The 243793-nt window shown below is 40.4% G+C and overlaps 2 protein-coding genes, 2 non-coding genes and 2 pseudogenes across 7 annotated transcripts; 1 reads left to right on the top strand and 5 right to left on the bottom strand.

The window, feature by feature from the left end:
• Positions 1 to 8255: 8255 nt before the first annotated feature.
• Positions 8256 to 8369, bottom strand: LOC146640101 (small nucleolar RNA SNORD67). Its single transcript, XR_014906404.1, has one exon. It is a non-coding gene; the product is annotated as a small nucleolar RNA SNORD67 (small nucleolar RNA).
• A 1044-nt stretch (positions 8370 to 9413) lies between these two features.
• Positions 9414 to 9518, bottom strand: LOC146640100 (small nucleolar RNA SNORD67). Its single transcript, XR_014906403.1, has one exon. It is a non-coding gene; the product is annotated as a small nucleolar RNA SNORD67 (small nucleolar RNA).
• A 135-nt stretch (positions 9519 to 9653) lies between these two features.
• On the bottom strand, positions 9654 to 9751 carry LOC146640099 (U6 spliceosomal RNA; annotated as a pseudogene).
• A 1755-nt stretch (positions 9752 to 11506) lies between these two features.
• lrp4 (low density lipoprotein receptor-related protein 4) lies at positions 11507 to 129672 on the bottom strand. Of its 3 annotated transcripts, XM_085350017.1 has the most exons (39): positions 129327 to 129672; positions 73375 to 73521; positions 50021 to 50137; positions 44496 to 44609; positions 44271 to 44387; positions 43754 to 43882; positions 38966 to 39085; positions 38675 to 38800; positions 37845 to 37970; positions 37062 to 37196; positions 35941 to 36066; positions 35229 to 35459; positions 33209 to 33365; positions 32407 to 32624; positions 27944 to 28120; positions 26603 to 26728; positions 25745 to 25953; positions 25342 to 25423; positions 25117 to 25222; positions 24832 to 25033; positions 24442 to 24631; positions 22023 to 22154; positions 21602 to 21742; positions 21412 to 21498; positions 21156 to 21327; positions 20889 to 21051; positions 20499 to 20724; positions 20003 to 20306; positions 19645 to 19863; positions 19290 to 19424; positions 19081 to 19189; positions 18594 to 18786; positions 17998 to 18111; positions 17309 to 17420; positions 16936 to 16997; positions 16116 to 16203; positions 15848 to 15989; positions 15557 to 15618; positions 14671 to 14731 (listed from the first exon to the last, which is right to left on the bottom strand). In XM_085350017.1, the coding sequence occupies exons 1-38, from the start codon at positions 129385 to 129387 to the stop codon at positions 15577 to 15579; spliced, it is 5457 nt and encodes a 1818-aa protein (XP_085206143.1). In that variant the 5' UTR covers positions 129388 to 129672; the 3' UTR covers positions 14671 to 14731; positions 15557 to 15576. The 3 variants fall into 3 exon arrangements, with proteins under 3 accessions (XP_085206131.1, XP_085206138.1, XP_085206143.1); XM_085350005.1 differs by lacking the exon at positions 15557 to 15618 and having other exon boundaries at positions 11507 to 14731; XM_085350012.1 differs by lacking the exon at positions 15557 to 15618 and having other exon boundaries at positions 11507 to 14731; positions 18594 to 18738.
• LOC146640098 (uncharacterized) lies at positions 84958 to 88207 on the bottom strand (annotated as a pseudogene). The gene is made up of 8 exons (XR_014906337.1): positions 87714 to 88207; positions 87462 to 87580; positions 86974 to 87366; positions 86696 to 86894; positions 86357 to 86568; positions 86097 to 86244; positions 85914 to 86018; positions 84958 to 85583 (listed from the first exon to the last, which is right to left on the bottom strand). The product of XR_014906337.1 is annotated as an uncharacterized LOC146640098 (transcript).
• On the top strand, positions 90060 to 97025 carry LOC146640097 (uncharacterized). The gene is made up of 4 exons (XM_085350909.1): positions 90060 to 90139; positions 90733 to 90813; positions 91435 to 93148; positions 96895 to 97025. The coding sequence occupies exons 1-4, from the start codon at positions 90095 to 90097 to the stop codon at positions 97023 to 97025; spliced, it is 1971 nt and encodes a 656-aa protein (XP_085207035.1). The 5' UTR covers positions 90060 to 90094.
• Positions 129673 to 243793: the final 114121 nt, after the last annotated feature.

Raw genomic sequence — 243793 nt, 5'->3', positions numbered from 1 at the left:
TGAGCATCCACCATTTTTTATGACCCATATATAGAAAAAAAAAACCCCACTGATATGTGATTTACTACATCAGACCATTAATGTGAGACTGTGTAGAAGTGTTTTTGTTTTTGGCAATCATTGCAGTGACTTCTAAACAAACCTGGCAACCTCATTCTTCAGGTGAGGTTCTGCTGAGAGTTGTCAGATTAGAGGGGTGGCATCTCTGATCTGACATATTCAGGTCTCTCCCCAGAGGTTACATGGGTCCCACTCAAAGACACAGTCAGACTTATCCTGAAGCCACTGCAGCTTTGTCTTGGCTTTATGCTTTGGTTTAGTTTCACATATTGAAACTGTTGCTCCTGTTGCAAGCTGCTGGCATCATTTTGGAGGTGTTCTTTAAGGTCCTCTTTATAATTGATACTCAAGGTGAAACAGTGGAGAGAAGGTAGCATTACTGAAAATGAAGATGCACACACTCAGTTAAAATGAGACAAGAACAAATACATTGTTTAATTTCTTCTTCATGGAGAGGACATTGATAAATTTGAGGTTAGCATTAGATGAAGAACTGCAATAAGATGCACACTGACTTCTTTTATTTCACAATAGTAATTTATCCTTAAACCACTGGATTATTTTTTTTTATTTGAATGTTACCAGAATTATTCAAATTCAAATCAAGTAATATTTGCAGGTGACTCTATAGTGTAGTTTCCAAAGATGCAGACACAAATCCCATCATAACGGCATGTGAGGATAAAAATCTGCCAAACTGAATATGCAAAGCTACCCACTGTGGTGACCCTGATTGAAATCACTGTGAAAAGCTTTACCCTTAAATTTAACAGACAAATATGTGTTCTTATAATTATGCTATTAAGTATATGTACAAAAATATCAACGTTCAGTTTGAGTGTCTGCGGTTGAGGAACGCTACAAATGAACTTAATTAAATCAGAAAGCTTCAGATTTCGTTGAGCTTTGCAGTAACAGCAGCTTGTTTTTTGTCTTCTTCAGTCTGCCTTTTGTGCCGTACACTTCAATGAACTCTTGGCATGTGGTGGACTTTTTCAGGGAAACATTTCAATATGAGCATTTTAAATCACGCCCACGATGATGTGGCAGTTTTTCTTTTGTTTTTGACTGCAGTGTGAAAAATTGTGAATTTAATTTACTTTTGAACAACAACATAAAAACAAATCAATATTTCAAACTGGAGAGACTGAGGCAATCAGCCCATCTCAGTCTGCAACAAAGCTCCATGAAATGTTTTACATCTTAACATAAAGGAAGCAGGAAGCTTAGAAAACAACAATTGTGCTCTCAGTCAGAAAGCCATCTATATAAATACGTGCTAGTTCAAATACGTGAAAATGCAAATCGATCGTGGAGACAGTTTTCACGCTAAACTCTCTATAGGCTAGTTTGGAGTGGAAACAATGGTTACATCGCACGAGTTGTACATTCGATCAGGAGAAAAGCAGCAGAAACAAAAGTCCTGCTGGATTTCAGAACAAAATACTGTCGTCGAAGGCAAAAACACAGTTGACTGTAAATCGTTGGATGGACTAAATGAAATAATTCAGAACTAGAGTTCACTTCTTATCAGGCTACATTTCGAGGTTTTGCTCAATATGACACACAGTAAAAACAAAGTTAACAATCTAATTACCAAGCATACATTTGCAGCTGCAAAGGTGGCACTTCCAGCTGACATTGGACACAATGTGAGCAACAGTTTATACCACTCTCTATAATTTATGCAAGCTTTTGGTGAATTAATAGAGCATATGGTGATATTACGTCTACAATATAAAATTTCCTTTAAACTGTGACTGAATATAGATCTACCTAACAACATAGAATCGTTGTTTGTAACAAGTTAACAGAGGACTTAATTGGAGGCACTCGTGGAGCCACAAATTTCAGACTTTGTTCATTTATTTAAGGTTAATTCAGTGTGTGGAAGCTCCATCGGTACGTAGTTTGAATTGTTCATAACAGCCAAACGTTAAAAAGGTCTACTCTCCTCTGTTCATTTCTATTGTTTTGAAATTGCTTCATTAATTTTTATTTCTAAAACAGCATGTCCTGAGTGTTGTGCTGCTGATTCAATCAGCTTTTTTTCTTGCAAAAGAATAACTGATTAAACTGTTATATAGTTGCTCTGTTTGGACACTAAAACCACAAACAGAAGTATAATGACTAACATCTGAGGCTGAGCTACCACTTCCCTCCACATATCCTCATTTACTCCTTTTTCTTGACAGCCCAGCTCCTATAAACTCCTTCCTTTTTACAGCGGGAAAATGGCTATCTGTGCCACTGTGTGTCTCATCACAGGAGACAACATTTTTTCGACGTTATCCTGAACGCAGCAAACTCCCATCTATCCTCCCGGACACGTTTTGCCGAGTTTGACAATGACTTCAGAACGGCCTAGTGTGTGAGGAGAAATCATCTGTTATTCGGCCCACGACGGTCCATACATCAGCTGCCCTGGAGTGGAGCTCGCTTCCAGGAGGCCCTCCCTTTTTTGTGCCTATCCAGCTACCTATCTGGACGGCCAACTGACAACATCAAGGAGATTTAGAGCAGAGTCTCAGTGGGCCTGGTCTGAACAATCCCAGTAGATGGGAAACCGTAATTACAGCTAGAAGGCTCACTGAGAGTCTGGAGCCTTGCAGAGATTCAGTGTCATAAGGCCAATAGATTCCTGGGTACCTGGTTGCTTCAGCTGTCAGAGCAGAAAAAGAGCTACAGATTTGAGCAAATTTGACTTCAGAGGAGGTGATTTAGTGGTTTAGCTGTCTACTTAGTCCCATAATTCTACCCAGATGGGAACATTAAGACTTTACGTTGACATTATTACTTGTGTATGAGTTATTTAAGATTAATAACACTTCAGAAGAGCCAATTTAACTTCACAAAATGCTTAGCTACCTATATTATTCTTAAAGGATATTTTAAATTCTCTCATGGTGTTAATAATCTGTGTTTAAGATCACTGCAATAAACTCGTGTGGTGTAGACCAAGATGAGACAATAGGGAAACAATAGGCAAAAAGGAAAAAAAAGGAAAAAAAAAAAAAAGAAAAATTGTGAATATGCTAGCTTTATTGTAGTTTCTCCTGTGATTCAGGTAAATGTTTGCCTGTTGTACATAGTTCCTGTTCAGACATCAAAACCTGAGCTCTGTCTCATAAAGCAAGATTTTTCAGTTAGCATGTTAGCATTGGGGTTAAACGTCTCTTTTGGCTGGTAGTTAACAACCTGCTGTTGCTATGGTGCTGTCTACATGAGCCAAAAATGTTTAAATGAGAAAAATGAGAAAATCTGCAATGCAGCCATTACACAAAATGTTCTTCCTGCATTGGTACGATCTTTTAAGGCACTAAACAAACATTTTCGTGCATTCAACCACTTCAGACAAGAAATGTTAATTGGCTTTTCATTATCAAGGAGTATGAGTGCATCGTGACTCAGTGAGGGGGAAGGAAAAACTACCTCCTACTAATAAACATGTGTTGGTGTAGCATGTGACAACAATGTGTACATATTTATGTGCACACTGAAGCCTGGGATCTGAGATTATCAGTGCCAGAACAAAAGATTATGGCATCATTAGCAAAAAATGATTTCAACTTACAATATAATCCCTTCCTTTTATCTCACATCTACAAAGCATCCTGTAAAAATGTCCTCTGAGGACTGTGACAGAGTTAGTTCCCTCCGGACCTCCGCACTCACAGGATGGCCTCCTCAGGCTACACAAACCTGTTTATCTCTTAAGAGTTGTACCCCTCTCCCTCTGAAGTCTTGGACTTCTCCCTCTAACCAAAACTCTGGAAACATCTGTGAGAAGCTGGATGTTCCTCAACTCCCCTGTGGGTACAGTTAAAAGCAAAAGAAGCCCTGCCTCTGGTACCACAGACTAGTCATTCAGCCATCTATGATCGCTCCCCTCGCTGCTGTCAATCACCGCTCTGAGTCACAGGGAAAGGTGATGCAAGATAGCAGGAGGAAAAAATTATATTTTAAACCCCCGTGGGAATGTGTGAAAGCACTGATTCTTTTTTTTGATTTTTAAATATACATATGCAGTGAAACAGGCAATGTGAATCTCAACAATAAATCTGTCAGTAAGAACACAGATTGTCTGTTCCTCAGCTGCAGTGGTTTATATTTGCCAGCTCTGTTCTGAGAGCTCCCTGTTCATGCACAGAAACTCACTGGCAGTGAGAGTAGTAAAAATTCCGTACCTCATACAAAACAGACCTTGACAACATTCATGATATCAATCAAGTCATGCATAGCATGGAAAGGTGCTGGGGTGGACGTTGTTTGCAAAGCAACTGTCAGGCTAAAGCAACCTAAATATCTGTCCTTTGAGATTTCTCAGTGGGTGGCATAGAAGGGTTATAAACTGACCCATTAGTCTGATTTGCTTAAAATGATAAAAATCCAGTTTAATCTTATTCAGTTTATGTACTGCTGATTCCCCTGAATAGTCATCTAAAGGTACTTTATATATCGTTAGCTTCATAGCATAATTGCCTAAGTCATTTGACTAAGTCAATGACTTAGGCACTTATGCTATGAAGCTAACGATATTGTACTCTACAGACCCAAGCCATTCAATGAGCCTATATGAGGTGAAAGTGGGGAGAAAAATGGTCACTTTAACAGGAAGAAACTTCTTGCAGAGCCAGGGTCAGGGATAGCAGCCATTTACCACATCCACTTAGTAGATGAGGAAGAAGAGAGGGATGAAGAGTGAGCAGGAATGAAAAAGACGGGTGTGAAGGAGAAGAGCTCAGTACATCAAAGGAGATCTCTCAGCAGCCTGGGCCTCAAGGCATCATAACTAATGGCTCAGTCACACTACAGCAAATATAAGACAACTTCCTTGCAACTAGGAAGGAGGTGGCTGCAAGGAGATTCCAATGATTGGAATTAGTGACCAGTTACAAGGAATTCCATGCTTGCACATTTAAATACATGACAATTACACAGATCACCGTGTCGGAGGCAATCTGCTTCCAAACAATCACAGCCTGACTTGGGCTGACTCAGTCACTCTCCGATTGGTGAAGGTTTACAAATAATTGCCATCTAATTTATGGATACAGATTTTGCAATCAATCAATCTGCAATCTCTTTGCAATAGAGGAGTAGAATAGAATAGAGGATGCCAGCTGGTTGTATTCTGAAAACAAGTTGCAGAGTACCTGTGTAATATTGCAGTTAAATCACTGCCCTTCAGCAACCATGTCACAAAGAGGAATTTGAGTGGTGGTGTAAGTAGCCGATGTGAAATTCTGTGTATGCAGACAGCAACAGATTTATTAAATTCCATGTAACTGCCAGTTTAAACCCATTCAATCACAAATTGATACATTTTCTTTTTCAGTAATCCTGACCACTGTTTTTCTTAATGTGACTGTAGCATAGTGGAAGGTTGAGCCAATCATTTCAATAGCTTCAAAGTTACAATATTTATTTATTTATTTTTTAAAAAATGAATGGATGACATGTAGTGCGACATCCAAACACTTAAAATCATTCGTGTTCAAACTGAGCAAATACCAGGTCAGTATGTTCAAAATATATTTGATTACATATGTATCCCCCAAAACATTTGAATTCATCTGTTTTGCACTTTAAATTGTTAAACTTTTTACTTTAAAAGCTAGAAGTGTTTAAAGTGTAGCAATACAGTTGAGGTAATGGCAGTCTTACACATTTACATTAAAACAATGTTAAAACACGTTTGTGCGAGAGCGATTGTGAAGTTCATTTCCACAGAATCCTACATGGCGTGTGCACCACAGGATACGGATGAAAAACGATGCCGCAGGAGTTATCAGTGTGTGCAGTTTTGAGGCACTAATTAGTCCAGTAAAATGTGTTACCTCATTATAGGCAACAGACTGGAGGTGATCACTGATATTCAACTGCCACCTGGTGGTTAAAATTCTACTATACAGCAGAGATGGGAAACCATGGAGAACAGCAACTTGTCACATGTCTGAATTTAGTTTATTTAGGTCATGTTGTCATTTCATATTTCTGTATTGACTGAAAACCAAACAAAAACAACAGATAGGAATGTGATACTGAGAGAATGTACACATTTGTAATTTAATACCAGGAGCACATCTTTTTTTATATATTTATATTCATTTTTTCCCCCCTTTTTCTTAAAGTGAAGATTGAGCCAACCTGAATGTGGTCCCATCTTTACCCCCCCTCTTTCAATTCCGTGTAAATAAAGAAGCCAGTTCTCTATAATCTATTCATATCTGGTTGATATCACAGTAAGATGATCTGTACTGGTGCCAAATACCTACATTACATATGTCTGTTAGCAATTATGGTTTATTCAAAAGAAATCCATGTGTAAACCACTGATACTCTACAGATACACCAAACCTGCAGAGCCAGTGTAAATCAGTATCTAAAGGTGTAAAAATACACCAGTGATTTCATTATCAGTATAGTTACAGCTAACCGGGTGAACAGCAGGATATTGTTGAGTTTAACACCAACCATCTCAAGTTTGCTTCCTGCACAGATGTTGCAGAGAATCTTCAATGTTACAACTATACAGTTACTTTCTCCGTTTTCTGGGTACATAAATATCTGAATACAGATTAATTCAATTCAAAGTTATTTATCTGGCACCAAATCACAACAGTCACCTCAAGCCACTTTATATTGTAAGGTAGACCCTACAATAATACATACACATCATAGTGCCAGGCAAACAAGCTTCTAACCCTGCTCGATGACAAAACAATAGAACAAGCAGATATTTAAAATGAGCTGAAGCCTCTGATGATGCAAGGCATTCACTGAAACTGTAATCGTTCTTAGGAGTCCAGTTGCTGTCACTTCTGCAAAACACTTTCAGCAAAAGTGATTAATGAACCCTCTGCTGCTTTAATTCAGCTATTTGAGAGCTGGATGTTATGACCCCAAAATCAGAACTGCGAGAAATATGATACAAGTTTGTGCCATTTTATTACAGTATTTGCCTGGATGGTTGTTGCTGTGGTAAGAGTGAAGGAAAATGTTCAATTTAAGCCAATAACACAGATCTTCCAAGGCTGGTCATGATGCTCCCCACCACTTTGGATATTTCTTCTGATGCAAAATCTTGTCCGATTCCTCGCTAACAGAAAGAAAAACACTTTAGTAAGTAAAAACTGGCCTCTGTAGAGCAACGTATTGGCAAAGCCTAACAGATGAGACAATAGCAAGACAACAAGTAGAGAACTACTTAAGTTTTCCTGTTCATCAGTCATGAGATACATTTTTTAAAAAATGATGATGATAATAATAATAATAATAATAATAATAATAATAATAATAATAATATTTCACCTGTGCACGAGGCTGCAAGCTGATGTTTCAATCATCAAATAAGAAGGAAGAGGTTTGGATCCTTCGAGAATTCACTACTGGAAATTGTTTTCCAGCATTGGGTAACATCGGGTCAATGTAGGTCATTCTGCAGCAGCTCAGTGACTGGTGATGTGCACAACTAGTGAAGGTCCACAAAGAGCTGTACCAGTGACTGCAGTGTCTGCTGCTGTAGGGCTGACAGTGTTCTGATATTAAGCTGCCTGCAGAGACGAGGAAAGGAGAAAGGACAGAAAACTTTAATAGTAGAACCAATGATAAGATAACGCTTTATTGTCATTGCACAGTCAAACATAGTACAATGAGATTGGAAAACTGTCCTACGTCGGCACTACATATAACACAACACATGATGACATTATGGCAGGAATCAGGACAGCTTTCTTCCAATAGGTGCTCATATGAAGAGAAACTTAAAGGGGTGACGGTGCTCATATTCTCTGAAAAATGGCCAAAAACAACCCCATTCTGTAAATGTGTGACCACAACTGTACACACTTTTATTGCAGCAAGACTGAATCACCATTTGTCTTTTTGATTACATTTGTTAAATAACAACACATGCACGTTTTTAAAATATGATAATCCACTGTAAATTTCACATCTATAAAAGATGTATGATTTATGCCGTTTGTGCTCACCAGTTTTGGGGTCCTTCTTCCTCCACCTACTTTTGCTGGCAGAATATATTTGGGTCATCCCATGTAAGCATAAGCTGTCCAATTTTAAGACTGGGAAAATAAGGAAACAAACAAACAAACAAAACAAAAAAGGAGAAAGAAAATCAAGTGCGAAAACACCTTAAGGAGCCAGCCACTATTTTTTTTCCTGTCAGGTGGGGAAATGACTCAGATGGCCCCTGTGCACCTTGAGGTGTCACCACAGCTTGTCAGGACAGGCTGGCTGTGCCACTGCAATCACCAGCCTGACTAATAGTGCAACTCATCACTGTCACAACCCCACGTGAGAAAAAATAAAAAGTGAGTTTACCTGGTTCATTTCATGGTGAACAGCTGTATTAACTGGCATCACTAAAAAAGCTCAGCTGACCATAGGACACGTATGATGAAAGAAATTTGTAAAAGCAAATAAAGCCAAAAAAAAACAGGTAAACATAATCTATGACAAACCAATCAGAGTACAGGGCTAATACTTTTTTAAAATGTTATACCAGATGCCATGTTTCTCATAAAACATGACTGATTTAAAGAAACTACGCAGTTGACTAAAATGACAGCATGCCCTTTGGAAACAAGAGAAAATCATTCCAATAGCTCAGCAAACAGATGACATTCAGACACAGACCTTAAAGAATGAAGGAGCTCGTGTCATCAGGTCATGGAGCTCGAAGTTCTGCCTTGGAGAGGGGGAAGAGGACCTTCCATGACATCTACACCACAGCATCTGTTGCCTTGTCCAAAAAAATAAATAAATAAAAAAAATTTAAAAAAATTGAGTTAATATGACAGGTGACATTAATACGGACTTTATTAAACCATGATTTTGTTCTGAAAATGTGACTTTTTTAGAGTATGGCATCATCAGCATTATGTAAAATAGATATCAAGTTTACATAATGCTTTCTAGGGTGATCACACCTGCTAATAAACAATGACATTTGTAAATTAAAGAGTATATTTAATGTAGTACTGCATGAAGTCTCATCACCTAGCCCTACAGTCTTCTGTCAGGGTTTACAGTGCATGCCAAATGCTGCATGACTGTGGCTCCATACAAAACCCATAGATTTCATTATCCAGCACATGGGAAAATAAACACAGACAGTCAAATGTGGAATTATTAAAGCAGGACTGAGGTCTGACCTCAAAACGAGTCATTACATGAAGAGACAGAATTCACACAATGGCAATAAGTGCTCCAGGATGCCTGGGACAACCTGCAGAGAGCTGTAAGCTTTTTGCTATGTGGCCAGTTGTTTCTATGTGTGTGTGCGTTTTAACTTGAAAGAAGCATACAACACATGTGTATAGAGGAGCAGGGTTGGGTCAGATGGCCCCTGTGCACATTGCGTGTCCTCAGGTTGGATCAGACTGAAGCAGTCAACTCGACACCCCAGCTGATTAGTGCAACTCATCACTCCCACACCCAGCACCGCTTCCACTTTAACATGCAGTGTTTGTTTTGTGCAGCACACAATCGAACTGGGGACCCAGCAACCCAACCACTAGATAATCGGCACAGTCATCTTACTGGGATTTGTGTCCATATTCCACGTCGTCATCCACGCGGTATCATTCGCGTGTCATCCTTGCGCAGGGGCCATGCTAATCTTCTCTGTATCGTATCCAATTTAGCGTACGCGCTTGCCGAAGCCAGCCAAAACTGGTATCATTCGCCATAGCCGCTGACATGGGTCTTGTGTGTGTGACAGGAAGTAGTGCAGAACCTTGAGTTTAGCAGGCACAAAAAATGGTCAATCATTTAGATGATAGAGAATGGAAAAGGTTCAAAATGCAAGTTAACTTGGATTCAAGCCCGGGTGGTGGATTATGTTACAAACAGTAACGCTGGTTAACGTAAGGTTAAATAAATCTAATTATTTTAAGCAGAGTTAGCTTTACCACTAGCTGTTTAGCAACGTTAGCGTCTAGCATTCGGTTAAAACCTAAGTGACTGTCACAAGTGAAACATTTCAAATAAAAAAAAAAGTAATTTATCACTGTGCCTCCCATCAAACTACAAAAAATGTCACAAAAACACCCGAATAAAACTTACAAAATCAGATGAACTCTCTTTCTCGTCTAGCTTAGCCGAGTCTCTGCATATTTCAAACCCCGTGTTCACGCAGGGCGCGTCGCTGATTGGCCTAAAAGCCGGAAAAGGTGTGGGCATTTATTGGAGGAGCCACACTCCAGTGCAGCAGGTGGCGGTAATGCACCACTAAGCTGGTTTACCAACCGCTATTAAACTAAAAAGAAGAAGAAGCCCAGACAACGTCGATGAACAACAGTGCAAGAAAAACCTGAGCACTAAATGGCGCTAAAGTTTTGTGCGTGTGTCTTCTACATAAATGTTTACTGAATGGTTACACATATGAGTTTGCTGCATGCTCCTCTGCAAAACAAGTGCAAAAACGCCATTGATCCTCAGTGATACTGCACATTGGTTGTAATTTGTAACATTTATACATCCTGCATCTTTTATACTGAATACTAATGTAATGAAAGCTCAAGAATGGGTGAAGATCTATCCACCATACTGATTCCTGATAAAATTATAGGCTTGAAAGGATGATGGTGTTGTATAAGATGACTGCTATTTATTTATATTTTGTTACAAAAATGTCCAATAAATTATATAAATAACAGTTAGAACTGTTGCCTCACCGTGAGAAAGTCCTGGGTTTGAACATAGGGTTTCCATAGGGAAACCAGAGGTGAAACAATTCTAACAAGTTTGAAAGCCAGTATGTCCACCTTTGCTTCATCACAGCCTGAACTCTTAGGCAAGCTTACTTCTCATTTCTTTAGGATCGCCTGGCTTCTTCAAGGACTTTAAAACCTTTTCGTTATATGTTGGCTGTACCTTGTTCCACTCTCTGTCAACATGATCCTGCATGCTTTGAAAGCATTTGTGCTCAATTAGATTAGAAAAAACACTATTTACCAGTCCACTGTATGTATTATCAATTATGCTTTTACTGCATTGGCAGTGTGTTTGGAATCATTGTCATACTGAAATGTGAAGCTGCTGCCAATCAGACTCATGGCAGATCAAATTCTGACCCAACTTCTCCTCACAAATCTGTTTTGACAAGATCCCCCCAAACCACATGATTAAATCTCCCCTCCTATTGTAACAACAATATCTGAATTAGCACCTGAAGATTTTAGCATCCCTTTTCATTGCTACATGTCAGACGAGGAAACACGTTTGTCTAAAAGCAACGAGCGCACAGACGAGTGAGACGAAGGTTTCATTGAAATGCAAATGCAATTTTATATTAAAAGATAGCAAAGGGATAATTCACTATATCACACAACACAGCTTGTTAGTACTGCCATACATATACAGTCTTTTCATATTTACACATCAAGTGACAACGAAAACGAAAATCATAAATATCTCTTTTTGTTAACTTTACAACAGCTATACGTGACCAGTATTTCATAAGATAAAAGAGCACTATTAAATAACTGGCATCTTCCCTATCATTTACAAGGCTTGGGAACACAGTGGTTAAAATAATCCAGCAAAAACAAAACAAAAAACAAAAAAACCCAAAAACATTGTTCTTTTCCAGTGAGTAAAATTAATACAAGTCTAAAAACGGTCATGAAATCCCTTTGTACAAAAGACTATACAACTCAGCCCAGTATCAACAAAAATGTTTGCTTACATCCGCGTGATAAAATCTGTACAGTTTTAGCATTCCTGCAGCAGAGTTGGAGGGACTGTGAGTGTGGATTACTGGATCCTGGGTCGCTATGATGCTCTGTAGGCCTGCCTTCGACCAACCATCAGAGACTGTAGTCATGTAGCTGCCAAGCCCCTCTCTCATTGGCCTCAGTGCTTCGTCTAGCAGCAGATCAGCATGTTGCTGAGCTTGTAGCAGATACTTCAAAATACACAATTCTATAATGTGTCAAAGATATATTTGTCCATATAGCAATATAGTATTTTCATTTGCGCCACAATCGACAGGCAGAATGGGGCGCTAAAAATAAAGCAATGCGAGATAGCCATTAAATTCACTTCTCAGTAAGCTGTCTGATAAATGTTTCAACACACAGCGTGCATAAAGTTACCCCTTTTGTTGCACTGTGCTGTGGCAGACACTGTGAGCACACCTCACAGAATCCGATATGATGGAGTTAAACTCAAACGACCAAAAGCACAAATTTTCTCATTTACTTCCAAGTGTTTCTGGCCGAGCAGATACTTCTGGTTGTATGTGTCAAGATTTTGGTTGTATGTGCCAAGATTTTTTTAATTTTTTTTTAAAATATATCTTTGCCTCTGAAGCTTGGTTGCTAATAGAAAGTGAAAAGTGGAACTTTGAGGAAGTAAGAAAACTTAATTCAAACTAGAAACGTTATATAACACTGGCCACAAATCTATGGGCTAATTTTGAAATGCTAAAGATGGCAGCAGTGCTGCGTCTGCCCCCAAAGAGCCAGACTTAGCCAATCATCTCGTAAGCACTGACCCATGAACATGGTAAAGGTGCACTAACCCACAGGCGTATAAGGTGTGGGTAAGATACCTTGTTAAAAATCTTTTATTTTGCTGTATTCATAATCTGAACGAGCAGCAACAGCAGCAGACACGCTGATCGTGTCAGCAGTCAGAAGCAGATAACAGAACAAAGTTAACCAACGTTTTTCCAGTCAGATCTTCATCAAAAATCTGTTCACATGGCTTTTTATGGCCATATGAACATAGAAGTTAAGGACGAGGGTTTTTCCAGATACATTTACATAGAGTCTTCAAAATAAATGTTCAAAGATGGCTGCTGAGAGGCAAGACTTGCTTCACACTGTTATTTGTGGTGATCTAAAAATCGAAAACGTTTGTTACTCATGACTTGTTCATCTAATATTTCTGTTATTGTTACTTGCTATCAGTTATCAAGCAGAGTAAGAATGAATCTCATATTAGTGGAGAAGGTGAGTGGATATTACACACACTGGTTACAAAAATGTGTTTCGCAAGCACATCAGCAATGGGGGAAAAAAACAAAAATAAAAACACAAAAAAACTAATCACCTACTTAGAAAGTAAATTCTTTTCTTTTGGAAAGACCGACGAAATAAAGTGGTTTCAGAGAAACCCCCGGTGTTTTTGGACAGAAAAAAACTGAGACATACGTTTAATACCTGGATTCATACAACCTTACAAGTATCTGCATCGCTCACCAGCTTTATCTGTGGAGTATATAAGTGAGAAAATGCCATGTGCATGTGCATCTGAGGAGAAATAAATATACAGCTGAAGTGGGAAAAAGAATTCAACATTTGGCACTTAGGCTGTTACTTCATCGAGGTGACTTCCGCTCTGCCCGAGGATCAGCGATAACTGAAGTATAACTTTAAACAGAAAATGGAGGGCCTCCTGCAGCCAACTGAGAGAACCTGCTACAGTCATTTCTAGTTTAATCCCTTGGAGGCTGTAAAGAAGCAGATGCCAACACTGAGGTCTCCCACACCGGTGAGGTTGAGGGGGGGCAAGTCAGAGGAAACAAACATCCCAGAATGAGAATAAATCTCTGTTGAAGTGTGAAATGGAGAAAGAAGCATGGAGACTCTGAAGCCCCACCCTTTGGCACTGTCATAAATACAACTCTTGAAAAATAAAATTAATTAAAAAAGAAAAAAAAACAGGTGCTGCTGCACAAAAATAAAACTTCTAGCTTAGCGCACTCATCATTCTCTGAAAGTCAGCAAACCCACTCTACAAATTAAAAAAACAACAACAAAAAAACCCACAAACATGTTCATAAATATAGTTCATAAAGACATGAGTGGCATTAGAGGGAACTCTGTGGTTACGTCGTCCGGGGGGTATGTTGCTTTAGCTCCGTCCAGGATGAAAAACAAAGAAAAAGAAAGGTGAAGTGGTATACAGAGAAGCGTCGCACTGAGAGTCTGTATCCTTTAAAAAAAAAAAAAAAGGTTCCACGTTAACGCTTGTGTCTCTCTGTTCACTTCCTCCCCAGAGTCCTTTGTTTTTCTTATTCCAGCACGCTCCATTTTTGCCTCGAGGCAGCAGCACTGAGGATACTGCACTGCACGTGTGGACAAGTAGGACGGAGCCCCAATTTTAAAGACAGGACATGTGTGTTTTGTAGCTTAGTTGTGTCTAACCAGGTTGATATGTACCATTAGTTTACATATGCAGCTGTTACTGTGTTCTGTACCTATTCATCTTTGTGTGTTTGTACCAGCTCTAAATACAGGTGACTGCATGTGTATATTAGGTAATGATGGTCAAGATAAAGCACAGAGGGCCTCCTTCACACTTCGCTCTCGGTGGAGGGCTTGCGTACGGAGACCCAGCCGGTGTCGGGCAGGCTGTGCTGGGCGTGACGCTGCGGGGTGATGGCAGAAGGGGTCAGGGTGGTTATGGACGAGCATTCAGACGCCTCCTCCTGGAGGAGCTGCTCCGTCTCGCCGTCGTCTAGCGAAGCGCTGCTGGCCTGCAGGGACACGGTGTCTGTGCGCATGCAGGTGTGCAGCCCGCCTCGGGACGGCTTGATCTGTTTCAGGTCGTCCCAGTAAAGCTCATCATTGGACAGGAGGCACACGCCCTCCACGATGCGGATCTTCTCCTTGGTGTAGCCTCCGTCCACTCCCCCCTGGACAACAACAACACTATTAGTGATTGACTCTGCGTCGGCAGTTCAGAGAGATCATCCACCTTTGATGTGTCAAGTCATGCTTCTTTCTTTCATCTTTAATGCTAACGCTTTGCTCTTTTTCTTTTTAATTAAAATGTATTAACATCAGGCAGAAAGCTCTCAGCCTGTTAAAAGGTGGACAAACCTCAGGGATAAGTCAGAGAACACTCCAGAACAAAGTGTCACGTTCAAACCCACAAAACTCATGCTGCAGGAGCTCCGCTTGCTCCTGGATTTAGCTTTTTTTTTGTTTTGTTTTTTACACATTTCTACATACATTTTTAGAATAAGGTGCTACAAGTACGTAATTAGAAGAAACAAAAATCTGGACTGTTTTACAGAATAAAAACAAGTTGGTGCATACTTTTCCAAAGCAAAAAGATTGATGAATACTGGAAGCTGCTGCTAGTTTTAGATTTATTTTTTACTAAGAAATAACCTTTTTACTTGTAAATTACCAGCAGGCTCTATGGGAAATACAGTATGAGCCGAACAACTGCTGTCAGCTTGACACACTGTGTACTTAATGTTACTATTGATACATGTAGCACCTTTAACAAAATCCACCCACACATTTGGCTTTGTTGCCAGTTTCAGTGTCAATTTCACAACACAGTCACTCAGTGGGATAAAAATCATCATGCTGCTGATCACAGAGCTCTGAAACTACATCCAAAGAAGGAGGTTATTCATTAAGATTTTTCAGGTGACATGCTGTGAAAGGCAGAAGTAAAACAAAGAGACGGTTTAGAATTACACGACTCCTTCATGCTGTGTAACTACCTCTCCACAGGACAAGTGGGTCAAAAGATAAAGGGAGAGAGGGAGTTGTAGGGGTGAGAGAGCTGCGGTGAGGGAGAGAAAGGAGGGGAGGAGAAGATGAGTGCTGGTGTCTGTGACCTACTCGTGTCACATGTTACAATCATTCTATTCACAGAGACAAACAGTAAAGGGATTTGTCTCTGTGCTTAGACACAATACAGTCTGTGATCATCCTATGCAAATACCATGGATTCATGTTAAATCCATTATGTGTCCTTTTCAACTTCTCACAGATTGCGGACCGTTCGTTACCTCTTTCTTATATCGAAGCTGGTTGTATATTGGAGGCTTCTGAGATGCCTCGATCTTGACCTCTTGTGTGGACGTCCGGTACGAGGGGTTACTGTAGGTCAGATTGCTCACTCCTGGGTCAGCAAACTTTGACTTTTTGTGTCTGTTGATCAAAAATAAGACAATAAGAGCAATTACAATTTAATTTAATTTACAGGTTTACCTATCCTCTGCGTCAAATGTAGGTAATTAAACATTCTTTTTAAGCAATGTTGTGCAGGACACTGACCTGTAAATGATCAAAGCGGCAATGAGGATCAGAATCGCCAGAATGGTCAGAACCCCACCGATAACATAGCTGACATGAAGTCCCTCTCCTACAACAGACAGGACACATTACAGGGGTGGTTAACAGGCTTTGCTTAAACTGATTTGCTACAAAGTTTTACACAAACATTGCAGGTCAGTCATTAACCCAGCTAACCCCATAATACCCAGTGAGAAACGAGCTTGAGATGGTTATTGAATATTATTTTAAGTCTTTCAGACATAACTGTATGTCTGCGATGTTTGTCTTGAGAAGTAATTTCATTTAGTAAAAATAGCCAACGCTTATCACTGAATAGCTTTAAAGCAAAAGTAGCTCTTTATTGCCGTTTTTTGTGTTCTTATATCTTACATTTTTATTCACCTTCACAGTCATAACTGGTCTTTGGTTGATGCGAATGATATATTATTTAAGTCCCACATTCAAACATTACTGATGTCCAACTCTGAGTAGGGGGAGAAACTATTAGCCTAGCTTAAGAGCTGTTTTAACATTAGCTAGCTGGCTGTTAACCAACAGCTACAACCGTCTTTGTCTACAAACACATTACATTTACATTTCTGTTCTGAGTCCTTAAACAATAATCTGTGTCAAGATCCTGTTCAGAGGTGTACTTTATACTAGTCGCACAGCTATGCTAGCAGCCTTTGTGAGCTGCCAGTCTTTGAACCAAGCTCAAGCGTAAACTCAACCTGGATGTACTGTATCTCGCAGAAAGAGTGATGCCTAGCTTTTCTCTTTTCCCTGTAGGCAGACTTTGTGAATGTCTCGGTGTACTGACCGTGAGGAGCTGTCACCACAGTGTTCATACACCCCTCTATGTTTAGGTTCTTGTCAGTGCAGCTGTAACGATAAGGAGGAAAATAAATATTAATTTACCATAGACTGCAACACAGAGGACTTCATATGATTTGTAACAACTTTGCTATATTTACAACTGTGTATTAACATTAAATCTTTCAGATTCTGTGGATTCTAAAAATGTGTAAGGCAGAAACAAGTACACAAAACAAATCCATTGTATTCCAAAGTTAAAATGCCAACATGGTAGATCGACAAGTCTACAACTGTGTTCATTAGTGGGACAATTTCATTTAGATCAAACACAGTTTGGATCTAGAATGTGAACCATTTAATGAACACAACAGACTTACTTGACCAGTGAGGGTCCTCTCTGTGGGATGTCTGTGGGAGCTTTAGGGATCTTGTTAGGGACAGGAGTGCTGCTGGGCCCTCTGGCAGGAGAGGTGGGGATGTAACCTGAAACTGATCAAAGCACGAGGAACAAGGGCCTGAGTGGGCATTTCTTGGTTTGTCATTTTAGTGTTCTTCCATCCATCCATCCATTCGCTTCCGCTTATCCTTTTCAGGGTTGCGGGGGGTGCTGGAGCCTATCCCAGCTGTCATAGGGCAAAAGGCGGGGTACACCCTGGACAGGTCGCCAGTCTGTCGCAGGGCTAACACACAGGGACAGACAACCATTCACACTCACATTCACTCGCACATTCACACCTAGTGACAATTTGGATTAATCAATTAACCTATCCCCACAAGCTGCATGTCTTTGGACGGTGGGAGGAAGCCGGAGTACCCGGAGAGAACCCACGCAAACACGGGGAGAACATGCAAACTCCACACAGAAAGACCCCGGCCTGATGGTGGAATTGAACTCAGGACCTTCTTGCTGTGCGGCAACAGTGCTAACCACCGTGCCACCGTGCTGCCCATTTTAGTGTTCTTCTGCTATATAAAACCTATTTGTGACTTTTTACCGTTTTCAGTTAAAAAGTTCAGTTAAAACTTTTTAACTGGTACAGGCTGATAAATTACAGAGAACACTTACTTGTGGAGCACGGTCGCCCGTCTGGTTCATCAGGGCAGGCGCATACAAAACTGTTGGTCTTGGCAAAGCAAAGGTGAGTGCAACCGCCGTTATTGATCCCACAGAGGTTAGTACCTAAAGGGAAGGAGAGGGGACGTTCACATTTATGTTCAGCTCAAACTAACTGAACATAATTGAAAATAATGAGCGTTTCCTCCGTTACTTTGGTCCATTTATCAGGTTAGAACTGAGAGCTTTTAGTTATGATGGCATCAAGTAACAGCACAGTGATGAAATTAAAATGCAATCCAACCCAATTACCAGAATCTGTGTCAAGTAAAATAATTTATCTGTTTTATCTGATTATACTAAACGGGCTGAAAGAAATCCATCAGCCTTATCAACAAGAATCAGATTTCTTGCCATGCTGGAGAAAGGGTTATCTTACTCGCACAAGCAAACCACGTGAACGTCATATTGACAGACCAATTATCTAGCACTGACAATATTTCATAAATCCACAGTAGCTTTGGCTCCTTCAGCAAAAGGTAATAAACAGAGACACCTTTGGCCTCTTCCCCGTCAGATGGAGTTGTCAGGAGAAAAAGCCTCCTTACCTGTCTGTCTGTTAGGAGATACCACTATAATGTCCATGAGGCCTTCCACGTTGGCCAGCACGGTTTCCTTGTTACGGCCAGTGTGTTTGTCCACCCGCTGGATGGACTTAGTCTGCCAGTCTGTCCAGTAGATCCAGCGGTCTTGCTGCGAGAGTCGGGAGAAAGGAGTTAGAGGGGAGGACACCGGCTTCGACTGGGGAAACGAGGGAGAAGAAGAGAGGGGGAGGAAAAATACACGGACAAGGAGAAGGGGGCGAGAGGAAGAAAGGGAAGGGGGGAAGAAGAAAAATGAGGGTCAGAGTGAAAGCGAAGTAGAAGAAATGGTTACGTCGAATGGGTTCAGTATGAGCTGAAAGATGGAGAGAATCACACGGTGAGCTCATGAGTGAAAGAGCGGGTGATTGGAGAAGGCAGCCAGGGAAGAAAAGGGTCAGCCTAGCATATGACAGCTGAGGGTGAAGAGGAGAGGGGGGGGGGCTGGAGGTACCTGTGTGAGGGCGAATGGGTGGGACACCGGGCTGATGAGGACCTGACGCAGCTTCCCATTCAGGTCAGAACTCTCGATTCTGTCCAAGTGGGCATCTACCCAGAAGATCCTGCAGGATTCATTACCAGTTATTGCAGAATTCTTACACAATAATAAACTTTAAAGTCATTTACAGGACATACAGATATCTCAGTCATGCTTCAGCTAACCTTCGTGTGTCGTAGTCTAGTGTTAGGCCGTTGGGCCAACCCAGGTCTGTATTGATCAGAACCTTCCGGTCTGAGCCGTCCAGGTGAGATCGCTCAATCTTCGCGATGTGGCCCCAGTCAGTCCAGAACAGAAACCTGCAGAGGCGAGGTGAGCCTGATAAGCTCATGTCTTTCTATGGTACAAACAATTCTGCAACTATGTGATTCTTCAGTGTACAACAATAAAAACCTCGTGCTGACAGTCAGCCTGTTTGTCTGCCTATTTCAGTGCAGTCTATTTCTGACTTTAAGAGCTACGGAGACCAAACATAACCTTTTGTTTGTCAGTGAAGCCCAGTGCACTCCTCTCTCTTACCCTTTGCTTGGAAACACTGCAATAGCTCGGGGTTCATCCAAGCTGTTGTTGACTAGGACTTTGCGGCTAGTTCCATCCAGGCGGGCCACCTCAATGGTGTTGCGCCCGGTGTCGGTCCAGTACATGTTTCTGGCAACCCAGTCCACAGCGAGTCCATCTGTAGTCTTCAGGCCCTGGCTGATCACCGTCTCCATGCCACTGCCATCCAGGTTAGCGCGCCTGAAAAACAAGTTAATGTTGGACGTTGTATGATAAGGGGCTACTTCAACTTTATTGTGCACAACCAGTGGCACAGTGGCGAACTTTATTCAAAATGTGTGCTTTACAAAATTAATATCTCAAAAATTAGCATTTGCACCTTATAACATCCAGGGTGACATCGGTGTAGTAAAGTTTCCCATCAACGCTGTCATAGTCTAACGAGATGACGTTGTGCAGCTCGAGCACCGGGACGTGTATGTCAGTGTGGTCATTGGTGTCCAGAGAGATTCTGCGCACGCTCACGCGGTTGGAGAAGAGCAGGTATGTCTCCGGAGAATCGTCACATGACCTACCATCTCCCTTGAGCAGAATCCCAGTGGGACAGGCGCAGGAAGTGCCGTTGGGACGAGGAAGGCACAGGTGTGTGCAACCTCCGTTCCTTCTCCCGCACTTATTAAAGCCTTAAAAGGACACAGGGTGACGAATTAGTGCAAAGAGACAGGAGCGCACTTAAAACAGGAAGACGCACATGCACACTTTGTATGTTGACATTGTTCAATCACCATGTGAGTTGAGAAAAATTCAAAAAGTCAGAAGTCAAGGAATCATAAAGATCTTTAATGTGACCTCCACTTCCCGTCCTCCAGACTCACCGAGTGGCTTCTCCCTGTCTACAGCCTGGATGTCCATCAGGCCTGGCAGGTTGGCTCGCACTGTGATGGTGTTGGCCCCAGAGTTCTTGTCGGCTCGCTGGATGCTTCGGCTCTGCCAGTCGGTCCAGTAGATGTGGGACCCCAGCAGGGTTAAACCATACGGGTGTTGGACTGGAGTCACAAGGGTGCGGCGGTTCTGCCCATTGAGGTCAGACGCTTCAATGCGCTGCAGAGGACCAGTACCACATGTGGGATCACCACCATGACTTCATAACGTCTGACGCTTTCATGCTCAAAGCTTTTACATCTTAGAAAACAGCATTATTAGCTTTTAAATCTTTAACTGTGACTTGTATCCACTTTATTTTATTCTTGGAAGCATTTAATCACCTCAGTGTGTGCATCAGCCCACAGTAATTGAGAGCCAGCCATATCAATGGCCAGGCCATTAGGCCAGCCCAAGTTGTTACTGATGAGCACCACACGGTCTGAGCCATCCATCGCTGAGCGCTCCAGCTTAGCATGCTCTCCCCAGTCTGTCCAGTACATATATCTGGAGGACGGGAAGATAAAGAGAACACAGAAGATGAAGTAACATAGAACAACCAGAGATTTGCTTTAATTGACTATACAAGGCCGTCAAACTATCAGGCTCACCCCATCTCGTGGTAGAGGGCGATTGCTCGAGGGCTGTCAAGATTTTGCCAGACCAAAACCTTCCTCATGGAGCCGTCCAGGTTGGCTACCTCGATGCGGTTGGTTCCTGTATCCGTCCAGTAGATCTTCCTGCCAACAGCATCCACTGCTAAACCATCAGTCGTCATCAGCCCTACAGTGAGACAGTGAGAGATGAAGTCATGACACTCTGACGAGGCGGAGTCACAAGACTTTATACATGTAAGCCATCCTTCACCTGTAGATATGATGTCTTCGTGTGATATCCCATTGATGTTGGCTCTGCTGATTTTCTTCAGCGTACTGTCAGACCAGTAGACTTTTCCTGCATGAGGTGCCACACATGCAAACACATACACACAGCTGAGGACTTTATTCCTACATCGGTTATATTTATGAAACAAAAAAAATTAAGAAGACATACAAACCTTCTTTGGGGTCAACACCAATGGCAATAGTATTTTTCATGGTGCTATTGATGGCCAAAACCACATCAGCATAGTAGGGGATGTCCAGAGAAACCATCCTGATGTCAGTCCTACGTGCAAATATCAGGAAGCTGCTCATGCCTGCACACAAAAGGATCACATATCACAGCGTCTTCCTGTCGCAACACAAAAAGCGGCTGACATACTTTTATCTTCTCGGTCCTTTAAAAATTGATTTTCCTTATCGGATTTCCCTTTGAGATGGACATGTTGTTTAAAGCATTTGTTTCAGACAGAACACATTGTAAGATCTTAACACACGCTTGTACATGTTAAACTTTTAAACTGTGAAGTGTCGTTCTTTTTTTTGTTTTGTTTTTTACTAAATGTTACTGAGATGTAAACAGAGTTTGTTTTATACCAGGTGTGCAGGTCTTTCCATCCGTCTGCAGGTTGATGCCAGTGGGGCAGGCACAGCTGGAGGCTTTGGGAGCAGGCGCCAGGAGACAGAGGTGGCTGCAGCCTCCATTATTCACCGCACACGGGTTATGCACTACAGGTGGAGAGGCAAACAGACTCGGGTCACTTCCTGTCCTACTTTCTAAGTCAGCTTGAAAGCAATGAATGGGAGATGCATGAAAGAATTTGTGTGTGTGTGTGTGTGTGTGTGGGGGGGGGAGAGAGAGAGAGAGAGAAACCCACAACAACATTGGGGAAACAAACACAAAAACCCTTCTAGCCACCCAACAGAGCCAAATACATCACCGAGATCAGACAGGCTTCACAGGCTCTGTTCTCTCAGCCAATGATCTGGGTTCAGTTTACCTGTAATTCCCTAGTGTCAGTAGATATATTGTATGTGAGCTCAGAGAAAAGCCAGCACACATCAGAGAGAAGAGCTTCCTTTGTGTAAGATACATATTTTTATTTGTATTTTTGCTGTGTACACACCGCAGCCTTTATACCTTTGTGCCTTTATAATGAAAAGATGATTTACACTTGAAAAACGTGATGTGGCTTTTGACATCTGACTGGCTCGCCCTGCTTTGCACTTTGGCTGCTTTAGCTAACGCTAAAAGAACAAGGCTGGCTCACAAGTCGGCACCCTGCAGTCCCATTTGGCTTCCTACAAATTCCATCAATTAGCTAGAGCAGGGGCGTAGATTTGGCATGGACGGAAGGGACATGTCCCCACCAATATCCAGCGATTAGTAAATTGTCCCCACCAATAATTTGATCTGTTCGAGTAAAGAAAAACAAACCCGATAGAAAGAAAAAAACGATCTGTCACCGTCTCATTCACCCAGCGGTGCAGAAAGAGTTAAATTACGTACTCTACTGGAGTCCTATATCATGTGACAAATATGGCCAATGTGATTGGCTGTGCTTTTCAGGGAGCTCTGTTTAGTTTTAGCAGCGGCAAGCCTGCGCTGCGAGGACCTGCAAGGAGGAGAGGAGGATGGCTGCAAAAAGAACCTGGATATAAGAAAGTATTTTTCAAAGAAACCTGTAAGTCACTTAAATTCAAGTTCACTCATAAAATGTGTCCGTCATAATAACGTTACAGGCTATGCTAGGCTTTGAATAACGTAGAGGCAGCTCTGCCATGTTGTAGCTCGGACAGAGGTGACGAGGCGAGGTCACAGGTGACTTACTGATGATTTGGTGCTATAGATTAACTAGTATTTATCATCATAACAATTGTTAGGCTGCTGATGTTAATTGATTCATTAGTGTATATTTGACAAAGAATCTGAATTGACATGTCTCACTTTTTATATGGCACGAATCAATGTGTTATTTTATCAGGTAGCAATATGTCCTAGTGCAGTCAGAGGGGAAGAGCCAGGGCCAAAGGTGACGCACATCAAGCACATAGTAATAATTTTAGTCTGAGGATAAAACGCATGTACTTAGGATGAAAGATACTTCAGTGATCTCAGAAGATTAAAAAGATGGCTAAGGTCAACAATGACTCAAATGAGATTAAACAATGCTGCTGTATGCCATTTCCACCAGGAGAGACTAGACAGTATAGATGTAAAACAAATAGGCCAGCAGTTTATCTCAGTTAACGAGAGGAGAAGGCATGTGTTCGGCTCCTTCACATAGTGGACACTGAGTTGTTGTGTGGGTCACCAGTAGTCCATGTCTGTTGCTGTAACAGTAGTCCATGTTTAGAATAAAAAATCCCAGCTCACTGATTTGATCGGGGCAATAGTGTGGCTAAAATGTTGCATAATTTTGCTGAGAGATCTGTTACTTTGTGGTAATCTTAGACGAGTAGCTTTATGGACAAAAACCACCAGGTCATTCAGTGTTCCCTTAGTGCTAATGTGTTAGAGATGTTGGTGTACTATAACTGAAGTAATGTTGTCCTTAAAGTCATATTCTTTTATTGTCATGACTGTATTTGAAGCTATTTTTATTTTTGTATGATACCTGATTTATATGGAATGTGGAAGTAAACTAAAGCCTAAAATACTTTAGTCAGTCATTTGTTTAATAGTAATTTAACATTATATAATTCACATATAAAACTATGAATTGTAATTTTAAATGGCTTAAAAGCATGTAGAATAGCATATGTAGGCAAATATATTTCTCCCTTTTTTTTTATCAAGAAGCAAAGACAAAAAGGAAAAAAAAAAAAAAAAAAAGAAACGGCAGGGTTTGGTGGTTGAATCATCCGTCCCCAGCAATGCCAAAACCAAATCTACGCCCTTGAGCTAGAGGTTTAACAGTATTCAACACTGTGGTTGTAAATATCTGTTTAAAGCTGCAAGTCCAATTCTCCTTCACACACACAAAACTCTATGCTTTAGTGGACAGACACACACCTGTCTCACGGTGTCGATGGAACATATGGATGTCCATTAGATTCTCTAGGTTTTCAGCCAGTGTGTGGCGCCCCAACCCGGTGAGCTTGTCAGCGCTTTGAATGCTCTTGGATTGCCAGTCTGTCCAGTACAGCTTGTCCTCATGTACAGTTAAGCCAAAGGGGTGAGGCAGCTGAGTCCCAATCAAAACCTGTGTGCAAAAACAACAGCAGAGGTCTGATGAGCTCTTTTAGAACATGTCTGAACAGGCATAATCACACACACACACACACACACACACACACACACACACACACACACACACACACACACACACACACACACACACAAACAAGACTTGACACATTTTCGTACTTCAAATGTTTTCTCAGAAAAAACCTAACACCTTACCTGTCTGTCAGAACCATCAAAGTTGCCATATTCAATAGTTTTCATGCCAGCATCGGCCCAGTACAGGCGTTTGGTCTCATAGTCAATGGCGAGCCCATTGGGCCACGTCAGATTGGATGAAATGATGACAATTCGGTTGGAGGCGTCCATTCCCGCACGCTCGATCTTTGGGTTGGCCCCCCAGTCAGTCCAGTACATGAAGCTGAGGAGAAAGAAGGAACAAGTTAGAACTCCATGTGTTGTCCAGGTTCACAAGCTGTTTCTGTTTAAATGTCATCATCTTACCCTCCGATCGGATCAACTACAATGTCCCGCGGTCGGTCCAGGTTCTCCCATATCAGGACAGTCCGCATGCTCCCATTGGCATTAGAAACCTCGATACGATCAGTACCTGACACCCAAAAACACGAGCAGGTTAAATTGAGGAGCACTCCCTGCTGAGCTGGTCAATGAAGAAAATGGATATAAAATGATATTTTATGTCAGAATACATGAAATGAGACTTTTTACCAGCATCAGTCCAGTAGAGCTTGTTGGTCACCCAGTCAATTGCTAAACCTGCTGGACTTTCCAGACTGGTTTCCACCACCACCTGTTTTAAAAAGAAAAAGAAAAAGATCAGCTCAGATCCATGCTGACAGTTACTGTTTACTGCTTTGATGGCAATATTTTCATGTCTGTTTTATGTTATTCTGTAGTAAACCTGCAGCAGTGAGTTATGAATGTGCTGAAGGCTCCTACATTCTACAGAGGATGACCAGCTGCTGCTCTTTCACCTCAGTCCCAGTAGATGGCAGTAATGTATAAACCTAAATCTGCTGCCGTCCTCCTCTGCTCCTTTTTTAAGTATGGGCCAGATGAGAAATGACGAGACTGCAGTACTGAGTTCAGTCAACCTGCAGGTATCACTGACCTCCTGCTTGGTGCCGTTCCACAGTGCTCTGTTGATGGAGTCGGTGGTGACGTCTGTCCAGTAGATGTAGCCATCTTTGGAGTCCCAGTCCAGCGCCACGGCATTGCGCACGTCAGCCAGAGGAATGACATCATCGGACATGTCCTCTGTGTCGAAGCTGATTCGTCGGATGTCCGTCCTTCGGGCAAAAAGCAGGAACTTGTCAAGACCTGATTAAAGACCAAAGGTCTTCTGTCAGTCTTCTAGGTTCAACAGTGGGGTCAGCATTAAACACAGTAAAACAGCTCTACCACAAAGACATGTAACCACTGATTAATATCACAAATCACACCCTCTGCATTAACATAATTAAACAGAGTCATGAGAATACTTTTTATTCAATTTCAAGCAGCATGACTTTACAGTGGGGAAAAAAATGAAAACGCTGCATTTTAGCTCAAATTTTCTTCAGCTGCTCAACCATAACATGCACTTGAACTCACTTTAAATGTTCCCTAAATGAGATCTCACTTTACATGCAGTAGGTGTCTTATAATTGTCTGCACAGGCATTTTTCATCTGAAATTTTGATTCCTCTGACAGCCTACACCTTAATCGTGGGGCTGATCAGATTAACCATGTGTTACAGGATTATTTTCTCTTCATTAGTGTGAACACACGGTTCATTAGTCAAAACAGAAGACAGAGCTTTTTTTTTTTGTTTTTAATTTAAGATTCCAAATTATTGGCTATTAAAAATGACTTTAGTATGAATAGATGCCGCTAAAAACTACTATAATATTAATATAATATTAATTATAATAATATAATATTAGCAGTATTTCTGTACTTTCCACAACAAACAGTGGAGGAACTCACCAGTGGCACAGCTGTAACTGTCCACCTTCTTGAAGCCGGTGGGACAAGCACAGGTGTACGTCTTGTTGCTGGGGAGACACAGGTGGCTGCAGCCTCCATTGTTGGTGCCACAGCGGTTCCTGCCACCTAGAGAAGAGACAGGCAGACACAACTCAGTATATCACATGTAAAGTGGTTCAAAAAATAAAAACCCCTCAAATCCACTTTCTCCTCAAACCCAGGGCAACAAAACAAATAGTCACACTTCCAAAAATGTCTGCCTCCTCTTTCATTAAAAGGTCACAGCGTGTGGGCTCTGTTCACTTAGGTTCTGAGTCGGCTTTTCTTTTGTTCTGATCAGACATGAACTCACATGACTTGACTAAATCTTGTCTAAAAGTGCCTGACCTCCCCCTGCCAGCACGGAGGCAGCTCACAGTTCATGTTAGTGTCGGGGCTGCTGCAGTATTTTATCAGCACGTTAACAAAAACTTTCTCTTGGCTGGACGTCAAGTTCAACACGGTTTGTTAGCAAAGTCTTTGCTATCATGCTGATGAAAAACACACATCAACTGGCCGGTTCACGGCAGGGTCTTGACACTGGTGCAACAAATCATTCTATGGTGGGGTTCGCCACTGTGTGAGGCAAATTTTTCATTTCTGCCTGCAATGATATCCTCAGATAAGTCTCCCATTTCTGCCTTCAACTAGCTCATCTTCCTTCCTCTAATGCTGATATTGTGTTTGATGTTTTGTTGCTCACCATTTAGCACATCATCTACTGCTACAAGCTGCAAACTTGGATACTTTAAAAAGAGAGTCATTGCTCCCAGCCAGTCACTGGCAGATCTGAAATAATGGGAAGTAAACATATCCAAATATAATGAGATTAGACTAGACTCCTTCCTTTTGCTTTTAACTCAAGCTGAAGCTATGTACAAAAGAGCTAGCACAGCTTCCTGTTGCTGCTGTGTGTTACTGTCCGATCCATGAACCCAAAACTGCAGTAACAGTCTCAACTGAGAAAAACCTACACAGGTAAAATGCAACATAATCAATACAAGATCAATGCAATGTTTTCTGCTGTTTCACTGTGATGCTATTGGTTGTTCTGATTCAAGCTGCTGCTTTGTGACCTTGCAGAAAGTTGCAAACAGCTGTCAGCTGAAAAACTAATAATTCAGAGAGAAAAATGTGAAAAATAGTCTATTTAGTTTGTGTATCTGCAACCCATCCCTAGATAAGGCCTTTATTTAACCAGACAAAAACCTTATTGAGAACAAAAATATCATTTTCAAGTTTTGTACATATGTAACAAACATCAGTCTGAGTATCCAGCTGTTGACCCAGCCCGATACTGACCTGCAGGCTGCCTCTGTGGGTGCAGTGTGTGGATGTCCATGGGAAAGTGCAGCTTGTTGCGGATTATCTCTTGGTTCTTTCCTGTGAATTTGTTAGCGCTGTTGATGCTTTTGGTGTGCCAGTCAGTCCAGTAGAGGCTGTCCTCAAACACTGTGATGGCAAATGGGTGGGGAAGGCCTAAAGAGAGACAAGAACAGAGTTTAGCAAGGCGACAGTCCACAATGACATTTATGCAAACAAAAAAAAGGAGAGAAAAAAGAACCCCCCCAAACACAGAAGCTGAGTTTGTCACATTTATAATAAGCAAAGTAATGATTCAATGAAGTTTCAGTCCTAACACAAAGAATGGAAAGCGCACATGCTACATTTGGCCTGTTCCACTAACTCTCCAAACATCAGAGCTGTGGGCTTGGCTGATGTCATATCATCCCCATTTTAGAACTGCTTTCAATTACACTGCCTCAAACCACTCTGTAGTTGGTTAAGTTGTGGCAAGAGTGTCCAAAACCAGAGGCGCTTCGTAGGTTTTCCATACATAATGTGACTTTTCCATCCGGAAACTGAATGTAAGAGAACACGCTTAAACCGGATCAGACTGATGCAGACTAGTTTTGCTCATGTGTCCACAATAAAACTTTACTCACAGATTTTAAAGTGAAAATTGAACCAGGACAGGATATGTGTGAGATTTCTGAAGGAGAGATCGATGCCTGCTCGATGTCTAAATGCTCTTTAACATCTTTAACATTGTTTTTGTATTAACAGAAGTACTCTGGCAATAAGACAAAAAGCTTGCCTTTTTTTCTAACTAACCACTCAGATTCACTGCTTAAATGGAAGATTTTCCTTGAACATCTGCGGCTGAATATTTAAAAATCAAAGTTCAAGCATAGCTGTTTGACGAGGCTTCATCTCTTTGTTTGAGAAAAGCCTCTTCAAAGTTCGTCAAAGCAGAGAAAAGAACAAAGAGAAAATGCAAATGGGATAATCAGTCGTGTCATTTGTTGTTCCAGTCCTCCTTGATATTAATGTTTACACGTGAAAGCTAACTGCTTTTATTAAGGTTGGAAAAATTTGCTCCAAGGCTTTAATTCTGTGGCTATTTCTGTTCCTTACACGAATAGTTGATTTGTGGGGAACCTGTGCAGATATGTCTCCTGTGGGAACATCACACTAGGGTGACTCCTCCACACTTGTCCAAATCAATGTTCTTTTTCTTTCACCAGCCTTAATCTTCCTCCAGCACAGAAGCCGCAAAGCCCAGTCGGATGGGCACGCCGAACGGATGGAAAAAGTGCTTTCTGCTGCCACACAGAGCTGCAGTGGTGTGGCGAGTGTGCTGGCGCACAGCTTTTAAAAACAGCGTTGCTAGTTTAATGACAGTGTTGTACGGCACAGCAGAAATGTTAAGTGGTAAACGTCAAAAACTGGAGCGAGATCACAGCGATAATAAGCCACAAGGATCAGAGTATCTGGGTGCGTTTTGTGTGACTGTTCGATGAGGTTTATTCAAGAAAACTGAACAAAAGAAATGAAATAAAATAAAACAGCACCTCTACATTTGCCCTCGTCTCTTCTTTTCAAACAGGTCCAGGTGTGTGTGTGTGAAATGATAGTGGCTCAACGTGTGTTTTCTGATCTTATCTCAACATGAGGGAGACAATAGTACACCCAGTTCCCTCCTCTTAGTCACCAACATCTCAATGATTGTTTTGATATGATCAGCTCATTCCTTGTCATCTCTGCTCCTGCTCCTTTTTTGTTCTCCCCAGGACAGCTGCAGGAACAGCTGCAGGAGGACAGGGCATCAAACATCCCACCAAGCCTTCACAGCTATGTCCTCTTTAACACACGTGGCACCTCATATTCCTCTCACAGCTTGCCTGAATATGTCTCACTTCCTGTTATAGGTCACCAGCAACACAGCAAGGCCTCCGGCTGGACAGACCGCTGGTCCATAGTGTGATGGGAAGTTACAGGGTTAGGTTTTTCCAAACAAACAAAAAAAGCTATAGTGATATTAGGAATACCACTTTAATGCATTTTATCTGTAAAGCTGAACCATATTATAGCAGAATCTGGTTTGTCTTGCTGAAACAAGTAGGGCCATTGGTTAAAAAGACATCACTTGGACAGCAACATATATTGCCATGTGCACTAATGCATATCAACACAGATGGATTACACAACAGTAGGAAATACATTTCCTTACAGTAGATGTCTTACTGAAAGTGCTGCAACTAAATTTAATGATACAATTCTTCCACTGTTATCGTCTTCAATACCATGTGTCAACACTGTAGAGCAGCTACCTGAAGGCCGATTATCTTGTTGTGTTATATCACAACTGTGTATGACTGTGGATACTGTGCCTCCACTGAAAAGAAAGCTTCATATCAGAAGTGCTCGACTTCCCGAGCCTGGTTCTGCCCGAGTTTTCTTCTTGACCGTTCCTTCCCATTGTCCCTAAGTGCTTGCTCATAGGTAACTGTTGGGGTTTTCTCTGCATTACTGTTGGGTCTTTACCTTACAATTTAAAGCACCCTGAAGTTACTGTAGTTGTGATATAGCGCTATAGATATTAAATTTAATTCATACCTGTGAACTAAAGTGCTGTCCACAGGGGCCATTATTTCATAGTTTAATTTAAGTCTACCTACATATACCCTATTGGGTATATTAAATGTCCAGTCTTCTGCCATACAGCATTGTGCATTTGTCGAGTCCAGACAAAAAATATAAACACTCCCCCACCAGCACACAAGTATGCAATACCCTATCTCTTCCTGTTCCCTACCTCGTGGTGTACAGGTGTGCAGACAGGATAGTGGTGATTACCGTGACAACCGCCTATGCTCCAATTCCAGTTACAGAGGAGCTGGCAGAAATCCAGATAGTGTACACACACACACACACACACACACACACACACACACACACACACACACACACACAGAACTATAGGTTCAGAGAGATAAATGCTTGTTAACATTCCTTGACGTAGTGGCTCAGAATGTAACCATGCACACACTCAAAGACACACACAAATGTCCTATTTTGTCCTGTGTGTTGTCTGAGCAAACAGAGGCTGTGGAGGAAGGACAGGGCCAATTACAGCCTTTTATCCTGAGAGCACACATCATTAAGGAGAGCTCAAAGGGCTGATGGTGTGCACATACACACATATACACACACACTCATCAAACAGTCCCCCTGCCACTCTCTCTCTCTCTTTTCAAACTCTTAAACCCTCTTCATCATCACTGATTCCACACTTTTTAGTTCATCAGCAGAAAAAAAATCCCCAAATTGAAAGTGACTGTCAGCTGAGACCTGCACTCATCCTGATTCAACTTGTGTTGTGTAATCGCTGCAAATTGCCTAACCTTTATATTAAAAAAACCAGCAAATTTTGAATCTCATGTCCTATAAAACTGTGACTGTCCAAATGCTTGCGGACTTTAGAGTCCCACCCATAAATCTAATAAGCTGGTGTGTGTGTGTGCATGTGTGTGTGCGTGAGTGAGTGAGTGAGTGAGTGAGTGAGTGAGTGAGAGAGAGAGAGAGAGAGAGAGAGAGAGAGAACCCTGCCTGCTTACACTGCAAGAGCTCCACTTTTAGTGTGCATATGCACTTCTCAGTTGGAACCAAGAACATAAACAGAGCCACACATTTGGCTTTACGTCGTCATTTATAGATTGTGTGTGTGTGTGTGTGTGTGTCTACACTTCAGCGGTAACCACATGTGCTCTTTAATGGAAATATGTTTTTGATTAACGCCACATGGCATAATGGAGTAATGAGGCATCAGCGTGCTACATCCGACATCCATCCCTTTGTTTACCGCATGTGTGTTTCTTAGCGTGAGTGTGATAATTAATGAAAATTGAGAATGAGAGCCTGAATTCCAGCCAGACCTCTGCGCACCACATACAGCATCTCTTCTGTTTCTCCAGCCTCTCTCAGAGCTTTTAATAAAAAAGAAGAAAAAAGAATCCTTCAGCAGCTTGTGAGGTCATATGAATTATGAGCAGTATGTGAGTCATTCCAGTTTGAAGAACTCCTTTAAAGACTTGTGCATTATCGATCCTATTCACTCTGGTGGCAAAAATGAAAACTTTTTGAATCTGTTGAAGCTTGAATCTACTGTTGAGCTTCTGGTCCAAACATAATTTGTGTGTTTTTCACTTCACATGTACTTACACTTGGCAGTTATGTTGTCTTAACTGCTGAAATTAGTCACTCGAAAGTGCTTAAATGTAAAACGTTGCCATCCTTAAACCTGGTCACTTACAGAGGAAGAAGAACCAGCCACAGCAGGAATAAACAGGTAAGGAGCTGAAAGCAAGGCTGCTCAAGAGGCCCATCATTTTTGGGTAAAGCTTTTGACTTTGCAGCCCCACTCTTTAGGCAACTAAGCTAGCTCCAGCAAACGTGTGTAACAGTCAAGACTAGGAGTGTACCTTGGCTGATGACGGCCTTGCGGTTGCGTCCGTCCAGGTCAGCTCTCTCAATGACATGGTGCTTGGCATCCACCCAGTACATGCGGCGGCCAGCGTAGTCTATGGTGAGGCCGTTGGGCCAGAACAGGTGTGTGTCTGCTATGACACGGCGGTTTGAGCCGTCCATGTTGGAGTACTCGATGCGAGGTGTGTTACCCCAGTCGGTCCAGTAGATCTTACTGAAAAGAAAAATGGGGCAATCACGCTCAGTTTGTTTGTTCACAGCGGCAGACTAGATGGGTGTAAATTAGCTGATAGTCATGGTGTCCATTAAAGACAAGAGGCAAGCAGACGGCTGTCAGGATTCTAGACACAACAGATGCCTGATTTAACAAGAAAAGTCTCCTCTGTCCTCATCATTCATGTCCTCCCCATCAGCATTCATCTGTTCTGTCCGGGCTCAGAGGGAGGATACACTCTTTTTTAAAATATAATTTTCAATTATCCCATGCAAATGAGCAACCTAATAAGCTGAATGAGTTTTCTAGCTTTATATTTCTCTGGGGGTTCATCCAAAACTCTCTCTTGCCACTGCAGCTCATGAAAGCTAGGAAGAAAACACACTTAGCTGCTGCCCCTTTCATGAAAGACTTGTTCCACACAGATGCTTGCCTGTGGGTATGGCTGTGCCGCCAAACGTTAATCCCTGCTCTGCTGCTACACTACAACTGGGACACATCCAGAGGGGATATGTATATATGAGTGTGTGTACATCTGTGGTGAATTATAGACTGCATGTGCGTGCGTGTGTTTGGACTCGTACCCCTCTATGGGGTGCAGTGCAATGGCTCTGGGCTTCTCCATGTTCTGCCAGATCAGTACTTTGCGGTGTGTCCCATCCAGGTTTGCCACCTCAATACGGGACGTCCCAGAGTCTGTCCAGTATAACTTGTCATGGATCCAGTCTATGGCCAGTCCACCTTTAAAAGGAGAGAAGAACATTCTGAGTTTGGTTTAAGTATGAACCAATATTTTGTTACTAATGTTACAAGTAGACACAAGCAATGCATACTCTTTAGCTTTTTCAATTTGCTTTGTCTGATAATTATTTGTGTAGCTGTTAGTTCTTATTTTTGAAAGTGTTCTGCTGGTAGAACATCTATCATCTTGCTAATAGTTAATCTAATAAACCTTCATCACCTATTATAATGTCTCTTTTTATAAATCTCAAAAAAAAAAAAAAATCCAGTGAACAAAGTCAAAGTTGTGGATTTACTGGGATCAAGGTGCAGAACTATTTCTTGATGAGTGGGTTGAAGGACCTCTGTTGGACTGAAGCCAAATGGTGTGAAAAATAATAATAACAATAATAATAATGGATTGCATTTATATAGCGCTTTTTGAGACCCTCAAAGCGCTTTACAATTCCACTATTCATTCACTCTCACATTCACACACTGGTGGAGGCAGCTACAGTTGTAGCCACAGCTGCCCTGGGGCAGACAGACAGAAGCGAGGCTGCCATATCGCGCCATCGGCCCCTCTGGCCATCACCAGCAGGCGGTAGTTGAAGGGTCTTGCCCAAGGACATAACGACCGAGACTGTCCGAGCCGGGACTCGAACCGGCAAACTTCCAATTACAAGACAAACTGCCAACTCTTGAGCCAATTTGCATATCATACCAGTCACGGCAGATGGACGGCCGGAGGTTTCTTCCTGTTAAAAGGGATTTTTTCCTTCCCAATGTTACCAAAGTGCTTACTCATAGGGGGTCATATGATTGTTGTTTTTTTCTCTTTATGTATTACTACCTTACACCTTGAGCACCTTGAGGCAAGTGTTGCTGTGATTTGGCGCAGTATAAATAAAACTGAATTTAATTGAATTGCTGTGTAAATAAACTGAATTCATAACAATTAAAAACTAATATAGATGGGGACTTTTTAAGCCAATTAAACAAAACTATTAGGCAAATTACTCCTTTCCATGTTTTTTTTTTTTCTTTCTCTAAAACCGACTCATACAACCTGTTCAGACATCATCTGCCTCTCAGGTTCAAACGCTTTAGCTAGCAAGACATTGTGGTGTCACTAGTGCAGCTTTAAAACCAGCTAAATCAATGTCATGATGTAGCAAAAAAATCAAAACAAAATCAAGAAAGGATGTAGCAGCAGATTTGCCTTTGTAGCCTGACTGTAATCACAGCTAACCTCTGGTACAGCGAGAATCACGATACTACTGTATCAGTAGAAAGAATAAATCATGATTATGAAATAAAAACTGCATAACTGATACTACTAGGACAAGTTAAATACATAAGATACAGTGTGTTAGCTGGTGAGTTGTAAGCCTGTCAGGCTAGCCTTTTCTCTGTTTTAAGCGATTATGGTAGGCTAAGCTAAATCTAATATGACTCTAGCTACATGCACAACACGTGTGCTAGATGATGATCCTTTTAACTTTAAAGAAAGCAAATAATGTTTTTTTAGAAAATTTAGTGGTGAAAGAGATTAAATATGACAGAATAAGACAAAATGTAACGAACACAAATATGTATACAAAAAACACAGATTGAAATAGAAAAGGAGGGTCAGGGTTAGAAATAAAGGAACCAGAGAGAAACTATAAATTAAAAAGACAAGAACAAAGCACCAAAGACTTTCAAGTTTCACCAGTATTGATGTTATGTTGCTTAACTCATTTATGAATAAGGTGATGAATGAAGTAGAGTGGGGCAGAGTATAGTTGGACAGAAAGCAGCAGAGTCCAATAAATTGGAAACATGATAAATGAGTCTGTTGTCCTACATCTGAACCTGCATCCCATTAGCTGTTGTACCCACCTGGGCTCTCCAGACCGGTGGAGACGACCTCCTCCACATTGGAGCCGTTGAGGTTAGCTTTCATGATGCGGTCCAGAGTCACATCTGACCAGAAGACTAGTTCAAGACTATGATGGAAGTCCAGAGCGATGGCGTTTTCCAGGTTGTTGAGCAGCAAGGTGTACTCGGAGCGATGTGGCAAAACCTGACGGATATCGATGCGGTTGGCAAACAGCAGCACTGGCTCGGGACCTAAAGGGAGGAAGAAAGAGGGACGTGAATGGAGTTGACGTGTGTTAAAGTGAAAAGGAGAAGCAAAGGTTAGCAGGTTAAAATTGGCAAGTAACTACACACAAGAGAGATAAAGAAAATTCAGTTAGGACAAAAGGTCACTTTAAATGAGACAAAGCATTAATCTGACTGGATATAAAGGTCTGGGTTGCAGCAGCTGTGTGACAGACATGTCTGACCTGCATTTAACTCTGGACCGCAGCAGATTGATGTGCTGCTGCACCAGGTCTGCCCTCTACCTATGCAGCATATCTAAATTGAGTCCAGACCCTCCGAATGAGGTGACCTCAATGCAAGTCCAAGACCCGGCAACAGAGCAGCGGATATAGTTACTGCTGAAACACGTACAAACACTATGCAACTGTACTTTTATTAGAAGTCAAACCACGACAGCTCTCTGCGGTCACATGTCAGGGATGAAACACAGTCCAGTCATTCGTACCCAGAGCTTTGCAGCTGCGCTTGTCAGGTCGGAGCTCGTAGCCCTGAACACACCAGCACTGGAAGCCCCCCTCTGTGTTGGTACAGCCCTGACTGCAGTAGCCTTCTTCAGCACACTCATCCACATCTGGAACAGACCACAGAGACAGAAGAAGGGAGGGGAGGGACATATAGATGTTGGTGTCTTATCTCCCACAGTATTAACAATGTCACACATTGTGCAGAAAGGGAAAATTCATTGATGCTTTTGGAGCATATGTACATCATTTTAGTTTTCAAGCCTTTATCTAAATCAGTTTCACAACATGCATGCACACTAACTGTTGGAAGCTGGAAAAAATACATCGAGTAGATTTGAATGTATCTTCATGATTTGGAAGTTCTGGCAAATAAAATGTTTAGCTAGTGGCAGAAATCCAAGATTAGAAGAAGACCAAACAGTCATCAATAACTTTCCAGCCCAAAGAGAAAATTCTTGTGAAATTCCAGCGAAATTTCTTCATACTTTTGGAAAACAACCCTGCTAACAAATTGCAAAACTGACTGACTGGACTAATGAACTTCAATCCCTGGCCGTATTTAGGAAGTTAAAGGCAGGACAAGTAGAGCAAAGTTGTAGTTTTTATAGGTTTGCTTAATTCACTCAGTCAGGATCTGTATTCTACTTTCAGTTTTGGGTTGGTTGCTTATTTGTTGATTCGTTTTCCCCAGACACCTCTAATTCAGTTGATAGCTTGGAGTCTCTCTGTACAATTTAATCATCTATGCTTGGCAAAAGAAAAGGCTTAGCTTAACCAAATTATATGACTGGTTTAGTTCCTAATGTGTAAATTATATTACCAATTTCCAAAAGACCATCTTCAGGCTATAAAAGAAGTGCACGTTGAATGAGTGGAGTGAGGGAGTAGAGTTGTAGCAAACTGAGAACAATTCTTAAAGCACTGTCACATGTAGGAAGTCAGTGAAGCTATCAGATGTTTAACACAAAGTAGCAACTGGCCAATTGTCAAACTCTGCAGAGGTCATGAATATTAACACTTGCTACAACCTGCTCACTCACTTTCACTCTGCTGTCTCTCTCTCCAACACACACACACGTGCAAGCAAGCAAGCCAGTGTTACCCTGGCAGGTTTTGCCATCGTCCATCAGTCGGTATCCAGTGTGACAGGTGCACTGGACCAGTCCTCTCACCATCTGACACTTCTGGGAGCAGCCTCCGTTATTCTGGTTACAGTTGCCCTCGTTGGAGCGTGGCCCTGCGCACAACACAGAAACATTACAGGAACATAAACACAGCATCCTAGCTCAGTATAAATACAGCCGCACACTATAAAAAGTGTCTGACTCATCTACTGTTGGGCCTTAAAATATTTTAGACACACAAGCAGCTAGGCCCGTGGATGGCGATGGCAATCAGGCTGGCCCAGGTCAACATATACAGTATAAACTGCTGTTAAAATTTATGTGAGCATTTATTATACACCCTCAGCTGTTCCAATGGTTTCTGTTGACAGCGTCATCTCACCGAGTCAGCATTAGGACTACATTTTACCTTGATGAAATCGGTATTTGTATTTATAATGGCAGACCAATAAATGTAAAAAGTAAAGAGAAGACACAGAAACATCCTTCAAACATGTTACCAGTGTTCCATAATTTATTGTAACAATAAAATAAGATCATTTCTACAATTTAATATTATCTTAGTAAGGACTCATATATAACTTCACATAACAAATGTTAGGTAAATCTGTTTATCATTCTTGTGTCTAAAGAAAAAAAAACTATCGACTGATGCACTGGATACCAAATGTCGTCATTGCTATCTGCCTTTAAACTCTTTAAACTATTATGTAATCGTCATATTGGTGTCCAGATGCCGATGTCACCATTCTTACACTTACGGCAGTCATGGTGTGGGTGTTCATCAGTCCCGTCACCACAATCATTGACCTCATTGCAAACCTTCCGCAGGCCTATACAACGGCCATTCCCACACTGGAACTGATCAGGGGCACATGGAGGACTGTCTGTGAGGAGATACAACACAGATCTGATAAGTGAAACACTTTTCTACGCCATATTTATCCAAGTAGTTCTCCCTTAAATATCTAAATAGTATGTGCTATGGTTGTGACAGTCAGTTGCCTGCCATGTCTTTAATTCCCTGTTGTGGTTTAAGTCCCATGTATGTACGTATTTAATGTTGTGTGTGCGTGTGTACCCTATGTAACATGCAAGCATGAACAACAGGTGACTGTGCATGGACTATGATGCACATAAGCAGGTTTAAAAATGACACAATGGATTTGAATAGATCATTAAATATGAATAAAATGGTGTGATGAGCAATAAAAGAAACATTTCAGATATTCACAGGTTTCCTGCAAAGCTGAACTTCTTTATCGCCATGCTTCCTTTTATTGGTGGATAGTATCCAAAAACAGAATAAAAAGTTTCCATCTAGCTTTTTCCCCCTCGCTGCCTGTTCACTGTTATTTTAATCACAATACACAGGCCTGTCTCTGCGGTTCGTCTTTCCACAGCACAGTGAAGGAACAGACCAAAAAAGAAAAAAAAAAAATCTGAACTTTTTTCCTTTTTTTAAAATGCAACTGTGTTTCCCAACAGAGAAGTTTCTCAGCAGAGGGCTGTTCAGAGCTGTTGTCATGGTTACTGTTGAAGCTTGTACTATTTTTAGCGGCTGAAAACAAGATAACAACCAGAGCCTTACCAGTTTTCTCACAGCCCTCTTCATCGCTGCGATCCGAGCAGTCGTCCTCGCCATCGCATCTCCATGACAACCGGACACAGCGTCCAGTTCCACAGCGGAACTGGTCGGCCGTGCACATGGACGTGGCTGCAGGAGACGCACATAAACATACATATTACTCTTATAGTTTTAGATCAGTCATTAGGACTTCAGTCATTATGGGTGAATGCTTTTTTGAAATAATGACGGAAAAAGAAGAAATGATTAATTTTTAACTGATTTGTTCATTAATTCTGGACACCGGCTACTCACTGCAGTTCTTCTCATCTGAACGGTCGTCACAGTCGTGCTCGCCATCGCACCTCCATGCAGCATTGATGCACATCCCGCTGCTGCACATGAATTCCACTGATCTGCATGGCTGATGTGAAGCTAAATAAACACACATATATATAACTGATTTAGCCTGGAGTTATATATAAATCTAAAAAATATATAAAAATATACACAAACTGTGCAGGTTACAGGTCCACTTCCTTGCTATAGCAAGCATGAAAAGGAGGCTCGTTTTTAATGGTATGACAGTCTTTGAACATCCCTGTATTATAACCACTGGTAAGTCCAGCTGTTTAATTTCTTATTAAATAATCACCTTTTTGAGTCATGCCTTTTGTGTGAGACTTGCATGTTTTAATTTGATGAGGGCCAAGAAACATGTAAGATGCTGTCTCAACATGTGGGATAAAGTTCTAAAAATCCTGCATAGTGACGACACAAAGTGAGACTAGCGACAGCGGATAGGTCACCTTAGCTGTCAGCGGAGTTCTTTTTTTGCGTATTTGTACTTTACTTGCACGCCACAAATGCTCAGTAGCGCCTCAAGGTGGTGCTTTTCTTCATTCCTGCTGTATTCAGCTACAGTCATACAAAGACACTGATGGAAATTTGTTCTGCCACAAATGCAGTGCCACGCAGAACTGACATGGTACAAATGCTGTCAAGTACTGCATAACAAAGCACTAGTTCACTGTCAGAGCACCTTCTCTGGCTAAAGTAGCCCTCTTATTGTTTCTCCATACTTCCGAGAGGTCGTTCTGCAACCACAACTCTGCAAATATATCAGCAATCACAGGTTCATCGACAGATAATGACACATACTAACAAGCATTGTGGTGTGTTCAGGTTGACCAAATTTCGATCCCATTACCTTTTAGTCTATTCAGATCAGGTCTCTTTTGGTACCCTTTTGTTTATTTTGGAAAAGTAAGTCATCTACAAGTTTGCACCATGTCTGATCCCACTTATGCACCTTTGAAGAGTGAAAGTTTTGTCACAAGATCACAGAATAAACATTTTTACTCTATCTTCTCTGAGCGCATTCCACATACCTAAACATATATTACTTTTCCCACATATAGTAATTAGATCTGCTTACTTAAGCTGCTGCATGATCATCTCTAAGCGGAGATCATAAATGTCCCACCTTTAAATCACCCACCATCATCGCTACATGTGATCAGATCAAAGTGAAGCTCAAACTGGCAGCAGATGACGACGGAGGTGGATGAGAAGATTAAAGCTGAATCAGACATAAGCATCTTAAACCCTTCATCCGTGTGTGAGCGTGTGTGTATTTCTTCGACGCGTTTCCTCATGACAGGACGAGTCGGCTCCCATCGAAGCTACAGCAGGCATGTGAGTCAAGACAGTTTCTAGCAACGCTGTGCAGGCCTGTCAGCTGGGCAAGAAACGATCAAAACAGCAGGTGGCTTTCCCACAAGAGAGAAGCTGAGAGAGAGAGACTTATTGGCCAAGGGAATTAGCGTGGGACACCAACTAACACACCGACACCCGCGCACACACCCAAATGATTCATCCCCCCTTTTCTTGTCTATCTCTTATTCTCTCCCTCGCACACATGCACACAAAAACAGCAACTGAGCTCTTTCATCTGCTCAGCCACGCAGCCCAAAGCGGCATCAGTGGTAACGAGGCTTGCAAGTGTGATCTCTTTTGGGTGTGTGTGTGTGTATTCACATAAGGGGGAGAGAGGGAGTGAGAGAGAGTGTCGACTTCTCTAACAAAGCGCCCTTCATGTGTCTGGAGAGTCCGTGCCAAGGAATGCTGTCTGAGGATGGGCTGTCTTATGCCTCTCAGAAATGCCTTCTCTGTCTAAGTGTGTGTGTGTGTGTTTGTGTACAAACTACAGCATAAAACAGAATTTACTAGGACTTAAATTACTAAAAAGAAAAAAAGAACGCTCTCGCCCTGAACCATTCTGAGTCAGAAATAAATAAATAAAACAGGAAGAATAACAGGCAGTGTGAGAGTGAAGGACAGCCACAGGGGACACGCAATCATCAGCGAGGACCTGAAACAAACCTTGAACAACACTTTGTTCATTTAGATCTGTTATGTGCCTCTGTATTTCCTACACACAGTTATCTAAAGTATTTCTTAAGGTCTTTCTGCTGCCCCTTTTGTGCTTTCCCCCCCCCTTTCAAATACGCTTTGATGCCAGCTCAACTTTCGAAAAAAGTTCGACACTTCAAAAGTGAGGCAGCAATTAAAAAACCTGGATGTGGGAGGAGATGAGAGGAAAAAACAGAGAGCTGCTCAGTTGAATAATTTGACCTTACAGATGATCAAACGATGTTGCAAAACTTTGAAGCCGTGCTTATTGCGCTGCAGATAAACACATCAAAGTGGGGGGAAACCACTGGGCTCGAGCGCATGTGTCTGTGAAAGAGCTGGATGTGGTGGGCAGTTAAAAGATGATGAGCAAATGAACGTGAGAAATCGGAGACAAGGGAACAGGGAGGGGAGAAGCCGAGAGATTAGTCAGCAGCAGGCAGCGTCTCTGGAGCGAGGCGAACGAAACATGATAGTCTATGTCAGGACTGTGGCTTCCCTCTGCGTGTGTGTGTGTGTGTGAGCGTGTGTGTGTGTGGGTGCGTGTGATCGAGAAAGAGAGAGAGATACAGTGACAGCACAGATCTAACAGAGTGCTTTCCAGTTATGACACAGGCTGTCGAGCAACAGCTGTTCCTGAGCCCAACCTGCCATCAACAGAACGTCGGGATGTGAAATCAGCACTCAGTGTTTTACAATGAAGCTCAATTTTCGTGCAGCTACCAGAGGGCCTTTCTTACAACACATAAACACTATTATCAAAGAATCAGCTTTCAAGATTACAGACAGTGAATCAACAATTCACATTTTTTTCTTCTTCTGTAGAGTCACTTTGCATCAAATCCAATGGTAAAATACCCACCTTATCAACCTCAACTATGGCAAAAATGCCACTTCCTAACAGCTCTTTAGTGTTTCTGGGGACACAAAAACATCATGGAAGTGACAAGCTAACAGTAAATGGCTGAAAGAAAATGTGTATCTACAGTACTATATGACTCATGTGATTAAAACATACATTTGATAACCCTGCGCTTCTTTTAAGCTTCTCAGCGCTTTGGTTTCTGTCACTTCTGCAGATGGTCCGTCACATTCATGTTTCCCCACAAACACTTTAATTTTGTTTTGTGATTTTTTTCCCTCTTTTTTTTTTTTTTTTATATTTGTTGGTGTTTTCCTAAGTTGCGGCCCGTGTGACCTCTCAGGGCCACCATATATTTGGTTGCTTTGAGCAACAGGTGCAGGTAGAGCAGTGGTAGCTGCTGGCGGTGTGAAAGGCGTCACCTTGACCAATTTGAGTTAAATGGACTGAAACTTTATGGCTGTTTGTGGTTTCAGTACCTTCTGGGACAACTTCAGTGCAATTACACAAGATGTATTCTCACTTATAAATGGGAAATCATTTGATTCTTAGACAGCCATCATTTTCTGTTATTAGTATTAATGGACAAAAACAAATAATACTCAAGTCAAATTATCAAAATAACCAGTAGTTGAAGCAACATCAGTTACATGCTGCATCTCTTTTACAGATGTTTTACTGCACTAGGGCTGTTCGATATAAACTTTACTTTACTTTACTTTATAACGATATATATCGGATGACGATATAAAAACATCTATCGTTTCATTTTACGCTATCATTTGTTTCATGGTGTCGCAAAATAAACTGTTTACGGCAATATTTTTTCATCGTTTTGATGGTCACTGTAGTGGCTATATTAATTTCTTAAAGTTCTCTCTTTCTCTTATATTTTATATAACCACACTACGGACGGACAAGCGCCTGTTTTTATGCATTGTGGTTAGCAACAACGACAGTAACACCATCGCGTGTCCGCTTGTTTATGTTCTACATAAACCTTTCACAATAAAGCTCAAGATCCTGTTGAGATTTTTCAAAATAAACTGAATCACGTGAAAGAGCAGATTATTTACAGATGAGAATTAAAAAAGAGCCGCCAGATGCTAAAAAATAAATCTTAGACTCAAACGTTAGAACAGGCTTTTCCCCGTAGCATGCCGTGTAATAAATACTCACAACTTATGTCTAAAATGTATAGTTTCATGCATCGGTTAAAACACGGGACGATAGATGTCTTATATCGGGATATGAGATTTTGGTCATATCGCGCAGCCCTATACTGCACCATGCTTTAACTGTCAGCGTTCAGTATCTGAGCCCAGTTTGGAACAGACTCGGTCGGTGTAACCACTAAAAATGATGGATGTTAAACTTCCTGTTCAGATGAGCCTTTAATGTACTTTTAAACTCCAGCTGAACTAGTGCAGGAAGCTGTAACACATGAATCTGAGTTGCACTCAGAGGAAAGGCAGAGAATAAAAGGAAGGAGAGGGAAGAGAAAACGGAAAGAGCTTTGCCTTCATCCACCATGCACAACACAGTCTAGTGAGAGCCACGATCACTGGCAGGGATCCTAAGAAATGTTTATCTGTGCCTGTGTGTGTAATCAGATGACAGCAATTCTTTACACCAGCCGGAGAGGCACGATTGGTCTGGATCACCTAGCTAAACACTGAGTGCGTTTCCTGTCAAATCTTTACTTCTGCCCAAAACTTGGATTGGTGTCCAAGAAGTACACTTTTTTCCCCCCTGGAGGTTTGAGACTAGACCCTGACGTCTACAATGCTGCAGGTGTGTTTCTAGCTATGCGACGGGGAACTCACAGCAGTCCGATTCATCCGACCAGTCTCCGCAGTCATCATCTCCGTCACAGTGGTAGATGTCCAGGATACAGCGGCCATATGCGCACTGGAACTCCTCCACGCTGCAGGTGGCTGTCATCACATCTGAAGCTGCACAGACACGCAGACATGTTAAACAGATGCTGGAAAAGATGGTGCAGCAGTTGGCTGTCGGAGGCACTTTGAAGTTTTGATGCTACTTTGCTGAGTCTGTCAGAAACTATACATGAAATGAAGCAGAAGCTCAGCTCTACATTGAGACAGTGAACACATTTACATGGTCTGGGGTAAACTTGTTACTGTGAGATCTTGGTTTACATACAGCTTTACTGGTAAGCATATTTGCCCCTTTCTGAGGCCACAATTTTGACTTTACATGCTGCAGTGTACCATCACTCTGATCTGACTTGAGTTATCGTGGATGATGCCCTACAAATATAAGCTGGCCTGTCAATGTGTCTACAAAACAAAGCTTGTGCATACTCTCTCAGTAACTTACGGCAATTTTCCTCATCTGATCCATCTTTACAGTCCGTGTCTCCATCACAGTACCAGTGCTCAGCAATGCAACTCCCGTCCGTGCAGCGGAACTCCTTGTCTGAGCATTTACGCATGTCTGCCATGGAAAGAACACACAGGCTCATATACTATTACAAATACTGTCGGAATGAATAAAGGCCTTGCATGCTCGGGCTTAGGTGAGCCTCTTTGTGTGTGTACCCACCACACTGTTCATCACTGTTGTCCCCACAGTCGTTGTCGCCATCACAGTGCCAGAGGCTGCGAATACAGTAGCCGTTTTGACAGTGAAACTCGTCCTCCTCACACTCCCTGGGAGCTATGCAGGCAGAAAAAAGTGACAGACTTCAGAACACCATATAACACAGACACAATGAAAAGACACTAAAGCTACCCTGAAATCTGGGCAACTCTAATTCTTTGAGTCAAACTAAGAGCAAAAAGCTGTGCAGAAAAAAAAAAGCCCTCCATAAACAGGCGGATCTTTCAGAACACTGCAGGTCTGTGACTGTGAAGCTTTCAGGCTGAATGTCTTGTTGCTCAATATGAAAATCTCTAATTTACACGCATTGCAACACAGTAAGCGATAAGGTTGTGTAAAGTGGTCTGTGTTACAGCTATAATAAATTTCCTTTTACAAAGCACATTTTCAACACCTCACAAAAGGCACAAAATAAAACCTTAAAAATAAAAAAAAACCAAAATTGGCTCTAGCTGAATACATGATGGTTAAAGTGGATGTTAATAGAGACGAGCTTTCATGGAAGAAAAAAGTCAAATGTTTGATTTATTACTCAAACTGCATAAAAGCCTTAAAATGATCGTTGCATTTCAACCTAAAAATACCAAGCTAACAAAAAGGCTACTTTCTTATTTGTTAGGAAACATTCAGAGAGGCTGTGAAGCTGCAACTGAAGAACTTTTTTTTTTTGTCTAAAAATCCAGGACTGGATGTGTTATTTCAAGCAGGAACCAGAAAAAGAAGCCAGCGTGAATGTGCCAAAAGCTGCCATTTCTCAACCAACTACTTGGGACGGGCTCCAAAAACGAGACGGCCCCCAAACACTCCCGTCCAACTTTACAGAACTGCAACATGTTTACAGCCTGGTACTAAAAAATAGTTTTGATAATCTGGCTTGTTCTGTATTACAGAGCATCCAAGAAGTTTGTGTTTCAGTCAAATTTTGGTATTTTATAGTCTGTTACTAATATAATTTAAAGTATGTTTGTCTGTGTGTTAGAACTGAACACTTTACTGATTTAACCCACTTTTATCTGACTTAGAGGCAGATTCTGAGGCATTATGGTTGTGGGCACACTGCTGTAAAGTTGCTTTAATGCATATTCTTCTAGTCCAGCTCAAATTTTGGATTGATTTCTTTCACCAAGCTCTAGCAGCATGCTTTATATCTTAATTACACATAGTGCTGGCTGTACATTAGGAAGTGTTTCATTATGCAGTTAACCTTTAGACTGGAGATAAAAGGAACATTAGTCATTCGTACAAACAGTTGACACAACAGAGAGACAAAGTCACTCCCTCTTGTGAGAGTTCAGCCCTGTGACAGTGTTTTACTTTCATACCCTTTCATTTATCGAAACAACTGGTTCGCCTTGCTTCTTTCATCACACTTCCAAAGCGCCGCCTTCTACCGTTACTGCTGCAGTCGATGGCAAAGCACGGCTGGAGCCGAGCAAACAGGTTTGCCAAAGAAAACCAGTGATGTCTGGCCCCTGGCAGTAGGCAATCTATAATTTATCACTGCTGTGTGTGAGTGTTAGACAGTTACGACAAAGCAAGAGAGATAAGAAGAGACAAAAACAGAAGGACGCCCACAGAAGAGACGACCCGACAAAAAGGAAAAGGGTAACGCTCGTCTTTTTTCCACTGAAAGCTTTCATCTTTTCTCAAGAGTATTATAGCACCACACAAATACACCTGAGAACCACACTTCACTTCTCAGATGAGTGACATGACATAAGAACCCAGAGCCATTGCACGTATATATGATCTGGGTCCAAATTAATGTTTAACAAAGATCCAAAAGGGAAGCATCTTTCTAGAATGTTTTCCATATAAAAACATGACATATTTAGAAAGTTCTGACAGGGATCCTCTACATTTGGGAATTATTACACTCATCATTGGAACTTGCTTTACACTACAAAATCATCCACTTTCTAAAATTAGTTGTTTTAGCTCCATTTTCCCTCCCTTTAAGCCAATCCTCTTCTGATTGGCTGCCCTTCGCAAACAGAAGATTCGCATAACAGGTGGGTGGAGCTTTTATGCTCAAAGCTTAGGGCTGTGTGTCTTAAATGACCATCTACTCTCAGTGACATCATACAGAGCCAAGTGTATTAAAATAAATATCTAAGACTAAACATTCATGAGCATGCTATTCATTCAACTGCTAAATTTCCGCTGACCTCGCCCCCACCAGTCTCCTCTCAGCCAGTTCGCCCCCCCCTTAAAAAAAAAAAGTATTTTGGTGGGTTCCAATGAAAATTTAATTTTACCTGGACAATTGACAATCAAACTCGTTCCATTATTCAGGTTGCAAGAAAATAATTGATTTGCCCCCTATTCTCTGCCTCGCCCATGCTCTAGCTCCCTTCCCATAAGCGAAGTAAACAGAGTAAGGTCAGAGGTCAACAAGCCCTCAAGAAACTCATCATTCACACAGCAGCCAAAAGTCAAAGGGCAAAGAGCACTGGGAGTCGATACCACGCTCCCTACATGTGCGTATGAGCTGAGACAGGTGTCGAAATATTTATTTGCCAGATTAAAATATCTTTTGAACGTCAAGATTTCAAACCCCTTTTTTAACACACACACACACACACACACACACACACACACACACACACACACACACACACACACACTGCTCTGCACCGAGGCACACCTCACTCTCCATGTTTGTCTGAAATCTTGACAGCTACTTCGGTTCCAGCCAAGCGTGGAGGATTGTCTCCCCAGGCCTAAATAATGCAATGAAACCACCTCATCTTAGGGAGAAACCTATACTGGCCAGCACATATTGGGAACGGAGAGCCAAACCAGGTAGGGGGAAAGAAATGGAGAAAGAAAGAAGCATGAAATAATAAGTATGGGAAACAGAGGAGGGAGGAAAATTTACTGGGCATGAAGATGAAAAATTCATAGCACCCTCATTGCAGACAGACACCCCCCACCCCCATCAGTAAGTGATTCAGTGTCTGGCTGCTCATGCTATATGTGGGCCAGCACAGGAGGAGGAGAAATCACCAGGTGACAGAAAAATCATTCGCAAGCTATCCTCTACCTGCTGCACCTATAAACTATAAACAGTGAAAGTGGCGTCTGTGCATAGGCCATTAAACAGATTCTATTGTATTTAAATACAGCAAGATGGTCCCTGTAATCCTATGCACATGTCCAACATTTAATTGGCTAGAGTGACCAAATGGTTCACAAGACTCAGTGCTACAATCAACAGATTAGCTCTACAGATTTAATGCTAGTGGTTTGGTGGGGAGTTACATATTCATTTTATTGGCTTCAAAAGCATAAGAAGGTGGTTCCAGTTTATTTTTTAATCAACATGAAAAGAAAACACACCAAACTGAGCAAAAATATTCATACACTTTTGCTTGCCAAAATATGAACCTCATTTACTATCACCGTGACCCTATGCGTCATGTTATCAAGCTATCCAGCCAACACTAGCATTAGTCATATATCACTTTTTCTTACAAAAACAGGCCTCGCTTGCATTAAAATAAAAACAAAATGGGAAGGCCAGATTTCTACCATACAGAATTTATAATAGCAGTTCCCAATCAAGATATGAGGTCATTGTCATCTTTGATATCCAATATATATGGAACTACAATACTGTTAAAACCTTTGATGTGTATAAACTAAAGACGCACAGTTTCAAGCTACTGCTACCAAGACCAGGAGCTACCAATAGGACTGTCACTCTGGTCTATAGTTACCAACCTGCTGAGTCAGAAGCTTACTAAGCCAGCCAAAAGCAAAAACGTTCCTTCTTTTGATTAATAGCTACCTTCCATCAAAAGCCTACCCAACCCAGCTACCACTCCTCTGCAGAGCCAGAATCACAATACAGATTTTGTGATCTACTCTTAATTCCACATTAGCCAAAATATGCTGAAAGACGAGTTGTTCCCGATCTGATGTACAGAATTATCAAGTGGAGTTACTTTTGCCCTTATTTTGTTTTTTCTACTTTTCTAGTTCTACCACAATGGTGAATGATCATAAAGTTTCAAATAATGAGCCCAGCATAAATGTGAGTTCAAATACTTGCAGCTCTGGCAGGAAGTATCTGTCCGGGCCCCACCCACCTAACGTTCTGTTTTTGAGGGGCAGCCAATCAGAAGAAAAGCTGAAATTGATCACCCCTAGGTGATCAATTTTAAAAGAAGAGTTCTTTAAATGGCTTGTTCAGAACTGGTTTAGAGGCGGCATAATAACAAAATATACAACAACCAGGATTATTATGAACTGTGAATCAATCAAAGTTACTGTAGCTGAGTCCAAGAAAGAAGGTTTATGGTTGCAAAGAAGCATAAGAGGTCTATGTCAAGTTCTCGGTATTGTCACCCTTATACCACTTTTATTGGGGCCAAAGTAAAAAATACAATCGCCAATAATTGATATGAATTGTATAATTTAAGCAACATGTTGTTGGTGGAAGACCCTTCACAGATCTAGAAGTGAGTTACTTGAAGGACACTGCCTAACTGCCATGTGTCGACTCCATCAAGGACATGTCACTGCTTGTAACTATTCCAGTCCTCCGCACAGAGTGTTAAAGTTGATCGAACTGAATCGCCGAACTTGCTTCTGATGCTGTGATAGAATGTCCAGCCTGCAGCATGCATCCACCCCGATCAGGTTGCACACACAGAGCCTTCTGAGTTGTCAGGGGTAAATATAGAGACTAAATGTGGATTCAGAATCTGACCACTGGCCACACCTCAAATAAAGAAGAAAAAAACCCCACACAGACAAGCAGTTGTACTCCTCTACTTCTGATGACCTCTTTTAAAGAGCACAACTCCTATTCTTAACCTCAAATGAATCTAAAACTGACCTTCGTTAAAAGGGCAAGCACATTGTTGAGTTAGTAAAATAGGATGGTTTCCTTATCATGTTTATCTGACAATTTTCTGAAGGCTGCATTAACCCATTTTTTTTAAAAAAAAGACGGAAGTGAGAACAGAGAAATTACCCTCCTCTCTCAAGAATGTCCTCAAAATCAAGCAAAATGTCTCACATAGCAACACAGAGACCACAGATACCCTCACTGTAGCAGTCAAAGCTTCAGGTTTTTCCTTTTAGTTTAAGTGTTGTCACGATTCTGCCTGGTAGGAAGCTGAGGATACTTCAGCAAGAACACACGACTTAGAACACAAATAACTCCTCAAAACAAAAGAGGAGCAAAATAAAGTCAAAGGTCAAACAAAGTCTTGTGCTGTGACCGTGGGAGAGCTGACCTTTTGCCACAATGTTTTCGTGTGCACATGCGATTGCCCGTGTGTTTGTGAGTGCAACAGACAGGCAACGCTTTTAGACTCTAAACAAACACCTCATTGCACATGGCTGCCTCAAACATCTGTTCACTTTAATAAGTCATCCCCTTGAGTAAAACGGAGCAGGTCGAGTGTATGTCTTTGCTACTGTTTGTGTTTTCAAGAAAGACAAAGTGTACTTACGGCAGTCTTGTTCGTCGGAGTCATCCTCGCAGTCGTTGTCTCCATCACACACCCAAGAGCGACGGATACATTTGCCATTGTCACAGTGGAAGTCCAGCGGTGAGCAGGTGGGGAGCACTGCAAGTAAACGAGAGCAGACAACAAGGCTGTCAGCAGAGAAAACAAACAAACACACTGAGCAGCTGAGAGAAGAGGACCACAAAAGAAAAAAACTCAAACAACATGGATGGGACGTGCTAATGTCTTTATGAGGATATTATAAGCAGTGTTGCTGACCAATAAATTTTGACAGTTTGCGTCAATGTCCTCTTTTTCTGACAACTACAAGACAATAACTAAATAAAAAGTAATGCATGAGGACAAAAACTACGATGAAATGTATTCACACTTTTGTCAACGAATAAAAACGAGATGAAAATATTCTGAAGTAATCTTAAGCGGTACGGTTAGACACGGACATTTGATCTGCCCCTGGGAAACTAGCTCCCATGCTCCACGTTTCTCATGAAAACACTAAATGTCAGCACTCGTGAGGAAGAGAAGAGCAGACACATGGACATATTATACATTTGTTGTCAACAAATGACGCTTTGTAAACTGTGTGGAGCAACTATCACAGGTAAATACATTTTTTTTTACTCCATAAAACTAAAAGAACTTAGATTATGATGAAAATCAAATGACATTTCATTCAAAAGACTGCGACTAAATTTAAATAAAAATTGTCAAAATGAAAACTAATATTAAGTACTTTCAAAATACCTACTAAACTATAGGCCAGATACTGTTGAGGCTTCAAGTGTGCTAGCATAGACAGCTACAGCATTTAGCTGCATCTAATCTGGACCTCTTCATGTTTGTGCTGTTAGTATCAACTGCAGCATTTTAATGGAACTATCTGACAAATAACATAGTCTGCTATGTGGTAAAAACAATTTTAGTAGTTTATACTTTGATTTTGGTATTTGATTATAATGCGATTCGTGTGTATGCCATATTCCTGTTTGCTAACTATACTCGCTAGTTAGCTGCTAATTTCTGGCTCCAAGACACCAATATGGCAGCAGGCTGAACACTAATCCTGAGGCTTCAAAATGCAGAGTCTAGAAGCAACGATCATTTTTTATTTGCAGTTTAAAAAGTTTTACCTCTGTCTGTTCCATTTGGGCTTGTGTAATTATCTAGATGATTGAGGGAGCTTGATAAGAGCATGTTTTCATGCTGCAATCCTAATGATTGACGAGTAGTGACACATTTGTGCTCTCACTGTGCGACACAGGCCCACAGTTTTGGAGACGCGCACAAAGATATAGCCTCCATTCTTCCACCCTGGTCATATTTCATCTGGGTCAGCCCCGAATAGCAAAGTGTGTATGCAGCTTCAGATGAAAAAAACAAACAAACATACAAATATGCTAACTTAGACAGTATAATGCTGCAGCAGGCATTTTCAACATTATTTTGACCATGCCACAGATGGGACAAGTACTCATCACAACTAAAAATAATTATTAATCATAACCTAACATAACACAGTCATCACTCTTGCGAGGCTACTAGGTGCCCTAAAGGTCAGTTTGCCAAACAGCTGAAATAAAAAATCTTCACTCTGTATCTGGTCTAAGTTCATTGCGTGAGTCAGGCCTGGATCCAGGCATCCTCTTCTTCCCCACCTTTTTTCTCCTAACAGAGGTACTGAGCTCAGCTCAGCGCATTCCTCCTTAACTTCATATCCGCTCTACAGAGTGCAGCTACTTGCTATCTAAGCACCACCCGAATGACTGGCCCTTTGTCATCTGCAGACAGAGCTAATTTAATTACAGGCCAGAGAGGGATGGAAGTAGGAGGGAGAGAAGGCGAAGGGAAAAGAGGGAGCAGCGGCTCCTTACTATGGACTCTCACCCGACTGTCAATAGCAAATATGAAATATTGACCAAGCAATGCAGACTTTATGAAAAATGTATGACGTCACGCAGCGAGTTAACCAGCCAGGCAGACAAGCCAGGACTCGGGGAGTGAATTAAGCAAGTGTGCATCTGTGTGTGTGCTGGGGTGTGCCTTTGGTCTCCAGGGGGAAGTAAAACCCCACTGACCCATATACCCCAACATGGATACTACATTATTCAGAGAGAGAATCATAAGCAAAGAGAACCTGTCTCCCTCTTGGTCTACACATTCTCTTCACATTCTGAAGATCTCTGTCTAAATCACACAGTCACCCCCCCCTCCCAATTCAGACAGCCACTGGATTCAGTTCAATATAAGATGTAAAATCACCTTACAGAGACATCACATTAATTTGGTATGTGTCACTTTATCGCAGGAAGACATTTTAAGCAACTTTACATTTTTGTCAGCTAACAACATATTTTATAGAATCTGTGAGCCCCTTTCATAAAGGCAGTCCTTTCAGGTAATCTGACAGCATCTTAACATATCAGCTTCATGCCTGAATGCTCACACCGGCTACTTTTTCTGTAAAAGTTGAGATTACAACCTTACTGAGGTGGATCCAGTTTTTTGCCGTCGCTTATCATGGTACGAATGTCAAATCATGCCGCTTGCACGAGAATGCAACTGCCTATGGATCTAAACCAAACGTGTTGCTCTAGACACTAAAACACACAACAGTTTTTGAGAATACTCTAAACAAGAAAAATTTGAGGAGGAAAAAAAACAAAAACACTAGTCCATAAAGATCACAGAGCACCAAAGACACTCGCCTTTAAAGGCCAGAGACACGTTTTCTGACTTTTCCAACAAAAACCACAAAACTCCTTTCATGTATGTTGAAATCTAAAATCTCACGTCTTATAAGACTGACATGTCTTTAAAAGACTTTAAGTACAAGTCTTTACTGTGATGAAGAAAGAGTCTGTGACATGTCAGAATAATAATGATCACCAGTAATGACTATAATCTACATTTTGACAAAGTGTTCGCAGGGGCTGAAGTTAGCTTGTCGCTTGCATCTGTGTGTAGAAGTCATCATTTTGAGTTTATTACATATCTGTAAAATCAGAAAACAGGAGAAATCATCCATAAACATTTCCTAACAAAGAAAGCTTTGTAAATCTACAAAGGCATTACAACAGTGTTTACTTTATTATAATAAATTATTCCTGAAATGGAGACATGATCCGTCACAATCTAAGAGCCACATTTTATGAACCACAGTAAAATAGTTTATCTGTTTCATGTGCAACCATCTCTTACAACATTACTGAAATACAGCCAATGAATTATGAAAACTACAGTACAGCCAAAAGAGTCTTGTTTAAATGTACTGAGTCACCCTTAATTTCTTTATACTTTCCCAGGAAATTGGAAAATAAATGCAATAATTAGCAACTAAAACATGCAAACATACATGCAAATATAGTCTATAAGGCAACACTAGACTTAATACAATTCCAATATTATCTTTATTAGTTCTCCAGGCTTCTTGAACGACATCTGAAGCTCTTCTTTGGATGTTTGATGCCTTTAGTTCTGTTCTCTGTCAAAATGATCCCACACGGCTTTAATAATGTTGAATCCACATTCTGTGGACTGATAAGTTTCCATTGTGTGGGGTTTTTTTTTTTTGGTTTGGTTTTTTTTAAATTCAGGTATGCTTTTACTGCATTGGCAGTGTGTTTAAGCTTTGGACCAAAGCCATTGCCAGTTGGATGCTTTCCAGTTGGTATTGCAGGGCGGTTCAAAATCTGATCTGATTTAGTAATCTTTTGATAAGATCCCCTACACCATTGCCTGAAATGCAGCCCCAAACCACGATACAGTCTCCACCTGAAAACTGCCAATTCTTGTATGTTCTACCAGTTCAGTTTCGCTGCACACCATGGCAAAGTATGTTAAATTTTGGGCTAACAACAATTTGGGAATTACTTTGTTGGTGCAAAAATATTACTTTACGCCTGTCAAATTGTGTATTTTTCATAGATTGAGCTAAAAGAAATGGTTTAAATTGAAAGATTTTACAGCAGGGTATTAGTAACAAAGTGGCTGAAAATGCAATTTAAATATGGTTCTTTAATAAGTTGTCTGTTATGTGAGACACAAGTCTGGTTTATCCTTTGAATTAGGAACCTCACCGATTCCTCTGGAAATGGTCTGTTACAAGAACTGAACTGAAATTGAGAGAAAAAGCAGCAAATGTCCAAACAAATATTGAAAGACCTTCAGAATGCAAGCAACACTGTAAAACTAAATAATAATATAATAGCATACAACTTTAAAGCTTAGTAAGCTTTTATTTGTTGTATTTGAGTGTTTCTTGATAGTTAGGGTTAGGAGTTGAAACCACTAGTGAAAGTAAACAGGAAATGACATTTTGTGAAGACTTCTATGGTGTGGCTGAAGGGAGTGATGGCTAAATCAAGTACAAAATTTAAAAAAACAAAACAAAAAAAAACAGGTCAAGTAGTGCCGTTTAGAATAAATTTTACAAGATTCACTCTTAAAAGAAAATCTCAGCTTAGATAAAATAAGAGTTTAACTCATAATGTCCCAAACAAGCAGAAACCCAGCATTGGCACAAATGTATTTAAACTTGTGATATCCTGAGAGCCTATCAGAAGACTGATGACAGCTGTGAAAACCTCTTTTTTTGTTAAGTAAAGTGATCGAGCTGCATTCCTGTACATTTCCTGGTCAGGCGTCAGCAGATTTATGGCCTCGAACAACAAAAGGAGGAAAAATGCTGGGTTGGAAACGTTTCAATAAATAATTCAGCTTATCTGAAGACTTAGAGATTGTGGTGTTAACGCGCACGCAAAAAAGCACACATGCAGACATAAGCCAACCATCACTGCACTGGCTAAATAAACATATTCTGCTTAAGTGCGGGATTGTTTAAGCACATGAATTGGGAGATATACAAAATGCATGCAAATAAAGAGTCCAGGACGAATCAGCGAGAGATACAGAGAGAGGGAGAGTATGTAGGTGTGGCCTGGTCCAGGTATCAGGTGGATCAACAGGGAGCTTGCTAGGTAAGTTGATGAGGTCTCCTGGAGCCTTGATCTCTCTTATCACATGGATTCGGCTCTGTACGGCGCTGCTCTTCTCTGGACCGCTGCATTCCTCAGAGGCTGACACTCACGCATGTGCGCGCACAGACGCACACACACTTCAACGCTCACAAGACCCTCCATCCGCTGTGTCATCTTGTGCATTCCAGTTATCACTTTATGATGAACTCAACTAATATGAACTCCACCTGCTACACTCCTACATTTCCCAGGATTGTGCGAATATTATTAATAGCTGCAATGATGTACATGCTTCCCTCAGCCCCACAATAAAGTAAGACAGCTCAGAGAATGATGTCTTAGCGAAACCCTGGTTAAAGATGGCATCTAACTTCAAAACGGGTGCACAGCTCATTGTGATCATGAGCGGCCTCATGAGCATCTTCACATTTGCAGTTGGATAACAGTTGCAGCTGATATCCATTTACACCCCCCCCCCCACCACCACCACCACCACAAACTTTTTTTTTTTCCTTTTGAAATTTATATGGTTGTTTGACCAGTTCATTCACCTCCCATAGTTACACTTTGAAGTGTTCCAATAGTACAAAATTTTTTGTCTCAGTCATGCTTCAAAGCCTTTCAAAAATATTGCTCCTGAACATTTTCCATTTATTCTTCTGTGTGATGCTGTCCTCACACGTGTAATAGAACACACACACACACACACACACACACACACACACACACACACACACACACACACACACACACCCCCTGACCTTCACCAATGAGCTTTTCTCATCCAAGCTAAAGAATTCCCACTTGCATACTATGTGTTATTCCCACACAAACAATGATACACACCTGCAAGTCTCATCATCAACACCAGCCTCATTCCTTTCCCCAGTTATTCTCTGGTGCACACGCACACATACATACACGCAGTGAAGAAACAAGAGTGTAAGTGTAAAAGTTGACCTCTTTAGCTATACTGAGAGTTTACCTGCATTAAATATTACAGTACAAAGTTAAGTCAATTCTTAAAGCCTTGTTTTTCCATGAATATGTGCAGTATTATTTTAGTCTCCGTATTCTGTAACCATGTAGCCAACAGATATTGCTTGATTACGCTGCTTCAACTTTTAACAAACAAATGTGTGTGAATGCATGCAGTCATTTCCTTATGTCAAACCTAGAGCCAAAAGACTAGAAAAAGTAAACATGGGTCTCCACTGTGAGTAAATGTTTCCTGTTGAGAAAATAGTAACATGGAGATGGAATGACCCATTTTGAGATGAAAGAGAGGGGAAAAAATACAGACATAATCAAAGGTGAACTATACTTGTTAGTAGGGCTGCCACGATTAGTCAACTATCAAAATCACCGACGACTGATTTAATAGTCGACACGTTGTTTGAAGCTTCAGATCACAAAAGACGCAGGAATAAGTAGTAGGATTTAAGAGTGTAATAACGGACTGAAACAGAAGGTGGCAGCACTGCATGTACAAGGATGCCAACTGCCGTTAAACCCCGAAGAAGAAGAAGTAGCTCTGTCCCAGAATTCATAGCGCAGCTCAGTTTCCAACAATGGCGGCAGCTAGTTAGTTTTAATATTACTCTTATTATTCTTTCTGGGTCACAAAATAAACTTTTAACATATTTTTAGGCGGGAATGTAACTGCGTAAACCTCAAATATCTGCTCAGTTTATCAAGACACCACATATTTTCAAAAGCGCTCCGATGTTTTCGGAGACGTTTGTTACCCACTAGCTCGATAGCTAGCCGGGGGCTAGGCTCACTAGAGCCCGTGAGAACACCGGACTTCCGGCAAATCGTTTTCAAACCCACCTACTCAGGTTAAACATATATAAGTCACTTAAAAATGTTATTGTTTGTTTTTTTTTTTGTATTTTATATGTTCCTGAGTAAATCGGTTTGGCTGAGATCAAAGTTATAGTTTTTGCACAGCTGAATAAACCTCAAGCAGACAGCTGATTATCAGAAGCATGAGATGTTCAAGAATATACTCCGGTGTCCCGTTATATTTTAGATAGCAAGGAGTTTATTAAACTTCACCGGAACAATCTGCAAATTTCATTAAAATTTAATAAACTATCATCTTGCCTTTATTTATAGTCAGCACATACTTTAAACACTTAAAGCTGTAAGCTAATGATAGTTATATAAGAGCAGATGAATGCTGGTGCAATAAGCTGTACGTCTAATGTTCGACTAATCGCAAAAATAATCGGTGACTAGTCGACTATCAAAATAATCGTTTGTGGGAGCCCTACTTGTTACATGTGCAGGCACATCAGTCCTGCTGTGAGATTTCTGCCTCCAGCCCCAATCAATGGGAGGATGGAATATTTGAGGAAAGTCTGAATTCTGAACAGTTTCTTAAAAAAAAAAAAAAAGTGATTATCTTGTTAAGTTTTTCTTTTTCTTCTTTCCAATGCAACTTTCAGGGCAGTAAGCACCGCGAGGCTTTAGTGACCTTCATTACAACAGAAGGCGCAAATCTCAGAAACAGACATTTAAAATACAGCCAAAGCTGTTTGCATGGCTAGATATCCATAGAGATAACAAGAAAATGGAACCGTTTTCACACAAGCTCTGAAGCCCTAAACTTTTCCATTAGGCTTCAGCCAACAGAGCAGAGTGTGAGAATGCAACTGTCACACAGTTCTTGGTGTTTTAGGGTTTCTGTGCCTCCTTTTGCTTTGACTTTTCCTCCCTTTCTTTCTTTCTTTGCCTGTGTTGGTAGACACATGATCTAAGAGAACTTGTACATTGTTACATTATGTTACAAGTGATAATAATGAGCTCTGTTAAGTGTGCACGCTTACTGACTGCACGTCTGACTTGCATATGCATGTGTGTCTTTGTGTGTGTGCGTCTTTAGGAAGATGTATGTGGCCGTCTTTAAATGGCCTTGAGTTAATGGCCTGCCTCCTCACTGTAGAGTAGCTGAATCAAGTGGCTCTAATGGGACCAATATATCTGCCTAAGCGCCGCTTATCACACCAGCTCGACGGATGGGAGGATGAAAACATGAGGGAGAGAGGGAGACAGAAAAACAGATGTGCACTCCAGAGAGCGACACAGCTTCTTTCAAGCTTAAAAAGTGCAAGGATGTGCACGCGCATGTCACAAATATAAGGGTGTAACGGTGAAAATTGATGACAGTCTTTAAAGTGTTATATAGTCACTTCAGAGGACGAGTCACTGGGATGTCCTGCCATGGTGTACTCGTGTCTGTACACTGTTTGTTTGTTTCTGTTGGCTACTGTACAGCATCTAGCTGGTAAACCTGTGTTCTAATCAAAGCGCTTGTGTCCCATTTGGAAAATGCCTTTCCCAACGCCAGATGATATGTGAATCCACCGAAAGCCGAGATGGTCCAGTTTCCACCGGCACTTAAACGCAGCATGTATTTGTAGATCCGTGTGGAGCTGCACACGTGTTTATTTGCCAAGTTGTTTTGCACGTGTTCAGATTGCTTGGCTTTAGCGTGTAGACTAGCACGTGCATTTGTGAGAACTAAAAATGCTGCACACATCAGTAAATCTTTGTTTTTCTCTGTGAATCATGTAGCGTGCATCTGTGTCTAATTGGGAACTACAGCTTTTTTCTTCTAAACGGATTCATGGTCAGAGGGTGTGAAAGTCCTGTCTTTCATTGCTTAACCCACTCTGGACTTGTGACATGGCGGCAAAAGTAATTGTGAAACTGTGCATAACCTTGTGTCTTTAATTTTGTTTCTGCAGGCTATATGACGATGATGATTATGATAAAAAAAATGTTAAAAAAAATTCAGCCTTTTCACTGCTGAATGGAACAAACTCAATTTACATTTGTGTCAGTAGAAATTCCTTAATGAAGACCTTAATACAATCAGTGGCATAAAAAGAACCGTTAACAGTCTGGAGCTGCCATACTTCTGATTCATTTCCAATCTAAATGCAGGAAGCACACATTGAAAAATAATACAAAAATGTCTCAAAATGTAAAAGTACGTCCCTCACCCTTCCTTAAACCCAGACTAATCCCCTCTGTCCATCTCTTTATTTTCCTCTCACAGCCGATCCCGACAGAGGTGGCTTATCTGATTTTGGGCAGCTCTGGTTGCTATCCAGCGCATATTTGAGCCCGTCAGAGCACAGTGGTACTGCCAGCACAGTTTTTTCCAGGAGTGTGTCTGGCGGCTGCTTGTGTAATGGACTTTTTCCTCCACCTATACAGTAAACAGACCTCGCCCTGTCCACAACGCCACTTTGCATTCATAAAACCCACTGAAAACTCACAGCAGAATTGTGTTTACTACCTGTCTGAGGCAACATAATCAACTCTGTCCAGTGTTTATCATAGTCTGCTGTATAAAGCAAACCCTCAAAACAAGTCACCAACAACTGTTTATTCCTGTTTTTATTACCTTATTTATCACCAGCTCTTTTGCACAAACTACAAAATAAAGTGCAAGACGAGGGAACTATGCACTGCAGTGGCACAGAAATTATTTGAATCTAATACTTGCTGCAAAAACAGCATCCCGGGAGTATTAAAGCAATCCATCACAAATATAGTTACAGAACAAACTAAAATATTTCTTATCTAAAAAGCCCCTATTCAAAGAGCCATTTTACAGCATATTTAGCATATTTTCTATGCTTAATGCAAAGAGATTAATGCTTATGTGGCATTTTAAATGTTGCTGAGTCTATAATATATCCTCTGATACATCAAGATTAAAATGTTAAACTTCCAACAATAATAGTCTCCATTATGAATGAGCATGATCAAGTAAAACGCATGCTCGACCAATTAAAGGATGAAGCAAATCCAGCCCTCCCAACCACAGCTGTTCACTCCATCATTCTGCCTGAACTTTCCTGGACTAGTCTGGACCAGCAAGACTGTTTTGTATCTAAAGCTACAAAATAAATAAATTAAACAAAATTAAAATAAATAAATCACTCAAAGTACAAATGAATCACAAGAGTGGCTTTCCTGAATGACTTACAAGTGTGTGTAAGATTAGTGGTGATACAGCACATTGACAGGACATTTTACCGTCCATTATGGCAGATTAATGCTGAAGCGTTTGCTTGTTGCCATGACAAATCTCTGCGGAGCGCTTGACACCAGTGAGTAACACTTAAGCGCTGTCATCCTCACAGCCCACATATTTTCCTCTTAAGAAACTGAATGACAGGAAATACTCTGGTGCAGACTAATTCAGCATTATATGACTATTAGGATCATCAGTCTCCAGCTGAATGAATGCATCCATTTTCTTATGTTAGCTTTCTTGAAATTTTATATTTAACTATCATATTCAGCTCACAATACACAGGAAAGTGCTTGTGAGAACATGACCACAATTTGGGTGAAGACCTATTAGGCTATCACTGTGTGTAAGTTTCACTAAAATCTGAGAAATATTCTAGAGAGATCCTTTAAAGCAATTCTTAGGACCGTGGATAGAGAGATGGATGTGTCATCATGCCATAAGCTTATCAGCTTTCTGGAAGGATGAGCTAAAAAGGATAAAAGGATAATAAACAAAGTTAAAATAAAAGAAACAGGTTTACAAAGATGCAAAAACACACTGTGGGGGGGTGGGGGTAGTGTAATTGTGTTAGGTCCTGGAGGATCAAAGAAGAAGTGAAAGAAGGAACGCATCCGTACCTGGGGAAACTAAAAGAGAAGAGGGTAAATGGAGAGACTTAAGACTTAAAACAAACTGAAAAGTAACAAACTAATAACAGAAACTATTGTAAGAAATTGGTATAGGCATTTTTTTTTAATTATTTTTTTGGGTGGGGTTTCGGGGTGGGATTGGTAAAACTTTTGCAGTATAATTTTATGAATGTAGTGCTGTGACACTTCGAGAGTGTAAGTTGTTAATGATAACATGTGAGGTGACAGCTGATTCTCACATCATATTACAAGTATGGAAACCTGCCACTGTCTGGTTCATGGCCCAACAAATTTATTTATTTATTTTATTTATTTATTTTTTTTACACACGGCACCATAGAACCCATACGAGGTAAGCTAGCCCCTTATTGCTCTCTCTCCACCTATATCACATTTGATTAATGCAAACGTGTGCTTGAGCCATCAGCAAAATCAACTATTAATTCTGGCATTTATTCAGAAAAAAAATGAAAAAGCCGCTCCAAGATGTAGAGCATTAGAACCTTTAGTAGAAAAATCAAGAAACCCAACTACCAGGTGAAGTACATGTGAGCACCAAAACACACGTGTTAGCTAAATAACAAAAAAAACAAAACAAAAAAAACTACAACTACAATACAGTTCCACCTGGAAAGAACTAAATAGGATCTATAACCCTCCTTTGTTATTCTTAACTTTTTACCAGCACCCACCAATCTATCATTCCCTACTTTCAATTATTCTATTAATTGTGCAAACCGCACGCGCTCACAGCCTGAGGTGATATCTGCAAAATGTTTATTTAGTCTGGCTGTCAAAAAAGTTCAGCAGAACTGCTATAATTGTGCAATTCATTATGTATCAATGCAATTTAATTAAGTGCAGCGACGCAACAGCACTCTGTGTTTGTAAAACTATTTTCAGTTCTGGCTGCCATTTTCTTCACATAAAACGAAACGCCGGCCATTCCCTTATTGTTTGGCACCAAGCCCAAACCCTGCAGTAAACATATTATTTTCAGCAGGCGGCTCTTTTCAATCTCTCTGATTTGAGCTGTCATGTGAAAAATATACTATTGCGCCACTTAAACACCCCTGTGTACCCCAGTTTTGGACAGCACAAAAGCTCTTATTGATTTTTAAAATCAACAAATCAGACCCACATTTTGTTTTCCTCCAAATGACTTAAAACCAACTGTAAACCACACCAGCTAAACTCTTGCTGGGGTAAAGTACAGAAGTTGAAACTGTGTCAGATTAAGATGTAAGCCAGCAGATTTGGGCAGCATTTATTAAACATTAGGACTGCATCAACACAGCACTCCTATTTCTTTTCATCAAACTAAAGCGTGGGCAGAATCTCTGACAAAACAACACAGGGTTGGCAAGGGAACAAAAAAAAAGTTTAGTCTGCCAATAAAATCAATATCAGCTGGCAGAACACAGCATAGGCTAAGACATGTAAAACAATGTTAATATGAAACTCACCAAAATCCAGAAAAATGTGATGGGGTAACACTTGCCCAGCTTCAGCTTGAGGCATACAAATCACAAGTACTGTGACTTTTTTGCATCAAAATGAAGATTCATAAACTATATGCTAAACCAAATAAATACTTTAAAAAGAAAAAAAACTACCACTGTTAATGCAAAAGACATATATAAGCAGTATTTTCTTTTAACAAGGGTTGCAAAACATCAATTCTTAAATGTGCTGGCTTACACAGTTAAGCCCTCTAATATGATAGTGCACTGATTACACTTTTAAAGACTTTTAAAGCTTAAATCCACAACCTCTGCTGTAGTTAACATTGAAAACCTACTCAGACAAGTTTGTACAAGATTTAAAAAGAAAGTAAAGCCTGGCCTCAGTCCAATAACCCCTTTGTCTCTCCCTCTTGCTTCTGTTACTTTCTTCTACCCTCGATCACCCTCTAATCATGCCCTCTTCTGTGTGAACAAGTTTGCCCGCCTGGTTTACAGAGCAGGGAGTAAATATTTAGGAGGGAGGTGGAGGAGAGGACCAAGCGAGTGTTGGATAAATCAGAGAGGAGGAGGATTATGTTAATGTGTCCAAACAACTACGGTCAAATCCTGGGACAGAAAGAAAGAGACTGATGAGACAACAACAAGGGAAAGGAAGGGGAAGGGAGATGAACTGAGCGATGCTAGAAATGCAACCGCTTAGTGAGATATAAATGAGAAAGTCTTGGATGAAAAACAAAAAAGCAAAGGGAGTTGGGCGTGCAGGATTCCTGTGGTCAGAGGGCAGAGACAAGGAGGCTAAGGAGGCTGCAAGGACAGAGGGGCTCAGACAGAGAGGAAAAAAACATGAGGGGGACGCAGAGAGAAAATCAACACATAGAGAAGGAGGGAATGGGGTCCTAATCTTCTTCGCTCCCACCTTCAGATCAGCTGAGCTCCTGCGGTCACAGCTGCTCTCTGATTGGCTAAGACTGCAGAGAGTGGTGGATTAAAGGACAGGAGGGGGTACTTCTTAGTTTTTGGTGGTGTGTGTGTGTGTGTGTGTGTGTGTGTGTGTGTGTGTGTGTGTGTGTGGGGGGGGTGGGGTGGGGGGCCGTCTATATATGAATGCTCTTGTGAGAATCACTTTAATGCAAGGACACGGTGGTCACTCCTCACTTATTTTTGTTGAGAGGATTTGATCTTGAGTTAGGGGTCAGGATTAGACCAAGTCCTGCACATATCTGAGGCCTTCCAGTATTTATCAATTCCCTTTAAAGTGTAAACTTGTCTGCACTTTTTTTCAAGTTCAACTGGGAAAAGTTCATTTGAAAAATACAAAAAGACCAGACTTCAAACTGAAGCTAAAAAAAAAAAAAAAAGACAAAAATTAAGACATTTTAATAATTTTAAAGACTTAGATGACAAATATTTGATAACTCTAACTAAACTTAATAACTCTAAAAGACACTTGCATAAAAGGTTTCATTAAAACATTTACTGGTGGCAGTTCCAGAGGTCTTTTAAAACATTTACACTCACAAAGTCGTGAATACCAAGTCAGTGAGTTGTTCAAATGACTTCTTCTCATGAATATGGTAAACATTACACCACCTGGAGGCCCAGTTATACCTGACAGGAGGGTCCGCACAAGTTGGAATGCCAAACGTGTGTGTGTGTGTGTGTGTGTGTGTGTGTGTGTGTGTGTGTGTGTGTGTGTGTGTGTGCATATACCTGTGAATGTGTGCATTTGAGTTTTTAGTACACACACCCGCTTCCCAAACCTCACACGTACTTGTGTGAGCTGACAGCAGAGGAAGCCAAGTCTCATGCAGCGCTTTCAATCTCACCCAACAGAGATTTTCCTCTTCCATTTCATTTTACATTCACGGTCAACACACACACACACACATACATATACACACATACATATATATATACATATATATACACATATATATATACATACATATATATATATATATATATATATATATATATATATATATATATATATATATATATATATATATATATATATATATATATATATATCTCCTCGGCACCCCCTGTCTTCTCACTAGCTGAAATCGTTTACTCTTTCGCAACCTCGGCCGCTTTCAACTCAGCAGGACTCCAACACTGTTGCAACGCGCGCGCACGCGCGTGTGTGTGTGTGTGTGTGTGTGAGTGAGTGAGTGAGTGAGTGAGTGAGAGAGAGAGAGAGAGAGAGAGAGAGAGAGAGAGAGAGGTGCGCTTAGCTCAGTGTAAGTGAAATGCAGAGAGAGAAATAACTTGAAGGATGACCTATAACAGTGAGGGAGGATGATGCAGTAGGAGGAGATGAATGGTGAAATAACACATGATGTATTAGTTGTCCCAGGTTATCTTGTCTTATCTGCTGTTGTTATGAATATCCAGTGTTACTGTGTGCTAATAAATTGTATTGCCTTGAACTGGGAAAAGAGGTCAGAGAAATCGAAAGCCTGATAAGATATGATGGAAGACAGAAAAATGAGTCATACTGCAGCTGTTGGACGGGTCGCAGTCAAAAGGTGAGCACGGCTCTATGCCAATCACATTCACTGTGAGAGAGGACAGTCACAGCAAGGCCCAGGGCTGGACTGGGACAAAAAATCAGCCCGGGCATTTTGACTAGAGACCGGCCCACCAAGTATTATAGCAAAAACCATAAAGCCGTTGAATGAAAACAAACACTGTTGTCACAGTGATGTACACTGTCTCGTTGGTATATATGCATCAGTCTAATAAACTTAAACCTACACCATCCTCCCTATTCTGGTATTCTAAACAGTACCCGAAAGTAGACTGCTTGGTCGAGTTAACCTCCTGAACTATCTACAACACATGGTGAAAACCTGAAATTAAGACAGAGAAGACTAGAGGTGAGACATGATCATTACAGATTACTGATGACAGATTTACATATATTTTCATAAACAATTAATTTGCCACATCAATAAACAGCATGGCAGGGCAAAATATTTTTTCTAACATGGCAACCTTTAAAAAGTGAAAGGAGACAGAAAGACAGGTGAGAAAGAATAAAACTTAGTTGACTTTTTGATGGCATTTTACACACAGTACTGGTACAGAATCTAGAAAATGTGGGAAAATACTGGCATCATATACAGTACTTAGCTACTTCTGAAGAAATTATGATGGGACCCTAAAAAAATTACTATGTACAATAATGGATTTCTATACATTTTACATCAGATGAAAATGTTTGCTCTAAGATTCAGATAATTATTTGTTAAAAGCGAGACATTTTAAATGAGAAAAAGAAAGAAAAGTATTTCCTTGTGCCCTCCTCTCCCTGTTAATGTCCTACCTGGGTCCCTGGCAACACTTTGCTAGACCCGCCCCTGCACAGTCACCAGCTGTCAGCTACTTAGAAAAGGATCCTGGTGTTATTTGTCTCTCAGAAACAGTTCATAACTTCCTTTCAACTCATTCATGTCACCTAAAAGGTAAACCTGTTTCTCCTTCACCTGTTCAGCTCTGATGATTCAGTAAGAACATCTCCTGGTTTCATCTTCATGTTTCTTTCTCACCAGATAACCAAACCGATATCATGACCAGCAGCTTTTACAGCTGTGGCTCCAGCAAACATCAGCTGATACTAGAAATTAATATTAAATCAATTCTAACAACAGCTGATCAAGCTTAAACGTGCTGCTGTTGTTTAGCGCGACATCCGCCGGTTTCCTCTTTCTGGCGCAAGGTGGGAGATAAACAAACAAGAGAGAAAAGCTGATCAGATGATCATTGATCAGGTTCATGATTGAAGTGAAACCTTTATGGGGAGGGGAAAAAAAACAAAAAAAACAAAAAACGAAAAAAAAACCCATCGGCCCATAAAAACAAATAATTACCATCGGCCCACCGGCCAGTCCAGCTATGGCAAGGCCTGATCACTTGAACATTAACAGGCCTGCAGCATGAAGTGCAGCAAAGAAACCAATGTGGGAAATCGCTACTGTAACTGTAAGAAGGTCAAAACTACAAGGATAACATCAGGGTTACTAAAATAAAAAGAATGGCAGCTTTTCTGAAAGTTTTAGGAGCTTTTTGGTGTCATGTGCACTCAAGGTACTTGGCACATGATTTGGTAGTCCAGAAAGTGCTACGCAGAGCTTTCTAGGCCCATGTTTGCATGTTACAGCTGTGCACTGTCACCAAGGGCTAATGTCTAAAATATTAACAACAACTAATGTGGGCAATCCTTGATTATGTTTATGCTGTTGTTAGCTGTTTAGCTTAGCCCCTGAAAAATTGATAATATACAATGATGGTTTTGTTTTTTCCTGCCATCATTTCCTTTTGTTTTCAAGCCTACTTTCCAACCAGTCAGCAATTGAGCTACACAAGGAGACTTCCTAAATGGGCAATTTGCTGATGGCTTTTGGACTGCACACACGTGCGTCTCTGTAGCCTCTGTGGGCACTGAATCCTTCTTTCTACCACAGGGCTGCACCTTTCTGGTCCCCCTCAAGAATATGACCCAGTCCCCTTTAATGTCTCCTTAATCATTGCTCATGCTGCCTGTGTGCATGCCCAAAGTTTAAAACTAATCATAAATGTCATAATCTTTTTTTTTTTATTTTTTCCTCCTAAATCTTTTTCCGAATTCCTAAACTAAGGTTTGAAAACTTTAAAAGCAGGATCAAATAGGTTCTTCCCCTCACTTCTTGACACAAGAGTTTCAGTGAGGTAGTGAGTGGATTTATGAAGAGAGCAGTAGGAAGGTTAGGTGAACGCGCTGACCTCAACACGAGGCAAGTGTCATTCTTTTCAGATATTATGATGTACTTCCTCTTTATTCACTTTCTGCTTCAGTTTGCCCTCATCTAACTGTGAAAACCTTCAACACAATAAGCCCTTACAGCCATTTCCATAGGAACCACACTCACAAAGTATGCCCTTCCTTCTCTTGTGTGATTGTATGGATGTGAAACTAGAGTGGCAAGAACACAAACACATTCCTCCAATGGAGCAGCACTTCATGCTTCTTACACCCTGCAATCAAACATAGTAAAATGTGCCTATGTTGCCACATTTAGACGAGCACACCCCCTGAGCTCAGACAGCTCTGTCAATGAAAGAATGGGGGTGTTATTAATTTGATTAAACGTCTGTGAGTTATGCCTTCATTAAACTTCATCAAGGCTAATTAGTATCCTGGCATTGAGATGTGCGACCCACTAAAATGCTCTTCAACTAACCACCTCTGATGACACTGTCATAATAGTCACCCACTTTGAACATGTAACATAATCATGCTCAGTTATTAGTTAAATCTTTAGTTAGTTTTACGATCATTTCTACACAATAGCTCAAAATCATCCATGCAGATATTTTGTCTTTATTCTGAAGTTTGAGAAACTAGCACAGACTTTAATTTACTGATCGCCACTTACAAACCTGTTAAACTTACAGCTGAATAACTGTGGGTAAAATAAAGCAGTACAACTTCAGAGAAAGTATCTCTTTTAATGTGGGCATTTGTACCAGACTGTCACTGCGAAAAAGTACCGAGGATGAAGTCCTCGACTTGATTTACCAGCTGATGTTCCAATTCTATTGCTATTATGCAACCAATTCAGTATGCGACCAGATGTGAAATATAGACACAACCTTTCCATCTGTGAAAAACAGCCAGGAAACAGTCTTTGGAGAACACAATGAGGGACAAGGCTTCTGGGACATGGCTGAGAAGCTGAGAGGCAGGAGCTGTCTAGGTTACTTTAGTGTTTGTTTGTTTTTTTTAATTCTTCTGGTACCTGACTGGGTTGACTAGTGTACTTTTAATAATAGTTACAAATCCTGTTTAATGACTCCAAGTATCCAGATGCCAGTCAATGCCAGTATCCAAGTGAATGAGTAATACAACTCCCCCACTCAGAGCAGTTATAAAGGGGCAAAATATCCATAGAGGTCAAAACCATCTCCTGTACCAGGCTGTAACTAAGCGTTTTGTTTACTTGTAATGCCCCAACTTACAACCTAATAAAAGGCAAGTGAAGCAGCAAATCTTGCAAACTAACTGGTACAACTTGAGAAGTGTTCTTATAAAAAAGGTGAAATTTATGATAACACACCCTCCCCAGTATGGTCCAGTATAAACAGGCCAAAGTAATGGGAGGTGAAGAGAAGACCCATAGCTGTAAAGTCAATTTCCTTCTCACCTTCATGCAACAGCAGCTCCTTCAGACTAAAGTTACAGCACTGACATTCACAACTCCACATATTTTATCCAACACACATGCACGCACGCATACAACCACAACAAGGATTTTTACATGCTCCTCTTAGTCCCCTGTGTTCCCCTCTGCTCTCTCTTTGGTCTCTGTGCAGCTATGAAACTTTATCTGGGGGAACACAAGTGCAAGATACACACACACACACACACACACACACACACACACACACACACACACACACACACACACACACACACACACACACACACAGACAGCCACAGCTGAACTGCAGTTTCCACATGATCTCCAAATTGTAATTAGATCAGACGTTTACACAGATAGCTTCATAGGCACAGTCCACTAGGCCACTTTGCCTCCACTCCCATCTTCATGAGTTTCTCTCAGACACACACAGACACACACACACACACACACACACACACACACACACACACACACAGACACACACACACACACACACACACAGATTCCTCCAGCGTGATTCAGGAGAACTCTGCTTTGTCTGGAAATTGCTGAGAAATTAGTTAAGGTTCAAACAACACAAACTATAATGCAACAATTCTGCAGGGAGGACAATGTATCTTTCTGTGTTTATCTGTGTGGCTACTGTCGTTCTGGATTCTCACGGTCTCACACACACACACACACACACACACACACACACACACACACACACACACACACACCTGCAGATCAAGAACAGTCGAGAAAACCAACTTGGAAAATGTTGTTAAATAACATAAAAATTTCTCTTCTCGGTTTTACGATCCATTTCCCTCAATCCAATCAGTCAAATACAGGGAGTGCAGAATTATTAGGCAAATGAGTATTTTGTCCACATCATCCTCTTCATGCATGTTGTCTTACTCCAAGCTGTATAGGCTCGAAAGCCTACTACCAATTAAGCATATTAGGTGATGTGCATCTCTGTAATGAGAAGGGGTGTGGTCTAATGACATCAACACCCTATATCAGGTGTGCATAATTATTAGGCAACGTCCTTTCCTTTGGCAAAATGGGTCAAAAGAAGGACTTGACAGGCTCAGAAAAGTCAAAAATAGTGAGATATCTTGCAGAGGGATGCAGCAGTCTCAAAATTGCAAAGCTTCTGAAGCGTGATCATTGAATAATCAAGCGTTTCATTCAAAATAGTCAACAGGGTCGCAAGAAGCGTGTGGAAAAACCAAGGCGCAAAATAACTGCCCATGAACTGAGAAAAGTCAAGCGTGCAGCTGTCAAGATGCCACTTGCCACCAGTTTGGCCATATTTCAGAGCTGCAACATCACTGGAGTGCCCAAAAGCACAAGGTGTGCAATACTCAGAGACATGGCCAAGGTAAGAAAGGCTGAAAGACGACCACCACTGAACAAGACACACAAGCTGAAACGTCAAGACTGGGCCAAGAAATATCTCAAGACTGGTTTTTCTAAGGTTTTATGGACTGATGCAATGAGAGTGAGTCTTGATGGGCCAGATGGATGGGCCCGTGGCTGGATTGGTAAAGGGCAGAGAGCTCCAGTCCGACTCAGACGCCAGCAAAGTGGAGGTGGAGTACTGGTTTGGGCTGGTATCATCAAAGATGAGCTTGTGGGGCCTTTTCGGGTTGAGGATGGAGTCAAGCTCAACTCCCAGTCCTACTGCCAGTTTCTGGAAGACACCTTCTTCAAGCAGTGGTACAGGAAGAAGTCTGCATCCTTCAAGAAAAACATGATTTTCATGCAGGACAATGCTCCATCACACGCGTCCAAGTACTCCACAGCGTGGCTGGCAAGAAAGGGTATGAAAGAAGAAAAACTAATGACATGGCCTCCTTCTTCATCTGATCTGAACCCCATTGAGAGCCTGTGGTCCATCATCAAATGTGAGATTTACAAGGAGGGAAAACAGTACACCTCTCTGAACAGTGTCTGGGAGGCCGTGGTTGCTGCTGCACGCAATGTTGATGGTGAACAGATCAAAACACTGACAGAATCCATGGATGGCAGGCTTTTGAGTGTCCTTGCAAAGAAAGGTGGCTATATTGGTCGCTGATTTGTTTTTGTTTTGTTTTTGAATGTCAGAAATGTATATTTGTGAATGTGGAGATGTTATATTGGTTTCACTGGTAAAAAATAAATAATTGAAATGGGTATATATTTGTTTTTTGTTAAGTTGCCTAATAATTATGCACAGTAATAGTCACCTGCACACAGATATCCCCCTAAAATAGCTAAAACTAAAAACAAACTAAAAACTTCTTCCAAAAACATTCAGCTTTGATATTAATGAGTTTTTTGGGTTCATTGAGAACATGGTTGTTGTTCAATAATAAAATTATTCCTCAAAAATACAGCTTGCCTAATAATTCTGCACTCCCTGTAGAGGCAGCGTTACATGACACATGAACACAAATACACGTGCAAACACTTGCTTCTAAGTGGCCTGCACTGTGGGGTTTTCAGCCACACAAAAATATGTTATTACATTTCAAAAAGTCGTTGAAATCTTACTTACTTGAGAAAATGCATAATTTAGTTAGCAGAACAATAATCTCAGAACTGGAAGACACTCTAAGACAAATATGCTCTTTATCTGAGGGAGTGAGTGTAAGCGCCTGTCTTTGATGAATGTACTCTCGTCTGATATTTGGAATACAGATCAGATTTCAATAAAGATGAAACAATAAATTTAATGTCAGAATTTGGGAGTTGTGATCGCTTAAAGCTGTACGACTTGCGGTGCTAGTGGAGACGCAGCCAATCAGGACGCATTCTTGTTAACACAACTCATCAACTATGTGTTATTTCAAAGTGTTCATTTAAGTAGGCAACTTTCCATGGATGTATGCGTTTCTTCCAGTTATCAAGCAGTTTGGACCAGTCGTACCGGCTTCAGCTGCTAGAGAAACTGAAGCAGGCTGAGCAGTGGTGCTAAATAAACTACAAATAAACCTAAACTGACAAGGGAGGAACCTACACAAAGAAGGAGGAAATAGTATTATTGTAGGGTCTTTACCTTGCAATGTTGCGAATCTTGCAAAAGTGTGTTGTTGCTATAGAAATAAATTAGTGGCTATCCCAGCTGACATAGGTAGGCGTGGTACACCCTGGACAGGTCACTAATCTGTTGCAGTGCTAACACAACATGACTTAAGTAAAAGTCTAATAATTGTTAAGACTTGTTGCAGTGCCAAGGAGAAAATAGATTCTAAATATTATAAAGTATTCAGTGTTTCTAAACTATAAATACAGGCATATATCAAGGGAAAAAAGTGATACTTTGTTTCATGATTTGTAGTCTTCGCTGTTGGAAAACTGAACTGCATTAAGTTGATATGTGATGTGATCATTGATCTAGTGGATGCAGTAGCAAGAAGAAGCGGTGCGTTTGCTTGACAGTATCTACGGTTTTTAATGGCTGACTACTACAACAATACAAAATCTATGTGATATGAGAATTGCGATTATGATATTGACTGGACAGAATCCAAGAGAACCAGCGTGGAACTACAGAGCGGTGGAGCAGAGGATCGATCAGACAGTACTAATGGATTAGAAAGGTCCAGCTAGATGCTCTGATATCTGTCAGCTGCTTCCATGCGTCTCCTTAAATAAGTAACAAGATGCAGATCAATACACGGCAATCTGACACACTGAATATTCAACTGGCCAGAGATCAATAACGCCTCTCCCAACCTCTAACTAGCTTAATATGACAGAGGAAGACTGATGGAGAAAGCATATCAGCACATACACAAACACAACCACGCAGCTCTAAAGGAGGTTGGGGAAGTGTCAAATAAAAGGGCAGCTTGCTTTTTTCCGCTGTGAGCAGGCGAGGAGAAAGAAAAAGAGAAGACTCGCATTGACATTTCACACCAATACACCGGTGTTTAAAAAAAGAAAAAAATGCTGTGGAGATCTCCTCCACTTGACAAACTGACATGCTCTACAAGAGAATACTCCTGTCTGCCTCAGCTGCCAAGACTTCCCCTCCAGCCAAACTTCATCTGTTGCCAAAAGTCACTCAAGCATTTTTCTGCACGGGGCATACACCAAGCAGAGCGTCTGGCTCACAAGTACTACCCCACCTGACCAGTGACCCATTCACCGTTTCACCGGGTGATGATGGGATCCATATGGCTTCAATTACAGATTTTTTTTTACTTTTTATGGAGGGAAAAAAAGCCTCTGCCTGAGAACATTTCTACATTTATAGAAAAATTCAGAAGTCATCCAGTTATGTGAAATTAGTGCCAGAGACCTGCCAAGAACAACCAGAGTCTTGGTTAAGTGATGGGATTTTAATGCCTTGCTCATGGGGCTCATGCATAATATTCAGTCGGGAATAGCTGATTTACTCTTTAGAACCGCATCTGGCACGCTGGTTGATGTAACAGCTTAGAAAATTGATCTAGATTTAAATTAAACCTTTAAAAGGGAAATTACATTACAACAAATTACGTAAATACAAGTTCATTACAATGGAAAAAAGAAATGTTTTAAGAAAAGTATCAAAAATGTTCAAGTGCTCAAAGTATTGAGAATGTCTTTTTATTTCAATTAATTTAATAATCAGGTAAAAATCTTCTTCAGATGCTTGTTAAGATTTCAGAAGTTTGGCTACCTAAGGAAAGCATTTGAGGAAAAAACATTTTATGGTAAGTATAAAAAAATAACGCTTAACTTAAAAACCGACAGATTGTATAAAATATATTTGGCAAATTTACAGTGTCTTTGAAATGAAAAACTCAGAGGGACACACTTGGATTACTGTCACAGGCGACTTACTAAACATGCAGTGCTTTGACTTCAATGCCTCCTCATCAACAACCACGTGCCCATCAATGAGGTGAGTTTAACACGGTCATTGAGTCTTTATGCGATTTTATTTATCTGTTTCTTTTTCCTCCTCTTGGTAGATGAATAAGCAGAGAGAGAAAAGAGAAACTGAGGATGATACCAACAGCAAAAAAAAAATAAAGTGAGAAACAAAGACTCACTGCATCCATCCTCGTCACTGTGGTCCCCACAATCGTTGTCTCCGTCACACTGCCACTGGGCTGGGATGCAGGTACACTCCCCAAATGCACTGACCGCACACGTAAAGTGGTTCCTCCCACATGAGCACTCAGTGCTGCCCTGAACTCCTGCACACACACACACACACACACACACACGAAGAGAAGATTAGAGTTTATCGCACATGCTCAGGTTAACTCAGGCACTGGAATTCATATTACCACAAAATGATTCTGCCAGATATACATAATAACTGTAAAGTATTGAGACAGGGACTTTTATCCCTGCCCGTGACCTCCTGCTTTGTTTCTCGCTTTAATCTTGACACTCCTCAGCTGCTCCCTGCTTAGTATGTTGGATAAAAGCCTGAGAATGCCACAGTTTTTTGTTATAAACAAAAACACAGTTTCTTTCACTTTAATGTAATTTTCTGTTTCATAACTCTCAACAGTAAACTTTAACAGTAAACACAGTAAACTAGGACTCTGAATAGATTCAGTATAACCTTGCTTCTGAATTTTATGCTCTGATATCTGTCATATCTATTTTACAGAGTGATCGAAAGACTGTGCTGCTCATGTAAAAAGACGCTCCTTAGCTGCAGAAATAACAGAAGCACATCAGTGCCTTGGTATACACATACAGCACTGCAATGGTTAGTCACTCAGTTATTCAACACATACTGAATATATTTGTTGTTTTTAGTGTTTTAATATCCTTGATTTGGAAAAGGTTTCACGTGCAAATCTTTAGTCCTCCCTCTCACAAACCACTTTGATATAGAATAAAGTAAAATAAGCTAAAAGGGTCGTGTTATATCAAGTCAGCGAGGCCAAGCATCTCGAAGATTTTCAGCTCCCAAAATGACAGAGTAATTAAACTTTTCAAGGATGTGTGATTGTGCATTTGAAAAGCTGAGACCATCTCCTCTCAACACATATGCCTTACTGAAATATCTAAGCTATGTGGTGATGCAGAGGCCACGTGTTGCTTTCAGCTGAACTGGGCTTAATATGCGGGAGAGAGTCTCGGGGAGTAAAGTCTACTGTTAAGTTTAAAGTGAGCTAAACAACAACAAAACAAGCTACGATACACAGAAAGTCTGACTCATTTCAGCTCCTGAGAGCGATGATGTTTAGAACATCTGTATGTGTACACATGTCCTGTGGTGTTTCCAACTGAAATCCTCTGTGATAAGTAGGATGGGTGTCTTTTAAAAGCATCAACAAGTGACTGAGTAAATTTTCCCCCTGAAGTTTCTTCCTCAAAAAACAAAACAAAACCCCTGACAGTGAAATATGCATTGTTGTTGGACTGTACTGACACTAATGATTAACAAAGTGATTGATGAGTTCTGTGTGCTAAAAACTGATAATTTAGTCAATTTACTCATCTGACAGAGAAATCACTAAAATGTGACTAAAGACTGAAGTTTATTATGTTTAGGTTTTTCTTTTTAGGTCGACTATCAGTGAAATGAGCATGTTCTGAACTATTGAATCCCCATTCAGTGGACTGAGACAGCCTTCCAGTGTTTATGACCAATCTCTTGTAACAAGCTCAACTTTTATTGTTACAAAACATATGCTGTAAAAAGAGTAATAAATAAATATGCAAATAACATACGAGAAATGTAAATGTGAAATTTACATTTCTATTCAGAACACAATTGAACACTGAACTGTAATACCAAGCTAATATGTAGCATTACAGTATATACCGTGGCTTTTCTCTCAAGTCAGAGTTGAGTCTCCATCTTCAGTGCACCCAATTATACATTCCCTCAAATATCCCTGCGTAAATAAACACAAAACATCTAAAAGAGCAGGGGACAACATTATAGCAAACCAAGCAGGCGGTTGCTTCAATTGTGGAAACTTGCACACTGCCGAGTGCAAAAAACTTTTGCATATTTTTTGCAAAAAGGTGCAAAAGTTATACTTCAAATAATTTACTCATCAATATTTTTTTTCAGTTACATGGCATTTAGCTAGCTTACATTTAGTTAGCAATTTGCCAGTGTGACCGCTACAGCAATTTATCACAGCAGCCAGTTTATTTTTAGGGTGGTTACTGCAATGTTGAATACACCAGTGGTCCCACACACGAGTCAAAGAGAATGTCAAAGCTTGTATCTTGTGGCGGTCCAAGAAGGAAAAAGAATTATATTTACGGTACACTGAATGTAGACATGCTGATTCAGAACATTGTTAAGCACGGGAATAGGCGGTTTTATTAATATAGGCATACAGCAATTAAAATATTAAATAGTAATAACATTTTTATGAAAAAATAACATGGAAATACTAAAATAAAAATACAGTAGTAAGCAGATGACGGTATTATACTGTAAAGCTCAGAATCTACAAGTAAACTACAAAATAACCAATAAAATCTACACTGAACTTAAAAAAAGCAAAGAAAATTTTGATCTATAAAACATCTTCAATTTATCTCTGTTGCAACACGGTTGATTAGATGGATCGAATATAAATATCAGTTACTATCCTTTTATGTCATACACTGGGCATCTGTATACCAATAAACACTGGGTCTGATTTACTACCACAAAAAAGGAAAAGAAGGAAGAAAAAAAAGACACCACATCTTCAGACACATCACAGCAAACCATAACCAGGGGAGGAAATAAATAAAGGTTTCCCGTTTTGCTCTCACTTTGAAGCCCATTAATGGCCATCTGTGCGTGTGTGCGTGTGTGTGTGCGTGTGCGTGTGTGTGTGTGTGTGTGTGTGTGCGCGTGTGTGCGTATGTACACGTCTGTTTTGCTGAAGCTGGCCTGCCGCAACAAACCCAAAGTTTCTTGGAGCACGCATACGAATGTGTGTGCGTATGTGTGTGTGTGGTTCCTGGCCTCCTCACAAAGGCATCAGTCAACCCAGGAGGGCCTGGCAGAGAGAGCTCAGTAACCTTCAGATCCCTCCCACAGCACTAAATTAATGGCCTCTTTCTTTTCATTTCCCTCTCTCCCTTTCTTTCGCCTCATTCTTGTCTTTCCATCATCTCCTCTTCACACTTTCCCCTCAGATACCTCCATTATTCCCCCCTCTTCCTTACCCTCTGCTAGACAACTCTTCATTTACATCCTGTTACATTTGTTTTCATTTTCATGAATGCTCTATAATTCCTACAGTCCTCAGACCCTAGGAGTGGGACATTTACTCTCAGAAAAAAACAAAATGGGGCTATCAAAGACAGACTACCTGTCTGCTGGACAGACTGGGGTCTGAAACTCCCCGTGTTAAACTTTTCAGGTTGACACGGATCACTTATATTGGCTTTGTAGCGTTAAGCTTATGCGTATTTTACTCAGATGTGAGTGTGGGCTTGTACTGAGCTAAATTAAAGTGTGCGAGCTGGAGCAGAAGTCTTGTCAACATGAAACCACATCACAGGCCGCACATTTGTCAAACATACTTTGAAAAGCATAGGTCACTGGCTTCAACCGCAGCCAAAGAAACTTATTGACTATAGCAGGAAGCAATCAACCACACTGTCTTACACAGTCTCACATATTTCCAACCGTTTAGATCAGGGGTGGGCAATCTCAGTCCATGAGGGCCAGTGTCCCTGCAGGTTTTAGATCTCACCTTGGGTCAACACACCTGAATCACATGATTAGTTCGTTACCAGGCCTCTGGAGAACTTCAGGACATGTTGAGGAGCTAATTTAGCCATTTAAATCAGCTGTGTTGGTTCGAGGACACATCTAAAACCTGCAGGGACACCGGCCCTCGTGGACTGAGATTGCCCACCCCTGGCTTAGATGGTGTGGCAGTCTAGAAAATGTTCAGATACAGACACAGTAACATCATCAATATTTCAGTGTCAGACTGGACAAAAACTGCCTGTAGACTGAAAGAGTTCTGGTGAAGGAAAGACTGTATCACATGTTCCTGTAATATAAGAGCCGTTGTTTTACAATGTTGCCAACACTATGTCACAAACAAAAAGTCACACTGCTGAGGTGTAGCAAATGTGCTTTATGGTACTAATACCCTTGACACACAAAGCTATCAAACCAGAAAATCAAGTCATCTAATGTTCATCCTGTGAACTGATGTGAACATGGAGCAAAATGGAAAAAATAAAATCTTAAGGGTTAAATGCCAGTAAATACAGCAAACGTTCGTGTAACCCCGTCAGTGAAAGTAATCACAACTTTAAAACCAAAAATGTATGAAGCGAAGAAGATGCCGATGTTCCTCGATGAGGCTTATGATGACGGGTAAATGCTCGGTCAGAGGGCATACAAAAAGACATTTATACCGTCTATAATGAGAGGGTGAACCTAGCAGGAAAATAAAGAGGGAATCATCACCCCTAGATTGTTATGTAAGGCTGCAGACAAAAAAAAAGTAACAAAACAAACACAAACACTATGCAGCAGCCAGGCCTAGCAGGCCGGTGCTTTCAAGAGCGCCAGCATGACAAGCCTCTGATGAATCACACAGATAGCAGATCACAAGCTGGGCTGTTTTCTAAAGACAGAGGATCACTTTGAGTTGTAAGCACAAGTTTAGCAACAATACATCATCTGAATAAAGGCTGAGGAGCACGTACAGTATAATCACCTGAAATGTGAGTTTGGAAAACTGATAGCAACAAGTTTCAGACACAGAAAGCTCCAAAACCAGTATCAACTTTTTTTAAGGGAAATTCCTTGATATTATCAAACTTGTAGACTTTCAAAAGGTTTCCAACAAAGAGAATCTGGATTGTGACTGTGATTGTGTGGGTGATTGTGAGTGTGTGTGTGTGTGTGTAGCAGAAGCTTTGCTTTGTTTAGTGTTACTCAAGGATAGATGTTGGTCTAAATGTACATGTAGATATTTTTAAGCTATATCCCGCTCTGTGGATTGGTTTGACAGTCATTTTTGAGCAGAGACACAGATAATTAATCTCTCCCATCACCTGCTGCTGGTAGAGCCCAGTGTGTGAGTTGTGACTCAGGAAAGAAAAAAAAAAAAAAAAAGACCTCAGGCAGAGAAAAAGAAACCAAAGACCACCAAAGATCCTCCACTGCCGGTCACTATGGCCTTACACTGTCTAAACAGGCCTGGTATGGAACAAGACAGGTGGTCCCCAAAAAGGTAAACACAGACAAAATCCCACAAACCAACGTGGATGCCATGTTTAAACCCAGACCCACCTACAGCAAGGACCGAGCCGGAAGCTGGGGTGGCGCGAGAGCCTCAGATCTAACCAGGTGGTATATTCAAGCTATGTTTCACCATTTTACAATTTGCTGTTGTTAAATAGCTCAATGACGAGTGTGAAGTGTTGAAGAGAGAGCAGTTGGGCCAAAACACACAATGGTAACTCTGGCCTGGAGAGCGGGTGGCCACATGCTTTGAACAATGTCAAAAGGCTGCCAGTTAATTAGGCGTGGACCTCCCTGGAGTCTACCTGGAGGGTCGGCGCGGTATCTTTTTTGCAGTGCGCGAGTGCGTGGCTGTAAAAAAGTGATAAGCAGGAAATTGGGTTTGGGCAGAGGGATGGGGGTTGGTGGGGGTGAATCATCTGATGCAGAGTATAGGAGGGGAGCGCACAAGGAAGGAGTCCGGCCTTTTGTGTGCGTCTTCTGTTCTTCCTGCCACCCTTCGGCTGCTGGTGCCGCGCTGTAAAAGCACAGCTTAAGAGAGAAACAGCTGCGACTCAGCGTGTCAGCAACTGTTCAGCCCGAACCATCCAAAACCGGCCACATTCATGCAGCACTGCGCAGCGCTGCATACTGAGAATGGACACAACTGGCGTCCCGGCTTGCTGTCGGCCAACAGCGTCCAGCATTCGTCACTCCTCGCCGCGTGAGACTGCGGACAGAATGAGACGCCTGACTGCTTGCATACACGGAAAAGCTGTTCACCTGCAGTGGTTCTCATTCATGACTGACAGAGAACAAGAGAGCTGCAATGCTGTTTTGGCTTCCTGAGGGAGACAAACGTCATTATCAGTATATTCGGATTTTCCTAGGCCTAAATGACCCATCCTTAGTACACAGTAATATTTCTGCAGTAAGTAATCTTTTTTCTAGCATATACAAGCTTATCCAAGTTTTAATTTCATCCCATTTCAATCCCATCTTCTATTTAAATTGGCTTTATATCCCAATACAAAAGTGTCTGAAAGAACATAAATCAAATTTACACGCTCTACAGATTCAACCAGATGGTTATTACCTTTAAAAGAAAAAAAAGTCTGAATGTCTATAATTTGATAATCTGTGAACAAGACAAGATCAGAGCAGAAAAGTACCGTAGTTTTCGGGTTATAAGCCGCTACTTTTTCCCCACACTGTGGCTTATACTGATTTGCGGCTAATGCATTTTTTTTCCATGCGGCCAAAAACATTTTGCCTGGTAACAGTAGACCAATAAAATTGATAAGTAGTATATATACGGTATATATTTTTACCGGTTGTTAAGAGACGTTGTAATGTTGTTTGTGCACTGTTGCGTAAAAAAACATAAGCAACGTAATTTGTGTGTTAAGTATACGTATGTATCGGTAAAGGTAGCCGTGTTACAGGCGCTGTTCGAGGAAAAAAAGCATTTTTTGTAAGTTACCATAACGTTTATGTTACCTTACGGATTAAATTAAATGTTAAAAATCCTCACGTGTAATATTTCTGTGTAAATATCTCATATTACGAGTGAAACGCATACGGCTTAAAATCCGGTGCGGCCTGTACAAGTACAAAATTGATTTTCTTTCTAAAATTAGAGCATGCGGCTTTTAATCAGGTACGCTCTGTAGTCCGGGAATTACGGTAATATTTGCTGCTAGAAAACGTTGTTTCTTTTCCCACCTTTCTGCAAAAGGAAAGCTTCTACAGTACAACAGATTGTCTGCGTGACACCCTGTAACAGCTCGACCAATCAATTCAGCTTCTTCCTGCCCATGTGATGATAGTAAATCAGATAACAGCTGCACTTTCAGCTCCGCTTTGGTCTCATCCACTTTTCTGGCTATCTGGTAACTTTCCGCCGTCTGGTCTGGGACAGGTGGCTCATACTTTTTGTTTTCTGCGGCCACTGCTGAAAACACGGCCGATGACAGTGGTGAAACTGAACCGCACATTAAATGGCCCGTAAAACCAAAACAATACACTTAAAAAGTTTAAAATGGTCCATAAAGACTTGATGATCATTCTCAGAGGATTTATTACCTTTCAGTTTTTAGACTCATAGAAAGAAATCGATTAGTGGTGCATTTATGAATATAAACTGCGTACCTCAGGCTATGAGCCCTTTCTCGTGATCTGGATCTCTCTCTTTCACGGCATATGGAAGCTGTAAAGCTGCTACCAACACTCAAAGAACACATTCACTGAATTCTCTGTGGTCACCATGGCTCCGGGTTATGCTGACCTGGCTTCATGATGCCGAACAGCTCATCATCCCTGCCAGTACCTCTCCTTAACATCGGCTCATCTCCACCTACTAATTTGCCGACTGTAGGTCAGACCGCCCTGATGTGGCAAGCCGTAACCACAGCAACACATGTTGAACCGTGCTGGGGAAAGGAAAAAACAAGTGTGGGGAACAACATGTTTGAGAAGTCATATATATGCAAAGCTTTATAAGCTTAAAATGCTGTCAACATCCAGTTTGTGCACTCGAGTATGTAAACAAAGTAGCAGACAAACAAGCTTAGAGCTGACGTCAAATCTTTCTGGACAGCTCCGTCATCACCAGCTCATCCTCCTGGTTTGCTCAGTAACACACACACACACACACACGCGCACAGAGACAGGCAGGACTGTCTGAAAACGAGGCAGTTGGTCCAGCAGCGGGGTTCTTTTCGCGCCTGCTCATCTCAGACTTTCATTAATAACACCAGTCTTATCACACTGCAGCTCTCAGTCACTTTTTTATAACATAACTCAGCAAGAGGGTGTGTGTGTGTGTGTGTGTGTGTGTGTGTGTGTGTGTGTGTGTGTGTGTGTGTGTGTGTGTGTGTGTGTGTGTGTGTGTGTGTGTGTGTGTGTACACTTAGCCAATCATTGCCTAATAACTACATGTCACCTAAAAGCATGTGGGTGGATACTGTCCTTCATTCCCATAAAATGAACCAATTCAACTTAATGACACACACAGTGAACATTACCCTGTTGCCGGTGAAGTTTTATAAATTAAAGGCTATAGAGGGAAGCTGTGTACAGTACATTCACCCACAAACACACACACACAGACAATGTCATGCAAGGCCAGTCGGCAGTCTCCCTCTGAAGTCACTTCAAAGATAACTCTCTTGGCCAGGGATGAGTGGACGGCCGCTGAACAGGCATGTGAGTGGACATGAGGTGGGGGAGGATAGATGTAAGTTTGTTTTCTTCACTGAAAAAGAGAAAAGGAGATTTCCTTTTACAGGGAGTGTGTGCAGTACTATACATTTCATTTTCTGAGGCTGAAACCGTACTGTGAGGACTCCGGCTGCTCGGCACTGCACTTATGTGGTTTGGGGTCCCAATAACTGTGTGCATGCGTTCATATATCATGTGTTATGTACAGGATTTGAATGACATAAGGATTCAGTGCAGTAATCAAAGCAAAAACACTTGAAAAATCCATCAGGACAACCTCCATTTCCTCCATTTCCTTCACTACAAAGATGTTTTTGAGGCTTGATGGGAAACCGGATGAGAGTTTCTCCACAAGGGTGACACACGTGTGCTGAAAGGAGTTGACGGTGATAATGAAGCCGTTGCACAGAATGGTGGAAACACAGGCAAGGCAGAAGAAGAGCTGCAGGTCTGACAGTTGTAGGCCTGTGTGGGAGGACTCCTGTGGTGTTTTTATGAAGAGTGGGTGAGAAAGCAACAGTGTTGTGTGTGGAGTCATAGAGGAGGGCAAAGACACAGAGAGTGAAAATCTGGTTGGCTTGTTTAAAAGCAGCAGTGTGAACAATTCCGCTGAGATGAAAAGGTTGCACAAAAGAAAGGGCACTTGCAGTGCTTTCAAATAATTGAAATCATATAAAAAGATGCTCCTGTGGAAATAACAATCAATAATTGCTGCCTGTCTCTCATTGGATGCCATCTCCACCAGCAGCTAGCGACAATAGTTTTGTTCTCCTCTGCAGCCGGGGTCAGCTCTGAGGAACCCCTCGTGAAGTCGTTCAGCAGTTGCAATCCAAGCTGGTGCAGGTGGAGCACATCAAGTCAGAGGATGAGAGAAACTACAGAGAAGGGCCAAGGCTAGCTACATAGGAGCAACTGAACCTTCAAAATAAAAGCAAGAGGCAGTATCCACTAGTAGACCAATCATGCAGGTTTTCATTCTCAGAGAATGGAGGGGGGGGGGGGTTAATGAGAGGTTAAATATACCGGGAAAAGTATAATCAATAATTTTCTGGCACTAAATGAAAGGTTTGAAGAAAAGGTTCAGCAGTTTCTCACGTCTACAGATTAAAGAGCATCGCTGCAGTTAGAGTGAGAGCATAAAATCGTGTCACGGCTTTAGCACCGATAGGACTGTTTGAATGTGCGTGCGTCTGTGCATGTGTGCATGCATGTGTCAAGTCCGACAGTGTAAACACAGCAGAGCTCTGAGCTCTGTCTCTGGCTGTGAACGCTGCACTTGCTGGGTAATGTGCTGAGCTAGCACTTGGTGTCCAAGCCTGCTCTAATCCACAGATTGACTCTTTGGCCAACTGACATGCCCCCCTCTTCCCATTGTCTCACACACACACACACACACACACACACACACACACACACACACACACAGAATTCAAATCATACTCATTCCAAACACCAAAATCCCCCAAACAGGGGCCTCTGCCAGTGATTCACAGGTCACAGCATCAAATGAGCCCCCCTTTCCTTCCTGAGAAGAGTTCCATTTACTAGCCGGGGTTCAATTTTTAATAGCCATTCCAGTATATATGTGGTTTTCCACTAATCATTATATGTAGAGGTCCTCCCTACAGGCCTCTGAGTTGGCATTATTACCAGTGTTCATTAGTCAATTCAACAGTTAATCAACTGAAATATTTTAATGATCATGGCTCCTGAGTACCCACAGCATTTTAAACTGGTAGCCTTCAAGCCATTGGCTGGCTAAAGAACTAGGGTTTGATGGTTAAGAAAATAGTAACCCTTCTTCAGTACCAGTTTCACAGCTCTCCTGACAAAGTTCAAAGATTGGACTCTGGCAGCGTGAGGAATTTTTCAGTACTATATTACATCTGTCAGGTGAAAAACAGTACACCAAGTTGTGAAACTCGCTAAATATTTGCGGAATGGCAACGGAAGCCAAGACGAGATAAGACAGGACGTCAGGGCCAAAGTCTGGCCCTGAGGGGAACAGAATGACATCCGGCCAGTGCTGTGTTCATGGTGCATACATTACTACTCAAAACAAAATTTAACAGAATAACATATCTATACCCAAGTATGCAAATCTGAAAAAACAAACAAACAAACAAAAAAAACCCTGAAGCTAAACCAATTGATCCACTTTCCATGTTTCCAGCCGATAGAAGCAGCAGAAACTAGTTAGCTCAAATCAAAATAGCTGAACCCACCGTTGTAGGTAATCCAGAGTATAGGCAGAATATACTCAGATATGTGGACGACGTAAAATGGCTGTCTAAAGTCTGAAAACTCTCAGCAGAAGTTTTACATATTTTTATTTCTGCTTGTATGCAACGAGATCACATCCAATCCAGTGGAGTCAGTTTCTTTGCGCTACACGAGTTGCCTGGAGAAAAACACCTGATCTTCACCCTTCTGTGCAACACCCCCAATTCATCAAACTGTACACGCAGATCATATTTTACCCATGCCCCATTTAATTCTGCCGCTGCACACATCAGAGCACCTGAATAAATTACACATGTAGCCAGTGCCAGCTAATTTTGTCATCTGTACAAACATTCATTTGAGATGTGTAACGCACCAAACAAGCACACACTGCAAAAACCCACCTCCTTAATACTAGAAAAATACACTTATTTTTGGTGAAGATTTGCTTAAAACAAGTGAAATTATCTGCCCATGGGGTAAGTGTTTTTTTCTTAATAAGATTTCTTGAAATAAGAACAATATCTAGATAAATAAGTATTTTACACTCATTCCAGGGAACAAATCAGAACATTGAAACTTAAAATAAGCTTTAACCACTTATTGTAGGCCACAAATAAGATAATAAAGCTAAAAATAAGTCTTTTACACTTATTACAGGCAACAAATTAGAACAATTGAAACTTAAAATAAGCTTTAACCACTGATTGTAGGCCACAAATAAAGATAATAAAGCTAAAAATAAGTCTTTTACACTTATTCCAGGCAACCAATCATGGCTTGAAACCTAAAATGAGCTTTAACCACTTGTTCTAAGTAAAATGTTGAAGAAATTAAATCTGAAAATAGGCATAAAACACTTATTCTAACAAACAAATCAAGGCAAATAATCTAAAAACTAGTACATTAAATCATTTTAAAGATATTTCTTCTTTTTAAATTTAGCTAAACACTACTTTAAGATTATATTGCTGATTAAGGACAAAACAAAACTGAAACAGAGTAAAAGTGTCCATCTTTATTTGTCCATTTTAACAATAACCTGCAGATAATAAAGATACAATTGAACAGTACAGGTCCAACATTATGAGTTTAAGTGGTTTCAACATTTCAACAGCCTTAGAGGTTTCGCCATTGCCCCATTAAAATTGACGAGTGACATAGGAAGACCACAAAGATTCTAATTTCTTCCGAATGACACCAAATACCACAAAACTTGTCTGGGTGAGTAAATGAACATTTTCCATTTTAGAAATAAGACCCAGATTGAAAAAAAAACAAACAAAAACAAAACAGAAGTGCCCTCTCCTAATCTTATCTGAAATTTACACACTACTTTCCAATAAATGCATGCCATTCTGCCAGGGCTTTTCTGTAAGATGATGTAGTGTCATGCTCATGAATGGCATCCTGGAGAATTTCTGTCTGAATGACAGACAGCAGGGTTGCCACGCATTTGGGGTAAGTCAGATGGAGTGCATAAAAGTATGCCATCACATATATCATAGCCTCACCAATTTTTTCTTTGTCAAATGTTGTAACTGGTAAATTACCAACAGCAATGACACACTTGCAGCCATCGAACATCACTACTGGACATGACAAGCTTCGTTTCTGGAGGACAGCATCTGGATCTTCTGTAGGCTGCAAGACACAAAAGACATGACAGTCAACATCTTATGTTAATTGTATGTTTTTTTGCTGGGATTTGGTCATAACGTTGGAGATGTCATTATCCTGTTCTTTGTTGGTTACACACATTTTATAGTAGTTTTGACTTATGGTTTATCAAGCGACTCCTTATGTGACCACACTCGTGTACATTAAATACGTTATAAATTAATGAAAACAATAAATTATAGATTTAAGTCTTTCGGCTGAAACTGAAAAAGCATTTTTGAGTCATGTTTGACCGAAATATTTTGTTTGCCAAATTTTCTGTAGATCTTTATAAGCAAATTTTATAAAACTTACCTTCAGGACATGTAGAAATGCTTCAGAAGCATTCCCCATCTTTTTTGGTGGATGGGCAGGTGTGGGAAAGAGGAAGAGCCTTCATCAGTGCAAGGTGGGCTTCAGCTGGACAAAGCAGAAACAAACCTTCATAAACATAAATTTTAAAGGATGAGAACTTTGTATTCAAATGGTAAAACTTACTTTTGTCCATGGTCATTGGTGGATTCATTGCCTTCTTTGACACACCGTAGAACTCTACCCTGGAGCAGAATTCTTCCCATCTCAGTTTTACTTGACTGATGAACTTGTTGTTGTGGGGATCCAAAATTCTGCGAAGCTCACCCAACGCCTACAATAGGTTTAAAAAAATAAGTAGACAAATAAAATCAAAATAACTTTACTACCACACCAAATATATTTGAAATTAAAGTGATTATTTATTAACTCTTCCAAAAACTTACATGATGCAATTCTTTAAAGCATGGATATGCATCCAAGATGAGGCAAGCTCTGTTCTCCTCTTTCATGGTGTCTGAGTCAATGAAGGATCTTCTGGCTTCAAACTCGAGGTCTAATAGCTGGGACACATCTTCTTGGTTTGGTTTTGCCTTCTTACACATTTCTTGTAATGTTTTGTAATGTCTTGCTTGTATTTGCCGACTATCCTTGTCAGCTAAGATAGAGAGAAGTACAAGAGCATTTTGGTTTTTCATTGTTACTGAAGTAGACTTCCACAAAACATTAGCTACTACTGGCTGTGTGTTGATAACCATTTTACAAAATTACTAGTATGTACTCACATGAAGTGGAGGCATTGTCAGAATTTCTGACAGGTGATAACAGAGTAGATGCACCACTGGAAGAACTGCGATCAGCATCTTCATCATCAGCTTCTTCATCCCTTGGGTAGAGGTCAGTGAGCCTTCTCTTGGGCCGTCCCCTCTCCGGTGTTGGTCCTTGCCTTTTTACTGGTGTTTTCATATTTTGCAGCCTTTTCTCCTGGTGAAAATACATATATATCATGCCCCCCTCACAAAACAAAATGATTTATATATGAGACACAAATACAAGAACTTACGTGTTTTACGCTTGCATCATTATCCTGCAGCATAGGATAATATTCCACAACTTTTTTAGCCATTGCAGTGATTTCGGTCTTAGAGGGGTATCGCTCCATTTGGCCTTGGCTTGCTCTCAAAAGGGACACCATACTTGTGATTGTATTTCTCACCAATCTGCATCTCAGTTCTTTTGACATGACGCATGCCTGTTCCCTGCCGGAGCAGGCCAACTCCAGGTAACTCTTTCGGCATTGCTCCAACTCACTGTCGGTGTACAGAACATATTCCGGAGGACTGGGGAGCTGCAAGGTTTTCAGCTGGCTTACATTAGCATCAGCAGTTGGAGGGCCTGTTGCAACTACCCTGGGTGAAGAAGTTGTTTCAGGTTTCTGTGGTAGCGGATGGTCTTCCTGGTTTAGGGTGAGAAAATAAAAATGTCAAGTACTGCTAAAATAAAAGCATACTTTCTGGAGATTAGTTGAACTAAATATTTTTTACATAATACCTCAGGATGAATTATTGACCACACATGTTTTCTTCTGAGAAAGTGCTCAGGCCCAGAAAAAAGGTCCCTCAGATCATCACGGGTCAATGTTAAAAGCATGCGCTCGTCAATGCTTGCAGCTAACAAAAATACAAACACCAGTTAAACTGTGCAAGCACATAACTGCACAAACATAACTGTTTTTTTAATATATATATATATATATATACACACACACACACACACACACACACATATATTATCAAATATAACCTTTAAGGACAGATACTGTAACATCATCCAGCTTCTCCATTGCTCAGTCACCTGCAAGACAAATGTTTACAATTAGTGTTATGTTAAAAACATTTGAAAAGTTGAATCTTAATTGAGTCCCATGAGAATCAAATTGATTCACGTCAAAGAATCGTTTTGATTGTTCAACATTTTTACCCTTTTTAAAGCTATTATAGAAAAGAAATGTCCAGACAGCCCGGCTGAGGTCTGAAAGGGTTATACAATATTGCCCGGTGAACTTTTACTCACCCAGATTTGTGTCATTGAATTTCATCAATAAGATTATGCTGACTAGGGCTGCCAGATCATGCATCCATTGGACGTAAAATGTACAGCTTATTGCACCAGCAGTATCTGCTCTTACATAACGATCATTAGCTTATAGCTTTAAATGTTTAAGGTATGTGCTAACTAAAAATAAAGGCAAGATGATAGTTTATTACATTTTAAAGAAATTTGCAGATTGCTCATTGCTATCTAAAATATAAAAGAACACCGGAGTATATTCTCCAGCATCTCACACTTCTGATAATCAGCTGTCTGCTTGACTTTTATTCAGCTGTGTAAAAACTATAACTTTAATCTCAGCCAAACCGATTTACTCAGGAACAAATAAAATACTGAAAAAAGCCAAACAATAACATTTTTAAGTTATTTAAGTGACTTATATATCATGTTTCACCTGAGTAGTGAAAGACGGCGGTGGTTTTGAAAATGGTTCGCCCGGAGTCCGGTGTTCTCACGGCTCTAGTGAGCGTTAAACCCCGGCTAGCTATCGAGCTAGTGGGTAACAGACGTCTCCGAAAACGTCGGAGCGCTTTTGAAAATATGTGGTGTCTTGATAAACTGTCCAGATATTTGAAGTTTACACGGCTACATTCTCGCCTGAAAATATGTTAAACGTTTATTTTGTGACCTAGAAAGAGTAATAAGAGAAATTTTAAAACTAACTAGCTTCCGCCATTTTTGGAAACTGAGCTAGGCCGCGCTATGAATTCTGGGATACAGCTTCTTCTTCGGGGTTTAACGGCAGCTGGCATCCTTGTACATACAGTGCTGCCATCTTCTGTTTCAATTTTGAATCGATACACAGCGCTACTTGTTTTACCAACCAGCCTGATTCCTGAATAACACTGTTTTGAGCCCACTTTAATAAATCCAATTAATATCAAAATATTAATTTAAACCCACACCTTGTGAGGGAATTCAAGCAGCTAGTAAATCAGTCAAAGACAATTGGAAAACCCTGAATGTGGTTAATTAGCTCTCTTGCTAATTGAAAGAAATTCTCAGTGTGCCTATTAACTTAAGTTAATACAAACGGCTAATACTGCCCCTTATAAATAGCATAGCTAGGAATTCTCACAACATTACAGTAGATACTTCACTAAATAATGTTCTCTGAACCACATGCGAGGGCTGCTAAGCTAACGCTAGCATCCGTTAGCATGCTACATTACTCCTTCCCGCGCTCAAATTAAATTTATTATTCTGTCCGCTTGACTTTAAAACAGTGATTAGACTACACACTACTTACATTCGAAAAATTAAAATTGCTTACCTCTCTTTCTTGACGAAGTTTTCTCTTACAGTTTTTCTTTCAATGCTCAGGTGCAGAAGATTCCTGTGACTCCAAATTCAAACGGAGTTGGGTAGCAACTAACATGGAACACGAAGGGGGTGCACATCTCAATTTTTGCTTCTATATACAATTTAGTGGTTTGTACGTTCATAAAACACAGTCAGTATGATAGGTAAATTTCTTCTTCATTGATTTAAAATAAACTCTTATAGGTGTTATTTCATTTTACCTTATTTGTGACCATTTTTTGTTTTTACAGCTCCAGTTTGTAATACCCCCCTCCCCCCATGAACTTGGTATTTCCCAAACTAGCGCGGCAACAGCTCCACACTGCAACATATTTTTTGCTTGACTTTAGTCTAATACAATGGCCTGTTGGAGGTGTGTGATTTGCTTCGTCTTTGTGGCGTTAACATTGAAGTCTCTCTTAAGTCACATTAATACTGCACACAGTCGCAGTCCAGATTTCCGTGTCATTTGTGGAGTCGATGGATGCGCCGAGGATTACCGTGTTTTCAACTCGTTTTACCACCATCTCAGACGCACACATCCACAATACATCTCCACTGGGAACCCGCCTACAGGATGGCTGACAGCTTCATCCGATGCAAATGTATTAGGAGGCGAAAATTTTGGTACAGCCATTTTTGCCGACTATACTGCCGAACCCAGACAAACTGTTAGCAATGGCAATGGCACTGAAGTAGAGCCACCACCACTAGACCCCCCAGTAACATCGGAGGTGTTGGAGGAGGAGCGACAGGAAAGTCAGAACGTGATGGAGCAAGACGCGGCTGAGCTTCAAACACCTCGTCAGAATCAGGTAATGTACTTTATGTGTTTCTGTGTGTACGCGCGCGAATTTTTAAATGTATGTGTGTTGTTTAACCTTAACCAAGCACAGTTACCCCAATTCAGAAATGTACTCAGTTCAAGTGAAAATTATAGTTTTAAAGTTATGTGTTTTCTAAGATAAACTACTTGATTAGAATATTTTAATAGGTATGAAGGCCAGTGCTGAATTTCAAATGCATGAATCCGCTGAAATTCAGGCTTGCACAACAATGTAGGCTTAGTTACCATACTTAAACATAATAAATAAACTTATTTACCAGTGTTGTGTACCTGCCTTGGTTGTTGTTAGATGCTCCATGAACCAAGCAGCTTTCAAATTTTTCTTTCAGTTAACTTCAGAGTAGATTCCATAAAGATTGGTTAAGTTTCATTAAATAACTCTTAAATTGTTCATAACATTTGCAGCTTCATTAGCCATCCATTGTAGTATGAATCTTTTAATAGCAAAAATGTACAACAGTTTGGAATATTTCTTTGTTTTGTTTTGCATCTGGTGGAATTTGAAACACATTCTGAGTGAGTCATTTTTCTTACACAATTGTTTTTCTTTTTGTCCTGTAGGGTAAAAGAGAAACTGTTGATCTTGCCAGATGTGCAGCTGCATTTGCTATTGGTGTGCGGGAGCAATGCCACCTATCACAGGTACTGCTTCATCTGATATTATGGGGGTGTCATTGTTAACTTGTTAATAAGTCTGGTTCAATGTAAGGCTGCAACTAATGATTTTTTTTTCATAATCTGTCCACTATCTTTGCAATTAATTGATTGTTTTTCATCGCTGGTTTTATTCAGCTATTACTTTCACCTATATAAGTTATTAAGAACAAATGTACATTACGAAGAAGTTAAGCACAAGAGTTGTGCAGTTCACTGCAATGTATGTAACTCTGGGCACACTCAACAGTTTAAAATAGGCTTAACAGTGTAAAATGTGTTCACTTTTAGGCATAAAAGACAAATGAAGTAGAATTACATAAAAAAAATAAATGAGGCAATCATTTGTTCACTTTTTCTGTTGTAACCTTTCATGCTCCTCCATCTTGCTCGGTGCAATGTGTTTGTGCCACGTGAGTCATGCATGTGGCATGTCATGCAAAACAATGCCAATTATTGGCTGATTTCTTCTTCTACTGCTCCACTGGTAAATTACAACATTCAGTGGCTCATTAATTTGAGCTAAAGAAATAGAGTTGCATTTTGCTTCTGTTATATTTTCTATTTACGCTTTCATGTCTCTGATGTGTTTTTTTTTTCCCCCATCAGAGGAGTGTCAACAACATTGTCCTTGGTGTCCAACAGTATCAAACAGCTCTTCTGACGTCCTTGAGGGGAAAAATAAAGACCATCCTTGAAAGGCAACCTGACAGCAATGGACCTTTACAACAAGAAGTTCTTTCAACACTGGACAACTTTCAGGATCCCTTTCCCATATGTGCAGCTTCAAACCTACAGGACCGTGTAACACAGATGCATTTCAACCCTGTCACACCTGAGGAGATCATCATTTCCAATTATGCCTGTAGAGTTAAAAAGGGAGAATCGAGAGTTCTTGCAATCAAAAACAAGTCTTTCTACTACATTCCTTTGATTGAAAGTTTGAAACAGCTTTTATCCAATTCAAGACTATTTGACATGCTCAGTGCTGGACCTCAGAGTTGCCCCAACGCCAGTTTTTTGTATGACATTAATGATGGAATTATTTTCAAAACCCACCCACTGTTTTCAAAGAAGAACTCTGCTTTACAACTGATACTCTATTCTGATGAGATAGAAATGTGTAACCCCCTAGGGTCACGTGCGAGTGTAAATAAACTACTAATGTTTTATTACACCTTAGGCAACATAGACCCTAAGTTTAGATCAAAGTTGGCTTCCATCAGACTTCTCGCAATCGCAAAGTCTAGGGACATAGATGAGTGTGGGGTAGATATAATACTGCGGAGAATCAATGAGGACTTGAAGTTACTGTACGATGGTGTTATGATTAACACTGTCAATGGGGAATTTTATTTAAACGGAGCAGTTGTTGCTGTGTGTGGAGACACTCTTGCCCAGCATGAGCTTGCAGGATTTAAGGAAGGAGTTGGTTTTGCGTATAGCAAATGTCGTCATTGTGAGTGTACTTTTGATGAAATGCAAGAAAATTTCAATGAACATAGTTTCACCAGACGGACATTGGACGGACACATTAGGCAGTGCATTGAAATAGAAAGGGCAACTACCGAATTTTTGAAATCCTCGCTCAAAACGACTTTTGGCATAAATAGACAAAGCAAATTAGTTGATTTCCCAGGTTTTAATCTCATAGAGCAGATGCCACAGGATATTATGCATGTAATTCTTGAAGGAGTGGCACCAATGGAAATTAAGTGTGTGTTGAAATACCTTGTTTTATCTGGAAATTTGGATTTGGACTTGTTTAATTCTGCCATGCAGAACTTTCCTTTTTCATCAGTGGACATACGTGACAAGCCTTCACCAATTAGTATTGCTACTTTAGCTTCAAGTGACAACAGACTCAAACAATCCTCTGGACAAATGCTTATATTGATCAAGATTTTGCCATTCTTATTGTACAGTGTTGTAGAGAAAAATCCCTTTATCCAGTTTATTTTGGATTTAATTGAAATTGTTAAAATACTTTTTGCCCCAGTTGTGTCTTTACAAACTGTGTCCAAACTAAAAAAAATGATAGAAGATCATCTTAAACAATTCAGGCAACTATTCCCAGAAAAAAATGTAATACCAAAGCAACATTACATGCTGCATCTTCCCTCTCAAATTATTGCCCTGGGACCTGTAATACGTCATATGTGCATGAGATTCGAGTCTAAACACAGTTTTTTTAAACAATGGTCATCCAAATTAAACTTTAAGAATGTGTGCAAGTCTCTTGTAAACCACAATCAGCTGCTGGAGTGTTGCCAAAGTGAAGCAGGAACTGAGCATCCGATATTTGTAAATGAGAAAGAACTAGGTCCTGTATCAGAGGTTGCTAATATGGACCATTTGCAATCAAAGGTTGTAGATTTTTTGGGGATTGAAGATGCTATACATCATGCCGTTAGAGTAAAGTGGCTTATTTTACATGGAAACAAATACATCTGTGACAGGTCTCTTATACTCATTTCAGCAAATGGTTTAAACCCTATCTTTGGACTTGTAAAAAACATTTTTATTGTTAATAGTGTACTTTATTGTTTTGAATACCAGGTGTATGAAACCTTGGGTTTCAACAAAGACTTTCTTGCCTATGAAATTGCAATTCCCAACCTTGCCCAAGCAACTGAACTGACTGATGTTGAAGACCTACTTGATTTTACGTCATATTACCCAGTCAATTTCAGAAACAGTGTCTATGTTATGACAAAATATAACCTTGAAGATGTCCTTTCTTTAAAAACCTGAAATAAATACCTTCCAATGAGTGACTTTCTTATTTCAAGGAAAAAGGTGAATGTTTCTTATTTTGAGATAATTTTTGTTTTACACTCTATCTAAAAGCTATTTTTGCTTGAAATAAATGTAAAATGGTTCATTTTTAGATATACAGACTAAATAAGGAAAAAAAGTAATATATACTTGAAACAAGTCTAATCATCTAACACATGAGACTGGAAACTAGCTTGTAATGTTCAAAACAAGATGGACAAGATAATCTGGCTAAAATTAAGACAATAAATCTTGTCAAGCTACAAGGAATTTGCAGTGCAGCACTCTCTCGAACAGACTTCAAGGCAGTGCCTCATGCCAGATCAGTATTAGCAGCTCAGTTCTGTCCATGTCTGTGAATGTGAACTCACACTGAAGGGATAAGTGTAATAAGAGGAGATTATTCCATGTGGGCAAGCTGTAACTCACTTTATGGGCTCTGACTGGATGAGGAGAGCAGGCGCTGGGGTCCAGCTCTGTAATATCCAGTTATAAACTGACGCAGCATGAAGGGCTCCACTAACCTCCCCCACACTGGCACCAGAGCCTCTATGATGTTAACATTTGGGATTTGGGGCAAAAATTGGGCTTGTAAAATTTCAGATCTCCGAGTGAGAGTTTGCCAGACTCCGTAAATTCAACTCTTTGTTTTCTACATCACTCCAGTGGTCGGCCATTAAAGTGAGCTGCCATATTAGGAGGCTTCAAACAAAGACACACATGTAAAAGACACTTATTTCTGGGCAAGACTCAGTCTGGCAATTAAATCTCTGATTACCAGTCATACTAGTCAACACAGATTTGAAAACAGCTGGACTCCCCCCCCCCATCCAAGAAAATAACACTATCCATGGTTTTATTACACAATAAATCAATGCTCTTATTTTGAAAGTTTAGTTCAGTAAACATAGGCCCTTCCCGTTGCACATTGCCATACTGGCAGGCTAACCAGTGGTGGTTCTAGATATCATTCAGCGTCTGCGCCAGCCAATGAAATCTCTAGTTATTAGTGAAATAAAGAGTTTGATGTAAACTAGACAGACTAAGTAAAAATCATACTCTCACTAGGTAGGCCAAAAATTTGTTGACAATATCGGCGATTCTCTGAATATCATTTGGATTTACGGCTGTTTGATATAACGATATATATCAGATGATATATCGTTTCATTTTACACTATCGTTTGTTTCGTGGTGTTGCAAAATAAACTGTTTACGGCAATATTTTTTCATCGTTTTGATGGTCACTGTAGTGGCTATATTAATTTCTCTCTCTTTCTCTTATATTTAATATAACCACACCACAGACGGACAAGCGTCTGTTTTTATGCGTTGTCGTTAGCAACAACGACGGTAAAGGTTTTTCCCCACAGCATGCCGTGTAATAAATACTCACAAACAGTGGCCATTAAACTTATGTCTAAAAATGTATAGTTTCATGCATCAGTTAAAACACTCGACTCCAGGTACATGACGCCCAGCTGGAAACACTTCACGCAAGTCAAGCTGCCCGAGATTCACAGAATTTACAGAAAATGTTAAATTTTTGTGATTTATATCGTTATCGGGAAGTAGAGCTGGGCGATAGAACGATAACGATATGTATCGCGATATAACTTTTACTCGATAGAGAAATTAAGCTATCGCGATAGACCTCGCCGCTCTTGTCCTCTTAAAAAAAAAAAAAAAAAAAAAAAGGTCAGCCAATCCAAATTAAGTAGCGCAGAGCCGAACCAATCACAGCCGCAGCGTCACGTTGCGTGACTTGTTACGTACAGCACAAGTGCCAAGCCGCACGTGTGTTTGTTTGGGAAGCAGCCAGCGGGTAATGGAGCCAGCGCGTAATGGAGGAAATGAGTGTGCCGACTAGAAAAATCAACCGAGCGTGACCGAAGAGAAAACAGATGATGGTTCCAATGCCGGAGAGATTGTCAAACGGAAGAGCCATAGAAGTTCCGTAGTGTGAAGGTATTTCGGCTATTTCAAGTCTGACAAAAAACAGAGTAGCGTGCACTGTAAATTGTGCCGAAAGCAAGTCTGGAAATACAATAAACTGGTGCATGCGTCACACTGTGCGCCACGTTATTGTTTCGGTGAAATGAATTTCTACAATACTGTTACTGTTAATTGTACTCTCTGCAGTGTTTAAATGCTTACATATACACACAGTTACTGTCCCTCCACACATACGACTCGGTTCTGCTTCTATGCCCCAGCTTTGTTTACTTTTTCCCACCGAGGCTTCTAGACTTCTGATTGGCCAACATTTCTGCACGGTTAGGAATCTAGCGCCACCTGCTGCTTTGGCATGTTCATAGCAGCGTTTTCCTTCATTTCTGCCTTTTATGTGTGGACGGGATTATTTTTTAAAACGAAAACGGAAAATCTCCGTTTTCAAAAATACCCGTGTACGTGTGGACGTAGCCTCAGTCTCTGACTGGAAGCGCTAATTCGTCATTCGGCTTTTGTCAGACTAAAGTAACTGTTAAAACTGTTTGAAAAGCTCAGCTATACAACAAGGAGAGATTGAGAATTTCCTTTTAGTTCTCAGTTTATTTGATATTGACAAAAGTTAGTCAGTTTTGTCTGTTCTTCTGTAAAACAAACTAAGATTTATTTTTAGAATTAATATTTTGTTTCTAAGTGGAATTGACAATTTAGTCTGTTTCGTTTGTTCTATTTTGAAACTTAAACGCTTTAGCGGCTGCCTTTTGTGTAGTTTGCAATATTTGCCTTTATTTATCTGAAAAAGTCTCATGTTCCTTAAGTACATCTACCCTGTTGAACTTATTATGGGAAATAAATATTTAAATAAAAACAAGCTGCTGATTATTTCACATTTTATTTGTGAGCAACGGCACATTTAAATCTTACAAATATAGTTATTTGGCTTATATCGTGATAGATATCGTTATCGCCTGAAATGAAAAAAACATATCGTGATATGAAAAAATCTCATATCGCCCAGCTCTATCGGGAAGATAGATGTCTTATATCAGGATATGAGATTTTGGTCATATCGCACAGCCCTATTTGGATTCATTTTCTATCCTCCTCTTCTCCAATGAAGAAGATCTTAAATGTTTAGAAACCTTGTAGGACAGCCACCCTGGACCCTACGGGACAACAAACCCCTGAAGCATTCCAGAGGCGGTGGGAGAGCGGAGAGTTTTTTAGGGCGATGGGGGTGGAGGGATGTTAAATTGGTGACTTGGAAGGCAGAGGCTTTCCAGAAGCGAAGCGGACAACCTGTGGTTGGGGTTGAATTCTTTCCCTCTCTGGCTCCTTTTAGAAAAGAGGAGAAAACAGCAAACACAGACCCCTCCATTCACAGTAATTTATCCCTATGACCAGGCCTTCTTTACCGGCAGCAATAGCCCCCTTCCGGGGCTGCCCAGCAGGATGCCTGCGAGTGGCGTGTGAAACTCTCCTGTCTCCTTCAGCTCAAAAGGGAAGGATGAACAATGGCCCTCGCCAGGCACTGGCTCTGAACAATCCCTCACTCTGCTTCACTCTCTGCTTTACTTTCTCTGTCTCTAAAAGCAACCACAAGCTATTCCTCTCAGAGCACACATTCCTTTATCCATCCAATATACTGTCCATCAGAGGCTGGTTCCTGTTACCTGAAAGTCCTCGCCTGCATTTATCCCATCCACTTGTCTTTGCCTCAAACTTTATCATCGCTCTTGTTGGTTAACACACAGAGACACACTGTGTATCAACATGAAAGGCAGCAAGAAGCTCCCCACATTTTTCGGGGTTCTCAGGACCTCATGTGACCCTCCCACTAACCCAATCATCAAAACGTGGGCAGCTCACCATCGCTGTGCCTTAGCCCAACCATCTTTCCACCTTTGAATAAAGCCCTGCTGGATCTTTCCAGCCTGAAGGCGTTTGGATCTGACTCAGAGAGCGAGTGAACAAAGCAATTATTGGTTTGATCAGAAGCATATTTGCCTGAGACGAAATTACGACTGATTTTGATTTACTGTACCCCATGTGAGATTTCCACAACACATGGAACCCAACAGTGAAAACAAAGAAAATGAGTGTGGACAGTGAGGCAGCTTTGTGCCATTACAATAAACGCCACAGCAAGTCTTTCTCCCCAAGGCCGAGGATGTTAGCGAGTAAGCTGGGCCTCTGCGAAACATGTGGCTCATCACTTCATAGGGCGACTGTCCAACTGGCTCCAGGCTGAGAAACAGGCAAACTGCATGTCAGTCTGATCAATCAAAAAGAAAAAGAAGTGTTTCTGAACCCCTCTGTGGGAGCCAGCAGTTGGGGGAAAGAAATGTGGACAGTTTCCCGACAGAAAAGCGCCTCAGAAACAATCTGCACAACTATTGCGGGAAGCCATTTTCTCCCCAGCACTCAACCATTCACCAGCGGCTCCTACAGAGCTATTGAGCATTCACCAGGCACCTCCACATCCCCGACAAGCGCAACAAAAAGCATTTTAAAGTAACACTCCCCGCAGTTCCCACACTATTTCACCTGTCAAATGCTTACAAAACAGTCGAGGAAGGCCAAATTCTCCTCAGGGGCACTACAGCGCACCTCTTGCCAACCTCAGCCCCACTAAAGATGTTGTTACTTCTCCTAAAGAAAGAATACACAATAAATCTTTCCCACCTACTATCACGAACAACTATTCTGAGCCTCAAGGCCCAGACGGGACCTTGCACCTTGACAAGCATCACCTAAAGTAGAACAGGAAACCTAAAGAAAGCATTTCCTCATGGAGCCAGACTGTCAGCGCTCAGAGAAAAAAAAAAGGATGAGTCATCTTGGGAATGATGCTCAGGAAATCAATAGAAACCAATTGTCTGTTTGAGGAAGGAGACAACAGAAAAAGGCAAAGAGAGGGCAGTGCTAGAAATTTGTTGTTGTGTTGTAGGAAATTAGAGGCATCTGCAGAGTCAGAACCTTGACCAGCTGACTGATCTTAAACTAGAAAGATATCAGGGTCTGACAGAGAGAGTAAGAGCAACTGTTGGCATCAATCATTTACTCGAGCCTTCATTCGGAATTCATAAGAACACAGCTCTGCAGGCGAAGGGTGGCGATGATACAGTCAGCTTCCAATTCAAAGGCGGTGTTGCCCTGCACGGAACAAACGGATTACTCCTATGGGCATGAAAAGGGATCATCAGAGAGAGAAAACTATGGTTATGGAGTTTTAACTTCTTAACTCAAACGCATTGTTCAACTTTTCAATGCAAATAGTCAAATGCACATATTGGAACCCTAATGTCTAAGAAATCATCTGAGGCAGCTGTATGTTATGTTATTTGTTTACCTCACTGGTCACAGCTTCTCAGTAAATGTGCAGCCCTCAATTTAACACTGATAGCAAAACTCCCACTGATGATACTTTTTTTTTTCCAATTTTCCACTGTGTGTGTAGGATGGAGAGGTACAGCTTCACTTAAGCTAATTATAGACATCTCTAACTGGTTTTGTTGCTATGCTGTGCATGTTCCATTTTCTGCGTAGCAGGAATGCAAAAGCACTTGATGTCTATAAACTAGAAGATGCAGAGGTTATTTAATAATAAGGTTTAATAATGTTGTTTTGAAACAAGGTATTCAGCGTCTGTCCTAATTCATGCCACCAGAGCATTCTACAGCACGACAGTTCGGATTAACTCCGGGAGGGAAAGTTGAACATGACAGAAAGCTTTTCACGCGTCTGGAAGGAGAAATGACAGCAGCCCACTCCGCTGCCCTAATAAACCTCCTGTTTAAAGAGACGACACAAATATTTGCTTTGTCAGTCTGCGGCGCTTAACCTGCCACAGCCTTCACATCACACTGCAGTGAAGATGCGAGTTATGGATCCCCTGAGGTTGGAGAATAATTATGCAACTGCACGATAACAACTGTCAATAGAGCATCAACCCCCATCAGAAAGCGAAAGAACAATGCCCATCAGAGTCCTGGTTTGTAGATGCTGCAGTCATCAAATTAGAACCTGATCCTATTTTTCGATTTTAGCTCCCCACCTTGATCAACAATAAAAGCTAAAACAATGAAGGGTTTTCGTGTCCCAAGCCGTTCTCCGTCATTTAATATCTGCCTTGGAAGCTGTGGTCCTATTTTAGACTCTCATAAAAGCAAAATTTGGATGTAACTCAATAAATGTTAATTTGGCCCGGGGCATTTCAGAAAATGAAGACATCAATCTTCATGCAGCAGCCCCCCCACACACACACACACACACACACCACCCCCAAAGACCCAAAAACAGCAGCAGTATAATGAAAGCGAGAGAGAGGAAATAACACAAGAGGAGAGTTTTATCAACATCACTCTTGTTTTAAAAGTCCAGGCCCTCTGTACACTTTTATTAAATCCATCTTTCAGGATGACAGGAAAAGCGGAAATGTCATAACGGGCCAAATCGCTAAACACAGATCCAATGAGGCAAAAAAGGAAACATTTACAAAATGTTTTAAACAGAGAAATGGTTTTGGCAAATCTATTTGGAGTAGGAAATCAAGACAACAAGACAAATATAGCTAAAGCTTTTTTTACCTGATATAACCCAAGTGATAAAGACCTACTTTATGTAACTGGATCTAAAGCTGGGTGGTTGTGGCTCTTTACAGAGGGTTTGTGGTTTGATCCCTGGCTGTATCCTTGAGCAAGATACTAAACCCTGATTGGCTCTGCAATGTATTCATCAGTGCGAATGTTAAACATGTTAATATGTAGAAAAAAAGTGCCATGTCCCCACATCAATGACAGAGTGACACAAAGTGTTTACATTCCCTAACACTGACACAAGCCCAAACACGCCTGAGAGCAAAAGCCACGTGCAAACCTCCGCTGACAATTTAGTGCCTAAAGATGGAGATCACTTCCATGTTATTGAAGTGATTTGGCAACAAAAGGTAAAAACCCCCAACAGCAGCGCAGCACAATACTTTCCAAAATATCCAAGAAAGCTGTTCCTGCTGAAGATGGAAACAACAAAACTTGTTTCACTCCTCCAGGCACAAAAAACACACTAGAGTAGAACCAGGCTGTGACGGCACGTGAGGAAGGAGGAAATGCCAACGGCTGGTGATGTGGGACCCAAATATAAACAAATGACCTGACCAGACATCACTGGAGCACCTGATAGATGCCCTCTATCTGACAGGAAGAGCAAATAGTGGATGCTAGTTACCAGTTCGGTTACATGGTGGAAAAGGAGCACTCTCAGCAGCTCAAGCCAGGATATAGAATTCCAGGTAAAAAATATTTTACAGTTTTACAATGTGACAACACAGGTCCACCCTAAATCATACCCCACTTTATCATCCTGGTGGACACTAATGCCAAGTGTAAAATACAAAATGAAGAGCATGTTGAACACAAAAACACCTGAAACTGAGGCTATAAAGCCACTAGGAAAGTGTTTACTAAGGTCATAGATTTAGGCAGCAGAGTCCCATACACTTTTATTTAACCAAACTTCATCAAGCAATCAGAGGATCTGCCCCACACTGGTCATAAGAAAGAAAATACAGGTTTAACACATTTTTCACTGGATATATATATAGAAGTAATACTAAAAAAATCTGTTAGGTGCTAATGAATTCAGAACACTGATTTGAGTCCCAGCTGATCTTTTGCTATTTTCATGCAAAGCAAAATATTTTCCCATGAGCCCTAGCTGCAAGACGAGAAGTTAAAGGTCAATCTTCCTCATTTTATTTTTACTGTATTTGCACTGTGAGCCCGACAAGTCTGTCTTGCCGTCTTGACATGTCTCACTTTAGATCCATTTGTTTTGGGCTTAGCCATAACAAAAACCTGAGAGACAGCCTGCCTTTCGGACAAATGGACTGACGGCGTAATATTTTACTCTTAGTACAGAGTGGATCGTTCTCCCGACACATACATGCCTCAATTATCCGCTCTGCTCTGTACTTGCCACACCTCCATCTCACTGTCCTGAATTTCCTTATTGGTGCCACAGCTCCTTCCCACCAGTCCTCTTCATTCTTCCTCCCTCCTTCTTATACCGTCTCTATGCTCCCTCTGAAGCTCTTCCCACAAGTATGTTATCGGTCCTGACTGATTTCAGACACCCTTGATTAAAAGAACGGCCCTGTCTGGGCCACTTTGACTCACACACACACCATGCAGGCAGAAGACCGGCAGAAGAAAGAGACGCTGCCCAAGGTCTGATCTTAGCGCCGGGCCTGTATGGGCCTGCCTGCCAGCTTAGATGCCTGCAGGGTGCTGGCCGCCATGCTTGAGAACACACACTCTGAAACACATGCGGCCTCCCCTGTTCCCATCAGTGAGCTGAATGTGGCATAACAATCATTTGTTAAGCGAAACTGTAATAATTGCCTGTTATTGTTGGCTGTTGTTGTTGCAAAGCAGCAAAGTTTTGGGGAAAAGTGATAATGACAGAGTACGCTGCAGAGTATGTTACAAAACACACAGATAAGACACAGATCAGGGTTATAAACTGACAGTGTTACTTTCAAGAATTAAATGTAACCTTTTTTTTTTCCTCTTTTTTTTTTGCCACTTCAGATTTTCATTGGCTGGCTGTCATGTTTTTTACTTAAGAAACAATTCTAAACTGAAAAGCTCTTCCTCTGTTTCTGCTGGCAAAAGCTGCAGACAAACAGCTTCTGTTGTCTGGAAGTGAGAGACAATGAACGTAACCCCCAGACGTGCTTAAAGAATTCAACCCGTAATGATTAAAGCAGTTTTTGGTAACTCATTGGCTTGATTTTGGTAATAGCACCCTCTGAAGCTGCCTGAAATGTCTTCCATCCATTCATGCACACACACACACGCACACACATTCAATTTAACATATAAAGCATGTGTTAGCACAGACAATAGCGATTTTCTTTTTACTTTTGCATTTTGTCTACTGCACTTTCCCCCGTCCTCCTGCCTCGTTGTCACAATTCGTACTGCCGTGTCTCTTCCTCGTTCTGCTGCATTTGAAGATTCTCCACACAACGTGAACGCGGCCCACTTTAGAGATGAAATGAAAGGGAGGAAAAAAACAAGACGATAAGTGCAGAGAGAGTTACAAACCACTGTGCTTTGGAAGAGAGGAATGTGGAGGAGGAACACTGGCAGCAATCGCTACTGATGGAATATTCTAGACTTTGATTAAAGACGGAATCAAAGGAGAAACTCAGACTTTCTCTTTTTGTTCTTCTTCTTCTATTCTACCAGCCTCCGACCTCGCCATCCCTCAGCCCAGATTTTTTTTAAGTCAAAGAAGTGAATGAAGCAGAGGATTGTGGGGAAGCAGGCAAGTTAAGAGATGCAAAAAAAAAAAAAAGCAATCCTTTCATGACTGCAGTGAGCTGGGAGATCAGATGTGTGCTGAAAGCAAGCATCATGTATTCACTGTATTCACAGCATCTGCGGGTGCTAAACAGAAGGAAGATGATGGTGATGAAGCGGCTGGGAGAGGAGGCTGGGGACGTAAACAAATTTGCTTTCTTTCTCTCTTTACAGATGATGCCGTTTGCTTTCTGACTTTTTTATCTTTTCTTTTTTTAAGTAATGAGGCTTTGAGGCAGACAGGTTTCAGCAGGATGCCAGCTTCATTGGTGTTTTTTTTTCCTAAAACAAATAAATAAATAAATGAAATATTCTTTTGTGGATCTCTTTCCTGCCCTTTCTTCAGTGACAGAACAGCATCTGCAGCAGCACATTCTGCTGGAACACGAAACAGCTGAGATTGGGAGCGATGTTTAATGAACAACCTGCTGATCCTCATCGGACCTGCAGGCAGACGAGCCCAGAGTTCTAAACTCTCCTCCTCTCTCTGCTGTCAACAACCTGATGACAAACAGAGTTCCTTTTGTGTAAGGAGAAAAAAATAGAAAAGAAATGCAACAATGAGACTGACCTCCAGACAGGCCAGAGAAATAAAACCTGTAATGATTAAAGGACCTTTTAGTAAATCATTGCCTGCTTTGCACTGCAAAACCCTCTCAAGTCTCCTGAAAGAATGGTAAAAGTGGAGGCGGAGGAACAGATAAAGAGAAGGGCAAGCTTTTCCCTTTTTCTTTTTTTAAGTGCAGCAGCCGGTGAAACGATATGTGCTTGAGGCTCATTAAGACGAGAGGCGCTGGATTCATTTAATCTCCCTGTACCCACAAAAAAAAAAAAAGAAAAGAAAAACGCTTCACAATCGATCAGCTGTGGCCATCTAGGTCCTGATGGCAAAACAGACAGCCGCTCATGCACGTGCGCACGCACGCAGCTCTCGTTAACTTAACAAAACTGTTGCATTGGTCGTTCTCATTAAGTGAAAGACAGACGGACGTGTGATGCTCATTTAAGCTTTAAGACGAGGATTTAGATACACTCTCCCTCCTTGGTTTCATTTGCCTGGCATCATGCTCCTGCACTTCTGATCCGATTAGGATGTTTGGAGGTGTACAGCGCTGCCGCAATGAGATTTGGATTAGCGGCAGCTGAGGATTCGGGTCGGGAAGCATACATCAGACCTCGACTGGGGAAAAAAAAAAAAAAAAAAAAAGGGAACAGAGGTTCACTTTAAATGAGGAAGCAGTTGTGTGCCAACTAATCTCACATCAGATAAAGACATAAGACAAGCTCAGCACTACTAAAATAATGAGATTTGGGAGTGCAGCAAACATTCCTGCAATGGACTCCAAAGGAACAGGAAAAACCACAGAGTCTACACAGCTGCAAACAGACACGTTCTTCTGAACTGTCTGAGAACTAAAGTGAAAACACTGAGCCTGCACAATCTCCCAATCCTAAGGAATCAACACACACACACACACGTTGGGACAACAGCCTGGGGGTGTCCGATTGACTATAGGTCTAACATGCAGCACACTCTGTTCATTATTACATGTGAGCAGGATGCTCAGGTGTTTAAGAGGCGTCCCAGAATGATGTGGTTCAGAAACCAAACCCGCAGATTAAGGAAATGAAGCTGAGGCCTCTTTGTCCATCTTCACACTTCAACACTGAGCTGGGAGCAATTAGCCACTTACGGCAATTGTGGTGAAACACACACACACACACACACACACACACACACACACACACACACTCAGGACTGACTGAGAAACACATGTTCTTTCTCCCGTATCTTGTATTCACGATCTGTCCCTGTCCGAAGCACACATACACCTCAGGTCTATCCCATTACATGAGCCCCCAGGCCCAGCTTGCAGGCTGAAAAGCCCAATTTGTTTATTCCTGTGGGGATTACGGGGAGGGAGGGTAGAGGGGGTGAAATGCATCTAACAGAGCGCAGGGGCCCCCTCGACCAAAGCTCTTTAATTACTGCTCCTCCTTGCCACCACCCCCCCATCCCTCCCCAACACCACAGCCTCCCGGAACTCAGCCACAATGAACTTGAGCTACAGTTAACTGCACAGCCACTCTCGAGGTGTGTGTGTGTGTGTGTGTGTGTGTGTGTGTGTGTGTGTGTGTGTGTGTGTGTGAGTGTGAGAGTGAGAGTGAGAGAGAGAGAGAGTGAGAGATATATGGACAGAAAAGGAGTAAGAAAGATCACCAACAAAACTCACATCCCCCATAATACTTCTTTCCTCCTCAAAGCATTCCAGCTTGGCAGAGGCCAGCACAGAGCAGCGAGCTTCGACTAAACCAACATCATCCAGCTCATCACACCAACACCACTGCTTTACCTGTACAGTTCATACACCTGTGTAAAGAGCAACAAGAAGACAGTTTCAAAAAGACACTCCTTTATTCACATATTAATGAGAGTTTTAGTTTTGGAAAGGTTGGAAGATGCAGCTGCTTAAACTTTTTCCTCAGCGCAGCATCCCTCATAATTGATCCGTGCCAGCCAAACAACCAGCAAGAATACCTCCTAAAGGGCTAATAACAAGGAATGTTTACAATATTATTATAAATATTAATATTTATAACCTGCTGATGTGGTAGACTTTAGAACTGCTCACTTTCACTTTGCTTTCAGTTTCTGTAACTCTCCCTCGTTGCATTTTTTTTTTTTTATATCTCCATAGAAAATTTTTCTATGGAGAGTTCCTGCAGTTATTGTGGTTGTTCCACCATGCACTATGCAGCTAACTAGGCTAACCCCCAGGAAAACAAAACAGTTATCCTCTTCCTCTTTCATAACTGAAATTCAATGGGAGAAACGCTGATGCAGTACTATAGTAAGTAAAGAACATTTCTTTCACAATGGTAAGTAATTCCCAAAAGGGAAAAAAAACAAACAAACCACAATTTAAATAAATCACACATCTTTAAAAAATATGTCAGAAACTGGAATGCAAATAATAAATAAACAATAACAAAAGAAAAAATCTGAAAACTCAGACATCATCTTTCTACAATAGGTTACTTTTGTAGAAGCAGGACTATGTTGGGTTATATTTGTGCTTCACAGATGGTGACTGATTTAAAAAGAGCACCAACCTAACCAGCATCACAATCGTCTAATTAACTAGCCTAAAGCTTATTTCAGCTCCTCCCACACAAAGGGTCGCCACAGTGTATGGATCCAAGTATTTGCTTTGGCAGATTTGTACATCAGAGGCTCTTCCTGGATTCGTGTCACCAGGGATCTTTCCCACGTTAGATGAATCTGTCTAACCACTATACTATGGCACCACAGACAGACAGACCTGCCTGAAAGTGACAAAAATAGTCAGAAAACAGTGTTTTTAAGAGGCAGGTGTCAGGTAATTTCAGCTATCATCTCCTAAGTTATCAGTGGTAGCACCTGCAGCATTCTTTCCTTGCAGACTGATATCTGAACTGCTCAGGTTGCTCTGGTCTCGTGGTCGGTGTACTGTGACGCAGCTTAAATGCAACCGTTCCTTCTTTGGATCAAAGTACTGCTGAACTGTGCTGTTTGCACCACTGTCGTGTGTATTTGTTTACAACTGTCCATCATTGAGACACAGACAGAGAAGGATGCTGTCATCTGTCTGTGTCTAGATAACATCTCAGACCCAACAGCTAGCTGAGATTTTACAAAAACAAACTATGGCTAATTCGTTCAACTAGTGGTACCAAATTTTGTGTCCCACAGACAAAAACAATTCTGCTTTATCTCCAAAACTGACATCAATCAGATACATGTTGCCCGTAAAAGATTATATAAATTTCCCTCTGCAGTGCTGTGCTGTTCCCACAATGCCTGGTGGGGCTCCAAACAAAAAGACCCCGGGCAGCCTCGACCACAGTTAACCATGTTAAAGAAACAGTGGAGCAACTCTTTTTCTTCTTTGTGCACTCATTTCTGTGTATTTCACTCACTCTCCCCCTTTCTTTTCTTCACCCCACCATCACTGCCACCAACCTCCTCTCACACGAGGAGGTACAGAGGAGAGAGGAGAAAGAAAAACAGAGGGTGGGGGGTAGGCTCGAAGATTGATTAGAGGCAGAGAGGAGAAATGGTTGAGTTGCACATGAAACACAGAAGCAGCCAGAGATGACTCTATTCACACTCATTAAAGAGCACCTTTCAAAGACCTCCTTCCCACACAGATATATGGAAAACAATTGTTTCTTCTCTTAAAGGCACTCTGTCAGCATGAAAATTGCTTTTTTTGTTTGTTTGCTTTTTTTGCGGGGGGGGGGGTTCCTAGAAAGACTCCAAACATCTTGCCGCACCTCACCAAAAAACAAAATCTCAATCTGGCAGACTTTCTTCTTATATACAATCACTAAGCTTAACTTTGATACCAAGTTTATCACCTAGAAAAAAATAAAAGGCGTACTGCTAAACGACACGGCTCAGATCTTTTGGCCACTTAGACATCAAATGATTGGTCACTGCCTTTTTGAGCTTACCATGAAAACACATTTAAACTAACTTTAGCAATAAATCTCTCTTTTTCTGTAAGTACATTTATTATTGCTGCTCTTTTAATACATCTGACACTAATTTGACACATCTGACACAACATTGTCTTTGTCAAGAGCACTTGGTGAACCCCAAATCTACTACTGTTTTCAGCTCAAACAATTTCAAAACTGTAAAAAACACCAAACAGTGGCAACCTCTTGTCCCCATGCCAGGCTCCCACCACGATTTTGATGATGAAGGAATGAGAACAGGTGGCCCAGTGGCTCCAGACGCATTGACACGCAAGTAATCATCATGACAGGGGGATTTGGACCCAGAGCAGACCGCCAGAGGAAACATGATATCCCCTGACATCATGCTAGACGTTTGTTCCACAATGACACGTTTTTCTGTGCTTGGGCACACATTGCAAATACATAGGGTTTTTTAATAGTTTGTTTTTATTTTTTTAACCTCTGATTATATCACATTTTCACAATACACAGTATTCTGAAGTGTTATGCATGATGCAAATATTTGGCGTTATTTCCTGTGATTGTTAAGTGAAAGTATAAAAATAATGCTGCAAGAACTGCCTGGCAGTTACCTACAGTATACAACCTTCACCAACACCAACAGAGGAAACAATCACAGTCCTGCCCTGAGTGCTTTCTAGGAAGCGTAGAGACACTACAATGAGGAGCACTGGGCAAAAAACACAAGAACGACTTTGGACAAGAACACAACTTCTTCCAGGATTTCATAATTTGGCCTCTTTTTGTTCTTCAATGTGCGTACTGTAGACTTCTCTACAAATACCAGCTCAGGGCTCAGCATCTTTGAACTTAGTTAACTAAGCTGCCACTGATAGTGTATAAGCGCAACTTCCCCTCAACTAATCCCCTCGTAACGGTTTGCCTTGATAACCTTTTCCCTTCGTCTCTTCGCAGGCCCTTTGGCCTTTCCATAATTTCATCCTACATGTACAATGACAATAAAGGGCTATTCTATTCCTCTCTTTCAGTTGGTTTTTCTCTGCCTTCTGCACCAACTGGACCTTTAACCTTGCTCTATTTGTTATTCTCTTCAGCGTTCAAGTTCCTCCTCTCTGACCCTGGCTCAATTATTCCTTACTCGTTCCTTAGTGCGTCGTCAAAGAGTAAAGACCGCAGTTTTATAGCACTGGCTATGTTTTTTTCCCCTCATCGAACAGACATGCAGTGGCCTCCAGCTTTAGGACATCTCATCCTGACGCCAGCAGAGTAGCCCATCTCTTTTTTATTTGCCTCTTCAGTTACAAGAGAGACGATTGTTTAAGCAGAGCTGTGTTCCAGCCAAGACCTGCTATAAATCTGGGCTGATTTAGACTGCAGCAGCTTCCCGGAGAAGGCCATGGCTTTGGGCATACACTGAGATTTGATGTGCTTGATGGTCTGCCAGGGGATTTAGCTTAAGCTAGTGTAAGGATTTCAGTCATAACATTAATAATACAAATACTGCATCAATGTTGAAGCACATATAGTTACGGTTTGTGTGTCTAGGTGGAATACAGGGTAAAAAAAAAAATCTTCTACCTGGCTATATGTATTATTCAGGGTTTTTTTTTTTTTACATTATTTTATTTATAAAAAACTGTAAGGCAATGAAATCCTAGAAAACTAATGTCATTTCGCACTGACGCTGTCCAGAGCCAGTCTGACATAAATAATGGAGAAAAAGACACACTTATGTTACATTATACACATTGTCAAACCACCCAAGATTAACACCGGAGCTACCAGCTAAAAGTGTATGCATCCATAAGCTCCAAGTAGCATATCAGCCATCAGGGCATTTGCAAAGCTGGTCAACGTCCTGGGAGGAGCTTTGGGATCAATGGGCCTGCCAAGCGGCATTAGTCCTCCTAGCCCACAGGATCCGTCTCTGCACACAAGAGCACAGGGACTTTAACTCTGATCTTATTTATGTGCACACAAAGGGCAGCACAAGGGGTCTTTTGGTGGGGCCTGTTCAAACAGAAGGCCGATGCGGATGGCTCTTTAAGGGGGCCGGCCTACATTGACTCTGGGGAAGAGAGAGTGGCTGACAGGTCAGTCTTAAAGCTTTAAAAAATGGGGCCGGGATCAAGGGGTACCGAGGAAAGGGAGAGAGAGGGAGCCTCAGCCTTCTCCCTCTTCTCCCCAGAGACTGAAGGGAGGCTTAAAAACAATGAGTCTGTGCTGTCGAGCTAAGAGGAGCCAAGAGTGAGTGCTGGCTAGGGGGACGTTAAGGCAGGGAAGGCTGCCTTGGCTGGTGGGGCACAGGGGACGGATGATCTAGAAAAAGGGCCTCCACCTTGTCCCAGCTGTCGCAAAACCCGGCACAAGTATGCGTCACATCTCTCCAACACTTTTGCCTCCTCGGGCCTCTGTCCCCTGTGCAGTGCTAAATCAAGAAATGACCCAGCCCCTCTCCAGGATGGCAGGGCAGGCAATGCTTTGGGGGATGAAGGGCAAAAGATCAAAGCCCTGAGGAGAGCACCACAACAGCTCCATCCAGCTGGACGCTTCACTCCTGTCACCTTAGTGTGGGGGGTGCTGACTAGGGAGCCGTTTTGTGGGTGGGGGTGGGTTTCAGAATCATAAACCAGCATGGCACTAGGTTGTATAGCATGTGGGTGTATATGTGTGTTTATGAGGGAAAGAAGGAGGGGTTGGCTAAAGTCAGATGTGACACTGTGTGAGCCAAAGCAGAGATCTGTCATGGCTGCCATTGTTGCTTAGCAATGAGACGAAGACAAGGAGATAGATCCAGAAAAGAAGTATGCGGGGGCAAAAAACTAACAGGAGGAAGAGAAGAGGGCAGAAAAGTAGACTGAGTGGAAAGAAAACCTCAAAAAAGATCAACATAAGTCGAGAGCCGGGCGCACGTGTTCTCTCAGCTCTGAATCCTAAGAAACCCACGTTCCTATATTTTTATGCACGTGCAACGCACATCTGCCCATGTGGTTGCGTGTGTGTGTGTGCGCTCACCACAAAAGGTTCCCAAATTCAAGCAACACAAAAAAAGTTGCCATGTCGTTCGTTTTATGACTGCCACAACCCAAACGTGACCCACTCACCCCACGTCCACTGACCTGGAAGTTACGTTCATTTGGGGCAGCCATTTCCTGGGTCTATAAAGGAGAAAGCGGAACTGAAGGAGACCGGGGGTGAAAATGGAGGGGCAAAATCATTAACTGCCAGCACAATGACCGTAGCTGTGTCCGAGTCCAACCCAGTGTTTTGGAGAGGTCAACCTCTAAAGATCTGACAGTCCCACAAGCAACACTGAGCCTTCACTAAGGGGAAAAACAGCCCTCTGACAAGACTACAGACAGAGGCGAAGAAAGTCTATAAACAGCTGGCTGCTCACAGACAACAAAGGAAAAAACTGCCAGAGGCACCCGCTTGCTTCCAATGAGTTAAAAACTGAGCCAAACTGAATGAGTTGCTGCTTTGAGAATCATGCATGATAATTCTGGTGTATCAGACAAAAAAAACAGAAGATCTCCGACCTCAGCTACCGTCATTGGAACATTTCCTCATTCTTGCACTTCAGCTATCAGCCTTCTTGGTCCCATAGCATCAGCATCCAGCCCCAGGGGCCATGAGGTAAGGCCATGCTGGAGTCAGAAACTCTTGTCTGGGCATGACAGTCTGGCGCAGTTGTTCCTGGCTTGGAACAGATCTAGAACTTGAGGTCTGCCGGTAAAGCAAGCTCCAGAGCAGTCAAGGTTACATCAAGGACCAGACAGTCAGACTCAACTGAGAAACTCTGGCAAAGCTCCAATCTTCTTTTCAGTGCCAACTACTGCTTAAATCTAAGCTACGTTCAAGCCCAAGTCCAGTATGGCCGATAACATTCATGGTACTCTATCAGTGTTGCTGTCCCTCATCCCCAAGTCACCCCGTGGTGCTGTCCCAATGTTCCTGCAAGGGTTACCAAATATAAGACGTGGTTGGAAATAGCTCAGATTAGCCTTTGGCAAAGTCAAATGTGTGTTAGAAGAGATGTGTGTGTGTGTGTGTGTGTGTGTGTGTGTGTGTGTGTGTGTGTGTGTGTGTGTGTGTGTGTGTGTGTGTGTGTGTGGGATAAGGAAATAATCAAGTGGCTGGATAGGAGACAGGGAAGAGAAAGAAACTCAATAAATAACAGCTAAGAATCACAGGTGAGGCACTTACTCTTACCCTTCGTTCACCTTCAATTTTTCTGATTTCTTTTGGGGTTTACTATATATCATCACTTCAATACTTGACAGTTCGTCCGGTGCTGTCTGACAGAGCCACATCTGAAGTGGTTATAAAAAACTATCAAGAATAATAAACCTATTTATATTTCAAAGTAAATGGAAGACCGTAAACTAAAGCACAACACAGCCTGGTAAGAAGCTAGTATTGCAGCTGTGTTATGTGCAGGTTGAATCCAACACTGAATTAGAAATCAATTCCTACTCAAAAAGGCACCTTACGGCGGAAACGCTTCTATGTCGAGAACCTCTCAGCGGAGTGAATCAGTTACACGTTGATGGTTCAGCTTCCTCTCGTGAAGCCCACACACTGAGATATAGATGCACATGTAGAGCCAAAAAAAGGGATGAGTATATTTAGCATCTCTTCCTTTTGATGTTCACCCCTTCGCCTCCCCCAGCCTGCATCTCGCTTTCGCACTCTCTCTCCCTTTCTAGTGCCATTGCTCTGCAGATAAGAAGCGCTTCTTCTCTCCCAGAGGAATGGAAATATCTGCAAGGACATTGTAAACACAGTAAACAGGGCACAACACCATTAAGTTGTCCGTGACTCAGCGCTGGCACAGACATCCTGAGCTGCTGCTGCTGCTGCTTTTAACAGGAGCAGCAGCAGCAGCACACTTGTCTTTAGGAAAGATAAAGCAATTTCAGTGCAGAATGGGAAGCATATTTGATGTAGCTGCTTTCATGTCACTATTCTTTGGTCTCGCTGACCCATAATGCTTTTCTGCAAAGTGATCCAAGTTAAGCCGATCTTTAGAAAAACTAAACTGCTTGATAGGTCAGCAGCCTTTCAAAGCACTAAAACAATGAGACGAGTAAAGAGATGCTGATGTGTGTTGTGAATGATTTTTTTCTTTTTGACTTTTTGACTTTAAATACTATTTAATAGACTTGTCGAACATTTTAATAGACCGGGCAGCAGCAGAACAGGACGTGTTGTATATTAACTAAAAGTGTTTGGATCAAGAGTAGTTTGACAAGAAAGCATCAGCACTTCTCTCCTGCTATTCATCACAATTAGTGCAAGCATTGTTCTCAGGAAGAACACAACAGAGCACTGCTGAATTCAACATGCCTGGGCTCCTTCTCTTCAAGAGGAAAACTAAGACAACTGTAAGCCTAAACGGTATAAAGAACATAAAATCAATTGCTGAACATTACCATTTGCTAAATAAATACACCAGTTTTGTTTCAAAACAAATAATCACCGCTAGCTGAAAACATGGAATGACAAAAGGATTAGGTCCTAATTTGGTCTGAAGCACTTCCTTCATACTCTCTGTACAATGTTGCACGTTTCAATTGGATCTGAACAAATTAGTGGTGCATCATGTGTTGCATCGGCGTTAGCCAGTCTGACGCTGCACTGAATGGTGGCTCTGTTGCAGAGCAGCGAGCCCTGAGCCGTCTGGCTGATAAAGAGCACGAGGTCAGCACTTGATGTCCCCTGGACATTGTCTTACTTTTTATCTCAGTGCTCTGTCAGTAGTCCGTTCGGGTAAAAAAAAGGAATTAAGGAAATGGAAAAACTACCATTTTTGTGTCTCATACCATATGACCTGACCGACAACTTTGCTGAGAAGAGACACAAAAACTAAGTATTTGAATTAAAAACAGGTTATTTCAGGTTCTCGCTGCCTTTGTTCTCTGTGAAGTTATTTAGGTCAACTTTCCATTTATTAGTGATCAAAGATCAAGGAGTATCAGATGAAGTGTAGCTGGGCCAAAATAGCAGAGGCCCATCCAGGATATTATTCGCATATCAAGTGAGAGTTCTACAAAAGCCATGGCTCATCTCTTCATGCTGCAAACACCATTCCTAATTCTTGCTGGTGCCGACCACACCACTGTGTATTTTTGTGCTGGAGTAACAGCTGTGAAGCAAAATGATACGGAAGAATTGACTCCAACCTACACTGGGCCGCATGAAGGACATTTCACACTCCAGTTGCTCCTACTGAGAAGGCACCAGAAGGTAGATGACAGGTACAGCATCCACCCATCATCCTGACCGCCGCTCCCTTCCTGAACACGAGCAGAGGTTAGAAGCAGTTCAAGGGTAGGGGGAGGATTTGTTTGCATTCCTGGGCCGTTTCTGTGCTGCCTAAGTGGTCAGACAGGTGTTTGTGCATCCTGGAGGCACATAACCTCTGCGTCCTCCTTGGAAGGGGGACAGGTCACTCGATGCGGGGGAAGAGCGCATTTGTGCACAAGGGGGGCCGGGGGGGGGGGGGGGCGAAATGATCAAGCACACTCCTCCGTCAAGAATAGCCTTCACCCAAAATCCCCGAGGCAGGAAGAGGAGGAGGCAGGGTGCTGACACCCTACACCTGAGCCCGAGTGGGTAGTGGGGGCAGTATGCAAGTGGCATTTGAGAGACTGTGTAGCATCAAGCCTTCAAGTAGACACCGAAATGGTCACAAGGGTTTCATTCCAATAGCTAGTTCATTTTAAATGTGGTTAAAAAGAAAATCTCGAATAGGTTTGAAATTGGATTTGACATTCTGATTCATTTGTTTCAAAAAATAAAATAAAAACAGTCTCATCCCAAAATCTAAACATCTGCTCCTTGGCTAGTTTGAAAAAACAGGGCCAGCAGAACAACTAAAACTGACTTCTAATCAGCTTATCAGATAAGAGTGAGTAATAAAATTATATCACATTTGCTAATCTAAATTAGTAGAAGTCACAGCGCCACACAGCTTGGTGTCAGAGGGGAAGCTAGCAGAGAACAAAGCCGTCAGAGCAGTAGACTGCTTGTATGGCTCCGTCACATACAAACTCGCAGGCCTCACTCATAAATCAATTCTATCCGGCTGGGGTGGCAGAAGAGAGCCAACACTAAATCCAATTATAAAAGGAACTGGCACCACTCAGCTTGATGACAGTATCCACCTTAACGCCCGAGGGGAACGGCCGTATGAGGGGTGCCAGCTTCAGCTGTGGCACCAGAGACGAAGGCAAACAACAGGGGGGGAGATGTTGGGGGTACATATGCGCATTTATTACAATCAACAGGCTGAGTTGAGTGGTTCCTAGCTGGTGTGAGTATGTTTTTGTGGCACTCTGCCAGAGGCACATATCTAAGGGCTGGACAACGATCACCGGGCACCAGCTGAACCTTTTTATTCCCGCAACTGCTGGGCAATAAGACTGCACCCTGGCACCTGTCTCACATACACGCACACACCCTAACATAAAAACGAACACAACAGAGGCAAATGCAAGCGGCATGAGAGAGACTCACATTTGAGATGCAGCACCTGTCGAGGATTTGCTATGAATGAATGCAAATGTACAGGAAGGAGACACCTCTCATTTCCTAAAGCCACATGTCGTGACCTTTCTCTCCCTGCTACAGGATTAAGCTCATCTCAGAGTCCACCCATGCACCTAAAGCTGAGCGTAAAGTTAATGAAAAGTTATTATGAGTACTGCAAAGAGTAAAAAGCCTTGAGCCTTTTCCACTGCTCTAACTGAAAAAGGACCAAACAGCAACCCTATTATATGAGCATTTTCAGAAGCAAGTGTGTTTTTTTAAACACCGCTCTAAAACGTGCTTTTGTCTTCGTTTAGCTTCCAAGGTTACAGCAATCAGTCGAGCATCTAAAGTCGTCAGCGGGAGGACACGCAGTCACAAGGGCCGCTGACTGATATTGTCAGGAGCTCTTTAGAAGTTTTCTCCAAATGCTGTTTATATCAAGTGAACACACTCTGCAGGAAATTTAAGTTCCACAAGCCACTGTATACAGTCCCTTAGGTTGAAGGCTAAAGACCCCGGGCTACAATTCCAGTCTTGTTACCAATTGTAGTATAGAAGCAGGTAAGAGAGATGAGATTAATAGCAAGGCATGGACATGTGTGTATAGCGTGTGCTTTTAGCTGATCTGGGTCATATGTATAACCAGTATTTAAATACCTTAATATTGCATGCACAACAAACTCGACAAAATCCAACAAAAATCAACCTTTGAAATGAAATTTGATGACTGAGCAATTCATTTCAGTGTGGTCTGTATGGTAACAGTTGTGCCTCTTGGTGAGATTGAAGCCATCCGACTAACAAAGTTGGATAAAGACTGAAAAATCAATGTGCAACTCTGGACACTAACCATCGTCTTAAAACAGTCTTGCATGCTGCTCCATTCAATAGGACTGAGTCCAGTCCTGGCTATGCTTTATGCTTAATTGAAGCTACTGCAATTGTGACCATTTGTGATGCATTTGCCCACAGAGAGGTGTTTGCAATCACCGCAAACTCCAAAATCCTAACTTCACATTGCTCAGCATGGATGATGTGCGTCGGTTGAATGCTGATTTGCTGACAAGTGGGCCGGAACACAGAAGGGCACAACAACGGAACAAAACAACAACAACAACAAAAAAAAAAACCCCATCAAAGATAAAAAGAAAAAATACAATATCAAGAGTACAGACAGTGGCTACAGTGTTTTCAGTTGTTTAACACTCAGTTTCACTTCGGCTCTTCGGCTGGCGGAGCAACAACAGAACAAAAGAGGCCCAGGGACAGTCTTTTTCTTAGAACTGATTCGCAGATACGTGTTTCTGTGTGTTGCAGAGTTTATAGGTGCAATATTCTAGCCTTAGCTGACAACTTAGCTCTCCACCTCCTAGTCCATATGTGGTCACTTCTGGCTCCAAATGAGCAAAATAGTGGCAGTCAAATGCTAATATCGAGTCTTCAAAACATGGAGGCCAGAACAATCAGGGCTGCCACAATGACTACATATTTTACCAACAGTCTGTGATGTGGACCCCAAAATTGTATCTGCTCTATTCCCAATGACTTCATAGCTTAGTAACTATGGACACTCTAGTAATCTGGCACCAAAGCGATACTCATGTCTTCCTTTGTCCATGCAGGAAATGGCATGAAAAAACCATTGTCTTGAATGCAGATATACTATAAGGATTGGCTTTAAGAAAACCACATAACCCATCACTGTTACCAGCAACAATCAAGTTGGACCAGCAATCAAATCCTTAGTTCTCATATAAAACAACAATTATGCCCATATGGGCTTGTAGCGTCATTGCCATTTCTGTCGAAAGAACACAGGCACACAAGCCCAAGGCCTCCCGGGTTGAAGGCCATATATACACAAAAATTACGAAAGACAAAGTCAAGCAAGTCTTTTAGAGAACCCTTTTGGGCCACGACTGATATGGAACAAGATCTCTAAAATAAATGTGAGCTAAGTTAAAATGAGGACAATGTGAGACGATGGACTTTGCCCAACATAGACTGATTTGTCTCTTGATGGCCAACGCAATAACTTTAGTAGGCGATTCTCAGAATAGAAACCCCATAGATCAACCACCTAGCAACAAAAGTGGAAAATCATGCTGACCCAATTAGTGTCGACTCTCAGCAGAATATTGTTATGGCCCGCTTCAGTTCACTACCATTCAGGCAGATGGCTCCCCTGGTTCTGGATGAGAGTTTTGTTGTTGTTGCTTTTCTTGTTATACTCTTCCATTAATTTTGGCTCATGGCCTAAAGGATAACTTTGGCCCCTGGGAGTGCTACCGTAGCTCTCAGCTCTCTTTTATTCTTCCTGTATGGCTATGCCTTTTCTTTTTTTTCTTCTTTTTTTTAAATGACAAAATATATGGGCTGTGATCAATCTATTGAACTTTTCAAAATACATTTAAAAGTACAAGGCACCAAAAAGATTTGCAATTCTCTGTTTTTTTAAAACTCCATTGTTTACTTATGATTTTTTTTCCAGGATTTTCCAATAATGTGGCCCATCAGTACAATACGGTTTGGCAGCTGACACAAAAATCTCTGTACATTTTCCTTCGTTTTGAAAGCAACATTATAGTCAAGACATATAAAAATAAAAAGCCAGAACTCCAAGATAGACATTCACATGAAATTCAACCTTCCCAACAAGTATGAGCCAAATCACTTTAATACATCAGTATCATATCACTTCGATAAAGAGATCTGAGCTTCAAAAGCCTTGACAGACTCGACTTTTCAAACATTCCTTTAGCTCTTGTTGACCCCTGTTGTAATCACACTGCTTCATTCGAGACATTCAATGCATGTGATTAAGACAGGGAGGTGCAAGTTAAATCAGAAATCCAAGTGCAACCTTGCAAGCAGACAACACCGAGATAGACAGCCTTTATTTGTGAGAAAGCTTTCAGTGTTTGGCGAGAGAAGAAACATGTTCATCTGACACTTTGTGTAGCAAACACAATCATGCATGCCTACCGACAGACAGTGGGTCAAATGAGGATTACTCTGCTACTGAATAATGTATTGCTACTTTAAGCATAGCAAGTGCCACATATAATTCCAACGAATGTCTCACAGTTTCCACAAAAAGCAGGCATGAGTTTACATTTGAGCTGTGATTTGACTGTTTGCTTCAGCAACGGTTAAGCCACCGTTGCCTCAACAGTCCTTTAGCCCCGTTTATTTTTTACCAGTCTGTAAATGTAATAAACATGAATGCAACACTGTCTGCTACTTATTATAAACTCTGTCCATAAAACAATAGCAGACTTTTATGGCACTGACTCTCAATCAGTGCACAGTAAACAAGGCCCGTTATCAGGCCCTGCTAAGCTCAGCTCTATTCTGATGGCGTTGTTATGAAACAGAGTGGGAGTTGTAGTATTATACATAGCTGCCTGTGTGTAGGCCAACTCTTTAATCAGTCACTGTAATTGCCGGGATGGACTTTGAACCACAGACATATTTGTCTCCGCTTTTCATCCATGGCTAAACAACTCGGGGCCCGGCAGTGCGCGGCTCCTGTCCCAGCCCCGCAAGCAGCCAAGCATGGAGGAGGAATGGAGGGGTCACAAGAAGAAGAAAAGAGTTTTGGCTGAGAGTGGAAAGAAGAGGGAGAGAAGAGGAATAGAGGGGGTGGAGAGGTACAGAAAAGAAGGAAGACAGCAAAGTAGAGGCGGTGAACGGAGAGGACATGATGGTACACAAGTCCCTAGTGGCAGATTGAGTGCTTTGAGGAGCCCAAACAGAGCTCTCCTCTGAATACTAAGACTTTTCATAGAGGCAACACTGCTACAGAGATGCAAAGCCTCTCCTCTGAGGCCCCTGCGATATATGGGGGCTTTCAATTGCTTGTGCAAGAGCAGGTCTAATTGGAAGCTGAGGCGATATTAGAAGGGGAGCTGAGGAAAAGAAGAGAGGCAAGGAGAGGTGCTTGATTTAAGGGCCCATTGTTTTAACAAGTACATTCTGCCTCCTCCTCCTTTCTCCTCATGGCCTCCGCTTCAGATGCCCACACTCCACAGAGTCAAAAGGCGGCGTGTAGCCCCTCTGAACGAAAAGGGGCCGGGCTTGTTTTGACACTTTGTCCTTCTTGGCTTCTGTGAAAAGGCCGTTGCTTCTATGGGCCACTCGAGTTCATTAGGAAGTGCTGCTCTTTCAGTCGCGTCCCCATTCCGGCTCCAGGTTTCAATGGAGCCTCCACAGCCCTTCACTGTTTGTTTAATAAAGACCCTTACCACCTCCACAGCTACCTCCTCCATTTCCCTCATCACAAGCTTAGCTGAGTTGGTGCCTGCAGGGTAGGGGTCCACTGACAGAAAATAGCGAAGAACAAAGAGCATTGGATAGGATGTGAAGAACAAGCGCAAAGACATATAGCAATGGTGGGAAATGAGGGAGAAACACTTTTGCCCTGAACCCATACCGAGCTTCACCTTCATCACAGCGGCAAAGCAACCACTCTCTTGCAGGTTATGTGTGTTTGTGTGTGTGTGCATGTGTGTGTCTAGAATTAGATTTCAGCTCTCGCACTTTTGGGTGACATCACTGTGCGTCAGTATCGATGGGACAAAAGTGTGAGATGTCACTCTAGAAGGGCAAAAGCACTCTGAGATCATATGAGCCCCAAGGAAGCTTCTCTCTGTGAGTGTGTGTCTGTGTGTACATGGAGATAATTGCTGTGGGAGAAGTAAAAATGGAGTGACTATATACCTGAGCTATTACAGACAGACAGTGTTTGCACAGTCACACATCTTATACAATTGTTCTTATGTACATCAGCAAATTAATGAGAAATACAGCAATCGTGATTTGACAAAACTTTTTGCTTTAATTCAAAGGGTTTACTAAAAATAGTTCCTTAAACATTTAGATTAAGTGGCTCAAAAGTAACAAACTGACATAACTATACAATTTTTTTGATGATTTTAAAACCTCCAAACTATCTGAAACTTTTAGTTTTATCTTTAGTGAATGTAAAGCAGGATCTGTTGAGTTGACTGATTTAGACATTTAAAAATGTTACATTTCTTTATCTTGAGGAGGTATTGGGGTTCTTTTACATTATGTTTTTGGTTATTATTCATGTATACAATGGGGGACAGCCCCGTCAGCTTTGCACCATTTAATTATGTCTGCACAGTGAAATACCATCACTCCAGAAACCTCAGAGTTCACTCTCCTGCTTCTATCAGAAGTACCATCAGCAATAAACGTAACAGACCCAGGTCCACTGGGAGCTCTACATGTCCATACCATAACACTGACTCTGCCATGTTTGACAGATGATACTGTACGCTTTGCTTTTCTACTCCACACTCTTTTCTTCCCCCCTTTCTTTCAGTCATCCTTGCATTCATCTGTCTAAAGAATTTTCTTCCAGAACAATGCAGGCATTTTTAGATGTTTTTTGCTGTTTATTCCTGGTTTGCATCTTGGTGTAGACCCTCTGTATTTACACTCTCAAAAGGTATGCGTTGGGTGCAGACTCCGACAATGAAATGTCTACTTCCTCGACAGTTCTTGACCTCACTAGATGTTCTAAAGGATTCCTTTTTACAGCATCTTGCCAAGTCCACAAAGATCACTCTGCAATCATCCAATTTAGTAGCCTGCCATTTCCTTTGAGGCTTGTTGGTGTTGCTTTGCTCTCAAATCCAATCTTTGTTTTGAGGATTTAAAAAAATAGTTGATATGGGCATTCCTAAAGCCTCTGCTCTCTTTCTGATAGGTCTTGTACCCTGTTAATAGCCTCCTTCAATTACATCCACATTGCTATTACTGATAGAAAAAAACAAGACCCCACATTTACAGTTTCCATGAACAACTATGGAAAACTCCAGACCTTTAATGTAGGTTTCAAACCAAAATGTGGTTTTAGCGTTACAGTTAGGTTATGGTTAGGTTTAGGCTAAGGGTTAGATTAGGCATTCATTTTTGACGCTTAGGGTTAGGGTTAGAGTAAGCATCTAGGGAAAACATATTTTAGTCAATGAGATGTCCTCACTAAGATATGAAAAGGAATGTGTGTGCGTAGATTTAATTCCATAGGTGGTACAGCATATGCCTGCTCCTGGTTGATTTGGGTTAAACTGCTGGGCATGGCTGAGCGTAATTACAGTCATAAGCCATTAATAACAGTTGCTCAGTTATGGTAAAATGTAAAAACAAAGGACAGAGGTAACAAGGATTGTGCTAGTGACAAAATTAAGACTACCAAGGAGTCACCCACAGGTACATCTTTGCAGGAAGTCTTTTAAATCCATTTTTGGCCTGGTGACAAGAACAGGAAAGGCGTTCACTTTCAAAACTCTCCCATGTATCCCTAATCAATAGAGCTCACTTTATTCTTATGGTTGTAAAGTAATTATAGAGTGAATTTGGGTGACTTTTATTTAATTTGCCTTTTGTTGTCATTAATTTTTTTCGTGTGCTTTAAACGTAGGACTTAATGTTTAAAGAACTGACTGAATGTGCGTGGGGTCTAAGTAAACTCATATCTAACCCTAATCTTATCTAAAGCTAGAGATGGAAGCTGCGAGTGTGTGTGTTCCTAAAAGCAATGTCTGAACAGGTCATTTGTGCATGCAGGCATGTTGAGTGAGGTGAAAAGCCTTCATTAAAGCACCTTTTTAGAGGTAATCTAAGAGACAGCTGCTGTCTCCCATCTGCAGGACCCCCACTGGCAAACAGGAAGGGTGACTGAGTAATCTCAGAGTATAAGGTGCTCAGCAGAAGAGGAACAGAAGATATGATCTGAAAAACATCAAAAGACGCTCTGAGCTGCTTTTTCAGCCAAAACGCTCTTTTTAGAGTCTAATACAAACCAGGTTTACAGCTTACCCAAAGCATAAAATAGTCCAAAATATGATAGGTATTAACAGAAAAGCACAATGGAAATTTTACAGTACACTGTCCTCAGTAATTTTCAGTTTACGGATTAAAAAAGGACAGTTACTTGATATGCTGTAGTAGCCATTTAAAAGTAAATTCTAGCAGAAGAAAAAAGGTATTTTGGAGTCTGTGTACAAAGAGAGATGTTCAAATCCAGATCTTCTCTGCAAAAGGGGAGAAGACATGACAAAGACGAATGGAAAGGAAGCTAAGGGGGTGTGTGTTCAAACAAACTTGGTGGGCTGAAGATGAATCTTGTGGAGTACAACAAAAACCAGAGTCACGGCTTTGACATCAATTAAGAGAAAAATCTCCCTCAATCCATAAACCGCATTGATGCCGGGCTGTTTGTGAGCTGCCAAGCAGTCTAGAACAAAACATGTGCACGTGCACACACACAAACAAACTTAGTCCATGACCTCAGCGTAGTGAATGAGGTCATATTCAGTTAATAAAGAAGCATGTCTTTCACTGTTTATAGTTATTTATATCTTCAACTCTCACCCAGTCTGCTTTCTGTCTACTGTCTAAATGGTGAGAGGAGGACAAAGACAAAGTGGTTCTTCTATAGTGTTGGCAAACATTAATCAAACAGAGAAACACTGAGCTCCTATTGGAGACCATATTCCAGGCCAGATCCATTCAGTGCTATACTATAGTATTTATTGATAACGATGTATGTGAAATTGAGTCAAGATAAACTACAGTGGCTGCATACTGAGTATTGACTGAACATGTCCCCCAGTGTGGTTCACTGATGTCTTTTTTTAAGTAAAAGATGTCCTATAGCAATGAGTAATAAACCACCTAAATCCCCCATTCTAGACCAGAAACAACGTCCCTTGGGGGTTGCATCAAGAAACGCATCCAACATAAAATCAGCCACATCAAAATATGCAGGGCAGCCTGCTGTGTTGACCTCTTATTATTATTAGCTTCAGTCCCGTTGAAAGTTATTATTGCACTAATACATTTGTGGGTCTATTTATCTGTTAGGAAAGCAACGCTGCCTTACACATTTCCCTGAAAGTGGAATGCAGCTCATTGATCGATCATCAGATCTTTACTTGGCATCAGCAGCTCTGTATCATACGGAAACTGCAAAAAGGTACAGTACATTCCTAGTAAATCTTTAAAAAAAACAAAAAAAACACACACACACACACACACACACACACACACACACACACACACACACACACGACAACAAAGACATTGTCCAGTCCTCAAAACTTTGTCAGACGTTTCTCAACCCAAAAGCCATTTCAAAACCATATGTTTGTGTGGGCCCTGCACTCTGCAGTTAACCCATTAGACACGGTGAGTATACGCCTGCACAAATTTCCCTTCGTGCCCCCGCTAAAGACTGAAACCATGCAGACACTGGCCACAGACAAACGTCCTCTTTTTGTCTGGAAAGAGTGTCCCATGATGTCTCGGTTACCCAGATAATGCATAAGAATGAGCGGCTTATTTCAAATTTGTGGCTAAAACCAGATTTAGGGATGGCAAGAGGCCTTTCATGACAACAATCCATTGATGCCACAATCATTTCACACTAATGTCTTCCACCAAATTTGACAGAATGTCATTAATGTCCCTGTAGAAATTTCCCTATGTCACAGCAAGAAAGGATGGAGAATTAAGTTACTATGGATCCGAACGTGTGAGTGACCTTCAGAATGTCTTTGTGTCCCTGCCCCCCTCCCCTGGTTGTGCTCAGACAGTGAGTCTCCAGCCCTGCTTATCTTTCTGTCCTCTACAGCAGACCCCCGCTGAGACAGAGAAGTAGAGTTTATTACAGTCCCCAATAATCTGCAACCCCCAAGGAACTCAGATTCATACTACATGGCCTAAAAAATGTATTTTTTCATTTTCAGACCTGTGTGGTGACAGGGCATGAATTTTATGCCAGAAGAATTATAAAAGACAGCAGATGCTACGAGTTTTGCACTACTTTCAGATTCAAATAATCACTGTGAAACAATGATGGGAACTTTTTTTGTTCCTAGCACTTAAACATGAAACTAACATTTGTATTAAAACTTTTTTGCTGTCAATGTATCGATTATATCACATGGATGACCAATTTCTCAAATGAGTCACTTGGGGTTTGGTTTTGGGGTCCAAGGATTCAACAGTCAAGCACAGATTGCGATGTGCTTGACTGTTGGACAGACAGTAAGCCTGATCTGTTCACATATGTGTTACCTTATCAGTCAGAAAGCTATGCATTCTCATTTATGAAAAGCAGAAAAAAGAAAATGTGTATTATGGTTGATTTAGTGAAACGCTAATCTATACAAACACATAGCTAACATTAATATGTAGATAGAGGCAAGACTTTTGGTACTAAAACCTTTATGGTTTCCATTTGTACTTCACTGGTAGTCCAAGTGCTACTGGCCATCATGTTTGAGCAAGCTTTGGTTACATGGATGCAGACAGAAGGTGGAGAGCAAAGGAGGGCTGATATTTGCCTAAATGTGCTGGGTAACATAAGCTAGTGAATGGAAATCTTTCCATTTCAAATGGAAAGGACATGAAAATCGTGCCTCAGATATCTACTAACTATACTGAGAGTTCCCTAGCACCAGAAAACAAACAAACAAACAAAAAACTCAGTGGGTTAGCCATTGTGTTTCAAGACTCGTGGAATCACAGCTAACAAAACATGTTAAAAATTCTAATTCCATAGCAAAACTGGTGAAATTCACTTGGCTTTGACAACGCCTGAATGTCAAAACTGAAAACCAACAAACCAACATTCAAGGAGTTTTCTGCTTTAAAATCACTGGGTAAAGCACAACCCACAGCTGTCAATCATCCATCCATCCATTTATCCAGTTCAGGATTGACACCTATTCCATAGGGCAAGAGGCGTGGTACAACCTGGACAGGTGCCAGTCTGTCGCAGGGCTGACAATCAACTATATGAAATGTAATGCAAATCACAGAAACCCTAATTCTGCTGATCTCATATTTGCTACAGTGGATGGAGCTGAATATTTTGATCTGACACAGCTTTTTATATCAGTTGCTCTTCCTGATGCAGTCCTTCCAGGGATTTGTGTCTCCTCCCAATGATGAACTGGGGATCTTTTGCATGTTAAGCATACATGTTAACCATTACACCATGGATACAAATGAAATGCTAATAAAATACATTTTAAGATCTGTCCAACCTGGACAGATCTTAAAATGTATTTTGACAGATCAAAGTCTGCACTTTAAATTCCACCAAATGTCATTACAAATATCACAAACAAAGACACACAGATCTTTTTAGCACGCTAAAGAAGCAGCAAAAGCAGAACAAGTCACAACTTTGGCACAGAGTTCCACCAGTGGATCATTTCTGCTGTTAGACTGGGAACCAATCTTCAGAGTGCTGCCAGCAGTTGACTTTGTTTGTTTCCTTGCTTTTGTGCTGTAAGACCTGACATGTGTAACACTGAATATTAGTGCGCTGAGCATAAGTGAAATGGGCCCAGAGGCAGTAGCATCATGTTCTGAAATCTGAAACGGCCCTAAAGACGAAAGCCACCCTCAGGGGTCTCTCTGAATGGAGTCAGGTCTTGCAGGGAGAGAAGCCAGTGATTTATAGGAAAGCAGAGGGACACGAGGAGAAAAAGGAGAGGGGTTAGAAGTCTGACAATTATCCTTTCGAGAATGTTGGAAGGGGGGCTGGGAATCAAGTAATCACAGGTTACCTCCACTGCTACCTTGGAGGTGCAATTCCATCCCCGCAATTCCATCCCCTCAGCACCGACAGACAAAGCACAGTGGGGGTATCAGGTGGCCCACTTTACCTTCCCCTGGTGAAAGCAAAAGGCTGGCCTACACCAACCTAATGAGCTAGACCAGAGGAGGGCACACACAAACACACTCATTTAGGCCACAAAAATCATATGCACTCATCTAACACAGCAGCTCTAGTCTCGCATCCATTAATGAAACTCTCAATTCCCCCAAAGCCCCCCAAAAAGCTTCTGCCAAAACAATCAAACCTTGCCAAGACTAAAGACAAAGCAGTCGAATTTACTGACCCAAACCACGGCCACATCCTCCACATCAACCATTCCCCGTCAGAGAAAAGTCGTCTACAGAGTGGAATCCGTACCAAAAACAACTTATGGCACGCCATCAATCTGTCTCTAGGCTGAGTTATTTGGAAATATCAACGTTGCAACACCATTAATACCAACACAATTACTCTGAGGACATTTAATCAAATGTGGTGTTGGAGGCATTTTGCAAGACAAAGCCATAAATTTTTTGCTGCAAATCCATGCCTGCAGGTTGTGTGAAAAGGAGACTGCATTTAAATATGTGTGTGTGTTTGTTGGTCCAGGATGAGGAGCGGCAATGTCAAGGGACTAATCAATCTGATAAGGCAATACAGGTGGCAGGGAAGGGCACAGAGGCTGGCAGACGAAAGCAAGCATGGGGCCAAACTCCCCACCTCCCCTTTCAGGCCGCTGTTCCTCCAACTGCCACCATCCAGTGGTCTTAGGATTGTTTGACTTTCTTCTCTAAACTTCTACCTACTTCAAAAATCTGTGCCAAAATCATCTGCTATTTGATGAAACACGAATAAAGAACAGTACGAATCCCTGACTAACTGGATATTGCAAAGTACATTTTTATGACTTGAAAAGGGGGAGGGGAATCAAATTTTTCAGACCAAATCTTTTTCTCGTATTTTACTGTCATCGTTGCCTTTCTTTTTTATCCTCTTTGTTTGGCTGCTGCAGCAAATAAGACAAAAAAAAAAAAAAAACACTCAAGGAAGGAGGTTTTTTCTTGGATGGCTGCCCAGCTGTCAGATTCATACAGAAACACCGTCTCACTTTAGTCCTGTTCACTTCTGCAGTGTACGGATCATCGTGTAAGAAGAGCATTTCATCCCATTCCCAAAGGGTCATGGATTTTACATTTTAATGAGGCTTTATTGCCCACACAACAGTGATCGAATGTTTGGCGATCTTCAGTGGAATGACACCACAGCCTCTGACTCAAACTGCAAGTCTGATTGATAGTTGATCAGTAAATGGAGAGAGCACAGTGGAGATCGTGGGAGTTTGTGAGGGGGTGTGGGGGGTTACTGTCCCAGAGCACATAATTAAAGAGTGTAACACTCTCTCCAGCAGACCATTAGTCCAACACAGCCTATTACTGCGAAGCCACTAGACTTAGCTGAGAAGGCATCTTGACCTCAAACACGTTGAGACTCAGTTACCCACACACCCACACTCTCAGTTTGATAAATTATAGCCCTGGGGCATCTTCTGTCAAATGGGACCAGCAGCTGGCCTTCATAATGTCATTTACTGTACACAGCGTAGAAATTATAGCCTTTCCCATTTTATTCATCTCCACATGAACCCATAATGTATATCTTAAAATACGACAGTCAAAAGGGAGAAACTCATATGTCGATGATAGACTGGTGCATCACTTGGACAATATTTATGGCCAAGATGATGAACATTTCATGGTTTAGACCCACTTGAATTGAATTTACTGTCCCCATATAAAGATGCATTTATCGATGTCAGGCTTTCATTCATCCTGGAGTTTCCCCAACCACTGGATGGCTGTGGTATGAGATCCTGCCCTCAAAGAGCCACTAGTCTTAAAATAATCATTCATTAAGTGCAAGTCTTAGCTGTCCGAGTCAAATTACAGTTTGAAAGCTATTTCAGAGCCTTTTCCACACTGACAAAAAAAAAATGAAAAAAATAAACCAGAGAGGAAATAAATACTAAATTTTTGGGATTCCCAAAAGGAAAGTGCTCAGATTTAAGGATCTTCAATTAAAGACTGGAATGCAAAACCACTATCAAGCAGAAGAATTACAAAGCACTGGAGCTGTGGTGTTTGCTACTCGCCACAATAGAAAATGCCAACAGCAGCAGCTTCCATTCATACCCAGTGCACAATGAAATGTTTAAGACATGATACAGGCCCGGCAGGCTTAATTGCTTTATGACAGAACAAGACTATAATCAAAGGAGCGCAGGCCTCCGCCCCAGATAAAGTGGGGAGGTGCAAGGAGGGTGGGGGCATTGATAACCATATCTGGAAGGATGAAAGGACCCGCTATATATAGCATGTCATCCAGGGTGACTTTTGTTTTCAATTGGATATTGACTCTTATCAGGTTGACATTTTAGATACAGTCTTCTGGTGACATTTAGAACTTGTTACAATTACACCAACCTCCATTTGATGTCCGACCAGCCAATTACAGATGTCATTTTCGCTATTCCTGTCAGGTAAATCTTTACACAGCATGTCAGAGTGTGCAGCACCCATGTGTGTATGACACTAAGCTCAGTGTGTGCTTGTGCACGTGTCTGTTCAGACATTGCCTCTGCTGGGTCCTTGCATTCCAGCGGCTGTTCTAACATGTTGTAAATACAAGGTGTTAGAGAAACATAGAAAGAGAGTAGTGGAAATATAGCAAATACTGCTGGTTATGGTGTGTCAGCGGGGGTGTGACAGAATCTAAAATATCATATATAAACAGCATGGTTCACCCGCAATCAGGGCGCAGAGGAGTGTGATCCAAATTTGCTTCTTTCTCAGAAGTTATCAGACAAATAAGAGCATGAAGGTCACGTGGCAATTACTCAAATGGATATTTGCACAAAATAAAAGGAGATTTTTTTAAAGCCACTGTGCATCAGCTTATATGCCAGCCAAAAAGCAAATATTCTCTTAAAAATAAAAACCCTTTCATGAGTTACATGACCAACTTTCAGCTTCTAGGTATCCAAGACAACAGACAGATTAGAAAAGCAACAACATCTGGTTGCTTATTCCAACATCAGCCAAGAAATGTGTCAGATCTGACAGAACATCCCCACCATTCACCCACCGCGTACTGTACCAGCCGACGTCCTCAACCTCCATAAAACACCAAACAGTAAATAAATAAATAAGACTGATGAAACCCCATTTAAGCCTAAATCAAAGCGGCACGCTAACATTTAACACACGCGCACAAAATAAACAGGGTACGTGAAGGTAAACAAAAATAAAGAAACTAAAATAAGTAATAAAAATAATAAGCTTCACATATACAAAACGAAATGAGTGCTAAAAAATGAATATATATACACATTTTCACAAGTTTCAGGTATTACCATCCAAAGGACTGCTGCTACAGATCTGTGAGCTACACAGGTATGTTTGTCAAACAAGACTTTAAGAAAACAATGAAAACACACTCGAGCACATTTTCCACTGTTTTAACCACCTACATGGCCCCTTCTCTGTTACAGGGAAACTTGGCTGTAGTTTGAATGCGCTTATGAGAAGCAGAAAAAAAACAACCTAAAACTAAATTCTAGTGCCAAATAACAGTGGTGCAAAAAAAAAAAAAACAACCCTCCGTCCACCTCTTGCTCGGACCCACTGACATGCAGATTCAAGCCCGGTTCGCGCCGTTGTTGTCCGTGCATTTTCTTACCTGGACTCCGGCTGAGAAGCAAAGTTAGGAGGGCGCCCCACAGCACCGCGGCCAGCTGCATCGTGGACCCCGCTTTTTTCTCGCTTCTCTGGGCTTCCCTTCCCCTTCTTCCCTCCTCCTCCTCCTCTTCTTCTTCTCCTCTTCTTCTTCTCCTGTGCACAATTAAATATCAACAGGCTTCTTTTACAAGAAGACGCTCCGGCTTTCACCCTAACCTCATAGCATGACTGGCTTTTTATCCCCCTTTCTCTCGGCGACCTCCTCCGCCTCCTCCTCTTGTGTGCGATAACGCGACAAAACCGGGATTAAAAAAGTTAACTCTGAGCTGAACGGCTCGGCTACGGTCTCCAACATGTTGTGCTGTGGTTCCCGACTCTGTGGACACGAAAAGGAGCTGTGGACTGTACCATGAGAAGGTTTAAGGGGGTGCTCCGTATGTATGATTCGGTTCCGCTAAATTAAAGTAAAGGTAATTTGCTGAAAATGATTTATTATTATCGTATAATAAGTTATATGACAGAATAAAGCAATAGTCTCCCTCAAGTTCTTTCTTTTCTAGGTGTTATTTTTCTTCATACCGCTTTCTGTTCCCCTATCCCGAAAGAAATCGAATCGACCAAAAAAAAAGAAAAATCTCTGCTCTCTGTATCACATTGTAAAGTTGCGTCTTTTTAAAAGGCTGGTGGTCCACAGAGGCGAAAGAAAGAAAGAAAGAAAGAAAGAAAGAAAGAAAGAAAGAAAGAAAGAAAGAAAGAACAACAACCTGCATTTGGGGCAATGAGTGAACAGCTTTTTTCTCTTTAGGTTTCCTCATTCTTACTTTGCTTTCCTTTTTTCTCTCTTTTTTCTTTAGACATTTGGTTGCAGCACGGGGTGGGGGGGACTTCCCTGTTGTCACTTCAGTCATTGGAGGCAAATGACAGAGCAGTGGTTTTTACAGTGTGGTGTAATGACCATGAGATGAGGTCATTACACAGTCATTATTCAGTAGGCCTACCACAGATTTGCAAAAGTTGCCGGAGGGAAGTAATGGCTATATTAAAAGGTAATTAATTCCAAAATAAGGTCGCTGTGGAAGCATTATTTCTTTCCCCTGAATTAGCTTACAAAACGTTCCAGTGGGGATGACATAGTTACACCACAAATTGATACCATGCAGTTCTGTCCAAAAAAAAGGTCACAAAACTCATTAGGAGACACACATTGCACAACCCTGTGGTAACATGAAAGAGATTCCACCAAGCATAGAGAAGTTTTTAAACAAAATAAAGCGATTTTACCTCAGACTGCAAAACTAGATAGTATATTGTAGCAATTGCACATGCACTGAATTACATTCAGATGAGCTTGTAATCTGAAACATGTGACATGTTTTGGAAATATTTATTTATATGTAAAATTCATAAAAAGGCTGATGGTAGAAGAAAACCAGCTTCCCTCCCTCTGCAGCGATTCTCTTCTATTTTCTTCTATTTTGTTAGAAATGTATAAAAAGAGAAGAAAAAAATCCCTGTTTCGTAAATATCCCAATCACACCCTTGTTAAAGGGTCCCAAATTGAATACAAATTACATTTGCGGTGGTTGAAAATCAAGGCTAATTGTAAACTTTGTGTATTTTTTTTTTTTTATTTTGCTTCAGCCTGACATTCATTATGTTTCTGCACTGCAGAGAGAGCTGGTGCCAGCGGCGGCAGAAAAGAAGGACAAATAGCTCGACAGAAGATGCTCAGAGTGCAGAGAGTCAGTGCAGAACGTGGCTTTAGTGTCAGTGAAAAGTTATGAAAAGCTTACAGTAAGCCTCTAAAAAACACTCATGAAAAAAGCAAGGTTTGCAGTATGACTGTAACCACTGGGTACTTGTTAGCTGCAGTGAGTTGTGATACTCAGAATTTTGTTGGAATTTATTATAAGAGTGTGACTGCATATTTACAATATGAAGATCAAATTTTAAACATACCGCCCAGCACACTCACATGTCCACAGTCTCTTTGACTGGAAGCAAGGCTTTAGACTCCACTTTCTAATTATGAGGCAGCTTTAGTTGGGATGTGAGCTCCCGCCTTCCTAAACAGGACATCATCATTCAGCACACGCATCCTCTCCACTCTCCTGCGGCGTATCCATCAGAGTATTACATTTCATCCCAATAAAAGTGCTCTGCAATGTCACTTATTCTTGATTCGATGCAGAGCATTTTAATGAACAATGCTTTGGACAAATGACTTAGGCTGTCTTAAGAGAGAAAAAAACATTAAGCCACTGAACAGTTCACTCATTTATTGCTTTTGTAGATAACAGATCTATATCTTGAGATTATATTTGTGTGTATAAGACTCTGTAAGAGTATAAATATACAAGAGGCACAAATACTACAGTGTAGCACAGTGGCACATTATATAACCTTTAAGGAAACTACTTCCTTCAGAAATGTTGGAAAGACTTTGAGATGAAGGGTGGTGCTGCCACTCAAGCTATTAACAAATGATCCTTAGATGTAGCTGGATGCAAAAGGTGTATCCTCTGCCAAGGCCAATTCCCTATTTAGCACTTTTAAAGAAAGTAATGGAGATTTACACCAAAAGTGTGTGGGTTCTCCCTGTGCTTGTCCATCACTAAGTTACATGACATTCGACTGTGTAGCTTTTGAATAATCTTGTCAAAAGACAGATTGTATGCACTCCATACTGTATATAAATGCCACTTGTTTTGCACATATTCAACTCTGTATATTTTATATATTTTATTATTATTATTATTATTATTATTATTATTATTATTATTTAATTTTTACTTTTTTTTCTATTTAATTTGTAAAAATGTGTATACACACACACACACGTAGGAAAATATTTAGTATACACATCCAGAAATGCATACACTATTATATATTGTACATATATTTATTAGTTTCAGGTTGGCCATTCTTGTATTTTGCTCGTTTGTGTTGTTGTGTTTGCACATCTCTGTTGCTTGTGGGGCTCGCACACAAGAATTTCACTCGCATGTGCTGTGCCAGTGTGCCTGCACATGTGATGTGACAATAAAAGTGATTTGATTTGATTTGATTTGATTTGACAAAAGAGCACTGATCACATACTGGAGCTCAATGTATATCATTCAAGGACCACAGACATTACAGAAAACAGTTTCTGAAACTGCAAACACCTGAGATTAATAAAAGTGATGCTAGGCCATATTCATATTGCAGCAGTCTAGAAGAGCCCAGAGTTATGGCTTGAAAATATTTCCCCTCTGTGCAATATCTACCACCGACTGTGATGACAGAGGGGGATCAAGACCTGGGTGTGGTGAACTCTGGGTGGCTGGCCTGGCTGGAGCGTGAGCCTGATAGCAGCTCTGGCCCTCTTTCACTTCCCATCCTGTCTCTGTGTGAAGAGATGGAGACATTTAATTATAACCTGTGATTAATGCGTCCGCAGTGGGCCGGGAGGCTGTCTCCACAGCAGCAAGGGATTTCGTTCAGGTCTCAGACTTGTCTCACAAACGCACACACTGGGAATGACTTTGTATGGTCTTGCAAGCACTGCTCTTACTATCTGCCCAGAGAACCTCATCATTTAAAGTGTCAAAATGTCACACCAGCTTTCCTCTGACTTTTATATTCTCTGACCCATTCTAGGATGCCACTGGTATCTGACACCTTTTGGTCTGTGCAACATATGGAGTGACAGTGTGAGTCTGTGTGTGTCTGTATGTATGTGTATGTGTGATGCAGGGAGAACAGCTGTGGGTTAATCACTTTAGCTTCCGCTGATAAATAAAGAAGCGTGCTTGGAGAGGACGAGGCCACCGCAGACAGAAAATCAGGCAGGTGCTCTAAGTTTGTCTTGTACTTTTTAAAACTGTGTGTTATTTGCATGTGTGTATGTGAATGTGTGTGTGTGTATCAAAGACACAACCTTCTTTTTTTGCCACTAGCTTATAATAAGTCTTCCCTGAGACGTATTCGATTCATTTCTTACCCATCTTCCCTTCTCTCTCACGTGTAAGTTAATATACAGCATAATAACTCGAAACAGAGCTCATAGGAAACAGAGCTCATTTTTGGAGTGTAGCAATTATTAGCAAAGTAGGTATATTATTCCTATGACCTCATATGGCCTGTGAAGGAGATATATTCTAGACTTTTAACTGTGTTTTCACATTTTTCCATCTTTTCCCACTGATAAAGAAGAATAATTTCTTTATCATGTAGAAAAAGTGAACTGTTGTGTTAGATTAAGATATCTCATTGATTAATTGTGTAGTTAAACTTCTTTTCACTGACAGAAGTTGTAGTTTCACTTGTCCAGCTAAGCCTAGATTTTCAGTCCCCCAAAAAACTATGAACACAGTTGTCTCATTGCATACTCAATCATCCAGTTACCGGTAAGTGTCCAAAAGTTGATTCTGTTCATCTGGACATAGCGTTTAAAACGCTACGTCCAGATGAACAGAATCAACCTTTGGAGATTTACTTTCCTGGATGATTGAGAATGCATTAAGACATCCAGTTAAGTGACTTCCACAGAGACTGAACAAGTCTGAAGACGAAACGTTTCTTCCACTGAAAACACTATGCCCAGATAAACTCTGGTCGTGTCCAAATTCATGGGCTGCATCCTCCTGAGGCCGCATTTGTAGACCAATTACGTCACAGTGATGCGCCGAAGGCTGTCCAAATTCTTAGACTCCTCCAAATGCAGCCGACAAATGTGTCCTCCTTTTCCCTGAATTTGAATGATGGGTCGGGTGTGTCCTTCGTGGCCCACCATATCCCAGAATTCATAGCGCGGCCCAGCCAAACTCCAGTTTCCAACAATGGCGGCCGCTACTAAGTTTTAAAATTACTCATACTAATCTTTCTGGGTCACAAAATAAACTTTTAACATATTTTCAGACGAGAAAGTAGCTGTGTAAACATCAAATATCTGCTCGGTTTATCAAGATATCGCATATTTGCAAAAGTGCTTCGACGTTTTCAGAGACGTCTGCTACCCACCAGCTCGATAGCTAGCCGGGAGCTCGAGGGTCACTGATGCAGCCGAGAACGGCACAACTCCCGGCGCATCATTTTCAGATCACCGCGGACTTTTGCTACTCGGGTTAAACGTAATATATAAGTCACTTAGACAACCTAAAAATGTTATTGTTGGGCTTTTTTCCAGTGTTTTGTTTGTTCGTGAGTAAATCGGTTTGGCTGAGATTAAAGTTATTAGATTAGATAAAATAAAACTTTATTAATCCCCCGGGTGGGTTCCTCCTTGGTTTTTACACAGCTGACTAAACGTCAAATAGAAAACTGATAAAACAGAAGTATGAGATGGTCGAGAATTTACACCAGTGTCCTGTTATATTTTAGATAGCAAGGAGCAGACGGCTGAGTTTATTAAACTCCACCGAGACAGCGGTGACGCTAATCAGAAGGCTAGACCGTCCAATTTCCCCAACCGTTTACTTACGGCCTACCCGACCTTCTGAGGACCCGGCCCACGTAGACCGCGACCGCCCATGAATTTGGACACGACCAGAATCTACCTTTTGGGTATGAACAGAATTGGTGACAAAGGGCACCCCTGATGGAGTTCAGCACCCTTGAGTCTAACTGATTGCGGACAAAGCTACATCAGTACTGGGATCGAACATGCCATACTCCTGAAGCACCCCCCAAAAGTATACCTCTAAGAATGTGATCAAATACTTATTCCAAGTCCACAAAACACACTTCAATTGGTTTGGAAAACTTCCACACATCCTCAAATATCCTTAAGAGGATGAAGAGCTTCAACTAACAAAGCGACTCTCCTCTCTAGTACCTCTAGCCACTGCCACACACAACTCTCTGCATGTCCTCCTTCACTACAACCATGAATCTTTGCTTTATATGAGCACAAAATGTAACACTGCTCTAAATAAATGCCAATGTTTCTGTGTAACTGCACGACATGTTAGAAGTGACTTTTATTTTAAGAATGTGGAATTTTCTGAGCTGAGAGGCCAAACAGTATGAATGCAGCTTTACGCTATATGTAGCTTTTAGCAAAGTTAACCATATCAAACCACCAGAATAGTCTTTTAAAAATTATAACACTGATGGAGGATTCTTTTACTTCTTCCACACAGCAAATTCAAAAGTGTTAAATGTTTTGGTGTTAATAGTCTTCTTGCAAAAGTAGAGTTAATTTTACTCTAAGTAGAGTCACATTCTTTTAATGTAACTCTGAGGTGTAAAATGATAGTAGTTAAAATCGAGTGTTAAAAATGAGTGTTTCTCTGTCAAATCTGGAGGTGTTACAATGGAAACATTAACTCTTGACCTCTTAACTCTGAACTCCTAGAGGGGCCATGACACCAACAGAGTAAATTCACAGACTCCGCCCCCAGCACGGCTCCAATCGAAGCTGAAGTGAAGCCGTTTCAGAACATTTTGCTCTACATATTTGAGTTGTTTGCCATGCTTGGTAAGTCATTTTTTCAAAGATTGTTTCAATTATTTCTATTAGCTTTTACTTCTGTGGCTCTTTGGAGTTGAGACAAAGCTGTGTGAAAGGCATTAGCCATGTTGCTCGGTGATAGCATAATATTCTGTTTTAGCTAGCTGAAAGGTATTGTTTGCAGGCAAATACCACAGCCTTGAAAAAAAGCTTGCATGTGAATTTTCAGTCAAACTTTTGGTCAAATACACCTAAAACAATGTGTAGAATGTGAAACGTTGGTATAATGGTGCTACTTGAAGCCTGAAAACGATCGCCCATTAAAAAAAACGAGCAAACAGCAGTAGCAGACGTCCTGACTGGATTCTACGTTAGCATAGATCCCTCCAGAGTTTTGTGCACACGGTTTAGGTAAAAATTAAAAAGGTTGAGGTTTTACATTTAGTTCAGTATTACCTGTTGCCTGTGTCCTTGTCTTTTGGGAAAATACTTTACACAAGTAATGGCTCAAAGAGGATTCCTTTTTTTTTTTACTGTGCTGCAATTGTTTACTGGATTATTTGTGCCAATAATTAGTCTCAACTAATTTTTATTCAATCTCCACACGGGATATGCTTGTGAAGATGGAATATGGGGGAGAGCAGAAGTGCGTTGAAGTTCCACAAAGGGATGAATGAAGGACATGCATATTGTATTGAAGAAATAAGTGTTGAGAATGCTGTTATTTGCATTTACCATGTCAGACCTTTTGATAAACAAAATTCTAATGAAAGTGAGAACATGTATACTGTTACATCTTTCAGAAAATGTTTTGAAATTGTGGTGCACAGTTCAGAATAAATGTTTTTCAAAAACCATTGCGTCTTTTTAGTAAATGTTTATTTCCAAAAGAAATTTCTAGAAGTTCAGAACAGTAAAATTCCTGCTTTTTAGAATGAATTAGAAGATAACTCTTACGTAGTTAAACTAAAATACTCTTTGAGAGTTAATATATAAACTCTTAACACCAAGTGTTAAATTATCAACTCCAGACAGATTTGGTGTTTAACACTAAATCAGAGTTAACGTACCAACTCTCCAAAAAGAGTTAAATTAACACTCTCTGGTGTGGACTAATATAGACACTTTAATAGTGTTGAAATCAAATCCGACAGTGTTAATTTGGACATGCTGGATTTGCTGTGCAGTCTCCCTCTTTTCTTTCTGTTTCTTTTGGCCATGATGTAAGCAAAGACCCTTATTAAATTTAGCAGGGGAACCCGACCACACCACAGTCCGCATGGACAGGATTGGCTGCTGTGCCACCACATAAACTCGCGCGCGCGCGCACACACACACGCACACACACACACACACACACACTGCATCCTGCTGTGGCGTGGTTTGGAGCCCAACAGCCCGTTCTGTGGCCATTCTAACTACAGGGCTTTTCTCTGTGAGGTTTATTTTCGTGGATGCTCTGCTTGCTCCATGTTCTTCTTGTACAATGGGCTCATTTACATGTGGTCAAAATCAAACACACACACTGACATGGCTTTCACTTTGGTTTATTGTTTGAGTTCGAAGCATTGAGCTGTTTTTAATTTTCTTTCTTGCCCTAAGTTACGAGAAGGGCCTTTATTCTCAAAAAGAGGAACACTGGTGTTATTTTAGATTAATTGAAAATGTGGCTTTTGTCTTACCAAAGAGTACTGATGTTATAAGGAGTTTATGTCTTACATATACTAACAAATGTAAAAAGACATAAGTGACTGACATAAGTACTGCTTTATTCTTGATGACTGGTTTAAATCCAGACTTTTCCAAATGAAACTTCCTAAAAATAAAAAAAAACCCAGCTGTCTTCATCAGTAAATGTTCTCCAAATAAGAACTCATGTATTTCACTGTTTGACTGTTTCTTTAAGGGTCAGATGTAAGTGGAGACAGGAAAAAAAGTAAACTGTGAAGGTGCCAAAAAACTCAATCTCCTCAAATTACTGTATATAGTATTTTATTTTATTCTATTCTGTACAGTTGTGTACTGTATTTATTCTTATTGTATTCTAATTTTTGCCTCATAACTTTTGCACTGTCCACTCCTGCTGTGACAAAACAAATTTCCCACGTGTGGGACTAATAAAGGTTATCTTATCTTATCTTATCTTATGACCACTTGAGAGAATTTCCAAAAGACAATTAACCACCCCTATGCATATACCAAATTTAGACTATCGTGACAACTACAGGGTGTGTGGTGTTACCTCCCATAATTCCATTTAAATTGTGTTAAGTTATATGTTATTTAAATGACAGATGTTTCAGGACAGGTGGCTGTAGCTGGTAGCTCTCTGGTAGGCTACACCTCCACTATCTTAATTGTGTTTATACAGTTGGTGCCTTTTGGAGATTTTTAATGTATTTTTCTAACAAAGAATATATCTTGTGCATTTATATTTCAAATAACTGTACAAAGGGAGTACAATTCTAGTTTTTTTAATTTGTAAATTTGGCTACTTAGCTAGTAAGCTTTAAAATTTAGCATTAGCTTGTGCTATCTTGGAGCCATACAATCAAGCTAGTGACGACGAGCTAAGCTAACCATGATATGTAACATCTCATAGATGGCTGTCTTTTATTTATACTAGACAGGCATGTGGCTCTGGCTGGCTTTGCTCATGTATGAAAACACAGACATGTATGTTAAATTCAAAGCACGTTGTGCGCTATTGTCCTGCGTGCTGCACAACAACATTGAATATTTAGTATTTACTGCTGTTTACACTTAGCTAGATTAATGCGATGGTGTTGTGTTTAGTATGTTGCTTTGTTTTTTTTTTGCTTGTTTTCTATTCTCTCTCTCAACAGGTGATCCAGGAGATTGTTTTTCCCTTTCTCACTGTCCCTCTCCCCTTCTGTTTTTCTTTTCCTTCCTCTTTCTCCCTTTCCTATCCCTCACTCATGTCTGTCCCGTCTGTAACAACTGAAAATAAAATAAAAAAAATAATTAAAAAAAAGGTCGATCAAATGGACCAGTACGGCAATGCCATGATGATGTCATGGATCGCTGTGTGGCAGGCAGGAGGTCTGCTGCTGCAAACACGGATGAGGTTGCTGGTGGGGCAGCGGGTGGCTGGACGGGCCCCTCGGACCCTCCAGCGGAGACGGGTGCAGGAGTCGGCAGGGTCACGGCTGACCTCACCCGGGGAACCGGAACCGGAGCAGGCAAAGGCTGGGTGTCCATCAACCCCACCCGAGGAGCAGGTACGGGTGCCGGGATGAACGGGGCCTCTGCCAGGCTGGGGACAGAAGCAGGGACCAGCGGGACCTCAGCCACCCTCACCCGAGGAGCTGATACGGGTGCAAGGGAGAGCTGGGCCTAGGGAATAAAGTACAAAACACACAAAAACTGAGAATACTGGGCCCACATGGCCCAGGACCATGACAGATGATCCATTTGGCAAAATAAATCCATTGTGTATCCTTGTTGGTCTTCAGACAACAATTCTGACGGCTAAATAAACAAATGGGACAGGCAAAAAAAAAAACAACAACAAAAAACCCCCCCGTCATGTTATTCTTTTTTAACTTTTGTTACGCTTCCTCGAGGGCAGGAGGGGGTAACACAACAACTGCAGAAACTCGGTACAAGTGTAATAACAAAAACGAGTTTAATGGCAGCTTTTTCACAAAAACAATAACCCAAATTCTTACAACAAGTGTGGGGGAGAAAGGGACAGTTAAGTTGTGCCAAAAAAACCCACCAAAAAGACAAATCCAAAACTTAACTGAACTCTTACCCTAGAAAAACAAAAAAAGGGGAAAAGACCGTAATCCTCAACTCAAAACAAGCTCAAACTTACATGGGTGGCACCAACCTACTTACCTAGTGTTTCTAACAGAAAGGACTCTACGTGAGTAAGTGTATGGGGTCCTCAGACTTGCCTAGTCCTCTTTACTCCCACCACAATCTTCAAACAAAAGAAATACACCAGAGCTCTACACATGTGCCAAACAACTCTAAGCAAGGAAGCAAGAGCTGCACCCAGCCACAAGTGAGTCTCCTTATCAAGGTGTGCACTGTGTGGTTTGTCAAATCAAAGCCTCCTTCCTCTGATTAGCTGGAGATCCCCAAATTGACACCAGCCTGCAGTCTTCTTCTTTGTAAGCTGTCTATTCATTGTATGAGACAATCAATCACATGTACAGCTATGTACACGTAATGTACACATAACACCAACAATGTAAACTTAATGTAGATGTAATATATTTCTTTTGAGATGAGCTACTAGCCACCCTTTGCTTTGTTGACAGCGCTGCAAACTCTTGGCCTTCTCTCAGTGAGCTTCATGATGTAGTCACCTGAAATGGTTTTCACTCCACAAGTGTGCCTTGTCAGGGTTCATTGTAGAATTTCTTGCCTTGTTAATGGGGTTGGGATCATCGGTTGTGATGTTCAGAAGTGAGGTTGGTACACAGCTGACAGTAATTTTTGACAACTGTTGGAATTCATATTAAGGCATGAAACCCATCAGCTAAGTGAAGAGAAGCGAAGTCTATCATTATTTTAAGAACTGAAGGTCAGAAAATTGCTAAAGCGTTGAACGTGTCTCCAAGTGCAGTTGCAAAAACCATCAAGTGCTACAACAAAACTAGCTCATGAGGACCGCACCAGGAAAGGAAGACCAAGAGTCACTTCAGCTGCCGAGGATAAATTCATCCAAGACACCAGCCTCTGAAAACCGCAAGTTAACAGCACCTCAGATTAGAGACATGTCTACAGGGTGGGCCATTTATATGGATACGCCGTAATAAAATGGGAATGGTTGGTGATATTAAAGTCCTGTTTGTGGCACATTAGTATATGTGAGGGGGCAAACTCCTCAAGATGGGTGGTGACCATGGTGGCCATTTAGAAGTCGGCCATCTTGGATACAACTTTTGTTTTTTCAATAGGAAGAGGGCCATGTGACACATCAAACTTATTGGTAATGTCACAAGAAAGACAATGGTGTGCTTGGTTTCAACGTAACTTTATTCTTTCATGAGTTATTTACAAGTTTCTCTTGTTCACAGCCATTGACATGTCGAAGAGGTTAACGCGTGAGGAGCGGATCGAAATTGTGTTGATATCTGGTGAACGCAGTAACCAGGTCATTGCAGCAGATTTCAGTGCAAGACACCCTACAAGACCACCCATCTCCCATGCTACAGTTAGCACACTGCTTGCTAAGTTTCTCTAGCAGATCATTACATGAAGGAACCTTTTAAATACAAGCGCGCTCATGCTCACACGGGTGCTCACACACACAAACTGTTCTGGGTCATTTTGAACCTGCTTTTTCGGTTTCTTGTATTTTGGTGTGTTTCCAGATTATGCTAATTATAATTATGTTCTGATTCTTTAGCTATCCTATGATGATGATTATTTCTGGGTTAGGTTTTGTTCTCTTGCCATCATGTTTAGTTTAGGTTTTGCTTGTGCTTAGTCTTCTCTGCCCGTATGTCCCTCTTGTCTGGTACTCTGTGTCTGTTAGTTTCCTGTTTTATTCTGAAGGTCGTTGTCTTATGTGAGTGTGTTCAGTTACGTTTCCCCTGTCTCGTCAGCTGTGATTTCATCCCGGTGTGTTCCCCTCCTGTCTCTCATCCCTTGATTACTGCCGTGTGTATATAAGCCCTGTGTTTTCCTTTGTTCTCTGTCGCGCCGTCAATGTCTACTCACCCTTGGTTTCCGCTGTGTGTTCTGTTACCTGTTTTTGCCTGCCTGTTAGTTTATATTTTCTAGTTTAGTTAGTCTTCTGTTTGATCAGCAGCCTGCAATAACGCAGTTTATTCTAAGTTTACTTTCGCCTCCGTGAGTCCTGCGTTTTGGATCCTTCCTCTCTGCCTGCCTGCACACAGCCATGACACAAACTGCACCCTTTTTGGCTCCTACCTCAAAGCCACTGTGCGCTGTCGATCTTACACAATAATGTTTAATATTTAGTATTTACTGTTATATTCCCATAGATCATCGTGATGTTGTTTATTATATTGCTGTTTTTTCCTTCTGCTTGTTTTCTCTTTTCTTTCTCAACAGGTGATCCAGGTGATCGATATATGCATTTTTTTTCTCTGCTTATTCTGTTGGTTTTTGTTTTTTGCCCCTCTCCCCCGTCCCTCTTCTCAGCTGTTTTTCTTTCCCTCTTTCTTTCTCCCCTTCTTTCCCCCAGTCAAGTCTGTCCCGTATTCAGCAAATGAAAATAAAATAAACAATAAAAGGTGAATCAAATGGACCATTATGGCAAGGCTGGGATGGTCAGTTTGGTAAAGTAAATCCGTTGGGCATCTTTCCTCGCCTTTAGACAATAATTCTGATGGCAAAAGAGCCAAACGGGACAGGCAAAAAAAACAAACAAAAGAGTTGCTGGTGTGGCTCCTGAAGAAGAGGCTGTGTGGATGGTTAAGTGACACCTACTGTGATTCACTGACAAACATTGTGTGCAGACACGAGTATATTTAAACCTGGATCACAGTCAGTCACTTAGCTAAGGGATTATTTTCACCTGTTTAAACATCCAGTTTCTCTCTCGTGGGTTTGGCTGGTTTTTAATTAAGTTTTATACAAACAGCTACATGAAAAATGTTTTACATGAATCAGATTTCAGTTGAAATCTTTTAACACGAGTGATCCACCATGAACATCAGCAGTTGATGCAAGAGAGATTTAGACATGACTGTACATAATTAGCACTTATGTAAGCAAACACACACTTGTTCCTGCAGGTGTACATAATGTAAATGAATCCATGCGGTCACACGTAAACACATGCACATTCTTCCAAAGTACACACAGTGAAAACCCGCCTATACAGACTCACACACCTGGCCTGTTGGCACCACATCTTAAAACCTCATTTGAAAGCTATCAGATCTTCTATGACTCACAGTGCCGGGGGCACAGCTGCTACTAAAGAGGCCACAGCTCTGAGACTCTGTACCCAGAGGGGAGTGCAGCCAGACTGTGGTTGAAGAGAGGTGAAACCTGTGGAGCTCTGAATGAAGCAGGGCCTGGACTTTCTGTTGAAGCCCCTGAATTGGAAACGGAGGCAAGAAGCTTTGATATGGCTTTGTGGGCAGAATTATCTCTTAGGGTGGGATTACGATTTTAAAACAGGATAAAATGCTGCTAATCATCTTGTGTCATCTTGTGCATTCAGTTCAGTTCAGTTCAGTTCAGTTCATTTTTATTTCAAACATTTCAAACATGTGCCTTCACAATCATTACAAAATATCATTCCATTATTTGTTTGAAAAGGAGTAGGCTGAAGTATTTACTTATTTGTCCCTACCCCCTCAAGTTTTACCTCTCATTCATTAAATTTTTTTTTGTCTTAAATTAAACAAACAACATATGAAACATATGAAACATATAAACATGTGAAGTAAAACAAAACATAACATACATAAATCAAAAACAAGAAATTAGCAAGCCCCACCACAGTATAGTTTCTTTCATATGAAAAATACAGAATGTGTATATTTGCAGATACACAAGTTATGGAAAAACAACAAACCAAAACAAAACAAAAAAACAACCAAAAAAGAACCGCAACACCATTCCCAGCAACATTACCATCCTGGGTTAACCCCGTTTTCTTCATTCTTATACTTATTTAAAATTAGGTTTTTATATTTTACTTTAAACTGTTTTATGTTTTGACTGTCTTTTATTTCTTCTGTTAGACTGTTCCATAATTTAACTCCTGCAATTGAGATTGACATAGTTCTTAAAGTTGTTCTAGCACTTTGTATTTTTAAATTCCATTTCCCTCTTAAGTTATACCCACCTTCTCTTTCTATGAACAATTTACAGATTTCTTTGGGAAGCAATTTATTTCTGACTTTATACATTATTTGCGCTGTTTTAAGCTTCACCAAGTCTTGGAATTTAATAGCTTGCATTTTGACAAAGAGTGCATTTGTATGGTCCCTGTACCCTACATTATTTATTAATCTAATGGCCCTTTTCTGTATTATAGTTATTGTTTGTGTGTTACTTTTGTATGTGTTTCCCCAGACCTCTACACAGTAGCTCATATATGGCAGTAGTAAAGCACAGTATAAAATGTGCAGTGCTTTCTGATCCAACATATGCTTTGCTTTTCCCAGGACGGCAATGCCCCGTGCCAATTTCCCCCGAACATAAGTAATGTGTGGCTTCCAACAGAGCTTGTGGTCAATGATCACCCCAAGAAATTTTATTTCATTTACTCTTTCTAAATATACATTGTCAACACATATTTCTACTTCGATGTTTTTCTTTTGGTTTCCAAACAACATAAATTTGGTTTTATCGAGATTCAATGATAATTTATTTATATCAAACCACTTCTTTAATATCGTTAATTCCTGTGTGATCATTTCCAAAACCTGTGGCAATTCCCCACCTGCACACAGTATATTTGTGTCATCTGCAAATATTACAAACTTTAAAATCTCCGATACTCTGCAGATATCATTTAAGTACATAATAAACATTTTTGGACCCAGTACTGAACCTTGAGGTACTCCACAAGCTATATCCATCAAATTAGATTTATATTCATTTATTTGTACATATTGTTGCCTATTCCCTACATAGCTTTTTAACCATTCCAAAACCACTCCCCTAAACCCGTACTTTTCCAGTTTTTTTAATAGAATTTCATGATTAACAGTATCAAACGCCTTCTTTAGATCTAAGAAAACTCCGAGCGCATACCTCTTATTATCCATACATTCCGTTATCTTTTCCATTAGATCTATCAGTGCCAAAGCTGTTGATCTGTTGTTTCTGAACCCATACTGACTATCTGTCATTAATTCATATTTTTCCACAAAACTGTCAAATCTTTTTATGAAGAGTTTTTCCAGTATCTTAGAGAACTGGGAGAGTATTGACACTGGCATTCTCAAAGTTTCATAACGCACGTATACATGGATCTCATGCTGGATGATAAATCTTTAGTGGTCCTGTAGGGAAAATGGATACCAATTAGAAATGAAATTGGAAGAGGAGGAGGCAATAATTTGGATGATATGTGATCTCAGTGCCATGGGATTTAAGGAGTAAGCCTCAGTGTGTAGTAAATGTCCTAAAGTTGGTTGAAATCTGAAACATTTTTTTAAATCATGGCTGGGTTAACCCTTTTTTTTAAATGTACTTAAGCTTTTTTGGAGTTAAGAGATCCTTTATAATCTTGACACTGATTAAGTATATTCTTACAATTTAGCACTCTTGGATGCTATTGGAACTATTTATATGTATATATAAAAAACACAATTGCTATAAAAGCGCGTAATAAGAGGTTCCACATCATATCAGAGTTTTTGTTGTCCCAAACACAACTAGGTTTGACTAATGGACACTGTACTTATATCTATTGTTTCAACATGATTAAACATGCTCAAAAGCATCATTGTGATTCATGTCTTGCTTTGTTTGTAATAAGATTGATTGAGAAAGAAAGAAGAAAGGTGAGTAAAAGCAACAAACTGACTGACACATTTGCCACCTTTAGTCTGCACTTGTCTGTTCATGCTCATCTGGCAGGATTTGCAGTATCATAGCTTATAGAAAGCTAAAACAGAAGCTAGCATGCAATACGCTTTAATTATCAATTGTTTTGTTGCAGCAGTACACTTATTAGTAGATTATGCATCGATGTCATACAATGCATTTCAGAGATCATTACGTTATATTTAATGTAAGTGTTTATTTAGTTATTATTTTTTAGGTACATGCAGGGGGAGAATGAAAACTGAGCCATATTGACAAAAGAATCCTGTATTACCTCTTTTATGATCAGAAAGGGGTGTCTGTGTTATAGCAGTGCTTTTATAGCTGCTTGTGGTTAGGGGCAATAGAATAATAAGGCATTGTGTTTTCTATTGGAACGTGCATTGTGGAGCAGCTTGGTGTTGTTATTTGTTCGCTGCTGGCTGGATGGCCTGTGTAGGGCTGCTGTTCAAATCCAACTCTAAATGCGTCACAGCCTCAACCACAATGATTGGGACCAAATATTTACATCCAACTCTGAAATCCAGAACTGCTATAAAGCTTGCATGTTTACCATAGAGCCACTAACGACTTGGTGTTCTTGTTCACCAGGATCCACTCGGGGAAGCCACTCACCCTGCCTGAAGGGCAGCTTCAGCTGCTACATTTCAGCACGGATCATGGTTTATCCCTGCAGCACTGAGGACTTAAGCAAACCTCTTATTAAACTATTTTCAAACGTAATTGTTGGCTAAGCAGTTAATTTCTTACATTTTACACTTCTGGAATACCAAATTTTGCTTGTATGATTTGTTGCAACTAGATGTGTCTTCTCATACTAAAGGCATGTTTTTAAAATGTAAATAAATGTAGAGAACATTGCCAAAGCTGATTGTATTTGAGAACTGTGGGTGTTTTAAAAGGGCTGTATGTCGAGATCTAGCTACTTACTTCTCCACGTATGCGGTGGTAAGATGTCCAACATTGTAATATTGTACCAACAAAGAAGCAGGGAGAGGAAGACTTTTACTGAGAAAACATCAATATAGAAAAAAAACTCTCATCCATCTCAAAATGTTCCAAAACTGGTCCAAAGTTTCATGGAGGTGTGGGGTCCAAAAACCATTAAATATAAAGCTGCTATCTGGAGAGGCCAGAAGGAGGGAATTGCTGATCTTGCCAGCGAAGGATCTAGATCTATAGCCAATGGCAGAACTGCCAATCAGTGACTACTTCAAAATGGGTATATTTTGAATCTTACAGACCATGTGCAAGAAACACGGTGCATGGCATGCTTTCAGTTAAAAGTCGTGTCTTTTACATGTCAGCAATACTGAAACACGTCAGCCATTAATGCAAAGATTTGAAATTGGATGAGCACATCAGCCTTCCTCTCTACTAAAAGGCAAAAAAAGGCAATGCGCTATTTTTTACACCATACATGCTCTTATAAGTAACATATAAAGTATTATATTAAATTACATTATTGTATATTATATAATATTATTATATTAAAAGTTTGCTTATCTTTTCATCACTGTTTATCATCCACCTTACATAAAGAGTTATAATGGTAGGTACAGATATTAAACATGGCCAAAGTTTTAAATAATGAGGTCGACATATATGACATATGAGATTTCAAACTATTCTAAATGCTCTGTTTCATTCTGCTCTGCTTCTTTGCATCATAAAATGTCAAACATAGCAGATAGTCTTAGGCTACGTCAACACGGATAGATTTGAAAATGGCATTTTCGTATGAAAACACTCTGCGTCCACAGTATCCTTTTCAGTCATTTTCACAGAGTTGAAACGGCCGAAAACGCTTATGTTCCAGTACTGCGCATGCATGAAACACAAGACGATTCGACCTGCGTCATTTCTGTCTGCCGTTTATTTACTTTTCGGCTCTTTGAAACGTCGCGGAAAAATGTTGAAGAAAACCACAGAGTTTTTTAAATGGACTAACAATGAGGTGGAGTTGTAACACAAAAGTACAAAATTTTCAAATGTATCCACTTTGGAGAGCAGTTTCAAAACGCTGCATTTTCCTTGACCAAAAACGCCGTCTCAGTGTGGACGGAAGGCCAAAACGGAGAGAAAAAGATGCGTTTTTCAAACGAAAATGTATTAGTGTAGACATGGCCTTAATACAGTAACCTCAGACACCCACATCCAACTGCATGTGCTTAAAGTCCCACCCACCTGCTGTTCCAACCTTTTGTTTACAAGGGACAGCCAATCAGAGAAGAGCTGTTTTAATGATAAAGGGCATTTAATCGAGGCTCAGTATAATAAAAATATTGGATTAAATCATGCAAAGCTACTTTACTGAGATAAACATTTGCATTAGTATTTGTAAACAAGAAATAGGTCCCATTTAAACCTTCAGCATAACTGCCATTGATTTGTGAAGAGTGTGATTAAATTAATGGACCAAATCAAACTAATATGGCTGGTTAGCCTGCTGAGTTTTAGATTTGTGAATCTTGTCAGTCTTGTGCTGTCCTCTTATCATAGATGGAGCCTGAATGTGATAAAACCCTAAACAATTTAAGTGGTCCACATAAGTGTGGATGTGGCTTTTCTCTCACTTGGTGAGAGCAGAGCCAAGGTTGTTAAACCATCATTTTCTTTGCCTTTAGAACTCAGTCCCTTATGTGCAGTGATGCACTTCAGTTTACGTTGAAGTCACTCACAGATGATGTAAACTTGATTAAAACCCTTTTTTCACTCCCTTCTCTTTGAAATTCCCTGCCATCACTGATAACAAAGCTCGCAGAGAATAGCCCCTTTCGCTTTTCGACAAAATGATAGGTCACAAGCTTAACAGGGTGCAATTATGTGACAATTTCCTTCATCCACATGTTCCATCACAAACACAAAAGTGGCCGTCTATAAAATGCCCAGGAGTTCACTATAAATAGGGCGTCTTTTCTATCGACCCGTCCACCGCCGCCTTCTCTTTGTGCTCCTCAGAATGGAACTTATAATTGTGTGCCGCTTCTTTTTGAAGCAACAGCCTCAACAGCTGGGGAATGACAGTACACACAAAGATCGCACACATAATCAAAACCACACACGTACTATACACGCCAACGTATATGTATATACGTATGTGTGCAGGCATGTGTGTGTACACAGAAAACCCTAATATACTGCTTACAAAAGCTCTGAATCCTCTGGGGGCTTATAAAGGTTGTTGGGTTTTTGTCTGGCTTCTTCAGAATATTTTCTACCCACTTGGATTTTCTTTTAACTTTAAAAATAACAGATTGCGGTGCGTGCAGGCTTCCATGCAAACTTCTTTTCTTTAGGCGATATGGGCAGAAGGTGGGGCATGCAGCTGTGTCAATAGGCTACCGAGCTATCCTAAAGTAACCTCAAAACCCTGCAAACCGCCTTTTATGTTGTCCTCCTGGCTAAACGACAAGCCTGTTTACATTTTGCTCTTTGTCAAACGTCCGACACCTGCACATGGGGGAGGGAGGGGTGTGTACAGCTTAGTGTGAAGGTGTGTACACTTACCTGTTGAGTGATGAGCAGCACCTGTTGTGTAAATGGACTCTGTGAACTTGGACAAGTCTTATATCTACCGCAATAAGTGAAATGTCTCATTTTAACAGTCTTGAATTGTTCTTTACAGATGTCCCCTAAACACGTCACACACAGGTAGTCATTAAGCCACTGTTTTATAAAGGCTGCAGATGCTGTATGTGTGTCTGTGTGGTCGTTCCTGTGGCTGTGCACACATGGCAGACTGTGGGATGTAGTTTTGCAGTTTTCTCATTTTTCATCTAAAACAAAATGAGTGAGTGATCAAACCAAAAGCAAAGAGAAAAAGAAAAACATGTTAGGCATGGTTTTAGGGCTAAAATTAGAATTAGGTTCAGGTAAAATGAGTTCAAAGTTTGACACTTTTAAGTCTAAAACACTAATTATAATATGCTTGTGTGTGCACACAAAGACACAAACACCAAGACACAGAGTTGAGCAGGCTGCAGTCATTCCAAAAGCCATTACTAGGGGTGGGTTTTTATAATCGATTCACCGATTAAAATCGATTCTGGCTTGGATAACGTAAAATCGATTCATTAAAATCCTGAATCGATTTTTTAATATAAATTTATTTTGTCCGAAATGCCAGAATCTCTGGTGACATCTCACAAAATTTCAAGAACCACCAAACAGTAAATGAGAGCAGGTACAGGGATTCTGCACATAGACTTAAACACACAGCGCGACCCGCGGATCAGAATCAGTTAGATGTCGCCTTTCTCACAGTCGGGGCTGAAAGCCGACAGCTCGCTGATCCGGGTCCGCGCTTTGTGTTCACGCCCTTTATGCGCTGATTCTAAAGCTGTTAGTTTGATCTCTCTCCAAACAATATTGACCGAACCAGCAGCAAAAGAAGATCCAAACGCTTCACATAAACATTGTCATGAATTCTTTTACTGTTTTGCTTCCATTGCGATGCGCAGCTCTCTCTCTCTCCCTCCCCCTCTCTCTCTCTCTCGAACAGTTTCGCTTTCTTCATTATTCGCTTGCTTGTTACGCACAAGTCTACTGTTGTTTACAGCGCTGTCGGCCGCTGTTTTTTTTCCCTTTTACATTCTTCCGAAAAGAAAACCTCATTTCTGCTGTTCAATACTGAACAAATTTAAACTTTTTAATATTATTCAAAATGCAAAATGCTTAGCCGTGTGTCTAATAAAACCGCTGTAACGTCAGAGGTAACGTTCATTAATTAATGGTTTTCTTTCGTTTTTGATGTACTGCAGAATATTTTTATAAAATCCCAGGCCAGGAAAATCACCTTCACGTTTTTCTGTGTTTTATCTTCAGCTACTTTGACACAAAGGCATCTGCTGTGATGCTCACACCTTGGATAAAGTCTTGCGAGTGTCAGCTTCCTTTTTATAGATACAAAAATATGTAAATGTTCTGATCTGAATTATACTTCTGACTGTCAAAATTTCCCAGATTTAAATCGAATCGAATCGAATTAAATCGAATCGTGGATCGAATCGATTTGGGACCTTGTGAATCGGAATTGAATCGATTCTAGAAATCAGTGACGATACCCAGCCCTAGCCATTACACCAGGGGTAGGCAACCTTTCTGATGACGAGTGCCATTTAAAATTTCCTCAGAAGTCAGTGTGCCATATGATTGCATTAGCAATCATATGGCACAATCGTGGGGCGATCGTGGCTCAAGAGTTGGGAGTTCGCCTTGTAATCGGAAGGTTGCCGGTTCGAGCCCCGGCTTGGACAGTCTCGTCGTTGTGTCCTTGGGCAAGACACTTCACCCGTTGCCTACTGGTGGTGGTCAGAGGGCCCGGTGGCGCCAGTGTCCGGCAGCCTCGCCTCTGTCAGTGCGCCCCAGGGTGGCTGTGGCTACAATGTAGCTTGCCATCACCAGTGTGTGAATGTGTGTGTGAATGGGTGGATGACTGGATATGTAAAGCGCTTTGGGGTCCTTAGGGACTAGTAAAGCGCTATATAAATACAGGCCATTTACCATAGCAATAAATTTAATAACGCTCTATATTAACGGTTACTCACTATATAGAACCACTTTATAGAATTATATTTATTCACAGATGTTGGCAGCTATCAGCGAATCGTTATCAGCTATTTTGAAACCAAAAAAAAAGACAGTTTTTATCCATAACAACAACTCCAAAACAGCGAATGAACTGTACAACAGAAAATGCAAATGCTATTTATGGTCTCCTCACAACAATGATAAGAAAAATAAACTGAGCCAATATGGCATGTCTGTTAATACAGAGACACACATGTTAATGTGATCTCTGGTCTCCCACTCAGAGACACAGGTCTCCCAGTGTCCAGCATTCAGACGGCTACCTGAGGACACTCTTCATGTGAGAGAAAATCTGCTCACACAGATATGTAGAACCGAATACTGTCAACAAGGCCTCTGCAATGTTCTGAAGACAGTTAAACTTGTCAGGTAGTGATGTCCAGAAGGTGAAAATGCAACCTCCATGAACACGCACAGCTGTGGATTCCAGCTGCTTCGATGTTATATGTATGATTTCTATACATTTTACGTCAGATAAAAACTTTGGTTGTAAGCTTCAGATAATTATTTATTAAAAGCTAGACATTTTAAATGAGAATAACAAAGTATTTCTTTGTGCCCCCCTTTCCCTGTTAATGCCCTACCTGGTAGTGATGAGTCGGTCGCGAACGAAATGGCTCTTAGAGCCGGGTCTTTGACTTGAACGACACGAGCCGGCTCCTTATCGCGAGCCGTGGGGTTTTTTTTTCTTTCTCTCACCCTCTCTCGCACTTATTTTCCGCTTCACTCCGCAAGCGAGCCTTGTGCTTTACGCTGGGAAGAGGGGGAGGGGCGGTAGTTACACTCAGTAGCACAGGAACAGAGCCAGAGGGAGAAACAGAGAAAGAGCCAGGGACAACAACGCCACATTAGAAAGGTATAGTAATCATCCACAACTATTTTCAGTTGCGGATGATAAAGGATTCAGACAGTTTATTCATGCAGGTCCATATGACAGAGAATACGCATGTTCTTTTTGTTTTCATATTATAATTTATATTTAATTGTGTTGTGGTTTTCAGTGTTTTGTGTCGTTTCACTTCAAATTTGTAAAAGGAAAAAGCTGAAAATTTAAATAGTTAAAAGTTGAAATGTGAATAGTTGATTTCTGTATTATATGATTTATTTATTACATTTTATGTGGAGTGAATAAATAAAAGTATATTTACGGTGGCCCCTACAGACAAAGCACATACAAACTCCAAATCACGTACTAACTCTGAAGCGCGTAAAAACTCCAAAACACGTACAAACTCCAAAACACGTAAAAACACGTTCAAACTCCAAAACACGTAAAAACTCAGAAGCACATAAAAACTCAAAACACGTACAAAAGACAACAGAAGTGCTCCAGGATCAACCCTGTTCTCACTCCCAAAGCGTAACATTTTACGCTAGGTGACAAATCGTCACCATATTACGTTTTCGGCTACCCACCACGTTCCTAAATGACGACCTCGGAAAAAAGAGGAAATATGAGAACCGTCTGGACTGAATCTACACATGTTTGCTCTTTTTCTTCAAATCGCTTAGAAACACGCTATTTAACATCATTATAGTCCTGGTTAAGGTCAGGAATAAGGTTATGGTCAGGGCTAGGGATAAGGTTAGGTTAGGTTTAGGGCTGGAATACAGGGCTGGAATACAGGACTGGAACGTCTGTTACCGCGGGAGCGTCATTGCACTGGATTCCAGCCATAACCCGCCATGTACCATAAGAACGCCAAAGGTCTCCTTTCGCGTTCATCAGGAACGCCGCGGGACGTGACAAAACGTCGACATGTTACGCCTCGGGAGTGAGAACGCTCTGCCAGGATGCTAGGGGAAGTGTTGAGCTTTTGTTACCTAGTGGCTACACAAGCCAGCAAGTACCAACGACTGGATTTGGTGTGTGGTAATAACAGGTAAATGAACATTTTTTTTAATCTTATTATTTGACTATATATGAATGCTTGTGTATAAATACACAAACAATACACATATGCTTTCATGCTTTCAATTGTGTAATTTAAGTGATCTAGGTAGCTCTATTTTGCAAGTTCAGTTCATGCTAGAAATGTGTTTTGGAGTTTGTACGTGTTTTGTCTCTAGGGGCCACTGCATATATTTATATATAAACATATATATATATATATATATATATATATATATATATATATATATATATATTAGTGCTGTCAAAATTATCGCGTTAATTGTTAAGATCAACGCGAAATGTTTAATGCATTAAAAAAATTTAACGCTGATTTTGTTTTTTTATTAATTTCCTGTAATCTAAGACCTTTAAATTCATGAGCACCTCTGGAGGAGGGGGCAACAGTGTGCTATGCTGGCGTTTGGCCTGACAGAAATGATTAGAAGAAGAAGAAGAAGTGACACCATGCTACTATCTAGCTAACACTAGCTAACACACGCAAGCATGGACGAGGGCGGACTTTTGGGTGGAAAGTTTCTCTTTAAGAAGTTGCCTGATGGCTTGTTGGACAAAACGAGAGTAAGATGCACAATTTGCAACGCTGAATTCAAGTACCACAGAAGCAGTTCATCACTGGCGTATCACCTGAGAGCAAAACACCCAACTGAATCCACCTCTACGGGACCTCGCCAGTCTACGCTTCAGGAGTATGGTGCTTGTGGACGAATAACAAAAAATGTGAGAGAAAAGGTAACCAATTCCTTGGTTGTTTGGATAGCTAAAAACTACCGACCAGTTAGCATAGTAGAAGATGATGGACTGAGAGAAGTCATTCGTGCTGCATCAGGAGATGAGTGTTACAATCTGCCCTCGAGAGGAACCATTGTGTCGAGACTGCACACTTTGTATGGGGACCAGAGGGCTCAGCAGTCCAGCAAGCTTGTGCAAGTAAGGAATGTCGCTCTCACCGGAGACCACTGGACTTCGGTGAACAACGATAATTACTTAAAATATAAAGAATAAAAAAATGTAATTGGAGCCAGGCTATTAATAAAGTAATTGAGATTAATCGCAATTAATAACAGAAAATTGTGAGATTAGTTAGTTAATTTTTTTTAATCTATTGACAGCACTAATATATATATATATATATATATATATATATATATATATATATATATATATAAACATATATAAATAAATCTACTTTTTTTTTACATTATTAATTCCGTTTGTGCATAATTTTATATTATTGTTAATAATAAATTAATTAAAGCAACAAAACAACCTGAAGAGCCGGTTGGGAGCCGAAAGAGCCGGCTCTTTTTAGTGAGCCGAACCGAAAGAGCCGGTTCTTTAAAAAGAGCCGGAAATCCCATCACTACTACCTGGCCCCCTGGCAAAACTTTGCTAGACCCGCCCCTGCACAGTTACCAGCTGTCAGCTACATTAAAAAAAGGATCCTGGTGTTATTTGTCTCTCAGAAACAGTTCATAACTTCCCTTCAACTCATTCATGTCACCTAAATGGTAAACCTGCTTCTCCATCACCTGTTCAGCTCTGATGATTCAGTAAGGACATCTCCTGGTTTCATCTTCATGTTTCCCTTTCACCAGATATACAAACCGATATCATGACCAGCAGCTTTTACAGCTGTGGCTCCAGCAAACATCAGCTACTAGTAGGGCTGCCACGATTAGTCGACTAGTCACGATTACTTTGACTATTAAAATCGTCGACGACTAATTTAATAGTCGACGCGTCGTTTGAGGCTTTGTAAGATCCCAAAAGACGCAGGAATAAGTAGTAGGATTTAAGAGTGTTCCAGCTTCTGAAACAGAAGATGGCAGCACTGCATGTACAAGGATGCCAGCTGCCGTTAAACCCCGAAGAAGAAGAAGCTGTGTCCCAGAATTCATAGCGCGGCCCAGTTCAGTTGTCAACAATGGCGGCAGCTAGTTAGTTTTAATATTACTCTTATTATTCTTTCTGGGTCACAAAATAAACGATTAACATATTTTCAGGCGAGAATGTAGCTGTGTAAACCTCAAATATCTGCTCAGTTTATCAAGACACCACATATTTTCAAAAGCGCTCCGACGTTTTCGGAGACGTCTGTTACCCACCAGCTCGATAGCTAGCCGGGGGCAAGGCTCACTAGAGCCGGTGAGAACACCGGACTCCCGGCAAATCATTTTCAAACCCACCGCCGTCTTTCGCTACTCAGGTTAAACATTATATATAAGTCACTTAGATAACTTAAAAATGTTATTGTTTGGCTTTTTTTTTTTAGTATTTTATTGGTTCCTGATTAAATCGGTTTGGCTGAGATTAAAGTTAGAGTTTTTACACAGCTGAATAAACGTCAAGCAGATTAAACTCCATCGAAACAATCTGCAAGTGTCATTAAAATTTAATAAACTCTCATCTTGTCTTTATTTTTAGTTAGCACATACCTTAAACACTTAAAGCTGTAAGCTAATGATAGTTATATAAGAGCAGATGCATGCTGGTGCAATAAGCTGTATGTTTTACATCCAATGGATGCATGATCTGATTAGTCGACTAATCGCAAAAATAATCAGCGACTAGTCGACTATCAAAATAATCATTTGTGGCAGCCCTAGCTACTAGAAAGTAATATTAAATACATTCTAACAACAGCTGATCAAGCTTAAACGTGCTGCTGTTGTTTAGCGCGACATTCGGCGGTTTCCTCTTTCTGGCGCAAAGTGGGAGATAAACAAAGAGAAAAAAGCCGATCAGCTGATCATTGATCCGTTTCATGATTGAAGTAGCAACAGGCAAGAGACGGGGAGAGAATGGAGAGAAGAAGAGGCAGCTGTGCAGCGTAAAGACATAGAATAACTCCAGCTTTGTGTCTTTTTCCATTCTAGCTGAAGTACGGGACAAACTGTTCCTTTTCACCTCAACACGGAATGAGTAATATTTTCTCTCAATACGGGACGATTCCGTGTTTTTACGGGACGGTTGGCAACTCTACTAACTAACCTTATGAATAAAATAAAGTTCACTATCAGCAACATCAAAGCACCCACCCATCTGTATAGAAACTCCATCATGCTAGCTAGGACGCAGTACGAGTTATTGTAACTGACTGTAAAAAGTCAGCACAACGAAAATAAACTCCACCTAAACTTGGTTTATATCTGACGAAGATAGACTGCAGGTCATAACTTCTTACCTGAAGTTCAGTTCACCTGACACTCGGACCGGCAGCCGCTTCGGGTCTCTCCTCTTGCCTCCCCTTTCCCTCATCCACCTGCTGGCCTCCACCACTTGCTAATGTTACTGAATCTGAGGAAGCACCGCCACAGCTACCACCAAACAACGGAGTTATTTTTACACACCGACCAGCATCTGGCCAATTCACCACCTTTCATTGTTTATACCGTTACAAAGAAAAAAAGTCATCAGGCCACCGAGCAAATGCCCAGTATGCCCAATGGCCAGTCCAGCTATGGTCGTGCCATCAGTTAACCCTTCCTAGGGTTGCCGACCCCTGCATTACACAGTAAATAAATAAAAAAAATGACACTATGTAACATATACACACAGCAAGCCTGATACAATATTGCCAAAAATTTGTCTTTACAATGTGAACTGTGTGCATGCGGTCTGGAAGAATGCAGGGTTATGATTGGTCTGATCTGTTTACTAGCATGCGAAAAATCTGAAAAAGCAGCTGGATTAAGAATAGGTGAGTCTAAAAAAATATTTATGAGACACAAATAATCACACAATAATTGCACAAATTTCGTGTGTAAAGGCCTTAAGGGTAACAGTGTCATTGTTATGGATGGGGCTTGCAGGCGCGCCCAATAAAGTTAGTACTAAATTTTACTGATACATTTCAACTATAAGTTACACTAATTCATACGTTTGGTAATGAAAAAACGTAAACATCCACATTAATGACTTACTGCATTGTGAACTCAGTTTAACTATTAGGCTCAAGAGTAGTAGAGTAGTAGTAGAGTAGTAGTAGAGTAGCGCTTCTGCACCAATCGTGGTAACAAGCATGACAGTAGAGCAGATGTGTTGATGCAGGTCAGAACACAAATCTTTATCATGACAACTTAATTAGCAGCATGTAATCTCTGATTTGCAAAAGAAGAATTCTTTCTCTTCTTCATAATGACAGGTTTGAGTGAGCTCTTTATAGACCTTTGTAGGTTGATGAAAGGTTTTCAGTTTTGAATGAATTACTGCTCTTGTTGAAGCTTTTTATTATTAATGTTACAAAATGAAGTACCAAAAGACAAAAGAAGCATGGAAAAGGAAAGTAGCGTTGCTAGCACAAAAATCCCTTTACATACTGTAAATAGAGTATATATATAGTTTTGTACAAACACATACACATTATAATGTTTTAATGTCACACTTCAATACTTAATTGAATTTACATTTATACATTTACTATTTTCCGTGTGAAATGGGCACTCCTAGGTAACATGTCTCGTGATAGGTGATTCTGTGTTTATGTCAGGTTTGGGTGGGGTGGTTGAGGCCGTTCTGTGGGGACTGCGTGTTGTCCACACACCTGTGTGAGTTCTTTCTGGGTGTTCGCTTAGTTGGTGATTCTAAATTGGCCATGGGTGAGAATTTGAGTGTGAGTGGTCGTCTGTCTGTGTGAGATAGTGGTTACCTGCCCAACGTGTTCCCCGCCTTTTGGCCTATGACAAATGGCATAAGTTCCCACCCTTTCCCCATAACCTTGAACTTGTCTTGATGCATTCTCAATCATCCAGGTAAGTAAATCTCCAAAAGTTGATTCTGTTCATCTGGACGTGGCGTCTTCAGTGGGAAAAACTTTTCGTCACTCATCCAAGTGACTTCTTCGGTCTCAGCTGACTGCAGGTTTCCCTTGTCTTATCTTATATCTTATAAACAGTACATTTGTACTGATGAGCTCAACTTGATGAGCAGTAATGAAACTTGAAAAACATAATAACTATATTTTATTCATACTTATTATATAATTTTTCCTGTGGCAGTAAAGATATTTTTGAGTAAAGTAGACTGCAGATTGTGCTTAGTTGGGCTTTGACTGAGCATTACATGAATATTTGAAAGTATGCTGACATAATAAACAGAGGTTTATGCTGACAGTGCTCATTAATCACCAAGAGAAACAACTTAATAGCAAAAGCAAATAAGTGTCATGGCACCAACCCCGGCCATTGTATTGGCACAATCTAAATCCAGCTGGCCCAGCCAATGGCCACAGAATTCATTTCATGCTTCATCTCTTGGCCTAAAGAGCCGAGACAGAAAAGGGCACAGTGATAATTGTACTGCTGAATCTGGCGTGAACAAAACATATTTTTTACAAGGAGGGGGCCAGGAGGGGGGAGATGGGGGAAAACACGCTGACACATCCATAACTACTCACCCACTTGGACAAAAGAGATTTTTAATCAGCACTGGCTATTTAACATGTCAGTCACTGTCTACAGTGCAATAGATAGATAGATAGACTTTATTGATCCCAAGAGAAATTGTTGCATTACAGCAGAATGATAAAGAATAATAGTACAGTCTACGACAGACAGCAACAAGAAAGTTTTTGTTATAGCATTATTTATCCTTCTTTCTGAACAAACACATGATTGGACAGTGGTGTGCTCATCCCTCCCAAGAGGCCATCTAATCTACTCAGTCACAAGTAGTGAAAACAGTATAAGAAGAAAATAGGAAACCATATAAAATACCATCATTCTGACTGGATGGGTGCCGTACTTACCTTCATAGTCTCTCCCTGCCAGTAGCCCTTTCTTGCCTTGTTCCCAGACCCGAGCCCACCTAATAAAAAGTCGCTTTTCATTATGCTAACTAATCATCCTCTGTCCTGTGTGTGACACAGAGAGCATTTCCTCTCACCATCATGGAGAATCTTTGAATTCCTTAACTGCATCTTAACACAACACAGGGAATATCATCTATGGAAATCTTTGACTAAGTGGCAAGATCTATAAATCCTTTGCAGTGTTGCTTCTGAGGATCAACAAATAACGCAACAGTTCATTTTAACAACAAAATGTACATATACAATGTGTATGACTTAATGTGAATGATGCTATTTTGATATTGCATATGCTAAATCTAATTCATCATAATATGTGGGATAACTTAATAGCAAGAGCAAGTGTTGTAGTAGCACCACACAAAGCAGATTTTTAAAATTATTTTTTTTATACACTTGACATACGTAACATCTATGTGTTTTATTGTGAAGATAACAATAATACAAGAAGATAAATGTGACATCTTAAAGCATGTCAGTAAATTTCCAAAATTAACTGGGGGCTTTTATTTTGAATGATGAATCACAGAGTAACTAATGATAGAGCACTATCACAACAGTGTTGTAATTCCTACTGACGATACAGTGATTCTGTGGTACCCGATACACTGTGAATCTACGATATAACACAAAATTATTCAGAAAAAAAAATGTAATGTCAGATTTAGGAGTTTATATACTGTCCTGTGGTGTCTGTGCGTATTTTCATAAACATTTAACTTTAATAATGTGTGATTTACTTTTTTTTCATTTTACACTCATTTAAGTGCCATCTTGGAGTTAGTTGTAGCAGTAGTATGCTTTATAATTCACGGATATTTGGCACCAGCATATCGTCAAGACACTGCAGTCAAGGGGAATATGTTGCTCTGTCAATACTTTGTCCCACCATTACTTGAGAGACACACAGTGCTCTTCCTAACATGCTCACTCACTAGATTAGAGGTGTGAAGTGCAACAACATTGTGAAACATGAAGTTCTAACTCCATCAGTGCTACTTCTCTTTACACTGTGAGCTCTGTGAAATCCCTCTGAGGAATAGCCACAGTAATTACACACTGTCTGCTCAGTCTAATATTGTAACTGGGTGTTCTAAATTCCTGAAAATTTCATAAAATCAACTCTGGCCCGCAGCAGTTCCCTTGACTATTTCATTTCATATGGTGTTATTCAAGCCACCATGTGTTGAGCTCATCTGACCCAAACAGTTCTGTTCTCGAATTATAAGCGTGGTAGGGGTCTACGGAGCTGTCTGGCGCCACCGTCCTCTTAAACATGTCATTACTGTAACCACAAGGTCAGCACAATACAGCCCCCGCGCCCTCCAACACACATATCCTCTGTGCTAACATTTAGTCTTGCCACCACATTAAAATATGAGAAATATGTCAATAAAAGCTTTATGAAACATGCCACAAATAAACCACAACAATTATGTCTGCAAACTGTAGTCTCCCGAGCGTTTAGGATGATGTTTTGCAATAATGACTTGTCATGTCTGATGAGAATTGTTCACTGGCATAAACTTTTCACAGCTATAAAACAAATGACAGTGCATGGCAATTGGAAAAATAAGATGAAAATAATAGAGTGGGAATATATCAAGATTAAGCAACTGTAGGAAATAAAATAGTACATGTTATAACATCTGTATAGCATCTATTGTTATCCTATACCCTATATAACATATAACATAAGTGTTATATCCCAAATAGATGCTGTATTCTGCGTACAAAAATCAAAATGTAAAACGTTTTTGGGTTTGTTTTTGTATGGATTCATTCAGTTCAATTCAGTTTTAATTTGTAAAGCACTAAATGACAGCAACGTTTCGTCAAGTTGGTTTTTATGTTGTTAGCTAAAGAACCTACAATAATAACAGAGAGAAAACCCCAGAAATTAGACAGTTTCAAATATTGAGATCAGCATATGTGGAATTGCATGTGCATTGCATGTTTGTACTGCATATGAACCAAAAGCTTAGGTTTCAGACAGTTTTTTTTCTATTCTTGGCTCTCTGTGATGCCGATGAGTGCCCCACCCATCTGTTGTTCAAACCTTCTGTTTGTTGAGGGGCAACCAGTCTGAAGAAGGTTGGCTGAAAGAGATGGTGGCTTTCAAGGGAGAAGAGCTAAAGCCTAAGGCCTACTGTCATGGTCTGGGTGTGTGGCTGTAAAATTCCACTGAAGGTCTGGACTTCCCTGGTATCCACCCATGGGCAGGGCCTACAGCCTCCCTCACCTGAAGCTGATTGAGGCAATCAGGTTGGAGATTTAAGCTACCTGCTGACACTGCTTCGTTGCCAGTTCGTTGGTAACCAGGACTTCATGTCTATGAATCTCAAGTGCTCTACTAACCTTGCAATCTTGTGTTCTAGTTACTCCTGGAAATTCCATCACACTGAACCACTCATCTTGGAAATCTGGTTAACCCGCCTGCTTTCAGAATCATATCCTTGCCTCACCTGCCTGGCCTCCTGCACTTAAACAACCTCGGGAGCTTCACCGCTCAGGACAGCTGCCACCAGTGTTGATCAAGTTACTTGAAAAAAGTAATCAGTAACTAATTACTGATTACTTCTCCAAAAAAAGTAATCCCATTACTTTAGTGATTACTTATTTTCAAAAGTAATTAATTACTTAGTTACTTAGTTACTTTTTAAAAACACAATTTACAACCTGAATAGGTAATAAAGTGATAGATCTTACAGCCCAATTCTACTTTTTCTGCATAATCCATCATAAAAAATGTAATCAAATGGAAAAGTCTCCTTTTAAAACTTGTTTTACTAGTTTTAATCTTTTAACTTTATGCATCAAGTAAAAATTTAATTATATGCAACATTCTCTGACTGGAAGAAACTTGTTTAAAATTTAAACCTATTTTCTGCACATTCCTGCTCATAAAATGATTTTTGTTTTGTGTGTTTACACTCACTCTTTCAAATAGATGCAAGTAAAACACAGCAGAAAATAAATAAAATCAAAGACTAGTGGTCCTGTTGCTCTATTTTCACCTGTAAAGCAGGAGTGGGGTAGATCTGCACACAGCTGTTGTCACGAACGTCGCACTTGCTTATATCACTGTCATGAGAATTTCTCGCAAAAAATCACTGTTTTAGTAACGCAGCGTTCCTACGGGAAAGTAACGGTAATCGAATTACCGTTTTTGCAATAGTAATCCCTTACTTTACTCGAAAAAAGTAATCGGATTACAGTAACGCATTAGTGCCCATCTCTGGCTGCCACACACCACCAAACCCACCTCCACCTCTTCTCCTTGGTAAATGGCCTGTATTTATATAGCGCTTTACTAGTCCCTAAGGACCCCAAAGCACTTTACATATCCAGTCATCCACCCATTCACACACTGGTGATGGCAAGCTACATTGTAGCCACAGCCACCCTGGGGCGCACTGACAGAGGCGAGGCTGCCGGACACTGGCGCCACCGGGCCCTCTGACCACCACCAGTAGGCAACGGGTGAAGTGTCTTGCCCAAGGACACAACGACCAAGATTGTCCAAGCCGGGGCTCGAACTGGCAACCTTCCGATTACAAGGCGAACTCCCAACTCTTGAGCCACGATCGCCCTTCAACACTTCCATCTCCCACCTGCACAGTAAGACGAAGATTTTCATAGCTTCCACCCTCTCCAGAACTCCTCATTGGCTACCGCTCTAACACTGCTCTCCTCTCTTCCAGTACATACCTAATCACCAGCCAGCTGTCATTGCTTTCTTGGACCTGTCCCCTTGCTTATCCCTCTCCCCTGGCCAAGACCCTCATGCCCCATGTGTCAAGCCTTAAGTCAAGTACTATCGTAAACGTCATTTTTGTGCTAGTTAATAAACCTTTGTTAAATCTTTTCCTCAGCCTCCGCTTTGGGTTTTCTGCACGTGGGTTTGATTTTTGGTACTCGGCCTTCGGCCGTTTTGTGACACCTACACTACACTAAGGCCTGGTGAAATATAAATAAGGATTACAAATTGTCTGATCTTATGTTGATGAGCACTTATTCGTAACACCTACGAACCTTTGATCGACGTGCTGAACCAACGCTACTTTATTTCCATCCCATATGAAGAATGCAAAAAGAGGAGGTGCTCAAGAAACTACCTGGTACCAGACCCACCTGGCCTTTTTGACGGCCACGTCTGGCCCATGTACCTGAAACATAAGAACATAAGTGTAACTTAGTAAAACCTTACACTACTCTTTTTTTGAGCATGTAAATTGTTGGTATATAGAATTATTCATGCAATTCTATATTTTTGTTAACTTTTACTTCGTGTTTTTGTATTTTTACATTGTATTTGTATTACATGTTAGAAATAAAAACAGTCATTTTTTTCAATCAAATGCAAATCATTCACACTAGTAGCATTGAATCCAAGGATAAATATGGAGCTGGAAATGAGTGCATGCCCCCTTAAAATTAATGTTAATACTGCCAAATATAACACAATATATAGATATTATATTTGGTATCGAACTCAAAGTGAATGGCGACATTGTGTCTATATTACATGTACATTGTTCCCTGCAGCAAGATCAAAATTCATTTGAAATAAATGACTGACATGTTAATAATAACTTTTTACCCTAAATAGGTCCCTGTTCTCTAGTAACAATAGCTAGTCGAGCAGATTTTAAGGGCAGTGCTATCTGTGTTTGAATGCTAATCTTTACTCAGTAAGCACAGTGGCGGGGAGAGTGTGAAGAGGTAATTTTGTTCTGAAGACTGGAGCCAAGAAAAAAAAGAGGTGGAGGAAAACCTCATACATCCCGGTGTTGGAAGAGAGTAGGACACAGCTAGCTGCTCTGTGGTCTCCAGTTCCCCAGGGTCTCATTTAGCCTTATTTCTCCTCGCTACTCCCCTTGTCCCGTGCACTCTGGCTCTCCCCCTGCACCCTGACAGATTGGAGGAAATGAATGTCTGCAAATTGGCCTCAGTGGCAAGGCCAGGGCGACTCCGAGACCACGCTGGCTCTGCTTTCCAACCAGCAAGCAGTCTCTCGTCCAGCTCCTCTGTCTCCCTTACTAAATTAACATCAGAAAGCGAGCCTGTTTGCTGATAATGGTCTTTGGGCTTTGTGTTTATACTGGACCATGTGAGAGCGCGCATTAGTGGTAATATTAATAGTACCGTGTAAAAGACTGCAATGTGAACTATTTTATACCTTGAGCAGCCTCCCAAAGTATGTGTGTATTTAAGTGCTTCAGACTGTACAGTCTTGTGCTTGTTGTGAGTTGTGTGCGTCTAAAACTTTTTTACAGTTTTGCAAAAAATAAAGAAGCAGTCTCTGAGTGATCTTACTCCCCGTCTGTGGCTCAGTTTTTCATTTGCTGTGCTGATAATGTTTATTTCTTGTCATCACACGAGTGCTCTTTTCATCGCCTGATCTTATTTCTCCTGCTATTATGTTGTGTCTTTAAACAGGCAGTGATTTATTGCACTGCTGGAGGAGTTATATACAACAAATATATATTGCCAAACTTTAGCTACCCTCAAATATCCCACCCACTTTTCTTCCGTCTCTTCCCTCCCCAGCCTTACATATTGCATTCATGCTATTCTGGTGTAAATGCATTTTCAGTAGTGGTTTATCAACATTATTCTTCCAGACATTTTGAATAATTACAAGTAATTCAATTTCTTTGTCATAATGAAGAAATAAGAGATGAATGGAAAACATCTGTTGAGGCTGTTGGATTTATGCGGGTTTTCAAAATTAGTCCATGCACTAGAAGGGTACTCAGAGAGCCTCTGCCAAGGGCACATTTGGCAATTTTATGAAACGTGAGCTGCACTTCTGCCCACACCAAACGGTTCTTCCTTGGCCCATGTTCCACCTCTGTGCCAAGTGACATGAAATTTAGCTGGGAAGTTTTTGTGTAATCGTACTGACAGACAAGCAAACGAACAGCTTTGAGCACAGACCTCCGCCTCTGCTCTTGCACTGTCTGAGGAATAAACAGATTGCACATCACCATCATTACAAACATGTTCAAATGATCATTTCTTTTGGCAAAACGGTTGGACTGCCACCACTTTACTGGTGCTTCACTCATATCCACATCATTGTAGAACTATAAAGGAAATTTGCAACTAATGGCTGACTACGGGCCTATAAGTTTGCTCATGAGGCTCCATTTGTGCTATTCACCTAAAATTTATTTTTACTAATTTTATGTGATGGTAGATACCAATAACAACTCGAGCTCAAGTAATATATAACACCAAAGTCAAAAGTGTGTTGTACAGCTGGCAGAGCTATACAACACACTTTTAACTTTTTCAAAAGGATGCCCTACAACGTCACAATGTTCACATAACAGGTCAACCCAGTATCACGGCAAAACGTGTTATAGACATGCCACTCCACCGTGTCCATTTCACGCTTTGCCTCTCCAAAGCGTGAAATGTACAGGCATGCAGAAGCTGCACTACCAGCAGGAGGAGATTTAAAGTCAAGAAGGCGGTAGTGTGCAGAAAACATACATTCCAGGGTCCTTAATTGTCAGAAAAGATTAAGCTAAGCGGCTAATATGTATTTACATGTAAATGTGTTAGCAATGCCCAGACATTATTTTCATGTTGGCTTAAAATAAGCTAATAAGCTAAAATAGGCCCTGTGCTGTTACTGCAACTTATTGCAACTTCTTCAGGCGTGTATATTTCACACTTTGGAGAGGCAAAGCCTGAAATGGACACAGTGGACTGGCGAGTGTGTTACACACTTTGCTGTGATATCGGGTTGAGCAGGTTGACATCAGCATGTTAGCTATAAAAATTAAATAGTAATAAAAACATAATGAAACATGAACCTTTTAGTATAGCCTTTGCCGTTCGGTAGTAGTTGCGCTCTCTGAGTGCACGTATGTGTTATGGATTTTCCCTGTGGCACCACCTACAATATTTCAATGAAGCAGCCCCTTGTGCTATGATACAGTTACTACATATGTGATATTCTGTAGGTTCATAAAAAATGCCATTTTGGAGCCATCCCCTAAACCCAGCTAGAATTTAGCCATTTTGCATTTAATATGCAACTTTGGCAGCATCTTTGCCATTTTCAGGTCTTATACTTTAACAAACTCCTCCTACAGATCTTATTGGATTGAGGTGATATTTGTTTTGCAATCATTTGAGTGATGCCATAAAGGTCAAAAGGTCAAATTAGTGAGTGTCCATGATATTTTTAAACACTGTCTAAAATTAATGACCATAGACTTTCTGTTCTGAATTACATTACACAGCATTTTTCACCGCTGCTTGTTAGGCTTTGATACAAAAAAAAAAGAAGGATTTTAGGCCAGTAAAGATCAGTTTAACACAGATACGTTTTAAATCAAAGTTATAAAAACACAGAGGTGGTATATAAAAGGCTATTATTTTGAAATTTCAGTTGCTGAAAGACAAGCCTTGCCTGTCTCGTATTTCTCTACCTGCAGGCTAGCCAGGTTGTCTCTGCAACATTCCTTGTGTCATTCCCTCTATAGTTTCAATTTCCATTAGAGGGGTTTTCACAAGTAAAACAATCCTTCAAGCAAATGTTGACATTTTTCACAACTGAATGTTTGGACCGAACGGGGTCACAGACAGAAAACTTCATGACAACAAACACAAATTCTCCAAGCATTGTCTGGAAATTGGTGACGAAGTTAATCTAAGCACCTGATAGTCAACTGTAAAGTGCTGATTAGGACTGAATGTAAAGCAGGCCACCTGACCTGTCATTTGAAAGTTACTATCCCATATGGAAAAGAAATAGTAAAAACTTACATGATTTACTCATGAAAATGGCCACTTTCTCATTACTTTCATATATTGTTTTAGTAAGTATCCAAAACATACAAGTTTCATTATATAATTTTTCAATGGCTCTTATATCTGGTTTCACTCTTGAATGCTTTTCATACAAGTTTCAAACAAGACAGATACAAACTTTATAAGATTTATATATATCTTTTCCATATGGGATAGCTCCACCTGCCATGCACCATTTTACCTGTGCCCATCTCCACTCTGTCCTATTGTTTTTATTATCCATCCTTCATATGACCAACACATCTAAAATTGCTTTAACTGGATTGACTTTGTAGCTTTTTATCTATAATTTATTTTGCTTTGTTTGTTCTAAAGACAAATGGAAATGGCAGTCACAAAAACTGCACCTCTAAACGTTGATCAAGTGTGATGCTGATTTGTCTGTGGCTTAAAACAACAAGTGAAAGAAAGGCCCACTTTCCTACTTTGCTTTCTACTCTCTGGTTTTGTCTATCTTTACTGGTGGTTGGGCCTCCCATTGCCTTGTAGGAGTAGGATTAAGTTTGCTGCTGCTGCCTGTTTTTTTTTTTTTTCTTCTGAAGGTGGAAACTCACAAAAGCCTCAAAAACCCTGCAGGCAAGTTTTCTCCCACTGCTGCTAGATTACACATTGAAACTTCTACTGCGAGCCCCCTCGAAAAAGAAAAGGAAGAAAAAAAAATCTACCCACACATATATACAAATGATCCCACACTCTCCCTTGCCAGTAGTCCTTTAATAGTCAGTACTGTCCCTCCCCACTCACACAGGGGACAAGTATGCTAGAAGCTGCACAAGACCCAAGTCTGAACCTGTCTCAAAGGAGCAATTTGTTGTAAAAGACGAATAGACACAAAGAAATAAAGAGATATTAAGCATTCCCTCCCTGTATTCACGATCCATAAATCCACATTGTGAACAGAGCAAGCAAGACACATCAAAGAAACAAGAAGCAATCATCCATTGATGTGCTCAATTATGCAGTTTTTATACACTTTAAAGCTTAACAAATCACATCAAATGGACTTTGATCTTATTCATAGCTATTATCTTTGACAGAATGTATTTATGGATATCAGTTATATGTAATTTCTTTTGTATTTTTGTATTTTTTTTATTTTGTATAATAGATCAAGACATTAGATAGCATAATGACAGCAGGCACTTTGTCTTAGCAACTCTGCAGGCTACCTTATGCTTCTTCATGGAATAATACATGTTAAACTTATTATTGTAAAGTTTTTGTACTTTTGGTACAAACTAGGGTACAAAAGATATCTGATCATTTCAAAGCAATCTCTTTTTGAACATGCTTGATAACAATTTACACTCATTTACATTTTCTTCCACTCTTCAGTTGCTATTTTTGCAATAGAAATGTAGGATGTGTGATATGTAGAGGACATTCTTACCATTGGGTCTTAATTTTTGGATTTGCATTTTTCTTTTACCCTGCCATGCCATTGTTCACTGTTAATTGTGCATTGTACAGCAATAATCGCCAGGCTTTGGTGCACCTCATTGTTACTAGCTAAGTAACTTTGCTGCTAGAGTTATCAACTTTTAATAGTACTTTAGGAAGTATTTAAAAAAAAGCCTAATGAAAATCTATGGACAGCACTGCTCTGCAATCAAAGGTCTTGCTCTCCTGCTGCAGGCGCAGCTTACTGTCTGTCTGCTCTGCTCTGCTCAGCGAGTGACAAAGAGCAGTCCTGAGGCTGTGTACTGTGCGACTGTAAAAATTATGAGACATTCTGCTGCTTCGAACTTTCTCTCTGAGTGCTATTTTTTCCACTAAAGTATGTTCAAAATAAGAGAAATTATACGCCGATCAGGCGCAACATTATGAGCACTGACAGGTAAGGTGAATAACACTGATTATCTCTTCATCAGCTATCAAAAGTGATCCAAAGAAGGAAGAGTGGTGAACCATGCAGCGACAGGGTTATCGATGTACATGGGGAGGGAAAGCTGTCCGATCCAACTCAAATTGCCAGACATAATGCTGGTTCTGATAGACAGGTGACAGAATATACAGTGGCTTGCAAAAGTATTTGTCCTCCTTGAACTTTTCCACCTTTTGTCACATTACAGCCACAAACATGAATCAATTTTATTGGAATTCCACGTGAAAGTTGAGAAGAAACTTGAGAAGTGGAATGAAAATCATACATGATTCCAAACATTTTTTAAAAATAAATAACTGCAAAGTGGGGTGGTGCGTAATTATTCAGCCCCCTTTGGTCTGAGTGCAGTCAGTTGCCCATAGACATTGCCTGATGAGTGCTAATGACTAAATAGAGTGCACCTGTGTGTAATCTAATGTCAGTACAAATACAGCTGCTCTGTGACGGCCTCGGAGGTTGTCTAAGAGAATATTGGGAGCAACAACACCATGAAGTCCAAAGAACACACCAGACAGGTCAGGGATAAAGTTATTGAGAAATTTAAAGCAGGCTTAGGCTACAAAAAGATTTCCCAAGCCTTGAACATCCCATGGAGCACTGATCATTCAGAAATGGAAGGTGTATGGCACAACTGTAAACCTACCAAGACAAGGCCGTCCACCTAAACTCACAGGCCGAACAAGGAGAGCGCTGATCAGAAATGCAGCCAAGAGGCCCATGGTGACTCTGGACGAGCTGCAGAGATCTACAGCTCAGGTGGGGGAATCTGTCCATAGAACAACTATTAGTCGTGCACTGCACAAAGTTGGCCTTTATGGGAGAGTGGCAAGAAGAAAGCCATTGTTAACAGAAAACCATAAGAAGTCCCGTTTGCAGTTTGCCACAAGCCATGTGGGGGACACAGCAAACATGTGGAAGAAGGCGCTCTGGTCAGATGAGACCAAAATGGAACTTTTTGGTCAAAATGCAAAACGCTATGTGTGGTGGAAAACTAACACTGCACATCACTCTGAACACACCATCCCCACTGTCAAATATGGTGGTGGCAGCATCATGCTCTGGGGGTGCTTCTCTTCAGCAGGGACAGGGAAGCTGGTCAGAGTTGATGGGAAAATGGATGGAGCCAAATACAGGGCAATCTTGGAAGAAAACCTCTTGGAGTCTGCAAAAGACTTGAGACTGGGGCGGAGGTTCACCTTCCGGCAGGACAACAACCCTAAACATAAAGCCAGGGCAACAATGGAATGGTTTAAAACAAAACATATCCATGTGTTAGAATGGCCCAGTCAAAGTCCAGATCTAAATCCAATCGAGAATCTGTGGAAAGATCTGAAAACTGCTGTTCACAAACGCTGTCCATCTAATCTGACTGAGCTGGAGCTGTTTTGCAAAGAAGAATGGGCAAGGACTTCAGTCTCTACATGTGCAAAGCTGGTAGAGACATACCCTAAAAGACTGGCAGCTGTAATTGCAGCAAAAGGTGGTTCTACAAAGTATTGACTCAGGGGGCTGAATAATTACACACACCCCACTTTTCAGTTATTTATTTGTAAAAAATGTTTGGAATCATGTATGATTTTCGTTCCACTTGTCACGTGTACACCACTTTGTATTGGTCTTTCACGTGGAATTCCAATAAAATTGATTCATGTTTGTGGCTGTAATGTGACAAAATGTGGAAAAGTTCAAGGGGGCCGAATACTTTTGCAAGCCACTGTAAATGCATTGCAGTTTGTGCTGTATGGGGCTGCTGACCAGCCAGGATGCCCATGCTGATCCTGTCCACCAGTGAAAGCATCAACAATGGGCACATGAGGATCAGAACTTGACGATGGAGCAATGGAAGGTGGTGGCCTGGTCTGATGAATCGTGTTTTCTTTAACAACACTAAGGATGGGTATCGTTTAGGTTTTATCCGATAATCGGTACTTTTGAAACGGTGCCAGTGCTTAAACGGTGCTCGAACCACTGCTTAAAGAATGGAGAACACAAGCTTTGTCCAAAAACCTCTCATGTTTAGCTGTTTTTTTTTTGTAAAAAGAAAATAATGTTAGCCTTTTCTGCTGCTATAGGGCATATATGGTATCACTCTTGGCTGGAAGCAGTGCTTAAACAATGGAAAAAACACAAACTTTGTCCTAAACCTCTCATGTTTAGCTGTTTTCCACTTTTTCTTTTTGGCCAGGGTGAAGGGATATCTGCCATCAAACAAGAAGACAGTGGCATATAACTACGACGGTAAATTACACATGAACAACATTAAGCTACTCACCCAGAGAAGAAAAGCTGCTGCTACCATCATCATCCGTCATTATTTCTGCTACACTGGCAGGGCTAGGGGCCAGGACTCTTCTCTTTGGGTTCTTGGGGGAAGTTGCTAACTCCAGGTCCGATAACAGGCACCACACCCGCAGTAGATGTGCTCGGTGTGAGGTCTTGCAGCAAGCTATCAAATACGGTGCATTTCTCGGCTTTTAAAAAAACGCTATGCGTCACCAGGTGTTTCATCAGATTTGAGGTGTTACCTCCTTTGCACAGTGTCACCTTAAAGCACTTGTTGCAGGCTGCTGAGTTTGCATCTTTTGTGTGATGTACAGCCAGACTTTTGACCGCTTCACCTTGGGCATTTTTCTGCTCTGCTCTAAAAGAACGTACGTACCCGGGCCCGCCTACTATCCTTGGAAAGGTAAAGTGATTGGCTAGAATCCAAAGTGTATGACATCTCAAGAAAAAAAGCACCGAAATAAAGCACCAAAATGTGTGCTGCTTTTCGGTCTGGTTACTACCGTTTATGTCATGGCACCGGATACCAGTACCCATCCCTAAACAACACGCATGACCCTGGATGGCCAGGTTGTGTGTGTTGCTTACCTGGCTTATCTGCACACCTGACACCAGGATGCACTATGGCAAGAAGGCATGTTGGCAGCTGCAGTCTGATGCAGCAGCAATGTTCTGCTGGGAAACCTTTGGTCCTGCCATCAATGTAGATGTTACTTTGACATGTAGCACCTATCTAAACCTTGTTGCAGATCATCTATACCTTTTCCATGGAAACTATATTACCCAATACCTGTGGCCTCTTTCAGCAGGATACTGAATTCTGCCACAAAGCAAAAATAGTTCAGAAATGTGATTGAGGAGAACAACAATGTGTTTGAGATGTTGATTTGGCATCCAGATTACCCAGATCATCTGTAGGACATGTTGGACAAACAAGTCCAATTGATGGAGACCCCACCTCACAACCTACAGGACTCAAAGGATCTGTTGCTAACATCTTGGTGCAGACTACACCTTCAGGGAGTCCATGCCTCAATGGGTCAGGGATGTTTTGGCAACAAAAGATTGACCAGAACAGATTTAGACAGGAGGTCATAATTTTATGCCCAATCACTGTATGTAAGTATAAATGTGCGTGTTGTAATTTTTTTCACGCAAGATAACAGTTACTGTATGAAAAATGATACATTGCCACAGTTAAGAATCTGACATACTCACATACAGGCATGGAAATCCCATGAGCAAAAATCTGGTAGTTTGATTTCAGTTTAGCAACAGTTAAAAATTATGGAGCTAACATTAAATCTCACCTGAACCACTGCTCGTGTATCTCCATTTGTATAGTGACTGAATGAGATCATTGATCAGGCCAATGTCTGGTTATTTTCTTATTTTCCACAAGAGTAGGCGTTTCCTTTCAGGTGGCATCTAAGTATTCATTCATCAACAAAATTAATGCAGGCGTGTTTACTAAATGCATTATTCAAAATGGATCTGTGCATCTGTCATGTCTGCAAGATTTGCCGATTTTGCACTGTTTTTTAGCCACTCGCTCCAAATATGGCAAAGTCAGTCAGTTACCGACAGTTTACCAATGTCCAACTAAATGCTTTGAGATTTAGATTAAAACACATTTAGGACTAACATGAGTCATAACAAAAAGTTGCTGTTCTTCAGCAAGGCAGTAATTATTTAAGCAAAAATATTTATTCTTATTATAGTCTTGCAGAAATCACATCCAGTGCAACATTACTACTAAAAGCATAAAAGAATACCATGTTTCAACAAAGGTAGCCTTTCTTTACTTCATCTAGGCATGTAAACAGGCCCACTATTCCACCCAAAGCAAAGCACGAACTACTACTAAATACACCATGTACGCTTCAAAGTTTGACTGGCATTATTCACTTTTTCTTAATGGATTACATATATTGTTATTATAATGTTTATTTAAGAATTTACAATAGCCACTTAAAAAAAACAAACAAATTCTACCCAGAGTATATTTTGCATAGAAATGTTGCATGGATTTTCCCATTCACATTCACCAGTAGAACCTGGATGCATTTTTCCACAACTGCATGTTGACTTTCCTTCAATATATCCATTATCCATCAGTATAGCAAGAAACAAAGAAGGATACATTCTAACTGCCATTTCTTTTTCACTTGATTAATTTGGCCAAACATGCTGTGTGTGATAACCATTTTCTTGCTGAGAGGGGAAATCCCCCCACTGCCCAAGCTTAACCAATCACTCGCGGGCAAACGCAAATGCTGAGGTATCAGGTGCTGGGAACAGTTAATTAACAGTTTTTCATTTTTTATTAAATAAGGATATTAATTAATGACCTTAATAATATTACTCATTCAAGGGCTGACTTTCAATAACTGGCAAGCTACATCGGCTTCATTCAGAGCTATTTCTTATTTTCTGTAGTTTAAAACCCCCACTGCAGTTATGCATGTATACATGATGATGCTGGCTGTGTTATTTTCACCTGCTAAACTATTTGGAAAATTTCTAAATTCCAGAATACCTCTGTGTGAATATTAGATTGTAGCTGAGCCATAGTTGTACATCACTGGCTAACTGATAATGTGGCCGATATCATACACTCTGCTCTTAATGGTAACGGTTGAAGATTTTATTCAGCGTATAAAGTTTTTTGAAACATTTTCTTTTTTCACCTGTTTATATTTCTAAACCAGAGAAACCGTAAAAATGAATTAATAATTAAGTGATCTTTTTATTCACTTTTCATGAGTGGGGGAGGGGAAGCGGAATTACATTGTGCTTCTGGGATGCTCTCTGAGTGTTTCAGCACTTAAGTGGTTAATTATTAAGTATGTAACGGCTCTTAAATTGACACAAACTCAGTCAAGCCATAATGAAGAGTTGCTATTTGAAATTTAGCCAAAGCTGATCAGGTTAATCAGCAAACTCTTACAAACGAGATCATGTGAAAGATGGCACTGACACTCAAAACTAAATAACAAAGCACTTGAAACCCCTGACAACAATCTTGTCCCACACAAACATTTATACCTTAACCCCCCACCCGTGGTTAGCTTGCGCTGGTTTTCAGGTCCTATGTGTGTTCAACAGTGATGGTGTTAATGGATGGGAAAACCCTCTTTGTGGATTATTGATGAGGTTCTGGTGACCTGTTTCTGTGACTGAATCTGAGATGAAGCGACTGAGCAGCATCAGACAGTTTAAAGTCTAAATTATTCACGATCCATGTCTGGCCACCAACAGATTATGCTCACTGCAGATTTTGCATTAAAAAATAAAAAACATATAGACAAACATTTCATGTGAGAAAACATCTTTAGGTTAAGTTTATAAACCAGAGGTGAATTAATCTGCGAGGCATTTGGAAATGGGTATCCGCATGGAAGAAGCGCCATGAGATCCTTGTTTAAGCTCCAGATCTGATTATTCTGTGATGTTCTGTACCAATCAAGAGTTATTTTTTTCAGATAAAGTGTAAAAATTGACATTTTTTTTAAAATGAATCCTTTTGCTTTCCCATTAGTACTAAACTACAATGATTTTCATCCAGTTTTTATGGGGCCAACCATACATGGTCTTTAGATTCAAAACACCTCATATAGAGTTTGTGTCCTTGGTGAAGCATTCTGATAACCCAGAGACTGAATCTCCATGTTTATTCTTTAATAAATGTACCAGCCTGTGAGAGACTTAAACTATAACAAGTGCTCTTTTGTAGGTGATTGATTTTGAAAGCTGCAAAAATGACACCTGAATGTTGTGAGTGTTCCTTAATGTGTCCTGAACGTAGAGTATGAATTGTAACAACTGGCAAGAGTGTACCAGATGTACCTGCCTGAATACCTGTGAACCACATCACATATACGTATTCTTTCTTCTCTCTGGAGTAGTGAATGTTCAACAAGGCCGATTCATACCATCATGCTAATTTTTAGCACACAGCTGCCATCATTCTAAACACCACACTTATACCTGATGTGCTCTGAGTAACACAACATATTTAATGTTAATGTTAATGTGTAGACTTTCAGCCCTGACTGAGGGGCTAAGAAGAGGATATTAACCACACAAGATTTACAGCCACCTCTTTAAACAGTGTCCTCATACACAATTATTTTCCCTGAGAATCTGTCTTATGAACAGATGTGGGCCTTTGTTGTTATTAAAAGTATGGTGGCATTATAGATTTGAAAACTGTTGCTGAGAACCCACAACATGTGACTAAAGGTCCTCCCAGTCTCATAAATAGACCTTTATTAGGCAAAATCCACCAGAAATGTAGCAAAGGTAAAGCAGGAGCATTAAAAGTGGCCAAATCAAATCAGCAGAAACATCATTGCAGGGTACTTTGCATGGTGTGGAAAACGCAGATCAACAACATCCAGCCTGGTGAAGAATACTCTTTAGAGGGGCTGGCATATCATTATCCAAGTCTTCAATAAAGAGTAACCTTAACAAGAGAAAATACAAAATGTTTATAAGGTGAAAACTGGGATTGGTACAGAAAGGCCACATTAAACGTTGTCAGCTATAAACGTCAGAACAGTTCTGGAGCTGAAATCTCTAGAGAGATGAAACTATGATCAATTAGTAGTTGTTTGTGTTAATTTGTCTTTACATATATTTCCTAAAACAGGAGAGTTTGCACACAAATGGGTGTTATTTGTCAAATTAAAGAGATTTAACCTTATATTCGTGATAAAACAGTAAGTTTTTACCAAAGATATTTGGACCCAACTGTAGTTGCTTAGCATTTGTATAGTTTCAGCTCATAGGTTTTTTGTGTGTTTATGTGTGTGTGTGATCTCTCCACTAAGAACCTGGAAACCTCTCTAGTTTGTTACTTAGTATCTACAAGTAAGTTCTCAATCTCATACAGTAGCATTCAAAAAACACAAAACATTTGCCACATTTTAAACATTTGTGTTTTACTGTGGAGTTTCCCTTCATGACACCAGTAAGGCCTTTAGCACTATGTTAGAGGGATGAAAAATGATTGCAGCTGAGTTCCACAGGGTGGTAGATATAAAGATGAATGCACAAAGACACTGAGGTGGAAAAGTTAACCATCCCCTCACTATCATAAATTTGTCATCAGTGTTAGTGCTACCATGATAAGTACAGGCATGCTGTGGTCTGCTCGTGAGATCCCACAGCTAAAAAGTTGCATACAGTATAGCTGACTGTATAAAAGATGTACAATGGAGTTGTGTGTGTGAATGAATATAACTGGCAGGTTCTCACATCAAACACTTTTTCATTCTGCACATCATTTTTGTGTTCCATCTGTGTTCCAGCAGGTGGGAAAATCAGGTGTGTTTATGGCTGTTATATGTGTGTGCGTGTGTGTGTGACAGAGAGCGTGTGTGTGTTTGTGAGCATAACCCATGCCTGTTAAGTGCCGCACGCCTTAGGAAAACATTTCCACTTCTCCAGAGCTATAACTGCTTGCGCTAAATCATCACTAAATCTCCCACACGCTCCCCCTCACCGCTCTATGAATTACATGCTCTCGCACACTCTGAACAGCCCCAACCCCTCCACGCCACACACACACACACACACACACACACACACACACACACACACACACACACACACACACACACACACACACACACACATGCATACACTCACATTATTTACATACAGTTTTTAAGGGCCTACTCTAATGTTAACCTAACCTTATCATAACCTTAAAATGTCTTCATCTTAAAATTTTTACTAATATGGGTATTTGCCTTAATAATATGTGTAAACAAATTTTACATGACAGAACAACACATGCTAAACCACATACACACACCCACACACTAACCCTTAGCCTAAACCTAACCATGACCTAACTGTAACCCTGACACTAAAACCACGCTTTGAGTCTCATAAATGCCTTTAAACTTGCAGGGACGGGCATTTTGGTCCCCACAAGTATAGCAGCATTCAAATTTTTGGTCCTCACAAAGATATCTGAACATGGTACACGGGGACACGCACGCGCATACTTGCATCTCCGTATGCAAGGCACACAATTTTTCTGGCTTCTCTTTATCGACTACGTAACAGGAAGTGTTGATCTGGTATCTTCCGGCTACCCTAAATCCATAATTGATAGCCAGTGGATTCCTAGGTAGAGTCATACCTAATGCAGTTAATTTGAATCTCTTTGTTATCTACATCTTTCTGTTACCTTTGTGCCACATCGCAAAAGAAGTCTTCCTCTTCTTGTCTTCCTTCGTCTGATTTTACTCATATTCAGTTAAGCACACAAAGTGCAGTGTAATGATAGTGTTTGACTCCACATGCGCCTTAAGGAGGAGAGAATTATTGCCACCTGACAGAATATATCCCCGCTGTCAACCTTTCTTTTGAAGAAGCACCGAGTCCTAAACAACCTGACAATAACTCAAACAACCCACACAAGAGGAGTTTACTTTTATGTAAGCAGCACCTTGGAACAAGAAAAAGAAAGAAATTCAGCCATGATTCCCATTCTGCTCACAGTGGGGGTAAATTTCCCTCCATTTTCTTTCCAGTGAAACCAAACAAACACCACCAAGTTGGACAGCGGGTTTCTTTCAGGCTTTTGAAGTGGTATGACCATCAGATGACTTACCTGTCAAATTCTACATTTACAGATACAGCAGGTTTCACATTGCAGTTAATGTGAGTTGTTTTGGTTTAGGTGTTTCTGTTCCAATGATCATTTCATGGCTGTGAGCTGTAACCAATCACAGCTAATAGAGTCCATAGCTGTCAGAGATAGAGACAGCTCCAGACACAGAGCAAGATGGGGGGGTGGGGGGAGGGTAACGTCTCTGAGGTGGAACAGACAGGAAAACAAGGCAAAAGAGAAGCGGCTGAAGAGATAAAATTAGAGAAAGGCAGCGGCTGGGACTGGCTCGACGTGGCTGTTTGCTGTGAAATTACTAAGCCATCATTTGATGGTGGCTTAAACGTCCCGTGCCTCCTCCGCCTGCCTGTAAGCCCGTCGTGGACCCACACGCTGAGGAAACTATTTCCAGGTGTGAAATGGATCAACTGTGGCACAGCTTTAGGGATTTTGCAGGGAAGGAAAATGAAACTTCAATTTGATGAAGACTTCAGCGCAGACAGACTTGCACTACCTTTACCGGGCCTCTGCGGCCCAGCCATGAAGCTGTTATGACTTGCTCTAGCTGAGTGGATGGAGGGAAAAAAAAAAGCCAGCAATATACCACAACCCCCATTATCCAATAATGGTAATACAGATACACACCTCAGTGTCAGCCACCTGAGCCTGGTGATAAAAACAAACCTGACAACAGTCATAAAGCCAAATGCCTACAGTTCGATGGGTTCATGGATGTGTTTGTATAGTTTTAAGATAAGATAAGATAAGATAAGATAAGATAAGATAACCTTTATTAGTCCCACACGTGGGAAATTTGTTTTGTCACAGCAGGAAGTGGACAGTGCAAAAGTTATGAGGCAAAAATTAGAATACAATAAGAATAAATACAGTACACAACTGTACAGAATAGAATAAAATACTATATACAGTAGAATAAAATAAAATAAATATACAATAAGATAAAAATAGAATACAAATACAAATACTATATACAACTGAGTAAAAATACAACGATGACAGAAAGGATTATTGCACTTAGTATTATTGCATATGTATGGATGTGTGTGCTTGATCAGTTAAAGTCTTTATTATGGAGTCTGACAGGAGTGGGGAGGAAAGACCTGCGAAATCTCTCCGTCCCACACCGTGGGTGCCGCAGTCTCCCACTGAAGGAGCTGCTCAGTGCTGTCACAGTCTGCTGCATGGGGTGGGAGATGTTGTCCATCAGGGATGACAGCTTAGCCGCCGTTCTCCTGTCACTCACCACCTCCACTGGGTCCAGAGGGCATCCTAGAACAGAGCTGGCCCTTCGGATCACCCTGTTCAGTCTCTTCCTGTCCCCAGCAGAGATGCTGCCGCCCCAGCAGACCACGCCATAAAAGATAGCAGAAGCCACAACAGAGTCATAGAATTTCTTCAGGAGTGGGCCCTCCACTCCAAACGACCTGAGTCTCCGCAGCAGGTACAGCCTGCTCTGCCCTTTCCTGTAGAGGGCGTCTGAGTTATGAGTCCAGTCCAGTCTATTGTTCAGATGAACACCAAGGTACCTGTAGCTGTCCACAGCCTCAATGTCCATACCTTGGATGTTCAGTGGTTGCAGTGGAGAATGCTTGTGCCTGCGGAAGTCTACCACCAGTTCCTTGGTTTTACTGGCGTTGATCTGGAGGTAGTTCAGCTGGCACATTCACAGAACAGCAGCAGCGCTAAGTATGAACAGAGATCTCTGCAGAATGTGAGGCATTCCTCAGATGAATCATGCCTCCCTAAAGCTGTGCAGTTTTTAACCAATACATTTTCTTCACGTAGTTTGGGTTTCTGATTGAAAGCATAATTTCATACAATATAATGTCTTGTTTTATTTAACACGTGAAAAACAAAATAAATATGTAATAATAAGTATGTACTGTATAACCATTAGAGCTATACAGCTGTTAAACACTGCTGTCACTGCTAGATCACAGAAAAGCCTACAGTTTATGGTTATCAATATGAATTCAACTTTCAGTGATATTAAATACACAAAATTTTCTTTTTGCAAACTCGTCTGTGGTGTTTGGTAGGAAACCTTGCGTGAGAGAGATTTGCACGTGTTTCCTGCACTCACTGAAATGGCAGCTCAGGTGGTTTTATAGTCGTCTGACTTCTCCAGCCCTCTCCTTTGATCTCTGTTTTAATATCAAGTAGCTCTCAGTTGGCTCAGAATAAATGGATTCCAAGTTTTGTGATTTTAGATATTTTTGTTACATTGGAGGTTTGAATGCGATGTAATGCACTCACAACTACATATTATTAGTCTTACTCACCACTCAAAGTGCTTTTAACAAAAAGTCACACTTTAATTATACATTCTTAAAGCACTTTATCCTATAGGCTTCAAGCACTTCATCTACCCCACATCCATCAAATTCAGATTCACCATTTAACCAAACATGCATGTCTTTGGACTCGGGAGGAAACTGGAGTAGCCGTAGTCAGGCACTCAAACTCCACTGCTGCGGTTTGAACCAGTAACCTTCTTGCTATGCTAACCACGGTGCTAACCATCAGGCTGACCTATTACAGCTCTTGTGTCTGTTCTTGTGTCCATTTCTCAAGGCACCCTCTGACCTCTATATAAAGCAGCCTGTGCAAATGCGGTGAGAACACAGACTGATCTTGTGACAGTGTTGTGATTTCATATTTTGGTTTTGATGAATTTTGGGTCACTTCAGTAATACTCATTCATTTTAAGGCATAAAGATTGACAATTAGGTTTTTATTTATTATTTTTTACTGTTGTCAGATGTCAAAACCAGTGTTGGTCAAGTTACTTGAAAATAGTAATTATTTACCAATTACTGATTACTTCTCCAAGCAAGTAATCCTGTTACTTTACTGATTACTTTTTCAGAGGTAATTAGTTACTTCATTTCTTAGTTACTTTTAAAAAACATGATATACAACCTGAATACGTAATAAAGCAATAGACCCTTGAGTCCAATTCTATTTTTTCTGCAAAAAAGTCTCTTTTTAAAATTTGTTTTATTAGTTTTAATCTTTTAACTTTATGCACACATCAAGCACAAATTAAATTATATGCAACAGTCTTTGACTTGAAGAAATTTGTTTAACATTTAAAACTATTTTCTGCATATTCCAGCATATTGTGTTTACACTCACTCTTTTAAGTAGATGCAAGTAAAACACAGCAAAAAATAAATAAAATAAAAGCTTCAACGGCACTAAGTCCTGGGTCTCTTAAGTCTATTTTCTCTTGTTTAGCAGGAATGGGGCCAGTGGAGAGTTGCCTGGTGCTGCAGTGGTCATGTCAGCAGGGGGATCCGGGGGTTTCTCTATGAATTTCACATTCCCGTGGTGCTTGCTCAGATTTGAAGTTAAATTTTTTGTTGTGGAAAATTTTCTTCCCACGCAGAGTGTACAGCGGACGCTAATGTTTTTTTCGGACTCAAACTCAAAGCAATGTCAGTACTTCCAAGCTTTAAACGCTGCATGGTCGTACTCTCTCCCGCACTCCATATTGTCTATTGTTGATCTGCACACGTCTGTTGCTGCCACGAACGTCGCACGCTCGTACGTCATTGTCATGAAACACTCTAACAAACAAAATCACGGTTTAGTAACGCAGTAACCCAGCGTGCTTACAGAAAATTAACAGTAATCTAATTACTTTTTTGCAATAGTAATCCATTACTTTACCTTTTCTTTAAAAAAGTAATCAGATTACCGTAACGCATGCCATCTCTTGTCAAAACTGATCAGAATTGACTCAGTACATACTTAGAGTATGTAAGTATTAATTATTTGGACTGGTAATGCAACACAGAGCACCTGTATATAAAATCCCCCAAAACACTAACACTAGGGTTCACGCAATCTATATTTTGAACTTAAACTCATTTTTAGTGTGCAAAGAAATCTCTAATGAAATTGATGATATATACCTACACTTATTTTATGTTTTGGGTGTCCCTGAGACATTTATATAAACCACATCATGTCCATATAGAGTATATATGCTTCAGTGTCACTACTGTAAGGGCCTTTTATAGGAGTAGGATGGAAGACTCTGCAGCCACACAGCATCCATATTCATCACTGCTTTGATGTCTCCACCCTCACAACGGTTCACTTACTCAGGTGGTCTCACCTTGGAAAGAACATTCATACCCCCAACCCCCCACACCCACCCCTGAGCTCAAACAGTGCATGAATTAGCCTTGAGTCCGGGCCACTGACTGTGGGACAGTAGGAGACAGCAAGGGCAGTTAATAGCGCTCCAAAGGCAGCACAGATTTAGGATGTTTAAGGTTTCACTGTTGGATCTTGAAAGATAACAGCATTATTCATCTGCTGGAAGGCAGCATCTTTAAATATGAGCAAACTACACTATATTCATAGGACAGAGCCCAACAACACACACAATATAAAAAAAAGATTTTGGAGTTTACAAAACTTTCAGACTTGTGGACTTCATTTGTTACCTTAAACCAAACAGAAATTCACTCGCAATAACTGTTTTATCATGTGTGTAACTAGTTTCGCTTTATCCCCTTCATAATCGCAGTGCTGTCCACTTCACTTTTCCCCAAAGTTTAGATCGCAAGGCTCTAGGTTTTAAATGTATTCCAGATGATGTGTTTTCATGTTTGCTTACTTAAGCTCATTGAATAGATAACACTTAAACTTGTGAATGTGAGGACAAATAGAACAATGCAGAGTGCAGTTCATGGTGCCATGTGAATGACAAATTTTTTTTAAGATGTCACAACAAAGGGGACTGGAAGGCTAATCAGTGCAGAAACAAAAACAGAATAAATACGCTACTATGCAAACGAATAGAGAGTGTGTGTAGTAGCATTTGCATTTTGGCATGAGAACAAAATGTGTTGCACCACGTTGACGAGCTTCTGTTTCAGACTAGATTTATACTAGAAAGACCTTTTGATTGCTGGAAATGTCAGTGGCACTCAAAAACTCTCAGAGGCTGCATTGGTTATTTTCTCTTTAGCAAAGTTGTTCTTGATTCTTCTCTAATCTAACTCCAGCCTTTTTCAGATCCGTGTACGACAAGCTGCTGCCTCTGTGACATTTTCAAGCATGCACGCCACACTTTGTGACATTTCATATCTGGACTTCGACAAGGACAAAGTCACCTGAAAGGACAGGAGGATGGATTCTGCTTATTTTGCTACTCAGACAGGCATCAAAAGCCCTGGGCCTGCTGCTTTCCTGACAGATGAAGGCTGCAGGATGTTTAGTCATATCACCATTAGCCTCATTAAAGCTCACCCTTGGGTGCTGTAAACATAGAGAGGACGATTAGTCTGTGTTCAAGGCACAGTTTAGCTCCAGTCTCTGCTCTCAGTGGGTGAGGAGTCGCTACACACAGCTAGTCATCAGCTTGTCCTCTGTAGTTTGAGCTGGGTGGCAGTGTCATACCGACCACATATAGACGACAAACACAAAGCATGCCTGTAAGTGAAATATTACCTTCTCAAAGCCTTAAAAGGAATTTTAGTGTGTTAACGTGTTAGATAAAGCACCAAAGTCACACAACAACATATATACATAGAATGTAAATAAAAGATGGGTGAAGTCTAGCCAATGGAGCAGTGGGTTAACCCTGCATTCTTTCTAATGGCCAAAAGGGGGCAACATCTCTGTTTTTCAATAAAGACTTCAGGCTGTGTAGAAGCTTATGGGAGAAAGGTCCTTGGCTCTTCAGCATAAATTTTTTTTAAGACTTAGTTGCAAAGTGACGGTAGGGAAAGGTAAGTGACGGAAGTGACGGACAAGGTAAGCGACCCATGTTGTAGGTGACGTCAGACGCCGGAGATTTTGGCGGAAAAAAAGCAAATGGTAGCATAGAGTTTAACAAAGGTTTTTCAAGCTTCAGTATTACCAAATATACTAATCAATTGTCATAACTAACAACATCTGTTTTATCATCTCTAACACCCTGGAGGACAACGGGGAGAGTTTAGACGCTCTCCAAGATTACATCGACCGCTGTTTTCAAGATTTAGTAATTAAGAAGGCCCAGAGTGCATCTTCCCCGGCCAAAATTGAGACGCCGTCATCGAAGAGATGTCGCCCGGCAGACTCCCCCGGTACAACATCGCCTGCCGGCAAAGACATCGCAGACATCCTGGAGTCAATCGACAAGCGATTGTCCAGTTTCGATGCGAGGCTGTCCCTGGTGGAGATTTTACACCGGGAATTTAAATCTCTGAGAGAATCCCTGGAATTCAGCCAGCAGCAGGTGGAATCGCTTGCCGCTGAAAATGCCACGCTACGGGAGTCGGTCAAATCTCTCACCGATAACGTGACCCAGCTAAACATTGAAAATAAAAAAATAAAAGAGTCCGTTATCGATCTACAAGCCCGTAGCATGAGAGATAATCTTGTGTTTTCTGGTATTCCAGAAACTGCCGGAGAGGACGCAGAGGCAACGCTGAAAAGCTTCATCAAAATCCACCTGAAGCTGCCGGAGGACACCGTAAAGAACATCAACTTCGATAGAGTACATCGCTTGGGGGGCGCGCGGTCGCGGACCGGGAGACCACGGCCTATTGTGGCCAAATTCGGTCAATTCAAACAGAAGGAACAGGTGAAGAGTCGCGGCAGAGAGCTGAAAGGAACGGACTTCAGCGTGAACGACCAGTTCCCCAAAGAGATCCTGGAACGACGCAAGGTCCTGTTCCCAGTTCGACGTAGCTTCATCCAGAAAGGCTCCCGTGCTGTCATCGCCGTGGACCGGCTCTACGTGGACGGACAGCTGTACCGCGACCCCGGCACCACACCGTGGTTATATTGACTGCACTCCAGATAAGAACCCGCTACACTCTTTTCTTATTCATTCACACTTTCCCCTTTAACATGGGTTTAACCTAGTAATATCAATATGATGTCATAGCAGATATAACACCGTCACCCTCCGTCATTGCTTTAATTGGAATGTTTCCGTTTCGTTTCTTTTTTGTTGTTGTTGCTCACAGTTCAGGTGGTTTCTTTCTTTCTCTTGTCTTTCACTGCTGTGGTCACCTACTTCCCCACTCACCTACAAACAACACCCTCTATTTCTCCATATTTTCACACCACGATCACGCAAACACATCAGCTCAAGGGCAGCACATTTACAACAGCCTAACAGCACGCACAGACTTGCAGGACACATAAGCAAGCCACGCTTGTTCATATTAGTGAATATTCACACACATAGTCAGACTTATGGAGCCTCTCACCACACTTCTTTTTCTCTTTCTATTTACAAACAAGGGATGTTTCCACATTCTCTCCACCTGTCTAAACGAAACACCCAGCGTACATCATTAGACATACACACACAATTATGGGCATGCTGAGGTTTGTCACATGGAATGTAAATGGAGCTGGCACCAGAGGAAAGAGGTTAAAGATATTTAACCAGCTTAAAAAACTACAGGCAGATGTTGTTTTATTACAAGAAACTCATAAACCTGTCACAGGTTTAAACGAACTTAAAACACCTGAGTTTCCTAACGTGTTTGCAGCCTGTTATAATTCTAGACAACGGGGAGTAGCAATTTTAATACATAAAAATGTTAATTTTACAGTACTCGATACAGTTATAGATCCAGAGGGTAGATTTCTAATTATTAAACTATCAATATTGAACAAAAAACTATGTATTGTAAGTATATACGGTCCAAATGTTGATGAACCCTCATTCTTCCACGGATTTTTTAGTGCACTCTCTGAACACCTTGATTGCACACTCATTCTTGGCGGTGACCTCAACCTTGGACTAAATGAAGACATGGATAGGCTCAACACAACAGGAACTCAGCGCAATTGGCAATCCACAAATATAATCAAACAGTATATGAGCGACTTTGGTCTTTGCGATGCATGGCGCTCCCTTCACCCCACCAGTAAGGAATATACTTTTTTCTCGCATGTTCATCACTCCTACTCTCGTCTGGATTATTTTTTGGTCAGCAGCTCACTGCTGTGTGACATTTCAGACCCTTTATTTCCCTCAAGCTATCGTCCAATTTCTCTTTTAAATGTAGACCTTAAAATAATCTGCAAAGCTCTCTCAAAGAGATTAGAGAAAATGACCCCCCTCTTAATTCATCCTGACCAAACTGGTTTCATAAAAGGTCGGCACTCCTCAACAAACACTCGTAGATTACTTAATTTAATAGACTACTCATACGATAAAAACATCGAAACCATAATATTATCTCTAGATGCAGAAAAAGCATTTGACAGAGTTAACTGGAAATTTTTATTCGCAACTTTACACAAATTTGGTTTTGGAAACTCTTTCATAAACTGGATAAGAATATTATACAATTCCCCAACAGCTCGTATCAGAACAAATGACCAGACATCCTCCAGCTTCTGTCTCCTGAGGGGCACCAGACAGGGATGCCCACTCTCCCCTTCACTTTTTGCAATTTTTATCGAACCTCTAGCAGCAGCATTTAGACAGGCTACAACAATTAAGGGCATAAAATGTAAGAACATAGAACATAAAATCAGTCTCTATGCGGATGATGTGTTGCTTTTTCTGCAAAACACACAAACCAACCTCTCTGAGGTAACTACTTTAATAAACTGGTTTTCAAGAGTTTCAGATTATTCAATTAACTGGCCAAAATCTACAGTTCTCCCCATTAACTGCTCCTTCCATAATTCTTCCTCTGCCCCACTGCAATCCGGAAATATTAAATATTTAGGTATTAATGTCTCTCCTAAGCTTTCAGACTTAACTAAATTAAACCACATCCCACTTCTAAAGAAAGTAGAAGGCGATCTGACTAGATGGAAATCCTTACCCATATCACTCATGGGAAGGGTCGCCACTATAAAAATGATGATCTTGCCAAAAATAAATTACTTATTTTCGATGATCCCTAACAAACCATCACAAGATTGGTTCAGATCTCTGGATTCATATATTTCCAAATTCCTTTGGAAAGATAAACCCCCGCGTATCAGCTTAAAAACGCTACAAAGAACCAAGGATAGAGGAGGATTAGATCTGCCTAATTTTCACCAATACTTCTTAGCCAACAGGCTTCAGTTCATCTCAGAATGGTTAAAACATACCTTCTTAGTTGAGCCCTGGCTAGATGTTGAACAGGCACTATGCAAGGATCTAGAGATTTCAGACCTACCATTTATTAGCTCAAACATCAAAAGACATGAATGCTTTAAAAGTATCAACATCAGCTTTTCTCTGACAGCATGGTGGGAGTTTCTAAAAATAACGGAGTCTTCATTAATCCCATGCAAACGTACACCTATCTGGAATAACCCTGACATATTACAAAACAATAATATGATTAATTTCCCAGAATGGAGTTGTAAAGGAATTAAATACTTAGAACATATATTAGAGGGAACAGAATTTATTCCATTTGACAGACTAGTTGCACAATATGGGATCAACAAGACAAGATTTTTAGAATATCAACAAATTAAATCCATAGTAAAAAAAAAATTTAACCTCAGTCAAGTTGAATTACAAACACCACCAAGCGCGGCACATTTTCTTACTCTTAAATCCCCCAAATTATTATCTAAAATATACAGAACACTTTCTAAATTAGATGAATCAATATCCCTTCCTATTGCAAAGTGGGAAGCAGATTTATCAGTCAGCTTAGACCAAAACTTCTGGTCTCAGATTTGCTTAAAAACCTTTAAATTAATTAAAAAACCCAGTCTGCAATTAATACAATACAAAATACTACATAGAGTGCACTATACAGGTCATCGGATGTTCAAGATGGGCTTTACATCTTCCAACAACTGCTCAGACTGTCAAGGCAATACACCAGACAATTACATCCACGCTCTTTGGTTCTGTCCACCAGTGCAAAAGTTTTGGCGCGAGATATGTGAAGACTTATCAAAGTGTCTGAAATGTAACATTCCAACTTCCCCCTTAGTGTGTTTACTGGGCAGCTTAGATAATGTCACTTCAGAAAAGAATATAGCCCATATGATTTTCACTGCCCTATGCATAGCCAAGAAAACAGTCCTCATGAACTGGAAAAATAAAAATAATCTTAATTCTAACCAATATAGAAATTATCTATTAGATTACATTAGTCTTGACACAGCCTCTGCCACCACATCAGATCAATTGCTCTGGGCTCCTTTTATCAGCTCCATCACCTAGTGGGGGTGGGGGGTCATAGTTTGGTCCCGCCTTCACTGTTGTGATTGGTGTGGGGGTAGGGACAGGCTTAGGGCGTCGGGGGGTTCACCGGAGGCATCTTCCTTGGGGGGCTCAACCCGGGGTAGCGGTCATGTCCGGTTGGGGGCTCTGTTGGCTCTCAGGTGACTGTTTCCTCGCGGCTGCGTGCAGCGGGGCTAGGGGAGGGTCTGTGCTGACGGACGTGGGTTACTGACCTGGTAGCCTGGCTGGCCCTGGGTGGGTCCGGGATGGGCGTGGGGTTCTGGGGGTGCTCCGTCTCTGGGCTGGGGCCCGGGCCGGGCCTTGGGGGGCTTGGGTCCTGGGTTACCTGCCCCTCCCTTCCTTCCCTCCCCATCTCCAGCTGCCTCCCTCTTCCCGCTCCACCACAACCACCCACACATGCAGGGCCTTGGATAGGGGTATGTCACCAGGGTGCAGAGGAGGCTACCCCCCCCCCCCCCCCTCTGTCCCCTTCTAGCTGCCTCTGCCTCAATTTTATCCCACAACTTAGACATTCACATTATTCACACTCTCATTACACATACATATAGGATCTTGGGGGTGGGCACAATCACGGAGTCCAAATTACCATCAGGGTGTACACCTCACCCCTAGCGTCATTGCCCACCTCTCAATTTTAAATACACTTAGACATTGAGGGCTAGCAGGAGGGACTATGCGCTTACCTGCTGCTCCTTGGCAGGTAGCTCCATGCCCTCCTGGGTTTTAATTGCACCTTAGAACACACATGCATCAACACTACAATGAGCGGGTGGAGTGAGGTTTGGAGTCTTCTCCCACCCCCGTTCTCTGCGGCCTGCTGGAGCGGGGGGGGGGCTAGGAGGAGTTGGCCGTCCGACTGCGGTCTGGGGTGTGGGGCCTCCCTGCTGCTACGGAGTCGGGGTGGTCTGCCTCTCCCCACCGCAGGGAAAAGGGTAACACCACCTGGGTCTGGGTGCAGTTCCCCCCTCCAGGGGCAAGGGTACCTAGACCCGGTTTGTAGAGTACGCTTGGGGAGTGTGATCGTGTGTACAGCGTCTCTTTATGTCTGTCTCCACGTTGGTTGAGTGTGGAGTGAGTGCATATGAGAGCATGGGGGGGGGGGGGGGGGGGGGGGGGGGGGGGATGGATGTTTGTGTCTGTGTGTGCCTGTATGTCTGTGTCTATATGTCAGGTTGGGTATCAGACGCCACCTCTCTGGGGACATCTCAGGCCCTCCAAGGTTTGGAGGCCTATCTCCGCCCACCACCACTTCCCCTGCCAGTGGCGGACTCCCTCAGGTGTCGGTGCGTTGGTGGTTCTTTGTGTCTGGGGGTGGGCGTCCAGGTACACACCGGCTCACTCCTTGGCGGCCGCTTATCGGGGCCTGGAGCCTAGGGCTCGCTTGGGCCCCTTCGGAGGTTGGGTGCCCCCGGCCTGGGGCTCGGTCACTCAGGCACAGCTGGGGGCCGGCGGAGCTCATGGGCGCGTCACTGCAACTCCCCCTGGCTTCTGCTCCGCGGCTGCTGAGTGAGCCCTCATCTGGGACTCTCCTCAGCTCTTACTGGAACAGTGGCGCGGCTGCCCCTCTGTTGGTCTTCCATGGTCTCTTGTGTTCTGGGGGCCTCTGGATGTCTGGAGTTTTGATCTCCTCCATACCCACTTCACACCCCAGAGGACGGGGCTGTGGCCCCCCCACACACTCCCTAGCAGATCATTACATGGAGAAACCTTTGGAATGCAAGCGCGCGGATCCACACAGGTATGCACACGGGTATTCACTGCTCGTAGACCCAAATTACACCTTTCTTGGCTGCTACTTCGAAGCACATCTGTCCTGCGTGCTGCACAACAACATTGAATATTTAGTATTTACTGCTGTTTACACTTAGCTAGATTAATACGATGGTGTTGTGTTTAGTATGTTGCTTTGTTTTTTTTTTTTCTGCTTGTTTTCTATTCTTCTCTCAACAGGTGATCCAGGAGATTTTTAGTTTTTTTCTCCCCCCCCTTTCTCACTGTCCCTCTCCCCTTCTGTTTTTCCTTTCCTTCCTCTTTCTTTCTCCCTTTCCTATCCCTCACTCATGTCTGCCCCGTCTGTAACATCTGAAAATAAAATATAATAAATAATAAAAACAAAGATCGACCAAATGGACCAATACGGCAATGCCACGATGATCCATTTGGCAAAGTAAATCCATTGGGTATCCTTGTTGGTCTTTAGACAACAATTCTGATGGCTAAAGAACCAAATGGGACAGGCAAAAAAAAAAAGAAAAAAAAAAAAGACTTAGTTGCAAAGAACCATATGGGACAAGAAGGGGCGGGCCATACTGTGAAACCGCACGCTAATAACTTAACATTGGCTCTATCCCAATTCAGGGTCTGCAGCCTTAAAGGCCGCATTTTAAGGCCGATTACGTCACAGCGACGCGACGAAGACTGTCCCAATTCGAAGGCTGCTCGAAATGCGGCCCTCAAATGCGTCCTTCATTTCCCTGAATTTTAAGGACGTGGCGGTGTAGACTTTGTGGCCCAACATATCCCAGAATGCATAGTGCGGCGGAGGGTGTGGATTGGTGTGGATAATTTTGCCGAAAAAAAAAACGGCGGATGAGGGGTGCCCAAAGAATAAACTTTAAGTAAGTACTGAATATTATGTCACTTATTTATGTGCAAATGTTTAATAATGAAGAACATTAAAACATTACTGTTGGCCACATGTCAGCAAAGTTATGTGACATTAGTGACGTTTGTACTAACTTGGTTTTAAAGCCTTTACTTTAAAATATACGCCGTTCAATAGCTGACCTTAATCTTACAGAGAATGATCAAAGCTCATGTAGAAACAAACAAACAACTGAACAAAGGATTTTCTCCTTCATTTCTGTCAAACAAAGCTGTATGAAAAGTTTCCAGCTGTTATTATCATGGTTGCTAGGCAACCTGGGCAGCGCGACGGAGGCTAGACCGTCCCATTTCACAAGCCTCACACTTCCGGCCTTAGCGGTCTTTGAGTACGTGGCCCTTGAGGACCGTTGAGGCTGCGTACTTTAAGGCTGCAGACCCTGAATTGGGATACAACCATTGATAGCTCATAAGCTAACAATCGTGCCGTTTCATACCACAGATCATCCTCTGTTTTGAAATATGAGATGACCAAGACTTTAAAAAACTGACTTTTTTTTTTATTATAATGCAATATGTGTGACTGAGCACATAAACTCATAAGGAAAATATTAACGGAAGTCAGATCAGGTAGTCGTCAGACATTTAAAGGAACAGACGCCTGCTGGCTTTCAGATATACTGCAGACTTAAGGCACTTCTGCGTGGACTTAATTTCTTTCACCTGGAAGCTACATCCGTGTTTCATACTGTATATGGTTTCAAGTCATACTTAATGTAAAGTGATGTTTCCAGCATGTGAGCTTTCAGTATCATCGTGTCTGGTTTCAAACTCCACCCTCGGGTCGAGGTTTTACAGTTGGATTTCACAAACCACTGGATGTCACAGCCACCCAGTAAATGCTGTAAATGAAATAGTTGTTTGTCATTAACAGTTTGGTGGAGTTGACAAAATAATGGCTTCATTTCTCCCACAGAAAAGACTGCCCAGAGGAAAGTATTTTCAAAAAGTGAAAATATTCTACATACAGTAGAAAGTCATGATTCTATCCTGTCCTATCTGTCCTGCTACTCTGGGCATGTGGACCACCATCTAATGCCTCACTCTTGTGGACCCAACAACAGACACTGAGACAGGGTGAGACAATTTAGATTTAGCAGCATGCTATACTCTCAATGTTCAGCTCTGCCTGGAAAAATGTAGGACTGAGGTGGTGTGACACAAATTAATTTCAGTTCAATTTATTTTTAGCTTTTTTTCCCTTTTACACAACAGAATGTACTGAAAAGTGGACCTTTAAAGTAAATAAAAAAGGGTAGAAAAGCTACTATGGAAAGTAATGGAAAGTCTTCTGCTGTGCAAACCTTTGTAAGTTGTCTTGTAATGATAAATACAAGTGCATTCACTCCCTCAGAGGAAAAAAAAAAATCCCATTGATTTTGATCACATCAGATGTCCTATTGTGGCTTTCTCAGGGCAAAATGTCAAGAAGATATCATCTAATCAAATATCTAATCAAATAAAAATGAGAAGATGGTAAATCTAAAGCTCCACTGTGCTGGTGTCGGCGCTGTGGTGGCTGATGTATGCCCAAATGTGATGGAACAGCTCGTCAGATATCCAGAGACAACAGAAATCAATTTCTTTGTCAGTTTCCATCAGTTGCCTGTCAAGTAAGAGCATTCCTCAGTCCCCTTTGACTGTTTAGACAATTTACCAGCTTTTTACCAGACTTTTGTTTTCTGTCACCCTGAGCTTTGCTTTTGCTGAATTCTAAATATAAAGCATTCATGGCACTTTATCAGGTTGCTGAAGGAAATTACCCTTGAAGTGTGCAAGGAAATAATATGAGGTCAAATGTCACCGTTTCCTACTCAGTGTTGCCAAATATTTGCTGAAAGGGGACTCTGGGGGCTCTCTGTCTAACAGTGTAGGGTCTTTGCAAAGTAAAAAAGCTTGCTTTGTGAACTGGTGCAGCTTAAGCAGAGTTACTTGGTTAATGGTGTTAAAGATACTTCTTTCCAATATGTATTAAATTTCCATATGCACTGACTCTCATTAGCTCCGACCTCTGCAGGAGTCTGTGACATCATCAGCGTGGCATGGTGAAAGGGGACACGAGCCGGCGTGTCTGCTTGTTTTGAATGTCTGCTCTGACGCTGATCAGAGTGCAGGCACACAGATGGAGAAGGGAAAACTTCTTTAAAACTCCCATCACTTCCCAAGTCGTTGCCCTCGTGCCAAATTCAATGTTGTGTTAAGGTCCCGGGCCCAGTTGCAGGAAGTAAAAAAATCTGTCCATGTTGAAAGGATCCAGAGAAAAAACATGAACACGAAGCCTGCAGTTCAAATGAAAATATTACTTGTGTAAACAGACTGGGTTTCCTCCTGTGGTTACGCACCTTTGTCACCTTTTTCTGCCTGTCACTTCTCACACTGCTGCTTTTGATCCCTCTCACACCGCTCCGCCAACAGCTGTGCTTGTTGTACTAGAGCCATTCCCAGAGTGGACAACACGTATTAGGATGTATCACATAGATTCAAGACTAATTTATGAGTGTTACATGCGACGCTTGACCTCGTGAAGCCTTTCTTATATAAAACATTTCATAATTCCGATGACAGTTTTGCTGTGTCTTCAAAATGGAAACCAATCTTCTTTTAAGTTTCAACCACAGGACTTGAAAGGGTTTTAAATTAAAGGGCAAGAGCATCACTTTGTGTTGTGGAGACAGATGAAAAAGCATTTTTGTTAAAATGGCATTTACCATATGCAATTTTATTATAAAAAAAGTACAAGAGTGTTACCCACGCTACTAACACTCAAAGCTACAACTCATCCACTGATGAAACTGTAACATCACCTCTACAGTAGAGTCAAGCAATAACAATACCAAACATCAATGGACTTCAAGGGCGAAAATGAAAAACCTGAATGAACAGCAGTGTTTGCTGAGCTGGAGACACTAAAACAGCCTTTTACGACACTGTTCTCTTGTTATGCTTGTGAACTCGACTAAGCTTTAGACAGGCCGAGCTCCACCTACTAGAAAGTGCACATCCTCATCCAGCTCTTTGACTACAAGCCATAGCTGTGCACATACTGGTATTTTTAGATTAGTGTGACCCATAGATGGCAATTAGCTTTAGTGGCCTGTCAACTCTCCTGATAAATGATGGTGTAGAGTGCCACTGATAAAAAGAGGAGCTTTATTTCCTTTGCAGTGAACAGTCTGCACGAACTTCTAACACCATGCTGCAGTCTCAGCTTATCTGGACACTTTCACAATTGTGATAGTTGTTAGGTTTCATGTAATTAGCCAATTTAAAAAAAATGTTTTTTTCAGTTCTTTATACTGTGCATTTTTACTCATCGTTGAGAATGATACCATCTGCCATCGTTTTTGTTTAATTTCACATAAATGTTACAATTACACAAATTCAAATTCAAAATTTATTTGTCACGTACACAGTCATACACAGTACGATATGCAGTGAAATGCTTAGACAACTGCTCGTGACCTAAAGAAAAAAAAAAAGAAGGAAAAGGCTATGAATAAGATAGGAAATAAATATGAAAAATTAAAAAGGGTAAATTTAACTAGGAAGGAATAAAATATAAATTAAGGTTAAAAATGAAATAACTGTACAACACAAATTAGAATGAAGGGTAAATTTAACTGGGAAGAATAAGATAAAATATATAAATTAAAGTTGAAAATAAAATAACTGTACAACAAAATACACAATACACAGTATAGAACTATATAAGAATGTATGAAGAAATATAAATATATATATATATACACAATAACAGCAGCTGTACAAGTATTAACTGGAAATGAAGAATATAGTGACCAGTGTTGTGCAATCCACATTATGTCTTGTGCAGTGCAAATATGCTTAAAGTGATTTAAGTGATGAAGTGAAAACAATGTCCAGAATGTCCAGTGTGTATAAGAACCATATGTGTGGGTCAGTACTGTGTGGTGGTGTGATTGCCTGCGGATAGACATAAAGTTACATAATGGCTGGAGATGTCCTTACAACATTTTTTTTTTAAAATAATACTTTATTAAAATATTTATTAAATATTTTAATTGTATTCGATTTTTTCAGCCATTGGATCATCATTACAGACTCCACATATACATTATCCTCAGTTTAGGATTTCCTTAAATGATGACAATCCCATTAGCACATCAGTGGCTCTGTGCTGTCACATGGACTACAGTGAAGACTGTTTTCTTTTAATAAAAGTGCGTCCAACTGGATTTCTGCTTCTTGCTCGGAGAATGAGTCTTAGAACTTTGTTTGGTCATGTGAAACTAACAGAGTCTTCACAATGCTGTTGATGTCGAGTGAGCTGTGTCCTCAGACTCTGAGACTGAGGAAGCTAAATGTCTTGACTGACAAGGTGAACAGCAGTCCAGTGACCCTAGAGGAACAGATAGGTTTTTCTTCTTCCTTTAATCATCACTTCACTCCTGGAGCTCAGTTGCACAAGTGTCTTTTATGCTTCACTTCAAAGGGCACTTTTTTTTTTTTACTTCCCAAAAAATGTTCACTTTTGTCGATGTGAGCTTAAGCACGCTGATATAATCCTTCTTTCACACATCACAGTTTCTTGTTACTTTTCTATTATGTAGCCTCTGTTAGTTGTGACTGCCGTATTTAGTTTTGCTCAATTTCACTCTATGCGACCAAAATTTGAAAATAAAAGCTACCATGCAAAAAACATATAAATAAAAAAAGGGGAAAAATCTGAATTTGGGCTGATGTCCAGCAGGATATTTGGTTGATACTTTAGCTCCGTGAGGGTTGGTGAGAAACATTGCAAGCAGCACTATATTTACTGCCTGTAGTATAAAGCTGTTCTCAGGTTCAAGTTCAGTTCAGTCCACAAGAAGATTGTGTCAGTTAAAGTTGTCAATAACAAGTGGGGCTTTTTTCTTTACTTTTTTTTTTTTTTACCCAATACATAAAAAACGTGAAGTAAAGGTGTCCTGAACAAGTGTGTGGCCAGTCTCGTGACCACCATTATGGCAGATTTTTCTTGGCACTAGTGCAAAAGTACTAGTCTAAACAGCTGGACAGCTCTGTGTGAATGAGCCATGTCAGTTGGATTAAGAAACTTATCATCAAGGTATTTTTGTCTTTTTTTTTTATTACTTGAGGCAAACAAAGACAGTTCTTGTTTGTTGATCTTAAACTGCGAGCATGTCTGATTCTGTAGGCAATCTGATATGCTGTTTGATAAAGAGTCACGTAAGGTTCTTTATCTTTACAAAACAAGTTCCAGGATGTTAGAATCAATGGTAAAAGAAAAACCCTCTGTGAGTCGGCCAACACAGGTGATCATTGCCTTTTGTTCTAGCACTCTGGCAGAGGCATGCAGCACAAGTTTTAGTCTGTTTGCTGGTGTCTCTTTGGCCAGCTGGTAAATCAATCTAACAGCAAGAAATGAGAAAGTCTCCATATATTTACTACAAATGACTGTATACTTTGTTTATGTAAATCTGTGTATGGTGCTGCCTCTTATGTTTGGAAAGAAATCTATTGCTATGATGATATTGTGAGCTATCTATGGATGAGGACTTTTGAGAACAAAGACCACACTGTAGTTTCTACCTAACATTCACACACATTCACAGCTGGGGTTAGCATCTTGCCCAAGGATATTTGGCACGCAGACTGGAATTGCCAGCCTTCCTATTAGTAGGTGACCTGCTCTACCTCCTGAGCTACAGCCACCCCAATATTAGCAACCTCTTTTTTATTTATTGTATATATTTAATCAACAGCATGTTGCATTTTCAGCTTTTTTCGCATTACAAATTGAATATCTAAGTAGTCCACTTGTAATAGCTCCATGTTGTTAGACTTTGGGGGTTAAGTCTTAGAGTGTGGTCAGGTTTGTGCATCAAAAAATATGGCTAAAAAAGTGTTTCATGTTGATTAAATAGTCAAAAGCAAAAAGATTCCTGTGTCTGTTTTCTATGTTTCTGTAACCTTCAAAGGGGACCTATTGTACTTTTTCTTATTTTCTGTTATATTCAACATTGAGAGTTTCCAACAATGTGGTCAGCAGACCTTATCTAGTGTAAATGCTTGATTTCCAACTTTTTAAAATTTTTTTTGTCATACTGAGCTGATGTCAGCTGACCATCTTGGTGTGGTTATTTGCTACATGGTGCAACTCCTGAGCCTTAGATACGCCCTGTGGCAGACAGCCCAAAAGTTGTCCACTCAGAGTGGATTTGACTGCTTGTTTCAGAAAGAATAAACTGAGGAGCTGCTAAAAGTTGGAAATGTGAATTATTTAAAACTGCTTTTAGTGGACATTTAGAGGATAAAAATGAGGCTGGAAAGAAGCAGAACAGGGTCCTCTTTCATTTCATGTTGGAACTCATTCGACTGCTAAATCTTTCTGTCCTCAGTGGGTGCTTTGCAGTGATTTTTAGTTTAAACATTTCCACATATAATCATCTAAAATGTGTCCTTATTAGGTTGATGAAAAACACAGTCCAATCAGCATTATGTTAAACACAGCTTTACTTGGGAGGTATTCTTGAAAATTCACATTATCTTCCTCAGCAAATGTTATGGACGGTAAATCTACACAATCAGGACAAAAGTAGCATTGCTGTTAAAAATGACTAATATCAACTTCAGGAAGACAGGACTGTAGCCAGGCTTGTTTGTAATTTATCTCTACAGGTCATATAAACTTTCATGACAGTCAGAGACCTGCTCTACAGGCTACACAGAGACCTAAATCACCTGTTTCATCTATTTTTGTCTCCAGTACCTCCAGTATCTTACACATTGTGGTGTCCAGCTTTAAACAGATGTTCTCTTGTAGTATTTCTCTGCTGTTTAGTGATGGATAGCAAATTTAATGTGGAAAACATAAATCGAGTGTTCCTCCTCTTTTTCCTTTCAACTTATTGAAAAGCAGCATAGAGAATTTTCCACATCTCCTCTCAGCCCAGCGAAAGAATGTTTAAGAACACAATGAGATTTATTGTCTTTCTTTGTGGCTGGAACGTGGCAAAATAAATAAATAATAATTCAAGCATCTGATGCTGGTAAAGTGATGGATAATACTGTATAATGACTCTTCACATTGTACAAAAGAGGCAATTCTTACCTCCACTCCTCTCAAGACTTCAAAACAGCTTCCGCCAGTCATCAATAACCAATCAAAAATATTGCATTGTCTGAGGCATGTGTTATTCAGTGGGCGAAGATTATGGTGTTTGACACGTTGAATGGCATAACTAAAGCAAAGATACACAGGATAAAAGAGCTCTGCTTGCACTGGGTACCTGCAGTGAGGGTATCTGTATGGATGAAATACTTGCTCTGCATGTTTCCAACTATCTTGATGATCTGCTCCTCAAACATACTGCACAACAGGACGATGAATAACTGGTTTACTCTCCCTGTCCCTTGGTTGGTTAATGGCAGGTTTTAAAAGCAGGATTTGGGAATAGAAGCCTGAAAGCCAATGCCGGAATGACATCATAAACTCCAAAACGACTTGCAGCTAAAAATGGACACGGGGCCTTTAGAGAACAACAGACTCCAGTGCTGATGATTACCTTGCTGTCAGGAGTGATTTTCAAGTTTTCTGCTTTCACTTCTCTCTGACTAAGTGTTAAATAGAAGCTCTTGGCATGTAATCCTGTCAAGTTTTCTCACATTTGCAGAAAGTTGAACAGGAAGTGATAAATGGAAAGCCCCCCATCAATAAGTAAATAACTAAAAAGGGAAAAAGAGAAAAAACATTGGAATTGAAAACAGTGCCTCTGGCAAAATCAGTGTAGTTATGGAAAGGAATTTATGACATACAAGTGTTAACATGAGTCTAGACATCCCATTCTGTTGACATAGCTCATCTGTAGAATGATCTCATAGGTTGCTGACTTGTTTTAGCCCAGGGGAATGTTACTCTGATTTCTCGAGTCGATGCAAAGTGTAATAACAGTGTTTTTAGAAATTCAATAAAGCTCTCTCTGTGTGACTTTCCCCTCAAAGTCTCCTTCTGTCATTTTGCAGTCTTGTGTTTCAAGCTGTAGTATTACCTCCTTGGTCCTGCAGCAGGAGATCAAGTTGCCTTTAGGAACGCTGCTTGGTTTTGATCAGACAGAATAGAGGGCCATCCATATCATCTCCATCTAGGCCCTGACAAGTCAGGTGGGGGCCAATAAGAGACAGCTGTCCTGACTCTGGCAGTAAAAAGACTACCGCTGGTGATGGGAGAACTATCTCAAGAAGGAAATGCACTGAAAGATATTTTGATGGAAGCATACAAACAGATTCATTGGAAAATTATCTTATATTATAGCAAGGCCTTCGGTGACTGAAAGGTAATAACACCAAGGACATTAAAACAAAATGGGAAAAAGAACTAAAAATAGAAATAACTGAGGAGGATTGGCGCTATATGTGAGTAAAACAACATTCATCAACAAGCTCAAGGGAATGCTAATGAATGTTACAGGAACGGTGGAGACAGTGCGGCCACATCAACGCCAACAACCACTCCCACATCTTTTGATTCAAAGGGAATCGAATAATCTTGTAGTTTAGATCGCTGACAGATCAGCACCCAAAACATGCACATAGCAAAACCGTACAGGCAGAATCGGTGTGAATCATATAGCTGGAAACACAAAAGACTTTCTGTGATAACACCTGCACCTTTTTTTCTCTTCTTTTATTCCTACAGCTTGGTCTTGTTAGCCAGAATATAAAACATTTTCTGTTCTCACTGGTCCTGGGTTCCAGTGTTTTCAACCAATCAATGGATATGCATTTAAAAATATAGTGTTTGTCTTATTGTGTAATATGATTCTGTAATCATATGAAGTTAGTGGAAGTGGCTTAACAGGTAAGTTACTAACCGGAAGGTTTGCGGTTTGATCCTTGGCTGCTCCAACCAAAGTCTCCTTTGGCAAAATTTCTGAACCTCAAACTTGCTCTCCAATGTGTTCATCTCAGTGTGAATATAGAAAAGCGCATGGGTGAATGATACCTGTTGCATAAAGCATTTTGAGTGCTCGAGTAGAAAGCTGCTATATGAGAACCTTTAATGTTCCATTTTTCTGTTTCTTTAGATGAGAGAAGTAACTTGAAGACACAAAACCCATCCATATGTGACCCTGTGCAACTTGGAAATTGTAGTTTCCTTTGCCGAAAGACAGACTGTAAGCAGAGGTAAAGAGACAGGAAGCAGCGGGATAAGAGCACAATTAGATTAACTCGGTCAGCCGGGGAAAGTAGCTTTGTTGTCCCCAGACTCATCATCGCAGAGATGGCTGGAAGATTAGATAACTGTGGTGGAACAGCAATTGAACAAGCTCCCTCTGTATCCCTCAATCCCTCATCCTGGCCTGACGTAGGAGGAAAGTTAAGCATCCACCCGACCAAGTTCCTACAACTTTGCAGAAGTTCTGACTTTGGACTGAAGCCAAAGGCCAAACCCAATGCAACCAGCTGGAGCACTTACAAGAACTAATAATCATTATGCCATTAAGAGTTTCATTCAGTTTTTGGCTCACACTCATGGTACGGGAAAAAAAATGAGCCTGTGTGTGTGTTCTTTTTATGGAAGTTATAAAATGATAAAAGAGTTTTATAGGTACAATAAGCAGAGCAGTGCTGAAAAGCTGTAAACACTCTGTGGCTATGACTCAATCATCATTTTCTTTTCTTGGGCAAACCTGTTTCATTGACTCACCACACACACACACACACACACACACACACACACACACACACACACACACACACACACACACACACACACAATAACAACAACGGCAACAGTATTTCTTGTGTCCCCTTCTCATGGACTGTGGATGTTTTCTCCAGTGGAGACTGCGTTGAGGGTCACAGATCAATATTTTTTATTTTAGGACATTTTGGAACTTGTTTGGCTTGCAAACAGCCAGTGAATTATAACAAAACCCTTCATAAACACACAGGTTAGTTAACTGTACAGTTAGGCAGATCAGGAGTTGACATCCTGCATCATCAGTGTTAGGGAGTAACAGAGTACCGGCGTTGTGTATTTAAAATACAAAATATGAGTAGCTTTATTCCGTTACAGTTACTGCTTAAATAGGTGATAATTAGAATACAGTTACTTTGTTGAAAAAAATGGCTTACACTGAGGTCTTTTTCTGTTTCATATGTTAGGCTATCCCCTCTATATCGTTATCTATCTCCTCTCTAATTTTGGTAATGCCACGCCAGAAACCCAAACAAAACATGCAATAAGAGGCTCTAATGCAATTGCGTCCTGGTAATGTTGGTGCCATCAATTATACAATGGACGGGCAGTGCACGGGCAGGAATGCATTGTTTACTTGGAAATTTACTTGGAAACTCTGCAAGCAACCAAACTGCGCTCAGTGTCAAAAGACTTCACCTTCAACCTAAAGAAACATCTTTAGGTACTAACATTGGCCTACTGTAACTACCTTGTTTTAGTTGTGGTAGCTACTTGGGTTATGTGCCACTTCAGTATCTTCGATGTACTATTGCTGTGTGATTTATTACTATTACTGAAGGCTACTCATCACCGAGCGTACACCTTATCTTATGTTAACATAAGTCTTTTCTCCTCTATAGTAAATTTATTGTCTATTCAGGGAGATTTGGGCTCAACAGTAGAGAAAAACAAGAAGAACCGAAGAATTTGCAGGATGTGCTACATTCAAGTAGTTGTAAAAAGCATGACAATATATTAAGTATATCAAAAGTATTCAGAATACATTACTCACGTTGAGTAACTTAACATAATATATTACAAACTACATTTTGGGGCGTGTATTCTGTAATCTGTATTGGAATACATTTTAAACCTTCCCAAAACTATGCATCATCATTTATAAATGGACCAGTGCTGGAAAACCCAAAGCACATTTTCAGGTGATCAGGATGTTGCCTTTGGTAGTATATTCTCATAATCATCTAATCTCATAAAAAGTCAATAAGCCATTGATCAAATATTGCCTGCATACTAAAATCTGATTCATCTTAATCGTCTGTGCTGTAGGCCACTTCCGTTATCAAAAAAGGTTCTTTCACTGTTATTAATATTTCCACATAAACCAAAAAAGGACAGGATTACTTGCCCTTAAAATGTGAGCATTCATCAGATCAGTGCTTGACTTGGTATGTTAACAATGGGCAAATAATCAGAGAGCTGCACTTCTCAGTAGTGAAAAATGAAGCAGAGGTTTCTTAACTCCAGTTCTGCCAGAATGGGCCACAGGACTAGTATTTCAGCCTGCTTTCTGGAGCCTTTGGAAATAACTTGAGAAACAGACGTAGCCCAAAGCCTGGAAAAGTGGCTTTGTAGTTCTGAGGTTGCTGGTTTGATTACATTTTTTATACCTGACAAAAATAAGAGCAATGCAAAAAAACCCCCACTGAAGTCAAACTATTGTTTAGAGCACTAATTTGCTCCAGTCCATTCACGAGTCAGAGCAGGTCATGCATTTAGAGTGTGATTTTTTTGTTGAGCAGTGGGACCATATGTGAGCAATCTGATCGATCATTTTGTACGGTGGGGGGGTCTGCCTGCTTCAGTGCTTTGTGTGTGACAAGAGGGGGCTGGTGTGTGCTCATTTTGGATCAAAGCTGTATACTGCCCACCCAATCTTTTACTTTTGATTGGATGGGTAATACCTACCTAAGATAGCAATCACAACCTCTGCGATAGCAAGAGCTTTTCTACTGTGACCCCAAGAACTTGAAAGAACCTAAACCTAAAAGCTTGAGATCACCAAAAAAAATATTGACGGCAGAGGTTGATTTTTCAAGCCACTTTTATTTTGGCCACTTCTTGGGGTTATACAAGGAAGCAGGCCTGGAGACTGACTCGTCACCGTGGTAACAAAGAAAATGGAGGAAAACTTTACTGCAGATGGTTGAAATTGTCCTTCTGTGTAGCTCTAACTAGACTTGGGTGTTTTTGTTTGTCTTATACTGCCTGCCTGGTGCTAGTGTTACACTTGTATGTTTTTCTTAACTCATACGGTATATGTTGCGCCTGCGGACCATTACTATGTTGCCTTATTGAAAATCTACACAAAACGTTGTTTAGGTATGAGGAGTTGTTCCAAAACCTAAATACATGATCCCTGGGTCGTGATCTGGCCTTTAAGTAAAATTAGGAGAAACTGTTTTGTAAGTAATTTGCTAACTAAGAGTGACATTTCAGTTTCCATGTTTTGTAATTGTGTAATTTCAGTTCAGGTGGTCTTTCCCTTCCCTTTCTGAAAGAACAAAAGCAGACCTTGAAAACCAGGGAAAACCAGCAACCAAGCTGTAGACCTGCTCAATGTTCCAGGCACAGATCAATATTTTTACTGTAATTCCATCAACCGTCATTAAAGCTACAGCTCTGAGGGTGAAAGAGGTGAAGGATGTTTGTGGGCAGCGAAGAATGGAGAAACGGTTGAGGGACAAAGATTAGTTGCAGAGCAATTCAACGAAGCTAGGACTTGGAAAAAAAAATAACAGAAGGATAGAGTTGAGAGCAAATGTGTTTTTTCTTTGGGTCAAACTGCAGTGGAAAAGTTTGCTTTACTGAATCTTGTACTTGCTCCATTTAATTTCACACTTCAATTACAAGCCGGGCAGGACTTGTAAACTGCAGTCATATGGACTAGCAGGTAGCTCTTTTTATTGGACAAAGTTTTGATGAGCTTTCACCTTGTGAGTTTAAAGAGATTGGCTATGGAGACAGGACTCCAGAGTTATTGTTCTGTTTTAGCACTCAACATGTCAAAATCCAGTCTCCAAGCCAACACTGGGAGGCCAACTCCTGTAGCTGGATTAGATATATGAAAGTATGATGCTACTATACACGGTTCTTCACAAAAGATCAAATTAAACACATATTCCCAAAAGCGAGATTTTTAAATTACTTTTTAATGTCATTCATTCATTTTTGCCATGGAACTCCTTGTCCTAAATAATGTTCATTTATTAAAGCACAGCAGTTCTGGCTTCTTTTACTGTCCTACAACTGTAAAGTGCTACATGTTGACCAAAGAATAGTCCCATAGTCGTAGGGATTTCTTGCATGTCAACAGTTAAGTTAAAGACCCAACAATAATATAGAGAAAACCCCCAAAATCAGATGACCCCCTAAAGGTAAGCACTTGGCAAAAGCTGGAAGGAAAAACGTCCTTTCAACAGGAAGAAACCTCATAACCAGGCTCACCTGCTTCCACAGGAGAGGGTCCTGATGGCTGAAGGCTCTGCCTCCAATTTTCTTTTTAAATACACCAGCAGTCTGACAGCAAAGTGTTATGGTATGGTACTATGAGGCCTTTAATATAAGATGGGATCAAGGCCTTTTATATGAAGATTTGTATTTTAAATTAGATTCTAGATTTAACAGGGAATGTGCTAACCGCTACATCACAGAGCCCCTATTAATGGCATAGATGTAAAGTCTCTAATATAATCGCTAAAGGCTGATGAAGCAATAGTTATGTCTCTGTATGTTTGGTTGAATTGTACACATTCACAGAACCCCAGTGGAACAGGTGTGTATGAGAGCCCAGGAATCTGTATAATGAGAATCCAGACATCACAGCTTTGTGTTACCAGCAACATTTTGACACAACATAATATATATGAAGATATTTGCTGGAAGAGTTGGATCAGAACAGCTCAAGAAATCTCAAGAGAGCGTTCTGACTGTGTGCCTTTCAACTCAATGTTTTGAACTGACAGCATTATATGAAAAAAAACAGGCACTAAAGGCTAAAATACTTAAACAATAAAATAAGCTGCCAAGAACTTGATGGGTGTGAAGCCTATGTGGGCCTGATGCCTTCATTTACAACCCCTCTGCAGAGTAAACAGCCTCATTTGTTGTTTGGAAACTCTGCATTCCACTCAAAGAGAAATTTCACCTTGGCCTGTTTTGGCACAGAGCAGTGCCACTCCTGAATCAGAGCCTGCAGCTTGCAAAATGAGTAAAATATAGAAGCTGGGAAGGCAATAAAAACTTTTCATGATCCACTCATAAGAGGCGCAGCAGGTCTGGTCAATGATGTGGGACGCCAACTGAGAAACTCAAGACTGATGACAGCAAACAAAACAGCTCATCAGCACATAAATATGTAGTGATTCATGTGGGATCACAGTAAAACTTTTGCAATTTACCTGGCTGACACCTGAAGCATGCTGCTCAAAAATGCATAGCCATTCAGTGTGTGTTTTTTCCCCCTTTGTTTTTTTTCCCCAAAGCTGAGAGTTTATGATCTATGAGAATAAGATTGAGTTTGGAAATGAAAAACATTAAAAAATCCTTTTTTTCAATTGTTTTTCCTTCTGCCAAGATTAATGTTTTGTGTCAGTGCCGCCTTGGGTTGTGCTCTGTGTTGTGCATTGCTTCATCTAGTATTCACATAAAGAAAAGTAAGTTAAAAATGACTTCAAGCATAAAACTGGCAATGATATACTTTCTTCCATTTCTTAAAAAAGAATATCTTACTTCTTTTGGGCATAGCAAACATTAATAGTAGTGGCGTTGTTGGGGACTGTTGTTTAAAACATATATGTCAGACTTCTGGATTCAGGCACTCTAAATACCATGTGCTGTATACAAAAGATTATTTTGAAGAGTCTAGTTTTTCTTGCTGTTTTCATTTTTGAAACTTGATGTGACCACATTTGAATGAAGTGCTATACAAACCTTATGTGAAAAAGGAACTAAAACCTATACAAATTCTAAATATATTCTAAAAACATCTTGTCTTAAAGATTTTAAGACATCATCAAAGACGTTAAGAGAACATCAGGTTTTCAAAGTAAGTGCAATGATGAACTACAAAAGGGTGTTAAGTTTGTGTTTTGCGACTGTAATAGCTAACTTAAAATAGTCTTGATCACTGACTTATTTTATATCTTGTAGAGAGATAAAAGTATTAACAAATACAGCATTTCTTTAAACCATTAAAACAACTGAACTGTAGCATTGTAGATACTTGCCTCTTGCAATAACACATTTGTGTCTCACTCAGTCACAGACACCCTCTAAGGACTGTGTTTTTGTTAAATTGCCATAATGATGCTAGCATAGAAACTTGATTATTATGCAGATCATTGTTCCCCCTTTTTTTATTAGACACACACTGGCTACTGGTTTGTGCCTAAAAGAAATAAACATCACTTATGTTCCACTTATGGAATTGTAAAGCGCTTTGGGTGCTTTGAAAAGCGCTATATAAATCCAATCCATTATTATTATTATTATTATTATTATTATTATTATTATTATTATTATTATTATTATTATTATTATTATTACTTATAATATAGAAAGGAGTCTCAGAAAGGAGTCTTGGCTTTTTTCTAAACTAAATTGAGCTCAAACTCAAGTGCCTGTTAATACCATGTCTGTTTTTGCACACTGGTGAGATGCTGATGGTAAAAAACGTCCATTGTACAAACGCATAACACCGTAGTAAATAAGCACAAAAACAATTGAACCTATTCCATACCGTCACTGTCATTATATTATGCTGCTATTCATACTGTCATTATATTAATGCTGCTATCCTGTATATATTGTACATACTATTGTTTGAGTACTTACGATTGTTTTTTTTGTACTTTTTATATTTTACATTTATATTTATTATTGAAACTTGCACCAAGGGAGTGGCACTCCAATTTCGTTGTACTCTGTACAATGACAATAAAGGCTATTCTATTCTATTCTATTCTATTCTATAAAGAAACTTTTCAGTGTTAAAATGCAAATAATTATGACCAGGTCCTTTACAAATAGATAAGCTCATTTTTAACAGTCTTTCAGTAAGTCAGTAAAAACTTTGTATTACCCACACATTTTTATGGACCTTCTTCAAACTTTACAACAATATGTCCTTGGGGAACATAGGTACCTAGCTTGGCTAAGCATTTGACCTTGACATTTACTGTTAGCGCCCAAGGTCAAAGTGGAGCTTGAACATTTTTTTCTAGGAAACAATATCTTAAGTAATATGTTCTTTGAAAGTCACGGAGAAAGTTTTACAATGCACCTTTTATTTATTCAGTACAACGCCCTACAATATCACTGTGGTGCCATAACAGGCTGATGCCATCATATTGTAATAAAAACATCATAAAACATCAAAGTTTCGGTATAGCCACTGTCCTTCAGAGGGTGGTTGGAGTTGTATTCTCTGAGTGCTCTTGTTGTTTAGGATTTTGGATGATTAAAAAACAAACTGTATTTCCAGGCAGTTGCAGCAATGGGCAACTAGTTTGTGTAAAGAAATTCAGATATACTGACTATACAGTCATTTAACTGTAGCACCAAATTGCTGGAGTTGGCACTGAGGAAAAAAGAACATCTTGCATGATATATTATTTCTCAGGAGGATTTCTTAGATATTTTTCTCAGGATTTATTGCATACTTTTGAGTGATTGGTTCATTTACAACTGTGTGGTAAGTACATTTATGTTATATTTATGAAGGTTCCCAGTTGAGAGTAGAAGTGATATTCTGACATCATGTGTTGATGATTATCTTATTCTAGGGCTGCTTGCTGCTGCGGTTGCCATTAAAATCCTAGTGCGTTTGCATTTTTATTGTTAATTTAAGTCGGATTTCTGTTACGGATTTCTGTTTATTGATTGGGATTAGCTCCCCCAGAAGAGTTCTCATTGTGCTAGAAGCAGGAGAGCTTTTTCCATCAAATGTAGCCATTTGTATTTGTAGCCATAGCAGTCGTTACAGAAAACAAAGAATAAGGGAAAAAGAGAAGCCTGTTCTCACCTCTCATACTTTCATCAGTCCACACACTGATATATGTATTGCATGTACCATCTATTGAACATGTATAATAGCATTAGCTTTAAAAACATTTATTGTTGGTATGATTGTTATTTATTTATTTCTCAACACATAAAATGTGCACACTGTTTGCCTCAAAGTAACAGGAGAAATCCCGTGCATGCCTTTCGGGGCTAAATTAAACATAATAGAGGCTGTGTGTGTCACAACTGCTCCAATGGCAGCTGAGAGGCAAGTGGCCACACTCCATATCATATTGATTTTAGATTAGGAAGGCTGCTGTTTGCAGACAGAAGGAAGGAGGAAAAAAAAAACGTGGGAGAGATGGTTGATGTCCGATGATGATGATGATGATGGTAGGTGGAGTACAAAAAAACAGAGCATTGGGGCTGAAGTGGGGAATGAAGGAGGGAGAGGGAACGAGGACCAAGAGACATTGTGAAATGTGTTGATGTATTTCAATCCCATAAATGCAGCAATTTCTCATAATAGTTGTGGCAGAAAAGAGACAGGCTGACATTTTCCATTGTTATACACCACCAGGCTGCTTGCTTTCCAACAAGACCTCTCCCTATCTCCCAACCTCTCCACCCACACACACTTACAGTGCATTGATTAGTGATTGATTTGGCTGCAGACTGCCTCCTGTGATCCTTCTCTCATCAAAAGGAACTAAATTCAGGAGCTGGGGCCCTGATCTTGTGTACAAAAATCATTCAAGGTTTCCTTTTTTGGTGCGCTAGTACACTGAAAAAAGTGATATTGTCTCCTTTTAAATATAGCATATTATATTTTGGTATATCTTTTCAATTCAAATGAGTAATTCCTGTCTACATATATAATTCGAGTAACTCCAGAATACATTCCCTGCGTTTTAATCCAATTAATTTTAGTTAATTAAATGTAGCTCAAAATGCTTAAGTATGTTTTTCATAGCCTCCTGCTGGGCCATTTTGGCATGCGTTAGGACAGGCCACCATTTTGCGCGCGGACTGAAGAAGCGGACTCTTTGTGTGCTGCAAGCGGGCTCAAGTTAATCGCACAACTTCATATAAAGGTGGTCTAGCTTCGGTAAGTAAACCTTTTATGGTCGTTTTTGTTTTATTTTTTTACCTCAGTCAAAGCATGTTGACTCTTTAAGACGTGTGCACATGGAGAAAGAAGTCTAAGTAGTTGTACACCTCTGAACTTTGTCATGAATTTGACTTAAGCTAGCTATGTGCTCTATTAGCTACTGCTCTAGGATTGCCAGGCTTCTACCGTTCTACCTTTAAAAGCCAGAGAGCAGTCAAATGCTGGAAGTGGAAGCTAAATCATAGTCATTCATATGTATATTAGGTTGTTAAATAGGAATTCTGGAGGGAGGGGAGTGGGGGTGTGTGATTGAGGGGGTGGGGGAGTGGAGTGTTTCAGTTTGCCATCTTAGGGAGAAATCAACACACATGGGTGTAGGTCCTTTGTTGCTGACATTTATTGATAAAAACAGTACAAAAACCAACCATTTGTACACATATTTACAAATAATAATAAAAAGCGAGTGAGTATATTACAACATTTTCAGCAATCACTCACAATCCTGGCATGGCGTGGCAGCAGAGGTTGAAAACACCTAAGAAATAAGATAAATTGTTATTTCCATAGCCCTTTTACACACAATGAAACACATAAACATAGAACCACAAAAGACCTGCAACATACCTGAGTGGTGAATTCATTGCGATCTGTCTGTCTAGTGGATTGAGGAATTTCCCTGCGAATCCTGTTGACTGTGCCGAGGATGGTGGTTTTCCGTCTAAGAAGTTTTTGCGCAAGTGAAAGCGATGTGAAAAAATTGTCCGTGGTAACATTTCTGCCCTTGTCTACGAATGGTTCCATCAGCCTCATTACTACATTTTCAGAAAGTCTCTCCCCAGTGGGACGATTGGGGTCCTTGCCAAGATATGGGAAGACATTGCAAATGTACTTGGATTTTAGGTCGCAAGCCACCCAAAACTTGATCCCAAACTTGTCAGGTTTACTTGCAATATTCTGCAGGAAACAGCACCGAGTCTTTGATGGGAAAAGCTGTTCATCAATGGTGATATGTAGACCAGGGTTGTAGCACGTGATGCAGTTGGTGACAAATGATCCCCACACACTGGAAATTGCAGCGAACTTGTCAGTCTTTGCTCGATCACAGCGGGTGGACTTGTCATCAAAGCGTAGGTGTTGCATGATGTCTTGGAAGCGGTTTCGTGCCATACAGGGAGTGCAGAATTATTAGGCAAATGAGTATTTTGTCCACATCATCCTCTTCATGCATGTTGTCTTACTCCAAGCTGTATAGGCTCGAAAGCCTACTACCAACTAAGCATATTAGGTGATGTGCATCTCTGTAATGAGAAGGGGATGCAGAGGGATGCAGCAGTCTCAAAATTGCAAAGCTTCTGAAGCGTGATCATCGAACAATCAAGCGTTTCATTCAAAATAGTCAACAGGGTCGCAAGAAGCGTGTGGAAAAACCAAGGCGCAAAATAACTGCCCATGAACTGAGAAAAGTCAAGCGTGCAGCTGCCAAGATGCCACTTGCCACCAGTTTGGCCATATTTCAGAGCTGGAAGAAGTCTGCATCCTTCAAGAAAAACATGATTTTCATGCAGGACAATGCTCCATCACACGCGTCCAAGTACTCCACAGCGTGGCTGGCAAGAAAGGGTATAAAAGAAGAAAAACTAATGACATGGCCGCCTTGTTCACCTGATCTGAACCCCATTGAAAACCTGTGGTCCATCATCAAATGTGAGATTTACAAGGAGGGAAAACAGTACACCTCTTTGAACAGTGTCTGGGAGGCTGTGGTTGCTGCTGCACGCAATGTTGATGGTGAACAGATCAAAACACTGACAGAATCCATGGATGGCAGGCTTTTGAGTGTCCTTGCAAAGAAAGGTGGCTATATTGGTCGCTGATTTGTTTTTGAATGTCAGAAATGTATATTTGTGAATGTGGAGATGTTATATTGGTGTCACTGGTAAAAATAAATAATTGAAATGGGTATATATTTGTTTTTTGTTAAGTTGCCTAATAATTCTGCACAGTAATAGTCACCTGCACACACAGATATCCCCCTAAAATAGCTAAAACTAAAAACAAACTAAAAACTGCTTCCAAAAACATTCAGCTTTGATATTAATAAGTTTTTTGGGTTCATTGAGAACATGGTTGTTGTTCAATAATAAAATTATTCCTCAGAAATACAACTTGCCTAATAATTCTGCACTCCCTGTAGTTCCAATTATCTGTGGGTTTCCCAGGTTTGCTGACCAGCAGTCATTTACACTACCTTTCACCCCAATAGAAGCGTACGCTGCAGATGGAGAGCCAACGGCTAAGGCCAGGAGAAGTATCTCGAGTCGCCTTCAGAGCTTCCTGTGTTTCATCACTCTTGACATGCTTCATAGCATTCAAGAATGGACTATTCAACATGCACAGCAAACGGAGCATGTTCATTGGTTCATGGACCTCCCTGAACTAATGGCATTTATTGCAATTGTGATCTTGCGGGGGGTTAACAGGGTTCCATCTGTAAATGACTGCTGGTCAGCAAACCTGGGAAACCCACAGAATGCAAGAAAAATCAGGCCACTGTGCGATGTGTTCACTGCTACAGATACACATGTGGTAAATGCAGACTACAGATACCATGGCAGTGCCAGGATTGTGAGTGATTGCTGAAAATGTTGTAATGTACTCACTCGCTTTTTATTATTATTTGTAAATATGTGTACAAATGGTTGGTTTTTGTACTGTTTTTATCAATAAATGTCAGCAACAAAGGACCTACACCCATGTGTGTTGATTTCTCCCTAAGATGGCAAACTGAAACACTCCACTCCCCCACCCCCTCAATCACACACCCCCACTCCCCTCCCTCCTGAATTCCTATTTAACAACCTTATATACATATGAATGACTAGCCAATTTAGCTTCCACTTCCAGCATTTGACTGCTCTCCGGCTTTTAAAGGTAGAAACACAAAATGATGGCTCCGCGGGGGTTTAAGAGTAATTGTATTGATGCGTTAAAATGTCATATGTTTTTAGCTTAGTTCTTGTGGCACACTTTGTACTAACAAATTATGGAACGAGGCAATTTCTCTGTAGTTAGCTGTAAAGTTCACTGTACAGTCGCCTGCAGTTTTAAGTGGAGAAATCGTCCCTCCCGCCACAACATTGGCATTAAGGAATAGTCGGGCGGGGGAGGGGGCTTCTGAACGCACCTGCACAGTCAGGGGTGCAGTAGGAAATAAGTAGGATTGGCGTTGCACAACGTCTTTTGTGCAGAAAAAAATAATGGTTGTAAACTGTGGAGGAGAATAACTCAGTGGTTGCCAAAAATGTGAGATCAAAAGGCACTGAGAGTGATGTTTGTCAGAACTGAAATTAACTCAGAAAAGAAGTTGCTTCACTTGATAGAGCTGATGAGTGCAAGACCTGTCAGCGGTCTGGTTTAGCATTTAAAGCCTCGCTACGTGCTTCCAAACCGCTGCATTTAATCTCAGAGAAAACTAACACAGAGAAGTAAAGCAAGTGTGTAAGTTCATCTCTTTATGTTTGCATAGTATTTCCATGTTGAGCTTAACAACCGATGTATGGAGCCACAGCTGGACTGGCTGTCGGAGTTTTGTATTGAGGGGGAAAGGAAGCGATTTGTTTTATACTTCAGCTAGAATGAAAAAAGACACAAAGCTGGAGTTATTCGGTGTCTTCATGCTGAACAGCTAAAACTTCTTCCCTCATTCTCCCCCCTCCCTCTCCTGTTGCTACTTCAATCATGAAACTGATCGATTATCAGGTGATCGGCTTTTCTGTCGCTAGTCTCTCTCATTTGTTAGTCACCCAGTTTGCGCTAGAAAGAGGAAAACGGCAGATAAACAACAGCAGCACGTTTAAGCTTGATAAGCTGTTGCTAGAATTTTTTTAATATTACTTCTAGTATCCGCTTATGTTTTCTGGAGCCACAGCCGTAATAGCTGCTGGTCATGATAGTTTGGATATGTGGTGAGAAGGAAACATGAAGGTGAAACCAGGAGAAGTTTTTACTGAATCATTAGAGCTGAACAGGTAATGAAGAAACAGGTTTACATTTTAGGTCACATGAATGAGTTGAAGGGAAGTTATGAACTGTTTCTGAGAGACAAATAACTCCAGGATCCTTTTTTAGGTAGCTGACAGCTGGTAACTGTGCAGGGGCGGATCTAGCAAAGTTTTGCCAGGGGCCAGGTAGGGCATTAACAGGGAAAGGGAGACACAAAGACATAATTTTCTTTCTTATTCTGATTTAAAATGTCTAGCTTTTAATAAATAATTATTCTAAATCTTACTACCAAAGTGGTGATCTGGTTAAATGTATAGAGATCCATTATTGTATGTAGTAAATATTAAGTCTAATATATGCCCTAGTAATAGTAGTACATATAGCACTTTTTCCTTTGGGAAGGTACGCTGTCTGCGCTGTCTGCAACTGTATTGAAGAAAAATGTTGAATCAAATTATTATAGAAAAATAATTGATTTCTGTGCATTAAAGTAGATTACGTCAATTAAGCATTATCAGGCGGAGGGTGCGGGGTGGTTTCCTAATATTTTTGCTGGGAGTTGGCAGTCCTATTAGTTAGTTTAATATTTCTATGTACTGTTTAGAATACCTGAATAAGGAGGATGGTGTAAGTTTTTTAGGTTGATCAGTATTGCTGAAGTATAAAATATTTTGGGTGCAGTGTATTTTTTGCATACAGGTATAACAGAATAGCTTTAATGTTTTGTTTTTAAAACTGAGTATGAACTTATACAAAATGCAGCAAAATATTTATAAAAACAGTTTTATTTATTATAAAATACACTATATCAGATTCATATCGGCATCGGCAGATAATCAAATTTATGATATCGGTATCGGACATAAAAAAGTGGTATCGTGCCATCTGTAGTTTGCACAGAGGCACAAGTAAGATTTGTTTTGTTACAAGGGAGTATCATGAAGTAATGCACTAATGGCTTGGAAACGGTAATTGTTTGTCTTTCTAAAGTTTTTTTTTTTTTTTATTTGTCTTCCTTTTCTGGCAGATTTTCTTCCCCTTATGTGTTACTGTTTATTCAAGAAGATGGTGTTATTTTGGTAAGTACATGCAAATTCCTTACATATTTATCACAACAGTATTTGTCACAGTATTGCAGGGACAAGTTTATCTATCTCATCTTAAGGGTTCTTGTGATTATTAATATTGATATTAATTAATATCAATTAATATATATGATTAAATTTCTTTTATCCAGGACAAAAGAAAAAAAAAACTTGCGAAAGTGAAATGAAAAACAGGAATTTAGTTCTTGTGAGTTAAGAGGATGCAGAGCATAGGGTTAGATGGAGGTGGATCATTCACTGTGGTGATCCCTGAAGGAAACAGCCAAGAGAAAAAGGATCAGATTGCAAAAAAAAATGTGGTTTGTTTGCATACATGAGTCTTTACGGTACCCACAGGACTCCTGAAGTATAAGTACTCTGAAGTTTGCAGAGCAATTTCAGAGATGTTTGGGGCTTACATGGCAAGCATGTTTTTAGTTGCACATCTAAATTTTCTCTGCTCTCTGTTGCTGATGGCAGAGTTCTTCCCCGCTGACCTCACAGGTGAGACACTCCCACCAGTGGACAAAGAGCACAGGAAAATGTGTTGCCAACCACCTGAAACAGACAAATATCTGCTTTTTAAAACCCTTTAAACCCGTTAAATGGACTGATGCCATTCATTTCTTCTTTGATTAACAGTAGTAACATCCTTCATGCACTGTATACTAACCCATATGATAATCATGCTTTATGAAGTGATGGCAATTGCATTGTAGCATTTAATGAAGAAATAACAAAATAATCATACCAATGATTAAGCACCAGTCTTCTTTTTTTCTGTGTGTGTGTGTGTGTGTGTGTGTGTGTGTGTGTGTGTGTGTGTGTGTGTGTGTGAGATACAGGTAAATGCTGAATTCCAGTGTATTACAACACTTCAACTGGAGATGACCTTCGCGGCACAGTTAGACAGAATTACACCTCAGTTGATGACAGTTTTCCAGAAGAAGGGCGGTGTTTCTGGGCAGAAACTTGCCCACCACTTGCAGATCATACAAGAGGTAAATCTGAATATTGCAAATTCTATTTGGATTTCTTTTGTCTTAAGTGGCAGGTCACTGGTGAGTCCAATAAGCCGTTTTAGGTGACCAGCCAAGCAATCTAAATTTTGAAATTTCATATATAAATTTTATTTACTATGTTTGAACTGACATATGATAAAATTTACTTATTGCGAATGTCAGACATTGTTCTTTTTTCCAAATTAGTTTAATCAGCAACTCTCTTTAAACAGGCTGAAAGTGATGTTAAAGTGAAAAGGGAAGCAGTTCTCAGGGCACTTTGCCTCTACCTTGGTGAAGAGGACGGAAGCCTTATTCGGGAGTTCTTTGTAAGTCATTTAAGTCATTGTAAGCAAGTCATCTATACACACACTTTTTAGATAGATATCTGTGTGTGTGTGTATTACACACACACACACACACACACACACACACACAAACGACTAGATTGGAATTTAATTGTAGAGTTAATTGTTTTTTCTTTTACCTTTTTATTAAATGTTTAGGACATTGAAGGAGATGATATCCAGAGAGACCTGAAGAAGCACACCATGGGCATTTATGTCATCAACAGGGAGGATGGACAAAATGGACATTATGATGACATTGGAATATTTGTTGAAGGGGAGATAGTCATGGACAACATTGGATCTCTGGCCCAAGCTTGTGCATTGATGCTTGGAGTAATCTATGCACTAAACCTAGCCTTCCCCAAGGAATTGAAGGACTATTATGAATTCATTTAGAAAGTGTTGATGGGATTCGATGGTGAAAAGCTCTCCCCCAAAGTCTTTGGGCTGAAGAACAAAATTGCTACTGGATAGGAAGATTTCTAAAATAACACATCAAGAGAATGCTGTTATGTAAATTACCAATGACTGGTGCTCTTGTGAATAGGAGTGAAACTCTTGTACAACCATCATTTGTTCTGTGTTATGTTTCGATTGAACATTTTAACTTTCAATAATGAATGTTTCACGTGTGGTACATTTGAGTAGCTTGAAGAGCAACTTTGTAATTATTCAGTTATAGCTGCTGCCCTGCGTATAATCAGTGTTAACTCAACCGGATAAAAAAAAAAAAAAACATTCATGATTACCACACTGCAGCACACTGGTAACACTTTAAAGACTATTAATTGTTTTGAAGCGAGTATGTTAGGTCAGAAAATATGTAAAACATTCAGAATCTTCAAGGAAGGACTAGAATGGAAAGACAGTGGTCAATAAGCAGTAAGGAAAACACAAGTTTAATTTTAAGTCTAATTACCTTATTAAAATGCAATTTCTAAATATGGATCGCAGAACAGCAAGTCTGAAACTGGTTAGTTTGTGGATGCATCAGTTTCTAATTGTGATACATTATACTGCTGGTAGTGTTTTATTCTTTTATGTAAGGAGTTTGTTTGTTTTTTTTCTTTTTTAGAGGAAGAGAAACATTGGTTAACATTTCTCTTGTCTGTTGTTTCTGTTTTGTTTGAATACAGCTTTTTAAAGCTACTAGTTCATAGGCAAAAGTTTTGTAATTTGTATTATACAAATTGCAGCAATTTCCCTTAGAGATGTGGATTCTTATTCTGTTTGCAACAAATTTTGCATTAATAAATGATGTGAAAGAATGTTGTAGTTTTCATTATTGACGTTTTTAAAAACTACAAATCAGGGTAAGCAATATTTTTTAAGTAAACTTAACTTAATTGAAATAGAGAGAAATTAACAATTTGATTGATTTGAATATAAGTTTGGGACATAAGTGTAAAGGAAACAAATTATTCTGGTACATTTAACACGACCTTAGTTGGACTTACTAATAATATTTGACTAAGACGTATCCACAACAGTTAAGTTAAAGTAGCTTAAAAATATATGTTGGTTTTACTCGCTTAAATTAAATTCAGTGTACTTAAAAAATATTTCTGGATTCAAACAAATTTATTTCGTGCAACCACTTGTCATAAAAAAATTGAGTAAATTGAACAAAACATTTTTTTCAGTGTATATGTTTTTCAGTGTTTATTATTGTAGGAGTCACAGTCTCTGCAGAAAAGTGTTTCTGTAATTTAGTACGATGTTTCAGTCAAAGTTAGCAAGAGTTCCTTCTCTCTGGCAGTTTTGTGATGTCATTGTTTAGCTTACTAAATGTTTGCGACCTTTAAATAGCTTAGCCGATTATCATGCAAACCTAACATGTAGGTTTAAGAGATGCAGTTAGGCCCATGAATATTTGGACAGAGACCATTTTTCATTTTTTCTTCTTCTGTACATTGCCACAATGAATCTTAAATGAAAAAAACTTGTGCAGACGTGCAGACGTGCAGACCTTCAGCTTTAATTCAGTGGGTTGAACAAAATGATTGTATAAAAATATGAGGAACTAAAGCATTTTTAATCTATTCATTTCAGGGGCTCAGAAGTAATTGCACAAATTAAATAACTGAAAATAAAATGTTCATTTTTAATACTTGGTTTCGTGGGAATGACAGCCTGAAGTCTCGAACTCATGGACATCACCAGATGCTGGGTTTCATCCTTTTTAATGCTCTGCCAGACCTTTACTGCAGCGACTTTCAGTTGCTGTTTGTTTGTGTTTCTGTCCGAAGTTTAGTCTTCAGTGAGTGAAATGCAAACTCAGCTGGGCTAAGACCAGGTGGCCAGTTAAGAATATTCCACTTCTTTGCTTTAATAAACTCTTGTTGCTTTGCTTTGGCTGCATGTTTTGGGCCATTGTCCATCTGTATTATGAAACACCACCCAATCAGTTTGACTACATTTAGCTGGATTTGAGCAGTATGTCTCTAAACACCTCAGAATTCATTAGGCTGCTTCTGTCCTGTGTCACATCATCAATAAAGTGTCTCAGTGCCACAGGCAGCCATGCATGCCCAAGCTATCACACTGCCGCCGTCGTGCCTTACAGATTATGTGGTATGCTTTGGCTCATGCTGTCTCCATGCTTTTTTCTTACCATCATGAAAAAAGGTTGATTGTGGTTGATCTGTCCAAAGAATATTGTTGCAGAACTGTGCCGGCTATTTTAGATGTTTTTTGGTTGTTTTTTTTTTTTTTGAGCAAAGTCTGGTCTAGCCTTTCTATTCTTGAGGCTTATGAGTTGTTTCTTGCAGTGAACTTTCATGCAGTCTTCTCTTTATGGTAGACTTGAATATCGATACGCCTACCTCCTGCAGACTGTTATTTACTCGGTTGGCTGTTGTGAAGGGGGTTCTCATCACCATGGAAATGATTCTGCGATCCTCCACCATTGTTGTCTTCCGTGGACATCCAGGTCTTTTTACGTTGCTGAGTTCACCAGTGCATTCTTTCTTTCTCAGGATGTGCCAAACTGTAGATTTTGTCACTCCTAATATTGTAGCAATTTCTCTGATGGTTTTTTTTTCTATTTTTGCAGCTTAAGGATGGCTTATTTCACCTGCATGGAGAGCTCCTGGAGAGTGTTGTCTGTTCACAGCAAAATCCTCCAAATGCAAGATTACAAAATGCCAGACCTTTTATCTGCTTAACTGACAAAGACATAATGAAAGAATTGTCCACACCTGCCCATGAAATAGCCTTTGAACCAATTGTCCAATTACTTTTGGTCCCTTTAAAAAGACGGTGGCACATGTTAAGGAGCTGAACTCTTCATCCAATTTGAATGTGGATACTCTCAAATGAAGGCTGAGAGTCAGCACATTTTGGGTCATTGTCCATTATATAAGTAGAATGGAATATATTTCAGTAAACACGGAAAAAAAAACTCCAACTTGTGTCAATGTCCAAATATACATGGACCTGACTGTATGCGAGCTAAAGATTCATGACCATTGCCATAATCCACAATGATATACTTTTGGATGAATAAACAGTATTAAGCATCTCTTCAGATAAACTACGGTTTCATGTGACTGAAGCATTATTTATTTTTGATTTCATCTTCCTTGATCACCATCCAGAAATATCTGTTATGTGTCATATATCCCACTGGACTGCATAGTTATTATACAAAAACATACTTTTTTTCGTGCAGCATATTACATGATGGACTTACAGTAACACTGAATTTTGGATATAGCCACTATATTTTTTAAGTATGGCCACCATCTTAATTAAGTCTGTTTGAATGCTAGCACTTGCTAAGTGGCAATGAACTTAGAAAAAGTACACAGCACTGTTTGAGTGTTTTTACAGCATGCTTGCAGGTACTGTAATTATTCATAAAACAGGTACCCTAAGTTTTCAGTAGTCAGGAATCAGTAGTGCTGTGTGGTACTGCAAATTTTGCATCGGCCCGATACCAAGTAAATACAGGGCCAGTACTGCCAACATCAATACTGATAGCAATACTTGAAATCCATAAAGGCAGCTTCTACAGGGGAGAGCAGTATGTCATGTTTTATGAGATGAATCATTATCAATTTCACATTTTAATTACCAATAAACTACTGTGATTTTTACTTTCCACAGTAATTAGTTAACATAACAAAACACACCTTTCTGCTTCTCATGTCTTTCGAAACGCTGCTTTTCGGAGAGCTGATATCTAGCTTCTGTTATTTAAATGTGCTATAGGCTATCAATGAAATGGATGTGACAAACAAACACCAAAAGGTTCACACAGTTTTTATATTTTTTAGTTAAAAAATATTTAGTGTGATTCAGTGTGCTAGTTACTGAACTTCTAGCATAGAAACAAAGAATCAATACCAGTGCTGGTTAGTGTTGGTATCGGATCAATTCTAGCACAATAGGATATCTATATTTGGATTGATCTGCCCAAATTTATTTTAATTTGTTATTTTTAAGGATTAATAGATTAATAGATATATTTTATGATTTAGTGCTAAGCTTTCCCTTCAGCTCATCTTTTCACAAGTAAAAAATCTAGAGTTCACAGTGCATTAACAATGAGTGGCTGATTTTTTTTTCTTCCCCCCCGGCAGAAGGTTACTGAAGCTTGAAACAGTCAACTAAACTCATCTCAGTCTAATAACTGACCTGAAATGTAGCCCTGAAAAATGCCTGACAGAATCCACAGAGCCAGCCTGAACGCCACCTATAGCCTGCCTTTACAGTAGTATACTGCCAGCAGCACAAGCTCTGAAAAGAGATGTGTCCCATGTGTCCAGATTAAAAGAGGTATAATCATAACCATTAGTAGTAACCAGAATCCAGACTCCTCATCTGAAACTCCTACTTTCAGGCAAATGGAATGAAATTAAGCTACACACAATACTCAAGAAAACAAGCCTCAGTGCATTTACTTCTACAGTGAGTCTGTTTCTTTGTGCTTTAATGAATGTCATTTTTGCCAAATAGAACAGCAAAGCAGGAACAACAAGTCTTTTTGTCTATTTGTAAAAAAAGAAAAGAAAAAATGTCTGAAATTTAATGAAATTTGCTTCTGCAAGGAAGGAAATTTCATTTCTCTCATAGGCCCACCTTTCCATAATTATAGCTGAACTCTTCCCATGAATTTATTTTCTGCATAAAGACATCTTTAAATACATACACTTTCATATTTGTGTTGTTTGTTTACCAGTCTCCTTCATGATAACGTTTTGTTTGGCCTTGAGGCTCATGTCCACAATGCTGCTATCTCATTTTTTCCTCATTAACTTTTCAGATCGGTCTAGGATGCAGGCTGTATCCTTAAACCACCAGTAACTGATAAACAGAGTTGAAGTATTGCAGCTACTTCTCATGTTCTTCTGAATCCAATACAAGAACACCGCAAAGATGCTGACCTTAAGAGCCATCTCGGAGTTGAGCACTTGGGACCTGACGCTTGGTGGTTCGTCTGCAGTGTCAGGACACAGAAGAAGAGCCTCTCTGTCAAACTTTTTTTTTTAAAGCCTCCCACATTTCCTCTTTCTCCTTCATTTTCCTTGTTCTTCTGTTTTTTCCTCCCCTGTAACTCCCACAGCTTCCCCAGTAGCGCAGCCCTGCGACACTTCATTAGCTTCCATCATCGCAAGCAGCGACACATCTAAAGGTGGAGGAAAAAGTGACAATGTGAAAGACATTTCCTCCAGTAGGGGATGGGGGATGGTTGCGCCAAGCGAAACCTTAAGCATATACTATATTTAACTGTGTCTAAACAGGCCCGAAAGGATAAAATCGCCCCTCTGTTTTGCTTAATTTTCCTTTGCTGTGCAGTCTGATCGTATTATTAATCTCTAATGCCTTGCAGATGTGCCCTGATTCAATCTGTAGGTCTAACATTACGCAGAGTTAGCATGCACGTGTGTATGCATGCAGTATAGCACATACACTTGAATACACAAACCGATGCAGGCATTAAAAGAAGCCATATTAGAGAGAGGGAGGAACGTGAAGGACTAAAGGCAAAGGAAAAGAAAGAGGGGCATTAGAAGGAGGGGTGGGTCACGTCAGGACAATGTTTCAATATGTTTTGTGTCGCTATATCACAAACCCCCTTATTATATCTGCCACTGCCCCCCCTCTTTAAGAAAACACATTCATGCAAGAAGAAGTCATCAGCTGTCCTTGTTTCAACTCAAACATTCAAAATTGTGGTGCTGCACCAACAAGTGGGGCTGTTTCCATTTTCGTCCCCTGTACCATGTGGTTCTTGGAAGTTGCTCATTTTTTTGCTTAAAAGTACTGAGGGCAGGGAGGAAAAACAAGAGAGAGAGAACAGAGCTCAGTCTTTTTTCTTCTCCTTTCAGTTTGAGTCAGCTCAGCCAGTGATTTGACCAGAGATAAACATGTGAGCTACATTTCCTCTGGGTTTGCAGAGACCAGATTTTAATATTTTGGCTCTTCCATCTCCATTAAAGGGAATCCAAGTAATTGGATCAATATTTTTGACTGCAAAAGATTGTCTTACAAAACTAGGAGCCACACAGTCGACTTGTACCAGCGGAGGGTTTTCTGGAGCATCAATAATCAATAAGAGGCAGACTTCAAGGATGCGTTGAAAAGCTTGTTTGAGACAATTTCTTAGTGGAGTCAGAAAGTGTATTCATATAGACAGTAAACACAACATCTATGCCATTAGTCCAATTCATATTTGTCTGTTGACAGAGAGATGTCAGAAAGCATCTCATGAAGATGACGAGGATCAGAGATCCGAATAGCTGTCAAACATGTTCCAGAAAAACTACAATAAATGTAAAAGCTTTCTTTTCATTTAGCATTATTATTTTGTTATTATTAATAATCAATTCCTTTCAGCACAGTGGTGAAGTGGTGAGCACTATTTCCTCACAGCAAGTAGGTCTACCAGCTGGGTGAGGATTTTCTGTGTGGTGTTTGGAAACCCTACACCATAATCTGACATGCACCTCCCTGAAACATAACTACATACAGGTCAATGATTAGCCCATTCAGCACCGTCGATTCCTCCTGTGCATTTTCCAGCTACTTTTTGCCTGAGTTTTTGAATCTATCACTAAGTGAATAATTGTATCAATAAAATGAGCAATAATTATAGCATTAGTATAAACCTCACAAAATTTCCTTGGGTCCATTTTAATAGTTTCAGAAAATTTCCTATAGGAAGATTGCTGAAACTATTAAAATGTAACAAAAACTGGAAAGAGTTAAGGGACAAATATAGCCAAATTTGGACCTCATAGTACCCTAGTTTGGATTCAGGAAAGAGACACACTCTCTACTTTTACGATTAGGTTTAAAACATTTTTCTTCAGTCACGTCTTTTCACTTTCTTTGTGTTTATACACCACTTTGCATTTAATCATTAATTTTTCATCTCTCGCAGTGTGTCTTTGACCTGTCTTTCTCTCCTCACCTCAGAGTGGTTGTGGCAGATGGCAGCTCCTTCCTGAGCCTGGTTCTGTTGGAGGTTTCATCTTGTTAAAAGGGAGTTTTTCCTTTCCACTGTCACCAAGTGCTTTATTATAGGGGGCCGTTTGATTGTTGTTTTCTCTGTATTCTTGTAGGGTCTGTACCTTACGATATAAAGTGCCCTGAGTCAACTGCTGTTGTTACTTGGGGCTATATAAATAACATTTTATTGAATTAAAATGAAAATATTTTTGTTCCCAAACAAACTGACCACAACAAAGAGTGAGAACCCAGGAGGAAAAAAGTCCACGCATTTTATTTGGTGTTCCATGTCCCAATTGCTAGCCTCAATAGCCTGGGATTAGTCTGCTAGGGCCTCCGCCAAGGGTGCCATCCATCCTTCCATTGCAAATGGACATTTTATTTGTTACTGTCATGGCTGGCACCACAAATAAAACACTGGGATACAACAACAAGGTAATAATGCACAAAGACGTACATGTAGGTTTCATCATACTCTCTCCAATGTCCCCACAAAAGTCTAAATCAGGCCTTAGAATCAACAATCTTTCTTGTTGCTGTGTGAGGTTGTGTTATGTCCAGTAAAGAGAATGGCAATAAAATGTATAAAAGTTCAATTGCAATGGCAAGTGACTGAAAGTAGTGAAAAATATTGGGGGGGGGGGGGGGGGGGGGGGGGTTGTTTTACAAAATTCAGTCATAACAAAACAATGATCCATCCATCCGCATATCCTTTTCAGGGTCGCTGGAGCCTATCCCAGCTGTCATAGGGTACACCCTGGACAGGTCGCCAGTCTGTCGCAGGGCCAACATACAGGGACAGACAACCATTCGCGCTCACATTCACACCTAGTGACAATTTGGATTATCCAATTGACCTATCCCCACAAGCTGCATGTCTTTGGACGGTGGGAGGAAGCCGGAGTACCCGGAGAGAACCCACACAAACACGGGGAGAACATGCAAACTCCACACAGAAAATGATGTTGGAAATGAACTCAGGACCTTCTTGCTGTGCGGCAACAGTGCTAACCACCGTGCCACCGTGCTGTCAGTCATAACTGAACAATGATTAATACGTAAATGTTTAACTTATTCATATCATCACGCCTAGATGAAAATAAGTCTTAAATGTCACTGATGTGTGATGTTCTCCCAGTCAACCTTGTAAATGTCAACATATTTCACAGAAAAGTAAAGAATCTGCACAAACCCTAGTGCAAACAAAAACACTGAGGCATCAGGGATATTTCACTGGGGGAGAAACAAAATGATCAATTATTGCCGTCTTTGGTGTTACCATGGCTGACAACTGACAAAAACATGGCTTCGGTCTGATTCCTTTCAATCACACATTGCTTTTTTATTCCTGGGCTGCATTTATTTCAAGGAATAAAAAAAGCTGGAAAATGTGAGAAAAGCATTTTTCCCCTACTCCACACAAGAAACTATCAACCCCACATTGACTCTGTTGAAGTTGAAATGTAGGCTCTCTTTTCATCCTCCTTTTTCCTCTCTGTTTTGTGTGCTCTCTTTCTCTCCATCCACCTCCTGTCAGCTTATGAGGGCATGCATTTAACTGGTGATGAATAGTGATGAGCATATGGGGCAAATATGTGAGTGTGCATGTATAGGGTTGTTAATGTGAGACCTGCAGTCCTCTTTTGTATCTGTCTCAGCCTGACACTCGTGCATCCCACAGGGAGGGGGACATCCTGTTTCTGTCAGCAAGGCCGACTCAGATCAGCTTTGCTGCCCCTTCTATGAGGGTGAAACAAGGGGGAAGGGTATCCAAAGACAGAGGAGGAGAAGGAAAGGATAGATAAAGCGATATCATGATTTGGCAAAGGAATAAAAGGAATACAATTAAATTGAGCGTGCACAGAGAGGAGGAAATCAAACATGGGCTCATCTTCTATCCTGGTTCCTTCTACAGTTATACAAGCTTTTCATTATCAGCCTTGAGAAGATTTTGTTTCCCATAAGCTGCTCAGTGCTCCTGTATTTTTTAGTAAACAGTGTCAATGCAGCACTTTTTACATTCTTTTAATGCTGCCTTATAAAGTCTTGTTTGGAAGAAGCTGAGCATTACTGCTCAAATGCAGCTGGTGATATTGCAGCTGTAAGTAGAGAAAATATTTATAGTAAATCAACAAGTACATAAATGCATCTAGTTTAAATGTTGTGGCTATGAGCAAGAGGGAAATTTAGTTTAAAAATAAATAAATAAATACAATTTTCAAGACAAATTTTCAAAGATACAAGTCAAAGATTGACCCTTCAAACCATGGTGCAAATCATCAGTGTAAAAATACAAGCTCAGTTTCAACAAACTTGAAACACATTTTAAAATGTTTAACCCTTTAAGACCTACTATAGAACCAAGTCCGCCAGAGCTTATATTATATTTTTACATGCTGTGGAGCCATTTTTGGGAGCATTTCAAGTTGCTATACATCAATACAACCATTATAGCCCAGATTTTAATAATATGTATTCATTAAGTGCATAGTAATTACATAAATTGCAAAAAAGTGCAATAAACTACAAAAAAATTGAAAATCGTTTTTGATTTTTTGACATATATTTGTAGTTAGAGAAATTTAAGAGTCTTATCCCTCAAAACTGTAAATACAAAAAAGTTGCACAAAATAGTTTCCCACCACAGGAAAATTATTTTGAGTGTCTTCATAGTTTTATTTTTGAAATACACCAATTTTTATACACTGCAGGAAAAACGAAAATAAATATTATACTGCAAATTTGCAAAAAAGCAGCATATGCATCAAAATAAACTATTTCCAGCAGTGCAATATGAGTCCTAAGCATCCCAGAAACGACACAGAAAGTCATAAAGTCAAAGATAACTTTTAAAAAGAGCAGTATAGGCCCTGAGGCCCTGATCGCAAAAAAGACTACATTTCCGCGAAAATGACGTCACTTCCGGTTTCGGGCAGGTAATGGCGGAAATGCAAAAGTTCGCGCTGACGTCTATTCCAACGTAGGAAGTGTTTTGAACAGCTGATCAGATCGGTAAAGCGTGTTTCTGGAATATTATGTTTTTGTTCCTGCAAGCGCTTTTTATGCAGTTTTTGCAAAGCTTTATGTGGAAGGAAACCGTGACCTAGGACAAGCTGATAGCATCAGATGTAAGTACAACTCCTCCGGTTTCATATGCAAAAAAAATTTTTGCGCTAGCTTACGTGGTTGCAGTGCTACTGGGATTTAAAAATAGTTACGCATAACAGAGCGTTCCCGCTCCGATCGGCTCTAAAGGGTTAAAGCTGATTCCATCAACATGTTAAAAATGTTATGATAGGGGCATGTTTCCATCCATGCTGCATCACCACTCCTTTCAACATCAACCTTGTGAGTAACTATGATCTGAGGAAACAAACTGCTTTAATTCTGAAAGGGAAACATTTTCTTCTTCTGGTAAGATTTCAGCTGCTTTCACTCTGGACTTAATGAAACACAGAAGGGCCAAACTAATCCTTGTACAATCTAAAATTATGGGACTTGACCCAGTGGGCAGAGTTTTCAGAGTATGAGTCTTTTTCTGTATGTCTATACGTTTCTATATGTGTAAATTATCAATGTCATGTGCACCAACATAGCATCATAGAAACTGGATTTTGATAAGCTGGTCTTTAGCCTGTAGGGATCTTAAGGAAAACCTTAACTTTGGATCGGCCAGATCGTTGGACAGTTTTCTTCTCTGCCTCACTTCATCTCGCATCATCGTGAGATCTTTCTTTGGATGACAGTTTTAACATCCATATGCCAAAGTAGCAATGCTCTGTTTACTGATGTTTAGAGATGTTGCTGAAAAAATCCAATGGTTTCCAAAGCAAAATTATTTTTTTAATGCAGTATATCATTAAATACAGATTCTCTGATTCTTAATATCATGTACCACACATAGTTATGTTGAGAAATGTTAAACTAGTTGTTCTCCCACTCTGTCACAGTTGTTAAACGCTTTCAATCTTTTAAAAAACAACTCGTATAGCTGCCTTGCTACACACTTGTGAGATGTTGCCACTGACCTAAACTCGAAATGAACCAATGTTTTTGTTCAAGTAGATCACAGCAACATCTCTCAGGTTTAACATTTATTCAACATTTTACTTTATCTTGTTTTAATTCTCTGCAGCTCATCGCACGCTGTTTTCACTTTCATTATTACACAGCATTCCAGCTTTGTTTGGAAAGGTCACAATCTGTTTTTTTCCCCCCATTTTGTTTATATATAACAGCAGATAAAAATGTTTGTAATTGCCAAAAGAAGTCGTCATGATTTACTGATTCTTCTTTTTCTTCTTTCAGCTCCTCCCTTTAGGGCTCACCACAGTCGATCATCTGCCTCCACCTCACCCTATCCCTTACATCCATGACTCTTTTCTGTGGTATTCCTCTTTTCTTTTTGCCTGGCAGTTCCACCCTAAAAATCATTTGCCCAGTTTTCCCTCCTCTGTACATATCCATCTCAATCTAGCCTCTTTTACTTTGTCTCTCTGATATGCTCACTTCTACTCCTGGCTCTCTGGATCACTCCCAACAAAAATAAGCTCTACCATCTCCAACTCTTTTCCACCTCTTGTCTTTTTATCAGTGGGTGCCAAAATAATTCATAATGAAAATAAATCATTAGTTTGACGTTCCTCTGGTTCTGCATTAGATCACTTAATTGGAGGACTACAGAAAGAATTGGTTTATGATAATTCTACTCTGAAAGAAATGTTTTAGAGAAAGATGACTAAATGTCTTCAAGTGCTTTTTAAGCAAACTAGAGTCATGCAGTATAGCCACATCAAAGATGTGTGTATAAAGGTAGAAAAAAATGGAAAAAATTTACTCTTCCAATGTTGGGGAAGGCGTCTTTCTGTTTAGAAGCAGTTACTTCATCGTGATCCAGGCTCTACATGCTGGACCAGCCATCCTGGATTAAGCCCAAAGCTCAGATAGTATCATTAGTATCCAGTCACAGAGAAGGCTTTTGTATCAACACCACTCGCATTACATAATCACAGAAAAGGCTTTCCAACTGAGAGACTCTTTGTTTTGAATCGTAAGCTCTTGTGATTATAAGTGAATCCATTAAGCCCCCATATGGATGCATTGCTCATCATCCTAAAAAACTGCCACAATTAAATGCTTTAGCATTTCTCAGCAAGCACCTCATTCCTGTAAGCAGGACAACCATACCTTTGTTTACCTGGATTAAAAACCGTAGCCTGCATGTATACAAATTCTGAACATTGTTCGAAAGCTTTTCTTTTTTTGTCGTTTCCAGCAGGCTCTGCTTTGCTCCTAACAATAACAATTTATGAGATGTACAATAGCTCCTTGATAAGACAAGAAATTTATGATACTGCCATTAGGATTTGTTTTCCCCACAGCTCCTGTTTAAGTTTAAGAAATCTCACTCCAAAGCCCATATATGCCTGTAAGGCAGCTTGAGAGAAGAGGCTCTGCAAAATTGCTGCACCACTTCTGCAGCTGCATAAACTTTTCTACATACCTGTCTCTATGAACAGTATAATGCAAAGATCATAAATATTTATTGAATGAAAGCATGTACAGTATGTAGCTGCTGTTAGCATTTTTGAAAGGCCCTGACCAGCTGCTGGGATGTTTGGAACTCACCGAGAAGAAATGACCTCTATTTGCTAATCGGAAAATCAGTGATTTGATCCCTGGCTACACGCTGAAGTTAGAATCAGAATACTTTATTAATCCCTGAGGAAATTATTTAAGACAATGGATATGTCATGTAAATGTCATTGGATGAAATACTGAATATATTGGATCATCATCAGAGACATGGATTCCAATGCTGACACGGAAATCAAAAAAAAAAAGAAGTCTAAAAGCAATCAATCATCCACGTAAAGAAAACTTTGCATTCAATTTTTTTTTTATCAAAGTGACATAGCTGATCAAGCTAGCTGGTAGCAAAAGAAGCAAGCTAGGCTATAGTTATATTTACTTAGATTTGAGCCTGAAGAGCTGACAATATGAAAGTAGATGAAACATTAGCTTAAGGTTTTAGCTTTGCTAAATGACTGGCGAAAAAAAAAAAAGAAATCCTGCTACAGCACAAAGACTAGACTTTTTTTTTTTTACCCCTGTCCACCGACACATTATGGTTAAATGAAAAAAAAAACCTCTCATTTTATCTTCACAACATTTTGGTTTTCCTCAAAATGGTTCACTTTTAAGCTTCCATCCCCAGTTTCCAAACCCATTCAGAAATGTGTCTGTACTAGAAAATAATCAATCTACTTTTGTTCAGTGTTGTAACAGCTCAGTACTGCTTGTCTAAGTTTGGTTAAGCTACTGCCAGCCTGTGTTTCATGTGCAAGCTTGCCGTCTCTCTGTAATTTCTTAGTTTTCTTATCAGTGGAAAAATCTCTGGCCCATGAAAATGACCACCAATATTTCTGTTGGCACTAGCTTTTCCACAATGTTTTCATTTAGAGCAGAAAGAAAACCCTAACAAATGAACAGTTCATGGTAACACTGCAAAACGAGGTCTTTCTGTTGAACAACATAATTATTTTAATCCACATTTTCTTTGAAGATTTGTAAAGCAGTTTCCACATTAACTTTAATTTTTATGGCATTTTAAAACGAAAAGGTCAGCTTTTATTCTTTGTATTTTGAATAAACTATTATGGTTTTATGTTTGCAACTTCAACAAAATCTTGTGCCTTTTTTGACTTGCCATTGAAAGAATAGAACAGGTGCCATAAAACTTAGTGCTGATTCACAAGCGCAGGTTGCTGGAATCTATATAGAACAGCATTTGTTAGAACTTTTTTTTGGAGTAACAGTTACAGCTGGATAAAACTCTGGAAACATCAGGTTGCCGAAGACAAAAGTGGTTTTGCACCTTTTCCCTGTCTGCTTTAGAATCAAATTACATCAAGTACAAGGTAGCTCCCCTGCTGTTTCTAAATAAAATAGCCTGTCAGAGCTGTCAACCGAAAATATAAGATTAAAAGATAACATGAAAATAAGATCAGTGTCATGCATAAATAGCACAATCCTTGTGTGATGTTTGCGGTTATGGGGGTCATGCAGTCCAAGTAAAAATTGGTTTAAATGGATAACTATGTAAAAATAAGCTGTGCGGGTATTTTGTTGTGAATGAAATAATGAGATCCCAAAGGGGAAAAAACCCTCAACAATACTGCAGTGTGTTCTCTTTCACAATTATGTACTGAGTTTAGATTGTCATCTAGTTATATTCAGTTTAGACACCAACAGAGAATCATGTAAAACATATAGTTTTACATATTAACAGACTATAGTTTCCAACAAGATTTCAGAGACACACACATCACTGTTATGTCACAGTCTAATTAGACTGATTAAAAGCAGGCATTAAGTGAAAAAAAAAAACAACTCTTGCCAAGTCATAAAAAGGAAAACTGGGAAAGAATTTTTTTGCAGGCTTGGACTCAAGAGTGCTTCTTGTATAAAAAAAAAACCATGGTGAGGATAGCAGAGACAACCCAGTGAGTGTGATAAACCAGTTTACCCAGGAGAAAGGAGACACATCTGCAAGGGAAGCACTCGCCTCAAACCACCAAATAGCTACTTAGTGGGTTGCCAGATATTTACAGCAGGACAAAACCTTAACTCATCGTCGACGCTTTGCTTGACAGGCTGGCTCCGGCTGAAGAGACGACCTCAGGATGTGGTCAAGAATTTCCAATTCCCAGCGTGAACACCTATTGTAGAAATACATACACATATTTCTGTCTGCATCAGATTTAGAATGCATTTCTATCTATCTTGCCATCATGTCTGTATTATGAAAAAAGACGCCACTGATATAAATGAACAAGGCTGTTGTGTTTATTTGACAAGTTTCCTGCTGAGTAAAGCTGCAGAGATTTGCAACAAATGTGGATGTTCTTCCCTCACAAGGTCATTGCCTGGATATAAACACTGGCTGCAAGTAGCTCTTGTTGGCATTTTGGCTTGCCATCAAATTACTCTCTGAACATTGATTAGAGACAACTGATATTGCATAAACGGTCTTTGCTAGGAATTTGAGACTGAACTTTACAAGCAGCTATTTTGTAACAAACAGTAAACAAACTTGTTATTGCTTGATCGTTGGGTATTTGAACATTAGTCTATGTTAAATGTGTTAAATGGCCATCAAGGACCTTTCTCAAGTTTATGTTAACGTGCCTGCTGATGTGACAGACTGCTAGCAAAATAAAGCAAAATACTGGCTTGGGTGAGAACATAGGCTTATTCCTGAAATTGAACGTACTGCTAAAGTGGCACGGTTCTCATTGGCTAATTACTTGATATGATTAACAACTGATTTTTAGAAAGCAATGGTGTATAACTAATGACTGGTTTCATAATCAAGAGAGATGCAAGGAACAAGTGACAATTAATTGCTTTTTAATATTCAAATTAAATGTAACTTTGTATTTATACAAATGATACTTGGATATTTCAGGTAAACAACGGCATGGAAGTTTATAGGCTTGTCTCTGTCACAGTAATACATGCATTGCATACTGTGCAGCACAATACCATGAAAAAGCATTCCTGATTCCTTAGTTTTTGCATATTTGTCACACTTAAATGTTTTAGATCATCCAATAAATGCACTGTACACGCAACATTACAGCATAACAGGACAGTTTTCAGTATGTGATGTCATTGGTTTTGCTGATGTCTTTGCCTGTGTGTGCCTCTGGGCAGTGAACATACATTGGAGAAACACAATGGTAGCTGTAGTTCATTTAACACCTGCTGGAGTCATTAATAATAAGATTTCAGTGTGTTACATGAAGAACCTTAAAATATTTAAAGATGAGTAAATTACAGCTCTGCCTTTATCCAACCTGCTGGGGCCTGTTTACCGAATGTGCAACACCAGGTAGTTTGTTTTCACTCATAACAGTTTTATGAGTAAAATCCAAAGGCCTGTAGGGCTCACACATGTATGTGTTCTGTTAAAGCAACAGTCATTTGTGAGAGGTGACAGTGCCATCAATCTACATGCTAATAGGGCTTGCAAATCACTTTTGTGTAGAGTGCCTGAAACAACACACCCACACCTGCCAACATTTCTCTTTGGAATTTATTTTTCAGTGCACTGCTATTTTCAGCCTAGTCAACCTAGACAGCACAAACATTCATTATTTATCATTACATATAACTTATTTTCTTTTCAGTGCTTTTATTGATTCTGTCAGTTTTCTTAATTTAAATATTATGTAAAATATTATGTATAATTTGTTATTCTAATGGTATTATAGAAGATATTTTAAAGGATTCTGATTCTGATATATAGGTCTGCACTCTGTAATTGGACTGAAAATAAATGCCTCATGAAGGAAGCAGTTTTTCATTTGGAACAGTATTAAACATCGTTGTTTCTGTGGGGGGGGGGGGGGCTGATATGTGTAAATATCTCACCTCCAGAGAGGTGAACCCTAACTAAACTAAGAAAAGCAAAACAAATAAATAAGCAAAAATAATAGGCAAACAAAGCCACACTCGCCAGGATTATTCTTTAAAGGGAGCCAGTTATTTAAACTCAGTGATCCTTAACATGATGTGACATGACATTCTCTCTCCCTTCCAAATAAAAGCTCCTCTGTGTTTTGTTACAGGTCACTCCACACTTAAGTAATCCCTTTCCAAAGATCCACCTTCTCCCTTTCTCACTCTCACTGTTCCTCTCGAGTGAAGTGAAACTACTAAGCTTAAGAGGCTTTTGACAGAAACCCCAGCCCCTTCTTTTCAAATCAAGCATCTTAATTAGTGTCTTTAAGTGGATGCAGATCCTTATGCGCAGCGCCATATGCAGGACTGAATATTCATGCATGGGACACGGCACATTGTCCCTGCTCCAGCCCAAATGCTGTGTTTCTTTTACCCTCATTATTCTGACACACTGACAAAGTGCAACAAGGCAAAGAACAAAAAGGAGAAAGCAAAGTCAGTTTCTGGCAAAAGTTCACTCCAGACTTCATGACACTAGGAAAAAAAATAAAAGTGTGCTGATCCAAACTTATATTGCTAATATTGTTGAAACCAACAAGCATCTCTTTTGAGTGCTTCGGATGTGCTCTTGACTGCTGGTGTAATTCCAGATGTTTGAGAAGTTTGTTCATGTTCCTCATCACTTCCTACACATTGTAAATACTTTATTACTGATGACTGCTTTCCAAAGCAAGTGTAATGAGGTGGATTTCATCTACTGGAGGATCAGCGGCAGTGGGAATGTGGAAACTCTAGAAGACTGGAATCCACTTGAGAAACTTAAAGAACTTGTGCCATTTTTATGTACAGCACTAATATATGTTATTCATCACTAGAGTATATCACATAAAATAAAGCCAAGCAAAGCAAACCAATAAACATTCATTTGTTGGCTTGCTTACAAATATGTCAGTGTCCTGCATGTGTTGACATACGACAAAAACTACAGGTCGAGAGATTCCCTCTACATTTTTATTTACTTAGTTAACATCTATTTTTTTCACACTTTTTTAGTCTATAGTTTAATAATGAAAAAATAATGACCTTGTAGTATACAGTCATCTGAAAAAGAAAGTTTTTACTAGGGTGTGAAAAACTATGTGCACCCTTACTGCTTCTACAGGAATTAAGAGGGTAAGTAGGAGGCAGGTGCTGCTAATCAAATCTAATTCAGTAACTGATCATCAGCAAGTGAGAGCACATCTATAAAAGCCGTTTGCTGGTCTGGAGCATTCAGGTATGTGCTACACAATGCTACAATCTTCCAAGAGTTGATGTCCAAGCAAAGTCTGACCATGCAATGCTCAGAGAAACTGCAAAAAGCACATTAGATTCTACAGGCCTCAGTTAGCATGTTAAATGTTAAAGTTCATGACAGATAATCCAGAACATAAGCCTCTTCTCTCTAAAAAAAACCAAAACATAGCGCCATGTCTTAAGTTTGAAAAAATTGCCTCTGAACAAACCACAAGACTTATAGAACATTGTCCTTTGGGCAGACAAGGCCAAGTTTAAATGTCTAGCCATAATGCACACTGCCATATTGGCAACACAGGATATCAGAACAAATACCTTATATCAACCGTATACCACGGAGAGGTGGGGATTTGGGCTTGATATAGAGTGACAGAACCTGGGTACCTTGCAGTCACTGAGTTGACCATGAACTCTGCATAACTCTGTATAGTACTGTTTAACATATTCTAAAGTGAGACCATCTGTCTGATAGCTATAACCTTGCTGAGATTAGATCTTGCTACAGGACAATGATTCAGGACACAGCAGCAATTTAGAGATTAGACAGACCTCTTCTCCCCCTGTTTTTAAATCCCTTCTGAAAACCCATCTCTTCATCCAGGCCTTTGACACTTTGTGAGATGTTCTTGTTGTTGTTGTTGTTGATTTTTTAATTTTAGTTGTCTTTTAGTTGATTTTATAATGTTTTTAATATGGGGCTGTTTTAATAACTATTTATTATATGTTTTATTAAGTTTTTTATTTTTGCTGTTTCATTTTATCTGTTGTTCTTAACTGTACAGCACTTTGGTCCTGTGTTGGATGCTTTAAAATCCTTTAGAAATCAAGTTACATTGGATTGGATTTACAGCACACTGGTTGAAAAAGAAAAAAATCAAGGTGTTGCAATGGCCCCGTCAAATGATGGGACCTCAACCATACTGAAATCTGTAATGGGACCTCAATGGAGCCATACATAAATCAGTGACTGCAAACTTCAATAAACTGAAGGAAGGTTATAAAGAAGATTGTGCTGCTCACGTCAGCAACAACATGAGAAACTGATAGTCATACATTCAAGTTATAACTGCTAAAGGTGGTTCTACAAACTGCTGAATCATGTGGTGAATTTAGTTTTTCACCAGATCACCTAGAGTCATATTGTCTGAAAAATAATGAAGAATTTTGTGACCTCTTAGGAGGTTGAATGTGGAGGTTGTTCATGTCTGGTAGACAAAGAAAAATGATTACCATACAGATAGGATAATATTGTCTTTATAATTTAATACCACTATGTTACGCCTCTCTTCAGTATCAGGCAAATAATGAGGCCCTCCTCCTATCCAACAACATCATCATAAAAAAGGGGCACAGCTACGACAGGCCTTTAATTGGTGCTCATTAAGTAAGCTGATTTATTTTATAAAATTAAACTCTAATTGTCGTCACTTTCCCTCACAAAACTTTGAACGTTTATTTCAGGACTCAGCCTTTCATGCAAGTCATGAAGAGCAACGGGGACAGTAATGAGCGGGGGTATGAGGGTATGTATGTATTCATGGGTGAATGTAGAGTCAGAATAATTTGACGGGTGCTTCTGCTGGGGGAGGAAAGTGAGGTAAAGAATGAGAAGTGGAACAGCAAGGCAAAGGACGGGCAATGCTGTAAGCGCTGGAGCTGATACTCTGGCTTCAACAGCTCCAGCAACTTCAAGCTTGGATGAGCTCCAAGTGGCGCCAAGGTCAGGAGAGCACTGTCATTCAACAGCACTGTCTGTGTGTGTGTGTGTGTGTGTGTGTGTGTGTGTGTGTGTGTGTGTGTGTGTGTGTGTCTTTGTGGTGTGGTGGAGGGGAGGGTGCAGGCAGAGGGTATAGACATGTGTGCAAAAGCAACTATATATGTGTGTGTTTGTATATTAGTTGCTGTGGTAACCGTAACCGACAGTAACAATGGCAACAGAAGCAAGTTTGTACTGTAGGCTGTGTTTAACTGTGTTTGTTTCCCTCTGTGCCCGTGTGTATAATGGCACTGTAACAATATCCACTGACTTAAAGTGCCCTAATAAAGATCTGAATCATGAGCATATCAAACATCCATATCAGAGTACGGAGCAAAAGGTAAGACAAAAAAACGCACACACTCAAGAGTTTTACAACCAGATTTTTAGATAAGATGAAAAGATGAAGTAGAACAAATACAAAGTAATCAGATACTATTAAGCAAAACATTAGAATGTATGCATTTTTTTAATGTATGGCCCTCCTGACGTTTGCTTTGAGCCAGGACAGAAAGATGACTTTGATGAAATGAACCAAAATAATCAGGTGTTCATCTCACCCCAGTTTCCTCAGATATTATCCAATACACAAATTAGACTGAGTGAGCACTTTATAGTACTTTTTATCCTATTACTTTTAAATTGGGTAGCTTGTTATGTCTGGTGAATTGTAAGATGATTTAATTGTTTACAAGCTTCAAGTTTGAAAGTTTCGCTCTCAAAGATAAGAAGCTTCCGAATGTTGGAGAAGTCCACTTGTGAAACACCAGCGCTTTCCTCTGTTCCTGCACGCTGTCTCCACCATAAACATTCTGCCGTCTAGAGTGAGAGTACGAGGAGACGGTGGTTTGGCAGTGACAAATAATTCTGATGTCCATCACGCTGCTTTCCTCCTCTCCTGTCAGCACAGTGGAGGGTCTGTGGTTGGGTATTCTTTCACCCGTTTCAGTGAATCTGTTTTTCTTTTTGACTTCCTGACCTACTTATTTAATTGCCACTCATTCATGTCATTGTCACAACATTGAGTACTGGTTCACAACACTGAATACAAAGGAGTTGCATTAATTTGCTGTCTGAATGCCACTGTTTATTTCTTGGTTATGAAATGTCATCTGAGGGTTATTTTAATTCAGCATGACCGATGATCATCTAGTTGTCTATTACTCTTGTATTCTTTTCTTAAATATAGTTTTTAAATTGCCAAACTAGCGATTCTGACCTTCCTCTCCACCTTTCTTACATTCTCACAATGTTTTTTTTTCTATCTTAGTCTTACAGGAAATGTCAGCCCCTGTGGTGTTTTTTTACAGTCTGATTGGATAATGAGAGGAAAGTGGTGTTTATCTGCTTCTGAGACAGACAAGGGAAAGAGGAGTCAATCCCCTTTGACCTCAAGCAGGAAAAGAAAGCTTTTCTAACCTTTTCTGGGATCTACAGTTTACCACAAAATAAGCCTGTGGAGTGAATTATACAACCGTCATTATGGTTTTTCTTATCAGTTGATTTGGGTTGATTTAAGGCAGCAATAATAAATCTGTAAATTTACTGAATTTGAATCCTCATTGTTGTTTTGCTTGGCACTGCATGCACAACCTTTTTACCTTATCAGTGAAGGCATCTGGGTAAGAGTGCTGTCTGTAGCACATAGTGCACAGAGGAACTGTCAGCCAGAAAGGACCCATGCAAAATATTCATTGAGCTATTAATTAAAAAAATTACACATATTATAGAATAATAATAGTAATGCTAGTGTGTATAAATATGTATACACATTTAACTATATATACATATTTAAATGTGTAAATAATAAGCAATGATTTATATAATATGTAAAATGTTTATATTACACTATGGTAAAGGGACTGGTTCATGCACAAGCTCAAAGCATGTTACATATCTCATTATAAAAGCCATACTTTGATAAATACAATTATTGGAGCAACTTAGTTGAAAATTAACACAACTTAGTTGTACTGGCTTAGTTGCCAGTCCCTGCTATATAGACCAAAGTACTTGGCCACCTATCCAATCTGTAGGAGTTGCCTGGTCAGGAAACGCCTGCCATGAAGCTTTCAGTACACAGCTTTTGTGGTGATTTTAATCCCAGAGTAGGTTTAGAGCTGATAAAGTAGTTTCAGATATTAAGAGTAGAAACCTATTAATGTCCCTGATAGGAAATGCTGTTATGTAGAAACAGAGTCAGGACCTACCAAGAACCCTAACCACTTTGTCAACTTCTACTCAGATAGCTTCACTTATTTCCCATTTCATGATTTTGTTGATTGCGTGACTGTTTTCTAATTTCTCTCTGGAGTTTCTTTTGTCTTGTGGTGTCTTATATGAAAGTTTAAACCTTTTCACCCACAGAACAAGCATTCAAACTTCTTGACCCTTCAAAAATTTGAACAATACGCCAACACCTCGGCTGAAACACTTCACAAAAGGGACCAAAACAAGACAAATGGAGGCACATTAGCACTGAGCTAACATTTGTATAATCTAATGGGCCTATGTGGTGGCCACTAATAGAATAAGTGACTCCAGTTTTATGCATAACACAGACGTAATACAATTCCTGCTCTTACTTTGATTACGAAAATAATTCAATTTATGTGTTTACTTGCATAGCAAAAGAATGTTATGTTAATATTACCAATTTCATGCTCTCTTGCGCAATGTGATTATTGATTGAATGCACATGCACACCCCCTAAGTAGCTGCACTCAGAGCTCCTGCAGTCATAAATTACAGTTATATATTTCTGTTGCTAGTCCCGCAACTCCCACATTATTAATTCAGAGAGGAAACCACAAAACCAGGATGTAAACATTTTTTTCAAGCAACTTATGAAATTTCAGAGGAACAAGTTTCCTGACAGTATGTTGTTCTACCATTAAATATTCATTAAATGCCATACAGATAGCATTCTGTTACACGGTAAAGAAATAGCAAACTAATAAATTATTATTCATAAAAACATCGCTCTGTTGCGATACTGATCACACAGAGTGTGTCGATATACAGATTGGTTCTCTAACAACAGCCAGTGCCTCAGCTTGAACTGAATACATTGACTTTTGTGTATTTATGTAACCCAAGAAAGAGGTTAGGGAATCAATATATGAAATATGTCACTTGAGCCACAAGGAACATTAGGCTTCAATATTATATTTGTATTTTCAGTATGGTGACATTTCAGGATTGTGTGTTGAAACACTCAGACTATTGCTGTGTTATTTCTTTTTTCAGCACAGCTTGAAAGCTCAGCTTATAATTTAGGGAAATTATATATTTCTAAAAGCCTGTTTTGATTACACACACAGCCTTGAAAGGATTGTAGAGGAAGGAGTGGATTGAGGCTGGTGTCAGTGGATCAAGAGCCACCACACTTAGATGTCTTCAGGAATGGGGCCACAACTGTCACTTTCCCACCATGTGCTTCAAGTCACTCTTGAACCAGAGACAAAGACAGAAACATGTTACCTGGGCTAAGGAGACAAGAACAGGACTGTTTCTCTGTTTCTCAGCAGGCTTTTCATATGAAAGAACACTTTCCATTTCATCTAGAAATCAAGGACGACGAGAGTATTCTAAAAACTAAAAGGATATTGGATTTCGAGTTTTTGTGATCTTAAGGTCATAATACTCAGGATTAAACAATAATGAAAAGGGTCAAAATATTTCCCTTTATGCATGAATACAGATCATGTGAAAGTTTACCTTTTAGAATGAAGTTACAAGAAAATTCCCGAATCTGAAAATCTTTTTCAGGATATACAAATTTTCCGAGAAGGATGAATATAAAGGAAATATAAATATTTGCAAACTAAAATAATTGCATTTTAATGTACTATACTAATATATAATGAATCACACAACATGTAGGTATGAAACATCAGGACAAATTCTACCTTGCTCTGCTGCGATGACATGACACCTGTCAGTTTTGACAACCAGCTCTGGTGTCTCGGCCTCTTTTCTTACGCGTGTGCCTGTGGTCTGTCGTCTGTCGTCTTCCTTTCTGCTTCAGCCTCCTTAATGTCATTCATTGCCTAATTTTCAGCGTGAGAGGTGAGCCCAGTGGACCGTAGAGCAGTTCGTCACAGAATCTGCTGTAAACAACAATATCCTGTTCATCGCACCTCCCTACTGCTCCTGGCTGTCAGCACATCATCCAGAGAGAATAGATAAATAAGTAATGGAGGGGGGTGTGTTTGCCCTGTGGGCTGAAATGTTTTCTTCCTTGACAAAGCCTTGGGGCATCAGAGCAAACCTAACATGTTCTGGACTTTCCCTAATAAGCTGCTGTCCATCATAGCTGCCCCTGCTCTGCTGCTGCTGAGTCGGCTGATACAGAGAACAACTACAGTATAGTAGCTGCCCACCCACCTCCACTACCAAGGCTGCCGCCAAGCTGCTATCTTTAAATATTCACAAATTAGCTGTGTTAGCGAGGCACGCTCCAGGGCATCATTTAATTGGCAGATACTGAATGACATCCTCGACACTATTTCTTCAGTGTGTGGTGGTGGGAAATAAACTCAGTCACCTTGACTCAAACTAGCAGGCTTCAACCTTGTTGTTTCCATCCCAACAGCCTGCATATATTCTCACATATATATTTGCCTTTCATGCACTGGCCTTCATTCACACACTGGTTTCAGTATTTCTACTGTAAATGACTGCATAGATGTGTGTTTGCACTCTCAGACATGTATTTCCACGTTCGATGCTGAAGCTACCTGCTGTTTCTTCCTGCTGGTTTTACTGCTATTCCTCACTGCCTTTGTGATTGTTTTTGCAGTATGATAATACTGGACACAACAATTTAAACGGAGCATGTCAGATGTGTCCTAAGAGGACAGTTTCTCTAAAACCTGCTTTTTACAATGCATTTGTTAACAAGTCAGTAAGACTGAGAAGGTATTAAACACTGCTTGTTAAAGCCGTCTCTGGCTACTTTAAGATACTGTAAGCGGTCAGCAGCTTGCATGCAGTGTGATTCATTTTCATATTTGACTGTTGAGAGGCAGGGTACACTCTGAACATGTCACTAATCTATCACAGAGCAAGTCGCCAAAGTTTAATTTTGCAACATTATTTGCTATATAAATTCCAGAAGTGGTGAATGTATTGAACAGAAGTGAAAAAAATGCTCGTAATTTTAATTTCATGGTTCCATGTCCTGGTAGTGGTACTTCTTTGCATCATGAGATATGCTGTCCTGCTTATAAAATTGCTTTGTTAATGGGTTGTAAGGCTTGATCCTAAAGATGATGGCCTTGTCATTTCAAAACTTGGCAAAAAATTTCTCTGGGTGATAGAATAAGGCAAAAAAAAAAAAAAAAAAAAAAAAAAAAAAATCAGCATGTTTGTACGTCAACACCATTTACTATAGATATATTTAATGTCTAGATGCTATGCTTGGTACAAATACCTGACTATGAATCTCTGCTTTTGTTGTCCAGATTTAACTAGCAGGAATGCTGCGCTGTGTCCAGCATGTCCCTCAAAAATAACTATGTGTCATTTCTGAAGGTATTATTATTTATTTTAACACACCCCTCTCTTTATTTTCATGACTGTCAGGCTAACTTTTACTTAGCACAGCTTTTTGTGTCTGTAAGGATGTAGGTAGCATATTGTTTTATATTTTTTTGGCTAGACTGATTATGAGTGCTCACTGAATGCTCTACGGTGTATGAAATGAATGCCAGTCACATCCTACGGCATTCACAGTCAGCAGCTTTCAACGCAGTTTGATATTTTGAACCCATAATGTAAGACAGTGCTCTCCACCAGTAAACCTCTGGAGATCTTGAATCAATGTCAAGTCACAATGAAGCTTTTCTAGTAGTAAGTGGTGGCTAACACTTATATTTTTTTCTCTTTAGTAAAGTCAGCCGCAAGACCAGAAAACTGTCCAGGCAGCACACATGTAGTATTCCTTTTCCAAACACTTCTAATTATATCTAGTCCAAAACTTCCATGATCCTGATGTTCTCATTCATAGACATGCCCGGACGTGTAATTTTGCATGTCTAAAGTGTAGCCACCTGTCATGTTTTGATGAGCTAATTAAGAGGCCCTTAGTTGATTGTGGGACCTACAGAGTTGATGTGCAGCCAGACTGGGGATTGTGGGTGTAATCTGCTATTAGTCATTAAGGATTCACGCTGGGCTGACTTCACACAATGTGTACGGGGGACACAGCTATCCTTTATACAGAGAGCGGAAAAGCCACAGTAAAAGAGGTGAAGGATTCTCATTCTCTCTGTCCTTCAATGCCTCAAACCCTCTCTCGTTACCCGTCTGTGGAGTCCCTCATTTGTTTCACATGCTCTTCATAAGAAACAATAAACTGACCCCCTTCCTCTCACCCTGAGGTGCATCCTTTGGGGAGATGGAGGGGCCTCTGAAAGACAGAGAGTGCAAGTGTGCGACACATTGTGTTAGACTGTATTAGAGTGAGGGCTCGGTTAATTAAGTGCGGGATATTGTGTGTGCACATTTGCGCGTAGGTTTACTTGGTCTGTGTGTGTGATTTTTGCGTGTAAATCTGATCACAAGTGTGAGCGTGTGTGATCTGTTTCCAATTAGCCCTCTTGTGTGGCTAGTAGCCTGGAGGCATGACTAATGTCTTGGTGGGCCGAAGCCCCAGCTGATGATGTTGAATGGGCCCCCATCTGCCGCGAGAACATCACAATGAGGCGCTGCTTGGTCGCAGACAGAGGAGCGCAACGAGGACTAAAGGCGTCAAGCATCATGGGAATGATGGCGACAGGGGGATAAGCTATTAGGGGCAAAATGTGCTGGAGGGGGGTCGGAGGTGAAAACATGGCAAGAATACCATTAGGACCAGTTCATCATACAACAACTGGTGCATATGCACACATGCTTATGTGTCCTAAATATATCGTTATTAAGTTTTCCTCTTTCAGATGTTTTTACTCAGTAATTTTCCCAGAGTAAAAACAGGAAACTTTTACACTAATGTTATTATTTATTGCTACATTTAATTGTAAACATTGATCTGTAAATTACATCCTTCCACCGATCCCTATGAAGTCTAAAAATCAAATGACTGAAGCCTCTATGCAGCTGTGATAAATTTAGCACATTTGGAGTAAAGTTTAAGAAACAGCATTCACGTCATTGCCAATAACAGCGTTTCATTTATTTTTGCTTTCACATTTGATGTCAAGTTATATCATAAGATAATGGCCATTGCACAGATAAAGGAATTTCATTTGTTGTTTTCTTCTCTTGCAAAGTTTATCTATCTTCAACAACGATTAAACAAATTTAGAATAAAATCAGAAATTTTGAATCATGCATGTCTGCGTGGGTTCCCTCCGGGTACTCCGGCTTCCTCCCACCGTCCAAAGACATGCAGCTTGTGGGGATAGGTTAATTGGAAAATCCAAATTGCCATTAGGTGTGAATGTGCGAGTGAATGTGAGTGCGAATGGTTGTCTGTCCCTGTGTGTTAGCCCTGCGACAGACTGGCGACCTGTCCAGGGTGTACCCCGCCTCTCGCCCTATGACAGCTGGGATAGGCTCCAGCGCCTATCCCAGCGACCCTGAAAAGGATAAGCGGAAGCGAATGGATGGATGGATGGATGCAGATTTTCTTCGTAATACATAAAATTCAGTTGGGACTCTGCAGCTCTGCTGATAAAAAGCACATAATGTTTCTCCAAGAATGAAAGAAACGATGATGAAGGAGACACGTGTGTTTTGATTGGGGATTTACAAAAGAAAACTCAATGGGTAATTTAACCTTTCTTAAGCCCGTACAGTGTGCACTGTTTGCACAACACCTTGTTTCCAAGCAACAGTTCCACGACTGTAGAATCAGAGATTTGGACTGGCTGCTTCATTTCTATCTCTAACACCCCGTCAATCCCTGTGACTGAGTCTGCCCCTCCAGGCTGTACATTGAGATGTATTCACTGACAAAGACACAAACTCGCACACACACACACAGACACACACTCTCACACAACGTAATCTAATCAGTGATCTGTTATTGTGTCTGTTGATGAATTACTCAGACTCTTGGGAACAGGCTTGGACACAGCTCAGTGTACAGCCGCGGCACAGTCCGTCTCATTCGGAATGGGATAAAACCTTTTGTCTTTGGTGGTAGAGAAAGGTGGGGGCTGCTATGGGTAACCGAGAGGAAATTGAAAATATTTATTAAAAAACGTTTTATTAAGAAAAAGAAATGATGTGTCATCCAGAAAACTGGACCAGCCAGATCATTCAGTTTTGGTCAATGAATCCTTTATCTTCTACAATTTTTGTCTTAATTTTCATGTTTTTTCCAGACTGTCATCTGTTATAATAATAGTTTAATCACCACAATAATTGCTGATCTTGTGTGATGTGCAGTGTATGTACAGACGAGCAGCATGCAGAGACACAAATAATCATGCTACCTCAGTCGAATCTTTTTCGATTGCATAAACTTATAAGTATAGATTTTACAATTTTATTGTGAAAAAAATCTTTTGGCAAACAAAGTTCTTAATGGTGGCTTAAAAATTTAGTTTCTTTCTTTGAAAGTTTTTGGATAATCTTTGATCACTGTTATGGTTAGGCCTTGATCAGGTGACCCTGAACCCTCCCTTAATCATGCTAGGATAGGCTTCGGCTGCTGGGGGCTTCCCATGTGCACTGAGTGTTTCTTATTCCTTCTTTTTTCAATCTCTGTGTGTTTACACACCACTCTGCATTTAATAATTAGTTATTATTAATGTCTGGCTTTCATCCACATGTGCATTTTGTCCCGTCTCCCTCCACTCACCCCCAACCAGACGTGGCAGATGGTTGGCCCTCCTTGAGTCTGATTCTGCTTGAGGTTTCTTCGTGTTGAAAGGGAGTTTTTCCTTCCCACTGTCACCAAGTGTTTGGTCAGAGGATGTTGTCTGATTGTCAGGTTTCTGTCTAATATTGTAGTGTCTTTACCTTTTAATATCAAGTGCCTGCATATAACTCTTGTTGTTATTTGATTTCACATAAATAAATATTGAACTGAACTGAATTTTTGGGTCAAACTGTAGACCATAGCGGCTTGTGGAGTTTCTTTTGGATAATACTTGACCTTCACCTTATGAAAAGTACAATTTCAAGAATCTATATAAAGCGTTTCTCTTTCACTTTTGATTTTTTTTTCTTGGCATGTTTTCTGTTCAAAAGCTTGTATCTGTCTCTTGGGTTTAATAGACATTGAACAGGGAAGCTGCTTCAGTGTGATGCAGGTACTCACATAGCGACTTTCTCAAAGGGTCATAAAGCTGCCGACTGTCCCAGACTCAGATGCCAAAATCTTTCCAATGGAGAAAAGCAGAGTGAGACAGAAACATTTAATGGCTGCAGGCTCGGACAGCTCCATATTTTTGTCTGTGTGATACAGGGCAATGGCCACTC

Source organism: Diplotaxodon limnothrissa, linkage group LG1 (assembly GCF_057381915.1).
Source record: "Diplotaxodon limnothrissa isolate DT_005_m linkage group LG1, D_limnothrissa_male_GT1.1, whole genome shotgun sequence".
In the NCBI taxonomy this organism is placed as follows: Eukaryota; Metazoa; Chordata; class Actinopteri; order Cichliformes; family Cichlidae; genus Diplotaxodon; species Diplotaxodon limnothrissa.
The sequence above is the reverse complement of the archived record's forward strand: the minus strand, read 5'-3'. Positions and strand labels throughout refer to the sequence as shown.

Coding starts and splice junctions, on each gene's coding strand:
- LOC146640097 (XM_085350909.1), top strand. CDS start 90,095: ATGGAGCAAGACGCGGCTGAGCTTCAAACACCTCGTCAGAATCAG. Junction 90,814..91,434: donor AGCAATGCCACCTATCACAG/GTACTGCTTCAT, acceptor TTCCCCCATCAG/AGGAGTGTCAACAACATTGT. Junction 93,149..96,894: donor TGTAAATGAGAAAGAACTAG/GTCCTGTATCAG, acceptor GGCTCCTTTTAG/AAAAGAGGAGAAAACAGCAA.
- lrp4 (XM_085350005.1), bottom strand. CDS start 129,387: ATGCAGCTGGCCGCGGTGCTGTGGGGCGCCCTCCTAACTTTGCTTCTC. Junction 39,086..43,753: donor GTCGGATGAATCGGACTGCT/GTGAGTTCCCCG, acceptor GTGTTTATTTAG/CTTCACATCAGCCATGCAGA. Junction 18,787..19,080: donor ACCCATTCGCCCTCACACAG/GTACCTCCAGCC, acceptor TCGTTTCCCCAG/TCGAAGCCGGTGTCCTCCCC.